This window comes from Balearica regulorum, chromosome 1, assembly GCF_011004875.1.
Source record: "Balearica regulorum gibbericeps isolate bBalReg1 chromosome 1, bBalReg1.pri, whole genome shotgun sequence".
NCBI lineage: Eukaryota > Metazoa > Chordata > Aves > Gruiformes > Gruidae > Balearica > Balearica regulorum.
Genome location: NC_046184.1, coordinates 24,227,990 through 24,516,347, shown reverse-complemented (window position 1 = coordinate 24,516,347; position 288,358 = coordinate 24,227,990). Strand labels below are relative to the sequence as shown.

The 288,358-nt window shown below is 39.1% G+C and overlaps 3 protein-coding genes and 1 long non-coding RNA gene across 5 annotated transcripts; 1 reads left to right on the top strand and 3 right to left on the bottom strand.

Annotated features, from left to right (window-relative positions):
* Nucleotides 1-118,327: 118,327 nt before the first annotated feature.
* GPR37 (G protein-coupled receptor 37) lies at nt 118,328-130,717 on the bottom strand. The gene is made up of 2 exons (XM_075742959.1): nt 129,710-130,717; nt 118,328-119,613 (listed from the first exon to the last, which is right to left on the bottom strand). Exons 1-2 carry the CDS (start codon nt 130,412-130,414, stop codon nt 118,795-118,797), a joined length of 1,524 nt encoding a protein of 507 aa, XP_075599074.1. The 5' UTR covers nt 130,415-130,717; the 3' UTR covers nt 118,328-118,794.
* LOC142600022 (uncharacterized) lies at nt 130,494-138,013 on the top strand. Its single transcript, XM_075742827.1, has 4 exons — nt 130,494-130,612; nt 130,712-131,671; nt 133,145-133,227; nt 136,269-138,013. Exons 1-3 carry the CDS (start codon nt 130,494-130,496, stop codon nt 133,152-133,154), a joined length of 1,089 nt encoding a protein of 362 aa, XP_075598942.1. The 3' UTR covers nt 133,155-133,227; nt 136,269-138,013.
* Nucleotides 138,014-149,932: 11,919 nt separating this feature from the next.
* On the bottom strand, nt 149,933-171,656 carry LOC142600038 (uncharacterized). The gene is made up of 2 exons (XR_012833504.1): nt 171,555-171,656; nt 149,933-150,215 (listed from the first exon to the last, which is right to left on the bottom strand). It is a non-coding gene; the product is annotated as an uncharacterized LOC142600038 (long non-coding RNA).
* A 5,803-nt stretch (nt 171,657-177,459) lies between these two features.
* POT1 (protection of telomeres 1) lies at nt 177,460-255,879 on the bottom strand. Of its 2 annotated transcripts, XM_075742933.1 has the most exons (21): nt 255,805-255,879; nt 254,985-255,070; nt 248,327-248,460; nt 244,556-244,628; nt 242,987-243,084; nt 236,744-236,854; nt 234,157-234,204; nt 232,941-233,055; nt 219,973-220,103; nt 207,403-207,693; nt 203,533-203,688; nt 197,119-197,279; nt 196,280-196,368; nt 195,122-195,166; nt 194,520-194,676; nt 191,645-191,850; nt 187,728-187,863; nt 184,939-185,033; nt 183,287-183,378; nt 180,430-180,535; nt 177,460-179,405 (listed from the first exon to the last, which is right to left on the bottom strand). In XM_075742933.1, the coding sequence occupies exons 3-21, from the start codon at nt 248,447-248,449 to the stop codon at nt 179,293-179,295; spliced, it is 2,346 nt and encodes a 781-aa protein (XP_075599048.1). In that variant the 5' UTR covers nt 248,450-248,460; nt 254,985-255,070; nt 255,805-255,879; the 3' UTR covers nt 177,460-179,292. The 2 variants fall into 2 exon arrangements, with proteins under 2 accessions (XP_075599048.1, XP_075599051.1); XM_075742936.1 differs by lacking the exons at nt 219,973-220,103; nt 234,157-234,204; nt 236,744-236,854; ... (3 more) ...; nt 254,985-255,070; nt 255,805-255,879.
* Nucleotides 255,880-288,358: the final 32,479 nt, after the last annotated feature.

Here is a 288,358-nt window from a genome sequence, read left to right as displayed (position 1 = left end):
CCAGCTGGAGTCCAGGCGGGATACCCTATCCTAGATACCTACCTGCAGGCAACTGAATCAGATTTATCGGCAGTAAAGTCAATGAAATCTGTGAAGGGACTTAGCTGACAAAAGATGGTGACTAATTTCTCTCAGCGAGCAGTCATTTTTCTACATACCATGGCTATACTGACCAGATCTTCAGTGATTGTAATGGTAAGTTAAGCATCATCCTGCACCTGTAGGTAAGAAAAATTAGGATTCTTCCTCTGAAAACTGCAACCCACCCCCAATGCGTTTGCAAAAAATCTCCAAACTGAAGCTGTCAGGTAAGAAATGCAGACAAAGAAATACATATTAATGACCATCCACATGGGTGCTTTCCTTTTCTTAGCTGTATTCCAACTATCTGTCTTTACTTGTAGGTCACCAAATTTCAGCAAACACAAAGGATGAAGTAAGCATTAATTTCCTTGACACTGTATGTGTGTATATACACACACACAGAGACACATTCTCAGCTTTTCATAAAGGATGACTTTTATCTTAGTTTATACTATATTTGGCTACAGCCTACCTGAAGCCTGATCCAAAGATTATCTACAGCCCAAGTTCTTCATATCCAGCTTTTTCTTAAGTCATTGAAAGTCAGTTAGAAAGAGTACTAAATCTACTCCTAGAGTCATTGTCATGGACATATCTTTTATTTGGCCTAATAGCTCAGTGAATTATTACTGTTATTATTAATAATTTTATGCAAAATATTTTTATTCACAGATGTAAAATTGCAATAAGAAGGTGGTCAAGCTTTATCATGGAATGAGTCATTAAAAAATCCATTTATTTAATGATTTTTACCTCTCTTTCTTCAGTTTATCAGTAAAGAAGTCTGCAAAATCACATAGCTTCTAAGCTATTTTGTATCATCTTCACACCCAAACACTCGTACACAGCTTTGTTTTCATTAATTACAGGAGCTTCAGTTATTAAGTCTGTGAGTCCAGGAAGACTATGCCTATTGTCTTGAAAGTCTTGCTCCAACTCAAAGATTAAACCACAGACCTTTGTCAGGATTTATGTACATGCAGAAAACTTGCGGCAGCAGTCATACCTTCTGAACTTTTCATTCATACTGTGTTGTACGAAAAATATTTCTTGGAAGGTGTCGGGGGCATTTTGCCTTTTAAAAGTAGCTCCTGACCAAGCTTTTTACTTACAGGACTTGAGCAGAAAGAACATCCAGATACTCAAAGGCTGGCAAAGCATGCTAGGAAGTGTTTAATAAGCAGCTTTCCTTTAGTAGAAAAGGATTAGGGAATAGAGAAGCTGAGGGCAGATAATTGTCTCTGAGATGCCAAACAGCAATCAGTAATTGGTGTCAAAATAAAATTGAGTATAGACTTATGTGAACTACAAATGTTCTCAAGCTTTCTGTGCTACCTGCTAATTTATCTTTTATTTTATAATGTTCACTAGAGATCAACATTAAGCTGCAGTCCACTCACAAGTTAATTCAATCAGCAGAAGTCCCTCTTACGAGGTCACGGAAATGCCATGATTACATCTATCACTGCTTCCTACACCCCAGTGTCAATCCAACTACCCTCTTGGACTGGAGATTATTGTTCCTTTTTAACATGCTTCATTTACTTAAGTAGGATTATGTAATTTAAAGAGTTATCTATTAATCAGGTTGAATAATACAATGTAATTCAGCACAATTGTATCAGTCTATGGTGTTAATCTATATGGTTTTTTTATTAATATATTACTCATGGTGTTGGTATAGTTCAGGCTTGCTTGCCAATGTTACCAAAAATCATCTTTCAGGATTCATTACTGGAATGTTGCAAAATTTGTCTCTCCTGGGACATCTGTCTTCTACTCAGTTTTCTACCAGCTTTTCACGTTACAGACTACATATCGTCTTCAGACATTTAAACTTTCCTATGGACTTGTATTTTATGCTGGAATACACTGTAAACTACCTTCTGTGAACTAACAATAGGATCATTTTCATGGACTTGGTTGTACTGTCTACAGATGGGGGAAATTTTTCTGCTAGCGAATCCCAAGTTAGGGTCAGTGTTACTTGGCTGCAGCATGAGCGAAGATGGTATCAAGAATGCAATTGTTGCAAAAGATAATATAACTCTTGGAACTCTACACATTTCAAAGGAAAAAAATATTTCCACATGTTTCGTAGTATTCTATTACTTTGGAGTGTAACCAAATTGAGTATTTAGCAGAACAAGGGATAGGCCTCACTCTCATAATACTATATTATTAGTTAAAAAGGTGCTATAGTTGTTAAAGAAGTCTTCCTAGAAATATGTAAATATTGACTCAATCAGTGCATCTATTCATATAAGAATTGCACAAAATGCCATTGTTATATAGTGATGAAAAGTATCTAAGAGAAATCAGTTAGTACACTATTGTAACAAAGCAGATGATTAAATTTGTACCATCACAGTGTTTTGTTAAAGTCTTTATTGAAAGAATATTCATTCTTCTGATATTCGTGTTCATCTTTCTGTTCCTGCACTTATCTTTGTCACAAGAAAAAGATGTCTGAATTTCAATGCCCGACATGGGCTTATGAGATATCACAGCATAACTAAGCTGTGCTGCTTTCACCTTTTCAAAAATTCAGTAATTTGACTGGCTGAGGCTGTGGTTCTTTCTGGCAGCTGCCAGCGCTGCGAGAAGAGAGGAGACCAGTCAATCAAAGTCTAGAATAAGTAAAAGGTCAGAGGAGTCAATACATTGCTGTCCTTCATAGGCTCTGTGAGGTTCTAAAAACCCATTCATGTGATACAAAAAAGAGAAAATAACTGTGTGATTCATTGACACATCAAGGAACGTAACAGAAATAGGAAACAGCACCAGCTTAAACATTTACATTTTGCTTTTACCTTGGCAATATTATGACCCTCTAAGGCTCTAACAGACAAATAGATGGATAAGCGGTGTTCCTGGTAATCATAAAAATGTGTTGGTTTCCAGTTATGAAGGTTTTTTTCTTGTTTGTTGTTGTTTCTATCAAGTTTGACTACTACCTTCAGAAATACCGCTTCAGGCTGGAAGCTGTTCAGATGCTATGATGACATGGCTTGGGTTAGTATCTACACTCATCATCAAGTTTCACAATGATGCGAAACATTTTAAAGTGCTTATTAAGGCCTTACATATTTTCTCTGTCTAGTACCTCTTCCTTTTAAAAAAAGCTAACAAAAAAATCTGTAATTTTCTAACCCCAATTGTGAATTTGTGTTATCCCCAGATATTTGGAAACCCTTAAGTCATCTCATGCAGAGAGCTTGTAAGACCTGGCCAGCCTCTGCAGCAGGTTTGACTTCCATCAGTTAAAAGCCCCGGGTGCAAAAATACTTTGTCACTGTTGATGAGGAAAACTAAAAGCAAGAGGCTTACACAAAGACTTTTTTGGTGCCAAGGTCAAACTTTGCAACCTTTCTGCTACATTCTCCAGTCCCTACTTGGTTGTAAACTCAAAGTATTTGAAATCACCCATAGGAAATAAAGAGCAGCTGCCGGTGCCAGGGAAAGGTGGCTCCCCTGCTTTCCAAACTGTCTATGCTTCTCCAGTGCCTTCTCCATTTCCACACAAGGACAAGGAGCAAGTTGGCAGCCAGCTGCTGCTTGTGTGTTGCCCTGGATCCAGGTTACAGTCACTGCCCACTTCAGTGTGAAAGGCATCAGGAGACACTTGCTGAACCAGGTGAGCTGTGAAGAGTATAGTGAATCAGAAAAGAACCAGAGAAGAGGTGGAACAAACACCACAACATAATAGAAGACACTACAGAGAAAATAAAGAGCACGAAGTCATGTCAGAGCATGCCATGTGCCTACCCAACCTCCTCCAAAGGCAATGCAACACATGGTGAAGCTTAGCCATAGCTGCCCAGCTCCAGGTCAAGGTAAATGCCTGCAGCCCTGTATCTAATGTTGTGAAAATTTTAGGGGCAGGTAAATACATCAACAGAGAGACAGAGGAAAGAAAACTGTGAAAAAGTGAAAATAGAGACTAACTTTCAGGCATTAAAAATATTCATATTTTATTGTACAAATTGTACCTAATAATTGCAATCAAGACTGGTTTTCTTGAGCTAGGTCCTACGTAAATACATTAAGAGTTTGATCATACCCTAAAAAAATATATTGAAAACTAAAGTACATGCAAAGTAAATAATTTGTCAAAAGTTTCAGAGGAAGTCTATTAGAAAGCCAAGAAATGAAATATCCATAATACTTTGCTGTGGTTTTGCCCCAGCTGGCAGCTAAGCACCACAGAGCCGCTCACTCATTCCTCCCCTTCCACCCAAGGGGATGGGGAGGAGAATGGAAAAAGCAAACTCATGGGTTGAGATAAAGACAGTTTAATAGGATAACAAAGGAAGATGATAATAATAATAATAATAATAATGATAATAATAATAATAACAGCAACAAAACCAACAATAATAATGGCAGTGATGCACAAATGCAATTGCTCACCACATGCAAAAGGAAAATAAAGCAATCCAACACCCAGTCTGTTTCCGAGCCGCAAATCTGCCTCCTGGCCAGCTTCCCCAGTTATATAGAGAGCGTGACATTATATGGTAGGGAATGTCCCTTTGGCCAGTCTGGGTCAGCTGTCCTGGCTGTGCTCTCCCAGCTCCTTGTGCACCTGGCAGGGTGTGAGAAGCTGAAAAGTCCTCGACTTAGTGTAGACACCACAGATACCTAGCAATAACTGAGAACATCAGTGTGTCATCAACATTATTCTCATACCAAATCCACAACACAGCACTATATCGGCTACTAGAAAGAAAATTAACTCTATCTCAGCTGAAACCAGGACAACTGTTCTTCAGAAGTATAGTGCCTGATGGTAAATAAGGCTTGAATATTTGGACAGCTGTCATTCATGCTCATTAGGTACTGTGACTATTCAAATCTGTAGTGTACTTATGGTGGCTGTTGATGTTTCATTGGTGTCAAAGTTAGTGCCTCATAGTTGTTTAAGGTTGTCCCATAAGGCACACAGTAAGAAGGAAAAAATGTAAAAAAGAAAGAAACACCATAATTCAGTAAAGATCCCTGAAAAAAAAAATCTATTAAGCTTCATAGAAAAGTAGCAGAAACCTCCACTTTTGAGGGATTTGCAATGATGCTGAAGGACACAGTAAATAAAAAAGTTAACAGAGGCTGCTACAACTGGCGAGGAGAAGAAAGTCTTCTGTCACCCCCATCAGCCACATTATTTTGTATTGTTGTCTGCAGACTAATGAAGTTTACAGATTTTTGTGTTTGCACAATGTTATGCTTTGTATTGATTCAAAGCTTTAAACTTTGGTATTAAGTGTTCCTTGGACTCACACAGTGCTGGGTATTTTTGGAAGTTATGGCAAAAGCGTTCAGTTAGGATATCAAAGGGAAAAGGGAAATAAGGAACTCTGGAGTTGTCTGAATAGAATTCTCTATGCATGGAAGCAGCCTGAAGAAGAATTTGGAAAATATGCTGGGAAGTGTGGTCACAGAGTGGAATAGGAACTTGTTGATGGTATGGACAAGACTGAAGAAAATTCAGCAAAAGTGACCAAAGTAGTTTGGGAGTGTCAGAGCTGTGAAGATCCCTCTTGATGGGATGACAGAAGAGGAGCCTGGAGAAAGAGTCAGAGCCAGTACTATGTCTTAATAGTCATTTCAGCAGCATGTCTTTAGCAGCACAAGGACCATAAGCATCTCCTCAGTACATTCTGAGTGTTCACACCAGTCTGACTTCATTTCCAAGGGGTAAGATTCTTGGGGTAAGGCCATCAACTTTGCTCCTGGGAAAGAATACCTTTTTTACAGCTGTTGGAAGGAGAGATTTGTCTCTATGAAAAAGGGAGCCTGCCCACACTAGCAGAAGCTAGCAGACTGCGTGAAAAGGGCACCAAAGGAACTGCTGTCAGAGTCTAAGGACTGGGTAAATCAAAATAAAAGGCAGTAAGGATTACCTACTACACATAGAGAAGGAGAAATTACTTCAGGGTATTATACAAATTACAAATGATTGCCCTAAATCATTTTTCCATGGTGGAGTCATGGCAGTATTACCTTATCTGCTCTCAGTCTATTACATTTTTAATTCTAAGCTCATGTTCAGGATCTCTTCAGATGGCAAAGCACCTGCTACCTGACTATATGATAAATGAAGCACCATCATCTTAAAACAAGCTGAGCTCACTTGATGAGATTTCCCGGGCAAAAGCAATGAGCCCTTCACTGCAAGGTCTGAAGTTTACTTTTCATTAGTTACCTTTATTCGGCTGCATAAATCTGAGATTGAAATTTGCAAGATGGCAGCTTTTAAATAAGTATCAGTATGGTTGTTTCTCTTCACACTTGCACACAAAAGCACACACAAGTGCATTTGGAGAAAATCTGTTTGTGTTGTGTGAGGCAGAGGCATCGTATTGCTGAGCTTACCCTGGGCTTTGGGGGTACTTTTTTGTGGAATTTGAGACTTTCATAATCTGTATGGTGGCTCTGTGGGATGTACTGTTGAATTATTCAGGAGCTTATTGGATTTTGTCTTGGCTTTTGCCACAAACAGCTTATTTTAATGTAGGTAAACATGAGGCTTCCACTGAAATTTACATGTTTTTACATGGATAACTATAACATTCTTTTATACGAGACTGAAGAAAAATGTATTAGGAATATAAATGCAAACCTGGAAAACACAACCATTAAATAGAACTAGAAAGTCACTTTTCATGCAGTCATGTTACTATATACTTAGTGGCCACTGTCATAACTGGGACAGTGAAGTAAGTGAATCATTGCTTTGTTCTACAATGGCAAACTTATATTATTTTTCCATTTTGAAACTGCTGTATTGTCCAATCTTTCCAAAAAGTAAAGCTAAGGTAATGGGTCCAACATTACACACACTGCTGACAGAATGGTGTGGTTCCAGTTCTCATGATATTGCCGAGCAACTGCTCGTTAGAGTGATAACACCTATTTCTAGAATTATAGATAAAAATTAGGTTGGAAGGGTCCCCTGGAGATCATTTAGTCCAATATCCTTCTCAAAGAATGCCTAAATTTGAATTTAGGTGAGGTTTCTCAGAACCATAACAAGTTTTAAAAACTGCAAGTGGACATTCCAGATTGATGGAATGATCAAATTTTCACTTATATAATTTGCATCTCAGGTAACTTGCATCTCTTAAAAAATATTGCTCCTTGGAGATAAGTGCTCAAATAACTGATAGTTTGTTAATAAACACAAAATCAGAGGAGCAAGCTAGGGAGATTAGTCCTGAGGAAGAAGGTGCAGATGAGGGCAGGGGCAGGCAGAACAAATGCAGAAACTATCAGGGAACAGAGGAAAGAGAAGTAAAATTTTCCTTTTATTGTCTGCACATACATATAACCTGCTGCTGGATCACTAGTTTGTTGGGTTTTTTTAAATGGGCTGACTGCTGGAGATATATATCAAAGTATGGTTTTCTGAATAACCAAGGCAGACCTCTGTCTATTGAACTGTGCTACATGTTTAGGCTAGATAAAAAATGACTGGGGTCAAGAACACCTCTCATCTCAGTTCCCATCCCCAGTTCCTTTCCCATTCCCTCTTTTCGAGTGAGTTCACACAGCATAGCGACTCTGGGAGTTACTGAGGAAGATTTGGATCCCCACTGAAGAAGGAATAAAAAAGGCACATGTATGCTGTGATTCAAACAGCTCTCATGACAAGAGGGTTGGGACCTGCCAGCACAGGGATCAGGTGCCACTGCTGGGACTCAGGGGGAGAGAAGAGGTGAGGGCAGCAGGGAAGCAGGGGTGTAGTCATCCACAAAGCCTGTCCAGAGTATGGATCTGGGAACTGTGACCATAAGGGATATCATCACTGGAATTAGAGGAGTTACAAGCTTTAATGGAAACCTTTAAAGGGTCTCCTGGAAGAAAAAAAAAAAAAGGTTTTGAAGCTGAGAGTGAAAGAGCTGGTGTGGTATTTCAGAAAGGAGTCACATGGGAGGGAAGAATTATTATCCATTTGGTTAAGCAAATCCTGGGAGCCGACCCTAACTGAACTTCTGAGTGCTTCCATGTTTGACCATCATTTGATCACTCTGTATAAATAATCTTATTTGAATTTATAAAAGGCAGCAAATTCAAAGACTAAACTCCATCCTCAACATCCGTCTCCTGCTGAGCCTTTTTATTTCCTCCCACATGGTACTTTGGATCAAAATGCTTTGGAAAAGATGAGCAATAATATCTGGGCATGATGATAAAGAAAGAGATGCCTGTTCCCAAACTGACAATCAGGACTGTGTGTTTTTGTTCAAACAAAAGACATATTGGCTACTGTGAGACTCAAGAAGGCGGGTCTTAATGGTCTGCAGGGGCTTTTGAAGAGTGTATAAACATGAAAAAAAGGCAGTGACTTTGTTTAGTGAGCTAGAAATAATTCAATGGTACAGATGAATCATGTTACTTTGGCTGTAACAGGAACAGAGGGGGGTCTTACTAAGGAAGAATGCAATCAAAAATCTTCTGCACTGAATTTTACTAAGCTGAAGCAATACTATTATTTTGAAACAGGTAGAACGCAAGTTTATATGCCACTTTTGCCATAGTGCTTCTATGCCCAGAAAACCCCACAGTAGTGTTTGTTTGCACATTTGGATAATTTAGAGCTCAGTTAGGCAGTACTCAGTAATTTTATCCTCAAGGCAATGATTTTTACCCCCAAAAGATGCCTAGTAAATATTAGATGCTTATGCAAGTATGTCACTTTAATATTTTACTTAATACAACAAACATTATTTTTTTTTCTTATTGCTGTTCTTGTAAAGGCAATGATTGTTTCCAGTCTTTCTCTTTTTCAATATTTACATATAGAACTACTGTATTACTGTTTCTACAGGAAGTAGAAGGTTATGTATATGAGTTAATAATAAGATTCTCAGAGATGTGCCATTGCACATAATACTCAGCTGACCTTCATGATGGAATATTTTCACATAACTTTATCCATTTAAAAGTTAGTTGGTTAGTTGTGTATTCTCCCTCTGGTGTCACTGGATAAACATAGGCAATTCCAGGAGACAATTAATCTAAATTAATCTAATCCATTTTAGACATTTATCCTATGAAATTATTGTCTCCAGTAGTACCTCTGAGACTAGAGGGATTCAATATTCCAACCTTTCAGACATGTAAATTTAGGCAAGGTGAATCCCTCCTAATATGTCTTTTTATTTTCTTTTTCCACAGATTTTCCTATTTTATGCCTCAAATTTTCCACTTGTAATACTTTCAAGTGCAAGGAACCATGCATCCATGATAGCATGTTTTTTACATGCATAGTCATAATAGTCCAACGTAACTATGCTCTCCTTTCAAGAGTTATTTAGTTCATACAATAACCTGCAAGGTAAACTGGGAGCAACAGCATCAGAACTTGCCACTGAAAATATGTACATGAATAAAGCATACATTTTAGTATGCACTAGTCAACACTTGCCTTGCAGGAGTTCGTTTCTCTTCACCTTTACACATACTTTTTCAATGCTATTTCAGTCCTCACACTCGGTAGCTAAGGCAGAAGAGATGGAAGAAATAACTACTGCTTCTCTTGCTGCCGTGATATTTTTGAGCAGCTATGAACACTTGCATACCACTTTCTCTGCCTGACAGCAGGGTCAGTGTTAGCTGTTGCCAGCTCATCTATCTTGCTGCCTTGCTCTTGCACAACAATGGGGGTTTCATACTATTTTCCTTTTTCCTGACTGACTATTCATCATGGAGGTGGAAATAATGGCCCTAATGGCTAGCAAGACCCTCCCCTACTTCCCCCCTTGATGCTCAATGTGACTCTTCCATTCTCTTGACCACGCAGACACAAAAAATATCCCAACGGCAAGTAACTGTCCACTCCTAAGCTCACTTGATTTTTGATTCTCTCCTTTTTCTTCTTCCATCCTTGCCTCAGAGGAGAAAAATTACAAAGAAAAAAGCAGCAAGGGAGTCCAATGAGTTTCCATCGTCCAGGATGTTCTTGAACCAAGCAATTCCCCTCCCCCACCCCTTATTATTCATTTCATTTGGATGATTAAATAAAGCAGAAAAGGTTATTTTGTTGGAAAAGAGCCTGTATTAATTGTATAAAAGCTGTCACTGTTCCGTTTTGGCTTAGTCTCCTCTCTGGCTCCCAGTAGCTAGCTGCAATTCTCTCACTGAATTTCTAGCTTCAGGCACCTCTCTAGTCCCCAAGATCTGTATCTTTTTTGCTTTTAAAAAGTGAGCATGACATCGCTGGAATCTGGAGCTATTCCCCTGGCTGTGAAGCCTTCACAGTTGTTTTAATATTGTCAGCTTGATGGAGACCGCTTTCTGTTGTTTCCCCTCTTGTCTGCCATGGCAGTGGGAGGTGCCTGGGGCTGGGGAAGCTGCGAGGTAGCACACCTCACACCGGTACTTCCTTCGTGCGAAAGGAGGGATGGTCCTTCTCCAGGGAAATGGATTTCCTTGTCTACAAGAAGTGAGAGATCATATGAATTGTTTGACTGACCACTGCTGTCTCCTTGTTTCCTTGCACAGCTCTGTTGGTTTGCAGCTGTTTGTGCCAGCTCCGGCAGCTCTGTTGAGCAGGGACAGTCTTTGTGTGTACACAATTATTGGATAAATCCTGAGCCCTTTGAGGCTTTGGGCAACATGGTCTAGTGGAGGGTGTCCCTGCCCACAGCAGGGGGGTTGGACCTGGATGATCTTTGAGGTTTCTTCCAACCCAAACCATTCTATGATTCTATGATTCTCTTTAAAACAAATGCATTAGTGAACGTAAAGACATTAAATGTGAAACTATGTTGTTTTGAAATACTGAACAATTTTTAAGTGAAACATATCAAACAAAAAGACTTTATATAGTTACATAGTACTTTCACTCTCTTAGAGCAGAATAGAACTCATAGGGCAACAGAACCTAATGTTTCCTAGTTTGCCAAAGCTTTTGAAATTACATTTTGGAGAAGAAAAATTGATCTGGCTCTTTAGTTCCACTGACATGGTAATGATGTCATTAGAAATTAATAACAAAAAATAATTTTCAGAAGTATTTTAGTAAAAATAGAAATACTTCCTGTGTTGAAAGTTGGTTGGTGTTGTCTATCTCACTAGATTATTTGCAATTTAAAGTCAGACTATTTAAGAGAGAGGTAGCATAGAAAAAATATATACTCTTTCATCCCAAAATTACAATCCAAGAAGCAGATTCTTAGATGGCATAGTAGAAACAAGAACACGGATAAATATATTATGTGATTGTTCCAGGATACTAGTTTTTGTTGCTTTTTTTATTCGCTTCACTCCTAGACTGAAGGAGAGCCACATCATCTTGACCACATGGCAAAATTTCCTTCTTGATTAGAGCAGAATGTTGAATTGCTCATAAGAAGTGCAAACTGTATGAAAGAACACTATTGCTCTTGGTAGTTTCTGTTGCTTCCCAGCATAATTTTCATCGTATTCAGTATACAATGCCTCTTTTACAAAACATGTTGATATGTGACATCCTTTTGACACATTGAATTTTGAAAACATTAATATTGACATTTATGGGTTGACTGGTGTATGTAATAGTAGGTAGATATCGCCTTATTATAGTAATGAAGGCAAAGACCTTTCCACAGCTTTCTCAAGTGGTTGACATATTGCCTCTGGCCATGGAGTTGTTTGCAGTGCCAGCAAACAATCTATAGACAGACCAATCAGGCATGCTAATAAGCAGTGTTCCCATATAGAGTAGCTGTGCTTAGCCTGAGACTAATAAGTTTTGATGTTGTTGTACATTTGACACATTATGAACTTGCTTACCATCCCCCTCTCCAGAAAGGAAGGTCTGCTTGCCTGCTGTATGGCATTGCCTCTCGGCTGGGATGGGGCGGAGGACATTTGAAGGTTTGTCGTGACCTGTGGATGTAGAAAGGGAGGGAGGGAGGAGCCCAGCCACACTTCTGTTCAATCACTTCCTTGCTACTGCAGTGGAGGGCAAGGGGGTACACCAAGAAAGCAGAACCTTTTCTTGTTTTGGAGGTAGTGGTGAACAGAAACATGGTCTTCAGTTTTTGGTCATTGTAACCACAGCAGATCTGTTCTAAGGATGAATCTGAGCAAATTTAGTTAACTGATGTCTTGCCATGTTGGTGTTTTTTGGTTTTTTTCTTTTTTTTTTTTTTTTTTTAATTTTATTTTGAGTAATTGGAAAGGGAAAAAAATTAAACACCCTCCAAAACTTTTGACAATGTAAAAAAAAACAAGTGATGAAAATGTCATTTTTATCTTGCATAGAAATTTAAATCCTGAAGATTTAAATATTCATTTCTCAAATAAAATGACATTGAAATAAAATTCCAAACAGTCTATTTAAAATATTTCAATCTAGCTTTCTGACAGCAAGTTAGGGAGAGTGAATACAAATTTCAATTAATTCAAATATGCCATTTTGAAAACATTTTTTTAATCAACACATTTTGGGTTCTATACTGGGGACTCAGTTAATCAGTCAAAATAAATTTTTTTTTTCTGTTAAATAAATTTATATGATAAGGTTACTCAGATAAATTCAACATAGCCAAAGATTAACTATTCTTAGTTCTCTTAATCTGGTAAGATTTGATGTTTGTTTTTGATAGTTTTAAATTTATTTTTACTAGACACTGATAGTCTGAATGAATAAAACTGGTGACTCAAAGGAGTTTACTTTCAACCTTCCAACAGTGGAGTTTTAAAATTTCTCTTGGTTTTTTTTTTTTTTTCCACAGTTTTCATAGTTTTCACAGTCTATGAATTTGAGTTATAGCACAATGTCAGACTTTATTTATTAAGGACATGACAGAGATTAATAAAATGCTAGACAAGCTACAACTGATAAGAATTTTGAAAGCTACACTGTAAAATTGAATGAAGTGGAGATAGAAATTGAAGACATGGAGATAACAATTGATGGACAGAGTCTATTCCAACTGAGAATACCAAAGACGACTGTAGAATGCTGTGAAATTGAATTGATCACCTGGAAAATAAGGTTAGAGTAAGAAATATCAGGTGTGAGGGCTGGAGAAGCTGAGCTAATCTTTTCTGAGAGGATTATGAGGGCCAGCAAGTGGATATCTTTCAGCTTTTTTAATATATGCCATACATTGCCTCTTACAGCTCTAGTGTCATCAATTAGGCAACACACTGACATGGTATTTGTACAGTGTACCTCTTTCAGCCTCCAGTAGACACACTAAACATAAAATGCATATAGGAAGCTGAAATTAAAGATGGCCTAGTTTTAAGCAATTCAAAATGGTGAAATTACAAATTAAGTGAGGCCTATTGCTGAACTAGAATTCAGGCAACAGAGCAGTAATGGAACATTTAATACCATATTGTCAGGAAAAGCCAATACCCAACTCTAAGAAAGCCAGAATAAGAATAATTCCCTACCTTACACTTTTATATGCTGTGTCAAAGTTTAACTTGTTAAGGTTAACTTGCTGAGGCCTTAGGTTCACGTATTTCTGCTGCCTCCAGACATGCGGAGCATATAGATAAGAAGATGAGCTGTATATGGTCTGTGAAAAATAGCTTTGATTCAGCCTCTGAAGGGTTTATTTTCAATAATGTAGATTGTCATTGCCTTCCCTCTTAATTCTTAACTGCTATTGCCACAGAGCTCATTTAGCTGAATTTATATGATGTGATAAGTTAGTATTACATTTATTATCATAATTATCATGTCTGATTAATCTTGCTTATTCTGGAAAGTCATTCAAGTTTCTTACTGGAGGGCATACTTTCAAGTTTTAATATTCATGTGTAAGGGAGCTGACCCGAAGATTGAAAATAATTAATCTGGACTAAAGGTGTCTGTGGCAAATTAAAGACAGGTATGCTGGGATGGTTTCAATATCCAGTGTTGACTGAGGTGGGATGAAGATAGATGTAATGTGAAGTCAGGGGGCATGATGATTGCTAGAGCTGTACCCATCAATCCAACACCACCCAATGAGGTTTTAAACACTTTACTTTCAAATTTGTCTGAAATGATATAGCACTTTTTTTGGTCTATGCCCAAGCTCACTTAGGCACCCCTGCAGATGTCATTTGTTCTGGCCATGCATAGATCTCCAGACAAAAACCTGCTGAAATGAGCCTAGTGTAGGATTTGACTAAATAAAATTCAGTAATATAGGCAAGGGTATTTTTATTTTTTGCCATTTGGTGCTTTGTATAAATTCTGATGAACATGTGTGAGAGAGTACCTTTGTCTTCCATCTCTATTATTATATATGAAGTGGGGAATTCCTAACTGTGCAGGTTAATTTTAATTTTATTTTCACTGACAGGAGAAAAAAAAAAAAGAGAGAAAATATCAAAGTTGTAGTCTGCACTTACAAGGCACTGCAGTGTTTTCCAGTGGAAGTAGCATTCCTTGTAATATAAAACACAGGCTATTTATTAAGCCTCATTTTTGCTTTGCATTTTAGTAACCTTATCCGTTTGGACAACACTAACTTGTGAATTTCTGGTACGTGTACTCTGAGCCTATATGTAGACTCTCCTGGTTGAAGTGTCAGCTTATCCAGGCTTACAACATTATTTTAGCAATGGCTTTATCTGTATTTGTTTTCTGTGGCTGCTAAAGATTGAAAATGTCTCCAGATAATAATCTTATGGCGTAAAAAATTTGGATTGACTGTGGTAGTAGATTTCAAGATTCGCACTCAGATAACTCCCTCTTCTTGCTACATAGAAATATAATTCCCTTTTCTGAGGGTATAGCTGTATATCTCACACATATAATATCCCATACAAAACATAAAGTGTTAACTAGTAAAAAATTCTAAGGATCCATAAAACCTTGCTTCTTGTGCCCAGTGGAGAAGAACTGGCTATGGAGATTGTACATAGAATCATAGAATCGTAGAATGGTTTGTGTTGGAAGGTACCTTAAAGATCATCTAGTTTCAACCCCCCTGCCATGGGCAGGGACACCCTCCACTGGACCAAGTTGCCCAAAGCCCCATCCAACCTTGAACACTTCCAGGGATGGGGCCTCCACAACCTCTCTGGGCAACCTGTTCCAGTGCCTCACCACCCTCACAGTGAAGATTTTTTTCATTATATCTAGTCTAAATTCACCCTCCTTCAGCTTAAACCCATTACCCCTTGTCCTCCTATCACTCCATGCCCTTGTAAACAGTCCCTCTCCAGCTTTCCTTTAGGCCTCTTTTAGGTACTGGAAGGCTGCTATAAGGTCTCCCCGGAGCCTTCTCTTCTCCAGGCTGAACAACCCCAACTCTCTCAGCCTGCCTTCACAGGAGAGGTGCTCCAGCCTCCTTCCCATCTCTCCAGTACAGGAGTATTTAAGATGGTTGCTCCTTAAGACTTTCTGGAAAGGGAAGATACTTTGCTTCAGCAAATAGGGGAAATAAATAGGTTTGTTTGCAAAGATAAGACAGTAGAAAACAGCTCAAGAACTGCTTGTCAGCCTGGGTTCTTGAATGACTCTTGAACTTGGGGATTTCATTGACATTTACAAAAGCTAATAATGAAAGCTCATTAAAAACATGTATTTTGTGAGTATTTTACACAGCAACAGGGCTGAACTAAATCTTTCAAATTTAAACTGGGGCTAGAGATCTGTCATTTTTTTAAAAAATACAGTCATTTTAACCTTGGTTCATAAAGAAGTTTGCATGCCTACTTTTGGATGGAATCTGAAGCAGAAATGTCGAGCATTCAATGCCACTTATTATCCTAAAATCATGAAACATTGGGATTTTCGAAATTCTTCAAGACCAGTTTGTAGTCAGTGGAAATATGAACACCACTTCAGACAGCCATCCCCTGCTCTCCTGCTTGAACTTCTAAACCTTTGGTGATTAAGCTATCACTAGCCTAAACCAGTCATAGTAAATCAGTCTTGAAGGCTGATAGAAGTTGAAGTCACTGTTGTGAGGGAAGAAGGGACGCTGTGAAAAGAAAATGGATATATCAAACTCTCTGTATATCACATATATTCTTAGTATTCACTGTTACACATCTTTGCCTCAATAGCTAAAGAGAAAGAGCTAATAAAAGTAGCACAAAGTTGTAGAACAAAATTATAATGTGCTAGATTAGTTCAGAACAGTCCATTTACCTTCAGATTTCATTGTAAGATGGCAGTATTTTATCAGAATGCTTTTAACTGAATGCTGGAATTCTGGGCTGTGAACCGTAAAACATTTATTTAAATATTTATTGCTCCATTGGAAAAAAAAAAGTTGGTAAATGTGTTTTAGAAATTGTCAGTTCAAATAATCAGCTCTGCCTCTTTATCAAGGAATGCACTTTTGCAAAAGCAAAAATATCTGCTGTGCAGCTGCCAGGACACTGAACATGGTGCATGTGTGGGGTGGAAGCCTGTAGTGGCACTTGTGTGCTGTCAGGTTCCTCGCCCCTTAATTCATTGTGATTTGCCACCGTAAGGGATTTGCCACAGCATTTTCTGAATGAGAAAGCATACAGTATTATAGGGTCACATTCTACCACTTGTTATATTTGTGTCAGCACTTTGCTCAACTGAGAGGAAGACAGTATTAGATCCATGATATGCCTTGCATTGTGCCAGGGTTTATGCCAAATCCTTGATTCAAATTCAGTTTTTAATGCAAGAGCCTTTGGAAATAATGTTGACTTTGCAGAAAATTCAGATCACTAGCAGTCACCCTAGTAAGGTTTCAGGGTTTGGAGTCTCCACTGTGGCACCGGGGATGGTCCCTGCTCCCATCTCTGAGGGGGGTCATGGGCTGTGAGAAGACATCATGTACAGGAGGAGACGTGCTTTGAGGTTGCTGCTGTTTTGTAGGAACCCCTGGCTGACCCAGGGTTCCTCCTCTGCTCATACACTGCGTTTGTGGACTGGGAAGGCATGCGGTTGGGTGTTGGTATGCTCTGATAAACCCCACCAGTATAATGGCTTTCTGGTAAAACAGTGCAGGCTGCTGCCTCTGAGATCATGCCTTGGGCCAAACTTCTGTGGTTGCTTCTCAGTTGAAAAGCTAAGAGAAAGCCACATTCATTACTCACCACCAGCCATATCAGACTGAGCTATTGGTGTCCTTCTTGTGCCAATTATCCTGGACATAGCTTCCCTTTACCTTACAGAAGCCAAAAGTTGTTCTTCTGTTTGGGATGTAATAGATTCACAAGGCAAATAAATCATAAATATTAGCTATGCATGAGGTTTTCACAGTTGTTTAGTGCATTTTTTGACAGCAGAATATTTGTGATATCCTTCTTTTAATCTACTTGGGTTACAACCTATAACAATCTATAGTTAAAAAGCATAAAGCAAAAGACCTATATTTAAAAAGCAATGTCTAAGCCATTCCTTATGAAAATAATAAAAATAAAAATCTCTGTGAGTAAATGATAAATCTCTTGTGTATGTAATAGGTTCGTGGTTTGATAAACAGCAAATGAATCTAATTAAACATAATGGAAATACATCTTTTACCCCTGGAACTCTGTCAGCCAAAAGGTGAGAAATCTGTGCAGACAATAAGAACAGTAGCTAAGAGAAAAGACTGAAGTAAATCTATTAATAAATGGAACGTAGTCTATAAAATCCAGCAGCAGTGCAGAACCCCACCTAAAGGTTTGTTGAGTTCTTGTATTGTCTTTGCCTCCCTTCCTTTCCTCCACAAATGCTGCATGTTGTTTAAAGAATTATGATAAATAATGAACGAGCAATTCCTGTGCTGGAGGACTTCCAATCTATTTTTAGGTGTAAAACTGAAACATAAGAAATTCAGATAAAATCACATGGGCCAAGAATTATTTCACCTAGCTTTAGGCACTGACACAACAGATATGGACTCCGGAACATCCAACATCAGCTAGAGTGATTGGAGAAAGGAGGTTATTTGCAGACAGTGATCTAGACCTTAGGTACAGTAGGTGATTATAGGATATATCTAGCACTTTCCTTAGACTCTGTGAGAAGACTAAAGTCGTCTTTGCTTAAGCATTTAAAATAAGGTAAACCAGGTACCTTAGAGACTGAGATATGGGCTGTGTGCATATCTCTCTGTTCTCTCATTAGTCATACCCTGATCCTCCTTAAAATACTATTTCTTCATAGAAGATAATGTATGTAGAATCATTCTCTGCATACACGGAAGTGACTTGATTGTACAAGAACTTCAAAATTAAGGGAGCAAAGAAGAGATATTAAGGGGACAAAGGGATTAGAGAGAAGGTGAGATTGATAGCATACTACTTTACTTTACATCTTTTCCTCATTAGTAGTCTACGGTGTATCTGTGCAAAGCTTGAAAAGAAATGTTGATGACACTATGGCTTCATCTCCTTGAAAATTTCTCCACTTATTTTATCATGAATATGGTTTTCTGAATGAAGTGAGAAACCCATCTGCTCAGGCTTCCTGTCAATCAGTTATCACTACCAAGTACTTCACAGCAAGGTACAATAAACCTTCAGTGAACCCTTACATACTATTGTGCCCATGGACAATGTTTCCTACCAATTCAGTTACATATTGTCTTACATTTTCATGCAGTCCTAAACTTTTGTTGTTGTTATTGATGATGATGTTAAGGTAGAGCATCCTAGAAAATTCAAACAGATAACATCATTTTCCTAGTGGAAGAGGGCTGCAAGCTGAGAAAACATGAGAACATGTGGGTTTTTTTAACTTAATATCTTCTTTTGAGGAATAGGAGAATGTCAGATGTGAAGTAGAATGCAACTCTCCCTGTAAGTCTGCTAGGACTTTCTCAAAAAGTTGAGACAAGCCTTTCCACATGCAAATCTAAAACCAGTATGATATATAGATGAAGTTAGCAGCTGTCACTGTTGATGTTTCTGCTGTTCCATTCAAGTACTTTCTGTTAAAAAAAAAATCATGTTCTATATACAATTGAAATAGAACTGCTCCACCAGCAGAGCTCAACATACAATAAAAATCAAATCCATACAGACAACAGGTTGCCTTGCCACTTCAGTATATCTGATGTCCACAACAATGCTATACATTAAAAGTAGCTTCCATTTTTATTGTATTTATTTATTTGTATTTTTGGTGCAAATACACAATCTTTGCAACTTTTACAACATTGTCTATGGATTCCTCTTGCCTTTAATCTCAACATCTCACCTGTCTATATGAGGTAGAATGCATGTATGTAGGTGGTGTTACAAAAAGAGGTGTTTCTTTGTCAATTTTGTCCATTTTAGGCACATATTTTTGTTAGGTATAAATCATTATGTCATCATAGACTTTACTGTTCATGAAGTTATTTACTTCACCTGGGGCTGTTGCTTCCCCCCCACCCCTCAATGAGCTGTTGGTTATAGCTAAGAGTATCCATTGTCATTTCACTTCATGTGGATATCTATACATAAGTAAAATAAACAAAATGTCACCAACCATTCTGAATTTCAAAGACAGCTCATTCAATCTTAAACCTATAGTATTTTTTTAAAAAATTGCTTTACAATCTTGGATTGTGATATTCATCTTCAATATTTTTTATTTTCTTATTCTCAGTAGCAGAAGGTTCTGCCTTCAATTACACCACAAATGAAGAACAAATGTACGTTAGAAGCTGGGCACAGGAAAGGAGATGAATTTACTGAGCATGATCAAGTAATTATTTTGGTGGAAAAAACCCCACAAAAAAATCAGTTCACAATTCCTCTTTTTAAATCTATGAACATGGGATTTAAACCTTATTGCTCTGTCTTGAATCAGCAGGGATTGCTTTAATCTTTTATATTGAGATTCCGTGGCATTAGCAACTAAAAGCCATAGGCCATAATGGAGAAATGGACGAACATTGTGGCAATAATGTGACTGATTGATTTTCATTAAGTCTGGTAGCAGTGTAAAATGTATAAAAATCTCCCTGTTTTCAAAATTGTAACTGGATGATCAACTTTTTATTCTGGTAGTTCAGAGCAAAGAGCTGGCATGTATCTTGTGAAATGATACCAGTCTACTCCATCCTCATTATGACAATCTAAAAAAACTTTGGTAGCACAACAAAGAGGAAAGTATGATATGAAAATAGAGGCACTGAAAAAATCAGCTGGAAAATACATGGGTACCCTTTCACAATGCCATAGTAAACATTTCCCCCACTACCTGTAGCAAAGCTCAGAGAGTAAAGAAGAAATGCTCTGCTATGACAGAGATGAAGCAATCACAGGTATCAGCTTAATGCATGAGAAACATTAAAGGTTCTGATGGAGCCATGTTTTTAAACTCACTGGATGCTTTTGGAGTTATTAAAATCCTAACTAAGCGTCAAGAAAATTTATGTTATATTAAATGGATATAGGATTCTGAAAAATGATGCCTAGTATGGTACCTGTATTGGTAAGACATACTAATATCCCTTCGGGACACTGAGTGCATACATCACAGTGGATGTGTTTAAGCCTGTGCCTGGGACATAAGCTGGAACTCGGTTTAAGCTGAGGACTCACATCAAGTCTAAAGACCATCCACTGAGAAATGAGAAAGTTGTGGCTCTAGCAGGGATTATTAATACCTCCCCAGGATAAGGTCTTATGAGACTCACACAAATCACAGGGAAAAAAGTCTTACACATTCACAAGTTTTTGGCAAGTGAATGAGACAATGGAGATCAACAAAACCTACAGCACTGAGGTGGAGGATGAGCACTTATTCTGCTTACTTTTCTAGAACTAAAAAAGGATCAGCATAATCTGTGCCTTTCAGTGGCTTCTGCAACAGTAATCAATAAAAGTGGTTGTTGTACAGTTGTCATGTTTGGCCTTGAGCTGAAGACTGCCATTGCTTCTTCTGTGGAGCTCCTGGAGTACAATAGGTATCTTTGCCATTGGATTTATTCAAAAGTAAATCTGAAAAAAAGCCAGAACTATCTTACAGAGAATTTGAAAGTGAAATGGCTATAAGGTGTAAAGTCATGTGGAAAAACTCTTAAGAGAGGATATTTAGCCTGGTCCCGCAGCTTTAAAAGACAGGACAAGATTCTAAATCTGGATAAATCTTGTGATGGACTCTACACAGCACTGATAAATTAAGTGCTATATGGATTACAGTTTAGTCCATTTTTTCCATAGGGATCTCTGCAGGAACTATCAGGCAAAGAAAAGTTCAGCGTCCTTGTGTCACCAAAAGCCAGGTATCAACTTGGGCAGCTGGTACTGAGGGGAAAAAAAAGTCACAGAATGGATATACAATAAGGACAAAATATGCAGAATTTGTCTCCTCAAGCATGCCTGTGAACAGGCTTTCATGGCATTTGAAATAAAACCATGAAAGAAAAACAACAATAAAAGCTCTGAAGAAGTCTGTATGGAAGAAACTACAAAAAACAAGATAAATTGAAACTAACTTGATGGACTCTGTGGGTATGTAAATGGTTAAACCTATATCAGACCGAGAAATTTCTCACTAACCTCAAACTTTTGCCAGCTTTTCTCACAGTAGCTTTCCTGATGGTGAATTTCCATATCACTGGAGCTTGCTTTAGTTTCAATGCATAATAAAGGCTTCCTTGTTCATATTGGATCATATTTCTGGCAATGTAGTAAGTTGCATAATACTTATTAGAAATAATAGAAATCATTTGCTCATGGAAAACATTACCCCAGGGAATATAGATTGCTGCCGTTAGATTTATCTGTAGAGTCTTCCCTCCCTGCAAACTAAGAATTTTTTCAGTTTCCTACAAAAATTTGAAATTTACTGTTCTGCAAGTAAAGAGCTTAATCAAGAAGGCAGTTATAAACCATGGACAATGCATTAAAATGCTGAAAAAAAGATTTCTGAACAGTAGGATTGTTATGTTCTGAGTCTGTTATAAATTCTTTCAACCTCTAGGTAATGTGATCCAGTTTTAGCAGGACTACTGCTAGTCCAGAGGAAACCAGGGCTCCAGGCTGTCAAACAGGAGGACAATAGCAGAGCAGAGTCAGCTGGAGCAACGTGAGGGAGTTAGGGTCGAGTAAATTGAGAGTGCCAAAAAAGTTACTTGAAAGCAGGTAGGAAATGCCTTCAGGAAGTGCTCTAGAGAGTGGTGGTGGTGCAGTCCTGCCACAGGGAGAGAAGACCAGGCTGATGACAAAACCATTCAGAACTTGTATAATGGACATTCTATCAGGAACACATTAAAAAGAGGGGAAAAAACTGGATATAGAAGACTTAAACTGATTATACAGTATAGAGGTACAACAGTTGTTTGGGTTTTTTTCCTCTTTGAAATGCTTAGTCTTCAAGGAGTGGCTAGATCATGTGTGAACTGAGAATACAGTGGAGATAACAATGATCAGAAATGCTGTTGAGAGTCTTCTTGGAAATCTATAGATTTTGAATATTGGGAGTCAGTAAGGAAAGAAATAAAGAAAACTTTTTCTACAATTCTTCCACTACGGCTAAAGAAAATCTGCATCTGATGGACATTAAGTCAACAAGTTGGCTAAGCGTATATGAGGAAGGGACCTGCGAGTGAAGAAAAACTTTCATGTGGTAGCTTTTTATCTATCTGCTGACTGACAACTACAGTTTCAATTAAGAAGCTCTTCTCTTGTGGGAACAGCTATGCCTACCTCTGCTAGGAGGACTTTGTGTGACATTGCTTTAAGAAATGAAAAGCTTATTGTCTAAATGGGACAGGTAGGAAGAGGTTGGAACTACAAATGTTTGGAATGATTGGAATTTAATAATAATGCAATAATTAAAAATACTTCTTGCCTAAATAATACGTTCTATCAGATAATCAGAAGACTTTCTTTTCAAAGAGCAGTGAAGTATTCTTTAACCTTAAAAGGTTAAAGAGTTTTAACCTTATTTACCTCTAGCTGGCACTGCCAAGGAAAAAAGGTGTTTAAGACATCTTTCTATAACCTAACCCTCTGAATCTCTTCATCTGATTTTGAACTACATTTTTCCCTTTCAGAATGTCCTGCTGGCTAAGAGGCACCATATCTCCCCAAATCCCCAGGCCTGTCCTGCAGCTGATTATGTGGAAAGTGAGGAAGTGGCTCATCTCTGCCCTTCCCAGGGATTCACCAGCTACTGGTACCCAACACTGCCCATGAGAGGTCCAGGGACTGGCTTTTATGCTCCAGCTAATTTGCCTACCCATGTACTTGTTTGCTTAGGGTCTCTAAGGCACTTACCTGGTCAGGCAGATCCCACAGCCCAGGAGCTGTGAGGTACACATGCTGTCCAAAATGACAGTTGAAGGCCAGGTAGGATACTGAGAGCATCTACATGGTATTAGGTCTACTCTTGAGCAAGTAATGCTCCTCAATCAGGTCCAAAGGGACCAGCATCCTTTAAAAAATGTTTAATTAACATTTGAACAGTTTGTACTGAGCTTCTATGGCATGTTTAATGTATCTATTGTCATGGGGCTAGCAAGGTTCTTTGCAACTTTTGAAGTAAGTAATTAGACTTTGGAGTTTTTGTATCATAGTTATATCTGAAACTTTATATCAGGAGAAATGAAAGAAGTACCTGAACAATAGAAATGTTCTTGCTTAGCTCTACCAGGAAACCTTCCTGTCTGTGGGACCCACAGCAGTTCTATTGCTCTGAGTCCTCATGTTGTAAGAAGATAAACAGTAAAAGTCAATAGAAAACCTTTGCTACCCTGAACGTCAGAGGTTTACAAATGCTTTTCAAACAGATTTACTGGTGAGACAAAGAAGGCAAAGCTTGTACCTTCCTTAGCACCACTATCAGCTAGATATACACTTCCCTTTCCTTTCTTATTTCACCTCATTCCACAGTTTCATGCCATGCTGAATTTCCTAAATAAGATCATCCACATTAATTTTTTTTCTCCTCACTCCCCTTTCTCAAGGAGAGTACCTAAAAATAGATTTGCTGATGATGAGCAAATACATCCAGAAAGGGGACTGGGCAAAGAGAACAGGCAGCATCAGTAGGGAAGAATCTGCAGCACAAACAAACATGACTTTTAGCTCCATTAGCTTATAAAAGGGAAAAAAAAATCAAATACACCATATAAGAAAGCTCCCATTTCCAGACTAGCAAATCAGTAGCTGAGTATTGCTACTCAGCTGTTCAAGGAATGAACTGAAGTGTTCAAGGAAGAACATTTCCTTGACAAGAATCAACTATGAATCTTAAAAGAGGTTAAAAAAAATAAAAGCAGCTGTGGCTAGCATCAGTTGTTTTCTTTTAGCTGCAGTCATAGATTTCCTTACTACTTGGTATTCATACTCAGCTCACCGCTCTGCTGTGCTGCAGTAGTTTTTCCACACTAGCTGAAGAAATCTGTGCAATAAGAGGAATTCTGAGTGATTTGATTTTCACCAAAGAGTTAACAAATCTTTAAAGGTGTATGAATCTTCTTTCACATGTCTCAAGATAAGATAAAATGGCTGACTGAAACAAAACTGGGTGGGAAATGATCTTGCAACACCTACTCCAATGGAAGATGCACAATCCAAAGAGCACAGTAACTGAAGTATCTTCATAGTAATCTTCAATTTTGTTCTGTTTCATTGCTAAAGGAGTCTGATCCACTGTCCATTGAGGTCATCTAACTTCAAGTCCTAAATTTAGAGTATCTTCATGGAAATTAATTGATTTCACTACAGATTTTCAGTGGAAAAAAGGAAGAGCAAAATGTGCCTCTGTATATTTAGTGAGCTCAGGCTGCCAGCTATGTTAATGAATACCCACTTAAACAAAATGCCAAATTAAATATTTTGTTTCTCAGCCATAGCTGTCCTATTCTGTTTTTTGAGTATTTCCTCAGTTTGCTAGATACTAAGCAAATACTGAGTGAAACAGTCTTGAATTCAGCATTTGTGATGTTATGCCTTTCTGTTCTCTTATTCTCTGGTTGTTGGGTTTACTGGTGGCAGTGTCGCTGAGCAAGGAAGAAATATGTAATGCACCTGACATATGTCTAGCTTGGTAGACGGGTGAAAAATTAAACATGATTGAGACTAGGTTATTTTTTATTCCATAGGTAGAACCAATCAGGCGGGGAGTCATTTGGACTCAAACACATTTTTATTTTATTAGCTTTTGCATTGTGTGATATACTTTAAATGAAAAAACCTTTCTGAAGATGATATTATAATGTTCCCAGCTGCATCTATAGCTCATATAAAGCAGTTATTGAAAAATCCTGCCTGGATATAGAGTATTACCATTGTTGTAGAAGCTATGTCATTGTGTAGTCAAGGAATTAAATGTTTCAAGTATATACATGCAGAGGTGCTGTGGTTAACAGTGAGAAAGACAGATTTTGTGATTTAAAAAAGCCCCTTACAGCTGGGAAGTCAAGCCAAGATCTCTTGAAGTTTTTCACAGAAAGCACCAGAGCTTATAAAGTATTTCAGCTTAAAAGGATGACAGTCATATGACAAAGCGTATATATGTATATACGTACACAATGTATAAATGTATAGACATGTATATATATTATATAAAAAGAGATCTATACATATTGTATATCCATATATCCACATACAAGATTCTCAAAAATTATTTCTGTTTCAAACAACGACAGAAAGACTTGTAGGAAAGCAACATCCACTGAGCCTTAGTAGTAACAGAAGCAACACCTGTTTATTGAGGGTTTTTTTTTTTCACTTGAATCTTATTTTGTACACAGGCTCAGGGTGTACTTCCTTTCTGGCATTCATTTTCATGACAAGTAATTAAAATGGTCTAGTAAGACATAAGTCAGATTCACAGTCTGAGGGCCAGATTCTGCTTATCCCTTCCACAGCTTGTCAAGAAGCTCTTTCTGTTCAGGCTCACCCCAAAACTAGGCAGTGCTCAGAAAGAAAGGAGATGCTTTTGCCGTCACTTCGTGGGCAGGACAAGGAGAGGATTCAGCACGGGCAGAAGGCAGCTCTCCCTTCCCATGGGCACAAGGGCAGCCGCAGGGGCAGATGCAGCTGAAGCGTGAGCAAGCTGGGGCAGGGGCTGTTGGATTGTAGTTCCTGGCTGTGTGGGACAGCGCGGGGGGCAGGCACTGACCTCAGCAGGGTTGGAGGAGGAAGGTTATCCTTCTGAAAAAATGCTGGAGAATTAAATTGCACCCCAAAGCTCCCTTGGGGTGCTCATGTGCAGGGAAGTAGAGGAATGCAGGCAGAGCCCCTGACGATGCTCACATCTGTATCCTGGTGTCTGATGTCTTGTGTGATGTGTATGATATGATAGGACCCAGGACTGGGTAAAGGTGAGCTGAACAAAGCAGACACAGTGCTTCCCTACTGATGAAATACTCTTTGTAGGTGTGTGCTATTTTTCTTCAAAGGTCTTTTTGCTTTTTCACACTGTTTTTATCCTTTCAGATGCTTTTACTTAAGTAACAGAAACTTAGATTTGGCATTTTTCAGGAAAATGTATCTTCATGCTTCAAAAAATTTTCTTTAGCAAGTCAAAATAAATGTCAGCGGGTTCTCTAGGATTCATTTCTTTGCATAGACTGGAGATTTTTTTGCCAACAAAAGCAATTTCATTTTGCCAGTAACTGCAAGGCTGCTACTGAGACAGCATAAAGTGAATATTAAACATTCACCAAGCAAAGATCTAAAGGCCCACATTTAAAACACAGACAAGTTATAATCTGATAATTAAAGTTTGCAGGGAGTAAGGGGGAGGGAGGGCTTTGACCCTGTTGCAGTCAGTTTTTCACTCCTTGCCAGTGTTAATTTCACAAATACATTATCTTTTTAGATATTTTAGCCCAACAAAATAACTCAACATGGTTACAAATGCAATGTCTCCCCAAGGCAATCATCCAGAAAGAAACGGACTGAGGAAGCTTCTTAAAATGTGATGTGGTCTGGGGCCATCCAGTCAACCATGTCAGAGTACTATTGAAAATACTTATTGGTAAGATACTCATTCAACAATAAAAGACTTCACATGACAACAAACCAGCAGCAGATCAAAGGTGTGCAACAGAAGTGACACAATATGCATTTTAAAGAGGGAGCTAGAAGTCTTCACTGTTAATTTGCATTTCCTTTGTGTTACAGCATTGAATTATTTTAGAAAACAGAAATCAACAATAGCATTTCTAGCCCATTAAGAGATGAGAATTCCTTCCATAACATATTTATGCTTATTTGTAGCCAGTACCTACTTAGCCTTTTGCCATATCCATTTGTTCATAGTTTTTAGATTAAGTCAACATTAACTTTAAGAGGCAGGATTTTGGACTTCAACAGGACAGAATCATCAGGCTTCCACAAGTAACAATTTTTAAAGCCATATCCAAAGTAAACCACAAATACGTTATCAGATAATTCATTTTGTTAAATTTTAAAATACATTTTTTAGCTTCTACAAGACTCCTACATCAGGTTAAAAAAAATATTAATTTCTAGAAAGCTCTTCTAGAGACAATTTCAGTGTATAGATAGCAAGAGCTTTCCAGAACTGATGAAAGGCATAAGGAGGAGCTAGGAAAATAAATTCTTATTAAACACCATAATTTCTAAGAAACAGTAGTATTCACTCATAGCAGGCAGTGGTTCAGGAGTCCATTCTAAGTCAGCTATGGTATAGTTTGATGGAATGCTATTATAACCCTAGAGCAATAAAATGCTATTACAAGACAGCTTTTTAATTTTAAAACTAATTTTAGAGCTTTTTATTTATGACTATTTATGTTATGACTAACATAAGGGCAAGGTTACTTTTAATTGTAGATTTGCTCTTTTGCATATGCAATCATTTGTGACTGTAAAAAACTGGAATGTATAATTCCTTAGTGATGTTCTTGTTTTGTCAATCCTTTCTACAAAGTAGATTATCCAGCCCCAGCATGACCCTCGTCAGGAGTCAGCAGTCTCATGCCAATAACCAAATAACATTTAGTTCACTAAGAATATTAAATCAAGATTGTTATGCATCTCCCCATTTAGGAATAGCTTTTAAAAAGAGCTTTTATGTCAGATAATAGATGGCTTCAGCAGACAGCTGGGAGAAGAGGGGGAGCTAGTTTCAGAGGAGCAAGTATTAAGTTGGTATTTAAAAAAAAAAACCAAACCCAAAAAACAACTTTGAAGAATTATTGTTTTAAAGTATGTATTGTACATGTTAGAATGATTGGGTATTCCAAAACTCCAAACTGCTGTTGTGCTACTTTCCTCCCCTTTCCCCATGACTTTCCTTAATTTTCCATTTCCATAGCAACTGGATGCCTCTTACCAAGATCAAATGATGACATCATGTGTAAGTTTCTTGGGTGATTAAGAAAGCAATGTGACATCAGCAAAATGGCTCAGCAAACGCCTCAAAAAACAATATGGGGAAATGAAACCCTCTTTCCCAGAAAACTGTATTGTAGCTTTTATTATCTTTAAGAATTTCCATGACTGACTTGTTGCCCTGCAGGACCAATCCTGAGCATACGACACTGATGTGATAGTTTCTACAAAAGAAGAGTAACACTTACAGAGTGTAAAATCCCAGTATGCAGCAGTGGATTTAAATGAGGAAGCAGCAATTGGGAAGAAGTTAATACTCCAAGATTTGCTGTGCAATGAGACTGTATAGCATTCGTTCAGTATGTGCTGCTATCCCTTAGTACCAAATCTTACAAATTCTGTTACTCCTGCCCAGCAGATACTAAAAGGCTATGGTTATATTTCTACAGCTGAAATATTGTATGTTAGGTACATTTCAATGTGATTCAATTCCAGCTTCAGGCTTCTTAGATTCAAGAATGACAAAGCACATAGCAGTTTCAAAACACGTATAATCCACCTACCCTCTTGTCTTCAGAAGAATGACACTGGAATGGCAGACATCTCATATGAGTACACCAGGACTGAAAATGAAGTAAACAGCACAGACATCAGCACCTACAACTTCTTAACATAAATGATTAATAATTTATTTTTTAATTTCCTTAATAATTTAAACCAAAATTACGCATTCTCCCAAATCAGTTTCACCCACAGATGGACCTTCTATCTGAAACATTTAAATAACACTGGTGTAGTCATTTCCAATGATAAATTAGAGTATAATATCATGCTTTTCTCCTGCTCACAAATTATTACAACCACTTAATGAGATACCCACAAAGATTTGAAATTTTGGCTGGAAACTGCCAGAAGAATAATAGTCTTTTGCTATCCCTGCTATTAAAAAAATAAAATAAAACAAAAAAAAAAATTAGCCTAAACTTCTGGGAAACATAACTTATTCATACTTAAAAGTGGGGTTTTTTGTATCTGACAGGACCACACACTGAACAATACTGCACATGCTCTATCCTCCCATAGTGCTTATGTATTAATTAAAACAAGCTTACTCCATTTTACAAAAGTAAAGACTGAGCTATTTTCCAGTGATTTCTCCTTCTTTCAGTTGTTTGCTACTGTGATGTCCTGTATCATATACCCTTTCTCACTAGGGAATATCCCACAAAGGGAAAGTTAAACTCCTATGGCTTTTAGTCACTGCTAACTGAAGCAGTAAAGCTCTGTGCTATAGATCAAAAAAAAAAAAAAAAAAAAAAAAAAAAAAAAAATCAGTCCTCATGATTATTGATAAAAAGTTTAAAACATTTACATTTTTATTACTTTTTAAAGGGATTAATTTCAAAATAATAAAAAAATAAATCCTTTCCAAGAGCAATAAGGTGGCACAGTCAAGAGTATTTGTTCACAAGTCTTTTGTTTCATTTATGAGGAAATGTAGAGGCAATGCAGAAAATAAAAGTAGGAAATTGCCTAAAGAGAAACCATGGTCTTTTAGTTCAGACATCCAAACACTGCCCTGAAGAACTAGGCCCTGTGTGTGTCTGTCCCTGGAACACACCAAAAGATACAGATCTCCTTTGAAATGTGATTACTTAATTAAAAGGCAGCACCATAATTCAAAGTCGCAGAAGGGTGGAATTACGGCTGTAGAGGGAATCTTAGTGCATGTCTATATTGCTGATCATCTACCGGGCATAGGTGTAATGAAAATTCTCTGAGGTAGACACAGTATTTCTTGTCAAAAGTTGTTTTTCTGCTGACATGACTACATATTGTTTCTATGGCACATAAACCAAAGCAGGTATAAGTAAACAAGGCATCTGTAGGAGGTGAGTCATGAGGTCTAGACTGGATGAATCACCCGAAGAGATGCTACTTTACTGGCAAGAGTGGAAGCCTAGACAACCATTTTTAGCTGAGGATAGAATTCAGTTTGCAGATTAAGTCATGTAAATGTAGATGTCTCCTTGTCCATTAGGTGTCTAGTCTCTTGTCAAAGTTAATGAAGTTTCAGTTAACACAGTCAATGGACCATAGAGAGCAACTCAGCTCATCCTAAAGCAGAGGCCCAGCACTTATATAAATATTAGTGCCATCTAAGATGCCCTAAGACATCACACCCAGCTTCACCTCCTGCAATGTCTGGCTTTTCTAGAAGTCCTGAGTTATACCTACCAGATTTGGCTATCACTATAATCTTTAATATGGTAGGGTGCTTCAAACTGTATCTTGAAATCCTGCTCTCAATGCCTATTTCTTACAGTGCTTTCCATGAAATATCTACTGAAGTGTAGCAAATTCTGGACTTTCAGCCATAAATTTAACTTAGTATAGTGTAGATAAAAGTCAGTCTTTCATTAAAGAGGAAAAAAAAATATTTTTCATTTTCTTTATCAAGATATATTGTCACAAGAAATTGGAAAATATGAACTTCTCTGTCTAAAATAGAATAATATACTGGTCTAACAAGAATGGTAGGCTTAGAAAATACCATAAGAAATTACATAAACAAAGAAGGAAGACATATTATCATGGGACACCATTTAATCCACGTCTTAGGGTGAAATAGCTGTTGAAGAGTATAATAGACAAAAGCAAATGATCTGATTATTCCATACTTATTGTATGTTTAAAACAATAAAAATCCCTTAAAGTCATTTTTAAAGAAGTAAAATGAAAGGATATAAATTATGCTCCATATGTGAAATTATTAAAAGATTTAAAATATTTTTAAGGTATTCCTATTATTACTACACAGTATAGCCTTTTTTGCATGGAACAAAGTAATAATTCTGTTGTGATATGAAGGACAAACAGGCTTTAATTGTGATGAAGACACACAAATGAGTGTGAGTGGTACAGCTTTTTACCCTTTTGATACCGGCTCAGATCCTGCTCAAACATCCAGTCTTCTAATTCCTCTGTGTATGGAGAAGTCCTGCTGAAACCAGGACGAATTCTCTGCACAGAAGTTACTCTGACTGGGATCTCAATGCTTCCTTTATTGACAATTAAGAGCATTATGACTGTGAGTTCTCAGTCAACAGTTAGAACTATTTACCTGTTTATTCATCCCAATAAATTTAGAGGCCCCAGAGGAAAGTCCCATTGCTTTAGGCACTTGCATACTACAAGACAGACCTGGTTTGCAGACTTTACAGTGAGAGACAAAAGGTGAGAAGGTAAATATGTGATGAAGTGCTTCAGACAGAGATTTCCATTGGACAATGATGTATTCGAGAAGTTTAGCAGTTTATTGGCTGGACAGCCACATCCAAAGAGTTACAGTCCATGGCTCAATGTCTGAGTGGAAACCAGTAACAAGTGGTGTCCCTCAAAGATCTGTACTGGGACCAATACTATTTAATATCTTCATTAATGACATAGTGGGATTGAGTGCACCCTCAGCAAGTCTGCTGATGACACCAAGCTGTATGGTGTGGTAGATTCACTTGAGGGACCTTGACAGGCTTGAGGAGTGGGCCCATGTGAACCTCATGAAGTTCATGGCCAAAACAAGGCCAAGTGCAAGGTCCCACATGTGGGTCAGGGAAATCCCCAATATCAATACAGACTGGGGGATGAATGGATTGAGAGCAGCCCCGAGGAGAAGAACTTGGGAATATGGGTGGATGAAAAATTGGTCATGACCCGGCAATGTGCACTTGCAGCCCGGAAAGCCAACTGTATTCTGGGCTGCATCAAAAGAAGCATGACCAGCAGATTGAGGGAGGTGATCCTGCCCCTTTATTCCACTCTTGTGAGACCCCACCTGGAGTCCTGCATCCAGCTCTGGGGGCCCCAGCACAGGAAAGACATGGGCCTGTTGGAGTGGGTCCAAATGAAGGCCACAAAGATGATCAGAGGGCTGGAGCACCTCTCTTATGAAGATAGGCTGAGAGAGTTGGGATTGTTCAGCCTGGAGAAGAGAAGGCTTATTGTGACCCTTCAATACTTAAAGGGAGCATACGGAGAAAGACTTTGTGTAAGGCCTGTAGTGACAGGACAAGGGGCAATGGTTTTAACCTGAAAGAGGGTAGGTTTAAATTGGACATAAGGAAGAAATGTTTTACGATGAGAGTAAGGCACTGGAACAGGTTACCCAGAGAAGTTGTGGATGCACCCTCCCTGGAAGTGTTCAAGGCCAGGTTGGATGGTCCTTTGAGCAACCTGGTCTACTGAAAGATGTCCTTGTCAATGGCAAGGGGGTTGGACTGAATGATCTACAGACATTCCTTCCAACCAAAACCATTCTATGATTCTATGAGAATAAATCATAAATTTCCTGACTCACCATCCAGCCTGGTTGCTTACTGACTGCCTCGTTAGTGGCAGTGGAGTGGATGAAACCCATTTTAAGGATAAACCTTTTAAATCTTATGACCCAGGGAAACAAGTCTGTTTTTTCTATGAAGCAGAAATGCTTTGTCCACATGTAGGAAGCCAAATACTGTGATAGGAGGAGGAAGCAGCAACAGTAAGACAAATTATTGTGCCCACTCACTGTTCAGGTGGAACTTCACTTCAGATGTCTTTACAATTTTCAATGATAGATAAACTTATCCCCCTGCCATCACTTTTTCTTTTTGATGGAACTTGAATTTAAAATATAATTCCCATACTAATTTCACCATTTAACCTCTGTTTAGCCTGAATGACTCTATCAAGTGCTGGACATAGAAAAAAATATTTCTATGTCAGTGCTGGACGTAGAAAAAATATTTTAAATCAATGATAGAAACTCTCATGGGTGGATGATTCATCATTTCACCTTGGAATATGTCTTCCATTTATACAAAGGCAAGAAAGTTGTTGTCAGTATAATACAAAAAAGATTTAGAAACTGTATGTCTCTGAGCCAATAACTGATTCAGACTGTTGGTTTCTTGCAGAGGAATTCATCCCGCCTACCTTTCAATATCTACAGTGCTGATGTCTACTTTTGAGCTGTCATCAAGACTCCACTGGTAGTCAATGAAAAGAAGTCAGCACTTTTAGGGTATGATTCATCCACCGTATTTTAGGCATCCTTACGATGAGATGCAATACTCCCTAAGTTTGATCACATAAATCTTAATACATTACTGAAGAGAGCTAAGAGGCTTATTAGAAGTTAATGGCAATGACTATGCACTGAAAGTAAAAAGTGCCAATAGTTCAGTGGATGTTGTAATATAATGTAGTCACATATTTTGAAGGGATGCTGAAAATCGGAAAGAGATTAAAAAATGATTAAAAGTGTAGAAAAAAACATTTTATGTGAGAGTCTAGGGAACCTCAGTTTGTCCTGTTTTCCAGGAGGTTAAAAAATTGACTTGTTCAGAAAAGAGAAGAAAATTGTAATAGCTGGTCATCAGGCATGGTACTATATTGAAAAAAAAAAGATCCTCTGTTTAGAGCTGAAGTCAATTCAGCTCAAGTTCAGCCTGAATTTTAAGATAGTTTAATTTTGAGGGTAATTAATAAAATGGCTGGAAGAATTAAGAGTATAAAATATCTCTTTTTAATATATAACTCTATTTTGACTGAATGAAGCCCAAAAATCCAAATTTCTTACTAAAGAAAAATTCAGGAAATTGGAATGCTTTTATTTCACTTTGTTATTGTATAATATAAAATTAGAATTTCTAGTGAAGCCATTTCAAAACATGAAGACTTTAAATGTGTCTGCCTGAAGCTCTTCTCTTACTTGAAGCAAAGCCACACCATGCTACAGCATTTTGTGAAGCACTTTGATTTCATCAGAGAGCACTTTGTTTGGGGGAATGATTCTGTCAACATTTTTTGCAAATCAGGTTTAGTAATTGACCACAGGAACAGCTTACTAATGATACAATTGATTCTTTGTCACTTTAAATCTGTTCTGGATGTGTTTCTGAAATATCTGTCATAGTGTAATCAAAAGTTATGGGTTTGGCGTAAGGATGATTAGGTGAAACTGCAGGATCTGAGTTATTCAAAAGGTCAGACTAGATAATCATAACTGTTCTCTGTGACCTCATAGGCTATTCATCTTATGCATTAGGCCTTCTGCATTTGATTTTAAATATGCTTGGCTCCCTTAGACAGCAATGGAGATTATTAAATATATGGCTGGAATTTAAAATTCCATTCTCTATGCTATTACTATTGCTGATCATTTCAGGCAGTGTTACCTCATCTGAGATTTCCCCAGAGAGGCTAGCCTAGAAGTAAAGGGTTGGGAAAGGGGAGATACATAACAAGAATGAAGGTTTTTAGATTTGTGATCAACAGTGAAGATTTACCCTGGTACTGTTAGAGATTCCTATGCAACTTCATCTCAGGAAGGGGGATTTCCACCAATTACTCTTTCTCTTACCTTCCCTAGTCAGTCATTGGTAAATAGCATCAAAACCAGTAGTTGTTAGGGGAGAGAAATCAAACTAGCCTTCGGATGTCAAGAAGTTCTTTAAGCTACAGTTACAAATGTTAGCTTGCCTATGGGTCAGATGTATCTCACCTGAACAAAGACCTCATTTTCCCTGTGGACCACTCACAATTATTGGCACTCAGTCAACAGCAGTTCAAAGAAAGGACTGTCAAACAGGGAAAATCAATTCAGAATCTAACTTGAGCAAGCAGAGGGAAATAAGCATGGATGTGAGCTGCAGGGTAATTTGGCCCATTATCTTGCCTTGCATACTTCTCATTATTCACCTTTCATGTATTTACCCTGAATCCCTTTGCAAAAAGCAACCTCTGCAGCCTTGATTTCAATTTACTATCCCTAACATTTGGTTAACATTCTCCATGTTACACTATTATTGTACTCAAGTTTTTTCCCCCACATGCTGCTCATCAACCCAATTTATTGACTCATAGAGTTACTAAGGAGATGCTTATCAAGCAGAATAAACACTCCTGTGCTTGCCAACTGGTACTGTGCAAATTGGCTTTGCTTCAGTGTCCAGCCATATTTTAACCAGCCCTTCACAGTGCCTGAAAATACTTTGCTTTGTGTCTGGATTTGCCAGCAGAGTACATTTCCAGTGGCACAAAAGACGTTTGTATTCTCAAACCCTTTTTTTTAAGCCTAATTTCAATACTTTTTTTTTCCTCATACTTTATCCCCAGCCCACCTCATTGCAGCCTCTAGCAAAACATTTTGCACAACTTCCCATTACAGTGCTATCCAACATCATTAAATTTGCTCACTGATGCACATATGTAAATGTATTTTGTCACAATGACTGTTACCAGATTGACCTGGCAACCAAGTGTTGCGTTAGAGCTGAGCAATTCTGTGTTACTGAAGTACACAGGTGACTTAGTGAACCTTTTTTTCTCTAGCATGTTGATGGATTGTTTCTGCAAAGTTTCAGTAGAAGTATTGTGTATATTGATTGTATTGATACCGTTCCCAGAGGCTTCATTATCAAACTTGCAAACTCTGATTACTAAAAGGGCAAATGAGTTATTCCAATGAGCAGTGCATTCTGCCATAGTCTGTACGTACTTTGGGGATGCAAGAAGTTTTTTCTGAATAGCTCAGTGCCCAAGGTCTGCCATGCAGCAAGAAATCATATCATAATATCAAGGGTCATCTAATGCTTGCTTACTTTCCTATTCCAATAATTTCATGTTCCGTTAAAACACAATCACTGAATTCTTCACAAATCAGAGCACACAAAGTTCACTGGCACCATAGGGCTGTAACAAGCCCTTTCCTCTCTTCTTTTTTCTTTCGTTCTTGTAACACAGCTGTTTATACAGAAGGGAGACAATGTTGAGTTTGTTAACAGCTGGCAGTTAGTAGTAATTTATTATGGAATGGGTCTTGAAATGGCCCAGTCTCCTTGACGATGAAAAACCAAAAGGCTATGTTGCTTTCAAAATCTTGTTTTGGGACAAGAAGTGGAGCTTGAGGCTGTGCCAATTCCAGACTCACGAAAGCTGCATAGAGAGAAAGGGGCCAATGCCTCAGCCCCTGCTTAGAGCAAAATCAGCTTTGTGAGACAGGATTTGTTTCCACCTATTAACATCAGTATGTTGTGCTCCACCAGCACCCATCAAAATAGCAATCTTACTGGGACTTGGCACATCTCTTTTCCTGTGTTTTGAAGAAAATGGAATTAACTTGACTTCTCCTGCCGCTGTGGGCCTCCTCACTTTTCATTCCATCTATTTTTTGTTCTTTTGATCAAGAGATACAGGAGGGAAGATATTATTCATGATAAATGGTGGCATATATTGGGCTAGTGGACATTGGCTTAAATATTCCAGGGAGAAAAGACAGAAAGGTTTCTGTAGGAATGTCCCAGAACAAAGATTTGGGGAGAAAAGGGGTGTAAGAATAGCAGAAAACAGGGATAAAACTATTCAAGCACAGATGCATTCACACAGAGTGAGAAAGTTAGCTTACTGAGAAATAGCCCCTGCAAACCGACTTGATGGATGGATAATATTCTGTCTGTCTTTTACTGCAAAAGCCCTTCTCGAAATGTTTTTTTCCTGAAACAATTTTCTAGCATTATAGGGGAGATGCCAGTGGTGTAAAAGTAGCAAGGTGCTTTGCCAGCACCTTGGAGAACACTCTCACTTTCTCCTTCCCACCTCTGGAGCTGAGAAAGGCCGTGGGGTTTGGGAGAGCGCTCCTGACCCAGCGGCCAGAGCAGGGGGGACCATTCTTACCCATCGGTCACAGCGCAGGCAGCACGCGGATGGCAGCTTCACACTGTTTGTGCAAATGGTAAGGGACAGATGCATTTTCTGCCAGAATAAAGGACTACACAGAGAGAAGCAGCTGAGCAGGTTTCAAAGGGCATTGCTGCTAGTTACGGAGATGATAGGAGTAATACACTGGAGCAACTGAAATTGCAAGATAATAAGGATCAGGGTTCACACAGAGGTTATTCAGGTTACTCACTGTATTTTAATAGGACAATTTTGGAACAAATAAGGTTACTGTATATTGTGTAAAGATATAATAAGGAGCAAACTTGTGAGGTTTCTTCAAAAAAAAATTCTATACCTTGGGACCTGAGAGCATCATTTAAACAACGACAGAGTAAAAGAAAGACAGATACTAATGACTATGTATTTAAAGATGTTTAAGGAACAATTTGATCCTTATTTCTGTGTTTTGCTCAGGAACTCGTTAGTGCAAAATGCAGGTTTCTAAAGGTAGAGATAATTTTACTGAATCAGACCCCCTAGTCTTTCTGCATCCCCCCCACTCTATACAGCAGACATAACACATTACTGCCTCAGGTGGGTCTCAGGCTGTCTCAGATGGGTAATCTTAACATTCATGCTGGCAGCTAAGAGCTTATGAGGAAGGCCAAGGGAGTCTTCTGTCATCCCATTATTTCTCACACTCTTCCCTTACCACCTCCTCTTGTGTTCCCTCAGTAGCAAAGATGACTAGACAGGTTGCTCAGGTTACTCAGAAGGTACATTAGTAACCATGGCCCACACATCACCCAATGCAAAGAGCTCACCTCATCACACAATAAACTTGAAAGCATTCTCTGTAGGAGCTGTCAGAGTTGCATCTGCCCATGCCACCAGCTATGTGGGTGTTCTTTGCTTTGAGATGCAAAACCCCCAGATACTGAAAGGAACAGCAAGTTCTGTCCTAGCCCTGTGCCTTCTCTATAGATTGCACATTTCAGAGCCTCAGGAAATCAGGACCTCATGAAAACATTTTGTTTAACTCTAATTTTTAAATGTGTGCTTGTGCACCTGGTTTGTCTGAAGACATTCATCCACCTTTCTTTCTGCTCTCTGTTCTTGTTTACCACAGTACGTTTGTTTCTATAAACTGCTATTGTACCTCACCCTTCTCTCTTGCGTGTTTTAACTTTTAAACTGAACTCCTCCAGCCTACACAACTCCTCTGGCTATTAGGTACTGATTAATTTATCAATTGATCAATCAATCAATCAATCAATCCGTCATTTTTATTATGCTGTTAAGTGTGGTGCTTTATCTAGATCTTTAAGTACTTATTTGCCCTCCAACATAATGGAATAAAAAAGGTAAATTAGACTCAAAGAGTTGAAAGCTCTTGCTAAGGTCAGCAGGAGTTTTGCTGGTGGAAAAGGAGCAGAGGTGGGGGCTCTGTAATGTCAACATCCAGGAAGAGCAGTGGGATTTTGGTGTCATGTTCTCCAGTATCTGGTGCAGGACCATACCCTTCACTGGATAACTTAAACGATAGACAGGCTAATATTTCTTTAGTCCACCAAATAAATCCACACTTGTCTTTTGTCCTTTGTCATACCATGACTCCTTTAGGTTGCATTTCATGCGTACTCACTTATCACCTTTAAAAAAGTTAGTTTAAGATCTTGTTCTGTTTTCAAAGGTGCTGGTTTTACCCATGTGCTTATCAGTGGTGAATTCAGTGGTGCCCGCTTTACACTGGGGTGAACACAGAGACACTCGGGCCTGGAGGCCACGAAATGTCTGGCAAAGTATCAGCTCATGAAAGCAATTTGTTATAATATCATACAGAATGAATCATGGCTGACATATCTGCTGGAGTTATTTTTAAAGGAAATAATTCATAAAGCTGAGAGGTGTGAAACAGTGAACATAATCTACATTGACTGGGGAAATAAAGTTGTACCTCAGAGGAGACTGAAGCAAGGGGTTAGCAACAAGCTCAGAGAGCATCATTCTGGTCAGGATAAAGATCTGTCTGAAGGGCTTTGTGCTGGTGACATCACTGCTGTGGGAGAGAACAGCTCAGGGAGATGATAAATGGAGAATTATACAGCTTTATTTTTTTCCCCACTTACAAAATGACTTTTAATCATGCTGACAGGATCACCACTACCTTCCACCATATATAGAAAACCTTATACTGGAACCAAGCAATTATCACTCTAATAACTTTTCCCATCCACTTTATTCTTGTGTGTCATTGGTATAGATGGCTGTATGGGGTGTCTGGCAATTTGGGATTCCTGTATTAAAAAAACCCCAACAAAACAAGCCCAAAACCAAAAAGAAACACAAAGAAAAAGATTAATTTTGAAAGTGAGATGATAAGTTTTAGGCCTCAAATCCAAAGGCAAGTAGGGCTTGGTGTTCTCCGTAAATACAGCAGGGAGATGTGGTGGGTTGGAAGAGCAATTAGAATTCAGATGGCAAAAGTCCAGCTTCAGCCACCATTTAAATCAGCATGAGCAGCACCTAGATTGGTGCGGGTGGAAATGGATCACTGGGCCAGAATCTCTTCTCACTCCCACTGCTGTAGATCAAGAATAATCTTAGTTTTTATTTTGTAAAAAATTGGTAAGGGAAGTAATAAGCTCAGTGAGGAACTGTCTGGGTATTACTTTGAGTGTCAGAGAGATCAAAGACAAATTGGAGAAGAATACTGCTTGTATGACAAGAGGAAGAACAGAAATGAACAGAAATTACTTTATTTCTCAGCAAAGGACGTTAGGCCACATTCTGGCTTATATGAGCCTCTAGGGAAACAAGCCAAGACTCAGACACACTACTGTGCCGAGCTAGGGCCAACTTAGTGTCACAAGGACTCTGCAAAAGCAGAAGAGGGCACAAAGAAATATGCAGAAATGATGACAGGGCTCAAAGGGATGAATCACAAACGGAAGCTGGAACAACTGTCACTACAATATATTCATGCATTGTGTCATGGCTTAATGTCAGAAAGTAATAAGGACAAAAATATAAAATATCAATTAAACACTCCAAATGAGCTAAACAGTTCAGAAAATGGTTTTAAAAGCTCTTACACTACTAGTAAAAATACCTTAACAGATGCACAAATGCACCTTGGGATGGATGTATTATGCATTATGGATTCAGGGCTGCCATTATAATCCTCATAATCACTTTTTCACTTGCTCATGTGTTGTACATCTGTGACTTGTTGGCAAGATATTGCAATGAGAGGAACTCGCAATTTTAGCTAACCTTTTCTCTTTGGAGAGCTTGGCTGCTGATTTTGCTCTTTCCATGCTTCCAAACCTCTGCAATGCAACCTTTTCAATAGCATATGCTGCAAATGCACTATTAGTGCTCTTTTGAAAAAACTGTTATATCTCAGTATCTATAAATAGAAAAATGAGACCACAACTGACAAAAGAAGTTCTATGACCTCATTTCAAACAGCATAAAAAACACCAGCACTGGATTTACACTAGTGGCATAAATATCAGAATCTAATGAACCACAGAACATAAATAAACCAAAACCAACTTTTAGCAGTTCTGAGGAGGTTCCTCTGCTTTTACGGTTTATCTGATTGTCCAGGGTAGAAACTGGCATCTCCCTCTGGCAACATCTCTAGTCCTTTCCAGTGAGGAGGTAACACAATAGAAGCGATAGGTAAAATACATAGGACGATCCTCTACTTGCCATTGGAAGTTGAACTTTGAGATGTCAGTGGAGGGGAGTAAAGGCACACAGCCATTAGGGGAAAACATATGTTTGTGGACATGTGACCATGAGCCCTGCACTGCAGCCAAAAGCATTGCTAATAACCCCCAGACATTTGCTATGACAGCAGGAGGAAAAAGGACTGCAGAGAATAAGATGACTTATCTGTCCACAATCCACTGTGAGAAGGTGCATTTTCCCTCCCAAGCACTGGGAGATTTGATAATTTTGGAAGTACTTCCTCACCATCAGCATTGCCAATATCACAGCAATATGCACTATCCGTTTAAACACTGTATGGACCTCCTGGATGCATCTTGGAAACAAGAGTGCAGCACTTTTTATTGATCCATTTTACTAGTGTCCAATCAAGCTAAAGAAAAAATGAAAAATACTTTTTTTTTTTTTTCTAATAGTCTTTCTATGTTACCTCTGATGTCTAAATACTCCATCACGACCTGGGTTTAGGGATAAGTAAAACATGGAGAAATCTCTCACAGTGGGTAACCAAATATATTTGCATGGGGGTAGGAAGGAACATTAGGTTGATCACATAATTAAACCAATTTCAAAAGGCAAACACTGCTAAAAAGACAAACACTGTTCAACTTTGAAATGGTTAAGGTGAACAACTACCCATCTTCTCCCAGTACTTTTGGACAAAATTAGGGAGTTAATAGAGAGGGCAGCAAAATTTTCCTGGAAAATAGATTCATTTTGGTGCTATGTGAACTGTCAGTGTCTTGGCATGCTTGGTAAAGTTAATTCAGAAGGTGGGATTCATTTCACCTAATGTTCAATGTCAGCTGTATACTGGTCATTTTTAGGTGCTTTTTACAGTCCATGCAAAGAAAAAAGCAATTTTAGGACATGGCTGATGTTTTTAAGGCATCTCCTTTCAGAGGAGATGAACTGAACCATAGAAGACTCCATTATCTATAAAAGGAACCCAAACAACAAACCCAGAAGTAGACACTTCCTTCAGAAACAGGATGGCCTTTAGATTCCTGTCCTTCCTGCCTTATATGAGACAAGGGTACCTCATAAATTTCCAAAGCACAACCATTTCTGAATAACAGCATCCATAAAGTAACAGCTCAATAATAATAATTTCAGATGGATCCCAAACTGTTTTCAGAGTAGACAAATATCCCTATTACATTTTTCTGAGAAGTGTGACAACATCCAACCATGGTGGTCATGCAGAAGGTCAATGCCAGAGGCAGAAACAGAAGCCAAGTCTCCTGCCTTTCCATGTGCTCTTTCAGCTCAACAAGCCTGGCCTTAATTTCTGTATTCTACTTATGAGATTTAACTTTATAGCTCTAGTTAATCTTTCTGAACTTTCCTGAATGTCGCCATAGACTGTCTCTGAGGAAACATTATCTGCCTTTCCTGCTGATGTTTAGAGCTGTGAATACAACTGCGTCACCTCTTCTTTTCACCTTGGAAAGCATCTCCATCTCCCACATGCCTGCTTTTGGGGCCATTTTGAGAGTTGTCCCACCTACTCCTGTCTGCAGCAGAAGCTCAACTAGAATCTGCCAAGAACATCAACATCTACAAGGCTGGTTGCATCATCAGTCTCTCTAGTCCTCTTTTGAAACACAAAACTGGACACCAGAGAGTATCTGGACTAGGGAAGACATTAAGAAAAAAAATGAAAGTAAAAATGACTGAATGATGAAGTTCTCGCTGGCCAAGACTTAGGATTGCATGTTTGAGAAAACTTTCAAAGGCATATCAAGGTTGCTGACTTGTAAAGTTGTATTCACAAATGTGGTTTAGGTAAAAAAACCCTCCAGAAACAGAGTGCAGTATTTTATCTGAAATCTATCGAGTTTTGTGATTACATGAGGGTTTTTGAGTCAGAAGCTTTGACACAGATCTGAAGCAATACTCTGAGACATACAGCTTCATGAGCTGTGCCAAAGAGATTCTGGGGATTTACAGTGTACACCGATTTTAATGCAGTGAAACAAATTCTGTTCTGCTGCATAGATATGTAAACTGCACTGAATTCAGCAGTGCTCCAACAAAGGTGTGCAGAAGACAGACACACAGAGCAAATTATATTTAAATTCTGCCCCTCAAAGCCCCTTACTGATCAAAGAGAGTGGAAGCAGTAAAGACAGGCAGGCAGTGTCAACCTCAGTGTCCAAGGGTGGTGGGGGTTGCGGTAGGACAATGAATACACCAGAGACTCCTACCCACCTGGGGCAGTGGCTGGAGCCTTGCAGGGCTCCCTACAGCATCTCACCTGGCATTAGGGGTCTGTGCTTGGGCAACTGCATCCCCTGTGACTGGCACTCCACTGATTTCAATGGGTATTGCTTGACATCTGTCACATCTCTAGAGCCTGCAGGCAAAGTAGGTAGTGAGACTGTAAGATGAAGAGGACGAATGGGTTTTTTTAAAAACACACCATGGATGTGGAGGGCAGGACATGTGCTTGTGAGCAGAAGGGGTTATTCATATATTTCTAAAGACAGGAAAGGGTTTTGGCCAGTATCACTCTCAATTAACAAGGCCAAGGCAAACCCCAATCTTTACTGTTGCATTTATAAACAGAAGGTAATTCTCATTTTATGGGCATGTGAATTTTTGTCTTCAGATTTGCCAAGAATGTTATTACATCTAGATCTGGACACAGTCTACCAGAGTGCTTTTGTAAAACAAATAAAAGGCAAATTGAGTTCAGCATCATGTCAGTTTGATACACACCAATATCAGTTCCAGCAGCGCTTAATTACAATTATGATGCTGAATCTAACTGATCCTTTCTTAAGCCAGCTAACCAATCCTGTCAATTGTTTCCATCTTTACCATTGTACTTGATTACTATGGAAGGAACACACACCTTTGTTACTGTCTTTCTATAAAGGAACTTGATAGCTAGCATGGGAAGTAGTAAACCTGTTTCCTGCACTGTCCAGATCTTTCAGAGAAGCTTCACACATCAAAAGTCTAAAAGAACACTGCTGTTAGCTCTTATATCCTGCATAAAAAGTCCAAGGAGTTTGAACCTCTGATTTGAGCAAGCTGAGCAACAATATAAGAAGTTTTTCTTAACTCGTGGGTTTGATCCTATTCCTTCCTCCTCAAGATATGGGAAACTCAGAAAGTCAAGTAGAGAAACCTATGAAATAATATTACTTTTAAGAAAAATACGAAAGCAAAGGAAGATAAAATTTCCAGAATAATTTTCTTGAGACCATACATATAACATTACAACCATTTGTGCATATTTTTTATATCTATCTGCCTATATAAAATTGCTGAATAACTGTGGATTAGAGTATAGAATGACACAATCTCAGTTTAAAGAGTGAAAGTGATGGAGAAGTTAAAATATCCCTTTTTAGCTTGTTCCAATGATTTATTACACCACTATTTAAAAAAATTACATCTGATGATATATGATAATAAGTCTCTTCTGTGGAACATCATGTGCAAAACCAATATAAAATGCATAAATTAAATTAAAAAAAAAAAATGCAGTGAGGATGCATGGATTTTGAAGGCTCCATTCTAACAAATGCCAGGCTTGTTTACTGAGATAGTAAGTACATTTTGCTACTTTTAATTCCCATGGGGAATCACACCAATTGCTAATTCACCAGAACAGGCTCATAAAGCATGTCTGATATAATTCTCCCTTTAAAAAGTTATGATGATAAAATGACAAAGTGCAATGGTATTTGTAAACCACAGCATTTTGAAACTTGTGATATCTTAGATCCTGTGAGTGGATTAGGTAGGTCACTGACTTTTGTACACACCTGCTACAGCAGTGTTTCAAAGAATGGATAACGATCTGGCTTCTATAACATTAACAGTAAGAAATGAAAATGTACAATTTGCTTGCATTACAAATGTCTCACAAACTGTTTAGCACACAAGTCAAGTGTTCCTGCAGACTTCTGATTCTCTCCGCAGTTCAGCTCTGAAAATAACTGTTTCCATAAAATTGACCTTGTGAATGGATTGTTACCCACTGCTTTCTCATTGCTTGTAACAAACAGAAGTTAGGAACCATACAAAGTTTTTTGAATAATCATAGTTTTTGTTCTTGTGTAGCATAAGTTGCAGCTGCCTAATGAAATCTTGCAGCCTTCTTAACAACTACCAGCTCTGTCATCTCCTGAAGAATAGATTTTTTTGTTTGCTCTGGTTTTTTTCTTCTTATGTTGAGGAACATTCGTGTTGTTATAGATAGGTACATTATAGCATTCCACTGGAAAAGAGAGTCTAATGTAAATGACCTCTTCAGCACATGCTAAGTTAGGTTTTCTGTTATATTGTGCTTTAGCAGATGACTTGCCACCTGAGCTATGAAGTCTCAGCTCTAGGGTTTACTTTGTGTTATTGGTGTGGCCATGACACACAAACGGCACTTGGAAATAGGAAACATGAAGCTCAGCCTCTGGTGGTACTAGAGCAGTTCAGACCACACTTGGACTTCAAGTTCTTGTCAGAGCTTTGTGGAAGTGCTTCCAGACTGGAAAACTTCAGTCATGGCACTTTGCTTATTTACAGTGGTGGCTAGATTAGCTCATAGAAATCCTATGAGTCACATGGGTGCAGGAGGAGCCTGGCTGAAATGTAATGTTCTAGTATGCAGCTAGACAAGAGCATGAAACACACAGGTGAACCAGTCAGCCTGGGACCTTGAATCATATTGGGGTTTTTAGAACTTTTCAGTTCTTCCTTTTCCAAGATGAAAAAAAAATTGTGCTTAAAAATGCTTCTCCAAAACTTTAACCTTGCAGACCCCATACTACACAAAACTCTTTTCTTAGTTATTTCAGTTTGGCCCATAGCTCTGTATAACAGCACTTTTATATGATGCAATGAACTTACAGTAGAAATATTATACCAACTTCCATATCAGGAATGTCATGATAAAATTTCCAAACAGAATCCATCACATTATTAATTGCAAATCAATTGAAACATTAATAGTGTGATAGCTGGACTACAGTCAGTTGAGGTACTACCCCTAAGTAAATTTACCTCAAACTTCTGACCACTATGTTTAATAACCTTGATTCCCAAACATGAATGATCAAACATACATGAAAAAACAAGTCAGTAAATAATGAATTTTTACAAAATAGAAAATTATGTCAGGAGAAAAGCAGCAAAAATAATAACAGTTAAAGATGAATGTTTATGTATTATACATACTCACATTCATCTTTTTGAAAAGTAATGGAGTGTGTGAAAAATATAGCAGAAATAAAAGTAGATCTGGAAAAAGCAATGCACCTACCTGCATATTTCATAATAAACTGGTGATACAGCTAAATATGTATAGTGTGAAAGACTGGGAATTTATATCCAAAGGATTTGAACTAAAGTCTTCTCAGGAGAGTGCCCTAGCCACCTGCTATTATCTGAAGTATGTTAAGGGATCACTCTAGTTTTTGTTGGAGCTGAATTACAGCACAGAAGTTATTATACGGCCACAGAGATAAGCAGTGAGCTGCAGCAGTGCATAGTAGCTTCATGATATCTGTAGTGCCTTTATAGAAGAGAGTTCTAGACTGTGGTCTCAAAAATATGCAGGTAAGTTATATTCAATAGTTGACCAAGCACAGAAGCAGTTCTGGGAGAAGAATCCAGACTCCTGCTGAGGGCTTCTGCTTGCTGTCTGGCTCCTTGAGTCTTGCATTTTTAACAGAATCTGTGAGCTCTTCACAGATTCTGTTCTGTGAAGAGCTCTTCACAACCTCTTCATATCCCATGCTGTAGTGGTTACAGGTCATAGGCCTTCACTATGAAGAAATATCTGAAGCACGGTTTTCTATTTTCAGTGAAATGTTCTCTCTAGTCGGACAGTATTACATGAAAAGCTGACCCACCACCTCCAAAATGATAGGTCCTGCTTTGCTTTTTCATAAAAATCAATGGACCAGCAGACGAAAATACTGAGATAGTTTCCAAATGGAAATATGACTGTTTACAACTCTGATTCATGTGTACAGGTCCTGGAGAGAAGCTTGAGTTCAGGTACAGAAGTTCTAGGGTTTTTTCCCACCCCTCCTCAAGCTGGCTTCTGAATCCTGCTCCCCAGCTGATGCTTAACTCACAGATGTATAAATCCTGTGTTGTCTCTACTACCGTTTCATTCATAACCAACATTACCATGAAGAAATAAGTTAGGGCTGGTTCTATACTGTTCTTATTATGGTCATTTCATGTTATGAAAGAGAGGGTAGAAGTGAAGGAAGGTGAGGAAATGCTGCTACTACTGCAAGTGGCATTTTAGAGTTAATTTGGTTTAAGAGTGTTTTATATTCACAGGCACAAAAGATGATCTGAGGTGTGGGCAGTGTACAGTCAGTCTGGGAAAAGGAGCTCTAAAGGGCAGACAACAAATGCAGCAATGACCTAAGGAAGCACGAGGACTTGGCAAAGCAGCTGCCTGGGGCAAGCCCTCATTTGTGAGCAGCACAGCTTGGTCACTGCCTTATTAACAAGGCAATTGGAAACAAACACCACCAACACACACACACAATAACGGCAGTGAAGAAAGCCCAAACGTTGGTTGCTGCTTACTAACTATACATCTTCTGCTCAGCTCCAAGGAATTACTCTGGCAGTCATGGAAGCGGCAAAGGGAAGGGACAAAAATGACAGTAACAACAATATAACAAGAGAGGAAGCAGATGCCACACCCTCCTTTGCAGTTTATGACCAATTACAGGATTGCCTCTCCATGAGGCAATTAAAGAGTTATGCTTCACTGACCAATTAATATTCACTTGACATCATCAGTTTACCAACATCTCAGAGAAACAGTCCCTTGTCTGAAGTAATTGCATTACAACACAGTAGCCAAAAAAACCCCACCCCAAACCAAACAACAACAACAAAAAACCCCCAAACAAAACAGAGAATGGGAGCATTCTTGATTTGGAGGAATATTTTTCCCCAGTATCTTTAAAAATGCAGAAACACAGGAAAACATAAAGACTCTACTTAGTAGTGTACTGTAAGAATATTTCTGTGATGTAAACATTATTTTGAAAAAAATCCAAAGCAAACTAAACCATTTTAAGCTCCAGAGGAAAACTCAGACTTACTGTAACTTAACTAGTCAAAGCTTTCAGGTATATTCTGGAGAGCAGGGGAGAAGCTAATCCTACATAAATCACACTATAATTCATTTAAGAAGTATTGATTTGCACTTGATTAAGAGAAGTTAATAAGACCAGGTATTGTATTGAGTCACATGATAACTTTTCCTCCAAATACTGGGAAACAAGACAAAAGCAGCAATGGGTACAGATTAATTAGACTGTAACTCAATTAATTGTACTCATTTATAAACTACCAGCAGTAATCTTTCCTTTGCTTATAGTGTATTTGTTAATTGTTTCCCGTTTGGGAGTGTCGCCATGGTCCATCTGATGATGTCCATCTCCCTCTGCTGAGCCTGGAGGGGCTGAGCTTGAGCATGGTCCTGTGTGGGCACCTCCACCAAGCATCGAATGCTGGGCAGAACTGATCTGGGATGCAGAGCTCAGTGAGAGCATTTATAGGGCATGTGAGTGTGGGCTAGCCAGAACAGCATCTATTTCCACCGTGTCTCACTCTGGATCGGTCTCCCAACAGACAAGCCCTAAATCCTACTTTACCAAAAACTGAAGTTTAGCACTCAGGAGGTGAATTTTTTTATTCATGGAAGCCCTGATTAACCACTCGGAGGCTTCTGAAAGGATATAACTGCTTATTATTTACTAATTAGTGGGCTACTAATGTTCTCAGGTTGCCTGGGTTACGATTAGGTTACTGTTATTGCAGGGTACTGCCAGGCTACTGTTATTGCCAAGAACAGTCCCCAGTTTGAAAAAGCAGAGCCTCTCAGTGCCTAACTCCCACTTAACCCAGTCAGGTTGTACCAGTGAGTCACCCCTGTGTCAGTTCAAGAGGTAATAAGCACTTATAGCTCTACTTCAGCATAAAACTCAGACAATTTCAGGTCCTCTCTTTAGCATTTTGTACGGTTGAGTTAGGGTATCTCACAGCTGACATTCACGGGTGAGTGCTGCAATCACTGGTGTAGAGGTAGGGCTGAGTCGTTCCCTTATCAATGCCTGCTGAAACTGGGTGTCAGAAAACACAAAAAAAGTCAGGGGGTCGAAAGTGAGGAAACACAAGAGTGGTGCAAATGGGAGAGCAAAACCTGCAGAGCAAGGCACACCCTGGCACAGGTGACTACAGCCCCCTCGTTTGATTTATATTTCGTCCAATGAATGTCTAATGAAAAATGGATAAGACATCCAAGACAAATGGAAATCAATGGGTTTTGAGACAGAGTTAATGTTTAAGCCACAGATTTATGCCCTTCCTTGCTTTTGAGCTCTTTTTCTAACCCCAAAAATCTTTCATTCTCTGCTGTGAAGTGCCATGGCTTTCACATGAGCTGTGGAAGTCAGCTCCTCACTTTCTCTTTCCTGCCTCTCTCTCCCATACTTCTACCTAGTTTAAAAGCCTGGTGCTCTAGAGCATCGTTCTGGGAAAAGAGGGACATGGGTGACAGTATGGGCATTTATATAAAAAACAAGTCCTATTTCTGTTGAAAAATTTACAAGGAAAGAATGAAGCAGTTATCTCTACCCAAAGGCTGAAGGGGAAGTGTTTAAAAAAGCTACCAGCAACACCACATTGCAGGGCCATTCCTAAATCCATGAGAGAGGTGAGATTTCAGTTCAGTGCAGCATTTCTTATACCTGATGTAGTCTGGGTAGTCTATGAGAAGTCGAGCTTGGTAGAGAAAACAGAAACTAGAGAGAAGAAAGTTCTCCACAATGTAAATGTATTTCCAAAAGCAAAAAAGACTATATTCTTGTCTCTCTGTCTGGGAATTTATGTGTAAAGCAGAGAAAGTATGGCAGAAAAGGAAAAAAATTAGCTTCACTTGGCTGCATTGTTTCCTTTCTAGTAAGGCACTGAACCATTAAGTACTGAATTATGTGCTGGATGCCATGTTGTACACAAAAATATTACCCAGATGCAGATATTTTTATTCTATGGCTTAAAGAAAACAAACAAACAAACAAACTCCAGACAAACCATAGAAAACAGGACAGAAGACATAGAAGCGGAGGACCTGACCTAGCAAGGAACCATACACCTCAGTCCTTGAATATAAATCACCATGCATACAAAATCATCACCATCTCTCCTCAGTGCTTCCAGGTTTCCAGAATGTTACCAAGTTAGCTTCTGAAGGAGCAGGTGAAAGACATAAAAGCCTTTCTTCGATGAAGAAGGGAAGCTAAGGAGAATTCAGAGAGAAAACTTTCTTTTCAGTTTTCTTTCCAGTTTTTGGAATTGTAAGAAAATAAGAAGCAGGGGATGTATGTGTGTGTGTGTGTGTAGGGAAGAGGGGGGGAACAAAAAAATTGGTCAGGTAGAACATCTTCTCTAGTAACAGGAAAAGGAAAAAAAATTCTAAGGCCAGAGTTTTAGCTAATTTAAATCGTCATTGGTATCAAGGGAATTATATCGGTTAACGGAGGCTCAGAATTTGCCTCGGTCATATTTCTTTGAATAGATTTATATTCAAATAAGCATTTAGATAATTTTAGTTTTTTCATAACACTGTGTTTCCAGTTTCTTTCGTTGCTTGCTTTATCACAAAGGAACAAATTCTTTTCTCTGCTAAGTTATTCCTCTTTGAAGAACAGCTGTAAGGAGCAAGAGGAGGAACAGATTGGCAACATTTGTCAGTGCTCACCTGCCTTTATTATCCCTTGGGGCCTTGATTTCTGTTTTATCTTCTGTTTTGCTTGGGGAATGCTCTGAGTTTCCAAAAGAACCTTTAATCACGACTACACTGCCAGAGTTCAGGCAGAAAAGCCATACGTATCTGAGTTTTGATGCTATGCCGAACTTCCTAACCTTTTGTGAAGTAGTTCTGGGTGATGCCAATGCAGTAACTCATAAAAAGCTCTTCAGTGTCTCCCCACCTTCAACTGTTAAGAACAAAGTTAAAAAAGGTTGAATGTTACTGACCTTCTAAGAAGTTATTCCCATCAGAAAGTATTGGCACTGTGCAACAGCCACTTTACTTTGCTGAAACATGAGGTAGAGCCTTACATAATTCTTTCAATGAATTGCAAGTTTTAAAGGTCTAAGTATTTAACACTTTAAAAAGACTATTGACCTCAAGTAATCCATTTAAGAAGTGCACACATCATAACTTTGAGTTCCTTAAAGGTTTCAGCATATTTTTCAGAAAGAAAAAATAAATTATGAAATCCATTAGCTGAGCTTTGGTCTGTGCTTTTTTGACAATCTAAGTATGGTTTACATCGTGTAACTGTGAATGTACCAACTGTCTCTCTGTCCTCTTGCTTTCCAAGAGGAAATCAGTATTACCCAACTCACAACGCAATGTGCTAATGCTTGTATCTTCTTAAAGACTGTAAGCTCCTTGCCCACTTAGGTTTAAACTGTTGGTTTGCTATGTATAATGGATGTAGTGAATGAAGCAATGGATGAAGAGTGTCCTGCAAGGAGAAATCACTTTAAATAAATTACAACTCAAGCTAAATCAGAAATCAAGATCAGTAAATATTAGCATAGTTACGTTAAAGGTATAGCGTGAAATTTATAGCTGTAGACAGTGACTCACTGACAGCTCACTTATATACATAACCAAACTGGAAAATCACAGGTAAAAGGATACAACCAAATGCACAAAGTGAGATGTTAATAGCTTATGTTGCTGCAAAAACACATATGAACACCTTGAGTAAGCAAAAGCACTTGTTTACACTTAAAAAACCATTTCTCCATGTGTGTAGAAAAGCAACTAACCTTCTTTATGGATCTTTGCATTGTGTAGAAAGATTTTGATAGAGAGGTGAATGGCAGAATAAGAAAACACAAAGAAGGAACTACTGAATCGCTTGGGGTACCTAGCACTGAAGGTGGGAAGTGTCTCACCTAGTTTCCAGCATGTACTTGGTAAGCTGCCAATTTCAGTCAGGATCCCTCCGTAGACAACAGCGACAGGGTAGTCCTTCCTGAAGTCGGTTCATGCGTCCTACAACTGGTATCTCCTTTCACAAGTGCCCCCTGATTGTGAAGGGAATGGGACAATTAGTTGAGACCAACTCACTGAACTTTTAGGTGGCTACAGTCTGGTGAGACAGAGCTCACCCAGGAACACAAGGCTGCAGAGTGGCTGGGGCTGTAGCTCAGCTGGGGTCCAGGTCAAGAGCTTAAAAGCAGCTCCCAAGAGAAGGAGGAGGACTCCCTACTGAGACTTCTAGCTTTCTTCACAGCAGGCCTTGTCAATGAAGCCGGCCTTGAACAACCACAACAACTCCTAGAAGGGGAGGAAGAGGGCCTATCAGTGCTCCTTGACTCCTGTTACAGAAGGACCATCTTGCCTTCCTCATTAGAAACTGCTTTGAAACAAAGAGTTAAATTCATCCTAATGTTACACTTGAGGTACTTGAGGTTACTACCAGCAAGAATGAATTCATTTAGCACAGCTCATTCACAGTACTGATCTTTGAAAAAGTTTTGGTAGACACTTTGAGTGGAGGATTTAACAAAGGCTAATTTCAGCCTTGTGAGGCAAGTTTCTCTCTGAGGGATAGAACAAGAGGGCAGGGAGGAAGATGTTCTGTGAAAGACCCCAAAGCAAGATGAACTTGAAGGAAAAGTGCCACATTACATGGTGCTCAGGAAAGATCTAGTTGATGTATTATAGGGAAAGTCATTTTCATGCAAGATTATGAAATGTGACTGAGAATTGTAGGGAAGGTAAGCACGGTAGAGCCTTGCATGTGAAAACCTGACAGCACTGTGCTGAGTCTTGAGAATGAGCAACATGAGTTTAAATTTGATGTAGGGAAAGAGTGAAAGCTGGTAGAAATGCTAGAGAACAGAGATGCGTGACATAACATCAGAATGTTAGGGGAAAAAAGGCTTGCTTGTCCTGAGAAGTGTGGCAGCAAAAGATATACAAGAAACAAGGCATCAGAGGATGTGTGGCAGATTATGGATGTGAGAAGAATGTAGTGGGATGGGTGGGAGGATGAGATCAAAGGATATGAAAGGAGATGGCAGAGGGGGGTTTCTTGATGGAGAGAAGATGAGAACCTTTTACATCAAAGAGAAAGGAGGAGGCAAAGGCAAGATGTTGTATAGAAAGATGAGGACCAGATGATATTATTAATATATCTATCAACTTCCTTTCTTGGAAGATTCTCAGCTCTCTTGAGAATTCCTTTCAAAGATTAGGAAATAGTTTGGGTTTGCTCCTGCATGATATGAGTCTAATGGATTTATTCTGTGAGCATGAATAAAGAAAATGATGAATAGGCTGGAGAGTGATGTTACAGTACAGTGGTTAAGAGATAACAGCAAGGAGTCAGAATATGACTTACAGTTAGTTTTGACTTCATATCTTCTCATGCAGGCTCATTTTCAATCATGCCTTGTGCATTTAGAAAGCTTGGATTTATCTGAGCTGACTCTAGTCACTCAGCAAAGTAATAAAGTTAGGAACCAAGCGGTCCTCAACTGCCTCAATGATAAATAGAAACAATTGGGCAGTCAAGTGAGTTTTATTGCCTTCTGTGCTGCCTTGCCTTCTCCATGCTAGCTGTAGCAGAAGACTGGGAGCCATGGCTGCTAGTGTTAATGCCTCAGTTATGACCCTAAAGTTAGGTGGGGTGAACTCAGACTAAGGGAACATAGGTGGCTTTATTGGTGACTGCAAAGACCTGTATGATTTCTCACTCTATGCTGAAACACAACACTCAGCTGTGTAGGGACCAGGGACCTACTTGATCAAAGGCTTTGTCACAAAATGGTGTGAATGTTAAAAATAAAAGCTGATAGAAAAGTCCAACAGCACACATTTGCAAGGTTCCCTCCCTCCCTACTCCTTAAATGGAGGAATAAAATCTGGATAGGTTAGAGTTAGGGAATCTGGAATAACATCAGGATGCAGACTAACCTAAGGGACTCTATTTTGACACACTGCCAGGATAGATCTTTGGGTGTTTTTCTCACAAAATTTAGAATTATGACCACACTGGCCTCACCAGTGTATTAAAGAACTTTTAGAAGCCTACTATGTTGCCTTCAGTGATGCTTTCTGTTTCATACACCTCCTATTTCCACATTACTTTTCCCCTTCCTTTTTCTGGTGCAGAATGGTGGTGAAGCAAAACTAGCTATAACCCCCAACAGTCATTTTGTATCTACTCACTAAGAGGGGACATATGTTTAAGTCCTGGTGCATAATTCTTCAGAACAGTATTATATTTATTTCTGGTTTAAACACAATAATAGACATATCATCTGTTTTTAGCAACTTCCAGCTTGGAGGAAGTAGGCCAGGAACATGGGAGTATTAAAGAATAACAAAGGAATCCATGTTAAATTGCTAATTACCTGACACTATATTTCTTTTCAGCTTATATAAAAATGTGGTAGTATTCCCAAATAATTCATAATGCCTTAGGCAAACAAGCTAGCCCTGTAATACTTCGGCATAATTGAAAGTGATGAAGTGGAAGACTGGAGATGTTTATTTCGGAATAACAGTGTTAAAGTAAAATGCCAAAAGACAGAGAAAAACAATGGAGATCTTGAAAGGAGTGAAGAGAAGAAAAACAGCATGGTCCAGAATAATCAGAATCATGAAGACTGTAGCAAACAATTAATTTTATTTTAAAATAAAGAAACCCAAACAAATTAAACAACCAACAAACCTGTCAATGTTAAGTTTCTTGGCTTGCACACATATTCAGCTGTCATAAATGCCTTTACAAAAGCACATTTTGCTTTGCACTGGAAGGCATTAGTTTGCTAGATCTAAGTCAACCCCAAAACATTACAGCTCAGCAGGGCAAATTCTGTCCTCAGGTACATGCCTGAACATCTTTTCAATAGAGCTTGCATTGTAAGAAAAAGCTTCAGAATGATAAATGTTTTCTTATTCATTTTCCATTGAGTCTGAGAAGAAATATCTTCCTTTTCAAATGCCGCAGTGATGCTGATGGGAGCTATACAATATGCATTACAAGACTGAATCTGGTTCCTTGTCAAAGTGTCCATGTTGTTAACAAGAGATAATTTTTTAAAAGAAGATCTTCTTTCCCCAGAATCAGAAATAACTAAAGATATTAATTCTCAAACTTTTCTGTGTCAAGAGTACCATATTTGCATGCAAGCACCCACTGAGAAGGACCCTTGTGTCCTTCAACATTTTGGGGGAATCAGGGCAACTGCAAACCACTGACATTCATTTGAGACACCTTGGTTTATCTTTTTTTCTTTCTTTCAGTGGTGATGACAGTCCCCTGGGGCAAGGTCAGTCTAGGTCAGGAAGGGAAGGCAGAGAGAGCACAGTGAAGGAGCTGGGATGCTAACTTACAGCTGCAGCATGGGTTGGCTGGCAGGCACCAGGTAACTGGTTCTGTTAATGAGGAGACAATCAGCTTGTGGATGCTTCAGAGTGCTGCACAGATTCCTGTAGTCTAGTATTTAATTAAATTTCCTTCTCCATCCTGTCTTTCAGTCAATCAGCAGTGACCCAGGTGCAAAGAGTTTTGATAGCATCCCTTACAAAACTTTTCAGTAGGTCACTGACCAATTTTCTACAGGCAATCACACTAAAAGTATTATAGCTCCTGCACTGGCATTCTGGGTCACTTGTGTGCATGCAATGTTGCCTTCTTCTACTCTGCATCATACAAAGCTAAGTTTCCCCTAACAAAGTTGCCTGGAAGAGGACAAATAGTACTCTGCATCTCCCTTTTGGATATCTTATGGCAAAGAAGAACAAAAGAGGGAGGACAAGACAGTCTTGGTTGTGAGGCGGTACTATGCTGAGGCAGGAGGAGGGAGGGAAATGATATCTCTTCCCCTTTGTCCCTTATCAGATGACAAAAAAGAGCTACAGGCTGCACTTCCCATTTTGTAGCTCACCTCTGCATTAGTCACTCTTGGAAGCAAACATGGAGGATTTAATAGTTCTCCTTAAAAATATCACTGTATCTAAAATTAAACTGGGGATGAAGGGTCAGAGGAGGGAAAAGGTAAGAGAGAAATGTTTCTTACCACTGCCTCTCTCCTGTCACATCCTCTGAAGGGGTGTAGGAGAAACTCTCCAAATCATCTGGCTTTCTGCCTCCACAACTGATTTCTTTGACAAGAAGAGAAGCCAGAACTTCTTCATATTGGGTATTACTATATTGCTGTAAGAGGGATGACGTTCAGGAAAACTAGGACAGCTTCTAACCCAAGATACTTATGTGGGTTTATACGTGACTTCAATGATTAGGGTTAAGCAAACCCATAAAAGGAGTGTTGGTCAAACCCACAGGCTCCATTCAACAATACCATTATTTCAGCATTTGAATGAAAGTTTCATGCATGATTTAATGAATACTCAAATCTTAAGATTTAATAAAGGAAAAATTCTTCAGTAATCTGCTCACATGGGAAATGGTGAGAGGCAATTTGCTGAATCAGCTCTGAAAGCCACAAATATTCTAGCACAGAACAGAATCCTTTCCATCTTTTCTGTCAGCGATGTGAGATTAGTAAATAATACATAAAGAAGAACCAGGGGTATGTTTAAAATTGCACCCTGTTATAAAAATAGAGCTGTCAAGTGGGAGGGCATTAGCAGAAGAGAAGTAGATGCTTGTTGAACAGCTGGAAGACAATTTTTGATGAAAAGGTGGAAACTTAACAGTTGTGTAAAAGAGCAATGATGATGTGAAATTAATTGGTTAGATTGACCACAGTTACAAGTCCTTGTATAGTCATTACTTTCAGCCGTGACAGATGAGGGTAATGCTACAGTTGAGACTTCGGTCTTTTCTCATAGTTGAAGCTGTGTATCGGAATGAATTATTGGCCCCCAAAGTACATTTCTTTGTATACAATTTGCTGAGCTACAGCCAAAGCCTCAGCAATAAATAAATAACTATTCCACCACAATAATGGCAAATGATGCTGCTAATACGCTCCTAGACCGTTTAACCTCTATGTCTGTTTTCAGTCCTACTAAAGTTGATATTAACCAGAAAAAAGAACGAGAATAACTCTTTCCTTGATGTGTAATACCAGATTTGTAGTGAAATGGGCATGCTGATAGGTAGCCAGTGGACTGCTGGCAGAGGAACAAGAGGGCTGTCATGTACACAGCTATGGGGACGTGCCAGTATTCTTGCTCTGAAGATGCTTCCTTTTGGTGAAGATTGAGAAAGCTGCAGGTACCTGCTACTCCTGCATTACTTGTTGTAATAAAGCAATTCATACTCAAGGGCTCCAAACCATTGATATACATAGTTAGTTCACCCTTGGGGGGCTGTTCCAAAGTCAGACAGTACTGCAGCTGCTGGAGCAGTGCTTTAAGCTTCCTTTTTTCTCAACGTAAAAGTTAGAAAGTGTTTTTTCAAAATGGAAGATGTGCGTAAATGATATTTCTCATCCACCATCTTAGCTGTGTGAAATTCCTTTGGGTGACATTCTCCATCAAAGCTCAAAGCTGATAAGTAAGTGCTCAGATATTTTGTTCATACTTTTTAAACAAATGAAAAAGAAACCACTCATTTGAAACTCACGTTGGAAGATAAGATATTCTGAATTGTTCTTCAGGCAGATAGAGTCCTCACCCACTAGTGAGGATTTAAAGACTATTGAAGGGCCTGAAAACTTCCTTTGCCCCCCAGATCCCACTTTTTCTGCATATTCCTAAGCTGCAAACAATGGTATGGGATGACAGTGTCTATCCCTGATGTCTCAGTTCAGGAAAAAATGTTCTGTCTGATGTATAGGATTTCCATGAGCAGAATCACAGTTTCACTCTAAAGCTGAAATGTCCTGAGTGGATTTAATTGAGGCCAACCAAAAAAGAGGGGGGTTGCTTGTTTTATGTCAAGCTTCTCCAAGTTTTCCACAGAAGTGCTAGTCTGCTCTTACTTATAAAGGCTAAAGAAAATTGTGGTAAATTCTGAATAAATTAAACAAGGGGATATAGAATATAAATATTTTTTGGAGGTTGTAAGTTAAACAATCACAAGGATTGGTCTGAACATAATAATGATTTAATGACATTGTGTGACCTGTGGTGAATTACAGCTTCCATTCCCTACCCTCGCACACTGTAGGGCAAGACTTCTCCAAGGCATTTTTTGGAGTGGTCAGTAAATTAGAGCTTGCAGATACTGCTCCAAATTCACGTGTCCCAGTATTTACCAAACTGACATTTCTAAGCTGTTAGAAAAACACTGATAGTGTATTACACTGAAATGAGAACCTCCTCCTGAGACTATTGCTTTTCACATTTGATTATTCATACTGCAGAACAAACTTTAAGAGAAATGAATAAGCAAAAAGTTGAGGTCACTTTACATCAGCTGTAAATACCCGTCTCCCGAAAGCAATACAATGTGAAGGAGCTCCATGGTTTGAAAACACAATCAGCTTTTCTTTCAAAAGGCCTTAATTCTTATCTAATTTGTAAAGAAAGCATTGTTTTTCTCATATGCAGTGGCACAGTATGAGAACTCAAACTAACTTTTCAGAACCCATTTGCTTTAATTGATACCTTATTTATAAAGGAAAATGTTATGGGATTTTCGTATTTTCAGGGGTGGTGTACAATTTTGTTATTTTCAAGTCTATTTTTCTAATATTTCCCAAATTATAAACATCTGAATATTGTTATTTGGCACTAAGGAGAATATAAGCTGAGCTCATTATTCCTTCAAAATAAGAAGGCGGCTTTAGTCACTTTCAATACAGGTTTGGTGAGTAATATTAGCATGACACTGAATGCAATGAAATGGTGTTGTATATAACACCATATTTTATTAAAACAGAGAAAAAAAGCTTGACATTCTATGAAACACCAAGTTGAAAAGGAGCTTGGGAACACTGCTGTCTGACAGCTTATGCATCCAATTACTGATATGTCACTAGAAATACGTGGGAATAAAGTAATGAGATGGCAGTTTCTGTAACAAAGGGTAACATTGTCTTCTTACATCTGGATCACCAGTTTCATGCTATGTATAACATTTTGCTGTTAACTCTTTACAGTCACACAGATCACCAGACTAAAACCCAGAGTGCAGTAATACAGGTGCAGTGAAATTAATGAGCACTAATGACCACTCTTTTAGCTACACAGGACCTTATTATGGTATTGATATTGCCTTCACGGAAATACATGTTACTTTAAAGGATATGTACTCAACATATTCTGATCTGAAACGGAGACTATAATCTGACCCAAAAATTTACATTGATGGAGAGATATTTTTCTCTTTTTGATGCTTTAGAAACCTCATTTCTTCTAGTCAAATCAGCTATTTGTGATGGATTTTCCCTAGAAACTTGTTTCATTTTCAGTTGTTTTTCTCAAATTTAAAATAGAGCAGGTGAAACATTTAAAAGCAACATGACATCAATGATTCAATTCAAACACAAACAATTTTGCCAGGAGAAAACGTTTTATTTACATGTAATGAAGTTTGAAGCTGCTCAGTTTTGGTCAGAATTTCAAATCCAAAGGCCCATCCACTGCAAATAAAGATGTCTTAATGAGCCAAATCCTTTTTTTCTTGTTTGCAGGACACCATCCTAACCGACATTCTCCAGTAGTGCTTAAGTATATTTAGATACATAACCAGCTAAGTTGTCTGGCAATAAAGGGAGGTGTCCTAAAGCGGATTGTTTCCCTTTATGGCTTTGCATTTTCTACTTAATCAAACCCCGGGCCATCAGCTGTATTGTGGTGTTCATAAAGAAATGCAGAAAAAGCAGCCAACAGCAGGTGAGAGTGCACTAAAAGGCTATGGTCACAGCATCACATTGAAGACCTCTGGGCTAAGAAGACCACAAACACAGCACTATTATGGCATGCCAGAGGGAAACAGGGATGAAAGCCTTCATTTTTAGCAGAAAGATGATGAGTCTAGTAAAAAAAACTATGATTGTGGTTTTGCAAGTTTATAGATCTTCCGAAAGGTGAGATCATGAATATGCGATGAGATTGCCAGTGTTCTCGGGTACCTAAGTTGAGGTGTTTTGTACAGTACCACGCAGTGCATTTCTGAAGAGACTCACAGCGCCGCTCCAGTTACACATGCTGGGGAAGGGAGTGCATTTTGCAAGTATGTGCCTTTGGCCCACATTCTGTCACTCAGATTTTCTCGTTTCTTATGCCTGTGGAGAAACAGCCCCTTCTGAGTTGACTGTGTTACCAGCAGGTTCCACAGCTCTTTTGGCCCACTCTTGCAAGGCCTGTCCTTCATGTTTGACTAGCACGCATGGAGTTATCTTTGCAGAGATGATGATATTACGCTTCTAAGATAAAATTGTGGTTTAGCATTTCTAAAGTAATAGTATTACATGAGTCAATGCAGAGCATCTGGGCAAAACCTTCCTCCTCAGTCAGTGCTGCACTACAGGGCTCTCACACAGACGGAGCAGGCAGCTGGGCCGGGGGCCATTTTACCGCCCCACGCTACTGCCTGTTCCCCCGAGGCCTGGCCCTGAGCCTGCTTCTCTTCCCCCCCGTTCACTTCATTGCGAGCTGGAGCTCCAAACGCATTTATTTCTGCTTTGGAATCAGGCACACTATGAATATGTCTATGAATTAACGGAAGTTCATTTATAAGGAAATCCTGGGGTGAAATTAGTCTGCAAAGGGTTGTACCAACAATAAAATCAGAGGTCCTTATGGATAACAACAGTTTTGGAGCAATAAGAAATCCCCACACAGAATTCCCCTATATTTGCACATATATTAGAAGAGTTGCAAACGTAAGAAGGTGAATATTTATTTTCAGAGTGTATTTGTGTACTGTTTTCATCACATCCATACTACTATAATCAAATGTCCTAAGAAACACAAATATAGTGTTTCTTGGTATATCTTTTGGTTTTTTAAGAGGAATTATTTCAGATTGTCCTTTCAGTGAAATCTTACAATATTTGAAGTAGTAATTACAGAATGCCAGAATTAATTTTTCTCCAATAATTATGTGCCTGACAATCCCAAGCAGTTAACTCATTCATTAAAATTCAATAATGATTTCTCCTATGGCTTTCACTAGCAGTAATGACATACATTATTATGCATCACTAATTTCCATGAAGAACAATGAAGCACTATTTTATCGGCATCTAGAATACTGCACTGTATTTTGCTGCATTCTTTTAAAGAGATGATGAAAAGGAAAGTTGATCAGTCTGGATTAAGTTTACTTCTTTTCATGCCTTACAATGTTTTTCTACATCAGCAAAGTGTTGAATAGACACTCTGAAATATTTTTAAACTGTTTTAATCATGGCATCATAATTGGGATGGGTGTCAAAGTTCTTAGTACCTGTTAAGTCTCTTAGCTGTTAAATTCTTAGGCAATTTTTGCATTATAAATAAAATTTTGAAGTGATTCAGTCTTCAGTTTAAAATTATCTGGAATGGCTCAAACATTTGAAAGTTTTTTTGTTGCCTTTTAAAAATTGACTATTCAGCTCTTACTACTTCTTTCAGGAGTTTCTAGGCCATCCTGTGAACAAACATCACTTCAACAGCTACACTGTATTTTGGAACTCCTCAGGGATGGCTCTGTTCTCAGGAGTATTGTGAAATTGAATTTTATACTCTAAGTTGAGGGGTCAGGTAACTAGGTTACTCCTGCCAGTGGAAAAGGTGTAGTGGAGGTATGGAGCAGAATGGGATCAGAGGGAGAAGGGGCCAGCCCTGGTGACCTGATATGGCAAGCTCAATGCAATGCAATACATAGTCATGAGGTTGATAGCAACTATGTAAGGAACAGGTTAACCCCCTTCACCCATATTCCTTTCACCTCCAGCAGCAGCAGAACTCCCACAGCACAAACCATGTGGGACACAGACGCTTTTCTACACACTGCTGCCCAAGGCAAGCACTTGTTTTGCCTATTTTTGCACCTAGGCTAGATCAGATACTCCTGCCTGTTTGGACTGGATATTTTGTTTGTTTTTTGGATTTTTTTGAACATGAAAAGGAAGCCTACAGAGGGTGGAAGCAAGGGGAGGTAGCCTGGGAGGAATACAGAGAACTGTCCAAGCAGCCAGGGATCAGGTTAGGAAAGCTAAAGCCCTGATAAAATTAAATCTGGTCAGGGACATCAAAGGCAACAAGAAAAGCTTCTATATGTATGTCACTGATAAAAGGAAGACTAGGGAAAATGTGGGCCCTCTCCGGAAATAAACAGGAGACCTAGTTACCTGGGATATGGAGAAGGCGGAGGTACTCAGTGAATATTTTGCTTCAGTCTTCACTGGTAAGTGCTCGAGCCACACCACCCAATCCTCAGAAAGCAAAGGCAGGGACTGAGAGAATGACGAACCACCCGCCATAGGAGAAGATCAGGTTCGAGACCATCTAAGGAACCTGAAGGTGCACAAATCCATGGGACCTGATGAGATGAGATGCATCCATGAGTCCTGAGGGAACTGGCGGATGAGCCACTATCTATCATAGTAGATAGAAGTCGTAGCAGTCCAGTGAAGTTCCCACTGACTAGCAAAGGGAAAACATAACCCCCATTTTTTAAAAGGGAAAGAAGGAAGACCTGGGGAACTGCAAGTCCATCAGTCTCACCTCTGTGCCTGGCAAGATCATGGAGCAGATCCTCCTGGAGACTATGCGAAGGCACGTGGAAAATAAGGAGGTGATTGATGATAGACAATATGGCTTTACTAAGGGCAAATCATGCCTAGCAAATTTGGTAGCCTTCTATGATGGAGTTACAGTGTTGATGGATAAGGGAAGATGTCATCTACCTGGACTTGTGCAAGGCATTTGACACTATCCTGCACTACATCTTTGTCTCTAAATTGGAGAGACATGGATTTGATGGATGGACCACTCAGTGGATAAGGAATTGGCTGGATGGTCGCACTCAAAGAGTTGTGGTCAATGCTCGATGTTCAAGTGGAGATCAGTGATGAGTGGCATTCCTCAGGGGTTGGTATGGGAACCGGCACTGTTTAACATCTTTGTCGGCGACATGGACAGTGGGATCGAGTGCACCCTCAGCAAGTTTGCCAATGACACCAAGCTGTGTGGTGTGGTCGACATGCTGGAGGGAAGGGATGCCATCCAGAGGAAACTTGACAAGCTTGAAAGGTGGGTCTGTGTGAATCTCATGAAGTCCCACAAGGCCAAGTGCAAGGTCCAGCACATGAGTTGGCACAATCTGAACAACAATGGGCTGGGCGGAGAATGGATTGAGAGCAGCCCTGAGGAGAAGGACTTGGGAGTGTTGGTGGACAAGTAGCTCAACATGACCCAGCCAACTGTATCCTGGGCTGCCTCACAAGAAGTATGACCAGCAGGTCGAGGGAGGTGATCCTGCCCCTCTACTCCACTCTTGTGAGACCCCACCTGCAGTACTGCATCCAGCTCTGGGGGACCCCCAGCATAAGAAGGACATGGAGCTGTTGGAGTGAGTCCAGAGGAGGGCCACGAAGTTGATCAGAGGGCTGGAGCACCTCTCCTATGAGGACAGGTTGAGAGAGTTGGGATTGTTCAGCCTGGAGAAGAGAAGGCTCCAGGGAGGCCTTCAGGTACCTTATAGGTACCTTATAGTGGCCTTCCAGTACCTGAAGTGGCCTACAAGAAAGCAGGAGGGGACTGTTTACAAGGGCATGGAGTGATAAGACAAGGGGCAGTGGTTTTAACCTGAAAGGTGGTAGATTTAAATTGGACATAAGCAAGAAATTTTTTCTGAGGAGAGTAGTAAGACACTGGAACAGGTTGCCCAGAGAGGCTGTGGATGTCCCCTCCCTGGAAGTGTTCAAGGCCATGTTGGATGGGACTTTGGGCACCCTGGTCTAGTGGAGGGTGTCCCTGCCCATGGCAGGAGGGTTGGAACTAGATGATCTTTAAGGTCCCTTCCAACCTAAACCATACTATGATTCTATGATTTTTTTTTTCCCTTGCACTCTGCACAAGCGTTACTATTCAAATTAATGATTTATTTCTACTCCTGCTTACAGTGGTGGAAATCTTTGCCAATGGACAGTGTTTCTATCACTGTACAGTCTGTGAAAGCACAGACCCTATCCCACACGTGCTACAGTGTACAAACTCAGGATACCAATCTATTGCTACAATTATACCAGTGTAGCTAAGAGCATAAATGGTTTACTGGCCTATTTGATATCATAACTTATGCAGGATTTGGCACACAATACATTTAATTATTTAGTTAATAGATTAATTCCCTAATGGAATCACAAAGCAAGAGGATTATGAATGCTCAGAATTCTTTTCATTTTCTGCCTAGTCGAGACAGATCAAGTCATCATTTTAAGTGTATTCTGCTTCTGTTAGGCATTTAAGTCAAAACAATTGTTCACTTTATGTGCCTGTAATTATTATGAAATATGTTGAATTGCTAGCCACATTTCCCACAGCCAGGAACTGAGGGCCCAAATTCATTGCCCTTGCCTGCAAAGACGTTACCTGAGGGTAAATTTTATCCGTTACAATTCAGCCTTATTTAAACTGAGTAAGAATGACAATCTATAGCACGTTATAGCTTCACAGATGTGTATTCCTTGAGGATGCATCAGTAGTCTGGTTTCCCAATTCAGAAGTGAAAGCATCCAAATTACCATTCTACAAAAGCTGTGTCTGAACTATTTTCAGCAGATTGCTCATTGGAATCAGGGCAGGTTAAAAGACGTTTCATGAATAACTGAGATCTAGTTTCCTCAACTGGCACTAGGGAATTTTTTAACTTCAAAACATCATATTAGATCAGGAAACCCGAGAATAGACTAAACATTCTGGTCTAATCTTGTGTTCTCTGAGAACTAGAAACAGAATTTTGAATATTGCTATTCTGGATTAAAATAATTAGGGGTCCTATTTACATCACATGGATGTGCATTTCCATGATGTTCAGTCAGAAGCTAGGGTATTTAACTAGAGCAAATTGTTCCTGCAGGTGTAAGATTGTATATACATATATGATTGGATCAAAAATCAGTAGTAAACATTTCTTCTATGCAGGATCATAGAAGATGATTCATCATTATCCATATAACAAAAAATGCAATTCCACTTTTGTTATGCAAGTCAGAATATTCGCTCTTTTCAATTCTTGTTAATTGCATACTCTATGTAAAAATAAGTTATTTCAAAGGGAGTCTTTGTCACTTCCATTCATCCAGCTCTTTTTGCTACAAGTCTAAGAAAGAGTAAGTTGACAAGTGGTTCAGTGTAATGTGATCTAAACAGAAAAAAGACCTTGTATATTTCTAGAGACAAGAAATAATCAACTTTTGACTTATTGTTCGACACATCCAAATATACTAGGAACTACCACAAGTTACCACACTAGCAGAAAGCTCTTTGCTAAAGATTAGCTCACTGCTATGTCACAGATCAGTGTAATCTTGGTTATACTCGGCTGAATCCAGAGTAGAAAATTATCAACCTTTATAGCAGTTTTTCTAAAAGGGACTGGTCTTTCTGTGTACGCTACCAGCAGCAAAACACCTAATCACCTTCAGGTTCCTGGGGTGCTACCGCTCTACAGTCGGCAGGTGGACTGCCGTTATGAACACCACCGAGGCAAGAGTGTTCCAGGTACTTGTCTAGATTAAACTGGGCAACATGGAAATGTACATAGGCAGGATCACTTTTGAAACCCTAAGCCATCAGGTATGTATCTGAAGTGCTGAAAAGTGTAAGAAGGCATGAATTAAACTCAGAATAGTCTGAGCCTATCAACAGTTTCTTCTGTTGATAGGCACTGCTGTCTGATTGCTTGATAGGATGTTCTCATCTGGATAGATACCAAAGCCCGTTTACCAAGTGAGAGTAAATAACACTGCCAGTCAGATATTTTTTTCCCTATACAATAGTTCTCCTTTTTGGCTACTCACATACACCTCCCACTCCCCACTCTCCAAATTAAAAGCTATATATGAGGTTTTTGGTTTGGGTTGGATTTTTTTTTTTTTTTACAATAGAAATTAAAAGCCAGTGTCTGGTTTTGTGCTGGGAAAGATAAAACAGAACTCACAAACCTAAACTATCAGTTAGCAGACACTTCCCATGAAAATTATGTTTTTAAAAAGCAGAATATTTTCAAAAATATTTCAACAGAAATTTTCTGACTAAAACTACCATGGAGATGGAACAGTCTAAATGAATGTAGGTAGCTGCAAGGGTGAGCAAACAGGTGCCATTTCCTCACACGTGAGTGTGGCTGTGTGTGAGATAATCTCAGAGAACACAGAAGGAAATGAAGATGCCAGAATTTACAGAAGGTGACACAGAAGAACAGTAGGATAATTCATACCAAATTCCTCTAGCACCTTCTGTACCGAGCTCTGAATTCAGCCAATAGGTGGCTAAACATATTTTTATTTAACATAAAGTACGTTTAACCCTTCAACACACACCATTCCTTTCAAATAACATGAGCCTTTTTATGATTCTTCTTAACAGACTTCTAGAAAGTAAATTGCCATCTGTCCTACGGAGACATTAAAAGAGAGGAATTTTATAAACAGGTGAGTTACGCAAGGTGCTCTCCTCAAGCATTCTGAAATTTATTGACCTGCATCTTTGGAGCACTGGGTCACCTTGAATTTCAGTGACTTTGGAAATTCTAAAGAATCAATATTTACAAAAAGACATGAATTTGCTCTCAAGCAATGACCTGGATGCAAGCACATCTATAAAACTCAGGGATGCTTTGCTGATCTTTCATCAAAAAGAGATATCAGCAACCACATTCTTTGGCCAAAGTTCTTTAAAGTAATAATTTAAAAAAAAAATTAAACAGGAAATTATTTTAAATGTCTTTGGGCTTTAACTTGAAACTGAAAGAAAATGCTGCAGGAGGGAAAATATTGCTTATACGTGAGGTGAGAAAAAACAAGATATGAAAGTTGGTGAAAGCAATAGCAGATATAGACAGATCTATTTAGTGTTAAACAGTAGATTCAAAACACTACATTAAATACTCTGTTTTGCATTGAATATGGTTGATTTATTTTGCATTTACAGCTTTGTATAATGCCATGTTCTTAATGATGTGGCTTTCTGCTACTCTGAAGCTTTTAGTACTTTTTACACCTTTATTGAACGAGAAAGGCAGCAAGACACATTTTGTGACAGTACCAATTAAAGCTTCTCCCTGAAGAGTTTTTCTGGGAAAGCTGATCAACAGGCTGATGTAGTATACAAAAGGTTCATGTCATTTGTCTGCAGCCCCCCCATTGATGCAAAATGTCAGTGAGGAGGCTCTTCTGTTACCACGTTAGTCACGAAGTGTGTTCTGAAGTGCTCTTAAAGTCCTGACGGGAGAACACACTCGTATACCAGCTTCCAGGTTTGTCTTCATTGTTAACAGAGCTGCGAATTCCTGTCTCAGGGCTCCTCAGGAGTGTTAACCATCCCAGGATGAGAGTACCAGGTGAAGACTGGCACTCTCCTGTTATTATGAAATAAACATGCAGGGATCAGCTCTATTTTCTCACCTGATACAGACAAGTTTATCTGACAGCAAGACAAAAAGTAGCTCATCTCCATTATGCTTTTTGGCCCTGCTATGTTAACAGAGGCTCAAATCACAATCCCAAACGCAGCCACTCCTGAGGTTTGTGGACTTCTAACTCTGGAGTCAGAACCATGTCCTGACACATACTTTTGATATTTCCCCCACTCTTAGTTAGTCTAAGGGTTAGAAGCAAGAAGTGACAAGGCAAATTATGAAATCGCCTAATTCACTTTGATTTTTGCAGGAGTTTCAGCCCTGTATAGATGTCCCTAAGTGACTCAAGTCAGACACATAAATCTTGATAACCTTCTGATCTTTTCCAGTGAAAAAGGGGAGCAAAGTAATTTCATTCCCAGAGATGTTTATGATATATGAAGAAAAGATGAAAGAATGAAAAAGATTAAATACTACCCATGTATGAGCTGTATAGAGGCTGGACAATCAGGGGAGCTCTCCAAACCACACATCTTGCATTTACAGGCAGCTTGCAATCAGCCTGAAATCTGTCAACTGTAAATCCCATCTGCCTTTGTGGCAGGTAGAATTGGTGCTTTTTCAGGCAGAATGTCAAGAGTGCTTCTGCACAGCCCTCCATGGCCATCTCCTCTGTGCAGCACAGTGGCAGCAGTCTCCACAGCTGTTCCAAATCTGTCTCTGTACAGGAAAGAAAGTTGCTTTCCTGTGTGCTCTAAAGCTCCTGATTTATCTCCGGTTTTCTTCCAGGGACACTCCAGCTGGGTCAGCTTAAAGCCAGTCCTGCAGTCTACTTTGCAGATTGATAATGCAGATGGGAAACAAATATGACTTTGGGCCTGTCCTCAAGATGGCTACTCAATTGTATGGATGCAGCCATAGTTTAGCCTGAAACTGTGGATGAAATGGAAGCTGCTATGGTCAAAAAGCACTATGTAGAATAAAAGCCAAAGTATTGGCTATGAAATCCATATTATGAAGCCAGTTTGTAGTGAGGTGGCATCATCTTTGGTGTGCTGTAAACTATGAGGTGTGCCTAGAGGAAGGTTTCTGTAATGCTGGCAGCATTGAACTGTGAACTGCTTCAATTCTGCCAATCCTGGGAAAGCCACGTTTTCAAGGGCATGGATGGTAATTAGAACTGGGACTCATTTTTCTTAATTCTAAGCTAAATTTAAATGTGATCTTGTAACCCTGGGCTCCTTCTGAAGACAATGGTGCATAGTGGGCAGATGTCTAAAATGGGCCAGATGACTTTCTCCAGAGGTGCTTATCTCTCCTTGTCTTATTTAACTGTAATGGGTGCACAGGAACCATAGCTTTGATGTAGATCCTTAGTTTTTCAAGGTCTAAAGTTGAGGAAAAAATCACCTCAAATGTCAGTAAGAAGTAAATACATCTAGTCTATAAATTGACACTTTTCCCACTGACAGACTGTGCTTTAGCATCAGTCTCCTGTGTCTTAGTTGCCTCACATGGCTTCCTTTTTTCAATCATTTACTTTTAGGTTACAAAAAAATTTAGGATGGTAACTGTTTGTTACTAGGTGCGCATACAGTTCTTAACAAGAGATTTCTGAACGTAACCAACGTTTGTAATTGCTGCTGTGCCATAAAAAACACTCATAGTATTAGAGTAATTATTTTGTTGCTATTGTTTTAATAAGCAACATATAAACTTAGAAAAAACCCTCTGTTTCTTTGCTAGTGTGCCTGAATTAGGTATTATAAGCCCATTGAAAAAAGCATTTCAGTGGAAGCCTTTTTTGTTTATAAGCTCTTGAATGCAAGAAGACTTCTATCTTCCCATGGTGAGGAGGAATCATACACATACAGCATGTGGTACAAGGAAAGAAGTAAACAAAACCCAGCAATTCAGTTAAAAGAAAGAAAAAGTATATCATTTATCAGTCATAGAATACAAGACCAAAATTCTGGGGCACGGGATCATACCTGAGAGTTTTGTAAACCTGGCTCACATCACCGTTAATGTAAGTCTGGGCTTTGGAGGATAACCTGCAGCAGTGGATAAAATGCTCCAAGGTCTCTGCTGCACGTCTTGTTCCAAGGTGTGGTCTCAAATGCATGTTTTAATGGCTGTTCCTCTCTGTCTGTCCCTGTTTGCACTGGGCATCCCATTCACATCCCTTGTGAATCCCATTAAAACTTGCAATGCTGCCTCTGAAGTGAACTTTTTGGTACAAAAACTCAGAGACTTTCTTTTACCAGCATATGTGCACAGACACACACAGACAGCATATCACTTGCCAGGAAGATTTCAAAGCCCCACCCCCATAGCTCCTAGGATTGCTGGACCAAGCCACACATAATATGGATTTAGCAGCTGAAAGAAAAGCAATAAATACTTTGTATTTATTAGTATTTTCTTAAAGAAAAATAATATGGTCTATATTCTTAAATGTCTAATTAACATGTACCACCAATGCAAGTTCTTATATCCCTTTTGTGACACCAGTCACAATGTACACTTCAGTCTCCAACAGGAAGGGGTGGTCACAAAATGAAGAGGTGTACATGGATACTCATGGTGGAGGAGTACCTTCAAGACAAATTCCATTGATCTTCTGTCCTAAGGTGAAGATCAACTGCAGATATTGATTGTTGTTTGTACCAGGCTATGATTTAGGAGCCCAGGCCATAACCTATGACATTCGTAGTCTGCTTTCCAGAGCATATCATATAGATAGCTATAGTGGACATCCTATGGTAAAGAGGAACATTTTCAGTTTCAGGATAACACAAGAATATGCATGAAGTATTCCATCTGGACACCTGCACCAAAACCAAAGACTTTTATTTCCTCTGTGCACGTTATTCCCCTTGCCAATCATACCATTTCTCTCAGCATTTATCTTAAACCAGAAAAGTCAAATACAGAAAATCTTGAGAAAAGCAGAAGGAAGTTAGGACAACAAAGGACAATCCATAGCACTCACAGGACTTGCATGAAGACTGATCTCGCACGTGGCTCTGCTTCCCGCCTAGGATTCTGACTCTGCAGAGATTACTGGAACTTTGTACTGGAATTTTGAATGTAGGGAATGTGGTTGCGTCATTTACTTCCTCTGGTTACTACTTGGGAAAGTTGGAAATGTTGACATAAAAATGTTTAATTCACCTCCCCAGAATTACATCAAATTATGTAAAAACTGTGAAAATAAAGGAGGTTATTATATCCAACTTCGGTGACTCCTTGTCAAGCTACTAACCCCAAAAGGCCATTGAAAATAAAGTAAATTTTTCCCTTTAACTGGAAAATCATTAGTATCAGTGCATAAACCAAAGCTCAAGCCAAATGGCATCATCTTTTTCTGGTATCTTCTCTGCACAAGATGTCAAGGAGGCTTGTGCCCAGAGGAGCCTACAATGCTATGGGCTCCTGGTGATCCCTGTCATTCTAATGGACCATTAAATTCTGTTACTAATGGGCATACATTACAAAGCCAGCTGTAAGGTATTATGAGGTTAATAATATTCTCTGAAGGGCTAGACATTTACTTAGATAACAAAACCACCCTGTGTTACAATAATAAGGGTTAAACAGATAAAATACAAAAAATATTTTGAAAGCCGTATAAATACAACTGGCTTCAAAGCAGAAGCTAACCTGTAACTGATGACAATTCTCTTTGTGTAGTTCTTCCGTAATTCCTCTCTCTTTGTGTAGTTCTTCCGTAATTCCTCTCTGCTGGAGAGTTTATTGCACCTTCATTTGAAACATCTGGTCCCAGCTCTACTACTGACAGTATATTGGCATATAGAGGCAGAGAAAGTCTCTTCCAGTAAATGATTTATAAATTTCTAATGGTGTGGAGGAAAATGCGACTTTTCAATAGCCTGCAATCAAAAGACATTCAACAAAAGCTATGTAGACTCTGAAAGAATACGCAAAATATGATCATCCATATTCATGAAAACACACTAACCCACTTACCTGGGGTATTCAATTATTTCCCTATTTATAGATAATATGTGTGCTATAAATGTCAAGATCAATTTAAAAAGTGAGTAAATTGCCTTTTTTATGTCCTGGTATTAAACAGTGTCCTGCATGCATGGCTGTCACTCTAAAATTGTTTAGTTTTCTCCTATCATAAAACCTCCAGCTATTTTATTACAATACATGCATAGGAAGATGGCATGCACAGGATAGTATCAAGCAGTTAATGGCATAAATACTTTATTTTAATCATTCAGAATAATGAACAAATATTTGGAGATGCCAGAAGAGATTGGTTTAGTCACAGTCAATTTGACAGTGATGGAAGGAAGGAGGGCTTGTACCTATTGTATGTAGTAGTATAGAGAGCACAGACGAAGGTAAATGCTTCTATAGTGTTTATGAATTCGAATGAGCAAGACACATTTATATTGCTTTACATTATATATCCAGGAACTGCTAGTTAAATATTACATTTATTCCTTCTTATGAAATACCTTTCTGTTAAAATGTTTTGGGTAAAAAAATTGAAAGGTGAAAAACCCCATGAAAATACTTTAAGCAAGGGACCTAAAGAAAGTTAGTTTTGGCTGAATACCTACACTACTGGAAAGCTTTCATTCTTAAAATATGTTTCAAATGACTCAAACACAATATTTACAAGCACCTGTACTATCCTGTGACACATCTGTGTAGTCAATACACAGAAAACTGAATGCCAATTATAGACTACATTTTGCTTTAATAAGTGAGAAAATCATTTTGGCAGCTACATTACTGACCCCAATAACATCACCTCTCCATGTCTCTGGTTGAATTTCCATGGAGGATTGCACAGAACAATAGCAATGAAATGAGCTAATCTTCCACATAAATAGAGATGATTGGAAAATGTTCTGTCAAAATTGTATTAAACAGAAAATGTCCTTTTCTACCTTGTATGGAAATTTTAATTTCATTTGATTCCCTCCATATTTTTCAAATAAACAAGAAATAAAAAGCATGTGTGTAGGTTTCTTTTGTTGGTTTGTTTTGTTTCGTTGGGCTTTTTACTAAAAAATGAACATTTTCATTTCAAATTGTCATAAAGCTATGCTGGTATTTTTAATGAACTTTTTTTTTTCCAAAATGTCCTATGAAAATGTTGTTTGTATTATTCCAGCAGCCATACATCTCACTATAATCTGAAGACAAAATTAAAAAAAAAATTCATTTTTCTCTTTCTTTTTTGTTTGAGAATGATTTTAAGTCTTTTGATAGATAACTGACCCCCAGAGGCAGATGATCTTTGCAAAGCAGGTTAATATGGTAGCACATAGTAATAGTTGAATATTCTGATTTGGGAGCTTATTTATATGCTTAGTTTTCAGAGGTAAATTATTGATTATGCAAACTGTGGGCGTTTTTTTAAAAATCAACTCCATACATTGCAAATCATACATAAGAAACGGTAACCACATCCCTTTGTTTTTCATTTTGAAGTTTTTGAGTGAAACTCCTTTTAATGCTTCATGAGATATAGATAGTTTAAAAATGCTAATATTTTCAATGGAACCAAAGAATGTCTTGGTAACTACAAGCTAGTTGTTCCACACTTTCTTCAAGTGTAGCATATGGAGAGAAGTAATGCATGATAAAACTCAGAATAAGGCTTTTTATAGCAGCAGATTTCTTTCTTTAATGATGCAACGTTTGGGGGCAATTTGTGAATGCTTAAACACAAACACTTCTTACAAGAAGAAGTCATATACTCACAGGACCTGGCTGTCAGGTCAGTTTTGTACTAGTATACTCTACTAGCAACATGTAACCACTTCCACAACAGATCCCTCCTTTTTTCATCCACAACCTCGTAGGGAAATTCAGTTCATATTTCAAATATAGTAGTCTGAGATAAATTAGGGAAGTTTTGTTGATAAGGAGAGTCTTACATTATACTTGTAAAAACACTGGTACTTTAGTGAAAGTCGTAGTAGCTGCCAACAAGGTGAAGAGACCTGTCCTTCAGTGTCTAACTCAAATTTCTTCCATTGGTGAGGACATCTGCAGTTTGGATAAACTGGTTCTGAGGTCTGGATTGAATTTATTTTACTCGAAGCTTTTAACTGATCTAGTTGGATTTGCATAGGCTTCCATTTCCTGTCTGAAAAACAGGGATGATAATGGGTGTCTTCAAAGATAGTGATTGTGAGGGTACTCCAGTTATATAATATTCAGATTTTTTTAAATACTTATTATAGTCTATAATACAATAATTATATCATATTGACTCTGCAAGAAATATGTATTTTTCTGAGCTGAGACTCTTCTGAGGTCATGGTAAATTTATCTTAGAAACTCCCACCACCAGAAAAAAAGCAATAAACATGTCCATTGAGATAAACATGTCCATTGATATAAACATGTCCCTTGAGAACCATTAAGGGAAGAAGATTTTTTATTCACAGCTCATAGTAAAATAATCTTTTCCCTCCTGTGTCCCCTTCTGCTGTATTTTTCTGACCTTTTCTTGAGCATGAACATTTAAAGAACAAGGTTTTGTATTAGGACAACAGAGAATGTAACATAGGAAATGAATATACTGCCAAATTGTGACTGGAGTATGGGATACTTGTACCTATTCTTGCTTTAGACTAACCACTTCCAGCAGCTAGCTGCAGCTATGCACAAGTCAGACTGAGCTGAACATTAATCTTGAATAGCCTTTGAGATCTGTTCTGCTTTGGGGCTGACCAGCTCTGACAACTGAACCATAATCATCTCTCTCTCATTCATTATCAGGATACCCTGGAAAATGGAAGACACATATGACTATTACTATCTCCCAACCTGCACAGATTGTCCCAAATCAGCATAGATATCTCAGCAACACCACCCCAGTTCCATAAATAGTAAGAAGATTAACTCAACCACAGCCCTGTGAGACTGTGTGGAGCCAGCTGAGATCAGGAAATAGTGTAAGCGCATTAGTACAGCACAGAGTCTGAGCTAATAAATCCTGCCAGAATAATTGTTCTTTTGGCCCTTTTTATTTACAAACAAAATAATCTATCTACAAATAATCAAGAGCTGACTGTACTGTGAAGTTATTCTGGGTACATCTACATCAGAGTCAGTTCCAGCAGGGATTTCATGTAGCTTGGCACCAGACAGGTGTTTACTGGAGTAGTCTTAGGTGAATTTGCTCTCAGATAGCATAAACCACTTCAATTGCAGTTCACATTCTGTACCTTCAATGACATTTCTGTGACCACCCTTTTCAGTGGCTGCAGGACCACACAGAAATATCATTGTCTATGAAGCTACAAAACAGTTCTTGCGTACCATGGAGGACCACATTCTTATCACAGTAGTCCCTATTATTTCAATGGGTGAAGCATTCATTCTCCCCCTGCCCCTTTTCCATGTTATCCATACTTAAATGATTTTAGTTTGAAAGGATAAGAGAAAAAGTACAATTTTGGTAGGACAAGTCCAGAGCCTGATACACAACCAGTGGTCTTCTCTGTGCTCAGATTCTAGACAGTTACTTAAAGGTGTAAGTAAGTAATGGACTGATATCTAGTCAATATTTGGAGAATAGTAACTTTGACAGGCCCTTACATACCTATTAGCCAAAGACAGTTATGAAGATGTTCCAAATAAACAATTTCTTTCCATCAGAAAGATAGCTTCAGAGTTTTCCCTTTCACGCCTGGACTTTTACAGTAATAAAGAAACAGAATGTATATTATTTTGCACTGTAAAGCAATGGGCAAATTACAGACTTGGTGAAAGTAATACAATGAATCATAGGTGAGATCCTTTCCACATTAAGAAACTTGCAATCTCCCCATGAAGTTTTATGGATGGAAGCACTGGATGAAGCATTGTAGATGCCAGACTTTCAAGACCTGTGTGAGAAAGATTTCCTTAGGTTAATGAGTGTGTAATAACATTTCAGAATCAATATCTTTTGTTGATTTAAGTAACCATATGGTTTTTAAGTTTACAACCACCTACATGGCTATTAGAAGTCAAGATTTCCTCATTGAGCAGCTGAGAGTGTCCCTGATGCTGTAGGAAGAAGGGAAAAAACTAGTAAAAAATTCCTACTATGTCCACATCCCTATAGGTCCTTTTCTTGACACTATAAATGATATCGAGCTTCTCCCTTTATTTGTCCTTAATTCTAACTTAGTCTTCTGTCAAGGAAAAGACAAAAACTCCAAAAATAATCATAAAATATTTAAATAGTAGTGAAGACATCTCTGCTTTGAATTTCCTGGCCATTAATAATGACATGGGTAAATGGCCTAAAGTGGTGTCTAGAACTGTAAACCCCCCCTAGACACTTATTTATTTCCAGGAGATGTCTGGCACCTTGATACTTATTGCTCTAACAAATTAAATATTTCTCTCCTGGTCATCTTTTTATCAAGCTGAACATGTCATTTTGTATAATCTACAATTGCTTGTGGTATACAATTATTCAAAGGCAGGACACTTCCTTTCATGTTCACTAATTATGATTCCTTTCTTCAGCACAGCAATTTCAGATTAAAAATGCACTAGCATAGGGAATAGAAATAGCAACAGAAAATTTTATATCATTCATTGTTACCAAAAGGTTCATGAGATTTTACAAAGCAATTGTAATGTAGTCTTTTGTTTGTAAACTTCTTTCCAAAACTATGTTCCTGTTTTTATCACAAAACATTCCTGGTTTTTTATTTATTTTTTCTCATTTAAGGGATGGAGAAGTGAATGTAGAAAATGGCAGTAATATAGCAAAGACAGTAGGTTATTTTCCTCATAGCCCTTGGGATTTGAGATCATCAGCTTTTTTAATTTCACTCTAGAACTAGACATTACCTCTCAGAGGTAAAATATTTCATGACTGACAGAGACAGCTCTGTTTTCTGTATATCTTTCTCTTTCAAAGCAGGAGGAAGGAGCTGTGCAAGGTGGTAGGTGAAAATGTGGTGAGAAGGTGTTGGAATCTGACAGTCCTGTCTGGTTAGCCAAAGAAAACTACTTTAAATGGCTAGTTGGGTGAGCCAAGAGTTTTGTAGTGAATAGAGAAGACTGGAAAGTTTGTGTAGAGCCACATTGGGATCAGATCTTAGCCCACTCTAACGTGGTTCAGTTCAGAAGAAGACTTCATTCTGAGCAGATGCATCTGCACAATATGGAATTGACACCTTATCAGAATGTGAGAATGTAATAGGTCAGAAAGAATGATAGATTAGTTGGATTGGGAGCTCAGCTGTGATAGTTTGGATCGACTTATTTTCCAGGTGGCAGTATTATAAAGGTCACTTCTCAACATGAGGCACTCAGCCATGCCTTGATTTTCTGATTATTCCTGTGACATATATATTTCTTGCTGATAGATGTTGCAGGAGGAAAAAAACCAAAATACCAAAACCCCAAAAAAACAACAACAAAAGAAGTGATACAATCACCTAGCACCTTGGGTTTTTGCAAAAGACCATACAGGAAATGGCACCATGTGATTTTTGGCATCAAAACTGTACCGACTGAATGACTAGGACGTATCTTTTAAAAAGATATCCATTGACAAGGAAAAACATAGAATCATAAAATTATTTAGGTTGGAAAAGACCCTTAAGATCAGCGAGTCCAACCATTAACCTCACACTGCCAAGCCCACCACTAAACTATGTCCCTAAGCACCACACCTACACGTCTTCTAAATGCCTCCAGGGATCGTGACTCAACCTCTTCCCTGGACAGCCTGTTCCAATACTTGATAACCCTTTTAATGAAGAAATTTTTCCTAATATCCAGCCTAAACCTCCCCTGGCACAACTGGAGGCTGTTTCCTCTCATCCTGTCACTTGTTACTTGGAGAAGAGACTGACACCCACCTGGCTACAACCTCCTTTCAGGTAGTTGTAGAGAACACTAAGGTCTCCCCTCAGCTTCCTTTTCTCCAGGCTGAACAACCCCAGTTCCCTCAGCTGCTCCTCATAAAACTTGTGCTCTAGACCCTTCACCAGGTTTGTTGCTCTTCTTTGGACACGCTCCAGCACCTCAATGTCTTTCTTGTAGTGAGGGGCCCAAAACGCAACGCAGTACTTGAGGTGCAGCCTTGCCAGCACAGAGGGACTACATGCAAATACTACATGTCAAGTAAGTAAGTGGTTCAAATAGCTAATTGGCTCAATGTCAATAATTAAAGAAAGTTATTATGTTTCTGAATTTCTAGTAACAGACTGGGTCTTAGCATGTCTTGATTTGCTAGATTCGGGAATTGCCACCATTAAGATTGTCAATGCCAGTCAAATTACTTACTAGTTTTATTACAGTATAATACTGCTCTCTTTTTTTACGAACTTGAGTCAATGGAGAACTCCACAGATTCCTTATCAAATATTTCTATATATAGTGTAATGTTATTGCCATACCTTCATATATTTAGTGCAGATTAGGGATTGACAAACCATAACTTTTACAAGAGCATTCCACTGAGAATGGTTAAAAGCTTTGGCTCTGATGAATTCTACAGTATTGTGAGATTTGAAGAAACCAATCATCTAAACAAACAGATCTCCTGAGTTCCTAGGAAACTTGTCAATATATCAGGTAGGTGGAACTTTTGAGATATAACAGTGATTTTGTAAACTGATAAGGTTGAAAAGGGAAACTTAATATCTAACAAATATTTAATAATAAGAAATTGGAAGCATTTATAGCAAAAGATGTGGTTGGGTAAAAGGTAAAACAGGTATGATCACTAGTGTGCAATTAACAGATCAAGAACTTAAATTCCCTTTTATATTGTGTGTTGATAGGAACACCACAACATTTTTCAAGGAAGAAAGAACAATCTGTAGAAAGGGTGTTGGATTAAATGGAAGGTCTTTTTATTCCCAGGCCTCTTTGGCTTCCTATGTAGCATTGGATAAGCCATTTATTTTGCCTGATCCCCTACTTGCTCAGGATATTATTGTCCTATCTACAGGACAGTTTTGAGGATAAATTCCACTAATAATGATTAGGGATTTGAATATTTGGATGTAGTCATACAAGTATCTAAGTCCTTAGTTATCTATTATTTTAGAAGGAAATTAGATCTGGGAGATGGCTTTGTCTCTATCTCAAACCTATAATTTAGTAAAAATAATGAAACACTAGGACTTGGGTGGCTGCCTAAATTGAAGAATTACATTATTATCAATCATCAACTCTGTTTCAGTGACAGAGTTGATGCTTACAAGTCTGACTACTAAAAACTGTTTTGAAGACTATAAAAACACTCAGAGTGAAAAGAAGACTGCTTTTGTGCTATCTTAATGAAACAAATATATTGAGAAAAACAATAAATTTACTCTTTTGTCTATGGAATAGCTTTGATATTCAAATTTCCTTCTTCCTTCATCTTGACTCTTACACCCTAATGCACACCACCCTTCCCATATGTCAGTTTGACACTAAAGCTAATGAATACTTTTTGCTTGAAATATTTTACTGTATTATTTAAGAAAATAACTCATTGGCACACTGTATTAGAAGGGGTGTTTTTAAAAAAATATTAACACCAATTTTCATAGATTCTTAAATTCCATCACTATTATTAACTTTAGGATGTAATTCCTTTCCATAAATTTATTCATTAGACAATCTTCTGAATAGGCAAATATTTCACTAATTTTCTCACACATATTTCAAATTACATAAATATATTTGACGAAAGAGAACTGATCCCTTCTAGAATCCTTAAAAGTATAAAAAGCTGAAAAATCTGATATTTCTCATCAAAATTGTTAATTTTGCCCAGTACTTACCAGGACTCCTGCTCAGCCATATTCAAATATTTTTGAAAACTCAAATAGAAAATTAATTGTCATCTATCAATATGTAGAATGAAATGATTGCTTCTTGCAGAGTCTTTGGAGAAATATTTTCATTTTTTCAGAGTATTCCAGAATTAATTCAGAACAGATGTCTGGTAGTTATAAAGAAAAACTCTAAAGAATCAGTGCAATAAAAGCCTTGTGCACCTGAAAGTTAAGGACTGCAAAATTGCCGTTTAGGTACAAACTGAAACTACACAGTCCCTTAACTCACATTTAAATTCCTAACTTCACATTCTGTTGAAAAGGAAAATCAGGATGACTTATAAAATAAAAATCTAAATATTTTGTTGGAACTGGACCTTGCAGCTGAGCCTTTCTGCATGGAGCAGAGAAGGAGCTGGACCTGGTCAGTACTCCAGGAGAAGGGCAGATCACAGCACGATCTGGATGCAGGATATATGCAGCAAACTTGCTTTTGGGTAAATGTTTTTCATTCATCAATGATCCTTTTGTAAGGATAGCAAAAACAGTCAGATGTGCAGGCACAGCCCAGTCTCCTCCGGAGGTAGGGTCAAAACGCAGAAAGAGTTTGTTTATGACCGGAACGATGACAAGCACTACTGAACACTTCTTCTCCCACATGTAGGCTTGACCAGCTGCATCTCCAAAGAGAAGTCAAAACAAGAAACACTGCACAAGGACCTGCCTGATGTATACCTGCCTGACAGTATAGGTGTACTGTCACCTTCAGTTAATGAAAAGGAAAAATCAAAGGTGACTCCAATGACATGCAAAAAGATACCTCTGTATATTTGGAACACATAACTGATTTTCTCCATGTGGATACCATTTCCCTTCACTGAAGAGAGTTCATTTTTTTTTCTTTGTATTTTTGCTAGCAATGAATTTCCTATCCAACACACTAGAAACCCAATATTGCTTACATCTGAAAGGACTGAAAACCATATCTGCAGCTTTATAAAACTATCCTAAAAAGTGACTTAAGCTGTGGTTCCATGCCTGGAAAGGATTCATTACATCCTAGAAAAAGAGTCCAGAGCAGATAAAACTCTATAGCCTAATAAAGCACTAAGGTGATGGAGGAAAAACTCTCACCATTCTTCTAATGGTGATTTATAGTCTTTCCAAAACTTGTTTCACCCCAATAATATGAACAGACTTTGCAGAGCAACAGAAACACATTTCCTCTCTCTTAGCCAAATGCTTTACCTATCTGTATACTAAATCATGCTCTTTAACACTAGTTCTCTGTCCAGCTTCATGACAGTTGCCTTACATGTTGATTTCTTTTTCAACCTCAAGAGGATATGTAGAAAAAGGCTGTCTAATGTAGTCTGATGTCTAGAGAACTCTTCTGGGAGGAACATGAATGAATTCTCAGAAGAATCATTCTCAATGTTTTTAATAATGCTGAATTTTATAACGCAATAGAGAAGGTAAATACTTTTCCAAGAACATTTTGAAAGAAAACAGAGACAACCTGTGTATTTTGAAAAAAGTCAGGTCCTGGTGGTGTGCTTAGCTAGTGCCCAAAATGAGAGTTAGGTAGCTCTTAGCTGTGTATAATCTTAAGACAGTTGCAGAATTATTCAGGTCTCTAAAAGTTAAGATCCCAGAAGTACAGAAGTACAATTTTTATGCAAATTCAAACCCAAAACCTGCAGTACCTGGAGATTTTTGGTAAGTCCAAGGCAATCAAAAAGGAATTGGAATATCTGTACCCTGGATAAGGACAGTAAAATCGTGCCTGATTCCTACATTTGGTGCTTAAGATAGGTTCTAACCCTATTCATACAATTTTATTGCTACACTTTTTAAAATTATTGTCTAATGAGTAGCAAGAGAGACCAACCATCTACAGGTAGTCTCTGATATATAGGACCTTGTCATTTCTCCACGATTCCTCTCTCTGTGGGAAAGAACTGAACAAATTTGGTATGCTATACCATGAATAAATAAAATAATGGATCAATATTTAAGAGATTTGCCCTACTTCTTGATTTACTGTTAGCTTCCTGAATGACTCTAGACTATCACCCCTTTATTTGGATTTTCTATTCACATTAAGCTCAAACTTATTTTGGTACAACTCTGTTGTTTCTAATTACTACTAGTTCGTAGATAATAAAGTATCACAGATGCCACTCTACAAATTTAAGAAATTGTGTAAAATGGTAAGATGTAATCTGTACCAAAATAGTACATCTGCTATGATTCCACAATAGTCTGGTCTGCTTTGGAATTAGAAACAGATGTTGTGTTACATTAGAAGGGAAAATATGGTTAGCAGGGAGTGGGGTAGAAAAAACCCCAGGATTCTTTACCATTACCATCTGCATTTTAAAACCTTGATGTATATTGGTTTGGTCCTTAAAGATATCTCCCTTTGAAATACCTCAAATTGACAGAGTTTACACTTCCAACACTCTGAACAACTTGAGGCATAGGCCAGTACTTTCAGTCTAGTATTTTAGTTTAAATAAATAAACACTCTGGAATGAGTTTCTGCAAATTATGAGAGTGGGAAGAGATGTCAAGTGAGTCATCCGTAGTAGCTCATCCTCCTGAGTCATGGTAGAACTGATGCAAATATTCCTTCGAGGTCCCAGGACTAGCTGTGAATATTTCAAACAAGTTTACTTCAGTCAGCTTCCTTGCAATTGATTCTTCTGCCAGAAATAATTAAGCATCCTCTAATACTTAATCACATTCTCCCATGCCAGGGCACAACTCCCTTTCTTCTGCTCTTCTAACAAATGATAATGGCTTGTGACAGAAGATTTCCTTCTTCTATAAATTGTATTGTGGGATTTTTTACAAGTTATTTTATAGGGTATTCACGCTCTTTCATTGCTTTGTTCTCTTATGCCACCCTCATGGGTCAGGTTTTTAAATATCTTAGGAAGCTTGCTGATCTTCTTTTGATTCTCTGCAGATTTCTATTCCCTTTGAAATACAGCATCCCAAAATGTGGGTGTTATTGCAAGTAGCACTATTATACAGGTGTTACCATCAAGCTTGATTTACTGCTATGATCCTATTGATACAACCCAATGCAGGAACTGCCTTTTTTATGATTGCTAATTTATCCCCAATTTATGTTTGCTTTAATCTTTACACACTCCTTGATGGACCCAATCTAATTCTGTTCTTGAATTTGATTATTCTCCCTTGTATGAACTTATTTCCATTAGTGTTTACTGAATTTCATTGATTTTAGACACTTGTTCTAGTTTAAGAAGAGTATTCCATGTTCTAATCCTAACCTCCAAATTAATTTAGATCCATTTCAATGTTAACTTTCACATATAAAAGTTATGTATGCTTTACAAGCACCCTCCAAGTCTTCAGTGAATTTTTGCTGTACATTGGAGTCAGAACTATTTTGCAGGACCCTGCATTCAATTTGCTATTGGAACATCAGAATTATTTTACTTGATTTTTAGAAAAGTCCATGCCTACATTATAGGATTTCCATCTATTCCTGTATGCCCCATAACCATACAAAATTTTCAGATTTTTCCCTAGCAAGTGTTTTCAGGATCAAAGTAGTCAGTTAGACTGAAGACCTGTGGTGATATTTCCTCCCCCTCAAAATTTCACAGTTAAATATGTAAGGAAGAAAGAAACATTCTACTAGCTACATGACATACAAGGAGCAACCAGTAGTACTCTCCTATTCAGGCAAACCCTCTGCCAGTCTTTTTCAAACATCGATGTGAAACCGACAGACATTCATCCCTCCCAACATCTTGAATTAACTTATCAAAATGCCCCTGCTGCACTAATGTCTTCTTCATGATTACTTCTCATTTCCTCATAGTCCACTAAATATTGCATTCAGTTTCTTGTTCCCTGCAGTACTCTATTTTCCCCCCACTCAAAGACAAAACTATGCACTGAAAATTTTCTCTACCTAAAAAAGGTTCTTATTCCTCTCATTGCTTCTACCTTATTGAATAGTCGACCGATTCAAATAAAATAAAAAAAAGGACCCTATGGTAGATTCTTATTTTTTAGCTTTCCAAAACTTACTTCTGAAACACACTTAGACAGCAACTGGGTTCACACAAGGAATTTCTTAGCTGCATGTTCATTTCGTGAGTATCTCTTTCCTCTTACCTATACTAACATACAGACTGAGATCCAGTACCAGCCTTCCAAAAATCATGACTTACTTGATCATCTTTCCAACTCTAGTTTTAGTATGATTCTTCTCAGGGAGTATTGCTTAAGTACTAAGTATTTCTGAAGTCAGAAATGTTCAGAGTTGCAGGGCCACACTCCATTGACAATGGACTTTGATTTGCTCTTGGCCTCTGCAGGCCGCCTCTCCAAAGTTCTTGTAGTGTGTTACTGAATCAATTAACCCAGAGAGAAGTAAAGCACTTCCTTACTCCAGCTACCTATAACAAAACAAAAACCAACCAACCAACCAAAAACCCAGAAGAAAACACCAAAAACCCAAAAACCACAATCCTCCAAAAAGAAGAAAGAAAGGAAGATAAAGAACATGAGCTATCTGGTTTATGTAGAAAGAAGCAAAAGCAGAGGTTCTCCTCCCTGAGGAATGAGAGGCAGTGGATAGGTGCACATGGCTGAGTAATTTGCTCATTGAAGGATTGACTTACTTACATTACGGCTTTCAAAAAGCAAGTTGAAAATTGAATCATAGTTTGTTCGTTGACCAGCCCCTGCAGTAACGCTTTACACAGAACAAACTGTATTATTAGAGCATATTCCTTCAGAAAAATTCCTAATGTGACCATCACAAGTAAAGTCCACAGGGTCTCCCAGAGGTAACAAGGTAGTTTAATAATGGGTACAATGTCAGATATGGGACATCTATGACAAGAATAAGATTCTCCAAAGAACAAAGGAATTGCCAAAGCCTAACAGATGAATGGCCTGTTTTAGTCCGTATCGTCAATCTGGTTGTCAGCAGAACAAGTAATACCAGAGAATAACAGAAGAAACCACACACAGAAAATCACCTAATAGTACGCCAGCTGATGGTTGTCTTATCTCCTGAAGCACAAAATTTTATATTTCAGAATTTCTGCCCCATGAATTTCAGGAAATATATTCCCATAGTTGTAGAACCAGCTGTTGTTTTGACAATATGGTACATGGGTTATGCATAATTTTATAAGGATATAAGAATGCATAAGATTATAATGATTATATTCTATATTTATTCAGATGCATTACTGAAGATGGACTTTTTAAATTATGTTTAATATTGAACAGTGACTTTAAATTTTTATCAAATAGGAATATATAGGAAATAAATTATAAATAAATAAATAGGAATAAATAGGAAAATATCAGCAATGGGTACTCTATTTGTTGAATGTTCTCTGAAAAAGATGTTGAAAAGTAAAAAAGGCAACATTAAATTTAATTCAGACATCGTCGATTTACCACTGAGTTTGTGCAGCTGAATTCCAGATGCCAATGCTAGAATAGTGGTATATATTATATAATGGACTTCTTTTTCCTCAACAATAATGTTTGAACATAATGACATACCAAAATGTCTTTTACAAAAGAAATTTATTGAAATTCATGAATTTTATGTTCAGCCTAAAAAGAATCACTGATGCATGGTTCCAAGGGTCAACTCAAACTTTCATATTTGCAGTCACAGTTAATTGTACCCTACTTTTTAAACAAGTGCCAGTGCATTTATTCTGCTCACTGTATGTAAGGGCATGAGGATCTAGCTCCCAGCGACATTTTGCTGATATAAAGATATTGCAATACTAAACCTAATTATATTAAATGCAAGGGGAAATTCAGCTGTAAATATTATAGCACATATTGTACCTTGACATATGCCTGTGATGACCCTACCAAAGTCAAAGCACAAAGATTTCCCAGCAAAGTTTGGCCTTACGAATAAAATGTTACATGATGTGACATACAGCTATTTTAATCGTAACTGGGAACATGAAATATGGGAAAAGCACTTTCCATTCTTTGCAGATAACTTTGACATGATGTAGCCCTCTTTGTTTCCAGTGATTCTCTTGAAATCCTATTCAAATTGGTTATGCTTTTTCCCAGTAAATAATATACTCATGATTCATGAAGTGCACATTTTAGATCAAAGTTTCACTGTAAAAGAGCATACCACATCCTCTTTGAAATCAATGGGACTGTCCCCGGTAAATTTTTCTTCATCTAATACATCCTATCATTTTATAGAATTTTTAATTGGATTGAGAGAGTAAAGGTAGAAAGTATGATAGTTAATAGCTATTCAGGTCTGCATAAGAAGCAATTGAGAATATTGACATATTTTTCTTCTTCTCAAAGTTCTTGCCAGCTGTAGAAAGATTTGAACCTCGCACTACAAAAATAGCACTTCTGTTGCTACCATCAGTACTGGAAAAAGAAAAGACATTTTGAAGTGAGCTGTCCCCTCATGCTTTCTTGAATTCTCAGCAAAATTGTTGTCACTGATTGATAAATCTCAACTTATTTGACAGATAGATCTTGGAGGGGGTTGTATATCCATTCTGTCCCTGTCTACCTTGTGGTGTCCTTACAAATATCACCAAGTTTCTATGGTGGTTGTTCTCCTTGTAGATACAGTGAACGTGTCTCAAGCCTGAGATACCATCTCCTCCCGGGTTTGAACTGGACTTTTCAGTCCACGTGTGAAGGCAGAGCAGGAAGCAAGGCTTGGTAAAGGGGTCGAGCCACGCCACTGCCCAAGCTGTGCCTGTGAAGTAACTGGCTTCTTGGTCTCATTGGTAATAGCAGATTCTTAGCATGTAAACCACTCCCAAATTCCATGTAAAAATTGGCTTGAGCCCATTCCAAGATTTTAACATGTTCTCTCCTCAGTGACTCTTAAAAAATAAATGCCATTGCTGGTTTCTCTGTTATCTGGTAACTATTGTTTAATACCATCAGCTGCATCAACCTTTACCCACAATTTCTGTGCAAGGGCAAAAGGAAAGCATCACATAACACAAATTTTTGTAAAACACTTTTCTGTGCTACTGCTCTAATTTATAGGGTCTGACTGTGCAACCTCTTATTCATTTATAGCAGTACTCATTAGGGACCCGGCAGAGGAGCTTGTGTGAAGTAGTGTTCACAAGGATGACTAACAATCAGATGACTAGACTGTGAAACTCTTTTTGTATGGTTGTTCCCAGAAGAAAACCCAGAAGGCTCTTGAACCACATGCAGTACAGAATTTCACACAGAAAAATGGCATCATACCCATAACCTCTGCTTGAGCTGAAGCAATTTGCTCAGCATCACAGCCTAAAGCGTGTTGAAGCAGCTGATAATACACCAGGATGGCCAATGCCATAAAGGAGATGTTTAGCGTCCTTTAGCCTTCATAATAGCACTGAAGGTAACCCTACTGAACTAATAGTGGGGAAAGAAGGGTGAACCTGGTGAGACTTGGCAGGCACATGCACCGAATAATTAGCAGAGGTCCGAGCTGAAGAGAGTCCCCACTGTTAAGTATTTATTATTTGCATCTCAGACAGTGCTGTGAATCTTACCTTTAATCGCTAATATTTGCCTGGAGACAAAGTGATTCAAACCTGACAGCAGATGTTACTAAGTGAACAGTGAACCAGTGTCCTAATAATTATTTGCTCATGGAGTAGCTCTCTGGCTTTTCAGAAGCAGGCAAACACAGCACGGTACAACTAAATGATTATATGCTAACGACTACAATAATTTAAGATTAGGCAAGAGCTAGAGAAAGAACAGTATTCAGGCGGGCTGAAAATCTGTTCAGTTTAACACCTCTGCTGATGGGTTGTGTTTCTGTTACCAGTTGTATGCCTGAAGGATATATTTATCTGTTTTCCTATTTTAAGGATATGTTATAGTGCTTGTCTTAGTATCTTTAAATGGCCTTATGCAAATATACATGAGTTTCAGATGATCAAGTTGTTATAAGAAAATAATAAAGGTATGGCAGTTTTATATCACTGCCTGTGGATTTATGTGCATAGTTTTATTTGACCTACAGGCAGAGAGGAATTAAAACAATATTTTGTTTGACTTTGGTATTTAGAAATGATATGAGAACTGGCAATCTGATAGTTCCTCTAGACTGGACATAGTCTACTGAACTGCATTTCATTTCTAATACATAATAGACCTAAAAGTAATTCATTTCCCTCCCTCTCCTGAGTCATCAGTAATAGTTAATGGGTAAAACCATGAGATAGGAGAAGAGACTATCCCAACATAATAATTTAGTGTTCCAGTACAATCTATTTGGAGCATCTTTTTGGCTACACTCTCCACTTTAAGCATTTAAAGATGGACTTTTTTAAATAAAGCTGGTAAGTCAGTGAGAACTTTGTTGGACAAGGTAGGTCAAATTAGATCTTTCATCAACACTGTATATCTGCTGTATCTTTTAAAGTGTTTGGATTAAGGTATATATGGTGGTTGTTACTGAGAAGTTGTAAGAACTTTTTTTTAAGACCTCCCAAGTATTTTTAAAAACCTTTCCAAAGTTTGCTATTTTCATCCTATATTCTTCCTTCACTTTTTTCCCTCAGATATCTTAGGGGGCATGTAATTTGTCTGTACCATGTTAACACCTGGCAAAATAATGTGTGGCATATGGCCTAATAGCTTATGAACACACAAAGGAATTTGGCATTGCATGAAAAATTAATTTTAAATTCCTGTGTAAATTAGTGGCAAGGGGATGTGATTTTCCAGTTCACAAACACATCTCCAATAACAAATTGCAGCTTAAGGCTAATGAAGTATCTGCCGTAACAGAAAACTATCTTGCTCATTCTCTTTGCATCTGCTGATAATTTCTTAACAAGCTCACTAATGTAGGTAAATTTTCTATGTATAATTAAAAAAAAATTAATCTGGCATCATATTAAAGCATGTTAGTGATAATATTTTTTTCAACCAATTTTCATTTTTACATGATACGTGATACGTTTGTTGTATAAAATAGCAGTGCCTAGCTAGTACATGACCTAGTATAACACAGTCACATTTAATCCAAAAGTTCCTATTAGTGAAGGGAAATAAAAATGGGAAGGTTGCATTCATTCAGTCCTGATTGCTTTCCTAGGACATTTGAGAGAACTTCATGCATAGTCATTGTTTCCCTTCTAAATTCCTTCAGGTCACCCTTATTATGTAAATCATTAAAATTATATGCCCATTTGATCCCAGGACAAATTCTTTTCTGTTTTCAAAAGGCCATGGCAAAACAATACCGTACATTTTGTTTTCTTTTTACTTTTAAAAAATTCAGATTGAAAACAGTTACTTCTTTGCTAACATTAGACAATTTGAATATGACTCAAACAAGTGGATATCATCCCTTTGACAAGCTAAATACCACTGGTCTAGTTGTCAGGGATATAATGCTTCACCACCTTGTCTTTGCTTGGCACCTTTGAAAAAAAGAAGCTAACTTCTTATTTAGACACTAATTTGAGTCTCCTGAGTTGGAAATGCTGCTGTGTTCAAACTCCTCTTACAAGATGGATTTTATAACCTGTACTCACCTCTGCCAGGGTGATCACACAAGGTTTGGATGAAAGGCTGACCCAGGACACAGGCTGCCTCTCATTTTCTGGGCTGGCTTTCAAATCCTCTGAAGAAGTTACCTCACCACAGGTAGGAGATGAGAAATTTGAAGGGTTGTTACACACTGTCAATATTGATGGAAGGCTGGTGGAAAGCTACTGGGCACAGCAGGGCATAACGAGAAATTCACTCTCAGATCGGTGATCTTTTTCATGCAGGCCACAGAGCTGCTGCAACCTCACAGGCAGGGTCACTTTTTTCAGACTTTCTCTCTTTTGGTTCTGAAATAAAAAAGCCAACAAGACATATAGTCTTTTTTGAATCATACAGTGACACATGATTACATGAAGAATATAGCATTAAAAAGGAAAGCATAAGAAAACTCCTTATTCCTGTAGTGCTTCCAGCTTCCACCCAATTATTTTTCTGGCTTTCTCTTTTCAGCATTTTCTGTAGTAGCATTTTCTGTTGTTTCCTCCTTTCCTACCCACCTATTAGTCCACTGCAAAGATTTTGTTTTAACCTGATACTCTTGCTGTAATATTCTGTCTGTCTTTTGCTTTGGATTTCTGTTTTTTCGTGTTTTTTCCCCTCTTTAATGTTCAGCTTTGCAGACTTTATTTTCTCACTCAAACCTAGGCTTAGCTGCAGCTCAGACCAACGCAGTCGTCCAAGTCCACATATATTCTGCAACTTGCCTAGTAGGTCACCTTTTGTTATTAGCTTGAATACATCAATCAGAACTGTGCTAAAGACACCAAATTTGTGCCACTCAGCTGGCAGGAGATGACAGCCCTGTAGGCACAGGAGCCAATGTGTTAATTGGGGAGATGAAGAAAGTTCATGGCCAGTAGAGGAGAGACTGAGGTTGTCAAGGGAACAGGACAGCATTGCTAGTGGATTCTTTTAAATTGCGGAAATTAATTTTTTCTTGTTTTAGTGGCAGATGTTTTACGATTTATTTTTTTATACCAGATATTATCCAGATATTTCTTTGAGAAAGATGTATTTCAAAGATCAGCTGGGCATTTTCAACCATTCAGTGCCCTGGAAAAGAAAATACTGGCAAGCCTCTTCATCTCCCTTGTTCTTAATTTATGTCATATTTTCAGTTTGTGTAGATTATTTACTGAAATGTGTTTTGCTAATGGAATCATCAGCAGACCTGCATGCCGTGGCATGAAAATCCATTACCAGGACCAGTCAATCCCATTTTAGTACCAGCCAACCCCAACAGAGGCATTGAAGTCAGGGCCCTAGCCAGCTTGCTTGGGCTGTCTGGTCTAGTCAGTAGTCAATGTAGTCAGTGGTTCTCTGGAAAAAGTTTGCTCATTGCACAGACCTGGACTCAGGCAAAACCTGTCCTTTGCACCCAGGGCTCTTTGGCCACTCCCATGATATAAGTCTTCATTATTAGTTGCCCAGACGCAGACTTTGCTCCTTCTTTTGTGATTTCTGTATTATTAGAAATCTTGTTGCTCCATGCCTTTAAAGAATAGAATACTTTCTGGTTCACATTCAGCCCTAGTTCTAAAGCAATACAACTGTGGACAGTTGCTTAAGAAGCTTCCTAAGCAACTTTCAGGAGAGCTGGGAATATCAGCCTGAATTGTGGCTGATAGTGACAGAGGAGAGAGAGAGCTTTCCTTGGATTTATAACTGCTCCATCTAGGTTGTTTTCTCTTTAAAAAAAAGCACTTATTGACATGAAACCACTTTCATAATTATATGAAAAATAAAGAATACTGACTGACTTTGAACTAAGATGCAACTTCAAAGGCGTAAGGAACTTCTTATGGTATCGAAATGTCATTTTCCTCATGATATAGGAGCTGTTGTCTCCTGCATTGCTGTAGACTGCCATTCTTATACCCCCAAAGGTATACTAATCAATTCTTAAACAGTCTTGCATCATCCATGTTTCAGACGTCTGAACTACTGAGTGATCTTTGTAGCAGACACATCTGAAAAAGCAGCATTCACAATACTTATGCATAATTTACAGTATAATTCTTTACACTTATCTAGCACCTTTCAGCTCAGGATTCCAAAGCTCTTTGCAAATATTAATTAATTTATCCTTCCAGTGCTGCTTGCAGATAGGGGATATTAGTATTCCTCAGGAGAGGCAGTGGTCAAAAAAAAAAAAAATGATTGTAACTTTAAGCAAGTCACTGTTGCTCTATAACTATTTTTTCAAAAGCAAAACAGAGATAAAATAATAAAGTAATTCACAAAAAAAGTTATTAAGAATCAATATTTTAGCTTTCAAGGGAAGTCTGAATACTTTTAGTGCAAAATGTTATTTTTAATGTGGATAAGCGGAGGCATACACTTGTGAAGGCCCCAACTTTTTTTCAGCTACCAGCCTTACACATACTGAAATAAGCAGGAGGTGGACACCTAGCCCCTAGTCACTTTTGCAGGTCTTGACCAAAGGCTCAACAGTACAAAGGGGTGTATATCAATCCCTCCCGCTCCTGTGTTGCCTACAGCAGGAATTCAAGGACCTCATTGTATATTTTTGTTTTTAAATATGAGTGTTCCAACTTGTTCCTTGCCCATTTTTCTTTGTCCTTTAAGACCATTGTCTGCTTTGAAAACCAAAGAACTGACATTAAAACTCAGTTTTTTGCGTTTCTGAGAGCATTTTGACACTTAATCAAGTCTTGCTTCTCCCAGTTCCCTTTATTATGATAATGTATTACACCAAATTGAAGATGGCAAGAAGAAAATTACTTGGATGATGTCTTAACGCATTAAACTAAGGCCTGCTCTCACTGAAGCCCATAGCAACACTCCTATTATTTGCTTAATGCTAATGTTGTATTCTCAGCCACGCCATACAGCAAAGAAAAGCCAGTCACACAGCGCTGAATATATTAAAATGTTAACAGTATTAGGAACTTGAATTCCTCGGTGCTATGGTCTTCTAATTTGATATTTGGTGCCTTGTTAAAATGGAGTTTCCTTGTCTATTCCTAAACAGAGTTATTCCTATGTCACCTTCCATTGACTCGAATATTTAGTCGGGACTTTTCATTTTAAAAGGATCTCATTTTCACACTTCTCTTTCACAGGACTGGTGAGTAAAGGAGAATTTTTTAACTTCAGTAATTCTCCCTCCAGCAATTCTGTGTTTCTGTAATAGCCCCAGAGGGCAGTATGTATTCCAGTGCAGAAGCACATTGGTTAAACGTTCTTCTAAAATTTTGATTTTTGAATTCCAACTGTTTGTCTTTGAAGGTACACAGTCACTTTTGTTTTAACAGATAAGGGAATTTACCTGTTGTTACCTCATAGAGAAACTAATTAAGAAAAAAATTTCTAAGACTATTTTGGATTTTTTATTACTTATAATTCAAGTTACCCATCTCCTACTACATTAACCAATGACAGCTTTTGTAGTCTTAATTTAAAACAATTCTGGCCTGGAATGCATAAGCTATGTTTATTACTTAGTCTAACTGATAACATCACTATAATGAAGCAAGGAAAGGAGAAACAAGCCAGAAGCCTGAGTTGTTTCTGGAGACAAACCTTCTTTTATTATTAGTGTTGAACAATTATATAACAATTATTGTAATATTGAAATGCTATATAAGACTTTTGCATCATCAGTGTGGTAATCAATATAACTCATAAAATAAATCTAAATATGGGGCTATTCAGTATGCTGGCATTAAATCTTAGCAGTAATAGCTAATTTCTTTGTATAGCTCTATTTAGATTCATATATAATAACATTTAATTTGTTAACAACAAGCACCGTTTCTGTGACTTACATGTTTTTGTGGTTTATGACTTTTAGGGTCTCACATTGTAGGAGGTCAGGATTTACAATTTTCCCCCAAACACGTGTTACTTTTGATAGAATCTACCTCCGTGCAAAATGGTCTTCAAATCATATAATAAAAATAGGACTCATGGCCATCTGGGGCTTTCACCCTGGTTCTTCTACACTCACTTTAGTGAGTCAGGCAACTGTTATGCTTGGTTGAGTACTTAACTGAAATCCAGGAGGACGACTAGCCGCTCCTGTAGGCTTACCAAGCTCTCTTTACACCAGCTCACTCAGTTACAGACAATCATACAGCTTCAGACTGCAAAGACATATATTATGGGCCTGGGACATACCTGAGAGTGGACGAAAATCTGGCTAATCTGCTACTGGTATCCAAGCTGGCTGGTTTGAAGATAACTCAGGTTTCTGCTCGTGAGATGTACAGTTTAAATTGCAGAAGTTCATGGCTTGTCATGACACAGAGTCTCAAAACTGGAGTAACAAGGATGCTACATGTGGGTTGGACCCTGGGAGTAGAAGTCTCTTTCCACAGGCTCTTTGGGGCTTTCCTGGCTCCCTGGGCTCTGCTGGAGTCCTTCAGTGTTGAAGGCTGTACCTTCTGGAGACGTCCAGATGGCGTCTGTTAGGCCGTGGTCGTACCTGTGTTAGAACTGGATCTACCCCACACAGAAATGCACCTTTGGTTTGAACCATGCATGGGGGGGCAAATGTCCTGTCCATATAAGATTTGTGCTGGCTATGCGCTTTTATGCTGGTTTTATGCCAATTAGAAAAGAAGAGAAAAAGCCTGATCTGGCATAAAATTAGAGACATGCCGACAGATAATACTTGATCTGGCAGGCAGCCTGGCAATATGAAGTTAGCTTATTAATATTTTAAAATAAACTTGAGTCAGCAAAGTATATACCACGTCAGTGCCTTTCATCCTATGTCTGCCATGGTTTTGATTCCGCAGCAGGATAGATATGTCGTTATGGAGGATATAAAGGGCAGCAGGCACCATATGCATGTGGTTCAGAAGTAAGTCAGAGGCCATAAGTTTTCCATAACTGATTTTTCCAAGTCTGTCACTAATATATGTCTTGCTAGGAGGCAGACTCCCGAGGAGTCTTTCCAGAGACTTTCCTGGACGCACGCTGCAGTTGCTGAACTCAGTATGATTGCTTTGTCCTTCTAGTTGTACCAAATCAAAGTTTCCATTGTCTTCTTTTTCATTACTGTAGTACAATGGGTGAGCATTATTTTAACAGTCCTAATCTCCACTAAAATGCAATTTTCCTCCTGCAAGGACAAAACTTGTTACTGATACTATTGTTTCACATTGAATGAGACACACATAATTTTTTATTTACTGTCTTTATCCTCAAACATTTTTAATCACCCTCCTGAATTCTAATGCTGATAATTCTTAATACAAGATATTTGCACACACACAGATAAGAAGACACAGACATATTCATGCTTTCAAATGATTTAATCATAATGTGACTGTTGACTGTGTTGTCTCTTTACTTGGCTTTTAAAGATTTAAAGTCTATTCCAAGGTGCAGAGTTTTGCCAAAAGCAATTGTGACTTTCACAACAGGGAGAATCTGCAATTGTGTTCATAAACTTTTCTAACTCCTTAATATTACAGTCTCTTTCTGTGAACCTCAATGCAATTTCTATCCCACATCCTTTAGCTGACAGCACTGAATGAAGATGTTTTCAATTCAAAGTGTCTTGTAAGGTAGGTGCTAGGCACCTGACCTGAATTTTTCAGGTAATTAATGTTTAAAGTCACTTGCTAGGAGGGGTTAATCTAATGGAGGCAAGGAATGTCCATTTATAAAACAAGCAAGAAAAGGGAGTGTGCAAATTAATTATTGTCTTTTGAACCTTTGTGAATAGCTATTTTTACTGTGCTGTTAAGATTTATGTGGTTATCTTACTTTTCCATGTGTAAGCTCTTTATTAGAGACGGGGGGGGGGGGGGGGGGGGGGGGGGGGGGGGGGGGTGAGAAAAAAACAAACTGAAGTGCTTGTCTTCCAGCAATTGAAATCTCTCTGACTCTGCTGATACCACAAAATGTCAACATGTTCTAAAAACGGTCTGCTGTTAATATATTGTATGATGTATATACATTAGATTCTGGATTCTGGAATGAACGTAGAAAGCAGTTTCTCTTCAGACTTTAGTCAGGGCCTCATTCTTTTCATGTTCTTACCCAGCTACTTTATATTCATAGAAACTTAGAAAAACAGGGCTGTCCTCAAATGATCAGCTGTCAGTGGCTGGCCCAAGGCAGGCTCTCTTACACCTAGGTCAGTCCAGAACAGGTGTTTTGTATAAGCTGTGGTGAAGACCTCCAATGACGAAGACTCCTAAACCTCCCCAGGCTATTTGTTAAGGTTGCTAGAATGAATCCAAGTGAATTTCAAACTAATCCAGATGTTGTGAAATTGGCTCTGGACTGAAATCTCCAGAGTGTTTCAGTGTGGAAGAACAACCAGCTGTGTCAGGGCTCTGAGGAACCTTCTCTCCTCTGCTCTTGGATTACATATGTGCAAGGCTGAGAGACATTCACGTTCCCAGCGGTGTACGCATTCTCATGCTCCCTCACTTTTACAAATACAGCCTCTCTTATTTCTGCCATAACCAGTATAACACCTCTCCTCCTCTATCTAATGATCTTCCCTTTGGATCCACCACAAATAGCTGGGGAGAAGGGAGAAAATACAATTACATCCCATAGTCCCGTGTCAGGCTGCCAGGCATTGCTTTGCACGTGAAAAACAGTATGAGTCATAAGAAAAGGAAAAACCACAGAGAATCCAACAGATATTTATTCATTTTCATTTGCACTTTTGTAAAAACTTCGAAAGCTGGAGTTCAAAGATGTTCCTCACTCAGCTACAGTCCTGTACATCATAAGCTGTGACCACAAAACTGCATGCGTATCACCAAGAGCTTCAGTTCCTTCCAAACCTCTATTGACATGGCTGCCTCCTGAACAGCTCAACTAGCAAGCCTCCTTCAACAAAATATGAATAAAATAAAGACACCTAAGATGAGCACACCCTGGTAATGAGGCCAGCTGGCATGGAACAGCCTGTATCCGTACTATTAACTGTCTTAATTTTCAGAGCAGAAATGTGTGTAAGGCATCTGGGAATGATCAATGAACAGTATTCCCTAGTCATCCAGGGAGAAGTTTGGAAGATAATAGTGACCAGGACCGTTCCAAAAATGTAGCAGTGTAGCATATGGATACTAATGCTTAGAGCGCTCCTGGAGAAGACATATATTACTCCCATAGGTATGAAAATGTTCACTTTGCTTCATCTGAGCCCACATTTCTAAGCTGTACCTTACGGCTGCCCTAATTAGGTGGTATAGGCATAGAAAAAAAATAGATAGATAGATAGACAGACAGACAGTAAGAGCATATTTTCTTTCCCAGAACTGGAGCTGAGCTGTAACAAACGTAATTTAGAAATTCTTGTGGTTTGCCTGAGTTAGAGCTGACTCTCCAGGCTGACATACAAGTGACAGTCAGTACTTCTGATTCACATCAGTGCTGTGGGCTGGGAAAACCTGCAGCCCCAGCTCTTGTAATCCAGGGATAAACTTTCCCCAGATTTTTGGACAGTTAAGATTTGGACTTGTGGCTTGGGATTTTCTATAGGCCCGATTTATTAGGGAAGTGAGATAATTCAGCTTTAACATTTTTCTCTTGGGGGTCCTCTGCAGGTCGTCAGAACACCACACAGCCCCAGTAATGAAGTGTATCTCAGCTTTCCCCCCCACTTTCTGAAGTGCAGCGCTCTTCCAGCTGGACATCCAGCACCTACCGATACCTGTGCCTATTGCTTATTTCCAGTACTCCCACGGGAGCTGACTGTAAAGTCAATTCATTTTAAGTTGAGCTCTGATTGAGGTGAAGTAGAGAGCAGCTAATGACCTGAGCCAGGTACAGCATCCTTTTCCCCTGCCTCTCCTCATTCAGCTGTTTTAATCAGCTATACCGGGGGAAAGGAATCCTCCTCACATATTGTGCACATAAGAAATATTAAATAGCAAAGTTTAAGGTCAAGCAGGCCCATGAGTCCAAAATGCCATCAGCCCTTTATTACTGATTTTGGTATTTGAGATCTTCTACTCTACAGGATTTTTTTTTAAAAAAAAAAAAAAAAAGAAAAAGAAAAAAGAAGAAGATGATAGTATTTAAATTATTAAAGCTCTTGGCTGAGGTTTTCAAAGGAATGTACTCTGAGGCAAAAGAAACCCAGGAGCTGTATTCACTTTAAATAATTCTAGTATTCCAATTAGGAAAGCTGTGAGGTTTTTTGTTTCTTAGCTGCCTGAAGACATGCCAGAGTTCGGGAGGCTTTTTAAAAATCCCTATAATTCTCATTAAAGGCTTTTATATTTGCTCCTAAGGCAACACCTATGTAATATAGTTGTTTGCAGTTATCTTTGGCAGCAAGAGATGGTAAAAAAAGCAATTGGAGTTGTTTGGTAAGTCCAACACACTACCTGGTAGAGAGAGACTGTGTGAAACCATCCGCAGTGGCTGAGCAGGAGAAACAATTGCTCTGTGAAGTGCTGCCTCATCCTCAGAGCAGGATAAATGCCATTTCTCAGGAAAACCAAACTACATAAGGATGAGAATAGGTAACAACATGCATCACATCAGAAATATTTTTTCCCTAACAATCCTGCGGTTAAAGAAATTTACAATTTGCATTGATTAGGAGTTCTATAGATTGGCATGTTTTTCCCTGTCTCAAATTTACATATATGTTTTGTGGGAGAAAGACTGTGGCTTTCTAAGTGCTTCTAAAACCTGATGAGACTTCACTTCTGATTGGAGGCTTTGAGTATTATAAAAATGCTATTAATTATTTAACAGTTATCATTATGACTATTGCTGTTGGATTACTGCATATCACCACACATTATTGGAGATTATGGTTATAATGTATCATTATAGCATAAGTATCAACAATAACAAATAGTCATAATATAGACAACATTTACAGTAACAGTAACATTAACATTAATAATATGCTCCAAGTGTGAAATAAAAACTAGATTATCATCAGTAAGAAAATTCTTTATGTGCCAGAATTTCATCCTCAGAGTGGTGAATCAGAGTCACAAGATTTCTAATGCTGACAAACTTCAAGCCACTTTTTGAGAAATACGATTTTAAGTATACAAAGCTCAAAGGGAAATAATCTGACGTGGCAGATGATAGATAATATGCAGATGTCAGCCTACAAATTACTGTTAGGAAAGAAATGAGTCGGTGTGATCAATGATAGGACGTTTTTTTCTTCGGATCTCTTTTCAGAGTCAGAATTTTGTAAACAAGGATCTGTTCTTCAAGCTCGCTCTTGGAGATTAAGTGTAAAATTTTGTTTCCATTTATGATGAAATCACCCATGCAAGGGAACTTTATATTTTCAATTATTTTCCTATTCTTATTTTTTAAAAAAAAAAATTAATTCCAAAATATGTGTACTGATATAATTTTTTTGGTTGCAATTGTCTATACACCTAGTGTATATTTGTTTGACAATAACAGGCGGTTTGGTTAAGTGAATCAAACTAGCAAAATAGTATTCAGAATTTTGGGAGTACAGGATAATCTAGGTACAAAAAAATTCTGATATGCAAAAATATGTTCATACACAATCCCTTTGTGCCACAGCTGATTGCTATCAGTTGTGACTAACTGGCCCGGGTGGGCTGCTCTTGGGTCTGGAATTCTGCAACTTCACTTTAAAAACTGTGTCCAGCAGAGCACATGGATTTCTGGCAGCTTTCATGGGATGGAATAATTCTTCCATCAGCATCTTCATTCTTGACATGACAACTGCTAAATATCGATGGGTTTAATCATTTAAACTGCTCCACTTTTGTATGTGGTGGGTAACACAGGTACACTGGTAAAAATTACGGCCTCGATCTTGCCTCATTAAAGTGAGTGGCAGTTCTGCTGATTTGGCGAGGAATGGATTCAGGCAATCAACAATCAGGAGAGAAACAAACATCCGTACCACTGAGATGTTAATGTTTTGATTTTCTATCAAAGGTATATTTTTTGACGGGCTTTACTTAAGAAAAACACTTAAACATGTTTAACTATGTATTTGGGTCCCATTTACTTTTAATGGTATTCAATCTTATGCTTAAACAATTTGGGAATGATAGCCTATAATCAGAATTATAAATGCAAAAATGAGTTGAACAAGTAAAAAATGAATATATAGCTATGCTTGTAAAAGGTAAAAGTAAATAATTCTCTAACCTGCATTTATATCCTTCAGCATTATCAACACACTTCTTATATAAGCATGGTTTGGTTTTTACCTCATAAAAAAAAGTCAAAATTAACTTTGCTGAGGCAAGAAATTTAAGGAAGAGTGATTTTCATTAGATATAGCTCTTCCGCACAGTTACATTAGCATCTGATATATTTAGATACTACATGTTTTTCCTCTGCACAAAAGATCTAATACAAGAAAACAACCTGTTATTTTGTTGCATGATGAAGCTTTCCATTTATCAAAATGTGAGTTCTTTAGGATGTTGAATTTAATATATGCTTTAGTAAATAACAGGAATGTGGAAGTAGAGTGGTTATAGCTCTGAAAGTGGGCACGTGCTACGAAGTCATACCTACTATCAAAACTACCAGCTTTTAATGTATTAAATATATCAATCAGCATAATTATCCCTGTTTATTTCAGTTTTAATGAGGAAGCAAACATAATAATACATTAAAAGAAAGAAGGCTGACAGGTGTATTAACAAATGGGTTATAGAGAAACAGATGCAATTTTATTTTCAGCAGGGTCTTAGAATAACAAAAATAACTTAAAATTAAGAAATACATAGTCAAGATCAAACATTCTTAAGCAATATTCAAATATCTTAAAACATGTCCTTCATCTGTCTGAGACCATTAAGAATAGCTGCAGTACAAAATATTTTATGGGTTTTTTTTGTGTCATTCTCTATAACTACTAAATATGTTATTTAAAAAGAGAATATCCTCTGTAGCACAGTAGCCAGCTGAACAGTGTTGAAAGGCAAGTGAAAGCAGTTCTCTGCCACATAAAGTGTTGTTTCTTCCGTGCACCAACAAATTCATGATATGCCCAGCATATAGCCACGGCATAGGATATTCCAGCTCTTTCACTTAGTGGTACAGGAACTGTAGAAGACACCTATGAGATCATGTTTCAAGACCACAGGTAATATTTGGATTGAAAATGCAAGCTCTGCGATGTTGGAGACAGGCTGTGAATGGAAAGGGAATGCGTTGCAGCTTTAGCTCACAGGACAGGAAGCTGTTATCGCTTAGGTATGTCCCTGGGCTATCCTGCAAATGAGGATTGAGCATGACACCTATCAAATCTCCCAAGTTTTTACCTACTCCTGTAGTCAGACATGCTTTTCAGAGGCATTTGATCTGTGGTTATTTTACAAAATAGGTCAGCATAGATCTTACAAATGAGTAAAGAAGATGCTTCATCACCAAAGATTGTAAATACATTAAATTATTGGAAGCACAATCAGAAAAGCTGTAGACATGCATTTAAATAGTTTCCTTCAGTCCTGTTTCTCATTAACAGGAACTTGATTGATTTGATCTCTGTAGCTTCATTTGTTATGTTCAGTAAAAGAAAAAGGACAAAGAAACTCACTTTTTATCTAAAAAGTGAAAGTTTTCAGCCAAAGATTTCCACTTTATGTCCTCTAATGCCCAAATCTGGATGTGGAGAAAGAATGTGAGTACATACACAAAACTTTTTGTGAGAGTCAGAAAGATATGTGTCATTTGAAGCATCAGCCAAAGTCTTTCTCTGCTGTTTAACGTATTTTTCCTAGGTTTTTTTCTTCTGTTTACTGTGGCTAATTAAGGAGTCAGGAATTTTTTAAAATCATGTAGACAGATTTAATAAATTCCATAGAAAATCTAAAGGGCCACATTCTAGAAAGAGTATAGTGAGTAAATGGTATCTTTTGTTAAAAAGAACCAAAGTGTTCACAGTGTCTGCAGCTTGAAGAGACCTTTGGTGACCTCAGTAATTTTGATGTCGTACATTAGCTATGACCTTTTAAAGAGAAGCCTTCGACTGAAAAATTGTCTTGGGAGAAAACAGAGTACTTCAGACTTCAAAGAATGACTTTATTTACTTTTTCTTAAATAGCCTTTTAAATCTAAGTTCTGAAAGCAACAAAACTTATGTGACTGTGCTTGAATATGTGTACCTGTCCACATATTCACTCCTCCCAACAGCCAATGTTCCATACTTTAGTCCATTTAATAATTTCAAACAAATTTGACAGAGCAAAAAAAGTCATGAAAATAAGTTGTAAATGGGAGTGATCTTATTGATTGTGGGTGAGAAAGGGGCTGTTGCATTGGTTGATCTTATTAGACACTAGGGAATCCACACCAGTTAGGTGATCTAATAAGTGTTCTGCTCACAGGAGAAGCTTCAGCTGAGGTTTTGTGTTGGTTTTGCGTGGCAAGGTGTTGGTAGCGGGGGGGGGGGGGGGGGGGGGGCGGGGGGGCTACAGGGGTGGCTTCTGTGAGAAGCTGCTAGAAGCTTCCCCTGTGTCTGATAGAGCCAATGCCAGCCGGCTCCAAGACGGACCCGCCGCTGGCCAAGGCCAAGCCAACCAGCGCCTCTGGGATAACATATTTAAGAAAGAGAAAAACAGTTAGGGAGCGCTTTTGCAGCCAGAGAGAGGAGTGAGAAGATGTAAGAAACTCTGCAGACACCAAGGTCAGTGCAGAAGGAGGGGCAGGAGGTGCTCCAGGTGCCGGAGCAGAGATCCCCCTGCAGCCCGTGGTGAAGACCATGGTGAAGCAGGCTGTCCCCCTGCAGCCCATGGAGGGAGGATGAGGGGGTGTAGAGATTCCACCTGCAGCCCGTGGAGGACCCCACGCCGGAGCAGGTGGAGGCACCCAAAGGAGGCTGTGTCCCTGTGGGAAGCCCAGGCTGGAGCAAGCTCCTGGCAGGACCTGTGGACCCATGGAGAGAGGAGCCCACGCCAGAGCAGGTTTGCTGACAGGACTTGTGACCCCGTGGGGGACCCACGCTGGAGCAGTTTGCTCCTGAAGGTCTGCACCCCGTGGAGGAGACTCACATTGGAGAAGGTCGTGAAGGGCTGTCTCCCGTGAGAGGGACCCCATGCTGGAGCAGGGGAAGGATGAGAGGAGTCCTCCCCCTGAGGATGAAGAAGCGGCAGAAACACCGCGTGATGAACTGACCGTAACCCCCATTCCCCGTCCCCCTGTGCCGCTGAGGGGGGAGGAGGTTGAAGCCAGGAGTGAAGTTGAGCCCGGGAAGATGGGAGGGGTGGGGGGAGGTGTTTTTAAGATTTGATTTTATTTCTCATTCCTCTACTCTGTTTTGCTTAGTAATAAATAAGATGAATTTCCTCTCTAAGTTCGGTCTGTTTTGCTCGTGATGATAATTGGAGAATGACCTCTCCCTGTCCTCATCTCAACGCATGAGTGGTTTTTTTTAGTTATACCTTTTCTCCCCTGTCTAGAGAAGGAGGGGAGTGATAGAGCGGCTCTGGTGGGCACCTGGCCCCAGGCCAGGGTCGACCCACCACAGGTTTGCAATCAACCAGGAAGAGTTGTGGTTTCCACTACTGGCTTCTTTTTCCCTCTGCATTGACTTGCCTCTTCCAGTGGCCGCTACTGGCACTCCAGGGTCCTTGGCCATTCCTGATGATCTGCTTTATCCCCTACCCAGTATCAACAGCTCTGGCGTATTCCTCTCCCACCATTCAAGCACTGCAGCAAGTTCAGTTATGCAGCTTGTCTCAGGTATCCTTGCCGAAACAAGGTGGCAAGTAGCAAGAATAGCAATGAAGTGCTATGTCACCAGTGGGATGAAGCCATTCAATAGCCCAATGATTGTTATTCATGACTCTTAGACGTTTGTCAGTTCTTCAGACACCATACTAGGTGTTTTTTTGTATTATATCAAGTATTGTTGAACTAACCTGTTGTTATTGCAGATTCATTCACTCAAGTAGTAGTCACTACCAGCGTTATGTCTTTGATTCATGAATTAGGTCACACATAGCTCAAACATTTAGAGATTTCCTAATCTGTTTTCTACATCTTCCCTTCTATTACTACAATAAATCAAGGGCCATATGTGTGGTCTTGTTTAGACACAAGGATTATTCAGCTACATACTTCAGTCATCTTCTTTTCATCTCACCACTTCAGCTGCACCACGCAGAAACCTGGGATTCCTGTTTTCATCTTCACATAATCTACTTCAAGCATAATTCCTGACCAGATTTTTGTATATTTTGCTCTATCCTAACTATGTATAAGCCATATATATCTCTCTAGCATTTTAAAAATCAGGTAGCGTAAAAATCTTCCACATCTGTGCTGAGATACATCCCCTGATTGTAGGACTGTGTATGGTGTTAATACACACTAGCTTGGCACATGTAATGATAAATTTAAAAAGAAGACATATCATGATTAAATTTGGGTCCAAACATGAAAACTTCAAGGCATTCAGTTACAACCAAGAAAAAATAAAAAAAAAAAATAGAAGGTTTATGTTGAAAGTTAAGTGAAACAGTTGGATGAATTTTTAGTTCCTGCCATGCCTTCAATATGGCTTTCAAAAGGTTTCAGAGTATTTTCTGATGCATTTCATGAGATATCCATCAAATGACTATGACTTATTATCAACAGGGACTTGCAAATGTCTTGTGAAATCAACATGAAGATGGGTGCAGATGGTTTAGATGAAATCACAGAGACTTGTGGAGCCTGGCAACATTGCTTGCATACTGCTATCTACAATTCTGTTGTGATCTGTAAGGTCATTAATCAATATGTAGCTATTTTCTAGGGTCAGACTATTCAGATCTTTCTGATATTCTGAAGTGGCAGCCTCCTCTCTTGCAACTCAATAGAGGGAAATATGATACGGTTTCCCACAGCCTCCCCCAAGAGAAAATGATGCCTTACAGCCTAGACCAGTAGTCCATGCAGTGGGTGGGGAACTGGCTGACAGGCTGCACCCAGAGGGTGGTGGTAAATAGCTCTTTTTTCGATCTGGCAACCTGTCACAAGTGGGGTCTCCCAGGAATCAATACTGGCTCAAACAGTGTTTAATATCTTCATAAGTGATCTGGATGATGGGATCAAGAGTACCCTGATTAAATTTGCCAATGATACCAAACTGAGTGGGGAAGTGGACACTTTGGAAGGGAGAGCCACCCTGCAGGAAGACTTGGATAGGCTGGAAGAGTAGGCTAACAAGAACCTGATGAAGTTCAACAAAGGCAAATGTAAGGTCTCACACCTGAGAAAACATAATCCAGGAGTGTATCACAGGCTGGGATCTACCTGGCTGGTGAGCAGCTCTGTGGAAAAGGACCTGAGGTTCCTGGTGGACAACAAACTCAATATGAGTGAACAGTGTGCTGCTGTGGCAAAGAAAGCCAACAGGATGCTGGGTTGCATCAACAAGGGCATCACAGAGATGGAGAAGAAGTCATTATCCCACTCTACTCAGCACTTGTCAGGCCACACCTGGAATACTGTGTTCAGATTGGGTCCCCACTATACAAAAAAGATATGGACAGGGCAGAGAGGTGTGCTGGTTTTGGCTGGGATAGAATTAATTTTCTTCACAGTAGCTAGTATGGGGCTGTGTTTTGGATTCCTGCTGAAAACTGTTGATAAGACCAAGATGTTTCACTACTGCTGAGCAGTGCTTACACAGAGCCAAGGCGTTTTCTGCTTCTCACACTACCCCAGCAGCAGGAAGGCTGGGGGTGCACAAGGAGTTGGGAGGGGACACAGCCGGGACAGCTGAGCCCAACTGACCAAAGGGATATTCCATACCATATGGTGTCATGATCAGTAGATAAAGCTGGGGAAAGAAGGAAGAGGGGGACATTCAAAGGGATGGCATATGTCTTCCCAAGTCACCGTTACACTGATGTAGCCCTGCTTTCCTGGAGATGGCTGAACACCTGCCTGCCAATGGGACATGGTGAATGAATTCTTTGTTTTGCTTTGCTTGCGTGCGTGGCTTTTTCTTTACCTATTGAACTGTCTTTATCTCAGTTCACAAGTTTTCTCACTTTTACTCCTGATTTTCTCCCCCATCCCATTGGGGGCAGGGGAGTGAGTGAGCGGCTGTGTGGGGCTTAGCTGCCAGCTGGGGTTAAACCACAACAAGTGGGTCCAGAGAAGGGACACAAAGATGATCAAAGGACTGGGAAGCCTGCCATACGAGGAAAGGCTGAGAGAACTGGGTTTGTTCAGCCTTGAGAAAAGAAGGCTTAGGGGAGACCTTATCAACATGTTCCAGTATGTAAACAGTGGCTACAAAGAAGATGGATTTTTGTCAAGGAGTCACATGGAAAAGACGAGGGGTAATGGGTACAAGTTACTCCTGGGGAGATTCTGATTGGACACAAGAGGAAAATTTTTCACAATGAGAACAATCAGCCATTGGAATAATCTCCCCAGGGAAGTGGTGGATTCCCCAACACTGGACACTTTTCAGATTTGGCTGGACAGGGTGCTGGGTGGCCTTGTCTAGACCGTGATTTTGCCAAGAAAGGTTGGACCAGATGATCTTGAGGTCCCTTCCAACCTGGTATTCTATGATTCTATGAAATGGTAAGATAAATTCAGGTGACTAATACTGCACAGAGCTAAAACTCTTGTGTGGGAAATGAAGAAGAAGAAATTAAACACAGAACTGGAGGTTGCATTTGTTTGGGCCAGTTTTGCAGTACATGCATAATAAATACAGAGTAAATATAAAAATATTTTATTCTTATATAAACTTATTATTAATGTATATATGAATGCTTTGTTTATAAGCACTTGAAGGCATTTGCAGCCACTGTCAATCACAGACTTTTCAAGGAATGAAAATTAAACACATAGGCATGTGTGCCTGTGAAACACAATATGATGCCTTGTATGACACACATTCCTGTTGAAACTGATGCTTAAAAATGTTTATTAATATTTTTGAGCTGCAGTTCTTTTATTTTCACTGCCAAGACCATGTTACAGTAGTGACCTGCAGAACCTCACTACTGCGTATTTCACTAGGCAGCACCACATAAATCAAGCATAAGAAAATGATAGTCTCTCCCCACCTTTCAGCAAAGGGGGAACAATTCAACACTTTGGTAATGCTTCATACCATAAAAACATCACTACAGTGGTTAAAAAAATACTATACCGTGCTTTTATGATCTTTTTTGTCTGCTTTTCCCTGCTCTAGTCATACTATCAATCCAAAATAAAGAGTTAATTGTATTGTGAATTATTACCGAAGGCATGCAACCAAGAAAAGTTTCAAAACCATAATAACATACAAGGGCATGGCATGGACATATTCCTACACCTTCGGAAGATGCCAAGAATCAGAAAGAATTCCTCATAACAGCATTACTTTTTCAGCATACCTGTGTGTGGCAAACATCATCTCTTGCAAGAGAGGAATCCGTTGCATGGAAGCAGGTTTCTTCTCCATTTAAAGGAATGCCAAAACCACATCTACTGAGTGCTTTTTGTAAGAGAAGGGGCAGGATGGCAGGTGGACCATCTCTCCCACTGAAGCTCTCCTACTTGATCAATGATCAAAAGCCAGAACCTCAGTTTTCTATTTTCCAGATAAATATCCTTGCCATCAGGCTACAAAATTATCCACTTTATGTCCACTGAGTGTACCTGCAGGGTCTTTGTAGACTGTGAAGGAATGAACCTTGGTTCCCAAGCCACCTGGTGTGGATGTGCCCACATCCTTACTGTTCAAAGCCAGCACCCCCTGCAGAAGGCCGACTTCAGCCATACTCTCTGTGGACCCAGAAGAGAACTATCCTTTATTAGGAGGGAACTATTTCGCTCCAGAGGAGAGACTATGAATAGAGCGATATAAGCGCAGCATGGATGACCAGAAGAACAGGAGTTATGCAGCAAAACAGATATGAAAGTGAAATGAGAGTAGAGGCATTTAGTGGATTTTTATACCAAGTAACAGCTTCAACAAGTGACAATGATGTGAGGAGCTCCTCAAATTCCCATAGTTCTTTGTTTAGATCAGTCACCTAATGTTTAATGTCTCTTCCTCAAAATGGAACAAGCAGCAAATACAAACCTACACCTCAAAGATCAGTCATTAGATTAATGCGTATTGTAGGGTAGTGTTTTGTTTTACTCTGCAACACATAGCCCAGGATTTACGCACTTAACTCTTGAGATGCTTTTAAAGGATATGCCCCTTGCATAAAAAGGCACCTGCCCGATCAGGTATAAGCATTTTTAAACAGAAAGACAGGAGTTGTAATATTCAGTGATGCAAAAGAACCTGTGTGGATTTTGCCTAAGGCAATATCTTTGACCTAGATTTCTTGCCTTTGGTTTTTAGACAAATTATAATTTAATATTCATCATGCTGAGTTGTTAGCTGGGGACAGTATCACCTATAAATAACTTCAAATAAATAAGCACAACCAGATAGGAACAACTGTGGTCAAAATGGAAATGGGATATGTTTGAACTGCAGAAATAAATAAAACAAGGTTTCTACCTAGTAGCTCTGCTGCAGGAATTTAATAGCTTGCAATGACTGATGCCATGATAGACCTGAGCTGACAATTTTCTGTCAGGGAGATATTAGTCTGTCTTAAATTATTCCAGACTAATAAGCACATTAATACTGTGTTGCTCGTTTATCTATGTCTACAGGTTAACAGAAAAAGGAAAGAAAGAAGAAAATTTTTAAAAGGTGAAGCCAAACTACTCACCCAAGTAGATCCATTTGTCTGGAAGAATACCATCTCCTGTTCTTTTTTACTTTAGAAGATAATCCTTATAATCAGTAATTTAAAAGGGAGCCTGCTTTGCATTTCATTGGCATCATACTTTTGTAGCTTTGAGGTCAAAGAGGTAAACAGCTGTGGCAAATGACTCCAAGCAACTAGCCTGGTAGCTCATCATGGGGAAGAAATGGATTGTGGCAAGGCATCTGTAAAATTTCCCTAAGGCCATAATGATACAGTAGCTTAAAAAATGACATACAGTTTTGCAGCCTTCAAGTGATCATTTAGATTAGGTTAACAGAAAGATCGTTCTTTGTAAAAATGAGAACAACAAATAGCAACCAAAAAATATTGGTGCTTCAGCAGAAACACACTTACTTAAATTGTGTTTGGTAACCCCCCCCACAGAGAGGAGAGAAAACCTTTTAGCACTCTTAAAAGTGAGAGACAAACAGCGCTGACTAGAGCCAAGTGTTTCAGAGGTGGGAGCAATGTGCGAAACATCCCTCACCAGCTCAGCCAGCGCTCCCCATTCCCAACCTGTGCCATGCCTATTGCTGTGGGGCTGAGCAGGCTGCCAGCCCTGCTGTTCCTTTGTGCTTCAGGAAGATGATGGTTTTATGATGCAAATGAAGGTCGACTGAAAACCACTGCACCGATCTTGCTCCTGACCACCTGCACCACTTTTTTCTCCTCTGAGACCCAGGGTCTCCTTGATGGCAAATGTATTCATTTTTACTACGGCTGCTCTTGATGCCTATGACAAGGCACCTGCTTCTCTGCAGAGATCTCCTGTATAAATCAGTATAGCCCAAGGAGATCAGAGGACTCAAAGAGAATTGAACACCTCTGTCCACCAAGGCCCTAAGATATCTAAAGTATAGCAACTACAGAATTACTCAGCTTGTTCAGTCAGAAGCGTTCTCTTTCTTTCCCCCAAAACAAATCATGGGTTGGGGGGCTGGACTTTGTCCTAAGCAGAGAACCCTAACAGTGATGCAGATTGACCAACACAATCTAGTTTTTTGCCCTTGCTGTGGCTTAGCGTATTCACACCATAGAAACACAATATTTCTGTTTTTGACAGAAGTGCTTTACTGCATCTGCACGCAGCGTTGCATCAGCAGGAGCTGCAAGCCTGTGCTGCCTGGAAAGGCCGAGCAGTGCAGCGCCCAGCACTGCCAGGGGCTGCAGCAGGGGCTGGCTGAATGATGCTTTGTAAGGTGCTGCAAGGACAACTGCTCTCAAGGTAGAGGTGTGGTTGCAACCACCTAGACACTCTGCAAAGGGCTTTTGGTGCTGATCCTTCAGTACGTGAAGGTTTTTTTACATCAGAACAATCCTGGAGTAATACTCCTACAGCGTACGCTCATTTAACTGAGATCAGCCTCTGGTTCTAAGCCCTGGGTACTGAAACATATTATCAGCATAAATGATAGCTGAAATTTTATCTTTAAGAGAGCATCTTTAGAAGACTATAGGTTATGTAATGTTCTAAAAAGAGTAAATGCCCCAATGAATTTATATGAACTTAATTATTGACAGCTAGAGCTTTTTTGCTACTTACCAGATGTTGTCTTTCAGCAAACAATCTCCTATAGCAGACTGAAGAAAAGTTACTGTTATATTTCATATTAAAAATAAACATTGGAAGTCAAAAATTATACATAGAAAATAGATGAAGAAAAAAGGACTATCTTAAATTGTTAGCTTTAAAGTCAGAAGAAATTGCCTACATTACAATGATGCGCCATCGTGAGATCACGTAAGAGGCACGTGCTAAACAGAGCAATGCGCACAAGACTTTTTAATGCATTTGTAAAACGATTGACTATGTGGGAGGAGGAGGAAACACTAACAGAGTTTCAGCTAAGGAACTACTGGTAATTATCTTGCATCGTCATCAAAACCCATACGTAAATATCCAGTAATGAGCTCATGGATCTTCAGGTTAGAAAACTGTTCAGCTTCAGAAATTGAGTGTGAAAAAGATCCAATCTTGTTTTCAGTTATTCCAGCGTAACCTGAGCCAACTCCATTTAAATAACTAGATTTATTTGAACGTGTACTATCAAAATTATGAAAGGTATGTTGGGGTTACAGGATTGCTGTTTTCTTAATGAGGATAATTAGCAATAGAAGCAAATGGAAGTGCAGGATTCTCCATCGTGACGGAACAATTAGATCTGCTTCTGGTATCCAAAACCGAAGCAGGACTTCTGCACTGGAGTAACTAGATGAAATTGTGTGCACTCATTATGCAAGAATTAGCCTTGTTTATTGCCTTTCTGTCCTTACATCTTTATGTCACTGAATATTTAGCTTTAAGGTAAAGGAAAAAAACATTCCTGTTTCCTATATAACATTAAATTAGTTAGCATATATATTATAGCATATATTAAATAGTTCAAACCTTGCCTCAAAGTCATCTTTCTTCTTCATTTGAATAAAGAAGCTTTCTCTAGAGGCAAACATAAATCCTACCTTATAACATCCTTCCTGAGCCAGTGATTGTTAGGAACGTGTCAAGATGGAATTAGTTTTGCCCATGAGGAACCTCATCTTTTAATACTTTTAGGTTGACACTAATATTTGGTTTAGATGCCAAAATCAACAGAATAGTTTTTCTCCTCCAGCAGGGCCAAAAGCTTGACAGCCTGCCAGTGGCTCAGGGTAGAGCAGGTCAGGTATGCTCTGATGAAACAAACCTTGGTGTTGCAAATGCTACTCTGCTGAACACAGATTATTTCATTTAAAATACTTCATATTTTAATTTTCACTGTGTTCAAGTTAGTTCCAAGGGACTCCCATCTGTGGTTTTGACAGGTCCACCCCACGGCAGACTTTTGCAGCTGGCTGCTGAAAGGGATCAGAGAAGCTCAGAGTAATGCTCATTTTACCAGTCTCAAGGTTCTGATAGCTTTTGGTTTCTGGCAGGCTGCTTTATTTTTTGGCTTTTATATTGAGTTATTTTCAATTAAGACCCAAACCACATATGTACATGCTAATCTAGTGAGCTGGAAGTGCTTATTGGCTTCTTCAACTCACCTTTTACTCACTGTACTCAAGCCCTGATTAAACAGGGATCACTGTGTATAGAGTACAGCACAAACAATTAAAATTTTCCAAGTGACAAGAAAAACAGAGGTGGAAAATAGAATGAAAGAAGATGACAAAGGAAAATAAACAGAAAGGAAGTATAAGAAATTTTAAGAATTCTTAAGCAGTAATATTGTGATTGACAGTAAAACAAATATTATTCTATAATTAGGGAGTGGTGCATTGAAAGCAGAAAGAATGGATTTTAGGTGTTTTCACTTGACTGACTACCTTCTGGCAGATTCCATGTAAACCCACAATTTTGCATTCCTTTATATGATTTACAGTGTTCAAATCTCTATAGTTGCTTCTGAGTGTAGTTGCTAGATGTGGACATATTTGCAGATTCTGATTTATGCTGCAGTGGTACTCCAGGAGGAAGAAGGTATCCAAAGTTAAATCCTCAAACCTCAAAGAGTTAATGATGACTTTATTTCTTTCCTTTTATTTACCAAAAAAAGGTTTAGAAAAGTCAAGCCCTGCAGGCGGTGGAACCTTCAGGATCTGGACGCATACAGTGCTGCCTTGTGCAGGGTGAGGACAGCCTGAAACAGGCACTGAGAAGGCACAAACTGCCCCTATTCATCTGAAACCAGGCTCTGCAAGAGTGAATGCTAACATGGTTAACCCTTTCCACACCAAGTGGAGACATCGGGAAAAGCAAGCTAACCTGCATGCTCTCCATGCTCTATGTATCAGAATGGAGTTACCACTTGAACAGGACTGCGTGGTTGGGGAAAAAAGTCAAGTATTCTCTCTGGGGTTTTGGGGCTCCATTAGCAAGGTCACTGGCTCTATCCTCAGCAGCAGTGCGGAGGTTTATATTAGAGTCAAGGATTCAGTGTCCAGTCTTCTTTAACCCTGGGAAGCTAACAAACAGTTAGAATTAGAGAATTCTATCCCAAAAGGTGGAAGTCAAGCTAATCCACATCTGAGCCTCTCTTCCTTTCTTCTACCTCCTTTCTTCCTCTTCTGTTGTCAAAAGCCAAAGGCAAGTCTTCCTTCCTATGAAACAAGGATGTCTTAAGGAAGAATGAATAGTGTAAGACATTGGTTACTACCCCTTAAACCTTTTTTAAAACAGTGCTATGTAGACCTCTCAAAACTAGTTCCAGCCTTTGACAGTCTTGTCACCGAATTGTCATCAACTACGAGGAGGCTGGCTGCAGGTGTACTGCAGCTTCATTTGGCAGCATTGCCCATGAGATATCCCTGTCCTTTCAACTTCCAGCTGCAGCTTCAAACAGCGCCATCCATACGTAGGCATATTTTATATCATGGGTAGGTCAACAACTAATGTTAACCTCCAGATTTATCATGCAAACCTTAATCTAAGCTCATGACTGATACCTGTTAAATGAAGACCTGAATGAGAAATGGTTTATTCAGAGGTCATAAAGGTGTCTAATGATCTGCAAGAGTATTCTTTATAGATGTAAATAGAGAATCAATCACCATATGAAATAAAGATACCCGAGCCAGCACTATCTCAGGTAGGAAGCTCCTGTGTTTTGGCAAAGGGGTAGTGCTGTTGTCTGTTGGCAGAGCCTCATGATCTGCAGGTAGGTGAGCCAGCTTTAAGTCAGAAATTCACGCTGTAGTGCTGATACTCTGGCCACAGGTCTGATACAGATTGATGAGATTTCTTTTTTGTTCTGCTAGCATAGAGAAAGAAAGACTGCAGCTTCCTTATTTGTAAATACTTTCCACAGGGAGAAGGACTGTTCACCTTCAAGTTTTCCAGTGGCTAGATTGTGAAAAATGAATGAGATTTACAAGCTCTATTTAAAAGAATTGATCATCAGAAAAACAAAAGAGAATTTTCCTTTGCTCAGGGGAGAGTCAGCAAATGGAATAAGACATCGAAAGGACTGATAAGGACAGCCAGTAGAAATTGTTTCAAAATAGAGGAAGGAAAGAATTTAGAAGAAAAAATGTGAAGTATAACTGCTGGCTACAGTTATAGGTGGGACACCTTCTTTCTTAAGCTTTTGTGTTCCCTGTACAACACTAAAAACACTAAACAGATTTTTCTTCTAGCACATATATATATATTAAATCAAATTGGAAGCACGTCTTAGGGAAGAATTTAGTTCTCTGTTATAATAGCTAACAGGCTAAAATCTATTTCTTCACATAAATAGTTGTATTGTCTTCAGTAAGGATTATCGCATGCATATACAGCTGCTATTAAATCGTGTTATTCTAGACTATATGTATTCTGGAGCCCCTTGTGACAGTTATGAAATTCAACTACAAGCTATTGTTGAACTGTATATATCTCCCATCTTTTTAAAAAGATTAGGCTGGCAAGGCCATAATTATTAAAAAAATATAGTTCTTGCTTTACATTACCATCCCAGCCTTCAAAGTTTATTCAAATCTAATCTCTTCAAGATCAAGTTAGTCATGACCACGTTTCTAATGTGAGTGTTTTGGCTTCTTTCTCAAAGAACAATGGCCTTAATTCACTGTGGATGTAAATGAAGATACTTGATGTAAGCCAAGGACGGAATATCTCTAACTAGCAAAAGAATGAGTGCTTGTGGGGTTTTTGCATTTTCAGGGGGAAAAAAAACCCTAAAACAAACCAACAAACAAACTCCCCAAAAAACCAAACAACAAAAAAAGCATTAACTTTATAATCACATAAAAATAAAGGATAAAAAAGAAAAAAGCCATGAAGCAAAATAAAAGCCTTCCCTTTAGCCATAACTGATCTACTACCTTAATTCATAATCCTGCAACAAGCACTTTTATTAAACACTGTAAACAGAGTTCTGTAATTCTGAAAGGCCAAATTTCTAGTAGAAGAAAAAACCCACAAACATTTCATTTAGGATAATGTCTTCTACTTTTTGGTAGTAAGACGCTGTGATGCAAAACTAAAGCTAAAGTGCACAAAGACAGAAGTCTTCGACCTCATTTTTGAAAGAGGCTGGGACAGCTCCAGGTATATGGATCCTGGTACTCCCGGTGACACGACATAGGGAATGCGTCACCAGCAGGAGACACCAGCTCTCAGTGCTGTCATGGACACGTTGAAAATGCCAGGGAGTCTTTTTCTCCACTTTTATTGCCTAAAAATCAAGAATTAAACCTACCAAATTGTATCACAGGGAAAGCAAATAGCCTGGATTTCAGGGGTTAAATGCAGGACATGGTTAAATACAGGTGTCCTCCTGGTTGTTTGATGAGTCTTTAGCCCTCAGCATGAGCCAGTGTTTCTATAGTAGAGACGTCTGGGTGTTCTGGAGTGTCTCAGTCCGTGTCTTTTTTCATTGTTTCTTATTCACTACAAAACATACCCAGCCTTTGAAACTCTGACATCTGCTAAGGATAGGTATTAAATGACTCCATCAAATACAAAGCAGTAGTGAAAAAAGACGGTTCCTGAAGTATGAGCAAGTGCGTGTAGGATACTGTAAGTTTTAATGATTCACATCATCTGCTGACATTGACTTTGGCTGAGCTTTTCAGGGAAAAGATGTGGTGCTTAAGGACATGGTTTAGTGGCAGACTTGGCAGTGTTAGGTTTACAGTTGGACTCAAAGATCTTAAAGGTCTTTTCCAACCTAAACAATTCTATGATTCTATGAAAAAGAAAGGTTGGAAAGAAGAAAAAAAAGAGGCATTATCACAGAAAATGCCTGATATAACTCCTCCTAATCACATTTCTCAGTGTTATTAGGAAAATGGACCTTACTTGTCACTTACTATATTTCTAGCTTGCAGAAGAAGAAGGATATTCTCAGGATGAAGACATAAGAAGCTAGGACATGGAAGATCTACTTCAAGGACCCAGTCTACCTTTGTAAGCTGGGCAAAGCATTAGGTCTAGGTTCTTACGGAGCTGAGGTGAGCCAGCTTCCTGCAGGCAGTTCACTTCATAGGTTCTCCCATCCAGAATAAAGGTAATACACAACCTCATCCATATGTGCTATAATCTTTCTGAGGCAGAGGGATTGCAGCCTAGAGTCTCAAAGGTGTGTATGAGGGCATCTGCCCAGCATTGCCCTGCTTAACTTTCAGGAGTGCTGCCACACTGCCTGCAAAATATCCTTATCTGCAGAAATAGCCTCAGAAACTAACAGGTGGAGAAGATCTGGGCAAGAGAGAAATGCAGAAGAACAAGGCATCAGATTTCCTTCGGCTTAAGCTCACCCACTGTGACTACTCTCCCATTAGTCACCTGAAACAGACAATTTGCTCAGTTAGGTGGGGAGTTCCCCATCCAGGAGACACAAAAATCCACAACTTTCTACCAGAGAAGAATCAATAAGGCCCTGGGTAGCATACACATTCCAAAACAGGCTTGGGTTCAAATGTGTGGGTTAGTGCGGCACTTGAAAACTGCTCATTTCTCACCTGAGCACTTTAGCAGCCAACCTGCCAGCTACTCGAGTCATGGTTTCTCCACTTCTCTGACAGTAGCTGTTCCCCTTAGAAACATTTAATGGGCCAGAGAGTGAACACAAGAGATTGTTTCTACAGCAGAGTGGCTTAGGTCAGCAGTGTTGGTACTGGGGCTGAAGTTCCTACTTCAGTATTTAACTACCAAAAACATCGGGACAACTACAATAGGAGAGGTAAAAATCTCCTCACCAGCATATCTATTACCACAGTGGTTATGCCTTTCTGATGGAATCTTGAACTACCAAATTCAAATCTCAGCTATAAATTAAGCAGAGCAGGACTTTGAATCTATCTCTTCTACCCTAGAAATAACAGAACCTAAATTTTTGATTCATCAGAACATGCAAAAACATATATATGCTGCTGCTGCTATGCTAAGCCTGTATCTACTGGCAGTCTGCAGCCACCTTAGATGTGCTCTCCATACACACACAAGGCTGGGCCCAGCTAAGAGGACAGACTCATTTTGAGCAGGTTTTGCTTTCAGTCTTAATTCCAACACGGTAACAAGGGCACGACACAAGTGGCTTGTGAGTTTTGTTAATGTCACTTGGCAAAAAAGCCCAGCAGCAGCTCAGTGCTGTATTTGAGAACATCAGCAGCACTTAGGCGCACATAGGGCAAGTTGCATGTATTTGTACTGTACCTAAGACAATGGCTCACAGATCCTAGGAGAGGTTTTGAATACTCTTGTTGTTTAATGAATTTGGAGAAGCTACTCAGAGTTTCAATAGCAACTCACATTTCATAGAATCTAGTTTGCCTCTGAGTGCCCTGAGCACAATATGACAGTCTCACCACGTAGCCTAACATCATACAATTTCTTATGAGAAGATGTAGGACAACGTGCTTGGAAAACTCTGCATTGTCTTTAGGAGCCATTCCCAGAGCTGCTGGAGCAGCAGCTGTAGAAGCTTATATCTGGATCCCCATGACAGAACAGGAGCTGAGCAACTCTCTGAGGTCATTTAAGGGCAGGAGTTATTTAAGGTTGGATGCAGGAATTTATCTTGGAAGGGGTAAAATAAGAGATTTAACTGACCAATATTTTTCAATAATTTATCATTTGTACTTTGGCCTACACAAAGATCATATTTTTGATACAGGTCATGAAACATGATCTCATAGGAGATACTGGAACTCATACTAGAGTTTTATGGGTTTTAATTTCTTAATAGGACCAGGGCTAGGATGATAAGTGTTAATGTATTAAAGGTTTACCTACCTGAGAGGTATGAGGCTTTCCAACCTCACAATCTGAGTTTCCATTCCATTGCTCTTCTTTTACATTGATCACCATGCTCTGCATGTTTCTCTATTTTATACAAAAGAATTAAATCCTTGCCATAAACATTTCCAAATCTTCATTCATCAGTCCATTAAATGCCTTCTTGTCAACAGACAAAGGTCTTACAGAACTTGATTCAGAACAGACAGAAATGGCTTCTAAGAATATTAAAGAAAGTAAGAAAAGTAAACACCAGGAAAATTTCAAGAGTTCAGAGCATCAATCCCAAAAGTAGGAAGAAAAGCAATGCAGTACCCCACCTTTAACAGAAAGAATCACTTATCATGACACTTAAATGCATTAACAAGCCACGCCTGCATCAGAATGGCTGCAGCAATGAAAACCTGCGGATGTGGGATTTGTTTAACCAATTTAGAGAACGAATCAGGATAAAAGGGTGTCTTGCATGTCCAATTACTATGGAGGTCCAAGGCAAGGGGGAGAAATAACTGTGAAAAATGCTCTTTCAGCAGCAGAAGAGGCAAGGTTGCACTGGGTACAAAGCAGCGCCACTGAATACCAGGCTAGAGAATGCTCCACCACACAAGCAGGAGGCACCTAAAAAAGAATAGTACAAATCAAAGTGTAATGATGGGAATATGTATTTGAGGAGACACAGGCACCACAGTGAGGAGATTTTGTTTTTATCTTTTCTCTTTAATACCTTTCATAGTTTATTGAATGTAATCAAGCAATGTGAAGTCAGTGAAGGGTTTATAAAGAAGGGACAGTTCCCCCATCTTCAGAAGTGATTGACCATCTTACAGAATTATTTTAAAAACTTAGGTACTTTAGCAAGTCCTAAACAGAAACACATATTTAAATTTAGGCCTGTACTTAAAGTAAATTCCTTTGCTAGGGTCCAATGTCTGAATCAAAAATCAGAAAAAGAACTCAAGTGCATATATATATATATATATTTGGATTCATATTCAGATTAATTCAACTGCTTTTCAGTTGAACTTGTTATAGGTTAAAATGGTAAAGAAAAAGAAGAAATGCTGCTCGCCCAAGTAGATACAAAGATTAAACATACTAAGTTTAAATTTACTAAACATAGACTCCTTTCCAGAAATTACAGCAAGTTCTTTAACATATTTAGAGGCAGGTATCGGAAAGTAAGACTACATCAGTTACAGTCGTTAATTTCAAAGGACAAATGCATGGAATTTTACTTCTGCACATACTATTGCAATTGTATTATTTATTTAATTAGTATTAAAATATAAGCTAATTGTAACAAATTCAGATCCTTAGCATGTGTCTATGCTTCAGCCCGCTGCCCAGTGTAAATATGAGCCGGCCTGCCTGCCAAGAACAGCCTGTCTACTGCAGCCAAGAAGTGGGGCACATAAGCTAGTACAGATAGGCACTTCCCAGTCTCCGACCCGGCTTGCTTATAACAACCTGAGATTTTACTGTATCGCGCTGTTGCTGGCAGTCTTGACATACCCTCATTTTAATAACTCTGCGGACAGCAAGAAGCCATCACCAAAACACACCGTGGTTCTCAAAAACAGCTTCAGAGCTGTGAGCTGCTAGTGAATAGCAGTCTCTGTGAGAGCAGCATGATTTATAACCAGTATACAGAGCCCCCGTGATTAATATTCATGCTACATATCCCAGAATAAATAGGAGATGCCAGTCTGATCCAAAGCCCTCTGAAATTGATGGAAATCTTTCCATTGACTGCAACGGGCTCCGGGTCAAGCCCCAAGCGTCCAAGTGTGTTTATACCTTTTAAAAAAGAAGGAATTAACTCTCCACGTTTCAGTCCCCCACGTTTATTGTCAGCAAACCTCTGGCAAAAGAATGCCTTGCTCTGCAATGGGACTCTCCCTGAAGCCAGTAAGAGCTATATATACAGAGACTGGGGACAGAAGCTCAATGTAAAACCAGTAACAAATTGGAAAGAAACTTGATTTTGAAACCACACAAGACAAACTTTAGTGGGAAAGCAAATCTTTCTTCGTAAGAAGTACAAAATAACTCAGGTTTTGTATACCTGTAGGTTAAGAAGGACATTTTCAATGAGGTACACTGAACCTTTGTAATGTACATTAAAAAACCCCCACACTCATGTAAATCTAACAGCATAACCATCTTCCTTAGACACTGTAATTATAGCCTCCAAGGGTAAGTGCATTTATGGTAAATTAAATATGGCCATTTAAATTATTTTATGCAAAATTTTTTTTTTTACTTATTAAAGGAATTTAATACTACTTGTAGGTGCCCTTGTTAAATGCAGATTGACAATGAAGTTAAAGAATAAAACCTCATTTATTTTTATGCTACTTTATAAATTTTCTGAAGTCCAAGTCCTCTCACAATAGTTTACAGTAATTGGATTAAAACTATCTTCAAATACTTTCCACCACATCTTTTACATGAAACATCTTGCAAAACCCACAATGTCTATATAATCATTTTACAGTGATTATCAAAAAAATACTATGGAATTAAATAAAAGTGGATTGATATGGATTCTCCTCCCCAAACAATAAAATCCTAGCACCATACAAAATATCATGATTTAAAACTGAGTGCTGGCTCTCCTTCTCTTTCTTTCATTTTAATAACCAAACAAATCATTTTCCAAAGCACGACTGTTAATATGCAAATTGGTTTCCAGAGTAGTTTTTGATAATCTTTTTTTTTTTCCTTGCATTTTGCTTCCAACAAGAAAAGTAAGTATTAAAAAAAAAAAAAAAAAAAAGACAAAGATACAGGAAATAAAGTCCTAAGGTCAATTAACAGTGAGTCCCCACAGAGGCAAAAGTGGACATTTCGCGACGGATGGTACTGAAAGGGGAGAGCTCCAGTTCTGTGGTGTACTCATTGTCGTTGTCGTCACTCGTCACTGTTGAGGACTTCTGGATGCATTCATCGCAGCAGCAACAGCAACACTCCATAAAGGCCCGGCTGAAAGGTTTACAGAGACAGAAAAGGAGGACTGGGGTAACACAGGACTTAAAGAACAAAAGGAACTGACTAATGAGATGGAGGAGGTCCATAGTCTGCCGAGACACCCCTGTGGACATGTAGGCAGTCACAATGTTGCAAATGTTTTCGGGAATGATGCAAAACCCATATAAAATGGTCAAAGCCACCACTGTGCAGTTCATCTGACTTTCCAGCTGAATTTGTCGCTTGTTCCCCCTCGTGCAAGCCTTCTCGGCCCTCCTGATTTTCCTCGCTGTTACCAGCGAGCAGGTAATAGTGAAAAGGGTAGGCAAACAAAAATAGCAGCCAAAGTACCACCACAGTCTTGCCCCATCGTAAGTGAGAGCTAACACATAGATGGTGTCAGGTAGCGTGGTGGATATCTTCACCACGCACCGGTCCCCCGGCGGGCTGCCGCTGTATTCGGGGTCCTCCTTTGCCAGCTGGCGCAGCACCACCTCGGGCAAGGCCAGCAGCAGCGCGCCCACCCAGATGACGGCCAGCTTGGCTGTCGTCGAGGTGCAGTTTTCGATCATTTCGTAATACATCTGCACGTTGGTGGCGGCACGAAATCGGTCGATGCAGAGGGCGCACAGTGTGAATGTGGTGACTCCGAGAGAGGCTACCTGGGAAGGAGAAAAGGGGGTGTGAGTTAATACAGGTGCTGTCTGGGGCAGGGGGGGAATAAAAATAAAGAAAAAAGGGGGAAAAAAAAAAAAAGGACAGCCACACGGGTACAGTCCATTATTCAGTGGAGAGTGGGAAAAATTAATCTCCTTCAAAAGTCCCCATGTCCCCTGTTGATGGCAGTCTTCTTAAGAGACAGAAGATGAAGGCCTGAACTCGCTTGGGCTGAAGAGCGAATTAATTTTTTGTACATTGGAACAGTTTTTACCATCAAGCTGGAAAAGGTTTATACTCTTTCATAGTTAAGGAGAGCTCAATTTGTACTCTGAAACACCAGTCAAGTCTAGCCCCTTGACTGGCAAAGGCAAAGGGACACCTAGTTTAGGGGTATCAGTGTAGGAAACAATTAAGCTCCATGGTGCTGAGCATCATCAAAAGAAGCATCACAGGCAGAACTCAGCTTCCAGTGCTTGCTGAACTGCTACCCACCATGCATACCAAAAGAGTACGACCTTCTGTTTTCCTGCCTACAAATATCTATTTCGGCTTGTATCATCCTCTCCTGGAGGCCCATCCAAGCATCTGTGCAACACTGAGTAGAAAAACACTGGGCAACTGACCAACATGCAAAACTAAAGCCCTTCCTCCCACCACCATTTTTCTAAGGGGTGTTTTTCAGAAAGATCAGTTCTACCACAGAGATTGGAATTTAAGTCAAAAGGGGAGAGATCGGAGAGTCTTCCTTCAGCAGAAGTATGAACTTATGCCCACAGCACATGTTCATCAAGCATGCAGGGGATCATAACATTGAAACCTTCCATGTCTACGAAATTTAGGAACCCAGCGGATTAGGCATCTACTGAATGCAGTAGGGTCCGACAATTGTTTTTTTGGACTTAGGCTTTTAAGTGAAATTTTGATGCAATGTAGGCACACAAAGTCACCCCGCACTGTGAGTTCAAAGAGACCATATCTGAAATCTTCAGGCTTCCATAGCCACCTTCATTCTAATAGTTAGGCTTTAATAATCTATACCTTGAACATTTCATTTAGAAAAAAAATCTAGGCTTAATTTCATAGGAAACATCCTGTGGGAGAATATACTGCAGGCCAGGAGAAATGGCAGAAGTTTCATTGTTTTAAAGATGATTTAAACATGGATTGGACAGAGCTCTCAATTATATACTGAAAGGAGCAAATACAGAGCAATGCATATGTCCTCTAGCTTTAATAACCATAATTCTATGCATGAACAGAAATCCTGTACTGTCATGAAACATAATTTCCTATCATTTTATCCTGTTTATAATTAAATTTCCTAAAAAGAAATTTGCAAGAAGACTATATACATTTTGGCCTAATCCTATTTCCAATAAATTCAACTTCAGTTCAAATTCAAAGCAGAACTCCCATTAACTTCAATTGGAGAAAGATTAGGTGCCCTGTTGCATTCTAATTAATTTATTTTCTTGGGTTTGCATGCTCATGTTATGCTGAAAGTGTGTTGATGCAAAAGAAAAGAAACTGCTAAATAATATTTCTAATAAATGTAAAGAATTCTTACTTTCATCCCAAATAAACCACGTGTCTGTGCAACTAACTGGGACACCTAGGGTAATATTAGGCTGTTCACTATAATTTTGCTTACCCAAATTTGATGTGCAATGATATATTTAAATTTCATATAGGTAATTTTAAAAAATACTTTCTAATTTCCACCATAATTTTGAAATATTCCTGTTTACGCATCTCTTGTAAAAAGTTCTGCAAAGATAAATAGTACAATTATGCACAATTATAGAAATGTATCATTAATTTTGGCCTTCAATATTTAATGGTCAGATGAGATTGCTAAAATTGAATATCACTGGAAAAATATTAGGCACTTGGGATTAGAACTGTCAGGCATTGGCTTAGTTGGGGAACTCTTTGAAGCAGCTTCCTAAAAGATGGGATGAGTAAGATGCAATCTCTTACCAATTAACTTGCAGGAATATTTAATGATGACAAAGCAGTACCATAAACATTTTTAATAGGCAAACCTATTGATTTAGGAAGATAAACTGTCTGACAAGATTCAAAGGAAGCTTGGTAAATACAGCAAAAAAATAAAAACAATTAAAAATTACAGTTACAGGGAAATCTTAATGAACAGTGATAAACTTAGCTAATGAAAGACATTTTTCATGTATCACTGTTGAGAGTTAGATTTTTGAATTCAAGACTTTGTTTCCAAAACATTTAAATGTGTGTGCAGTCTTCAAATTCCTTAGAGTGACAGCAAAACCTTTAGCCAGAACATCCAACATGAATAACAAAAGGGTCAGGACTCAGCTCACTACAATTACGGGAGACAAGGAAACAAATGAGACTCAGGAATGAATAGGGATTGAAACAAAAATCAGCAGAAGATAAGAAAATCTGAATTTTTGTACATTAACATTTTCCCTCTCAGCTCTTACAGGAGCCTCTCCCCCGCCCCCAATGCAGACGCTTTTATTGCTTTAGCGTTTCATTGCAAACAGGCTGTTATACAGTAGCTAAGACATTAAAACTCTGCAGCTGTTAAGGCTGGACTAATGAAAGAAGACATGTCTACCATGAACAAACGTAACCTACGGGGTTCCTGTCACATTAATTGACCAACAACTTGGAGGTTTAAGACAGTGAAATAGAGCAAGAGGCAACGAAGAACAGTGGAAGTCAGCTCTGAAAACTCTCCCGTGGATTCACTGATGAAACAAGCTAAACAAAGCTAGTGGTTCTCTGGAAGAGGCCATGGTTTCCTATTTTCTGTAGATTGACATGGCATGTAGTGATGCCATGGAAAAGCTTGCAAAACACAAACACTCCCAAGCAGATGAACAGGGATTCACTCCAGCTGACTTGCTTAAAGGCAATATAGCACTTTAATACCCCATGTTGCAGACTATGAGTAATAGCCAGTAAAATCAATGGGCACTGCTCATAACCTACGTGGGTGAGAACTGGGACATGCATTGTGCATGTTCACAGTTTCACTTTAGGGGTGTTTCTTCATACCAGTCATACTAATAATTAGGGTTAAGCTGAAAATGTGGAAGAAGGCAGAGAAGTTTCCTTTTTAATTTGTTACATTGCCCTGAAATAACCACAGAACGAAGATAGTTCATTTGATGGGGAGTAGGTAAAGGACAATTAACAAATCCTAAAGTAGCTTGAAGTTGCATGGAGTTTAATGGTGCTCTTTTGTAACAGCTGAGTTTCTGATATGCTGATATGCTGTTGCAGTCTTAATTTCAACAACCCAGCAGGAAATGAGGCAAGCCAAGGGCGAGTCAGGCTCAGTAGTTTTTGATTGTCACTTAGTTGTCTGATTTATTTCCACATGGTCCCTATCAAGATTCTCCTTCACTCTCTACAGATTCAGGATACCACCAGTTTACATCTTTCTCTTACTAGATGAGATCACAAAAGTCCCCAAGTTTCTAACTGAATGACCACCGATCTGAAGAGGTGGTGAAGTAACCTCATCCCACACAATTTGGGCAGAGAACTGCTGTTTAAGGGATTACCAGCTACAGCATACACACACAAAAGAACACATTATTGTTACAAGAGGGTCTTTTAATACTGTTGCTCCTTTAAAAGCATTGACAGGGATGTTAGTGGGCACCATGATGCTCCTTCGAGACACTGCATAAACCTTTGGTCATTAGCTCACCAGCTGTCAGTCAACTGAGGCCACAGAGAACAACAGTAAACTCATGACATGCTCAGGTTAATTGCATCAGTTCTCCTCTCCATCTTTCCAACATACCCATTCCCCTTTCATGAACTTTAACAATTACCAAAATGTTCCCAGGCCTTCCCCAGCCTGTCCTACTTCTCCCGACTGTGGTCCCACAGCTCTTGGACCTGGCCTCTAGAAGCAGAGCCCCTGGCTGACCAGGAAAGCAGTGTAGATGTAGGTGGGTGAGCAATGCCAATGGAAATAAGACTGAATTCTCTCTCACTAATACCTGTTTGAGCAGATAACGGTAATGAAAACATGACATCAGAAAAGGTGACTTGGGTGAAAAAGTCAAAGATCAAATTCTGTGAGTGAATATAAAAGAGAGGTTGGGTCACTCAGTCTGGTAAGATGAAGACCAAGAAGTGATATTGCTGCCATCTACAAATAAGTCTATCTTGAGATACAAAAGTTACTTAAGTTGAAGGACAGTGAACGTAACAGAATGGGAATCAACCAGCCATGAGCAACTTGAGGCTGGAAATCAGAAGGACCATTAATCATCTAAAGCATCGTGTTCTGGAGCACGTCTTCTGATTCAGAAGTGAGAGGAAATAACAGCGGCTGAGTTTATATGAAACAAAATAAAATAAAGGAGTTATAAGAAGTGGCTGATGGATTTTCTAAGACAGAATTTTATGTTGATAACACAAACACAATGTTTCTTAAACTACAAGGCACTCTTCCTTTCTTTGTTACAAGGCAGGATGGGTACGTGAAACATTTCCCCATTGTAAAAGGAACGCTGAACTACAGAAAAGTTTCATGACCACAAGTTAAACAAGCCATTTCTGAGCTCTCAGTGACACTCTGTAGACTCTTTATATGCACTCCTGTTATAAACGACTAATGTTTTTCCCCAAGCCACTATAGTCTATCATTTTATTATGGCTGTTATATATCCACATTAAACTTCATAGCTTTAGAGCATGTTAATGCAAAATACCATGGTGGCTCCTGCAAACTTGTCAGTTTTGCCTAATAAACAAAGTTAGTACAAACTGCGATATTATTTTTTTGTGCTACTCTACACTTACAGTACAGAGTCCAGTAATAAAACTGGACAACTGCAAAATAAAAGGCCATCCTATTACAAACAGTTATCTAATTATTTAAGATTATATAGATTACTGGTTTCTGTTCTTTCAATTAAAAAAAACAAACCACAAAAGAAAAAAGAACGACAGTCATTAGTACAAAAGAAAAAAGTACATATATACAATATCTCTATATTTCTTACATGAAGTGGTATTTAAATATTAATGGGTTTATGCTTTAAAATAGGGAAGGGTCACTCAAATAGTCAAAACACTACTGGGGTGTGGCAGAAGTAATTCAGTAGCTAAAGAGTACTGCGGCCAGGTTACCCCTCCAAGCAAGTAGCTTAAGCATACTGAATGAAAATATACGCCACCTTATTATCTGAAAGACAAGATGGTAATTCTGGAAACAACTATCATGGAGATGTCCTACACACGTGGAACAATGGTTGTTTCCTTTGTAGTACTATGAATATTCATATCAGGGAGACATAAAGCACATGTTCTTTGCGTGTTTCTTATCCTTTTGTATATCCTAAGAGTAATGGTGTTCAGAATCAGAATCCAGTTCCAAGAGCTGCTCTTGAATTCTGTTGGAAGAGAAAGGCAACCAGACCATCAGGGCACTGGAAATACTTAGTACACCACATGCTTATCCAGAGGGTTGGAAAAAATCACAAAACACAAAACGATTTAATTTTTGTTCATTTTCCTATTTGCAATCTACCATGCTACCATAGAAGTAAACTAAATTTACTTTTTTTTTTTTTTAAAATAAAGAAATGAGCACCATTCACCACTGAGGATCAAATTCTCATTGTGGTACACAAGGGACTCCTGCACTAATTCTTAATATTAACAACATGGAACTGCTGCTGAAAATCTGCCTCTCCCTGCTTTGCAGGAAAAATTTCAGTGCTCGGAGTTAATGGTGCCGGGACAGCAGATGCTGCCTTCTTCTCTCCACACATATGTAACTTAAATATTACTGACCCAATTTTAAACCCAGTCTGACACAAATTCATTTCCATGCTGAAACACCACATGTAAAGTTTAAGCCAAAACCAAATTTTTATGGACAACTTATAAGCCTCTAAGGACAGGGTTTGCAGAGGAAAGAAAGACTGACAGGACAGCCACCGTGGCAGTTACTATCATGATACCTAAAGGGCAGAGATATATTAACACTTGTGTATTAAATAATTATTTATTGTGTGATAAATGCTGAAGATCTTCTGCTAAAAGACACATGTAGCCATTGTCCTAGAAAACTCTCAGTATGAAGCTTTGAAACTGCAAACCTCTCTGAGGATCTTTGTGACCCAGAGGACTTACTGGAGGTTCAGGAGCCTAGCTCTGACTACAGTCAAAGAAGATACATAAAGAAGATGCCGCACAACAAAAGACACAGAAAAGACAGATAATACGCAGCTTTTATAAACTGCCATAAAAAATGCATTTGCTTCCCTGAAGTGAAACTTAAAATAAGGACAGCTCTGGAACAGGCAGGGAACGGCCACTTTCTTTGTGCCTCTCACTTGCCTCTACCAAGTACAAGAGAGAAAGGGGAAAAAGCCTCACCTCGGCCTGCCCTGGAGGGTCAGCTCCAGGGAAAGACAGTAATTTGTATTCCAGGCCAAATCTATCCTTACGCTTTCCACTAAGAATACTAATTGTGATAGCTTTCCTGAGCTGGAAGGTACCCACCAGAAACAGGAGCGATGCCTCAAATCGATTGCCAAAAGCACAAGCAGAGACTGGGCATCGGATTTCACAGGCTTTCACTATCAACCCGCTCCAGAGTCAAGCCAGTCTCCTCTGCATGGTATGGTCCAGACGAGGACACCACACACTTTGTCTTTCGCTTCTTCGTGGGGGGTATGAGAAAGGCAAAGGGGCTCCCGTTTATTAGCACCGAGCGCAGGGCTGAGTACCATCACTGGCCTCGGAAACTTCTTGCTCTGCAATGGACTGCACAAGACAGTAAATCAGCCTCTGTAAATCCTCGTTGTAGACCCTTCCCCAGTTCTAAATCCTTACTCCAGTCTGCCAGCAGAGAGTGATGCCTGCTTCCAATGACCTCTCAAACTCATCAAGCTTCTAGCATAAACTCCAAGAGCAGAATGCACACAACTCAGGTAAGCTTCCTTTTAAAGCCCAAAAGACAGTTTCTAGTCCTAGTTGACGCAAACCATTTGTCACCTTGAGCAAGCTGCTCCGGGCCTTAAACAACTTACTATTGGCTTCCAGCATTAAAATAAAAAATAAAAATGCTGCTTCACAGGACTGCTACATTTAACAGCTGTGAAATATAAATAATGTGTGCATGTGTATTATCACTGGCAACAGATGCTTTGTTGAAATTCTACACAATACCCATTAAACAGCACAAATAAAAAACAATTGGCCACAAGAGGCTAAACTAAGAAAACTCAAGGTTCCTCACTGGGATCACTTGAAATCTTCAAACACAATACAAAGCATTCTTGAGTTACGTTAAAATGCTGTGATCACCATATCACTTGCTCTGGATAATCAGACATCCCCTGTTCCCTAGTTGTGGAAGTACAAGCTGGTATAACAGAGGGCTCGGTCCAGTAAGGGCCTTTGATGTTTGTCAGTGAGATATTTCTGGATCTACAAGTCTGGGTGAGACGCGCAGCTCCCTAAACAGCGTATTAGGAGAACTGGCATGCAAAAAAGAAATGCAAAGCATGGAACAAGGAGACACTTAAGAGAACAAAACTCTGGGCTAACTTACAGAAAACACAAACAGCATAAAATTTGTCCATCTTCAGGAAGATGCTTCTATTTGTATTCCATGAAGGTCTGGAAATCTCTCCTGAAGATAGCTGTCTACAACTTCCATCTCAAGGAGCTAAGAAGACTTCATCCTTCTCCCACTGTGTGAGAAGAGGATGAGCCTGCCCAGGTGAGTTACAACACAGGAGAAGACAGCATTGTTCAGCTGTCAGATGAGCGCACTGCTGTGAACAATCCTTGACAGAGCACGGAGCAGCAGCTGCTCACGGGGCAGATTTCACGGCATGCTCCACATCTGCATTGCTCCTGGTGGTGTCAGTGTCACTGTGTCACACCTGTGACGTTAGAACAACACTTGGAAAGTGGTGAACCTTTGCTCTAACTGCCTTCTCCATCTCAGCAGGGTCAAATCCTGACTTGCAGGACAGAGTCCTTCTTGCCAAGCTCGAGGTGAGCTGTGGAGAGTCACAAGCCACTACCGGTGTTCAATATCTGCCACTCATGGCTACAGTTTACTGAGGGGGAAATCCAGCCTATTACTTATTGCTCCCAGGGTAATGAATATATTTTACATACATGAGTATTATATTTAATGACTACTGAATGAAATATACAATTCTGGGAGCAACACACAACCCCAAGGGTACATCTTTTTAGATCTGTACCTTAGATGTAAATTAATTAAATTTCCTCAGGGACAAGGAGAATGTTTCACTTTTAGACCCCAGTAATAATTAAGCCTAAGACAGGCACCATGCTACTGGTTCATCACAACTGGATTGGTGCCAGTTCTTGAATAAGACTTCAACTTTAGACATCTACAGAACTATAAAGTGAAAAAAACAAGGTGTCATTAAAGTATAAAGGGGGGATAGCAGCAGCTGAATGTTTTCCAAGATTACAGTTTTGAATTTCAGCAACTACATTTCAGCTAAAATACTTTCAGTTTGACAAACTCTTTACTGCCCAAAGCTGCACAGCATAAGCAACTAATTTTGAATAACAGCGCGGCAATGCAAATCATTTCAATTACTGATCTTTAATTAGAATGAGCATTACAAAGAATTATTTCTATTTTGTATGTGGATGCACAAAAAAAAAGTTAGGAAGCGTGAAATGTCACTATAGGAAAGTCCTGAAACATTTAAACTACATTATCTACTTTAATTGAAATGGTCACACTTTGACTGAAACAGTACTACTTATTTTATTTATTAGCCCCAGAACTCAATTCAGAAATTTTAAAAGCTCCTAGTACTATCAGTTTCTCAACAAATACATATTTAATCCTTCATGTCTTATTAAATGCAAATTGATTAAGTGTACTCTGAGTTTTTCAGATGTAGTGGTATACGACTGGCCTTGAATTCATCTAAGCGTAGCACAGCTCCACCCTTTGTCCAATACCACCAGTAATGAAGTGTATCATCACATGCAAAAGAAGTAATGACAATTTACTGGCGACACGTCACACACCTTTCTAAACACTTTCTGAAAAATATTGGTTGACAGTTAATTAGGTATTACTGTGTACCAATGTGCTGTTGAAACTGATATTCTGTGTATTAATAACAAGTTGGGTTTTGGTTTGGGGGGGGGTGTTGGTTTTTGTTTGTTTTTTCCCTAATATCTCATTCTTAGGACGTGTGAATCAACAGTTATTTCCTCAGCTATCAGTTACAGAATAATGTCGAACATAAGGTTTTGGGAATACAGCAGAGCCAGCCAGAATGACGGGCTACCACCCTACCAACAAGCCTCAGCGTTCAGTTCCAGTAAATAAATAAAGCGGACAACCTGAACGCTGCTGGCAGGACTCTGGCCAGCTGGCTGGGAGCTTCTTTGACAGCCTCTGAACAACTGCCAAGAAGCTGTGATTTAAATGGAGCTGGGGTCATTTTTTTTTATTATTTTTTAAGATAAGCTAAATAAGTAAGTGTGAGATTTGAACGCTCAAGTATAAATTAAAGCACATACATCCCATTGATGGTTCTTTTTACAATCACCTCCTTCCAACCTATCCCCAGTCACACCCTCCATCCGCTTTCCTGACTCACTTCACTTTAGGAAAACAAACCTAAACCAAAAAAAACTTGAAATTAACTCGGAGATGATTCTTCGCCTTTCAGGATCACAAGGAGCAAGGAAAGTTTGGCAGAACTCGCGCGAGTGGAACAAGAGCAGGCGCGCTCGGCCTGAGGCTAAACCAGAAATCCCGGCGCTGCCGGACCCGATGCGGCCACAGCCTCCTCCTGCCACTGCGGGGCCGGACGGCGCCCGGCGCTGCCTCAGGAGTGCCCGGCAAACCCGGACCACGCCGCCCGGGCCGCCCCCGGGCCGGCAGCAATGAACGCGGGCGGCGCTGGCCCCGCACGCACCCAAGGCCAACGGCAGAGAAGCACCGCGGCGGGAGCTGCTCGGGGGCCCGCGTCCCCTCGGGCGGGCGGGCGGGCGCAGCCGGGCCGCCCGGGGGCTGCGCGGAGGCGGACGGACCCGCGCATCCCTACCCACCGCCATTACCTCGAGGTACGGGACGATTTTGCAGGAGAAGTCTTCGAGGAGCCACTTCTTGGTGAGCTCCTGGAAGATGACCAGCGGCAGGCAGAAGAAGACGATGAGGAAGTCCCAGAAGGCCAGGTTGGCCAGCAGGGAGTTGGAGATGCTCCGCATGTAGTAGTTGTGGCAGACGATGCACATCACTGCCATGTTGCCCATGATGCCGATGCCGAAGATCACCACGGAGAGGCACATGACGGCGTAGGCGCCGTACGACTCCTCGGTTAGCGGGTAGAAGGGGTTGCGGAGGCGGGCGCGGCGCCCCGTGGTGTTGCCGCGGCCCCCGGCGCTGCCCTCGCCGCCGGCCGAGCCGTTCAGGGCCAGCCAGCGGGGGCCGCCCGCCGCGCCCCTCCCCGCCGCCGCCCCTGCTCCGCGCTCGCTGCTCCGCGCCCGCCGCCGCCCGGCCCCCGCCGCCCCGCGGGGCGCGCAGCTGCCTCCCGGCCCCGCCGCTCCGCCGGGCGCGGCGTCGGCCCCGCGGCGGAGGACTCCGCGCCCGGGGACAGTCGCGGACGCCCGCCAGCCCGCGGCGAGAGGCGTCGGGGCTGTCGGCGAGCGGGCGCGCTGCGGGGGCGCCGGCAGCCCGGCGGCCGCGGCGGGGGCCAGGGCGCAGGCAGCCCAGGCGCCCAGCACCTGGCAGAGGAGGGCGAGGGGAGCGCGGAGGGGCTGCATGGCCGGGAGGCGGCGGGGGTCGCCCGCTCCCCTTCAGAGGCGGCGGTCGCCCCGCTCGGCGGGGCTGGGAGCGGTAGACATGCCCGCCCGGCTCCCAGGGACAGCCTGCCTCGCCGGGGAGGGGGCAGCCGCGACGCCGCTGCTGGAGCGCGGGTCCCGCTGCCGCCGGGGTCCGCCGCGGGAAGCGGCCGGCGCTGGGCACCCGGCGAGCGGAGCAGCGGGGAGGCTCTTCTTGCCGCCTCCTGGGGCAGACCCGGAAAGTTGTGTCGCCGTCTCCGACGCGCCGAGTTAATGTAGCAAGTGCAGCGCCGGGAGGACCCCCCTCCGGCGCTCCGCCCTTTCCCGGGACCGCTGCCTCCTCGCCAGCAGTCGCACCGGCCTCGTGCTGCCTATTTACATCCTCCCGCCGCTGCGGGCAGTTGGTGGTTTTATTGGTGAGGAAAGGTCCCTTGTGGAAAACACCTCCCCGCTCCGGATAATCGCAAACACTAATTCCTCCTCTCCAGCAACCTCGGAGAAAACAGGTTGCTGCGCGCAGCTTAGGGTGTTTAAGAGCTTTGCAAAACTCTTGCCGGGATTAATCACCGCGCCGCCTAAACGCTCGCACCGCGGCGAAGAACGGCTAGGGCGGCAAAGTTGCTGCGGGCGCCGGGCGGGCGCAGCCCCGGGACTGACCCCTCGGGGCTGCTCCTGCCTCCCCGAGCCGCGCGGGCCGCAGAAGAAGCGGGGCGGCAGCCGCGGCCGCCGGGGCAGGCAGGGGTTGGTGCGCAGCGGGCTCCGCGCCTGCTCCCGGTGCCTCCGGCCCCGCTCAGCCCGGCGCGGCGCGGCTCACCTCGGCTCCGCCGCGGCTGCCGGGGGCGCGCCGGGGAGGCGGGCGAGGAGCGCGGCGGCCCGCAGTGCGCAAGCGCCGCCCGGCGGCGCTGCGGGGCCCATCCACAGCCCGGCCGAGGCCCAGGCGCCGCCCGCCCGCCGGGGGAGCCGGGCGGCGGGGGGAGAGGGGGTTGCGGGGCCCGGCGAGCCCTGCCCTCCGCGCCCGCCTTCCCGCAGCCTCTGCGTGTGGGGATGCGCCGGCAGAAGCCGCTTCCCCGCTGCCGGCGCCCTCGCAGACGGGGCCCGCCGTCCCCGGGCGTCTCTGCAGCCTGCCGGCTCTCCCCCGGTGCTGCCAGCGCCCCGGTCTCAGGGTCTGGCTGCCTGCCTCGGCTCGCAGGTGGCAGCGCAGCCCGGGGGAGCGATAGGCGAGCGAAGCGCCCTGCTCCGGTACGGGGAGTCTCGCGTCCCGGCACGAATCCCGGGCGATGGGAACGGAGGGTGAGAGGTGATGGGGGAAGCTGCCGGCGTCTGGGTGCAGACGAGCCCGTGAGGGCACCTTGGTGTAGGGACAGAGGGCACAGCTGGGGGGAGAAAGGGGTGTTCCCGTGTGAGAGCACAAAATGAAGCACAGGGTTGCCGTTGAAGGAGATGGTGTTCAAAACATCACCCCCGCAGCTACTCGGTGCCTGGAGAGGGAGGTCTCAGTTTCTTTCCTCTTCTGACCCTTTGCGTATGGCTTTGTACAGTCAGATAAACTTCACAGCTCTTTCTCCTTGTTTCTCTGATTTAATTCAAGTGACTTCTTAGCTTGCCAAAGCTGGATACAATAAATATCTCACTGTAAGTAGCTTTAAGGATTCTCTATTGCCCTTGTTTCCATTTTTAAAAGTTTTAGTGTAGCTTGTTCCCAACAGTGTTAAAAGTTTTAAACTTTTACCATAAAGCAGTTTGAGAAGCATTCTTTCCCTCTGTCAAACTTAACCCATTTGATATAAAGATCAGAAATTTAGTCATAACTGCCGAAGCTACCATTTCAGCGACTGAAATCAGGACAGCGGACCTAATAGTCCTGTAATTTCTTCTCTTGTGGGCCAGTTTTTAAAGTCTTGAGATCCCAAGTGGAGGGGATGTTCTTGCAGGTTGGGGCCCCATCTTTTTTGTATTAATGATCAACAAAGAAACCCATGTAAATCTACAGTAATAGAAAATACACATCACATACATGCATAAACCCAATCTGTCAGCTGCGGTAACAGAGACAAGATTAGTACCACTTTTTCTCAATGGGGTTGAATCAAGCTGTAGTGTCAAAAGGATCTTTTTGTATGAATTGTCAGTTATTGTTTATGTGTAAAAACACAGTTGCACAAATTCCCCTAGCTGGCAGAAAGGTAAGCTTTACGTGAAGGTACTCACTAGGCTGACCCTGCCGTCAAGAGAGAGAGAAAAGTGCCTTCCTGAGGTCATTTATCTGATATTAATGTCCAACGCGTGGTGTAAATTGCTGTCTGGAGGTGCCGCTCACACACGTCTACCCTAGGAGCTTAGAAAATTGTTTAGAATCAAAACTGCGACCTTTCAATGGATAAAACTAGTGAGTCCTGTCCCATTCAAACCTAGGTGTAGTGCCATTCCCCTGGCTGTGACGGTTGCCCAGAAAACACACAAACAGGACAAACGGAAAGCTTTTCCTTTTCCTGGCACCCCTGTCTCACACATGTAGGCGAGGTGTGATTGTGGGAACCTTAAGGCGTTTCTAAGCTTATGAGAACAAGCGTAGTATGTTAAAAACTGCTGTGTTGAATGTCCCTTAACGTGTCAAGCTATTTTCTTCTTCCTTAGTAATGTAAGCGTCATGGAGTTAAATGATCAAGCTAATTTTAAGACTTCCTAATAAATAACAAGTTTTATCTAATAAAGGTATATATGAATGGAAAACAACAACAACAACGAAACAAACAAAAAACCACCACACCAAAACCCACCAGGAAAAGAAGAGAATGGTAAATATATTTAACTTTTTTTTTCTCTTCTGTTTTTCTCCTATTTGTTTCTTCTGAGCTCAGCTGGTGTATAAAAGGAGTTAATGATGATAATGAGCTTACATTTACTGCGCCTTTCTTCCTGAAGAGTCCCAAAGGGCATTACAAACAGATATGATAAATTCACTGCTTGTTCTGAAAGGGTACTGAGGAATATTGCTTCTGGCTTTTATATGGAAGGAGCAGACAGCAGTTAGCAGACATATTTCCCTTCTGCTTACTTCTGCAAGAAATATGGATCACGAAGAAGAAGGTTAAGCAGTGTTTGGTTTACGTCACTGATCCTTTAATGGTGAGATAAGAACCGAGTCATGCATAGGTTTTCCACTGTCAGCATTTCACCTGCTTTACAATAGAGAACATTGATTTCTAAACACAAAAAAAAGTCTTGCAAATTATTATTTTCTGCTTACGTTTTATCACATTTCTCTTACTTCATTAAGTATTTGGCTTTTTACAGCACATGCAAAAAAATTGGATTTTGTAGCTTGCAGCCATATAACCACCCTGCCTTGAATGGGGGAGCTTGTTGTATTTATATAGGCATGGTGGAGGTGTTCTTCTGAGGTTCTGTCTTGCTAAAACATTTACATCAAAGGGAATCAGAGGAATGATAGTTCCTAGAGGTTTCTTATCTCATTGAGATGTAGTTTTGCGTAGAGTTAAGTGTATCTGCACCTCACCATAATTACCTAATTCTGCCAGTCGATAAAGGTCCTCCTTTGCTGGCTTTAAAAACACTTAATTTGCCATTATGATAGTCCTCTGTTTACTATTGCTGCCCTGTTAGATGCTGAAAGTTATTGTCTGAAGGTTGCGTCTTCCCAGTTTCTTTGGCCTCACATATTTAATTGAAATGTTGCTGCAGTCCATATAATTTCTGAGTTTTGGTTTGTTTTTTTGTTTTGGGGTATTTTTTTGGGGGGAAGGAGGTTTGTTGGGGGGTTTTTTTGGGTGGTGGTGCACATGTCCTGTGTCTTTCAAGTAATTTTGGTACTTCTTATGATAAGATCTTCCTTTAGGATAAAGCTCCTACTCTGTCATATTCTGATACAGCCTCCAGTTCATTCAGGCTTTCACAACTCATAGTGTGTTTCTCTTCTAAAGGAGTTCTGCATGTTTCGACAGTTTTTCTACCAATTCATGCATCAGCCTAGAAATAGTCTCACAAACCACAAGCAGACATTTATAACACATTAAAAAAAAAAAGGCATTTTTCTCTGTTAGATGAGGGAACTAAAATTCAGAGAAGTTTTTGCAGCCAAAATCTATAAAAGGAAAACCAATAAACATGTTCCTACACAAAAAAAAAAAAAAAAAAAAAAGAAATTTGAAAGGTTTCCAAATACATTCATTCTTTTTTGTTGGTGTTCTACGATATTTCAACTATGATGAAGAAATCAATAGGCTTTCAATGCCTGCAATGTTGTTTTTCTGACATATCCAATATTCATTATTTGAATAAGTGATATTCTTACCCTGAACATGTTACTGTGTTGCAGCAGGAAGAGATTATTGCTGTCCTTTTTACCTCTCCTCAGGGTTCATATTCAACAGTTCATCAATGAAGAAGAAAAAGAGTTTATTTCCAAAAATAACTTTTCTTTTTTGGTTTTAAACTATGGTGTGCTCAGCTACCTTACACTCCATTCTCCTTTCTTGTTTAGACAAATGTAATAGGACAACTTTTTTCCCAGAGAAAAAAGACTGATCTGTTTACGCTGTCTTCTTACATCTGACTGGGTTTTGATGTGTATTACCTTGTCACAAAAATCTGAGATCAGAGAGAACATAATTTCTGTGATGTGGTATCATTGGGATTTTTATTTCAGACAAACTGAAATCCCATAATCAATGGAAGGACTTTTGTTGTTGCTTATATGGCTGGGTCAGGCTCTGTAATAACAAATAAACGTTAAAAAGTTTGAAATTGAAATTCAAAAAGGAATTCAAAGCATAATGATAAAATTGGGAATTCCTTGTAATTACTATTCTGATTCTGCATTTATTGACGTCCTTTAGGAAAGCTTATGATGGCTCCTGAGTATAGATTGATATTCCTCTCTAGTTTCACATTTTAAATTATAATGCTTTTCCTTTTAACCTTTCTCTTTTACTGAAATTTGAGTTCCGTTTTAAAGGATTAGCATCAGTGCTCATATCACATAGTCCAAGTAGATTTGTTGTTTCAGTTATCCTTGTTTTGAAATATAAGTACCAGCAACCCTTCTATTACTATTAGTAATAGAAAGACAAGTGATCTATATTACATGGAAAACTAAAATGTGGTTGCTGCTTGCATTTCTGCTTTTCTGTCCTATTTTATCCAAAAGGCAGAACAATATATAGGCTATCTGACAACATCGATTGTTGAAGAGAGAAGTCATCAATTCTTTTTTTAAGGTGTATTACTTGGGGAATAAGTTATATTTATATAATGCGGAGCTGTGGGAAAGAATATCTATTATTAGCAAGTATCTTTGATAGACCATAGATTAAGACTGGTGAAGCCTCATGAGTCACGTCCATCCTCATGAAATCATTCTATTCCAGTCTCTCATGTTAGCATCATCTCTTTTACCTGTGATCATCTTCACAAGTTTCTGTGCAGAAAGTGTTCAAACAGATAAAAGGTCTCAATAAACTACAATACTAGAGGTGAGATGCAAAGACTTCTTTTCTTCCTTTACCTTTTAACTTTGATTTTAACTCTGTAATCAGTAAGAACTGTACAAGGGCAGTAAGAGTCTTACGGACACAGGTTAAACATTTACAGACTTTTAAAGTGGTAGCTGGTGTCAGCTTTCAACCTAACAGTGATTTTTCTAAAGTGTCCACCATGGTGAAATTCTTTTGATCGTTCCATTTTAGAGAATTCTTGGATTATTTTTTTTTGCTTGCTGTTTTTTGGGGGATTTGGTTTTTTTTTTTTTGCTAGCTGCTTTATAAAAAAAAAAAATGTTTCCTGTATTTATCAGAGTCCTTTTATTTTCCCCATGCAGAAAAATGGCCTCCTTCTTCATCTCCAAGTTTGATTATTTCAACTCATTTAGATTGGAGCCATAAATCCTAAAAAGAACAAACTAGTATTCAGAGCTTCAAGTCAGACTGCCCTTGTGATACAGATAATCACCAGGAACATTGCTTCAGTTAGTCACTATTTGCCCTAGTTGGTTATTTAAGGCAAAACTGAAGTTCAAGGGAAATTAAGACCTGAACTATGTTGACTTCAAAGTTGTGTTCCATGAACTAAAGAAGATCTGTGAGGCCACAGTAAAGGTTTCACAGCTTGTGTGGAGAACCTGATGGAAGAATGCAAGCTCCACCATTTCCAGTTGAAACTGTGCTGGGAAATTCCAAAGTGTTGGCAGTAGTCTGTAGATCCAAAAAGTTTTGGAAGCACTGCTGTGCTTGGGATGGCCCAGACGGCCCAGCATAGCAGCACCTCCTCCAACCCCACCTGCAGGCCAGCCCAGACTGGGCAATAACATATATCGCAGAGTGGCAGAGGCAGTCAAATGGCATCTCAGTTGCTGATTTGAAGCAGCCGGTGCAGCTATAAAGAGGAATGAAGAAAATGAGGGGAAAGGGAGCTGAGAAAGACTCTGTGAAGGATAAAGAGAGAGAGAAGTCAAGAAGTCTGACAGAAAAAAAAGGTCATGAGTGAGGAAGAAGGGATTTTCTTGAGAGAATATGAGGAAAAGAACAGCTTAAGGAATAAAAGGGTGAGTGAGAGCCTACAGTGTAGAGGCTGCCTCCTCCCTTGAGGCAATGGAGCAGACAACTTTAGGTGATTTCTCCCTAGCTCCTGTTGTTATCTCCCAGCGTTGTGGTGCCATCTCTCCCTCTTGTGTGCATCTCAAGATTTTTCTCTAGTTTGGAACGCGAAAATGTATTTAATTGTAAACACGTAAAACCTTAAGTTTCCTGCATGCACAGAGGATTTTCTCCCTTCCTGTGTCACATTAAACTACTAAACATGCAGCCCAAACATACATGAGCTCTCGTGTCCAATGAAGGGCACTCCAAAGCCTCATACGTATGCTGCCCTTCGTTCCTAAGGGTAAGTGTAGGCCATTGCTTTGCCTGTACAGGAGACTTGTTTTTCTGTTGTGGGCTGTCCCTCCTCCAATGCAGTATCTTTTTACTTTTTTTTTTTTTTTTTAAAGTTAGACCTTAGTTTATTATTTTCTTCCACTTTAATGTTACTCCAACTGCAGTTTCATCTGCTGAGCTCATTTACATGCTGTTTACCTTTTCTTCCAGCTTATTAATGAAGTTATTAAAACAAGAAACAACTTCATACCTTGCAGTAGACCCACTGCATACTTCCCCACAACTTAGTGCAATCTGCTGCCGTTTCTTATCAGCCAGGGTTTGTGATCCTTCAACCTGTTTTCAATTTACATGACAGTGCTTATGTCCAAAACAATTTGAATTCATTCTGGGAGATTTAGTGAGACACTGTATTAAATCCTTTATTAAAATCATGCTGTGTATCTTTCATCCAGGATTTCTGCAGTTCTATCAAAAAAGCAATCACGTTTCCTTGGCACGACATGTTCCTTATGAACCCATGCTGGTTATTGCTTATCGTTTCATTATCCTTTGAATGTTTAGAGGAGTGTTTTGGGGTTGGTTTTTTTCCATTTATTTTCTTTTTCCCCTCAGCAACTGTTCTGTTCTTTCACATTACAGAATATGCTTGAAATTACACTCCTTGTTTAATAAACTGCTCTTCTTCCCTTTATTGATGTTTGAGGCTATACTTGCTATGCTATATGACTTTTCAGAAATAATTTTTGAAAGGCTTAGTATTTTCAGTGTGTACTCAGGGATGCCTTTAACCTGGACTAATTGGCTGGATAGAACAGTTTTTCTTATTTGTGTGCTATCAATAGCAATTTTTTATTTCTTATTTTCTGTCAGACTTCTGCTTTCAATAAGAACAAATAATAAATACGTGTATCTGGGAATCATGAGTTTTTTCCACCTCTCTCCTACCAAAGTAGCCCTACTTTTGGACTATGTTTGCATTTATTTTATATCTTTTAAAAATCCCCTTTGTTATCATTAACTTGTTTTTGGCTTTATCCTGAAAGCCATTGAGTATTTTGACCATGGTCTAACGAAATTGTAAGAGTCTAGTTACTTTTCATCACTGAAGTCATCATGCAGCTTTTTGGGGGAATGTTCATACATTCAGGTTAAACACAAGTTTTTATGCTTTGCTGTTGCTCATACAAGTTGTCTTCTATGCTTCATCTTTTCCCTGAATACTAGCCCACTCTCTATAGTTTGTTTGCCTCCTTCTTCATAAGTAAATACATCACCCTGGGGCGAAGAGTTATTTAAAACTGTATGATATATTTCGTACACATTCTCCCTTTCATGTCATCTTTATTGTCAGTCAAGCACAGATCCAGAGTTGGTGAGAATATTCCAGTTCACTGCAATGAATTTGGATCATACCCTTAGTTGTCAAATCTCATATTTTGTTTTAATTTGGGGTCATCTTTTCTAATTTTTTTTTGTTTGGTTTGGTTTTTCCTTCTTTTATTTTTTGCCTCTCTCCCTCTTCTACATCCCATGATAAATTGCTACCTTCTGAAGGTTAACAGTGAATAGGGAGACCTACTAACTGCATCTCAGCAGCTGGAGGGTTATTTTCTGTGTGCCCTTGTGAGGGCATATCTGTTAACTCTTTTAGATGTAGCTTGATTTTCTGTATTAGCATAATTTTCCATATTTGTTTTAAAGACTGAAATTCTTGTCTTCTATAGCATTGTTCCAATTTGCCAGCATCTCTTAATGAGGGCATAGTATAAAGTCACTGGTAATGTCAGCAGGTTGTTGAGGAGAAGAGGCAGTCAGGGATGCCAGCTCTTCTGTCACTGGTCTTTTGAATCACAGAAGTCCTGGACCACACAAGGCTTCTGAGGGTGTTGGTGAAAGCTGTTTGTGGTCACGTTATATTAGGCTGTGCTTTTTCTACCTAAGTAGCATCAGCCCTCATGGCTGTTCAGGTGGAAACCTCCGCTTGCTGCATAAGCTACTATATTGTTCCCTTAAAATCATCAGCGAAAACCCTAATTTAAGCAAGCGGCATTGTTACCAGAATGTCTCTGTTGAATGAAACAGCATCAGGAGACACTTGTTAGTGGTGCCTATTAATAAATTACAGGATGCTTTTTATGAGATTGAGGATATCTTGACATTGAGAGTGCAGTCATTTCCCATACCAGAAATGTCTTTACTTCAGTAAAAGTGGTGGGTAAATGACTTGTACAGTGGGACAAATGTTTGGCCGTGGTGGTTCTTTGTGAACCCCCAGCAAAGATACAGGGACACAGTTAAAGTAAATTGCCTTTTAGCTACTTTGACTCTAAAGCTTCTAAAAACTGCTTTGGGGTTCAGGGATGCTCACAGAAATAGTGCTCTAGACTGTCATCTGCAGCCCTCCTTCCTCCTGAGGGGTGGCACCATCCTAGATGAAGTTGGGCAATTAGCAATCTTAAATTAGGAAAATAGGAAAGTCTCACTTGCCTTGTTTTAGCTGCTTTTTACTATGTGTACTTCATAGCATAAAGAGATCAGAAAAAAGGTCCAGGATCCAGTTTGGTCACCATAAAGGGCTTTAGAAATGTGTTATTGACCTCCCAAAAAACTTAATTCCATGCGAGCCTGAACAATAGACAAAGCTATATGTTTTCCAGAAGGAAAATATATTATTGGCTCGAAGAAGTGATTAAAATTGTTTTAAAAAATAATAATTCAAAATCCAACAAATAATCTAGAATCTCCTTTTAAATAACCATGGTTTGAAAAAAAACTAATGATATTTATTTTTCTCTAGTTTTACTTACAGACTGTAAGTTAAGAATTATTATAGTCTAATCATGAAACAAATGTTATCTGTTTTGATATGCTTACTTTTTTTGCTCTTAGCAGCCACTGTCAAACTGCATTTCATTTGAGTGCTGGCAAAATGTTAGCTTACTGTAGAGTGAAACACATATGCATTTCATGTGAAACACACATGCGTCATATAGGCTGAGCCTGGCTGAATTGCACCTCGCTGTGAGCTAAGGCATCTGTCTTATCCCCTCCAACATTACAAAGGTAAGGGACAGCAGGAGTGATTCATGTGAAGAATTTAAAAAATATATTTAATTAAAATTTTAACTAGGAAAGGGCTGTGCTTTTATGTACATGGACATCCTTTCTTCTGTTTTTGAGACTGAGCCTCTCTGAAAAGCACTCAGTTCAGCTTGAGTAACCCGCTTGAGCCTTGCTTAAAATGAGGGGCTGCTGTTTCTAACCTCTTGCAGGGAAGCCTTCAGCTGGAGCCAGGAAACAGAGCACAACCCAAGCTGCCAGCTTGTTAGCGTGAGAATCCTGCCTTCATTGAAGTCTTTGGATTAATGAGTTCAGACAGACAGATGTGAAACTCCATGTGTGGGGGAAGGGGTTTCTCATCAGAGGGCCCTGGAGTGTTCTTGGTGGCAAGAGCAGCCTTATTCCCTGAAAAATACGGGGTGGTGACGGAGCAACTGTGAAGGAAGGCTGGCAAAATGGAAGGAAAATTATAAATATTGCAGGTATCTTTGTACTGGGAAGTAGTGCACAGCAGCTACTCTGAGTCCATCCAAGAAAACCCTGTGCTTTCTTTATGTTCACTGTATAAATCTTAAGCTAAAATGAGTTCCCAACATCTCAATACAATAATGCTACCAATGCATCGTTGCTAATAGAAGTGATCTGAGTTTCCCATGAGCCATCACTTCAGGAGAACTGATTTCTTTGGGGTAGAAGATTTTATAAAACACCAGATCTGTCATAGCAAATCCATCAAGATTATCCCCTGCACACTAACTTTTCTGCTATGCTATCAAAAATAAATAATACAAAATAAATTCTAAACATCTTCATCAAGCACTTACAAATTAGGGGATGCCCTGTGAGGCACAAGTCACAGTATGTGTATTTTACAATAAAATATTTACATATTCTGTGACATCTCTATAGTACAGGAGAGTAGAATCTTGAATAGCATTTGGAATGCAATTGTGCACATAGAAAAGCAAATAGAAATGTTACATAGTATTTCATAGAATGCTTATAAAATTATTATGGGAATATAAAAATGCCTAACACTGATATCCTGAAATCCATGTAATAGATTTTTTTGTACAGATTGCATAGTCCAATTTAATATTAATTACATTTTTATGATGCTGTATGTTGTAAATGCGCATATGCACACGTACCGTTACACACAAACACGTGCTCTGTCATACTTACTAAAGTGTATATGTCACACTTTCTATTTTGTGTTGTATGCTAATGTTAAAACCAAGAAAGTAGAGGCGTATTTTCAGTCTAAATTCATAACACTGGGAATGGATAAATAGGAACAGATGTGATGTAGAAGGAATTTTATTCTGGAGGGCTGTCATAACAGAATTAAGCTATCCAGCTGACTTCACATTCGATGGTAGAAACTTTCAACAGTGGGTGGTGTATGAGCACAGAGGCACACCACTTTAGAGCTCAGCGAGTAGTTCTCAAATATAGCCAAAGTAAAGCCTGGTGAAAGATTTAGAAATAATAAGCAGCAGCTGATGCAAAAAAACAAATGCTGGGTGGACATAATGTGTCACAATAGCCCATCACATTGAGATAATGTACAGCTGCAATGACGTCAACTGTGATGGGGTCTTGGAATAATGCAACTGAATAAAAATAATAAAAAAGGCTCTGTTAGCATACACAGTGTGGTAATAGGCTGGGGACTTTAGAGTACTCTCTTGAAGTGTGTGACCTCTGCCAAGAACATGGATGTTCTCAGGTTTGGGGGTGAATAACTCCTGATGCAGTCAGTTAACAGTATCTTTCAAAATTTCCCATGGAGCAGGCCCTGCAGCTACAAGGCCAGAAAAATACATCTTGCATCATCAACATAATGGTAATATTCTGTCCTGTCTTTAGGAATAATCTAAGAGACTTCATATTTACAACATGGGAAATGGGAAAGGAAGAGAGCCTTGAAGGGTGCCACATTTCAAATTCCTTTACTCTGACACATAATTACCCAGCAGAACCAGTTGTCTCCCGTTTTTTAGACAGCTGGAAAAGGAGGGATGCTCTTACGGGTAAGACCTTGGGAGATACAAGCTCAGTAGCTGGCTCTGAGAGAGCTCTTTTAGTGTGCCCTTGAGCAAGTGCTTCAAGTGGCTGCTATTTGGTACCCCTTCTTTACAAGAGGACTACTATTTCTGGTCTTCTAATTGTCTTGATATTTCTGGGCCCTTGGGGATGTGACTGGGTTGCAGCAAAACACCTACAAAGTGTCAAACACACGATGTTCTAATGCTGTTTGGACCCGTGTGCACTACCAAGCTGCAAATAATGAACAGTGAATGAGGCTACTGGAGAACAGCTTTAGAAACATCAATCACTTCCTCTGGTTGCTAAAATGAAATACTATGGATTAGAAATATTAGTTATTTAAAAATTCCAGGAAAATCTAAACAATACTAAACCTTTTTATGGACAGAACAGGTAATAACACCTATAATTTATGCTGCCCTTCAATTTAATTCCAGAGTTTTTCCGTTTTCCTAGAAACGGGCAAAACTGAGTAGGATTATTTGCTTCAGGCTGAATTTTAGGGCTATTTTCTTGGAAAGTTTCTGAGTTTCTCTTATTAAGGAAACAATCTAGTGTTTTGATCACTATGAAATGCTGACACCTGTTTCCTTTGGAAGCTTTCAAGCAGAAGCTTGAAATGTATTGCAGAAGGGCAGAGAAAGAGGAGGTTCCCTTTCATTATTTCCCTGAAATGTTATTCCACTTGAGCTGTTTTTTCTCTCTGCAAGATGCCTGGTGCGCATCCAGTTTTCACTACAGATGCTCCGGCACTCTGACCAAGCCATACACATGCCAGCATCAGTGTTTTGTGCACTGAACATTCACCATCCCAAGGGAATAGCACTAAATCAGGACTTTGTAATTGCTCATCCCAGTTGCTGGTGCTATGGAGATGTATCTGCCTGCAGAGAGAGTGAGCAAAAGGAAGGAAATTCCTTCTTCCATTCATGTTCTTACTAATCTCCCTACTCTAAGCAGACATCAGAAAAGAATCAGAAAAAAAATCTCAGCAGCAGCAAAGAAGGAAGACAGGAGTTTTGCAGGGGAGGCACCTGGGGGGTGGGGAACTGAGAGGAAGGGGACAGGGGTGAGGATGAGATTGAGGGAATGACAATTCATGGGTCTGGAGAAGGGGGAAATGGGGCAGGAGACTGGCAGCTGACAGATAAAAGAGGAGATGGAGAAGGCCTGGATGGGACAGGAAAAGGCTGGGCAAAAACCTCTAGAATCTGAAGCTGAGCTCCAGAATCCCAAATCTCAGCAGCTGTTTGCTGCCCAAAATGTTGCTCTTAAACCCTCTTTTAATGGGAAAGCTTTACAGAGGATGACTCTGCAGGAGTTTACTCTACTAGGAGTGAAACTAATGGGGCTTATCTTGCCAGCAGCCTTCCATGTTTCTCAAACTCTCTGATCTAGACATTTGAAAAGACTCTTTCCAATTTGGGTGCACACTTAAATGTGCACTTCCAGGAAGAGCAAACAACCTAAAGAATGACTGCCTATCCATGGCGCATGGCCATGGGTTCCAAAAGTCCATTTAGGTCACTTCTGGAGTTTGGAAGACTCTTGACCTTTCTAGAAGAGACTCACTTTGGATATGAGGCCATTTTATAGCACTCACATAGTCTTGCTAAAACTTACAAAACTTTGGCAGCAGCCACATATTTGTCAGACTTCTGAAGTAGCATATGAAGTGAACTTGTATTTTAAGCATGAGCAAGATGGAGCCGAGTTTAGCGTACCTAGCTTCAGCCACATTTTCGTCATGCAAGGGCAAAATTTCTGATCAGAAAATTATGGGACCATAAATTTTCAGGTTTGCGTGAATCAAAACCTGTTCAACTGATTTTGCTTCAGCTTCCCAGACTGCTGATGGAGACAGACCGTGCAGATCTGAAACTTCAAGGGAGCTTGAGATGAAGTGCTGAGCAATGCCAGGAGACAAGCTTGAACAAAAGCCACACCATAGTTAACAAGAAGAACTGTTACAACACACACAGTATGGTGTAGCACAAATGCAAAGTGTAGTGCAGGGGCAAACACACCTATGCTGAGTGGGAATATGCTCAGAAGGAAGGTATGGTGGTGTAATTAATCATCTACCACTCACAGACAGGCAAATCATCAGAAGATGACAAAGAAATGGGGCCAGGACATCACTTTCAGTCACCAACACAGGAAAAGGGATCTGGGACACACAGCATAGAGAAGAAAAGAAAAATCTCCTGCAATCCCATGCAAAACTTACACCAAACCACAGAGGACAAATAGGAAGTCCTGAGTCTTAACCCATCCTGTGCCTCCGTGGCGACTCTGCATCCTCACTCTCTATTCAGGTCTCTCACTTGCTCAAGAAAGGCACAAGTATTAATGTTAAAAAGGTTCACACAGAAAATGGTCCACTTCTTAGAAATTATTCCAGCCAAAAATGTTGGTTGCAGCCCTCCACGGACACAGAAGTATTCCTGAGGCAAATCTCCTCTTGTTTTGGATTATTTGCTATCGGTGTGTCAGTGGCAAGAGCATGGTCTGGGCTTCTACTGCACAAGAGGGAAGAGAGGAGCAAGAAAAGTTCTTGTCCTGAGAGCTTCTGGGCCATGACAGACCCCCCAGGAGCAACTGGCAGCCATCTCCGAGCACCAGCTATCCCCAGAGGATCTTGGCGATGCCGAGGGTCGTTAGAGCCATGCACACGCCGCAGAGGCAGCCTGCGCCCTTCTCTCTTGCTGGTGCAAGGGCAGGACCTGGAGACGCTGTGGGCCCACGGCAGGGCTGCCGTTGGAGGCTGCGTCTGGAGCACTGCATCACCGCTAACGCGTGGGCTGTTCTGTGTACCCCGCGGAAACTGCGGAGGCTTGATCAGCAGCTTCCCCCAAAGGACTGGCAGCTCCTCTAACCCTGTACCTACTGCACACAGTGAGTACACACTGAAATGACTTGTGAGACATGTGAAATGTAAGATCTTGCCCTTTCTGAGCAAAATGCCTCTCCATCTCAGCCGTATATGCTGCTAAAGATCTTTTTCTTGAGTCTCCGTGATTGGTATTCACGGAGTGAAAGAGAGGGGAGTGGTCTGGGCTGTCAGTACGAAGGAGCAGCAGGACCTTGGCTGCAGCGAGAGGTGTTCAAAAACCTGAATGCTAACATCTCCTACAGCACTTCCCTGAAACAATACGCTGGATAAAATAACGGGAGCCCTGGTAGTATTTTACAGACCAGCCTGTTAAATGGGTGACCACCCTATCAATCTAACCCATGGCTGTGTCTGAGTACCACTTTCTGATACATTTCTATCCATATGTTCTAGAGTGCCTTTTATATGACTGACATGGACTAATAGCTTGGTAGATCATCAGAGCAAGCAGTCAACAATTGCGAAAATTATTGGTGCCTATTAATATGAGAGCGCTAACTATTATGCTAATTGTGTATTCACAGAAGAGCAAATATATGGTACTTTCACATAACAAAGTGTTTCAGCTGATGTTATTACTGATTATGTTCTAAATTCATACTTTTCAGAACACTTGTGCTTTTTTACTTACATGCTTGACAGCAAATTTCTAAAAATATATTTGGTGATGCATCCTAGTACCAACTGTGCAGGGTGTGCAGTAATTTGCTATCCTAAAGAGTCATTGTCAGATTGGACAACCCAGCTCAGTGTGGCAGGATTTTTAGGAACGGTAATGTCATTCCATTAACATGTGCCCTAGTGCTTTGTTTTTTTAAGGACACTGCTGACCACACACAAATGCACACACAGAGTTATGAATGCTGCATTGCCCCTGTAGAAATATGTCTATCATATTTCTGCTGTGACATTTTGTGTCACTCATGGGTGCTGGTACCTGGCTCTGTATAACTGAGACACCAAGCTCCTAGTTTTTCTTGCTGTTTTCTCCTGCCACATGTAATCACAAGAAACGTAGGAGCAGCTTATTTTCTCTCTTGTTACCAGAATACTGCTATTTCTGGCATCTTAACATCTAGATGTTGTAAGGGAAGACTAGACAAAGCAGTCTTGTCCTAAACTGCCGTGGTGGGATACCAGTATAGCGTCCTCTTCTCCAGAGCTGGGATCTGGAGAAAGACCTTCATTCTCCAGCAATGAGGTGAGTTAAATAATGGCTGTCTCCTGCAGACATTTCTGTAGCACTTTTCTAAAATTCTCCAGCTAAAATCTCCAGGCACCTGCAGGAACAGCCTCAGAAAACACAGGATTTTTGCTTTACATTGAGATGTCAAAGCAACCTGCTCTGGATTGCTGAAAGGTAAAGACCAAGGAAGGAGAGCAGTCCTGAGAGAACAAAATACACCTGCGGAAAAGTCTTTCCACCCTACGTGAGTTTTTTTCTGAGGCTACAATAAGCTGAAAAGAGTTGACCTCTCTCCTAACAAGCAATCAAGGATGTTCAAGTGCTACTGGAAGATGCACCTACTTGCTGATCATGCTGTTGAATTTTTTACCTGACATGATTTGTCATGATTGAAAAAAGAAGTAAAGAAAAGAAGTCTGACATAAAATTGCTATTAAAAAGTATGTGTTTGGGGGGGGAGGGAGGGCAACACATTCTTCTCTTTCCCTGAGATCACAGCAATTAATTCACAAGGGTTTTTTAAATCCCACAGCAGCTTAGTCAGAACGAAAGTGAGAACTTTTAGCCATTTCTGCTGAGATGTGCTTTAAAAAGAGAAATGATGTTTCATGGGATACTTTGGCAGTTCTAAAAAAATATGCTCACCTCATTGCAAGACTGATGAAGTTTAAGTACCATTAGCAATAACCATCTCTGAATATGTTCTAAGGATGCTACTGTTATTACCATTGAAAACTCAGCAGTCCTGCTGTAGCAGCATAAAAATTAAACTGATGAGCTGCAACTTAAGTATTTAACAATAAGATATCAAGCGAACTATTCAAATATGCCGCAGCTTAGCAATTCATAGCTGTAACTAACGGAGAATGCAACAACAAGTATTAGAGAGATTAGTGAGAAGCATGCAGTGTGAACGCTGGGGAGGGCATAATGGGTGGCGGAAGAAATGAGGCAGCGAAGACAGATAATTTCTGACGGGACAAGACATTTTAGTAGCTCTGAAGTTGACAGGTAGTAAAGCATTAAATGTCTGAACCAAATCGATTGGAGTTGATAATACTGTAGTAGTAGCAGCCAATTTTTCTGTTGTATTCTAATGGTTAAGGTGCTTGGCCAGGAAGATGACTGTTTTCAGACCAGTGCAGCTTTTTTCTTCCTTTGTCTAGTCAGGAATGTAGGAGTTAGAGGAACAAGAAGGAAGGAAGGAAGAGTGGCTCCAGAAATGAGGGCTTAGACACTCATCTTTGGCGTAACAGGTTAGTGACTGGTACCTTCCACGGGGAAATAACAGCCAACATTCAGTTCCCTCCTTGGAGTCATTCAGACACCTACCTCCTGCCTACCTCGTGTCCTAGGGCTAGGACTTCTCTGGGAATAAAGTGTTGTTGATATTTTTCATTGCGCCCAGGCTATTTTTCCTGGTTTCACATAGGCAAATAACCATGAGTGAAATCAGAGTCAAGCTGTTCAAATTTAGCCAAAAGGATTTGCAGTCATATTTGCTTATTTGTCCATCTTGTGGAACCCCAAAACTGATGGATGTTATGGCTTTGACTGACAGGTGGGAACAAATAGAGCTTCATAGCAAGATTAAAAAAAAAAAAAAAAAGGCCTAGACACATGTATTAGCTGGCTTTGAAGCTCCTGAAGCTCCTTTTTCTGAGCCAATAAAAACTATAATACAAAAGTGAAATGCAGAGGAGTTTGTTACAGTATATTTGTCATAAAACTGAGTGAATTACAGCAATACTTGCAGATAAATACTGTACCAAGAATGGCACATAAATATCACTTTTAAAATGCAAATATCGATCATGAATCTGTCTTATAAGAATATAACTTTTTTTTTTTACTTTTTTTTTACTCAGTAAAGGCCTTAAAATGTAGGGCTATATCAAAATTATTTGTATATAGGTAATAAATAGTATTTGGTGGTGTTACTTTAGTCTCCAAGGCAGAAGCAAGGGGTGGCTACTTCTCTAGCCATGAGCAAAATTCTCATGTTTTTCTTCAACATCAATGTATTCAATATAGACACAAATTGAACTTTAAAGAGGATTTTGCAGACAATTTATACTGGTGTTTGTAGCTGTTTTTGCAGGAGGAGAATTTGCACAGAAATAAGTCTGTTAACATCCTTATGTACAATTGCCCGAGAGAGAAAAAGGATAGAGAAGAGGAGGACGCCATTCAAAATTATGGCAATCACTGTAAAAATTGTTCTTTCTCTGAATTCCATAACAACCATCAGTTGGTATAAAAGTGAATCTGTTCTTTATTACAATTCTTTTTCTCCAATTTGTGTCCAAGCTGGCTTGCTGAGATAAACTGATGGGCTTCTGGCATGAACATTTCCCCTTTGGAAGCTAAAGAGAAAAAAAAAAAGAGATTAATTAAAAAAATTTAAACAATTTTAAAATTACTTTAACATTACAGAACAAAAATGAGAAAAGAGGAAGTTATATTTCAGCCCTACCAGTTTCAACAGTGCCTCCCTAATTTGAAATTGCAGTCGTTCTACGAACTTGAGTCACGTTTGATTTTTTTTGCTTGACCTTTTGTACAAAGAGGCAGGTGTGAGGGAATATTCAGTCCCCTATGAACATGTTATACTAATGAACACAAGTCTTGTGAAGGGAAGGCAAGGGTGGGGGGATGCTATAAGCCCTAGGAAGTTATTTTCCATTCCCTTGCTTCCCGTCCAGAGGGTGTTCAGTGCTTTTCAGCAAGTGTTTAGCTGATACAATCTATCCTATTGTGATTTTCAATTTACAGTGCAATTGACTGATATTGCTAGTTAATGTAGTGAACATGTTTCTGTATATGTTTCATCCGTGTGGTTTAGGCTGTGTTGAAATCGCATCAATTTGCAGTGTTAACTGCTATACAGCATAAATAGGGCCAGCACCGAAATTTGAACTGGGAACTAAATGAAAGGAGGCAGAGATAATTCCAGCTGTCACTATCAATATTTCCAAATGCTTTTTTTTTAATGCATACTTCTCCCTTTTTAAATACTAGTTTGGGGCTACATATAGATAAAACAGGGAACCATTTTTGACTTGCCTTTAGCTCCCCCAGGTACCACTGAGGCAGATGAACGGATGTACACACAGACCACGACCAGCGCTGCCCACATTCGGACTTGCACAGAAGGCACACGCTGCCCGCCCTGCAAGAAACACCTGTAACTTGCCCAAAGGGTTGTGTGCTACTGATATTACAGATAAAGTTATTACCAATTGTGGTGGGTTGACCCTGGCTGGGGGCCAGGTGCCCACCAGAGCCGCTCTATCACTCCCCTCTTTCATTAGACAGGGGAGAAAAGGTACAATGAAAGAAAACTTACGGGTCGAGATAAGGACAGGGGGAGATCACTCACTAATTATCATCACAGGCAAAACAGACCGAACTTAGAGAGGGAATTCATCTAATTTATTACTAGGCAAAACAGAGTAGAGGAATGAGAAATAAAATCAAATCTTAAAAACACCTCCCCCCACCCCTCCCATCTTCCCGGGCTCAACTTCACTCCCAGCTTCAACCTCCTCCCCCCTCAGCGGCACAGGGGGACGGGGAATGGGGGTTACGGTCAGTTCATCACACGGTGTTTCTGCCCCTTCTTCATCCTCAGGGGGAGGACTCCTCTCATCGTTCCCCTGCTCCAGCGTGGGGTCCCTCTCACGGGCTACAGTCCTTCACGACCTTCTCCAACGTGGGTCTCTCCCACGGGGTGCAGACCTTCAGGAGCAAACTGCTCCAGCGTGGGTCCCCCACGGGGTCACAAGTCCTGTCAGCAAACCTGCCCTGGCATGGGCTCCTCTCTCCACGGATCCACAGGTCCTGCCAGGAGCTTGCTCCAGCGCGGGCTTCCCACGGGGCCACAGCCTCCTTCAGGTGCCTCCACCTGCTCCGGCATGGGGTCCTCCACGGGCTGCAGGTGGAATCTCTACACCCCCTCATCCTCCCTCCATGGGCTGCAGGGGGACAGCCTGCTTCACCATGGTCTTCACCACGGGCTGCAGGGGGATCTCTGCTCCGGCGCCTGGAGCACCTCCTGCCCCTCCTTCTGCACTGACCTGGGTGTCTGCAGATGTTCTCACATCTTCTCACTCCTCTCTCTGGCTGCAAAAGCTCTCTCTAACTGTTTTTTCTCTTTCTTAAATATGTTATCCCAGAGGCGCTGGTTGGCTTGGCCTTGGCCAGCGGCGGGTCCGTCTTGGAGCCGGCTGGCATTGGCTCTGTCAGACACAGGGGAAGCTTCTAGCAGCTTCTCACAGAAGCCACCCCTGTAGCCCTCCCCGCTACCAAAACCTTGCCATGCAAACCCAACGCACCAATATACAAACAGCTTCTCCTTCAGCACTTTGTGATTTTCCAACTCATAGTTTAGGGACCCTTTGTGCAGCCTCCCTGTGGGGACAGATCAGCTGAGAGGGCATAAAGCTGGGATGGAAATCTTTTGCCAGATGCCAACAAATAGCCAGGATTTGGTAGAAGATTATTTTTTTTTTAACATAATATTTCATTTATATTGGCAGAAAAAGATTGTGGCATTAACACCACCCAATGTGTGCAGAGACATTTACCTATAAACAGAGCAGAAGGTTCAGCTAAATGTTCCTTCCTCCCTAGATGAGGTGGGGATGTAGAGGCAAAGCAAGTGGCTGGAACATGCTGTTAGGCTGAAGGTCTGCAGGAAAAAGCATCTCCTCTCTTCTTGTCATCTCTATTTGTCTGTTTTAATCTTGGAGACAGAACACAACAATGCATGTTTCACAGGCATCCCTAGCCTGTCCAGTATAGCTGCACTTGCTGCATGTTTCTCTTTAGCACACTAAATGATTTTACATGTCCACATCCTAAAATATGCAGGGAATAGCTCCCTCCCCTGCAAAACAAAGGTATTGCTGCAAGCTATAGAGGACCAATGTTGTACCTATTCCTTAAGTGTTAAAGGGAAAATCAGCCAATTTAACTGGATTGCAGTGGTAAATTGCACTTGCTCATCCATTTGTACAGTATTTCCTATATTTAGAGCATGCAATTTGTGAATTACACTCAGACAACTAGGTTTTAAATTCATTTACAAATATAATAAGAGTCTTTAAGAAACATAATAGAAACAGCTCATTAAGGAAATTCTTCCCTAAGAATAAATAAACTATGCATCTCTCAGACTTCTCTTCTTTGATTAGAGGGCTTTCACATTCTTCCAATAAAAAGAAGATAAAAGAAGCATCTGTGTCATAGTGAGCATGTATATAGCATAATAGTGTAATAATACGAATACTGAAAGAACTGCAGATGTTCGGTCAGTTCATCTGTCATAATATCTTGTCTCAAGAAATATTTGATGTCACAAAATCACAGAACAGTAGGGGTTGGAAGGGACCTCTAGAGATCATCTAATCCAAACCCCCTGCTAAAGCAGGATCACCTACAGCAGGTTGCACAGGATCACGTCCAGGTGAGTTTTGATGTGGCCTCACCAGGGCACAGTAGAGGGGGAGGATAACCTCCCTCGACCTGCTGGCCACACTCTTCTTAATGCACCCCAGGATACCATTGGCCTCCTTCGCCATGTGGGCACATTGCTGGCTCACGGAGAGCTTCTTGTCTACCAGGACTCCCAGGTCCCTTGTCCACAGTGCTGCTTCCCAGCAGGTCAACCCCTAACCTCTACTGGTGCTTGGGGTTGTTCTTCCCCACATGCAGGACCCTACGCTTGCCCTTGCTGAACTCCATTCCTCTCCACCCAACTCTCTAGTCTGTCCAGGTCTCGCTGAATGGCAGCGCAGCCTTCTGGTGTGTCGGCCACTCCTCCCAGTTTTGTATCGTCAGCAAACTTGCTGGGGGTACACTCTGTCCCCTTGACCAGGTTACTGATGTAAGACCAGACCCAGTACTGACCCCTGGGGCACACCACTAGCTACAGGCCTCCATCTAGACTCTGTGCCACTTATCTCAACCCTCTGAGCTCTGCCATTCAGCCAGTTCTCCATCCACCTCACTGTCCACTCATCTAACCCACAGTACCTAAGCTTGCCTATGAGGATGTTATGGGAGACAGTGTCAAAAGCCTTACTGAAGTCAAGGTAAACAACATCTACTGCTCTCCCCTCAACCACCCAGCCAGTCATGCCATCATAGAAGGCTGTCAGATTGATCAGGCATGATTTCCCCCTGGTGAATCCATGTTGACCACCCCAATAATCTTTTCCTCCACGTGCTTATTGATGACTCCCAGAATGAGCTGTTCCATCACCTTTCCAGGGATGGAGGTGAGGCTGACTGGCCTGTAGTTTCCTGGGTCGTCCTCATTGCCCTTTTTGAAGACCAGAAGGGCATATTGGCTTTCCTCCAGATGCCTCCTTTCCTCAGGCATCTCTCCTGATCTCCATGGGCTTTCAAAGATGATTGAGAGCAGCCTAGCAATAACATCTGCCAGCTCCCTCAGCACTCATGGGTGCATCCCATCAGGGCCCATGGATTTGTGGATGTCCATTTTGCCTAGATGTTCTCTAACTCTATCCTGCTCTACCAAGAGAAGGTGTTCCTTTCTCCAGACATTCTGTCTTACCTCCAGGGTCTGGGATTCCTGAGGGGCAGCCTTAGCAGCAAAGACCAAAGCAAAGAAGGCATTCAGTATCTTTGTATCCTCCGTCAGCAGGGCACCCACCTCATTCAGGAGCAGGCCCACATTTTCCCTAGTCTTCCTTTTGCTACTGAATTCTAACACATCATGTGCTTGCAAGAAAAAGTATGAAATAGTTTAACAGATTATGCATCTTCTGTAAGAGGTATGGCCTACAAAGTAAATTAATGGGTTTACCAAAGATGAGGAGTGTTTTAGATAATATTTTCTGCGTGCATTTGCTTCACTGGTGTTTGGAAATATCCATACTAATTGGGACCCCTGGGTGCAACCGCTATACAAATAATAAATATAATGTGAGCATTGATCAAAGTCCCCCTCTTCCCCTAGTGTGAAGATTGGAACAAGAAACACTAGAATGGATTTCAGAAAAATTGAAATAATGTCTACAATAATAAACTTCTATGTTGTTATCCAGCAATTTTGTAAAGGTATTTTTATGCTCAGCAGAAAGTGCCAAGGCAGATTCAGGCCAGCAGTTGAGAGGAGGTTATTTCCAGAGGTTTGCCAGTCAGAATACAATGATTCTTTTTCTATCTGTCCCTTAGGTCACAACATATTTCCACATCTGTTTTTTTAAGGTACATCTGATCTTGGGCTGCTGTTGATGTTAATAAACATAACATTAAGAGTCACTTTCTCCTCCCACAGGCATTGATTACGCTGTAAGTAGCCCACAGCTAAACTCAGGTCCCCAGCATGTGGTCTGAGGTGGCCAAGAAAATTAACCTAAAACCTTAAACTTACCTAAAACTATTCTAGTTCAGTCGTATTCTTGATCCAGGCTTAGTCCCTAGTATCAGAGACCTCCCCAGAATTACAAATTTAAATGAGAAATCTATAATCTTGAGGATACTCCACTGATCTCTGGGGAAGTTTTGCCTTTAGCTTCAAATAACACCAGGATCAAGGTCCTAAACAGCTAGAGCTCTGGTGTAAATGGGCAGGTACAGCTGTGCGGCATGAAAACCTGCTCACCCCAGAATGCAAATGGTCCCCTTCTGGTGTAGACACTTGGATTTGAAAAATGAACAAAGAAGTTTATATGTTGACCTTAGTTAGAAATTGATATGATATTATAAGTTTGCCAGATCCCATGTATTTTGCGGTCCCACAGCTGTAGAACAGACTATTAACTTTGCTATATAGCACCTACTGAAGGGTCCATTATTTTTACTCCCAGTAACATATTTCTTTTGATTCTGAAAGTACGGTTGTAAAGAAGCATTCCTCTACCTTTAGAAATGTCACTGTTGGCTCTCAAAACATCCTTGTCAGAGTTATACAAGTGGGAATTGAGTCTGCTTTATTGAAAACAGTTAATAAATGCCAATTTCAGACTCTTTTGCTTGATTTTCTAAAGAGAATCTTCAGAGTGTTTATACACATCATTCTCAACATATGCTTAGTAACAAATAATGTGCAACCTACTAGTACTAAAAAAGTAGATCCAGACATATGCTATTTTAATAAGAAGCCATTGAAACTGTCTGTCAAATATGAATGTCAATCATTTTCCAGCATCTGATCTGCAAAATACCAAGGCATGTTTAGAGCAAAAGCAAACTGCTAAGCTTCTCAGTTTTGACCATGACATATGGCAGAAAAGTCCTTGTGAAATCCTCACTCTTGCAATTGGTAAAACATATACATTTATGGAGAAGATGGCAGAAGAAAACCGACTATGTTAAGAACAATAGAAAGACAGTGATGAGCTAACAGGTTTAATCTCTATTCTCATTTCCATGAGAACTGGCTACTAGGCAGGTGCAGGATATAAAGCACTTTAGGTCTCCACCTGTCACTGCTGACACATAACATTCTCTGACTTTTCTGTACTTCCTGATGAATCTTTCCAGATGACAAAGATGCAATAGGAATTAAGATTGGATCACAGTCATTAGCAAATTATTACTGGAATAACAGAAGTAAACATGGCAGAATTAGTAACATGGAGTTCTTGATGCACTTTTCTTTGTTTCCTTTTCTTTTTTCATCCAGCAAATATTTTAAAACCCACAATTACTTTTTGGTGTTGTTGGTACTGTTTTGGTGGGTTGCACATCATATTTCTGGAGTCTAATTTGTTGGTCACAATAAAGGGCATAACATTACTGAGACTGTGCTGTCCCAGCTTCTTCCAAACGACACACTGGCCCACAGCTGAGGACAGTATGTAAATGTAGGAATATATATAGCTTGCAGTGCTCCATATCTGATCTTTCAAAGATATCTCTTTAGCAAAGACAAAATGATGAGAATAGTTATTGATACAAGAAGCCAAACCCATTTTGTACTACAAAGGAAGGCTTTCTAAGAAGATTGAATAGATGGATAGCCATTTACTTTATTAACTGTTGAATAAATACACTATAGTCCTGTTAAAAAAAGACAGTAATGTCTCATTAAGAATATTATCTTATTTTGCATTATAAGACCCAATGGTAAAGTATAATGGAATATGCTGAGACTTATGATGAGTGGCTAAGGTCACTTGGTTTGCTCAGTTTGGAGGAGAGAAGGCTGAGGGGTGACCTCATCGCTATCTACACTTTCCTCAAGGGGGGCAGCAGAGGGGGCGGTGCTGATCTCCTCTCTCTGGTGTCCAGCAATAGGACACAAGGAAATGGAATGAAGCTCCGTCAGGGGAAGTTCAGATTGGGCATTAGGAAAAGGTTCTTCACTGAGAGGGTGGTCGGTCACTGAACAGGCTCCCCAGGGAAGTGGTCATGGCACAAAGCCTGTCAGAGTTCAAGGAGCATCTGGACGATGCTCTTAGTTGGATGGTTTAGTTTTAGTTAGCACTGCAAGGAGCAGGGAGTGGGACTTGATGATACTTACAGGTCTTTTCTAGCCCCAGGTATTCTATGATTCTATGATTGTAAGTAATGTGAGCTAAAGGAACAGCTGGTACACTCATCACAAAGTTACAAGGGGAATTGTAAACTCTCAAACTCCAGATGTAATTGCAAGACAATTTCAAGTAAATTAACTGCAAAAATCTGATAAGATATAGCCCTGTCTCTTCCATCTGACAAAAGCTGAGGAAGAGTATAAGAAATAGCACTGATGAATAATGTCCTTTGATGTGCCTTAGTGGTTTAGGGATGTGTTGTGCCAGAGAGTTCATATTTCTAATTAGTCAAGAATAGCCTGGAAGTAGGAACTGCTAAGCAATTAACTGTGGGCATAAATCCCGTCAGGAGTTAAGCACAGGCAAGCTTTTGGTGAAATCCAGCCCTTCTTGAAATTGAAAGCAAAACACACCTATTGATTTCATCAGCATCAGCAACGTATTGACTGCCTCATTTACCAGTTCATCACCATTTTGTCCTCGATCTGTTTGCTTTTCTCATTCTTAATGCATCCAGCATGAAATTCACCTCCCATTTCATGCTAGAAATGTGGTGTGACCAGCAGCTTTTTCAATTCACAGGAGCAAAATGTTGAGAGTTTCAACCGATGGCCTAAAACCATGGCTAAATTAATCTAGTGTCTCCTGCAGTGAGGTGGTGTGGTTGCAGTGGGGTAACACCAACCTTGGTTGTGAAGCAATCTTCATTGCTTGTGGCCTTAGCAACTGAAAATTAAATCCAAAAGGCGCAGGGTAACCTTAAGAACAATGTCACCTCTGGTGCGTTGCCTGAGAAATAATTCCCTGTGACACCACGTGGACTAAGGACCCTGTGCAGGGAATAAAAAGACTGGTGGGCTGGTGTCATGGCTGCATTCAACTAAAAGGTGTTGTCTTCTAGTTGTTTTATTGATGGCAACATCCAGAAAGTCCCTAAATGTTTAAAGGAAAAGTGAAATGTCTTATAGATTTTTCACATTTTTTACACTAGGAAGAATTATGTGCAACATTAAGCTTAAATTGATTTTCAGTGTTTGAGCACTAGCCTGGACAGTGGGTCTAATTAGTATCTGCAGTTATTTAAATAACAGTATTGAATGCCTGGGTTGCAATGGTTCCCATCTTGGTTTAGAATTATGTTTTGTTATGGAAATTCTTCTTGTGCTTCTGAGACATGAACTTACTGGGGAACTTTAAACATTGAACAAAATTTGTTTTTTGTTATCTAAGCTGTGATAGTTTTGCCCAAGTACTCAGCTTAGAAACAAGCAATGAAAACAGAAGCTGAGCCACAGAAAAACCTGGCTGCCAAAAAACACATCTTATGGTAACTATAAATCTATATTTATAAAGGGCTTAAATTTGTCATGATCCTTTGTTAATAAACTTGGTCTTGGGATGTCTTTTCCACCAGCTTTGTGCAAGGGAGGCAGAAAACTGGCCTGGGTGGTACCTGTGGATCATCAGGAAATGCAAATCCACTATCATCTAAATCACGGCTCCTTGATGATGTTTAGGGGACTGGAGCATCTCTCCTATGGGGAAAGGCTGAGACAGCTGGGTCTGTTTAGCCTGGAGAAGAGAAGACTGAGAGGGGATCTCATCAATGCTTATAAATATCTACAGGGTGGGTGTCAAGAGGATGGGGCCTGACTCTTTTCAGTGGTGCCCAGTGAGAGGACAAGGGGCAACAGGCACAAACTGGAACACAGGAAGTTCCACCTGAAAATGAGGAAAAACTTCTTCACTGTGAGGGTGACTGAGCACTGGAAGAGGCTGTCCAGAGAAGTTGTGGAGTCTCCTTCTCTGGAGATATTCAAAACCTGCCTGGATGCCATCCTGTGCAACCTGCTCTAGGTGATCCTGCTTTAGCAGGGGGGTTGAACTAGATGACCTCCAGAGATCCCTTCCAATCCCTACCATTCTGTGATTCTGTGATTCTCCATCCTCTGTAAAGAAGGTATTTGGGGACAAAAAAATCTGCTAAGATGGGGCCTAGGAGGGGCTGTGGGTCTCTACTTTATGGTCACCCAAGGAAATAGTCACACAGGAGCTGGTGCATGTTAAATTAACCAGTTGAGTCAGAGAAGACAGACACCTGTCTCACCCTGTGTTGGGCTCCTTAGCCACTACTTACGTTTAGAAAAAAACTGTACGTGCCTATTACGTGCTCATTTCCTTTCAGAGTGAGGAAACAAGGAAGATTTATAACTAAATACATATGACAGACTTCTCACCTAATCCTTCAGCTCCTGAGTACCCTCAGTTTCCATCGAGGGCATGTGAAGTACAGGAGTGATAACACCTGGCAAATGCACGTAAGAGAGTATTCAGGGGTTGCAAGTTCAACAGAAGCAGGGCAGAGCTTTTGGTACCGGGGTAACACCAGGGATGTACACCATATATTTTCCTTATGTTATAGTTACATTTACTTTCTGAATGAGTCATATTTAGATTTTTTTTCCTCTCTACAAATCATTATGGAATTATAATGGCAGAAAAGTGTAATTTCAGCCTCTGTGCTTTGACTGATGTTCCTCTAATTTGCAATCACTTAATTAAGGTCTGACATGGCTCAGCTATTCTTTACACTTATAGTGGCTGGCCATCTGGGCTTCACTAATAAATAAGCACTTTAATGGCTGAACTACTTTACAAACTTTCAGTGAGAGAAGAGGGAAATTAAGTCAATTCTTTCATTATGAAAATATGCTGTGCCATCTAATTGTTCAAAAGCAGATGTCACTCAAATTCAATTAAGCTGTTTAATGACCTGCATGCTTATTACTAACTTGACTGAAGGTTTGACATAGCTAAAGTAAATACAAATGGGTGGTAAGATTTTAGCTTCTCACATTTCTATTTCACATTTTTTGCTATTTCCCCAGAAGATCCCAGGGAGATCTAACTGCAGCTTACCAGTACCTGAAGGGGCCTACAGGAAAGATGGAGAGGGACTGTTTATCAGGGAGTGTAGTGACAGGACAAGAGGTAATGGGTTTAAGCTGAAGGAGGGTCGATTTAGATTGCATGTTAGAAAGAAATTCTTCACTGTGAGGGTGGTGAGGCACAGGAACAGGTTGCCCAGAGAGGTTGTGGATGCCCCATCCCTGGAAGTGTTCAAGGCCAGGTTGGATGGGGCTTTGGGCAACGTGATCTAGTGGAGAGTGTCCCTGCCCGCAGCAGGGGGGGTTGGCACTAGATGATCTTTGAGGTCCCTTCCAACCCAAACCATTCTGTGATTCTATGATTCTATAATATCCACTTCAATTTGTGTTTTTTTCTTATGACACATGACAAATTTGCACTGTGTGGTCTGAAATTAGAGTTTATGCAAATTCTTAACAGACATATTTTTTCTTATTTTCGCTTCCAAATGTGTAGTTTTGGTCTCACAAAGAATGTGTTAAATGATTCAAAAGTGAGGCAATCATGAATGTTGTTGGTTAGATAGACAGCAAAGCTCCCCAAGCAAGATCTTTGTTTAGTGATTTAGCTTTTTTTTGTTAGTGACAGATTGGGAGAGATATTAAGGCTGCTTTTTCTCTGTAAACAATTTCTTATAATATGCCAAGTTTTAGAACATGTTAATGAAATCTATATATAAGTTCCTCCTGGATTATTAAGAAAAGGACATGCAATATTCACTGATTATTGAAATGTTCAGCACTTCTGTTTTTATAATGTGCTTCCCTCTTCCTTGTTTCCCCCATCCTCCTGACTTTTTTAATTAGCTAATTATTGCTTAGTTCTTATTGCTTACTCAAAATTCAGAATGGATTATATCTGTTACAATCCACATTGCAGATTTCATGGCCGCATATGAATTGTGAGGTGACTCACCCGGTCTTTCCCAACAGAAATTTGAAGTTGTGTTGATTAGATGTAGGTCAATCTTGCTATGCAGTGGTATAGCCTTAAAGAAATTCTGTGGATGCTGTGCCTCCCACAACAACGTGTGCATGTTAACTGTTGCCGTGCTGCATAACTTACCCTTACAGGAGTCATTCCACTCTCCAGGTCCTTTTCTTGGCCTTGCCATGGGCAGTAAGGCCAGTTACAGCTGGTCAAAGCAAACATTTGTAGGAAAGGTCTAGGCATAGCTAGTCCTGCCAGGGGTGGGAGAAGGACTAGATGGCCTTTTAAAATCTGGTTTTCCACTGGATCCTATGCAAGTATCGATTTATTATAAGCAAATGAAGTTTTCAGATGTGCTGATAATTCTGAAACAGTGACCTAAAAATGAAAAGAAATGCTGAAGTAAACCCTAATGCAGATTCTGTGGATGGATGGCTTCCTGCTAAGGAGCGAGAAGCCTGTCCTTCAGACATTCTTCTCAGGTCAAGGCTCTCCTGATTTCCAGACTCCATGATGGGAAGCAGATAACTTGGGAGCCTTGGAGGCCCAGAGCCATCCACATGGTGATGCAGCCCTAGAGCAATGGTCCCTGAAAAACAAGGCTCTTCAGCATCTAGTGCTGCCAGGCAGCTGGCAAGCCTCCAGCTGAGCATTGTCTACGTTCCAGCAGAAGGCTTTGAATGGGATGCATTTCTGCAAAATATTTGCGTTTAGACTTAGTTGTCATTTTCCATTTTACAAAGCAAGTTTTCGCCTGCTTTTACCACATCACAGCCCACATTTTTGCTGGGTCAACAACGCACAGCAGCAATTCTGTCCATTTTCTATCCTTGCGGTAATATGGGACTACCTGGAAAACACTGCTCCATCCTCTAATTCTTAAATATGTCTGTGTATTTCAGAAAATAGCCAAAGCTACTCTTTGAGTAAGGGCTTTGCCACATGGATTTTGACGCCACTGCAATTGTTTGGCTTTGATATTTTTTTATTTCTTTAACTGGCTATAAACAATTTGGACTGGAACACTCATTTATGCTTTCTCATGTTCAGAAATCATCCATCTGTGTTAGGAAGTAGGTACATTTATTTCCCCTCAATGTACTAAAAGCAAACTTGTAATTGTGAGGACTTTACAGTTCAGACATGGCTAAAACTTGTGATGTGGAAAGTGTTTTAAGTGGCTCTGAAGGAAAATACAGAGTTTTTAATTTGGAAACATGCAAGACCATGGCCAAACCCAATTCACTTGACAACCAAGTACCAGAGATTTGCTAGAAACCCTTCTGAACAGCCAGAGAATGCAAGAAAATCAAGAGCAACAAATCCAGTGACTGCATCAGGGTATAATATTTTCCTTCCCCTTCTCACCTCTGTGGCTATGGTCATTAGCTGCAATTCACAAGCTTTTTTGGAAGGTGAACCACAAGCACATAAAATAAAATGTTGTTCTCTTTTCTTCCATTCTTCCATCTCCTCTGTTTTCTCTGTTTTGTACAGTTTGTACTTCAGTGAGCTTCTCTGACGTTTAGCCAATATAATTCTACTGGATTATTCTAGGACACAGATGCTCCTTAAGAAAGTTATTTTTCTTTCCTTGGTTACATTCTCCTTATATGTACTCATCTGGGTGAAGTCTCACTTAGATGGACTCATCTGGGTGAAATCTCACTCTGCCTACTTCAGAGTTCAATGTAACAAGGGTTTTTTCCCAGGGCAAAGCTACCCACATCTTTAAAAAGACTAGGTGCTGTAATTATTCAGCAAAGGAATCAGTCTTTTACTTGGGATATTTCATAGGAGAAGGTAAACGTGTCCTGCCAGTGCTCAGAGCTGAATGAAATCCATGTTGGCATGGTTAGTACACTTCTGAGCTCGGTCTGATCATTCAGTGTACTGACATATTCCTGTGGCTTTTGGCCAGCTCAGAGTGAGGGTGGTGTATAGTTTGTGAAGCACTGTAAAACACTGTATTTTTTCAGTCTGAAGAGGAGAGCTGATATTATCTAAAAGAATATTGTTTTTGAAAACCACACTGGAATTAACAGAGACAATGATGAGTCTTGAACAGACCTACAAACTTCCTCCAATACAACAGATTTTAAGAATTAACCAGGAATTAAAACAGAAAATAAGTACAAATACTTTGTGGTACACTACCCAAGCATTGCCCTGTTGACTTGGTCTTTCTAGCCATGGTTACGTCACTATATGCTCATCAGCAAATCCAGTTAAGAAGTTACCTCCACCGTTTCTGTTACTCCCATTCCTTCTCAGTTTTGGTAACCCAACTTTTTGTGTGACTGTTTCCACAGCTGAGCTTGTGGGATAACATAGACTAAAGCGATCACTTTCTAATATTTCTTTTTAAGGAAATTTTCTTTTCAGCCAAGACATTTAAAAATTGTTTGGAGAGCTGTCATACTGAAATCCAGAGGAGATGATAAACCTTTGGAGATGGGATGTAGGAGAACACAGCTGGATACAAATATAAATCTGGAACTGGATTTGCTGTCAATAGAATAGCAGCTTGTGTGAAGAGAAAGCTGCTTCCCCTAACTAGTAATTCATTGTAATTTAAAAATTGAAAATTCTCAGTTAACCTGTCTTTTTCATCAGGTTTTGATGGGGAAATTCTCAAAACTCAGAAAGGATTTTCAGAACAGGACAATAAGGAAGAACTGCCAATCTCTTAATGGCCTCTGGAAGCAAGAAATAATCCATCAGATTCTGCTGATGAAAACTTATTAAAGATGAAACCTTTTTCTCTGCATATTGTCAGGACAAACATACCTAAATAAGAGGTAAGGAAAAAAAAAAGACACAGTTTCTATTCAACAATGAAGGAAAGTGCACAGATCTTCTATGTGCTATTTTGCCCTTCACTGTGCAGCAAAGGAGAGAAGAGGTAGAAAGAAAAAAGATTGAATATGGAGAAGCTAGAAGTCAGAGAATGAGGACTAGGCTCAATAAAGAACTTCAGCCCCTCAATATTAGCCCTGTATAAACACTTGCATTCCCACAACCTCAACTCAAAACGACTCGTGGGGGGTGCAGCGCTTCCAGCCAGCCGATGAGAACCAGGTTATGTGTGGCCCAAGGGGGTCCTAATCTCTGCTCTCCGGACTGTTTCTGGTTTTTACGTAATAGTTGTTCAGTATAGATGCCTGCATAGTACTAAACTCCTTATTGAACTTAGCTGTAAAATATTTGTGTTCCTGTCTGCAGGTCAACATCTGAATACAAATGTTTTCTCTGAAATCCAGTGACAGGGTGTTGAGGGAGTCTCTAGCACAGCTTTACTTTTGGCCTGCAAGAGGACTCTCTTCTTGTATTGACCAAATTTTCTCTTTCTATTGGTAATGATTTTCAGAAGGCTGTTTTTAAGGTGTATTGTATATAACTTAAGACCTTGTAGAAATTAATTCAGCAATTTCAGTGCTGAATCTCTTGTGGACATCTGTCATCATCGGGAGAAACACCTTAGCTGGTTATGATGTTGTGAATGAGCCCCTGGAACAATAGTAAAAGGTTTGCTGTAGGTTAAAACATTCTTTGATTTTGAAAAGTGACTGTAAAATTGTAATCTTGAAGCTGTGTGTGTACTGGGAGAGGACTGTAAGAGTACAGATGGCTTTGCAGGTAGCTGCTAAAGCCATTGCAGGACATGGAGTTACTGTGCAATAGCAAGGACAATGCAAGCAGACTATTTTGTATTTTCCTGCCTGTTACCCTCCAAAAATTTACATTCTTCTCCCTACCCTCAAAATTAGATAGATACATAGATAGAAAGATAGATAGATAGATAGATAATAAAGAAAATAACTAAACTCTGTAGTTGGGAAGCAAAAGCAAGATGAATATAAAGCAGCACAGGAATTTCTCCCTCAGTCTGCAGGGAGACAACCTGAAATAACAGTCCTGAGACATGTAAGCTACACTCATCTTCGCTGTGACAAGTTAATGAGACCAATTTGTGGTCATCCTCTTAATGACTTTACGTTGATCAAATCACACTAAAAAGAGAAATCATGTTGCAAAGATTTGCACAGTCCACTGTGAATGGTAAATCTTTCTGGCAGCAAGAGGAGGCAAATCTCAGTTTTTTCAAGGAGCTCTGCAGAGCCAACCATTAGTACTATTTCTCTTATAAAGGCCCCTGGCTGGACACAGTTTCGTAGGTTTCTTAATTGCCTAAGACCTGAGACAGTAATGCTGCCAAAATGGATGGTTGCTCTCTGCATCTACATAGAAAGTTTCTACATCTTCTCCCTCCTTTTCTCTCTCACTGCAAAGACTAGTTTTGAGCTACATCAGGGAGCTGGTGAGTCAGATCATGCAACCCTACTACTACCAGCACGAAGGAGGCCTTAGGAGCTTATGACCAGAGATAAATGCAGGACTCATCTTTTTGGTTGCATCATGGACTTGCTGGGGCTTAAGTGATTTAGGAAGTTGCATCTTCAGAAAGAATTGTGTCTATACAAAGCCTGCTGACACACAGGGCTTTCCATGGAGATGTTAGAGAGGGCAGCAATTTTTTACAGGATCTAGTGGTGATATTTTAGGATATCAATGGTGATGTCTGACAGCAAAGTAGCAAGCTGATTTCACAGAACCCAGATGAAATTCAGAGGACCTACCATCTAACATTAAGTATCAATTAAGCACTTGAACCCACACTGTCCTTCCCAGGCCAGGAAGTGACTGCTATGCTTCCACAAAATGAGTTCGCAGAGTAGGGCAGCATTTCAGAACGCAGTTAGGTAAACCGGACACAGAGGCAGCTCCACAGAGCTTGGTATCAAGCCAGAGCTGTCAACTACTCCTGCATTCAGGTGCATGAATTCCATCCATGTTCTTTGTTACAGACGAAGCAATTTTAAATTAATTCCTGCAGGAGTGCTAAACCTGTGAAATATATAGACACAAGCTCCTTTTCCTCAAAAAAGGTAGAAGTAATGGATAGTTTGTCTGTTAAAGGGATAAATCTGTTGGAGGAATTCTATGCCATGTGCCCAACCCACACATAATGAAATAGAGGGTTTGAGATATAATGATTGCTTCCTATATTAGGAAGAATTGAGCTCTAGACTGTTGCCAATGAAATAAGTTTCAAAGTTCTTTTGCCTGTACTAGTATAACTATACTTACTTGCCCATGATGGTTTTGGTAACTGTGCCACTCTAACAAGATTAACAATCATAATCATGAAAGCTTTTCTGTGTGGTCACATACAGTTTTGGTTTTAAGGCCTAATGTCAACTGGAGCAGTCTGAAGACAACGGTAAATCTTTACTATAAAGTGCAATATGTTTAGGTCTTCATTCCATTATCTAGAAAGAGCCATACATTGGGGAATCTGATTCACATGAGTGGTCCAACCTAGCCGTAGTGTAACTGCTTTGAAATTGCCATAATTACACAAGGGATGAATAAGGCTCATTGAGTTTAAGGAAGCAACAAGAGGACTCATCTCCGTACTTCCAAAGATAAAATGTTAAAGATAGTGATCACTCACCAGCATTCAAAGAAGGGCTATGTCAATCTCAACTCAAATTCTAAGACTGCTCGCATAAAAAGGTGTTAAACTTGCTTGAAAATGAAAACCAGCACTGGATACACTGGCAAACATTCAAAAATTGATTCCTGCCTCACTTGGATGTGCACAAAAAATGATCATGAAATTGTAAAGATCCAGTTCTTAGCTACTTTTTACACCCACACAGCATTATGCATAATATCAAGACTCTGGTGTATAATCCCAGAAGGTAGGAGCTTTTTCTATTTATTTTAGAAGTGTTAAGTGATGGACTTTAATCAGACTTGTCTTTCTCCATATATAATAGTTTTCCTGGTATATTTTTAAGATGGAAGAAAGGCCTGTTTCATACTTCATGATGACGTGCCCTGTTGACTTGAGTTTGCTTCCTTAGGAAAAGGAGTAATTCACTAGTGTTTCAGAGATCTGAATGAAAGCTTCTAACAAAGTCATTGGGCGAAACCCTTGACAGCTTTTCAAAAGAAAGCTGAACAGGTGTCAAAAAAGTGCTTTTGAAAACCTAGTTACTTTCTCAAGTGGAAGATGAGCAGTATTTGAAAACTTGACCTGTAGCAAAGCTAAGAATGGAAACAACTCGGTGGACTTGAAATGGAGTGACACCCCTTCAGGGAAAATGGGCACGATGAGCTGGCCTGTGGCTGCTGTGCAAGTTTGTTAATCATACTGTTATCCTGACATCCTTTCTTTCACATCCCCTCCCATTAATCCATTTCATTTATGTGTTGCATCTGATCATAAACGTGCACAATCTACAACAAAGACTATCTCCATATGCCTGTCCGTGAGGGGCATAACACACGCGATTCCCAACTCTGGCTGTGGTCCCTGGCTTGACTGGCTTAAAAATGATGTGTATTAGTCAGATGTTTTCTGTCTATGGAGATCAAGTAGCAAATACTTCAGATACACTTCTAATGAGATAACATGATTGCTCAGGCTGAGGTCTTACTCTTTTAGGTAAATTACAGTGAAACATGGTTGCTATTATGACTGTCTAAAGGCAATTTTTCTGACTAATCCTTGCTCCCTTTCAGCTCGTTGTGTGAGAATTTATTTTTTCATTCCTATTCTGTGTTTGAATCTCACTTGATGTTCTCAGCTAAGTTTGAAGTATGACCACAGTGAATTAAAATGCTCCTCTATCACTACGCTGATGCTGGTGAAAAAAAAAAAAAAAAAGGCAAATAAAAATCTTTCTTCCCAAGAAGTATTATATCTAACACATTTTTCATTCAGAGCTGTCATTATTTACTTCAGGTATTAGCAATTACTTCAGATACTGGGGAACAGTTTCACCTGACCACTTGTTTCATTTACCTGTCCTGAATGAATATCTGAATTTACTGGTATACCTTGAAGCTTCTTCAGTTTCACAATGCTTTTTGTATCTCTAATGGCTGCAAAAGATAATAGCTGAATAAATGGATCGAACTGTCCAGATGATAGCCACTGCCTCCAGAAATACTGCATACGTTTTGGCTTTGGATTTTGCCTAAGTGGACACATGGCCAACCAAATGAATGAGTCTATAGTAAAACTAATAAAAAAAAAAAAATTCATAGTTTTGTGAGACAGTACTGCAGAAGGACTCACAAAAGGCTTAGTGGGATTGTATGTATGCTTGTCTCTTCTCTAGAGCTAACTTTCAGTCATCATCCTCAATTTGTGTATCTTTAAAGCCAGTTTGCCTTTGAAAGCATCTTGATGTAACCAGAACAATAAGAATAAACAATAAAAGCTTAAACATCCTCCAGATATATGCCAAAGAAATTCCCTTTGCAGAACAAAAGGAAGAGTAAAAGGCTCTCGCTAGAGGGTTTGTCATGAAGATCTTATTTACATGACAATCATTTAATATACAATATCTGCAAATAATAATAAAATCCAGATTAAGAGAAATCTGTGGAGAATTTCCCAATTACTTCTTCTACACATTTGTAAATGCAACAACATTTTCTTTCAGTGAGTACATACACCTTTGGGGCTCCAATAGTTTCAGTACCATTAAAAGAAGAGATGGGATAATAATTTGCTCAATTATTTGAAGCTCTTTCCTTCCACTTGCATGTCACTTACTACTAGATGAGTTAATGGATAGTAGTGCCACTGCCTGAAGTACAGCTGAGTAGAAATGGCAACAGATTGCCTAATTTCTAAAAGGGGTTGATTTAGTCTTAAAATATCACTACTGGTTCTGCATGTACAAGACAGATGGGTTATTTGTACAATTAGACCTTAAGTGTTAAGTTCTTCTCTATATTGAAATGGCCCGAGTCCTCTGTATGCCAGCTACCATTTAAGTTGTGTGCATCTATTACAGGGAAGAATATACCCTTAAGTGTTTAATAACGTGTTTTTCAGAGAGCTGGGGAAAGAAAAAAGTAGAGCACCGAACACTTCTGTCCCACATTATTTTCTACTCTTAATTGGGAAATCGAGCCATTTATGGATCATAAACCTATTTGTGTTTACCAAAACCTCACATCTCATCAAGAGCCTGGCTCTGCTCTGTCAGTGAAAAGGCTAGAATTTTTGGATTAACAACTTTCCACGTTATTTATTTTGCTATCAATTTTCATGCTGTTCTCTTTAACTAAAATCAGGACATCTCAACCACTAATGGCAAGACGTCAGTGTATTTGTGCATGTGAGCCTGCTCCTGTGCCTACAAAGTCAGACACTGCACTGGGTGTCCATGCCCAGGCGCTGACAGCGGGGTGTGGGGTGGCCTCTGTGAGGAGAGGGCATGGCTGAGCCCCTCAGCCAAGATGATAGCCTCTGGGAAAGGGTAAAAACGCTGCAAGAACAATGAGGAGTGAAGAAAAAAAAAGTGTGAGAAACAGCCCTGGGGTGAAGGAAGCCAGAGGGGAGGAGATGCTCCAGGCACCGGGGCAGAGATTCCTCTGCAGCCCATGGAGGAGACCATGCTGGAGCAGGTATCCACACTGTGGTCTGCGGTGGCCCCATGCTGCAGCAGGTGACTATTTCCTGAAGGAAATGTGGTCTGTGGAGAGCCCACGCTGGAGCAGGCTCCTGACAGGAACTGCAGCCCATAGGAAGAGCCTACAGTGGAGCTGGTTTATCCTAAAGGACTGCAGCCACGCTGGAGCAGGGGGAAAGTGTGAGGAGGAAGGAGCAGCAGAGAGGAGCTGTTGTGGACTGACCACAGGCCCCCATTCCCCATCTGCCTGCGCTGCTGAGCGGGGGAGGAGGTTGAGGAGCCAGGAATGGAGGAGTAAAGTTGAGCCTGGAAAGAAGAGGGTGGGATGAAGGTGCTATAGTTTTTGTCTTTGTTTCTCATCATCCAACTCTATTTCTCATTGGCAATAAATTAAATCAATTTTCCCCAAGTCAAATCTGTTTTGCCTGTTATAGGTGATCTCCCTGTCTTTATCTTGACCCACAAGCTTTTCTTTTTTTCTTCCCTGTTCTGCTGAGGAGGGAGAGTGAAAGAGCGGCTGGGTGGGTCTCTTGCAACCAGTCAAGGTCAACCCACTGCAGCCAGGCAGGGACACGGGCTCTCCTCTCCTGTTCCACCGTGACATCAGCACAGGTGTAAGGGTGTGGAAATTTATACAGATGCAGATTTGAGTACTCTATATGCAAAGGTGAATTAACCTCTCCCCAATTGTTTAAAAAAAAGTCTGATGTCTTCAGAGTAGGGAGGCTGGGCTATCAGGAAATCCACTCTGATAAAACTTCACTGTTTAAATGAAATAACTCCATCTCTCATTTTCGCCCATCTCTCCAGTCTCCATTGAGCAATAGTACCAGCCAGACTGCTGTAGTGTTTTCAGGTGCTTTTGCCTCAGTACTATGTCTCTATGTCTTAGGCACATCCGCATCCACCACTGCAACTACAGGAAGCTTGAGAAGCTTCGATAGTGGGGGTTTTTTGGTTAGTCTTTTGTTTTTGTTTTGGGTTTTCTGTTGTGGTTTTGTTTGTTTGTTTGGTTGGTTGGTTTTGGGTTTTTTTTTAAACTAAAAAGTGTAACTACAGCGTAGTGTGAGACAGTGGGGAAGCACTTGTTCTTTCAGCCAGGACATTACTGTGGGAGACCTGAAGACCTGGTCCATTCCTAGGTTGAAATAAATTTATCAAGAAAATATGACTAAGTCACAACATTGTTGGCCCTAAGGTTCACTTATCAGCAGTGAGAACACTGCCTGTAGCCCATCCCCCCACTCCGGTCTGCAATGAAATATGGTGGGATACTGGGTGGGCTTATTGAAAATATAACTATTACCACTGATCCCATCTGTTACGGCACCTAGTTCTCTACAGTCTTCTAAAAAAATAAGCTTATCAACATTCAAACAGTGCCAATTAGCAATTGTTTTCCTGTACTTCCTACGCAAAAAAGAGAAATGTAATTTTTTAACCAAGGAAATTGGTTAAAAGTAATTTTTTAATGAAGAAGAAATTTCTTTTACAATCTAATAAACCCTGGAAGTAAGCAGAAATTGAAAAGGAGAAATTAAGGAGCTGTATTACCACAGTACCACCTGGCATTATGCACGCTCATCCATACGTATTTTGCAACTGTGCAGACACAGCTATTGCAAACTGCAATTTAATCTGCTGCTGCTGCTTTGAACTTGTCAGTGTTCTCCTTTAATCAAGACCAACTGCTGTATTTTTTTAAGATTCAACCTTCATGAATGAATTTGAGGAAAACCAGGTAGTACTGGTGTGTTCCCAGAAGAGCAATGCTGTTGTTTTGCAATGAGGAGGTGCCAGTTCTTTTGGGGTGTCAGTAAGAAAGGCATTGATACTCAAAGTTGGTTAGATGATTCATTAAGACTGGAAATTCTAGAAAAGGTGGTATCCAGCTTATGTCCCTCTTGAAGCTGGGAAGTATAGCTGTTGCAGAATCAGACAAGCCCCTCCTTGTGGGTCACAGCACGTTGCACGGCGTTCCCGTCGGTAGTGGGGTCCAGCAGCTCTGTGTTCACTGGCACTGCTAGGTGCAGACTCATCCATTGCTGACAGCTGTCACGTTTGGAATCTGGACTCAGCTTTGACGAGTCCCTTGGACAGTGCGCTCCAATACTCATCTCAGTAAAGGTATGGCTCCCAAAGAGGTGCAGATATTACTTGAAGTGCACAAGATAAGGCACTATACATATAATTACGATTGAATCCATATTGAATATATGCAAATTGGTTACTTATGCATTTATTATGTATACCATGATTAATGATCCTATTGTGTAAAGCAGTTGCATAGTATCCACGGTACAGAGGCATACATGTGAGTAATCACGGATTACTCTGTTGGTAAGCTCTCACAGGCTATGCAGAGTGCACCTGTGTACATGAGAAAGCAGCAAGCACACAGATCTCTAACTCCTTGTACAACGGTCTTCCAGCTGCCTCACTACCGGCAGGAAAGACTGCATGGAGGGGTTGTTGATATTAGTGACATTTCTTATCACCTGGTATGTTCAGGATAGCCTCCTAGATCCCAAAGCAATGACAGTCTCCAAGTGATGGTGTTTCTGCGCTGACATAGATGGTTAGACTTCAGCTCCAGTAAAATAAGCTGGAAAATCCAAGGGTTGCTTGGGCTGGATTGGGAACCCAAGTATACCGACTATGAGAATGTGGTGGGTTGACCCTGGCTGAGGGCCAGGTGCCCACCAGAGCTGCTCTATCACTCCCCTCTTTCATTAGACAGGGGAGAAAAGGTACAATGAAAAAAAAACTTATGGGTCGAGATAAGGACAGGGAGAGATCATTCTCTAATTATCATCACGAGCCAAACAGACTGAACTTAGAGAGGGAATTCATCTAATTTATTACTAGGCAAAACAGAGTAGAGGAATGAGAAATAAAACCAAATCTTAAAAACACCTCCCCCCACCCCTCCCATCTTCCCGGGCTCAACTTCACTCCCGGCTTCAACCTCCACCCCCCTCAGCGGCACAGGGGGACGGGGAATGGGGGTTACGGTCAGTTCATCACGCGGTGTTTCCGCCGCTCCTTCATCCTCAGGGGGAGGACTCCTCTCATCATTCCCCTGCTCCAGCGTGGGGTCCCTCTCACAGGAGACAGTCCTTCACGACCTGCTCCAACGTGAGTCTCTCCCATGGGGTGCAGACCTTCAGGAGCAAACTGCTCCAGCGTGGGTCCCCCACGGGGTCCCCAGTCCTGCCAGCAAACCTGCCCTGGCGTGGGCTCCTCTCTCCATGGGTCCACAGGTCCTGCCAGGAGCTTGCTCCAGCGCGGGCTTCCTACGGGGCCACAGCCTCCTTCAGGTGTCTCCACCTGCTCTGGCGTGGGGTCCTCCACGGGCTGCAGGTGGAATCTCTGCACCCCCTCATCCTCCCTCCATGGGCTGCAGGGGGACAGCCTGCTTCACCATAGTCTTCACCACAGGCTGCAGGGGAATCTGCTCCGGCGCCTGGAGCACCTCCTCCCCCTCCTTCTGCACTGACCTTGGTGTCTGCAGATGTTCTTACATCTTCTCACTCCTCTCTCCAGCTGCAAAAGCTCTAACTGTTTTTTTCCTTCTTAAATATGTTATCACAGAGGCGCTGATTGGCTTGGCCTTGGCCAGCAGCGGGTCTGTCTTGGAGCCGGCTGGCATTGGCTCTGTCAGACACAGGGGAAGCTTCTAGCAGCTTCTCACAGAAGCCACCCCTGTAGCCCCCCCCCCCCCGCTACCAAAACCTTGCAACGCAAAACCAACACAGAGAAGAAATGCCTAAAGAATGAAACGCTCAAGGAAGACAAGCTGATCTTCAGTAAGAAAAAACGTGTTTCTCAATACAGCGCCTCTTCTGAGGTCTCTGCTCTATTCGAGCAAGTAGTTTCATTACACTTTTCATCAGGTTAAGTCTTTGTTATTATTTGGTTTAAGTTTCAGACTAGAATTCTTTACCAAAGCTGAATTACCAAAAGCAGAATATATCACTGTCACATTTTTCCTTGTGTCAGTTTCAATTGGAATTGATTTCCAATTCTGATTTGCTTTGCTGCATGTGCTCTTGACAGGAGTATTTGGTACAGCTCTGTGCTTTCCTGACATATATTAGCCGATGACCTCAATATTTAAAACGAGGCTTGCGTACCTTTGCCACAGCCGCTAAGAAATGAGCTAAGAATTCCCTGCCCATCACATCACATCAGCCACCTCTTTACCCAGATTGAAAAGTAGGCCAAAGACATTCACATTTTTCCAGGCCTTACAGAAGAGCTAAATGAGCTTTGAAAACTATTGCTATTTTTACAATGCCTTGGTAAGCTTGCTGTGAAAAGGTACGCTTACAAGGTATCATTGTGTAACACAGTCCTTGCCAGAAAAAAATGATCTGATGCAAACAGGCCCTGGTACTTGATGATGTGCAAGAATGCATCTAGCTAATCACCAAGATTGTAATTTTGCCAAGTTTTTTTTTTCACACTTTCAGATTTTAAAGAAAAAAACAAACTGACGTGTCTCAGTTCGGATAGAAACAATTTCTAGTAACTGAATCCTGAGGAATTGAACTTGTTTAGAAACATAATTGTGAATTAGTAGTCTAGTTAATCACTTACATGCAGATTGGAATAATATTTAAATGGTTATTCATTATCAAATCATACAGACTGTAGAAGTCAACAGATTTGCATCAAGATTTTAAGTCATAATATCTGATTTTTAGATGTGCACTGTTAGATATTTAAGGGACACTCCCCATTCCGAACTGTCCTTTTGTGTATAACGTCTGACCTTTCCCGTCCCTTCAAACGAAGCTTTTCAAGCTTGCTTTGCTGCTGCTTTTTCCTGCAAGAAGGACCCAAGCAGCGGCACATCGCTAACAAATGCACTGACTGACCTATAGAGGAAAAGCAATTCTTCACCTTCCTGCTTACTTTTAACGAGTGCAGGTTTACCCTCCATAAAACACAGCTAACAGTGGAAGCATAAAGACAACTGTAGCTTTATGAGCAGTGAGACCTTATGCCTATCACTGCATGTTCCAGGGTACCTATGCACGATGAGAAACCGAAAGGCAGCGTGTCAAGATGACCTCTGACACCTCTTTATACCGTGGGTTTATGTCAAAATCAATCACTGCAACTGCTTCATTTTTTTATGGGATTTTGCACCTTTAGCATAGTGAACAGTGATAGGAAAAGAGTATCCTTCAGGATGGAGTATCGTATGAAAGTGTGCCAGAACAACAGCATTAAACACTGCTGTGCTGGTGCACTGCCCTTACCCACCCCCCTGTTAAAAATGATAAAACCCCTCTGGTAATACACATCCCGCCAGTGACCAATCGTATTTGTCACTTCAAACATTGCTTCGGAGGGGCTGTGAGTTGCTTAGGGGGTTGTTTGTAGACAGAAGGAGAAAGAAAGAAAGCCTCTACTTAAATCTGTCTGATCAGCAGATTTCAGCGTTCAGTTTTGCCGCTCTTTTAGTCACAAAATTCAAGCAGCATTTCTAAACTGCTGTCATTCAGAGAATTCCTTTCAGTGAAGTAATACTTCCATAATTCAAAGCTACCTGGTAGCCAGGCTTCAAAATTACAGTTTGTGGTGGGTTAACCCTGGCTGAGGGCCAGGTGCCCACCAGAGCCGCTCTATCACTCCCCTCTTTCATTAGACAGGGGAGAAAAAGTACAATGAAAAAAAAACTTATGGGTCGAGATAAGGACAGGGAGAGATCATTCTCTAATTACCATCACGAGCAAAACAGACCGAACTTAGAGAGGGAATTCATCTAATTTATTACTAAGCAAAACAGAGTAGAGGAATGAGAAATAAAACCAAATGTTAAAACACCTCCCCCCACCCCTCCCATCTTCCCGGGCTCAACTTCACTCCCGGCTTCAACCTCCACCCCCCTCAGCGGCACAGGGGGACGGGGAGTGGGGGTTACGGTCAGTTCATCACACGGTGTTTCTGCCGCTTCTTCATCCTCAGGGGGAGGACTCCTCTCATTGTTCCCCCACTCCAGCGTGGGGTCCCTCTCATGGGAGACAGTCCTTCATGACCTTCTCCAACGTGAGTCTCCTCCACGGGGTGCAGACCTTCAGGAGCAAACTGCTCCAGCGTGGGTCCCCCACGGGGTCCCCAGTCCTGCCAGCAAACCTGCTCTGGCGTGGGCTCCTCTCTCCACGGGTCCACAGGTCCTGCCAGGAGCTTGCTCCAGCGCGGGCTTCCCATGGGGCCACAGCCTCCTTCAGGTGCCTCCACCTGCTCTGGCATGGGGTCCTCCACGGGCTGCAGGTGGAATCTCTACACCCCCTCATCCTCCCTCCATGGGCTGCAGGGGGACAGCCTGCTTCACCATGGTCTTCACCACGGGCTGCAGGGGGATCTCTGCTCCGACGCCTGGAGCACCTCCTCCCCCTCCTTCTGCACTGACCTTGGTGTCTGCAGAGTTTCTTACATCTTCTCACTCCTCTCTCTGGCTGCAAAAGCTCTCTCTAACTGTTTTTTTCCTTCTTAAATATGTTATCCCAGAGGCGCTGATTGGCTTGGCCTTGGCCAGTGGCGGGTCCATCTTGGAGCCGGCTGGCATTGGCTCTGTCAGACACAGGGGAAGCTTCTAGCAGCTTCTCACAGAAGCCACCCCTGTAGCCCTCCCCGCTACCAAAACCTTGCCACGCAAAACCAACACACAGTTAAATACAGACTCAGTTGTAAGGATGTAGCTTGTACTTCGCAAAACAATTTTTTTTAACAGTGATAGTCCACAGGCTGCACACACACAGGAGAAGGCAAAGGACAAATTTATGCTTAAAACTTTGCATGCAATAGAACAGTTATGAGACAAAAAAATATCATTTTTTCCTCTCTGCTGTATATTTCCACATTAAGCATATTTCCTCCTAGTTTACTTGCAAAAAATCAAATTAAAACAAGTACCTACTAAATGTAGATTTATTCCTAGACTTTCAATTTGGTTAGTTAGTGCAGACAAATGGTAACATTGCAGCAGCTTTATGGAGGTACCACTGTATGCACGTATCGGAGATGTAGTAGCAAAGAAGAAGGAAACTCACATGGTAGCACTGTTCTGGGGTGAAGTCCATCCATAGCTTTACCACAAGTATGAACTCATTATTTATAATTCTGCTCTACCTTTTCCAAGCACTTTGGATCTAGTAAACCTTCATCAGATGGATGTTTCCACAAACCATAGTTCTTACGGGGAATTTCATGGACAGGAAATGCTATGAACAGGAGCTGCAGCAAATGGTCTCACAAAGACTCTCTACTATCACTTCTCTTTGCTGCTGTCCTCTGAAACTGTTTCCCCCTTCTCTCTCCCATTTTCTGCTGAATTTCCTGTTTTCCAATTCTTAATATTCACTGTTCAGTACACTTGGGATAATGCTGATTTGAAGCAGAATTATTCTTTGAAATTTTTCTCTCCTCCACTGAACTTTTCTGCAGTACTCTATTTGAAGAACTTGAACATATATATTTGCTTTATTTTTTCACAACTACATTTCACTATTTGGCCTTGCCCCTTATTGTGGTGCCCCAGTTCCTGCCAGTTTCACATATTAATGCAATTGCTTTGGCCAAAAAATGACCTAATGTGAATAAATTCTTATGATGTAAAACACTGTGGTGTTGAAGAGCTAAGCGCTCATCTCTGTTAACACGATAAACTCTCTTCCTTCCGTTGCAAACCTCAGCTTGTTAGCCTGTGGGCTCTGTCTTTTTTGCAATTCCACTTCCTGCTCAGCAGCCAAAGGATTAGTATTAAGCAGAGCATTTCAAAGTCTTGTCTGTAAATCTCTGGATCCCGTAACAGCAAAAGCTGATGAGAAAGTTCAATGACCACTGAACAGCAGGTCACCTAGCAGGAATGACTCCTTGCTTCTGCAATATATGCTATTTATTTACAATCTGTCTTTCCAGTTGGAGTTTCAAGAGAGTGTGAGGCATCCAAGAGCTTACATTCCACTGACAGAAAGACTTCCAATCGTGTTTGAAACCCCTTAAAACAAGGACTTCAAGGGGCCCAATCACACAGGCATTCCTGAAAATACTATTCCTTTTTTTTCTTTCTGAAAACTCTTGTTAATTTTGGTTTTTAATTACAATTTTACCATCTTATGCGCTCACCTGTGTAACTGGAGGGGGGGATGGGATGGGCTCACGTTCCCTTATTGTTCTTAGATAGTTTTTTGTATTTTCCCCTATAGCTCCTCCTTTACAATTAGATACTCTTTGCCTTTGCCTGTGGTGATGTTGCTGTGTGCTATATACTTCACACTCTATGCATATTTGCCATTTAGCTCACAGTTCTAAAAAGATGCTGATGTTTTGATGCAGTTACCCCGTAAGTGGGATGCATGTGGATGGAGAAGATGAGACACCAGGAGGACGTGCTTGGAGTTTTCATTGGTTCTGAGTGTACCAACATTAAACTGATCTACTATTGGTTCAACTTCTGAGTGCCTTTAAATACATCATGATCTATTTCAGTAATTTTTGTAAACTAGTAAAATAGACATTTGACCTTTCATTAATATTTTAGAAGCCACATAGCTGGTTAAGAAACTGACCAAGGGAAACATGACTTTTGTTTCTATTAAGGAGATTGCTGGTAAAGGCTAAAAGCCATTGCTGCGGAGATGCTCAGCTTTCAGAAGCTGGAGTCTGCTGGTGCCTTAAGCTCAGGACACAGCAATCTCGAGACTTCCTCGAGATTCACAGGCCTCACCATTGACCAGGATGCACAAGTAAAGGTCCGAGTCCTATCTCAGTGACTTCCATTGCTCCATATAAAGGCTACCAATGAGACACAAACATTTTCAACTCTCTGTGCACTAATTCCTGTCTATGCAGTGATTTCTAGTATTGTCAAAATAATAATTTTTCATTACTAAAATTACTTAGATGAATTATATTCAGAAAGAGAAACATGTATGTTTCAATCTAACAAACTATACAAACATTCATTTGGAGCATTTTCTTGGATGAAGGCTACTGATGGCAGTTTTCAGAGTCTTATGAACATGGAACTAAAAGTCAAGTAAAAGAACAACTCACTATTTGGAAAAATATTTATTAAACATTTTAATACAATAGTCAAAAGAAAAAAAAAATCAAGTGATGTATATGCAGAGTTTTCTGTCAGGGATATCAGACAAGGGATATGGTGGAATTCATTTAGTTTACACCAAAGTTCAAAACATTGTTATTTCTTACTTTACAAAGACTTATTTAGAAACAATGTACAATATCATTATCTATCAGATAATGATCAACAAAAATTTAAAAATAAGAGCATTTTCTTCCAATATTTTCATACGCTATATACAAGTAAAAAAGATTGCCTTCAATTTAACCCCTAACTTCTGAAATAGATATTGGATATGGTCCAGCATCTAAAATTTTATAATATCCATTTAATAGCTTGTTATAACTATTTTTCACTTATGTGTTTATTCACAGATTCAGGCAAGCTTTCATAAGCCAGTATTGCTCTTTGGTAAACGGGTTGTTCAATTCCAAAGTTGGTGGGGTTTTTTCTTACTTTTTAAAGGAAATATCCACAAATCACTTTTAATATTCATTCTCCCTCTACACCAATCAATAAAGAACATAATTTCCTGGTTTATGACATGTAAACCTAGTATAATTTTTTAGAGTACCAGAAAATTATCAGAAGATATTTAGATGACATTTTAAATGACAAATTGCATAATCTACTAAACAGCCCTGAAAAACTAAAATATAAAATGTCATCTACTATCACAATAATAATCTACTTACAAGTATTCCATCTTGCTTCTGAACTCCCTTAAAAAACAGCTGTTGTAAATATTAAGTAATTTTGCTCTGATGGAAAGCATTTGACTTGACAGGAATTTCTACATTAATTATCGTTGGAAAAACATGTCCTCAATTTGTCCTACGGACTTCTGAACGCAAAGTAAAACCACTGAGTAATTTTTCTAGTCCAGCAGTACATTCAAGGCAGGGTATCACTGTATCAGTTCTGTATCTCTAAATTTAGTCACACAATCTGATTATGTAAGACAGAAAAGGCAGATCTGGGCAGTGTAATCTGACAATAAATTTAGCCAGATATGTGAGAGGCTTTGAAAACACAGACCCAGCTAATAAGCATGCTAACAACTTTTGTGCCCAATAGGGCCACCTTAAAAAACATTACAATCTAACGAATGTTAATATTAATTTTACAAATTTACACTACCTTACTTTCATGGCTTGACTTTAGTGGTAATTACTACACGGTCACATTCATAACTCCATCAAAATCTGCAGTAACTGGTACACATAGCAGTTACCTTACTTAGCATGATTAACAGGAAGAGTTCTGTCTACATGTGCATATCAGTGCAAAATCAACGAAAGGTCTAGAAACAGACAACCTCTCTGTCAAACTGGCTTACTGAGAACAGCAACATATGCTTGCACAAAGTAGTCTGAAACTTTCTTTTATGGAGAAAGAGCTCCTTTTCCCTATCTCTGCTGACATTGTTTGCTTTAATACAGAAATGAACAAATCAGCATAATTCTGACTATATTTCTAAGCAAAACTCACCAGTTTAGAGCAACCTCATCACTGCCTTTTTGAAGGACAGATGGATACTAGATTGCTTCCATCAGCCTGAGCCAAGCAGCCTCCAGTGAAAAGCTTAGCACCTCTACTTGCACTCAGATCACAAGGCTGTATGCCAGGAAAGTGGTAAGTACATCAAAGTGTAATTCCCGTTCATGTTAATATACAAACTAAAACATCATACATACAGGCTGAATTCTCAAGAAAGGAACAACCATTTTTTTATACAGTCTCTGATCCCAAAACCTCAAAATTGGATTCTTACTGGATTACTTCCTTTTAGCAACATATCACTAGACAACATCTTCAGCAACTGTAGTGTCAAAAATTTGGTAATAAACTCGATGTTTCATCGCATCTCTGACATTATAGGACTTGATGAAGCATTCCAGCCATGGCAAGTCATCTACAAAAAACCCCAGATTATTGTTTAATACCCATTTCTAACTTTTATAAGAGAAGTACAACTTGAGCAGGATCTTAACTAGGATATCTAAATGTATACAACGGTTAATAGGAAGAAAAATTAATTACTGATTTTGAAATTCCAATTTGTACCTTAAAATTTCCCTCACCACTTGAAATGGTGTTCAGTGACAATCTTCCAAGCTTCCCCCTCCCCGCCCCAGTGCCCCCCGAAACACTTCATACTAGTAGTTGTACCACAGTATAGCACATATAGACTTTCCAGTAATAAAAACTCATTTCCATGTGTCTCAATAAGATAATTTAATTAGTCCCAAAGGGAACATCCTTACACCCTTTACGATAGGGCCACTTTTTATAAATATGGTAAAGACTCCAGCGTGGTGGTGGTGGTCACTGACAGGCATGTACTTAGGGGGAATACACTCCAGAGGTTGGAGCTGCAGCAGAGACATACAGCTACTACCTTGGACATGTGTAGTTTAGGCAGAGCTATTGTCTGCTGCAACAGAAATACTGCACAAAAACCTCTGTGACAGGATTTGGATTAAGGTTTTGCTCAATTTCCACGGCTGTTTCCTGTAGCAAGGGATGTTCTAAATCAGCATGTGCATTCAAAAGTAGAATCTCACCCAAAGCATGTGCCATATGCTGAATTCCCTTTCAGTTTTCCCTAACGTGCTGTGACATTCAGTATAAGGGTGTTCTGGTTAACTTCCATATGAATACAGATGACATGTTAATGCCTGCATAGACATGACTGTATTCACGTATCACTGCATGCTACATGAGAATTTACTGAACCATTACTTTTCTTTAATAGTAGAATTCCTTTTTGAGAAAGGAATGTATCAAAACAAATTAATTGGAACTCTCCTTACAGACTCCTGCATTTCTCTGAGTTTTGTCCATGCATCAGTTGAATTATAAGACTTTCCATATGCAATAGCAGATTGAAAGACCATTTCCCTTCCCAACCCCTTTTAAAATAATAGCAAGCTGACCTAACTTTCTTCCTGGAGGACAGAGTGTATTCATGGTCATCTGCATCTTTTGCTGAAGAAAATTATTAGTTAAGATTTCAGAGGCAGGAATTTGGAAAAACTTTTCCTGGAAGAGAACACAAAAGTATGAGGTGTTGGAGGAAGGGTAAGAAATCATTAGCCAGAACTCTGACTGTAGGTTCTTTTATCATTTAAGGAACTTAAAATTATCCAGATAGGTAACACAACAGAACAGTATTATTTCTCAAACTGTTCAGATACAGAAAAAACCAAACTGTCTGAATACAATAATCGTCTGTATTTCAGTATCCCTGAGTATTCAGGGACTACAGCCACTCAGAAAGCACACATGTAGACCTGTATATATAACTGGCAGATACCCCTCATAAGTCTCCATAGCCAGACAATGTTATGGCCGGAGACAATGGTCAGTCCTCCTCAGCAGCCCCTCACTGCATTGAGCAGAACATTTTGAGAGGAATAAAGTCACTTGAAAACAAGGGGGCACTGCAACCTGGCTTCATACAAGTGGAACAAACTCCCTTAGTCTGAGTTTCATTTTTTGATAGCTTGAAAAACAATGGAGAAAGGCTTATACTGTGGGATGCATTTATGAATGGAGGAGTAAAATAAATAATGGAACACTGAAATGTTAAATAAACCACTTCTGTGTATTTTTAAACCATTCAGTAAACGTGACTGACAAAACTCCTGTTTTATTCTTTCCAAGTTTGTTACTTGATTTTGTATCTCTAAAAGCTCATCATCTTGTACGTTCTCAAAGTAAGCTAAGACTTTTGATGGCAATTTCTCCTTTTTGTTAAAAGACACAAATACAGAATAATCTGCCTTTGTACAATTTTTGTATGACACGTTTAATGGAAGTGATCAGAAGTTAGCAGATAATCCAGCAGCAAAAATGACACACATAAATACTTTTTCCTCTCACTCTTCCAATTCTTCTTCTGACTATAAAACTTTTTGATTTTTTCCTCACTGACTTTTCCTATAAAGAGGAGAGGAAACAAAAGAATGAAGACTGTTCCTACAGAAATGCAACTAGAAGCTAGTGTAAAGTTGCACTTCAAAGTAGCCCAGTTCCTTCTCAGGTGGTGCTGAAGGACCCTACTTTAGGCTTAGAAGGTATTGGCTTGTCTTTGAAGTACCACCAGCAGGAATGCTAGCTGCTGGCACTTCAAAAGAAATAATGTTATTTTTCCTGCAGCTAAGCTGTAGTACTGACCAGTATCTGATAAGAATCTGAGCTACCCAGAAGTAGAGATTTTTTGGAATTCTGCATCAACAGACAGTTTAACATCTTTTCCCCCACCTTCCTTTTGCAGTTTAGTTTCTCGACATAAAAAGGAAAAAGGACAGTAGAAGGAAAAGATGACTAGCTGAAATGGGGACTGCATTTTTTGCAGTCTCCTTTACTGCTAATACACTGTGTATTTTAAGAAAACACACCTACATTTTTTCCAATATTATTTTTACTTACGGTCTTAAAATTAAACAAGGAAGAGTATTCCCTTCAAAGTCCCATTTAAATTCATTTAGTAGAATGGTGAAAAATATGCAGATATATACACATTAAGTAGTCCTGCTGTGGGGAAAAAAAAATCCCACTGAATTGTTTCTCTGTCCTATTTTGGACAAAGTTATAACTCTGAAGTGCCACTACACTGACCATTTTTCTACCTGAGTAGATAGATTACTCCAAATGTGTACTGTGAGTTCCTGGTATTTCCAGCTATGAATAATACACTTATAGAAGGACAATGTAGTACTAATCTATTTTAGATTGTAATTACCTTCTTTACCAACTTCTTCTCACTTTTTTATTATTTTCCCTTTTCAAAATGGTTGATGTACCAGCTCAAAATTTAGGGTAGTAATTAAAATAGGGATTATACCATGAATCAGTAAGCAAGAAATTAAGTGATCACCCTACTGCTTTACACATATAGAAGCATTATCTGGCAATCCCTTATCCTAGGGTCCTGTTTTAGCACTTCAAGGAAGATATGGGCCACCTGGGAAGAATCCAGAAAAACAACAGTGAGGATGGTCAGAGTTTTCAAAGAACTCCGATATGGAAGGAAAAAACCCTGTGATATGAAAAAAACTTTTATATGGAAGAAGACAGAATGAATGGTGGTTTTTTTAGCCTTCAGAAAGTAAAATCATTATACAGTGTGTACTGACAGGAAAACCATCAGTACTTCAGTGTCTCAGGTAGCAGGAATGGTCCTAAGTTGCTTCAGAAAAAACTGAAGATAGATTAATTCTAAGGTTAGCAAAGTAGTTCAATAAACTGCTTCTGGAATCAAAGACAAATATCTGTATAGCTATAGCTGAGTCCTGCCTAGGTTCAGGGGAAGGAAGGTCTCTTCTACCTCATAGGCGTATGAAACAAAAAATCAAGAATTACTGAATGGATAGATTCTATTGAGAGTTAAAAAAAGAGGTAATGAGATTTTGAACTAATCCAGAAGTTACCTGCACAAATCCTGAAACACTCCCATCATTCATACAGCATTCAGGCTGCATAATTTAACATTGCCAATAAAAGAGAAATTCAGCCATGGAAACGTATAAAAGCCTATGGGAATACCAAATAATCTATCCACAAGCTTCAATTTTGTGTTTAGGTTTTGATTCTATACTCTAATATTTTGTTGAAAAATTACAAAAAATTACATTCTGTGCATCTTCATTGATTAACATTACACCACTTTTAATTGACCGCGCAAAACACTGCGGGTAACATAGAATAAATATTGCTGTACATACTAAAAACAAATAAAATCCAAACCCACATAATCTGCAGAGTCAACTTTTACCTAGATTTACTTACATAATCAAAAAGGTACGCATTTAGCGCTCCAGTTCCATCAACCAGTGTAAACTTCATAATAAAAACATACTGGAGCGGCTCAATACCTAAAACTGAAAAAAAAACAAAACTAAATTGATGTGTTTTTTAGAGTGAATATGCAAGACAAACCATAACAACTCAAGCTGGCAATATCCCTCCTTTAATAGTGACTTGGAATACTGTAATTAAAAGTATAAATCGGTAGGCGAAAAAACAGAGGCTCTGAATAGCAAAATGTGGTTTGTATTTTGAGAGCACATTGCAATTTAATAGATGAGTCTATATAAATGTTGAAAGATTTTTTAAGTACTTATTCTCATCCTAGTAAAAGAAATGCTAATATTTGCTTAGATCTTAGATCCTAGCTTGGTAGGATCCTCCTACTCCTCTTTTATCCACGGAAGATTAAAGGAGACTTGCTCTTAATTCAGTGACAATAAGATAGCATTCCACCTGAAAAGGTATCTTTTGAGGAAAACAATTTCTTTCATATGATGTAGTAAAAACTACCTGGCAAAATCTTATTCAGAAAAAGTTTGCTGGCAGTTCTGAAAATATTCCAGCGTAAGTAAAAGACTAAAGTAATTCTCTCACTGGCAGCAGTAACTGTTATGCTGCAAACATAAAATATCTTAAACATACGAAGTTACTTCAACTCTGCATTAGTCGTTTTTGGGTACATCTACTTAAATTGGCTAGTCATTTTATGTTCAACCAATCTAATATACTTTAGGCTATCATTTAGTCTGAAAATTCAGATGATAAAAAGAATAATATGCATAAAATAATTTTAATGCCAGAAAGCATTTAAAGACTATTTTCCTTTAGATAATTAAATGTCAATCGCAGGTGCTGTAACACTGCCAGTTATGTATTACTTTACATTTATTTAATACTATGTAATTATAACAGTTTATTTGAGAACAACTGTATTACTCAATTTTTTTTCTTTTATAAAGTCTTTACCAAGATATTCCAACTTAATACATGAGAACATGAATTGATAAACATGAAAACATTCTTTTTCCTTAATGTGTTGTGAAGTTTTAAGCTCCATTTTACCTCCAGCATTTGAATGTGTTGACTACATAAAGTAACACAATGAACACACAAAGCATGGAACACACATATTTGTTATAATTCCTTTCATTTGAGTATTTTTTCTTGCAGACTCTCTGGAATATGCTTAGCATCGATAAGGCTTACAGAAGATAAAAGTCTAACTTGTACTAGTCATTAAATATGATTCTCTTTAGCTCAGGTCAAAAAAACTGTATCTTCAAAAGAAAAAACAACCCTGACTTCTAGGACTGCAAGCAGGTACAGACTTTAAAAATGACATCTGCAACCAAAAATTCATCACATCTGTACTACGATAGGTGTTATGTGACACCTATGGTAGAAGAAACTATTCAACATGTAAAAAATCCTTTAATTCATATTGTCATGGTTTCAAAAAGTAAATATTTCAACTGGTAAAATGTGAATAAATTTTACAACTTTATACTCAAGCATAGCCATAAATTACATGCTTTCTGTACAAAACTGCAACCCAGAAACCACACTATTTCATATGAACACTTCAGAATCAAGGCACAAAGCTATTTCAGGACAATATCACATCAGCTGACCTTGTGCTATTTCAGTTGGTTCCCATGATGGTCGTTGCTCTGCTGCAATGGAACTTAGACTCTTGATAGACTTTGGAGTTGAACACCGCTTGCACCTAGCATTTAAAACAAGATACTGAGACTAACCAAACACTGATTTATTTATACTAGAAACTTTCTGCAGAGAAGAAATAAAATTTTGATTTCCAAAGTCAGTGGGAGTGCAGAAGTATTTCTATTGCTCTTTAAAATAACTATTTTATGAAACACACAAGCTTTAGACCACATCAAAATCCTTAATGCTGCTTTTGAATTACCCCTGAGAAGAAATAAATCGTTTTGTTCTGGAAAAGACCACCGCAGTGAATAGAAAGGAGGAAAACTGTACATCAAGGCTGAGAGAGTTGAGGTTGTTCAGCCTGGAGAAGAAAAGGCTCCAGGGAGACCTTATAGAACCCTTTCAGTATAGAAAGGAGGCTTATAAGAAAGACAGAGAGAGACTTTACCAAGGTCCATACTGACAGGATAAGAAACAATGGTTTTAAACTGAAGGAGGGTAGATTTAGATTAGATATTAGGAAGAAATTCTTCACTGTGAGGGTGGTGAGGCACTGGAACAGGTTGCCCAGAGAGGTTGTGGAGGCCCCATTCCTGGAAGTGTTCAAGGCCAGGTTGGATGGGGCTTTGGGCAACGTGGTCTTGTGGAGGGTGTCCCTGCCCATGGAAGGGGGGTTGGCACTAGATGATCTTTGAGGTCCCTTCCAGCCCAAACCATTCTATGATGCTAAGATCACTACATTGCTAAACATATACTTATATGTCACTACTAAACATACACTCCTATGTCACTACTTTCTGTTTAGCAATACAAACAACATCTCACTTTGTAAAAGGAGGAATGAATCTGAACTTGTGGCACACTAAAAACACAACAGGGTTAGAGGAGAAATTTGGCTTTACCTATGTTAAAAAATATTAGCCATGAGTTATTAAAACAATCTCTTACATGTGACACAGTAAGCAAATGCTGCTAGAGGATGAAAATATCAAAGAACTGTTTTTAAAGTTGTTCTCATTTGCCTCAAGAAATAAAATTATAGAACAACTATTTTTCCAAATTAAGCTTCTGTGCTAGTATATTACAGTTAGAACCTAAAATAGACATTATTATCTTTTAGAATTACATGCAAAATGTCATAAAAATCAATAGCACTGGTTCTGCTCAAATGATATAAAGCCAACCTCAATTAAGTTACTTTTTTTCCTTTAAAAAAACCCACCCAAACTCCAATAAAGTTAGCTGTGAATTTTGACTTTTATATGCAAGTGCGTGTGTGTATATATATATGAATATACATGCATATGCACACACATATAAATATTTATACAGGTATTCAAGCTCACTCCTACAGCAAAACTGATTTTGCTTTTCATTCTACTGGATGCAACCTTTTTTAGACTATGCTAAGTATAGGCTACTGATAAAAAAGCATGTGGAACAAAGCTCTGAAATGTCAACATCCTTGTGAGGTTGCTCCCTAAATATTCTGGAATCATGGAACATGTTATAGAGCATTGGCTTTTACAATACTGCCATTTAAACAGAGAACTATGTCTGAAGGTGACTTGCATGTAGCTGGGGAAATATATGGATTATCAAAGTGCAAGTACTTTGTACTGGTGAACATCCAATCCCAGCAGGAATACCCATGTATTGGCTTTATTTAAAAAAGCTGTGGGCATCCGTATCTGGAAAGGTCAGAACAATATATGACAAAGAGAAATAATTATCTGTATTTGTTGTATCAGGCCCTTACGGGAAGCTTTAGGGTTCATGTGAAACGTGGTATTTCCGCACAGAAATTTTTTTACTGCCTACAGGACTGAAGCGGTGCAGCCCAGTGCTCTGCTGGAACTTACTAGGACCACTGAGAGGGAGGACTCAATAGCTCGCATGAAGTAGACTGGTACTTCTGAGCTCGGTAACTGCATGCTGCTGTGCAGCGCTGGGAGAACAGACTGCTGCTTGCTGTCATTGAGCAGGAACATGGGATTGCATGGCACAGCACACCTAGACATGTGTAACGTATTCCACAGCCCTGGAACTGTGGCATTCAGAAACCTGTTGAAGTTGTCCCTACAGTGACTGACATCTACAAACAGGTAAGCCACTTTGCAGTGTTGTGGATCTCAATAAATGGCAAATGGTGAGAAAAGGCTACCCAAAATCCCATATTTCTTCCAAAACCCAAGCTTTCCCAACGCTAGGAATGAGATACACAATGAGACATGGATTGACAGCCTGAAATTATTTTCTAGCTCTCTATTTAAATATTATCTGTGGAAAAAAAAAAAACAACAAACCAGCTTACAGTTTGAAAGCAACATATGTTTTGACTTTAGTCTAACAAGTTAAAACAGAAAATGATATTTTTCTGGCCAGAAAATGGAAGATCTGGACCAAAAGAGGAAGATTTAGGCATTCTGCAGCCTAGAGACCCTAAAGGCATTTCTCTCTCTGTAGCATACTGTCCTAACCATACACCACAGGCAAGACGAAAACTGGGGTGCTGTGTAGTGAAGGGCCTAAGATTAATAGAGCAAGATAAAGCCTAACTGCAGTTGAGTCCTTTGATGCAAGGTAGTAGTATGGCATTTCATCCCCGATCTCAGTAGTGCTGATCATGGTATACATTGTGCATCAAAGACTCTTTGGTCAGTTATCCCTTGAGCACTGGTTTGAATTACTGATGGATGATCTCTATCTATTACTGCAACTACTAAAATACCAACAAATACTTTTAACCTACCCATAATATTTTAAGTTCCCCTGTAAAAGAAAAGGAGCTGAAAGATCTAATAATTCAAGATCATCTTTTGTGGATCTCACAGGAATAATGCATTTAAATCTTTTTGTAAGCTTCCAGACTTCTTTTAGTGTTCCACCTATTAAAAACAGAAAAACATGGTTAAACTGTGATAAAAAATAAATTGAAAAACTTGCATTTCTTTGCTGATCAGGTATTGATTTCAGGACTTCAACAAAAATTGAGACCCGCTATGGAAAACTGAAAAAAATGGTCAATAATCTTCTCATTCTTACTCAATAAAGAATCAGAGATGGACATTTATCAGAGCAGATGCCTTAATATCTTCCTCATGAAGTTGTATTTAATTAGCATCACTTTCATATAATTTAATTTAATTTTACTAGCAAATTCTGGGGGGTGGGGGGTGGGGGATGACACACAAACCCCCCTGACTTTTTGCAATTGCTCCTTAGTAACTGTTTTTTCAGCTTTTAGGGGGCAAAAACTTATTAATTTTTAACCATCAGTTTATGAAAAAGTAGCTATTCAGCCATGTCATAACTGACATAAGGTAGTGTGTTGGTTTTGCGTGGCAAGGTTTTGGTAGCGGGGGGGCTACAGGGGTGGCTTCTGTGAGAAGCTGCTAGAAGCTTCCCCTGTGTCTGATAGAGCCAATGCCAGCCGGCTCCAAGACGGACCTGCCGCTGGCCAAGGCCGAGCCAATCAGCGCCTCTGGGATAACATATTTAAGAAAAACAGTAAGAGAGCGCTTTTGCAGCCAGAGAGAGGAGTGAGAAGAGGTAAGAAACTCTGCAGACACCAAGGTCAGTGCAGAAGGAGGGGCAGGAGGTGCTCCAGGCGCCGGAGCAAGATTCCCCTGCAGCCCGTGGTGAAGACCATGGTGAAGCAGGCTGTCCCCCTGCAGCCCATGGAGGGAGGATGAGGGGGTGTAGCGATTCCACCTGCAGCCCGTGGAGGACCCCACGCCGGAGCAGGTGGAGACACCTGAAGGAGGCTGTGGCCCCATGGGAAGCCCGCGCTGGAGCAAGCTCCTGGCAGGACCTGTGGATCCGTGGAGAGAGGAGCCCACGCCAGAGCAGGTTTGCTGACAGGACTTGTGACCCTGTGGGGGACCCACGCTGGAGCAGTTTGCTCCTGAAGGTCTGCACCCCGTGGAGGAGATTCACGTTGGAGAAGGCCGTGAAGGACTGTCTCCCGTGAGAGGGACCCCACGCTGGAGCAGGGGAACAATGAGTCCTCCCCCTGAGGATGAAGAAGCGGCAGAAACACCGCGTGATGAACTGACCGTAACCCCCACTCCCCGTCCCCCTGTGCCGCTGGGGGGGGCGGAGGTTGAAGCTGGGAGTGAAGTTGAGCCCGGGAAGATGGGAGGGGTGGGGGGAGGTGTTTTTAAGATTTGGTTTTATTTCTCATTCCTCTACTCTGTTTTGCTTAGTAATAAATAAGATGAATTCCCTCTCTAAGTTCGGTCTGTTTTGCTCGTGATGATAATTAGAGAATGATCTCTCCCTGTCCTTATCTCGACCCGTAAGTTTTTTTCCATTGTACTTTTTCTCCCCTGTCTAATGAAAGAGGGGAGTGATAGAGCGGCTCTGGTGGGCACCTGGCCCTCAGCCAGGGTCAACCCACCACAGGTAGGAAATGCAGAACCACCAAACTTGATGCTAATTTGAGCACTACTAAATTGGGGCCATGCTAGGAACACAGCAGATATTTAATATATTACACAGGAACCCTGAGATTTTCCAATTGCAATGACAGAAAAAAGTTCTTTCAAATTATTATAAATCACAGGATAACCTGTCTTCAGTCTCTGCAGTATGGACTGCAGAACTGAGTATGGAATCTTTCTGACATTTCACCAATTTAGTGGAAATGTGGTAAATTTATTAATTTAACACATAGAGAACAGTTATTTGGAAATAGTTCAATAAAATATATATGATTTAATCAGCTTGTGAACAACAATAAAAAAAGGTGAGCAAATTGTTTTAAAATAATTATATTCTAGATCTGTGTTGTTTACCACTAACTATAATTAAGATATTTCAAGGATTTTATGACAAGTAATATTTGCATATATTTGTTACTTGCATTGCAGAGGTAACTAAAGAAGAAAATAAAATCAATAAAATTGCATTACTAATGGTGATGTAAAAATGTACAACAACATGAAACCTCCTCAATTAACTAACTTCTAATAAAAAAATAGAGAGGCATAAATATTTGAAATGGCTTCCCCAAAGGTTAGAAAACAAAAGGTCCTCCAAGTACAGTGATACAGATAAAGTCTCTCGTGTACATTTGAACTCTCATTCAAGGGATTAACATACAAAATTCAGGGCAGTTTTAACTGACATTGCTACAAAGTCTCCAGAATTTCAACTTTGCTATAATATGAAGTTACATCAAGCAAATGTATTCTGGCTTTTAAGAGACTGGCACAGAACAAAGATAATTAACCAGTGGTTGACAATGACAAGAGTCACAGTGATTTCATGTACAAATAATGAGGATATGCAAGGAGCATTAATCTACTTGTTAACATTTCACTCTTTGGTTCAACTAATCTGTAGCAATGGTTATAGATTCCCCTCACTCCGGGGTCACATAAAATTCTGTCCATTATCCAACTGTTTCCTCAACTTCAGCCCAATAGATGCCAAACACTCAAAGAAGTCCTTGCTTCATCATAATGATTATGGGGAAGAATAGAGTACTGTGTTGTAGAAGAGCAAATTGCTTGTGTTTAATGATGGAGTAGAATCTTGACCATGTCTGTCTAATAAATGTCATAGTGTGTTTGGCCTCTGAGGGTGGTGCATATCCGGAAAAGTGCTGGGAAGATTTCTAGGGAGACTTCAAAATCTCCACCTCCAAAAACTTAAAGGTAAAAATTAAAATAGCATGTAGCTTTGGCAAGGTCCATCATCAATTATGCCTTTTCCTTGTGCTTCAACGTGAAGCGTATATATCCACATACACACACTTAGCTGCTGGCATTTTAATATCTGAAAAAAATTTACCAAGTTGTATTATTCAGTTATTTTAGGAAAATAGAGTAGAAATAGATTCTTTTTTCTTTTGCTTTCACAAAGGTTAGATTGCAAAAAATCCCAAACAAAACAGTTTGGAACATGTCAGAAATAAAGCAGCTATCAGAAGTCGTTGAATATAAAATAAAGAAGAAAACAGAACGGGTTTTGTCATGGACCCTTACGCAAAGGACCACCTGACTTACATTTGGTTATTCACACCACTACTTGAGCACAATTGAAGACTTTGTTTTAAACTCTGAATGGTACTATATGCAATTACTTACTACTTTTATTCTATTCAAAGCATTCCTTATTAATATTCTTGCTAAACTGTTTTGTTTAAAGTTCTGTGGCTATTTCTCTTCCCTGAGAGAATCTGATAAAACCCAAACCAAACCAGAAAACCCTTGTGCTGCGAGAAGCTTTATTAATCTGAAACAACACTGACATCCAGAGGCTGACAAAGTCAATTGTAGGCTTGTATTATCAGAAGCCTTCCGAAACTTTTCCACATCAAGACTAAAAATAGGGGTTTTTTAGAAAATTTAGTGATTTTTCAAATCAGAAAGAAAAATCAGTAAGCACAGCTAGAAAAAAACATATTCAGATGTTAATTTCAGCAGAATCAACAATAAACTTGTTGGTATAGTTTTAAAATAAACAGAAGCACCTTACAAGACCTTCACAGATAACTTTTTCCTGTTTGCACAACAGTAACTTACAGTTCCAGCTGAGTTTTTCTTTTCTTTGAAGATGCCTTTATGATCATCATTACTTACACTGAATACAACTTCAACATATCTTAGATACTCAGAGTGGACACTGTGCCATAAGTGGTATATTTGCAATTTATCTTACCTTCTATCATAAGCAAAGTATCTTCAGGCTGTTGAAGCATTTCATCACACTTTACAAAATGGATAGCTATTTTCCTTTGTTTCTGGTCTTGTGTAGTCCACATTACAGAATCATACCAGGATGTATTATGTAATTCTGGGTTGGGGGCAGTAGTTGTAGAGCCTTGTAAAATTAAGTCAAAGTCATCTCCATCTGGAACTTCTTGCCTAAAACAATTTCCAAAATGAGCAAGTAAATTTTAACAGCTTCTCAGGCAATCTAGCAACAAGGAAGGCAACACTCTGAATAAATATTAAAATATAGTCATGAGACTTAAGGTATATACAGGAGAAATAACTTTGTTGTTATATCAGTGTAAGCATTTAGAGTTGTATAGCAAATTATGAAAAGATAATTTCCGTGTTATTAAATATGTTAAGTAATCTAATCTTACCTAGGAGTGGATGCAGCCTAGTGGCTTCATCCACACATATAAATCCATGGAATAACAAATATATCAGCTTTATAAGATTTCAGTTGGGCCTTAAAAGGGCCACACAAGTGCATACCACTTCAGTAGACTGAAAAGACGATATAAGCTCATATAATTTCAAGTTTTATGTTATAGCCTATTTTACTTTGCATATTTTGAGGGGAGGAAAAAAGAAAAAAGGGCAGGAACAGAATAGTTTCACATATGTACTGTAAAGGAAAAAATCTGCAACTTTGCATCACACCGTTTCTTTCCTGTCCTGCTGGAGTGCACTGCACATTAATTTCCAGTTGTCATCCACTGAAAAGTAGTGCAGGCCATTCAAATTTTACCAGTATTACCAACGGCAGGCAAAAAGCCAGTGATTAGCACACAAAGAAAAAAATGCATTGGAATGTCTTCTCCTAAGCGAGGCAAACCTGCTGGCTTCAGGTAGAATACAAACTGTGACAAAAAGGACAACAAAAAAAAAAGGGGCAAAAGCTTGGGCTATTTCATAAAACACTGAAAGAAAGTAGGTAGCAAACTTCAGAGTGGAGTTAAAGAAAAAATACCATCAACTCCTGCAGATTATTCTGATTTCACTTTCAAACCCAAGAGCAACTGCTTCCACCAGTGAAAAGAACAATTCCTGCCTATGAAACCAAAGTTTGATATTATTCTGCTATGACTGTGGAACTGGCACACAAGAGATCTTCCTGAACCTGAGCTTTCAATTTCATGAACACGGATAGAGCTCTTCACATGAACTCTTTCCACTTGTGTTCCTGGATTACTATTTTAAATGCAAAAGCAATGGACCTAACATAACAGGTCATCTTTCCAGATATACCCATTAAATTCTTCCAGCCTCTACAGCCTGCCTGTAGATTTCCCACAGAGGCAGGAATGGAACAAGTCGGTTTTGGAATTAAACTAAACATGAGAATTTAAAGTTCCGTAATGTGGATACAAGATTTCAGTCAAAGTCTAAAAACCAAAAATATGTCTCTCAAGGATTTTATACCCCATGCGTTATATGCATCTTACTGCATGAAATGTTAAAGGATCAAACTTGCACTGTACTTTTTTCAGTCAGGCTCTACAGCATACGCTAAAATGTGAAACAACTTCTTCTACCACAGGAGAACATTTAGTAGGGAAGGATGCCCCTAACTCATGTTTCTTTCCTGGGCCTCTTAGCTCACTCAAAAGAGAAGCTAAATTTCTGGAAAAGCACTGTAAGTATTCCCATCATTGCAGCAGGATGGTGGTAGTAGTTGTAGGAAATATGTTAACTGAAGCCTCACAAATCTATCTGGTTAAAAGTCTGCTCTAATTCTGTGGCAAAGGGAAGGCAGCAATATATGAAACAGGAGGAGACTCAAATGAACAGAAATGAAGACACTAACAAGTCAAGAATATATAAAAAGGCTATAAAAGCCATGGAAAATTGTGGGATAAGGATAAAGTTGATAAGGAACAAACAAAATTCCATCAATTGTATATGCTTATTACTATACAGAGTTGGCAAATATATCAAAAAAGTGACAAAAGTGGCAGAGAGAGTTGGTAATGATCTCCTTTTTACACTTGGTAATAAAGACCATGTACTTGTATGTTGTGAAGGTGATGAAGCGCTTCCTTGTACATTAGCAACCAAGAATGTTGTAACAACACCTGATAAGGCTGCAAGCATGCTACTTTGCATCCAAAAGCTGTAAGAGAAGGATAGTAGTGATATTTTCTTCTCTCACTGATGTTTGTATCTAATATATCTATATTGTGCAAAAAAATTCAAAGGGCTAGGAGAATGCTAATGTGCCATCATTTAAAGAAAGCAGTAGTTTACACTAGTAACAATAAAGCTGTTTGCTTAGGACTGATGCTAGGCTAAGTTAGGCAAAAAAAAGTGATACAGGATTCAGATGATCATGAATAGCACTGTAATACAAGACACTCAGTCACAGTAAAATGACTCAGGTAAAAAAAAAAGACAAAAATACCAAGATGAATGGTGTTTCCCTGATATTTTTGGATCAAGACAATATACCTTGTCTGGACGATACACTTTCATCAAAGAAATTTTATTCATTCACTTGGAAACTAACACCTTTTTGCATATCCTATTTTAAAACTGCAGGACAGAAGCAAGTACTTAAATACATCTTCGGTATGGGAAAAACTGCTAAATTTGAAAATAAAGAAAAATTGTTTTGAAAGCACTCAAAGGATTCTGTAAATGGAACTCATCTGATGATTTAAAATTTTCCTATTATCAGTCAGTTTCAAAGCTTTGCTCAAAATGAAATACATTTACATTCAGCTCATTTTACACAAAAAAGACGAAAATACACTGAACATCTAGGCATCCCAAAACATATAGAACAATTCCTAACTACTTTCATTGTGTGAAAAACTTACAAAGAGTTGCATTTGGAACAATGAAGTTTAATAGACTGATAGAGCTTCTGGGGTTTATAAGTTCTCAGCTTTGCTCTAATGCGATACTGTTGAGGAGCTGTGCTGTTCAGAATGGTTTTCAGTGCTGTGTTATTCAAATCCTGATGATCTGTTAATACTGCAAAATAACAACACACAGAAAAAAAGCCATGTATACCTATTAAACACCATAATATTTGGAATATTGGAAATGGCCATTGCAGGTATGCATCTTCCCTTAATTCCTAGATTCTCTTCCCTCCCCAGTTGCAGCCTCAGTTTTATCAATACAACATGCTACTGCAGTCTTTAAGATACATCACAACAAGCTGTGGGAGCATGGTGTACTTCAGAGTACAGAAATTCATCACATGCAGAAAAAAATAAATGAAAGTAGAATATCTAAACATGCTGTATTCCTTTAAAAATGGAATAAAACCAATGTAACATTCATAAACTTATACTCTTACTTAGTATACTAAGACCTATTCTAGAAGATATTATTTCAACCTTTAAGCTGATGTCTCAAAAATATTTTTCTTTAGTAAAAATAAAAATCACCTTGAGGTCAAAATGTTTCCTACCTGTAACAGATAACTGCTGACATCTCTGTAAGTGTGATTCAAGATCTAAAATCAAGAAGAATTTCCTAATTATTTTCCTTCTTCTTAATCATGTGGACAGACAAAAACAGACAGATGGGCATACAAATACACACACAAAACAAAAAAAGCTGAACAAAGAAAAATGAAAATCCTAATAATGTATGAAAACAATATAGCAAAAAGGAAAAAGCAAAGCAAGCAGGAGAAAAACATTAGATATCAAGAGTTAATATATTTAAGGTGAATTTAGTATATATATTAAATAGCAATGCCAATCAAAATGAACACTTTTGAAATGTATACTGTGAATGATACTGCTTATATAAACTGTATTAATTCCTCTGTAATCTTTCTGGACAAGAACATAAACACATTATTTAAAATAAATATGGACTGCCTAGCCCCTCCTCTGAATAACCTCTACTACGCATACACAGTGCTGTAAATCTGCACAAAATTCTTTCTAAATTTGCTGTGTTTTGGTCTAGACACAAAGTATTTATTTATTCTTGACTTTTGCACCCTTTTAGAAATATCCTGTCACAGTATGTTACTAATGGCTAAGTAACATAGGATTTTATAAGCTAGAAGCAAAGTTGCAGACTTTGTCCAGCGAGCTTTAGAGTTTAATTCACTTTTAGTTATTCTGGGCTAAAAATGCCATCAAAAGAATAATACTGAATCTGTAGAACTGTCTATAGGATACTGCTTTTCCATGGTGCTGCACCTTGCAACTCAAGCCACTGACACAACTTTCCATCCAACGGCTTTTGAAGGGCTCCTCAACAAGCAGCTGTTTAGTAGTGTTTCCAGTGCTTGTCTCTGAGAAATTCCCATTTAGATGGAGGGAGCTATGTTACTCTGCTTTATGATTTAATATACTATGATTAACAACACGACCAGTGTTTAAGAATTTATTCTCTACCTCTTATGAAAGTGTTTTTCTGTGTATATGAAAGGCTTCTGCTGGAAGATAGGATAGGGTAGTGTCAATGTCTAGTCTCATAATCCAAAAGAATTCTCTAAGGCTTTGTATGTGAAAGGAACATTATACACTTAAAGAAGCAGTAACTATGACCTTAGGTTGACCATATATATGTTAGGAGAAAGAGCAAATCAGCTTTCAATTCCTCTTACCTGTAACACTGTTAAAACTGCCATCTAATTCCACTGAAGACATGCTTTCCATATTCTGACTGTCTGCCAGATCCACAGATTCTAAGAATCTAAAAATAAATGGCTAAATACTTTATAACCTAGAGAAGTCTTTCTCATACATACATTTATATATATAACTATACGTATACTTATATGAAACCTACTGTTTAGCAATAGACAGGTATAATGCTCAGACATAAGTTTTCCAGCAGAGACATAAAACTCAATTGAGTCAGAAACTGCAGGAGTGTATATTAATGATGCAGATTAGACACTCCTTTCCAAATCACTTCTGGAACTTTGAACACAATATGTGCCAAAAGAAATCTGTACTACTGGAAACAGAATTCCTGATAAAGGAACATGGACTTTGGTTACTTCCTCTTTCCTTCGGTATATGATGCAGTTCAGTATTGATAATACATGCTTCATTTTGAACATCTTTTAAGTCTCACCTTTTTCAAGTAACATATATACACATGCTTAAAGTGTGCTCAATTTATTTGCTCAACCATAGCTTGTATCTTGAAAAGATTACATGCCACTACAAAACAATAAGTATGTTAATGTGGCCAGGTCTTACTACAGCACTATAACATACAAATCTTAATTCCTATTGTATTTTCAATTTGAAAAATTAGCCTTTATTTACCAATCCCCCCAAATACTTACTCTTCATCTTAGCGGTGCTAAAGACATATTCTGTTCCAGAATTTCTGGTTCTTACATATGTTTACAATTCTAAACTGTACAGTTGTTACATTAGCTTAGAGTTTTCCAGAATCACCTAGGAAAAAAATAAAAAATATGGAACTTACGCTTTTAGTTCCTTAACATCCGGGTTACTTTCTGGTAAGACTCCTATTCCTCGACCATAACAGGTGCCACCATGAAGATGAAATTCTATATGTGAGACTTCTTCGTTGTCAGCACTTGCTTGTTTTGTATGAATACTGTAAATTCTCAGAAAACTTCCAATCTTAAAGAAAAAATAAAAATAAAAATTTGCTAACACAGTTAGCTATTCACTTCGAAAATTCTAGGCCTCATAAAGCTTCTTCCCTGTTTTCAATGAATCACAGAACAGCCGAAGTTGCCGGGGACCTCTGGAGATTGCCTAGTCCAACTCCCGTGCCCAAAGCAGAGTCAAGTAGAGCAGGTTTCTTAGGGCTGTTTCCAGCTGGGTTTTGAATATTTTCAAAGACGGAGACTCCAAAACGTCTCTGGGTGACCTGTTTGTTTTGCTTTATCAGACAACATTACGGGCAGCAAAGGCTGATTCAGAACCAGCATAAGCCTTCTTACAAAATCTGATTCTCAAGCAGACTTAAGAAGACAGATCAAACAAGCCAGTATTTTTGTTTCCTGAGGGCACAATTTGTCTTCTACAATCACAACACAGCCCTCCAGAGACCGACATGCTGTGATTTGTCCATGTATGACTGCACTCAGCAACCGACCTCATGTCCATCATCATTCATGGCATATCTGTTTCTGTATACATGGAAACACATCTGCTTACCCAGATTTCTTTATCATATCTCACTCTTACATTACAGGTAATGCTTTTTCAGCACCAGGACAAAAGGTATCACATGTTAGAAATTCAAAGATTTTGGCACTGTTCCTAACTAAATACTTTGGCACTGTGAGATTTTCTCCTCAGGTACATGGAGAATATGCTTCTCATTTTGCTTAGAGTTATTTTGTGTTCTGTGAAACAGTTTTGTCAAGTTACACAAAGACTTAGGTTAACTAATACAAGTACCTATTAAGAAAGAAGTTATGGAGTGCTAAAATCAAAAACTTCTCTATAACTTTGCTTTATTTAAAAATACCACAATTATTATCTCTCCCCTCCACCGCTCCAAAACCCCAAACTAAAACCAGGGTTCTAAAAGCAGATAATCTGTAGACTTAATGACATAGTTAATTTCCCTCTGATGTGTTTTAAAGGCTTTGAATCAAATTAACTAGCACCCAAATTAATTTTTTGAAGTATAACCTAAGATCCAGCTGATAGTTGCAAGTATACATTCAATAATCTAGATTTATATTTGCTCTAAGTATCTTTTAAGTAGCCCTATATAAATGATAAATTATTTTCAATTGACTCCAATTAACATTAATATTACAGCAGCCAGTCTGTTAAGTCTTATATCAGCTTCAGCTCCCACTTTAGAGTAACCATAACTAGCAGAAACCTAAAAAGTATTCCTATTAGACTGGATTGGCCAGGTATTAGTAGGACACTTACACATACATGTATATATGCATAAAAGCAGATAGAGTAGCATCTTTATTCTGAAATTCTCCTCTGCATCAAGGAACAGATTATGACTATATAATGCTGGTATCAAACAATAATCACATGTGGAAAAGGCAGCATATTTTCAAATTCAGACACCAGGGACATAAAAAAGCACACTTCACCCTGTACCTATTTTGCTTCTGGCATGGAGTTCTTACCAGAGTATTAATTGATCTGCACTATTAGGGTGCTGCTCATTTTGTTCATTCAAAGCATATCAATAGGACAGCTTGTGCATTTAGATGCCAGTTAAGAGGCTTATCTAGAGGATTTTTCGTTTTTCTTTCCACATGCTAAATTTCACTTAATTACGTTGAATATCCAAAAATGCAAGAGACAGTCATATTATAAAACTAATCTAATTACTATGACAAATGCTTTTGGAGAAAGTTTTTTTTTTAAGTACTTAGCTAAGTTCTGCTTATCAAATAACCTTATGTCAAAATAATAATGCCAAACTACTTCCCTCCCCCCCCCCATCTCCCAAATAATTTGTTTTTAAGCAGGAAAAAGTCTATTGTAATTGCAGACTTTCTTTATTTCAAAAACAACATAAGAAAAACCTAAGTTCTTACTATATGTACAAACATTAAACATGTGAGAGGAGAACCCAGCAGCCAAGAATACAAAATTCTGGTTTTGCTTTCTAAACTTGTGCGCTGAAAGTCACGCAAAAGTCAACTGAATTGCATGTTTTAGTGCAACACTCAACTTCCCAAGACTTATGATCACTATAAAATACATCTTCCTATATACGCATTTTATTAGATCCCTTTTCTGAAAATGTTATTAATTTATGCATTTTAATATACCTAAGAACCGTACTAAAGAGATGCATTATAATCAGCATTGCCAAATGCTGAGAAAGTCTGGAAGGTCGCGAATGTCACCGCAGAGCCGCAGATCTGAGCGTGCAAGATGGGGCGCAATCTCTGTGAACTCCTTCGGGAGGCAGCATTGCTCACTGGTAACAGCGGCGAGAAAATGTGTGAAAGGGCTAAAAATGCTGCTGTATTTCTGCTGTTTGCAGAATGCCTGCAGACTGAGCACACTTTATATACTTGACTGAGAGGAAATTATAATCTACATTAAAGCAAACACCACGATTTACAGAGCCATCACTAATATCTACTACAAACCCAACTCCTTACTTGACTTTACAGCAGTTCTGTTTATGAACTACCTACCTCATTAAGAGCAAGTTCATTTAAAATAAAATTAAAGCAATAAGAACATATTTCTTGCAGTAATATAAAATATACAAATACCCTATTTGCAGTCTCAGTCAAATATGACTATTTTAAAAACACCCATTAAGGCTAAAAAAAGCATTAAAATGAAGAAGCCACACACACAGTTCCCTGTAACTAGCCGACTAAAACAACTTTTTAGCATAGCAAATTCTCATAATTATGTCAAAATTTATAGGACTATGTTTACATTTAAGACACTGATGTATCCAGAACGGTCATTTATCACGGCAGTTAAATGTTCACGTTTGGCCAGAAAGACACTCATGACAAGAGGCTGTCTTTATATACAGGAATCACTTAACAAAATCATCTGGACTAATTTTTATGCCTATTTTATGGCTGATGATATTCAATGAGATTTCTCTGTCATCATTTTATCATATCAACAGTTTAATTTTACTGAGCAAACTGTGCATAACTTTTTGCAAACGCGAGGAAGCATATACACGGTATTTGGGTGTGGTCCTTTGCAATAACAAATATCAACTTAAATCCATTAAAGGGTTTGGAGGACTTGGGGGTGGCACAGGTGGTGTTGTGGTGTTGGGTTTTTTTCCCTTTTAATGAGTACAAAGAAGTGGGAAAAACACCACTGACAGGTCAAAGGAATGCTGCCCAGGCCTGAAAAGTATGAAGCTAGATATTACAGCCATGTAACTCATTTTAAGTTGCAGGTTGAAAATGTGACTCAGACACTACAAAAGCAAGCAAGACTGCTTAGTCCAAACTACTATCAAAAAAGACATGGCATTATATACAGTGGGAATAAGAGCTGAAAATACTCAAATTCTGCACCTGACAATACATAACAAGAAGCAAATACTGTGAAACTACAAACTAGGACTTGTATGCATGCTCAAGGTTAATTGTTTTAACTGTGCTACCCAGAAAACACATGGCAACGCAAAATTGATGGTGTCAAGCCATAAGAGGAATGCACAGTACCACATAGTCAATGCATGACAGTACATAAGGAAATCTCCAATCAGCTGTGGACAGCTGGACCCCTACTGTGCACTGACCGACCACTGATACTCACTCGCCTTGATGGTTGAGCACATCTAGCAAAATGCCCCAGATGGAGAAACCCATGTCACAGACCTATTCCCGAGTTGTACGGCAAGGTCTGAATGAATCCTGAGAACCTCTGGAAAAACTGTAATAAGAAAAGCTGAAGAAGAACAAACTACACCTGATGGGGAGTAACTGTACTCTGGAGAGTTAGTTGCACGCTGGGGTTCCTAGAGTGACAAGAAAGCCTCATGCATTCCAGGTAGCCAGAGGAAGAGAAAAATTTGGGGGAAAAAAGCAGTGAATACCATTGTCTTTGCTTAGTTGTAGCTCTTGTGTCTTTGTGCCCCAGGAAATAATTTACTTCAGAGATGAGATTACGGAAAATTCTGTTTGTGTTCTGCTAAGGCGGCAAATGCTGAGAAGCCACAATCTTACGCAGCAGGAAAGGGAGGCCAGTAAATATAGGGGACAAAAGTCTACTTATGGTATCAACTGTACTGTACCTTCAATATTACTGAAGTTCTCTCCATTGAAAATTGTAAATATTATTTGACTGTCTCAGAAAATGGGATAAAATGTTCATATATTCAGGGTTCTTTGGACAGACAATCCAAACAAGGAGCTTTTAATAAACTCTTGCAGGAATATCCCTGACACTGTGCTCCACGATTTGCTAAAAATTCACTGTAATTCATTATGCACTTTCTCTCGACTGTAGCATTTACTCAGAGCTTCCTTGTCTGAACACGTGCCTACAGATACAATTTTAAAATGAGAACAAATATTTCTTTTTTTTTTTTCCTTCAATCTGTCCTTCTTGGTATTAAAGCTATGTAAAAGTGATTGTTCCTACATAAAATGCCATTTCAGAGCTGCAACTGTCATTGCAAATGGTACACGACAACATTAGAGTGTAACCTAACAATTCCATAACAATTTACATTAAAAAAAGGCAATTTTAAGTTACTGTCAAAAGCAGAAGAGATGGCTGAAAAATAGTGCTCTTTTATTGTTTCTGAAGGCATAAACTGGCAAAACATCTAGTACAGTTCCTGTCCGCATTGTTCTCGTGCTCACACTCGGGAAGATGCACATGCATACACCTAACGCTCTCCAGTTTTATACTTCTACATAAATGATTTTTTTAAAAAAACACCTTTGTGTAACAAGACCCTGAACTAAAAATATTATACAGATTAATACAAAGTATTTCAATTATACTTTTTTATGATAAGACATGATTTCCATTAATATTTAGAAATCTTCCATTTGAGGAAGAGTCACCCAAAATTTTATTATCTCTAGATTATTCTGTGAAATAAAATTAATTGCATGTTTTGCAACCTGAACTTAATAAATCTTCCTGATGTTTAGGATATCAGCACTTTTTCTTCAATAACTCCACTAAGACAACTGACTAAAATGTGGTGTTCAAAAACAATCTAACTTAAAACTTCTACAGCTTGCATGGGTGAAACTAATGCAACTTTGGACAAATCAGAAGGAGAAAAACAGCCCGTGTTGCTGAGTAGGTCAAACCAGGTTTCCTAACAGTCTCCTCTGACATTAGAGCTTTGTCTACACAGGGCAATATCCAGCAAAGGCACAGATACTACAGAGATAAGAAAGAAAGGGCTTATAGAAAGGAAAAAAATGGAGAGAGCTGATGAAGACATCCCACATACTCAACAGGAATTCCTGAATATAAATAGCAGAGACTAATAAAGGGAGTATCATCAGCTACTCAAGAAAACACATTTTATTAATATTAAAATATTTTTCCCTTAATTTTGAAAGCATATGTCTTCACTGGAACATCAGCAGTTATTTATATTCATAAATTACACTAGTTAGCAAGAGAAAAATTCTGGAAGAGAACCTGTAATTAATGAAATACTTTTGTGAGTAAGTTTTGTTATGAATACTTACATAAAGTCAAGTTATTTTGCTATCTGTCATTTACTTACGAACAGGCATTAATATATCAAACTGATTTCATGTCTGCTGATAGCCCCAGCCTAACAAATGGCTATCACTTATCTTTATTTTCTGGTAAACACTTTCCTAAAAACGATGATTGGGTATAAAGGGCAAGGCATAAAATGAAAGATGTGTTCTTTGCTAATTTACTGTATTCAGAAGCAAGATGGCAGTATTGCTGAAGATCAAATGTTTAATTATGTTGTTGTTTTCTAAATCTAAGCATAATCAACATTACTGACCCACTAAATGAAGACTGCACTGCAAATTGCAGAAGTTTATAGAACAGAAAATCTTTTATTGACTTTAGAATTACAGGCCTTTAATGGGACTACAAATTTAACCCCACTTTATATAATTTTAAAAAATCATTCTAAAGCACAGAATACGTTTTCTGAGTGCATTATTTTCACAGGATTATATATCATATTACAGTGTCTGGAAAGAACTGCTTAATTGAAAGAATTTTTTTCATGGCAATTTTAGGGTAATGAGGCTGTTTTACAGATGTTGAAGAAGTTTTGCATTCAAATAAAAGGTATGGGAAATACAGTGAAAGATAAGAGGAACATTTGAAACTAACAGCAGAACTGAATTGATACATTCTCTGAAATGAGTTCTAAGCAGAAAATAGGCCACAAAATGAAAGCTAAAAATACCAAACTGTGCATTACCTTAAGTGATTTTGCCAGTTGTACATGGTTATCATAGACTAGAATGTCCACTGTTAGATTTCGCAGCTGATGGAGAAGAACTTTTTCTCCTTCCAGGTCTCTCGCTTCCACAGGCACCTTCCATGTTGGGTAGGGACATTTTGTGCCATCCCATACCTGCAATGAAACTGAACTATTTCAATATGCTCAGAATACTTTAGATTGAGATTTTAAAGAACTTGGGTGGGGTTTTTTTTTTAACAAATTTGTTGCTTGATTAAAAACTGATAACAATAAGAAATCTTAATTAGCGTCTCAGTCTTAAAGTCCTTAAATTACTTAAATTGGATTTTATGGGATTTTTTTAAAATTATTATTCTTTACATAGTATAATAATACCCTCCATAGAGAATATGATCAAGTGTTAAGACCTGGGATTTGTTAATATTTAAAAAAAATAATCAGTGATAGCAAAACCTAAAGTGTTTATCTAGCCGTTACATCTATTAGAATTCACCATATTCAGAACTGTCTATATTTACTATATTAATCCTGCTATAGTTTTTTTTTAACCACTCCAGCTAGTTTGTGAAGACTGTACACAGTATGTACTCCCTTAATTACTGATGATCTCCTACATCAGTATACACTGCTAGTTATCCAAAATATATTAGAAAAACATCAGTATTTAACGTATACTTAATAACGAGGATTCTAAAAATGGTTTGCTGAAAGCTAAGTTCTTGATACACTGAACTATTGAAATATCAACCAAAATAATGGTCTGAAACACTGGCATAGAGAAAGAAAAATCTAGAGCTATTTGACTATAAGACTGACATGCTGCACTTCATAGGATTTCATGCATATAGGTTCAACAGAAGCTAATTTTCGGACAGTTTCTGATACCAAGGCATTTGTCCCATGAGTTTGGCACTGAACAGGAAGAGAAAAAAAAAGACACCAAAGCTTAATTTTTAAAGAGTTTCTACCCCTTATGCTTAACTGCTGAGGATCAAAGGACCCACAGGAAAAGATCTAAGAACCAGCAAAGCCATGTGTAAATACACTGAGAATAACTCATGGTTGAAATACTCATCCCAAATCAAGACATAAAAGGGAAAACTGTTCACAGTGAAAACAACCCATAACATCAAATTAATGTTCCCAAAGAAGAGTGTATTCTGAAACACCCAGATAATGAGGTGGTACATGCTGCCACAGATTAAAAAACACCCTGTTTTCTTCTGATCCTGTACCATGAAATACTTAAAACCACTTCTGAAAGAGAGGCTGCCCATTGCTTGAATTAGCAAACCTTTTCGAGAACTCAGCATGAGAAATATAGATTCAGTGCATACATATTACAAATTTAGTCACTCTGACAAAATAAAGAACCTTAAGTTTGTCAAGTTTCCCCATTATTTTTCATCTAGCTTTCCTTGGGACACTTTGGTAGTTCTACACTTAAGAGATATATCTGAAAAATGGTTTGAAATAACTTGAATAACAGGGTCAGATATAAGGATGACAACTTAGCTTTAAAATGTCCTTCACTAGAAAAAACTAACGGGCTAACAGGGCATGTTTTGAAGGAATTTGAAAGCTTTCTTTACAAGAAAAAAAACCAACAATCCTTAGAAGAGTACTTGGTTTTGGTTTTTATTTGCACAAATATGAAAATAGATCAAGCTCTCTACCTCAGGGTCTTGCCAGCTTCACTTTACTCAAATTATGGATGAAAGCACAGAAGCCCTGGTTTCAAACACCAACACTGGTCTAAAAGCCAACACTAATTAAATTAATTCCGGATAAGAAATAACAAATGGTTCCATTACTAGTCATGAACAGACTGAAGATAAGGGATAGTTAGTGACAACCTTCGATCACCACGGTCAGCAAAACACTGAAATAGGAGAGACACACTGAAACCTGTTTCTCTCTTCAGCAGAGTATGCTAATTGTATGACATAGCTTTACACAGACAATTTAACTGACAGACAGAAGGAAAATAATAGTAAAACTCTTATGAAAGGCATAAATGAAAGAATAATTTCCAGTGTATTTTTTAGTCTCCATCAGTTTGAATAACAAAATTCTCAGAAAAAGGTATGCACTAACAAGTTAGCAACGCCATCTTTATGCCATGTCAGCCTCAGGCGCTGTGCATATCCCAATTAATTTATCAAGTGTAATATTGAAAGTTATGCTATGGGTGATGCACGAAATCACAGAAATTCATTTTAGTTGTCTGAAGCAATCCCCACTAGTTACACAAGCTCAATGCTTAAAGTAATCATTATATTTTATAGTATAATCAATGATTAACATAACTGATATACTTGGAATGACATGATAAATTTAAATCATTATTACAAAATGTATAACCAAAATAATATAATACTAATACTTCATGATCACTCCATTTGAGCTGGTATTGAATTTGGTGGTTGTTTTTTGTTTGTTTAGCGAATCAACAAAATAATCAGAGATCTGTCCACAATTTTTCAGAAGAGCTTCTCTTCTATCATGACCAACATTTGATATGAGAAAGGGCTTTTGCCCACCTTGAAAAATGGAGGAATTAGCAACAGCATATCGACATTAGTCTACCATTTTTAAGCTTGTCTGATGTATTTTAATACATATTTAAGTATTTAATATTTTATACTACTAAAAATACACTGTCAATGGAATTATGTAACGGAAAAATTGATCTACTGTTATTTGATTTCAAACTTTTACCTTTCTGAGTCTATCCTAAATTCCCCCCCAAGTCATTATCTTTACTAAACAAAACTGACAAAATCAACTTCAGCTCTTACAACACAGAAAAGAGCGTAAAGAAATATTAATAATTTAAGAAAGCACTTGTCTCTGTCCTTGCAAAGGGTCCTTCAATGCTGAACATATACTTACTAATGAACAACTTAATTACAGTCCACAAAGTTCTGAAGTTTAACTAGGTCTGATTTGACATTTATTTCACAAGGGATAATTAAATGGAAATATTTTTAACAGCTGCAAAGCATATTATAGGATGACACTTAAGGTTTGCTTCTGTGTAGTGCATGCATTGTTCTACATGAGAAAAATATTTGATGCTTTAATGAAATAATAATGCAGTGTGCTGTTTCTAAAAATGTTGTAACAAAACAGTTTAATACAGTAGAACCAATAAATAATTTTATGAAGTCATAAAATGAAAACACGCTGTTCATCACTCACATTTTAACAGTCAACTTATAAAAGAAAGAAAAAGAAATACAGAGGCATTTCAGAATAACACCAGACTGATACATCTGGAGCTAAATCCAAGAAAATTATGCAAACCTCCTTTTTATTTAGCTGATGTGAAGGATCACCCTTGGAAAGTGCTCTGCTTTGTGTTTTGTACTTCCAGTGAGCACCGATCCTCAAAGCACTTCTGTATAACTAAAAGAAGCTACTTAAAAATCCATCAAGATAGGTAACATAATCCATTCATTCATTTCCTAGATAGTGCTAATTACTGCGTTAATTACATCTATCAGATCTAGAAAAACAAGCAATATTTGCTGCTAACTAAAAAACAAGGTTAAAATTTAAAATTAAAAAATATTTTTCAACTTCAAGAAATCTTGCAGTATTTATCTACAAATGTTTGTGAAATGATGATCCATACCAATGCTATCTTACAAAACCTCTCTAAAGAAGTCAGATGAACAACTTTAAAGAGAACTAGGATTTCTGTTTTCATATGAATAAAAGGGTCAAGGATCATAAATTTGCTTAACCTTGAAATATTTACCTACTTAATATTATTTAAATCAATGAATATGTCTGTTTTATAAAAATTACAATGTCTTAATAAATCAATCTAACAAATTATTTAAAAATAAATAAATCTACCTTTAGAAGAAAAGAAGATCCATCCACTTTTGCTTTTCCTACCAGCTGGCAAGTGAGATCAAAGAACAGCATTGGCTGAACACCAGACAATTTCGCTGCAGGTCCAGAGATAGAAAGATTACTGGCTGCCCAAACACGTAATTCTTCTATTGTTTTCCGTTCTTCATCCATGAAAGTGTACACTTTGCTAGAGGTTCGAGGAACTACTGGTGCTCCTACAGTTCCATCAAATGTCAAGGATGCAAATCCCACACTGGTAATTCCCTGCATCTGTCCATTGTATTCCCTGATCTGCAACAAAATATGAATAAAAAAAATGGTTGCACTGCATGGAAATATACATACATTTCTGTTTCATCATGTGCATGAAGAACAGACCATTGATCATTTTTGTTCCTGGTGCTATTAGGAGAGGGTAGTCAAAAGAAAAACAAAACAAAAAAGGAAATTAATGTTAACAATGAAACAAAGTGAATCAGCAGAAAATATAATCACACACAGTATTTTTTTAAAGAGGCAGGCTAATACCTACTTGTAAATACACAGCATCAGTGCAGAGTATTTTATTCACAAATCTCAAAATGTTTGTGTGGGGAACACATCAGGATTGCTTTTAGATGGGGAAGCTGAGGCATAATATAAATTAATTTTTAGCTATCACATAGAAGAGCGATGGAAAAGGAAAGGTGTTATTTCTGCCTCTCATAATAGTTCCGTTTACTGACATAATGGAACTGAAGAAGAAAATATCAGTTCTAGGAGCTATTTTTTTTTCTATAAAGCAAACAGTGACCAGCTTTCATCCCTTGAATTATGAATACAGCTTTCACAATTACTCTTTCATCTACTGCCCTGCACATGGCAGGTCCCCTGTATCCTACTGATTTAGCTGTGTATCTACTACAATATAAAACACAGTGTTCAAAGTTTAAATCATTCCTTCAAGGATCTAGTCAAGTCTTATTGTTCCCTGTACTTTTTATATACCTCAAAGCACTGCATGACTCATTATCCAGAAATCTCAAACTGGCTGTTTTGATCCATCCCTTTTTAATTAAAATTTGCTTAGCAAAAAACCAATGAGACTTCTGAATTATAGCATTTGTGAGACAATCTAGTTTAGGATTCCCAGTGCTTAATTTTCAAATGGTTGAAAATCCTACTGACTGAAAAGTGCAGAATCTGAAAGGTGTGACAGAAGTTCTAAACAGCAACAATTTTTAACCAAAACATTGCCAACAATTTAAACCTGAATTTTATATACACACTGAAATTTAAAAAGCACACAAATCAAACATTCCTTGGAAATTCACACACAAAGCAGTTCAGTCTTGGTGACAGGAACTCCCTTTAATCCCTGCTACTTTGACATAATCCATAAATGCATTAAGGATCATCTCTAGGATAAACTTTAATTTACTTAAGCATTTTCCAGACCTGACCAATGGAGTACATCAATTCATGATATAGTTTTTCTTCACTGTAACCCTGAAAAGCTTTAGTCTTTCAATATTTAGATTTAAATATTGAAAATACAAGAAAAGTCAATGGACAAATCAGGAAAATACATAGTTTCTTAATCAATTCGTGCCTGTTACCCATGATCTGGAAAAAAATGTTCCACTATAACACTAAGATGTTATCTAATATACGTAGATTTACTTTAGTTGCTGCCACTGGCATTATATTCCGTAGTTTCTCAGAATAGGTAACATGCAGAGGGGAGAAAAACTCTCTTTCATCACTTTTACTCATTCATCCACTATCAAAAGATACTTCAAGTGTATTTTTAAGTATCTTATGTGACATGTCAAATGTTTCTCAAAGTGTTTTAATTTCCAATTTACCTACTTATTTCTTCATTAATTCTTTTAAATCATCAACACAATATTTTGACTTCTTTCTTACTAAAAATTCTGTCCTAGACCTGTATCCTATTTATGAAGGCTCTAAACCAGGAAACCAGTTCAAAAACTATTTCGTCTCCCTGGGCTTCCACTAATATTTCACTACAGACTATTTTTCCCATTTCCTAAATCCTTTATGTCACGTTTTGAGCATTCATAAGGCTGTGCTTGAACATAACTGTACTTCTGACATCTCCTAGTACCCACATTTAGTGGATTTGAAATCAGCCTTAATGTAGGGAAAGGCAGTTATAAAATAACAAAAGAAATGTGAGAAGGTAAACCTGAAGTGTCATGATGAGAAAATTACCAATGATCTTGACGCACAACCAAACGTCCTTAGGCATAGGTACGTGGAGAAGCCATTGAGTGGTCTCAAAGGTAAACAGCATTCAACATTATTTAGTGAACAACAGAACAAACAGGAAAAGTAAACGTAGAATGAGTTACAGAACAATATATTTCATAGCTGGAAAATTACTTATGTCAGCCCCACAGAACAGATGACGATCAACAGAAACTCTCTGGGCTTGTCCTTTAAAAACAAATCATTGCTGAAGTGATGAGGAATCACTGGAGTGTAGAATGAACCAAATCCGTAGGCAAATGTTGTTTCATTATGGCACTCTACGTAAATCTCAGATCAAGTTAAACAGTGATACTGTAAACTAGTTATATTTTCCACACACAAACGATTTTGAAATTGAATTAAACTAAGCGAAAAGAGCTAATCTGAGATTTTTGTATATGATGAGAATTCCCCCTAGCAGATTTCTGTATCATTTCTAGAGGTGTTTGGGACTTTTTAAAAAAAATCATTGGTGGGGGGAAGAACAGGGAAGGGGGTAGATAGCTATCACTAAAAATTCCCTGAGAATTTTAAATAAATTCAATAAACAGTGGTTGCTAAACAAAAATATCTTCTGAGACAAAAATGGAGCAGATAGTATGTATTTGGCTTATTCTAAGCAGGAAAGTAAATCCAATACATATTGTGGGAGTTTTTGGCATAGTTTTTATAAACTAAAGAACAAAAGGTGAAATGTCACCTCAACAAACTGCATGGACAATAAACTCTAGTGACTTCTATCCTGAATATGCTAAGTGAAAAGAAGATAATCTTGAAATATTTATAAGTAGATTTACAGCAACCTAAACCACCTGAACTTTTTTTTTTTTAACCGAAGCTGGTGTTATCCACCTCACTCAATGGAAAAGTGTGAGAGTAAGTAATATATAAAGCTGGAATAATAGCATCTCCAAGGCAGTTTTCCATCAAAACTGATTGCTAAATTGCAGAAACAAAGGATTATTACGAAACCACTGCAGTCACAGATCATCGTAGAATACCACAAAAATGCCTTGTAAAACAACCCATGCTAAGCTAATGTACACGTTCCTACACTAAGAAGGAGGATTTCCTAAAATAAATTTAACTAGTCATTTGAAGAAAGATCAGAAATTCAAGATAGTATTTTGAAACATTAGTACATTAAGCTTAAAACTTGATTATTATCTACATATATAAAATTATTTTAAGACAGCAAGCTGTGTAGTGGTTTGTTGGGTTTTTTTACTTGAATTATTGCATTATCTGAAATGCACTGTCCAAACTTCTATTCCAATTTGAGTATGCATTCAGCTCAAGACCTCATTGTAAGGTATCTTTTACCTAAGCAAAAGTGAAAAACTTATGATCCCTGTGATTCATGGTTGGCAACAAAATGATAGAAGATCAATGTTTACATGCTGCTACCCAGTCTCCTCTTAACTGCAGAAACTTAGTACATGTGAGATACAAGTGAAAACCAAAGAAAGAGTTAAAAATTGCGTACAGGCAATGCATTTGCAAGAATTATAGATACTGTGGCAAGCAATGTATTCTCCTCAGTTAAACACATCCATATAAGCACATGCCACTCTGTGAGACACAAACAGGGTTCAGTTGACATAGAAGCAAGACCTCTTATGCAAATAAGACGTGACAAAGAAAAAATCCCCCTCTCCTCAAACACAGAAGCCTCCAGGAGCAAAAAACTTTATGAAGGTAGAGATGGGGTTACAGATGGCTGTACTGAAAAGGATACTGTCCAAGTACTAGAAGGGTATGGCATAATCACAGAACCACAGGATTTCGGTTGGCAGGGACCTCAGGAGATCATGAAGTCCTTGGTCAGGTCAAGGCTGTTGTCAACACTGTGTCACAGCAGGCTTTGGCTAGTTAAGCGTTGAAAAATTCCAAGCATGAAGACTCCAGAACCTCCCCAGGTAACCTCTTTCAGTAACACACTTCTAGTCAACAACCATCCTTGGAAACATTCCCTTTGCCATACACTAAGACTTACCATCTCTAGATCCATGAAGCTCCCCAGTACAGATTACTATATATTTTGATTGTATTCAATGTTTAAAAAGATCTGTAGGAATTTGGGAAAAAAGTCCTGCACATGTATTACGTTTCAAGGGAAACTCCATCCAAAAAACAAGACAGGAACTTGGGACATGTGCAAAAAAAAGAACACAATATACTAGGTGCCACAAACTCTTCTGATTTGTTCTTATAAATGATGGCTATGAAAAAGGATTTCTTTCTAGAAGATCGATAAAAAAATTACCTTATGCTAGGGATGGGGTTCCAAGTCCCAAAGGGATGCTCTTCAGTTTTCCCTATTTACTCACCACCTTACACAAAGTTTTAGAGACAGAACATTGCACTTTAACTTGAAAAATGGTCTAGAACAGCTGCAGCAGAGACTTGATGGAAAAAACACAAACAAATAAAATATAGGTTTTCCATTGTGTCAAGACAAAAAATTAGTTCACTTAGGAATTCAGCTTATTTCCTTGGCTTGCTTCTTTTCTATTTTTGACTGCACCAATAGCCAATACAGAACGGAATGGCATCTAAGAGCCACTGGTCCAAGACAGCATGGGTTTCGGACCTGTCTGAACTGAAACGCAGAGCTTTTAAAACTTAGAAACATCCCATAAGTATTGCTTGCCATTTCAGGAGTGATGAGTTATAAACAAAGGTTGCTTTCTCCTGTTAAATGCTATTACTTTATCAGTGGTTCTGACATTTTAAATAAGAAACAAATCAGAAGAAGGTTAAGAAGGTGTCTTGTTAAGAAATTATGTTCATATGCCTCCAACTAGCTGAAAAAAACCCCAAAAGAATTGTCCTGAAGTCTTGTAGGGTATGAACGGGCTCAACAATTTCATTCCTAATGGCCTTTCTATTAACTAGGAGTTGCTCCTTTGTGTTACGGACTTCTAAGAGAAAAATCAAAGTCCTGGATTTATGATGATTTGTCCATCTCAGAGGCTTGAGCAACTGAATACAATACACTGTATTTCCAGCATCACCTACAATAATTTTAATAACTAATCCCCTTAATTTGTCCCTGTTCTACTACTGCTGAAACTCTTGAGCTTTATTAGGAATTGCACAGGACTAAGAGTCTAAAAAAGTTAGAGTAAGACCTTTGGAGATGCTTCTCACTAGACCTCTCCAGACCTGGCAACATCAAAACAACTTCAGTCCCACAATCTGGAAACCCAAATTTTTAAAACTAATTTGGAAGCAGGAACTACTTGCACGAGGGTGGGATGGGATGGAAGGTGTCCTGGTTTCAGCTGAGAGGATTGATTTTTCTTCATAGTAGCTACTGTGGGGATATGTTTTGGATTTGTGCTGAAAACAGCATTGATAATATAGAGATGTTTTTGTTCTATGGACCTATTGTTGAGCAGTGCTTACACAGGGCCAAGGCCTTTTCTGCTTCTTGCGCTGCCCTGCCAGCGGGATGGCTGGGGGTGCACAAGGAGTTGGGAGGAGACACAGACAGGACAGGTGACCCAAACTGACCAAAGGGATATTCCATACTATATGATGTCATGCTCAGTTTATAAGGAGCTTGGGGGAAGAGAGGGAGGGTGGCGGCGGCATTCGGAGTGATGGCGTTTGTCTTCCCAAGTCACAGTTAACACGTGACGGAGCCCTGCTTTCCTGGAGATGGCTGAACACCTGCCTGCCCATGGGAAGTGGGGAATGAATTCCTTGCTTTGCTTTGCTTGTGCGTGCGGTTTTGCTTTACCTATTAAACTGTCTTTATCTCAACCCACGAGTTTTCTCACTTTAACTTTTCCAATTCTCTCCCCCATCCCGATGCGGGGGAGTGAACGAGCGGCTGCATGGTGCTCAGCTGCCGGCTGGGGTAAAACCATGACAAAGGCTAAAAAAATCCATCATGAATACTGAAGACAAACTTCCAAGTTGCAGATCAAGCATTTGAATGATATACACATCCCATAACGGAACATGCAAACAGACAAATACTCCAACACCAAAAAATAACTATGATTCCTTAAAATTGTTACTAATTTAACAACTTAGCATATTTTTGAGCAGCTGGTATAGTGCTGTGGTTTGGATTTAGGATGAGCATAATGTTGATAACACACTGATATTTCAGTTGCTGCCAAACAGTCAAGGACTTTTCAGCTTCTCATACTGCCCTGCCAATGAGAAGGTGGGGGGTGCACAGGAAACTGGGAGGGGGCACAGCCAGGACAGCTGACCCAAACTGGCCAAAGGGATATCCCACACCATATGATGTCATTCTCCATATATAATTGAGGGTTGGCCAGGAGGTGGGGCAGCTCGGGAACTAGCTGAGCATCGGCTTTGAGTGGTGAGAAATTGTGCTATACATGACTTGTCTTGTAAATTCTATTATTATTATTGTTATTAATCTTCCTTTTCTGTCCTGTCTTTATCTCAACTCACGGGTCGTCTTTTTTTCCTTCTTGATTCTCTCCCTCATCCCACTAGGTGAGGGAGGAGTAAGCGAATGGCTGTGTGGTTATTTTAGCTGCCAGCCAGGTTAAACTACAATAAGTTTGGATAACATGGTATGCTGATTATATTTTCTTGTATTTTAATAATGTAATCCTAGTACATGTGTACCTCCAGCTGTATGAAGAGAGAGGTAATAATGAAATAGAGAAGCAATTTGAAGTAACTTAGTAAATAATTTGTGTCCTTTTGAAAATGTTTAAATATAACAACAAGAAAATTAAACTACAAAAACTATCTGCAGACACCTTCCAAACGAAAGTTAACAAAGCTAGTCATATGGAAATAAAATGAATTTTTATGAAGACATGAAAAATACACCTAGATATTAGGACCATAAATTATAGCTTATCCTCTACTATTGCTGAGAACTGCTGTCTGCAAAATAAGATTATCAGAAATATCTGCAGCAATGGAAATACAAATTAAAGAAGAAAATTAACACTACATTGTACATTTACCAATTCACATAAACATATTATAACTATTTTGTAGAAAAAATCTGTATGTAAAAAGAATATGTACTTAAATCAGATGAAATAATTCCTATTTTGATAATAATTTAAAAAAACCAGCAGGCATTATGATACTTCAGAAATATTTCTCAGAGAAAGTGGCATAGTATATTTGAGAAAGTTCTAGTAAAGTAATAAATTACTATTTTGGAATATTTCCTACATATTTAAGACATGATCAGGTAACTTGACCAAAAGTACTCAGATGAAATTTTCAGAAAACGTGCAAAATTCTAAGACTTCGAATTATGGAGGAACTCTCTCACTCCCTACAGGACAAATACTTGTTTTTAATTCAAACTCCACTGAAACTTCAAAATAAGTTGCATGCCTTGCACAATTTTTTAAGGGAAGCCAAAAGCAATACTAAAACTGATATTTCTGAGAAAAATGTTTGTTTCTCTGTGTTAAAAATAATTGCATAATTGTTTAATAAAAAAAAAATTCATTGCTTCTACTCTTCAGAGTAAGAATTTGAAAACAGGATTGCAGTGCCATATATAACATGTTCTTAGACATCCTTTTTAGCAAAATGTTTCAAACCTAATTTTGGCCAAATTTATATATTTGGACCACATTTACTCAAAGCACACTGGCTGTTAAATTCTCCCAGAGTTTAATGTTCACTCAGTGTGTTACATATCTAAGCTCCAGACTTTCCCCTCTCACCCTTATCACCCTGACAGCTATGGCCACAGCTGCCTAGGAATAAGAAGCGAGCAGGTACTTCTCCTGTGTGTGTGTGTTTCAGTGCCTTCCATATTGCATGAGGTAGAAAGAAAGAGAAGAAATTAACTTTCATAGGACAAATTGGACTAAAGGAGGGAATACTCAGAGAGAAGGAAACTGCTAGCAAAGTAAGACCGCTCCCAGAAATAACTGCAGACTGGATTAAAGATCAGAGTAGGTAACCTAGTGGAACAAATGCTATGTTAAGTACACTATGTTAACAAATGCTATGTTAAGGAGAGCGATGCACAAGAAAAGAGACAGGACAGAACCAGTAAGGATAACAAATTGATCCTTCTATGTTTTTATGAAGCCACGCTCCATATGCTTGATATTCAGATTCCCATTCCTCTGTGGACAGGCAAACAGCTTAGAAGCTTACTAGCAAAACATATCTCTTATACTTGTCAACTGACTGACCTACGGAGGGAATAACCATCTATATCATGGCTAAAAAGTACTTTTGCTCAAAGAAGCAGTGCATTTATACTGTAAATCTAAAGAGTCTGAACCAGACCAATATGCAATTGAGGGCATGCAAGGAATTAGTTTTTTCTTGCTGTTTTTCTCCATTTTGTTATTCTAAAGATCTAGAATGCTGCATCTAACAACAAAGCTAAAACATTAAAATTATAAACCATAATTATTCCAAAGTTAGTAGATGACATAGTTACTGTTGTCTGTGCAAACACAGTTCAGCCCATGAGGCATTTATATTATGATACCCCATTCCACTACCCTATTTTTCTACAGGACATTTTCTTATGCAGTGCATGACTTGAGAATTGCAGCGGTGATGAATTAGTGCTGTGTAACAAAGAAGCTGTCATCTTTAAGACCCCTGCTTCATTTGTTACAGCAACTGGAGCCTATGTATGGAAGAAGTCAAGGCACGAAAGTAAAAGAGGAGAATAGTAGCAAGATTATTATGACAAAAAATATAGAGAATTAAGGCTTAGATTTTTGTAATTGTTACAGAGATTGTGTTATGCTGAGGAAGTCACATAAGTAAAGAGGAGACTCATTTGGTCTTCATCCTCCAAGTATTCCACGAGTCACATAGCTCTACAATGCTGTGTATTCTGGAAAAAGACCCACCAAAATACATCCTAGACAGTGGTTGTATCAGACAACTAGAGTATGCTGAATAAGATGAGCACCTAAATAAGAATGTGCTTCACTTTTCTCCAACTCCCAAACATTAAAATGGAAATCAAATACCAATTCACTTCACTGGGAGGGGGGAAATAAACTCCTCTTTGTGAATAACTCAGAGGTAATACGGAATGCTACAGAAAAGCCAATGAGGAAATGAAAGATTCTGTTGTCGTGGCAGGATTTGAGTAAGACAAGGCAGGCAGAACACACACCAAAACTTTCAAGTCAAGTGAGGGTAAAATACTGCAAATTTAGTCAGTACCCACAGGTTGCCTCTTCCCTCTCTTTAACAGCTTAAATATTAGGCATTAAGTCTAAGATATTAAGAGCATCCACAGTGAAACAGAAAAAAAAATAAGTTCCAAGAAAACTCCACTAGAGATAATTCCTTCTTTGCCATGAAGATAGAGAACCTAGACAATTAGATCATATGCCTAATTTTTATGTTGACGGGGGTATCCCCCACACTGTCATCTCTGCAGAGCACTGGCTGTGGCTGAAGGCCCAAATACAGTACTGCATTTCACTAAGTACTATAATTCATGAGAAATCATCATAAGAAGTCATAAAAATGCATTTCAAGAAATATTAACAGAAATGTAATTAAAACTGGCTACCTTTCAATTCTGTTAGTAAGACACAAATTTTTCATTCTCTGCAACAAATACCGAGCAAAAAAAAGATTCTCTACCCAGACTAATCCCAACAGAATCCTCTCCATTAAGTTCTTATTGGTGCTGAACCATGGGACCTTGCCAACACCTGTGTCACTATTAAGAGATGTTACTTATTAGCAGCTGAGACTGTAGCAGGGAGCAGTCATTTTAAAAACATGTTTGCTATCAATGTCAACTTCTTGGAAGTGTCTCTCAGAAGCATATCTGGGACACGGAAATGTGAATACATGCTGTAAGGACTATGTATAGCTGTCCTCATTGGTAAGCACAGCTCTGCCAGACTATGGCCTCTGCTACCCTTGATTGCTTTCCATTCAGCAAGCTAAGAGAAGGTGATAAGGTTTGAAGACAAAAGGAGAAGAGAGTGAAGGAGGAACTGCAGACAGTGTAATTAGAACTCTAATTAGAGTTGATTTCTTTTTTTAATTGAAAACTGTGTTGCACAGCAATCACACATACTATGCTGGCTGTAGGTGAAAGAGGCATCACCCCCTCCAAATTCACTCCCAGCAGTTGGCACCGGGGTTCTCTGTGAGATTTTTACCTGTTCAGATCAGGTAAGAAAATTTCCAGAGTCAACTGTTTGTTAGCCTGGGGTAGTCAAAACATCCCCATCCAGAAAAAGACAACTAAATTACTCTAGATTATTCTAATTTAGAAATCAATTAAACAAGCTGTCACCTTATGTATCTGAGGAGATATGGATTGTGAGCAGCGCGAGGACAGTTAGGGTTGGAAACCACTTAAACCAGCTCAGCTGTGATGAAATAGAAATGTGGGGGGAGGGGATTAACAGACTCTTTAAATACTGAAACATCAGCTGTGACAGGGGAGGTTTAGGTTGGATATCAGGAAAAGGTTCTTCACTGAGAGGGTGGTCAGGCACCGGAACAGAATCCCCAGGTAAGCGGTCACAGCACCGAGCTTGACTGAGTTTAAGAAGCATCTGGATAACGCTCTCAGTCGTATGCTCTGATTTGGCTGGTCTTGTGTGGGGCCAGGAGTTGGACTCGATGATCCCTATGGGTCCCTTCCAACTCAGGATATCCTATGATTCTATGATCTTGGAGAATGATGAAGTGGCAACTGACAAGGATTTTAGAATGATCTCCTCAAAAATTTGTTGCTGAATTAGAACAGTGATGTTTCCTTAATAAGTTTATATTAAAGATAAATAGTGGACCTGACACTGTTAGTTTTCATAAAAGAGGGTGCATACATAACTTCCCTGAAGTGGTCTTGTGGGAAGTGCAGTTCAAAAAACCAAACATGACAAATAAATACAGTATTAACCTACCATGGACAAGCAACTTTTCAATTCTCTTAATCAGTCTCCTTTCTACTTTCTCCTTTTTCACACATATATTATAATTATGTATTTTGATTTCAGAACAAATAAGTATGTTTCTACCTCCACTGACTTTCAGAAACAAGTATATCTGTGTAATACTAATCCTACTGGATTTAGAGAGGATCTAAAAATTTAGCTTAAGACTTTCCAATCGATGAACTTGCAAGACTAGCAATACATCTCAGGTACTGATTAGCAACACAAGCTTCAAAATCTAAATATAGTTTAATTCCACTCTAATTACACATAAAGATGACCTTAACCCAGAATAATTAGCTAATTTCTGTCTCAATTGTAAATATTTATAATATACATGAATAATTGAAGATTGTTTCTGAATCTTAACAAGTTCCTTCTTAATAATCTCAGTGGCACAAATTTCAATTACCGGATAAATCTTTCCACATTTTACATTTATTGTCATGGGTTTTTTTTCTTTGTTCTCCTGCTACAACATATCAAAACTTACATACTTAGCACTACTGATCTTTATCCCTTTCATCATCCTTTTGTACAGTTCTAAGTTTCCTGGATGTCTCAAAAGTGTTCAAATACGCAAACTGTTTTTTTAACTGGCCTCCCTCAGGATATTTATTAATTTCTGCTATAATAATTTTAAGCAAAAATAAAATCTAAAATTATTTATGGTTATCTTGCAAATTAATGTGTAACATGGTAAAATCATGTCTTTAGTACTATTCCACACCTCTTTAAGTGTGGTCCAGCATTACAAGACTTCCATTCAGTCTCCATATTATGGTTCCTCTTCCCTATACAGCTGCAGCAGGCATAAGAAAAGCATCCAGCACAAGTAGTACCAAAGGTATGAACACTGTTTCCTTCATGGCCTTTGATACAGATAAATATGGAGTAAGGCAGGAAAACATCAAAGCAGCAGCTAGAGCATACTGCACACTAATGACCCCAGACAGATTATATTTACTTGAATAACTCTCCAGCTGATCTAAACTCCAGAAGCTCTAAAGTAATCCCACAATTGTGTTAAAGAGGAATAAAGTGTGCACATTTGCGTCAACTAAATTGTGTTCATCTAGAAGTATTACCACATGATTTTTGTCACCTACTTTAACAAATATTCAAAAAATGAATGCTGTTCTGAAGCTGTCAGAGCCATATCTAACACTTTTTTAAAAAGAGATCTCAGCGTAGTGCTCTGTTGTTGTTTAAAAAAATTGACAGTTTATTTCCAGTTTTGGTCCATACCACAACCATAGCCGTTTTATCAATCAATTGCTTTATCCAATATCTCCACACATGAATTTCAGTACATGAAGAATTACGTTATTCCCACAGTCCTATCACTGCAAAAAAAGCAAACACATAACACCCCCCCCCCCCGCATCCTAGTACATACCTTTATTCTATGAAATCGAACAATATCTCCAACTTTGTAAATTTTTGGCAGGGAATCTAGATTTCCACTAAAAAGAGTGCACGTTAACTTGACATTTGATGGGTCCACAAGTGTTACAACTGAGCAATAATCTGTAAGATATAAAAGTGTTTGAATGAATAATAGGCATTATAGAGTTATTAATACAGAGATATTAAACTTGGGATGAACAACCACATGGCCAATTTTTTTCTGCTATGAACTGTGTAACTCTTCCAAAGTCAATTTAGTTACAGTAGCGTAACAACTGAGGTGTGGCCCATCTTGCCAATAATTAGCCCAAATAACTGAAAATTAAATGGGTGAGTAACCATAGGTCTGTGAGCCAGCAAGATACAAAACTTTTTCTTCTATCTGCAACAGGCATGCTATTTTCCCAGGTTTCAATTACTTCCTCTATAAAATGGGGAAGATATGTACAATCTTGTACAATCCTTTTCTAAGATTTATTTTTGCACTGTCTTCTGAAGAGGTAATGAGTTCTACAAGTTCTAAAAGCAAATTAAAGGATAAATTACCTATCTTTCCCTTCATTAAAATATGCAAGATACATACAGCAAACATTTAGTCACACAGTGGTAGTTAGAAAGTGCAGTAAGACTCTGAAATGCGCCCTTTTGAAGTTAAACTTCAGTAATAGAATTTCACTTCTATTAGTGACCTAAAAAGTAAACTCAAAACAAGACACAACTATTACAGAGAAAACAGCCCAGAATAGAGCAGTATTTGCAGATGACATAAGTGAAACCTGTATTTTCCCTTTCCGCTTACAGAAGCTTGTGTGCTCCGATATCTCATGAAAGTAAAACGGAGTGAGAGTACACTTGCTCTTTCACGGGACGGTAGCTGGTTAACCTGCCTGAGAACTTTTCAAATATCCAAGATCAACTTGGCTTTAGGTTTAGAGACTCAAACATCTGCCCATCTTGTCCTAGTTGCTTTTCATCAAGAAGACAGAGTGCTTTTGTTTTGCATACTTAGGCTAGCATTTACTGAATTTATAGTTCGGGGCTGAATTACAACTTTTTCAGCAGATCCACAGAGCAATATCATAACCTATTATTTTTACCTTGATGACAACCTTGATAACATTTATGTAGACAAAATTTTGGCTTTAAGAAAGAGTTAGCAAAATCCTCAGGCAAAAAGCACAATTTTTAGGCATTATATTAACAGTACTCAATGATTTATAATTTAAAATTTCTAAAGTTTGAACTCTTCCTTGGTTCCATATGAGCATACTATTCCTAAATGCTAGAATGAGAAAGCACAAAATCAGTAAGAGTGGCAAAAAATTTTAAATCAAATAATTTTGTACTTTTCCACACAGGTATAAATCTGTAATTTACTAACTATATTTCTCTTAGCGTTTTTCTGTATTCTGAAAAGAGTAGATATATCTAAACTGTTTGCAGCATGCACAGTGCTTTCAGACTGGAACTGTGAATGAAATTATTCTGGTAGCTATTGTTCATTCTGACTAAAAAAGTGTAAGTAACTAGATGTGAACTACCCGAAATACTTGGGCAACTCTCCAATTTCTTAATACCATTTATTTTAACTCACGCTTCTGCTTTCACAAACCTATTTTAAGAATATATGTTTTCATGGTAAATGCTAATTTACTCATATAGCTGACCTGCGTATAAAATGCAGCTGTATGGTCTAGGAGCAGGAACACTTCCTCTATGTACAGAACCCATTTACTCCTACTATAATTCTACTATTGTGGACTCCCATATAAACTACAAGTTCTCTGCCAATTTTTATGTTACATTTTGGTAACAGCTAACAATAGAATCTCAATAGCATAAAAACAAAGTAGTTGTAACTCTTAGAAACAGACTTGCATGAAGACTGGCATCCATTCTCTTGAGGTACCAAGAATGGGAACACATTATATGTTGTTCAACATATAATACTCTCTAAACAAAGTAATACACAAAGACATTCTCATAATTCAGCAGGCATCAAGTTAATAATAAAGCAGCAAAATTAATAAAACAACGAATTAACATGTTTATGAGTTCTATTGCTGATACTCAAACAACCTACAGAAACTGTTTACGTAAAACAGGAATTTGAAACAACTGTCCAGAAGCTTCTTGTTTGACAATGTGAGCTTTCTCAACTTATACAATGGTGAAATTACACAGCAGAAGACTATAAATGAAATTAGAGGTTGAAGGGACTGTGATCTGTGGGTAAGCCCATGCCAGAGCAGGTATGTCCATGAAGGGACTGTGGCTTATGGATAACCCCTGCCAGAGCAGGTACTCCCCCAAAGAGGCTGCAGCCCATGAAGGAACCTGCACTGCAGCAGAGGACACCACTAAGAAGGAAGGTGCAGTAAGGAAAACAAAAAGAGTAAGGAACAAGTAGCAGCAGACAAACTGCTATATACCAACCCCAACCTCCTGTGCCACCCTTTGCCCCCCCTAAAAGACACAGTGTAATCTGCAGCAATAACAAGGGGAGTGGAGACTAGGAAGGGGGAAGGAGAGTTGCCTGGAGAGAAGCTGAGCCTGATTCATTCTGCCTGTGACTGACATCTTTCCAACTCTCAAAAAATCCAAACAAACCAAACCCCCCAACTTCCCCTAGCTATAATTCTACAAATCAGTTAGTGATAATGACACTAAACCAGAGTTTACATATCTGGAAAGTGAACAAAGATGTTATAATGCTAAAACAAAGTTGATATAATCTCCATCATGCATTTTATATACACACATAAATAAATTGTTGCTAGACAGCTTTGAAAAAGAGAATACTATCAGTTTACTAAAAATGACAGATTTGCATTATGTAAAAACTATAGCAAAGCAGTCAAAAGATGACAACTGTCGCATGTAAACTAAGTGAACAGATTCCCCAAGCATGAGGAAAGATACATTATACTGAATTAAAATACATGCTTGTATGTGCTCCGCCTATGCCTTTAAAAGAAATATTCTGCTGTTTCCAGCAAATATACCCTTAAATCTTACTATCATTTAAACTTAGAAGTTTAAATTCTCTAATGATTTCAGTGACTGAAGTGTTGAAAAAAGAAATCCAGTGAAAGCTTACTAAGAAAAATGAAATTAGTTTTCCTATAGATACAAAACCCTGAAGTATTTCCATAAAATGGATACTTCTCCTCCTCCCCAAGACTTCTGCACACACTCAATAATGATAAATTCTAATTTATTGCACTCAAAAGCTGCCAAGCATCATTCTTTTGCACGCTCCTGCCAAAAGCACAAGGTCAAGTGTTCATGTATCACCTGATCTGACATTCTATGCTAAGATAAACAGACATGAATAAAGTATAGCCAGTGGCTGACACAAAATTGCAAGTATTACTGCTGTATTTCTTTGGGTATGAATTCTAGAGGTTAACTTGACAGGTCAGCTGCAAAGCCATATGAGCAATTAAGAAGAAAAAACCCATATCGTTCACAGACTTCCAATCCTTTGTGGATACAGGATAACATATCAGAGTTCACTGCTATAATCCAACATAGGAGCTGAGAGTTAAATAACAAAAACATTCCACATTAAAACTGTCTTTACTGTTCGATGCTGTGATTATATACCTTAGTCAGCTTTCCATAGCAGCGTTACAGTTCAGCGATTTAATTCACTTTTCTGCACAAATAACGAGAGTCAAGCTCTAAAAAGAATTGTTGAATTTCAGTAATGTTCCAGTGTTACAGGAAACAATATAATAAATGTCATTGCTCAAACTTTTGAAAATTTTGATTTTTCATGATATACTTTCTGGTGAAGCAAAATCCTTCAGTTACCAAGGTACCAAAAAAAAAAAAAAAGTTTACATATTGGTGTCAATTTTCCTTTACTAGATAAATTTACTCGACTGATAACTTTTCTTAAAGAAGGGAGATTTTACCACCGGTATTTTTTACTTGTAATCATTTGGCTTAGAAGTATGATACAATGGATGCACAGTTCAGCAAATTTATAGACTATAAAAGAAAGTTACTACTTTCATACTAGACTGACTCAGTAAAATTATTGGCTTTAGGCTGATACTACACAGAACTCCAAACTGCACCTATGGGGTTTTTTTTAAATATACTTAATTATTATGAAAAGGTACTCCCACTCAAGATTAACATCATGTGAGGGACCACCAGCAATGCAGCTACCTGTAAGGACGCTTGTAATGCCTCAGAATTGGTGTTTATGAAAATAACAAGGAGAGAAAAGCAATGTTTGGTTTAAACAGGAAACACAGAGTGACGCATCTGTCTTATATGCTTCTCATACCCTCTCAGACTAGTCCTTACTGTTCTTGAAAAATACAATTACTTTAAGTTGTTACCTAGATTTTTATTTTATCTCATAAAACCCCCCCCCACAACTATTTGTTGCAGCTTTTACAAAAGGAATTAATTATTACTGCAAAAAGATCTTAAAATCAGTAAAATTCCAAGTCAAGATCAGTGAAAGGTTACATTAACTACACGGAGAACACCGATCTCCAACTTCTAGGTCCTGACTTTAAAGTTTGAAATAGGAATGTTTTGTAGCTCCATAATTGTAACAGTCATTGAAAAACTTAAGTTTCCTCCACTATGATGACAGTTTAAGGTTCAGGTTACAGCTTTCTTTTTATAAATGCTATACCAATTCCATCTTTTATGGACTGTTACGTCAGTCATTCACATGCTCAGAAATTCAGCATCTCTCCACAGCATAGATATATAAAAATCCCAACAAAACCACCAAACCCACAGCTGCACTTACAAATTTATTTTTTCACTCATCATAACAAAACCAGAATTGCTACAAAAGCTTTCCAGATTAATAGTTACTGATGTTGTAGGAAGGCATTTAGTACTTACTGATTAAATATGTTTATTTTGGTTTTACAGAGGAGTTCAGCAGCTCCTAACAAATATGCTTGTATAAATTTCTAAGGTACAAAGCATTGGTCTAATTACAAATTACAAATTTGGGCAATCACGTATGTATTCCTGACTAACATTTAAGTGGAAAATCCACTATCCTGGATCAATAGCTTCCTCTTGCAAAGAAATCAAAAGGTTAGTGGCAATGCTGCTGGCAATGAAGGACTCTAATTAGAGATTGCTTTCTGTTTCTTATATTTCAAAACACACAAGAACAGAGAGATTATTGTAGCAAATTATTCCCTCTTCAAAAATACACCAAACATTAATACTGTTTCCAAGAATTACTGAGGTCATGCAATACACAAGTGTTTTTGTACTAAAAACAAACAGTTGAACCAGCTAACTTACCAAATATGTTCAACAAAACACCAGGAGAAAAATAATACAAATATACATACACGCCTATGGTGTGCATATATATGTGCATATACATAGTGCAGAAGCCTAAAACAAGACCTCTAAAGAATCAAACCAAAGATGTTTTACTATAGCTTGTTATTTCTAACATGGTGATGCACTTGAGATACATTCAGTAACTACCAGAAGCATCTGGGTAAACAGATGCTTTAATGCCATCATTTGTAAATTGTAGATCAAAGTAACTGTCCTGAGATTTCTTTCTATTAACTATTTATTCACCTGTTTCATTTTTCATTTTCTTTTTAATTTTTTTTTAATTTTTATCTTCAATTTTAGATTATAGGAAACAGCAATTATTTAAAAAAGAAACACATACAAACCACCATGAACAGAAGGGAAAAGAACATTACTCTCATCTTTAGGCTCCAGAAATGAAATCACCATCTTTACCTCTGTGACAGTTTTTATTCTATTCTGCAAAATTTAAAAGCATCCTCAATATTTTGACTTCGAAAAAAATAAAATGGAACACAATACTTCAAAGAACAAAACTACTGCAGATTTAACTGTGAGTCTGTTTCCTCACAAATAGTCCATCAGGTACCACAACAGTCTGTGATTGGTTTGTTTTGCACTCTAAATCTGGTTTGCTATTACTTACTAAAATTGACTATTTTAATTGAAGTTGCCCACATGCTATAGTTTAATTTTTTTTTTTTTCCAGCTACATAGTTTTAAGCAAATTCTGAGAATTTGTTGATGAACTTGGCTCAAGGTCAAATGAAAACTGAAAATAAAAATAAAGCTTAGGGCTTCAAAATACCTTTAAGAATCTGATTTAGGGTTCTTAAGCTGTATTTTGGGCATGTAGAACTGCTGACCTGGAACTGTTCAAGGTTTTTAGACATGTACTGTCTGAAAATGCTACCTTTTATTAATTTTGATTCTAAGAAATATTTGTAAAAATAAAATAGGTTACTGTCCACATGCATGTCTAGGTAGGCTAAAATGAGATTTTAATTCAACATGTGACGTACAAATATACAGCATATATCTAAAAGAACAAGCTAGGAGGAGGCTTCCCCACAAAAATGGGATATTACTCTTATGACTTCTTGTTTACCAGCATCAAGGATTCTTCTTGCCATAATTCTTCCCTGCCTTATGGAAAACACTGACTAATATTTGCAGGAAAAAAAGAGAAAGAGTTGAGGAAGCAGTAGTGTCACATTGCAATGTGCCAAAAGTTTCATGGTCAAGCACATAATCTCTGTAATTGTCCACTACAAAGACAGAGGCTCTTATTCTTTTATGTTTAGTGTTTTTACTCAGGCTAAATACTTGTAATGGGCTTGAGGCTTAAGGCTGGGAGGGGATGGTGGTGGAGAGGAGAGAATCACCTTTGTTAAAAAATTTAAAATACCTGAGACTCTTAAACTATTTGGGAAGGAAAGCTGGAACATAATTTTGAATACTTCCAGCAGACAGAAACCCAAATACTTCCAGCAGACAGAAACCCATCTGTCTGTTGCACCAAGCAGGATCTGAAACACTTCCTTGGACAGTTTTCAGAACACAGAAAATTCTCACGTATAGACATTCCAAACTACACACCCTGAGCTGAAGCACGCTCAGTTAAAACAACTTTCTATGGAATAAATAATAATTTATGATCATACTGAAAACTAATTTCATCCATCAGTGTTTAACATAAGTCTAATGCAATAATGGCAACTGAAATGATGAACATTTAATTATAGCTTATATAAAATGACAAGGGTGAATTAGGTACCACTTGCTTTCAGTGGGAACACAGTGCGAAGTTTCAGCCTTAAGCTTTAATGTATGTAAGAAGGAGCAATATCTTCTGTTTAGGTGCATATCTATATAGTGAATAAAGACCCATATGGATAAAGTACAGTGGCTCCACTGCCCATGCTTCCAACAGGTACCAGCATAAAGCTGGTATTAACACAGTGTCAGAAAGAGAATGTATTAGTATAGGATTGTGCCAGATCTAATGCGACAACAGAATTTTCTGACAAGAGCCGTTTCATGCTCTAGCGATTCAGTGCAATCACTGAGCATTTTGTGCCCTCTCAAGCAGACATAACTCTGCATTGAGTAAAAAAAAAAAACCAACAAAAAGAACCCCATTGAAATATTTAACTGAGTAGTGTATATTTTTATACTAAACCTGAAATAAATTAAAACTGTTTTAGAGATTTTCATGATAAAGTAGCAAGTGAAACACAACTATCTTCATAAAGAAGAAACTTCAGATTGGGTCCCTGATCTCCACTGATATTGTTGCATTGTGCTTTTTTTAATATTCCCAACTCAAAATATACAGGGAAGATATATTAGGAAGTTATTAATGACATCTAGGCAAGGACTAGTTGTTAAGTAAATCATCATTTTCCCTATTAAATTTCTACTACTTATGAAACTGAAGTGATTAACTTGTCAAATAACTCAGTTGCAAAATCTGTACTAGTTGTTTCAGAGACATATTACATTGAAAATCAGCGCATTTAACTTTATTTTTGTTACGTATCTGGAAAGAATGGCTGCCAATAATTTTCAGCAATCGGTGCTTGTCTAAGCAAGATGTTCGAAGTCCCCAGGTCCCCAAAGTCTTGTTAAAGCAGCTGGACAAATGACAAATCTAGACCATGTGATCCTTCAAGAATGCCCTTCTATGATTTTCTCAAACAGTAAAAGTACTACTTTCTACATTTAATTCCTATCCTTCTTACCCTTTTGGTTGTCAGCTAGGTGAACAAAGGAAACAAAACTTTTAAAAGATTTGTGGGGTTTGTTTTGTTTGTTTCTTTGCTTTTAAGCCTGAGATTTAAACCTACAATATTTTTCAAGAGGAAAGTACCTCTGTTCACCACCGGCAATATCCTGAATTATTACAGATGAAGCTAATATTTTCAGTTCCTTATAAACATAGCTAAGAAATCTATTACAAATGCAGGCTGAGAATATCAGTGAGAGCCCAACTTTTCAAATAAATAAAAAGTATTCTCTATATATACTATATATTGTAAGACTGATAGCATTTGAACAGGTCTAGCATAAACAATTAATCACCAGACACTACAAAATGGAGATTTTGAGAAGCTCACTATAGTGACAGATGTTGTCTGGCGGCCTGTGCAGAAAAGACCAAACTGAGTAAATCAATATTGAAATAATTTATCAATCTTTTACATTAAAAACAAAATACTGTTCTCTGCTCTGTACAGGTCTAGATTATACTTCCACCTTCTCAGGTTTTAGTGGCACATCAAGCAAAGAGAGTATCAATGATGAGATGTCCCACCCAAAAGAAGGGCTTTGTAAAATTTTTAATTTGGTCCTTCCATTTGAGAAGGCATAAAGACTATGTGTTATTATTGCTCTTCTTTTTAAGCTAAAGAGATTTTTCATTCCCCTGAGATTCTTATCTTCAAAGGAAACTTGTTTCTTAAGATCCCTTCTCCACATTTATCTTCATTTTTTTATAACCCAAATAAAAGGAAAGTCTGAAAAACCTGGACAGTCCCAGCATGGCTGCCAGGTGCCCACCCAGCCGCTCTCCCGCCCCCTCTCCTTAATAGGACAGGTGAGAAAATAAGGTGGAAAAGCTTGTGTGTTGAGATAGACAGGGAGATCCCTTACCAGTTACCATCACAGGGCAAAACCAGACTTGACTTGGGGAAGATTAATTTCATTTATTGTCAATAGAGTAGGATGGTGAAAAACAGACTACAATGCCTTCCCCCCCCCCCCCCCACTCCTTTTCCCAGGCTCAAATTCACTTCTTTAAGCTGAAGGAGGGTCGATTTAGATTAGATGTTAGAAAGAAATTCTTTACTGTGAGAGTGGAGAGGTACTGGAACAGATTGCCCAGAGAGGTTGTGGAGGCCCCATCCCTGGAAGTGTTTAAGACCAGGTTGGATGAGGCTTTGGGCAACGTGGTCTAGTGGAGGGTGTCCCTGCCCACAGCAGGGGGGGTTGGAACTAGATGATCTTTAAGGTCCCTTCCAACCCAAACCATTCTATGATTCTATGATTCCCAACATCTCTACCTCCCCACTTCTTCCCCCCAGCAGTGCAAGGGGAATGGGGGGCTGTAGTCAGTCTGTTACAGCTCCTATTCTCTCCTGCTCTTTCCTTCTCACACTTTTTTCCTGCTCCATATATAGGTCCTTCCATGGGCTGCAGTCCTTTGGGATAACCCTGCTCAGGCCTGAGTCCTCCACTGCAGCATGGATCAATCCGCTCATCCGATGTCTCTTCCCCAAGCTGCAGGGCAATCTCTGCTCCAGCACCTGGAGCACCTCTTCCCTCTGGCTTATCTCACATTGGTGTCTCAGGGCTGTTTCTCTCACATTTTTCCTCACTCCTCACTGCCATGCAACGTTCTGCCCTTTCTTAACTGTTTTCCCAGAGGTGCCACCATTGTGGCCAAGGGGCTCAGTCACGCCCTGTGGTGGGTCTCTCCTCACAGAGGCCACGCCGCAGCCCCCGCTGTCAGTACCAGGGCATGGACATCCTTGCTTGCTTTCCCATTTTCAATCCCTTTCCAGCCCCAAATCCTTCTCCTTAAGCCCCCAGCAACCTAACATCACCCATTCACTACTATCTCGGAATCTATCTCTGATCTTGAAGAGCTCCCTCTGGAGTCTTTCTCTGAATTAATACTTTTAAAGTATTAAGTATTATTTAAGCATTAACTGTAGCTAAATCACATCACCGTTCCACAGAAGTATTCAGCTCTAGGGGCAGAATAATTTTTATTACTTCTAAGCTAGCAGTATAACTTGATTTGCTATACACACAGCAAACACGCACACACGTAATTATTTTATGAATGTTTGCATTTCTAATTAGATACCAGAACACTTTTTTGTTTCCAGTCCAAATGCACTGAGTTCCTGCACATATTTTCACTTATCATTATTCCTCATTTACATCTACAAATATCTGTGGTGTTGTTAACACTCATAATGTAAAATAATTGGAATTTGTACTTCCCCACTTTTACTGGCCTACAGGACTATCAAACCCCAATTATTTTCTGAAAAAAACAGTGACATCCAACTTTTCCACAGCTTTGTCTAACAACATTTGCTTTTTCCCATACAAAACAATTAAAATAATATTTCCTCTTAAAGATTGGCTATTTACTGTTTAGCAAAATAATTTTAGTGTATCAATGACTATGTAGACTATGATGTTCATTTTAATTTAGTCTCAAGAGGAAAAAAACCTCATGCACTATATTTGCTATAAAACCAGATGGACCATTACTGGCTCAGTTCCCAACTTAATGACTACATCTATTTTTAAACGTTAATGTTTAAATTAGATTACCCCATATTCTTCAGACTTGTTTTTTTTGTTTATGCTTCAGAGTTATTTTGGGAAACACTACTGCCTTCTCAACATTGAGTAAGAATGTAGAACAGAAAGGTTTTCCAAAAGCAAGTCTTGTCATCTGCTATAATAAACACCAGTGGGAATGCATTTCGACAACTGTATGGGAAGCACAGAACTGCTCTCCTGCAGACACCAGGGCACTGAGCCCGAGTGCTGCGGATACACTCTTTCTTCTGTTGATGTGGTCAACAGCACATAAAAATGCTCTTGAATTCCCAAAAGCTATTCATTAGCTCATGTGCCCAGTTAATCTAATATATTCTTGAAAAATCTTCTGTTATTCTGCTTAACTTAACCATGACTGCTGACTGGGCCGGTGACTGCCGATACTGCAGCTGACAGTGTACAACAGCCCAGAGAGCAGCACACACAGGTCTTGTCTTTTCTGTGGGCAAGCATTAGACCACAAGTACAGAGAAGCCACAATTTAGCTACAAGCTGGGGTTAAACCATGACATGCCAGTACATCTGTTTATCTAGAAGAATACTACATGTGCCAAATGGAAGTAATTAAGCATGCCCACAATACAGATTATATCAGTATAGTTCAGTTCAACATGCTGAAGCTAGCACACACACATTTGCACAGACATCCCAGATGCTCTTCCCACTCATACGCTCCAGACTGATTCAAACAAAGGCTGAAGATTGCTTGGTCTTCAAAAAGTGAAGCCATTAGCTGAACCTTAGTTGGACATGGAACTTTATCTAGGTGTGCCACCATGTTTGCACAGGTTTCAGCTATTCCACTTACGGCTCCTACTTAGCTACCTAAGTCTAAGTAAACCTCATTCTGGAAGCCATGGTACTGCAGGTATAGCACTGTGCTATTACAAAGGCATTTACTGAGTGCATCTCCTTCAGACTGCTGCTGGCAGTTTTTGAGCAAGATCACACAGATCTGTTTGCCAACGGTTTTGCAGACAAACCACTAATTCTTGTTTCTGATTTAATGCTCAATTCTTAAATTTCTGTATTTAGAAGCCAAATTCATGGCTATTGGCATTACTCAAGAAACTTGCATGCATAATTAAGACCATAAAAATCAACAGTCACCATTATAATCTATTCTTTTTTGTCCAATTAGAAACACATTTAAAAGGCAAAAAACCCCAACTTTAAAATGCACAGTAAATTTATAATAAGCAGAAAATACTTTGATTAATTCTGTATCAAATAAGAAATTCTACTGCTTAATCAAACTCAGAAGGGATATTACCTAGCTGTGTACTTACTGAGCCGCTAGTGAAATGGTACAACCTTCTAGCAAAAGTAGCACAATCAGTAAGAGTTCACCTCACAGAGAGAAAAAAGTATTCAGTTGTTGCACAGCTTCTACAAGTAACAAATATACTGGCATTGCATTTACAGCAGATCATAACATTTATTGTCAAAATTATAGAATGGTTTGGGTTGGAAGGGATCTTAAAGATCTTCTAGTTCCAACCCCCCTGCCACAGGCAGGGACACCCTCCACTAGACCACGTTGCCCAAAGCCTCATCCAACCTGGTCTTAAACACTTCCAGGGATGGGGCATCCACAACCTCTCTGGGCAACCTGTTCCAGTGCCTCACCACCCTCACAGTGAAGGGTTTCTTCCTAATATCTAATCTAAATCTACCCTCCTTCATCTTAAAGCCATTACCCCTTGTCCTATCACTCCATGGCCTTGTAAACAGCACCTCTCCTGACTTCCTGGAGGCCCTCTTTAGGTACTGGAAAGCTGCTATAAGGTCTCCCTGGAGCCTTCTATTGTCCAGGCTGAACAATCCCAACTCTCTCAGCCTGTCCTCATAGGAGAGGTGCTCCAGCCCTCTGATGATCTTTGTGGCCCTCCTCTGACTCACTTCAACAGTTCAATGTCTTTCTTGTACTGGGGCCCCCAGAGCTGGATGCAGTACTCCAGGTGGGGTCTCACGAGAGTGGAAGAGTTGCACATAGTTAGACAAAAATCCTTTCCCACAAGGACAGGCGCAGGGCTATTATACTAGGTTTTTTTTTGTACAAGTCCTTCTCTTCATTTGCTATCTCCACCACTCTGCCTAAATCGACTCTGATATTCCTTACCTATTTGTTGTTCTGTTTCCTTGATGTTAGCTGAGAACCATAGTCAAAGATTACCTGAATTTGTTGTTCTGGTTGATTTTTAACAAACATAATTAAGAACAGTTCTGTTTAGAGAAGATTTTAAATCTTTTGAATATAGTACATACCTGTTCCTTTGCTTACATATGGAGGCTTGAAGAATTTCACAACACCATACAAATTCACTATAGTTCCATCTTTAAGATGATTCAGAGGAGTATATGCATATTTTGGGGCAACAGACTGGAAAGGCATGATAAAATTAGGGAACAGAAGAAAATACTATTCAAACATTCACACAGAATTTTGTCTCTTAACACCACCCACCCTCAAATATGCTTTATTTCATCTTAGCAAAAAAAAAAAAAAAAATTTTTTTTTTCTATCTTATTGACTTGAGACTCTCTAAAGAGAAATATATACATATTCACAGGCAATAAAGCATTAAAGAAAGTGAGTTTCTACTGATTGCTTTTAATATGCCCATCCAAAGGGCTTTTTAAAGTACATACATAAATAATTTTATAACTCTTATTAGCAGTGTCACTGCACAGAATCACTGTTTGGACAAAGGGGAGCAGGGAGGCTTTACCTCTCACATCCATTGTGTAAATCTTCCTATTGCAATAGCACACTTGTTGGAGGACTAAAGAAGGACTACCTTCTACTATTTAAGGACTACTCTCCTCTCATCTTAAGGTTACATTACATGCTGATTACTCTCTCTTAAAGAATACAAGTTCTGCCAAACTGACTGAAAACTGTGGTTTTCAATTACTATATCAAGGGGAAAAAAAATCAAACTCTTCATAAAATTAACACGAAGCCAAGCTGTATCATCTTTGGTACTAAATCTTTAGCCTTATAATAAAGAACAATAAAATTTCATACACCAATTTCTGTCTTTAATATACTATTTCCTGTAGAATTTTAATTTAGACACATAAAGGCTTGTTCCAAACAGTAATCAAAAAAATGTTAAGACTAGTACATGAAGTCTGATTTTAAACCAAAGGAAGATTCATATTTCCATTTTTTTAAAGCACCAGCATACAATCTTCTTTAGAATGATAGTTACCTTTCTAGCTCATATTTCCTAAGCCAACATGCAGCCTATTTTGAGATTGAGATCGGAACTATGCTGCAAGTCTAGAAAAAGTACTACTTTTTAATATTTTATTCTGTTTTCCAGGCATTTTATTTGAAAAATTGAAAGCTAAACAAATGACTCCTGGGATGACATTATGGAAGCAAAATAAACAGGAAAGAAAAAGAATTCCACACATTCTTATTTACATGCAGTTAGTCTCATGTGGTTTAAAAACATCCCAAGTACACACTCACCACAGATGCAGTTCCTGAAGCAGCATTTGTTCTTGGTTTAGTATAAATCTGGGGAGAAAAAACCAGCAAACTCTGATTACAAAACTGAGGCATTGCAAATACAACATTTGATAACTCTAAAGCAAATATAATGCTACAAGCAAATACAAAACAGCACTATAGACACTTTTGCTATGTGAATCACCTCTGAAACCAATAAAATTTTATCCTACAGAAAAAAAAAAACAATATTCACTCCAATTACACCCAGACAAAAATCTACTTTAAATAACACATACATTTTTCTAAAGTAGACTTAGTTAAACATAAGTCAGGTCACATTAGTAGAGTCAGCACTTGAAAGTCAGAGGCCACAAACTGAAAACTGTACTTAATAGAGAACTTAAATGGGTTTAGGTTTTGTACATGTCAATGCTTAGAGCAGGTCTACTTTCAATGACTCATTACTCTCCTTTGGGGGGAAAAATAATTTAAAAAAAAAAAAATGGTCAAGGCAAATTAATGAATGGGATAAATTCTATTTAAAGGTAGCTCCTAAGCTTTTACAGCCATATGTATAAGCTAGACTTCTCTTCAGTATAGGGTCTTTTAAAGAACTAATGGTGGTGATTTGATACAACACCAATGCATACCCACCCTATAATGAGAAACACAGGGCTCAGCTCCCATCCTGATGCAACATCACTGCCTGTCTGCCAGACACAGGGTGCCACCTCACAGCTGTGCATCACCTCAGCAGTGCAGACTCCCGCTAGGAACCTGGTTTTGCTCTCCACCCTCAACTGCATTCCTGAAGTTAGTTTCACTTCCATTTATTAATTTTAAATAGTTGGGCGAACACTTACAATTGAGAAAGTGAAGCACACAAAAAAATCAGGTCATTTGTATTAATTTTAAGCATTCAATGAGTGTGTCAGTAAATTAAGTGCCACAAGCTCTATTCTGTGGTCAATGATGAGATAGGCAGCTCCCCAGCACAACCTACACATTCAGTGAGCTGCACATCTTCCTTGGGATTAGATTGCATGTCATGAAGTCCTGCCAATACTCAACTGCTTGCCTCATGTAGTGCCTAAAATTTAGGTACATTTAGTTTAGACACATTTGACAAGACTCAGGGCACAGTTTTGCTATCATCTTCAATAAAACTTACTTTTTCTACCTATATATATCTCTCTCTCATAGTTATCAACAGATAATGTCATTAAACAGTGTGCACTATAATTTTAATTCATGTTGTTTCTCATTGAGCTGCATGCCAAGCCTTAATTATCTATAGAGGTCAATTCTGAAAAAAAAACCAAAAAAGCCCTATCTGAAATTAAAAAAAAAAATTTCTTTAATTTTAAATTATTGTCAGACAACAATTATACAGACAAAAGTTCAAATCTTTACATTGGCACACAATTTATTTTAGTAAGTTTCTTTCATATGTGATTTTGTGTTTAAGTTGTTATAATTATTTATAACTTTGTTTTAAAATCTGATGGATAGGCTTAAAGGAATCACCATATAGTATAATGCTAGATTGTTCTCCAGTGAAGGTGCCTTTTCCTTTTCACCAACTACAGAACGGAGTTTGCAGCATTGTCACTAAGAGTTTAGTACAATGCTATCATCCTTTTTTTTAGCAATAGTAGACAATTACAGTGATCAAAAGCGTGGAACACTTTCTCACCAGATGCCTGTAACTGGTAGAATAACTTTTATAAGAAATATTAGAAATATCCCACTGAAGTGTACAACAAAGTTTTTTGAAACCTTAGTTTTATTCCACACCCAGCCCCTCTCCCCTCTCAACTACAGGTTTCTAAATATAGAATAATATCCTAAATCATATCGTATTTAAACTTCTGTTATTTTTGGAAGTCCTGTAACGTTTAAAATACTAATGCCTAGGCTTAAAAAAGAGTAGCAAATGTTTCTTGAAGCAAAGACACAGTGGCTCCAACAACCATGCACTGCTGATGTATTACCACAGACAAATAGAAGAAGCAGTAAAACAGGGTAATCTCCACTCTCATATCTCAACAGATGGAAGCATTTAAGATGAACAATACTGATGTGAGAATAGTACAAAAGAATATTTTCCTCAGAAAAAAGGTGTGTAATTCTCTTTTAAAAATTAAGAATTTAGGAACCCGTGTATTTCAAAGGCAAAGTGTAATGATGTAAGTTAAAGCAGTTACAAAGTCACAGCCCAGAAAAAACTAAAAATGATAGACCTAAAACCACTCTTGCACCATCTACCTTGTCTGCATTATTGCATTGTGTTAAGCACAAGAATGGCTTAAGCAGCTCCAGAGATCTATCTAAAGCCAACTAAGGTCAAATTTCTGCACTCAACAAGTAGAAATTTACGTGGGAGGACTGAGATAATTTGAGTCTTGCATGGTTAGGGTTATTATAAAATTGCACACACACACACAAATGTGTCCTGATTGTTTCCTGATGGACGTGCTAAAATAATCTGTAGCACTTCAGATTCTAATAGATTTCATTGTTTTTTCTACTGTAAAGTATGTTGGTATATGTAAAAAAAAAAAAAAGGGGGGGGGGGGCAAAAAAACGTTGGGTACCCACGTACATAAATGGCTGATCCAGCTTCTTCAGACACCTCCAGGTGGCAAGCATGTCTACCATCCTCTCTCGCTGTAGGTGATTTTGCCAACTTAAATCCTGCAACTACAAAGGTGTCCTATGGGGAAAGCGTGATAAACAGATGAGTACATAGGCTGTATCATGTACTCTATTTTAACAGCACGTGACATGAAATTTCACCCTAAAATCTCAAGACGTTCAAGAAACAAAAGTCCTGACCAAATTCTAAACACTATCTTTAAGTTTCTCTATTTAGCTCTTCTACCCACAGAATGCGTATTTCCAACCAATGCCAGCTAGGCCTTCCCCCCCCGCCCCAAATTCTTCTAAAATTTTCACATCCTTGATGCTACTGTGACTGAGCACTAATTTTGACAAGGGCTAGAGGGGAAGAGTCATACAGAATAAAGCAAAACAATCATTCCCCTTTGAATATACTGAAGACTGACTCCTTTCTGGGTAAGCTTAACTATCTTCCAATTTCTTCCTTAAAGGTCAAATACGTAGGTCAATCAATAGGCAGGTTTCTGGTAGCAAAAGAGACATTACAAACTTCTCTGGCGTCATTCCTGAGATTCTGTCACAGGAAGTGATTGCATTTACAACTGCACTTTCACTTTGGTATTAAGTTCTTCAGACACCACAAAGTGAACAAGAAAAGGATGACTTAAGGGGGAAATTATTTCAGTCCCTGCAGCAGCTCACCTTTTTAGTGCAATCCTACAAAAAAAAAAAAAAAAAAAAAAAGGGAGAAGATAGAAAATACATTTGGGAGACAGAGATGGTAAGAAAGGTATCTGAGCAAAGATAATGCTGGGAACTCTGATACAAGGTAAAGCTCTTTACACTCAGGTCCTTTGGTACCTGAACTGTATAGCAGGGCTATACCAGTTTGATCCATTCCAATAAACATATTAGACTCAGAACCCTATTTCTATTTGACCTTCTACCAAAAGCACTTCCTTAAGCTTTTACTGAATGACTTTTGTTCATGTGTTTATTTGATTACAACAAATAAAAGAATTTTCTGATGAAAGTTGACAGTTTTAGCTGAATATTGCACTATGATGGCTCTTTTTTTGCTATTTCAGCAATCTGACAATGCTACTCTAAATGCTTTAAGATCCAAAACCTTAATGTTTTGCACAAGAAAAAGAATGGCTGCTAGCTTAAGTGACAGTAATATATTTAGTTATCAAAGGATTTAAAAAAAAAATACTACAGAAAACATAAGTTTGATCAGATAGTTTAATACACAACAAAACCACTTAGGGCATGGTGATGTTCAGCTAGTGTCATAAATAGGAATACAATGTATATTCTGACTAAAAGATAACGTGGAAGTCACCTAAGTGAAAGCCATACTCAGCGCTAAGGAAGTTAAAATGGGTCAAAACAATTAGACAACTCAATGTTCCTTGCACCTGGAACATACTGCCCTGCTAACATACATTAAGGTTGCTTCATTCTTTCCAGATACACACACACAAATATATGCTTCAGGAAACTTAGCTCTTTTGCAGAAACCAGGTGCTAGCATGCGTCTTTCCTTTCACTGTTGCTGATACCGCTCATGGTGTTCCTTCAACAGCGGAATTAACCTTCAGCTAAAAAGCTTTGCCCTGCTATACAATATTCCCATTTCAGCATTTTATTAGATTGCAGGCTGCACAAGATTCTGGGACTCGGTTGCTGAGTCAGGGTTGGAGCTCTGTACAGCTGACTTGACTTGTCTTGTTCTCCTGTGTCAGAAGAACTTGAGAATTACACAGACTCAAGCCTTTACACAGGTTGACAATAACTGGAAAGGTTTTAGTAAATAGTATTAGATCACCGGTGACTATTCTCATGTAATACGCAATGCGTAACATGACATTCAAAAAACACCTGTGAAAAGACTGCAATAAAGGAAGGACAATATTTTCTCTGATGGTCATTCTGTTACAGAACCAGAAGATTCTCACGAGACAAGAACAACATGGTTATTCACATTTTTGGGAATAGCCTGGTCCTCTCCTCTCCCCAGGCTAATTAGCTAAAGCTGTTAAAGTATGGGTAGTACAATATGGAAATCTACAAAACTGTGACATTTGAAATTGTAAGCAGCAAAGTACTGGACCTTACTGAAGCAATTCTTTAATGGCTAAAACTTTGTGGGTTTTTTAAAATTAAATCTATTTCCTAACTGCCGAATTGCAACTCTGCTAGTTTCAGAAATCATGCTGTTTACTCAGATTCAGATTCTTCCAAATCTGAGAGATGTGGAAAGTACCATGAAGGTTCAGTTCACTGGGGAGGACCGAACACTGGTTTTAGTGCACTCTGGGTGTCTAAGGGCTGTTGCCTGTGGGTTGTGATTTCCTACTCAGCTCTTTAGTACTGATCTGCCTATACTCTAATTGCTGGTCAGGGCCTTATTCAAGATTTGTATTTTTATCTGGACAATAAAACTGATTTGTTCTTTAAATTTAAAATGATTCAGCAGCTTGTTCATTTAGCAGGTTAGTTCAGGAACTTCCCATCCTGGATTCACTGTCAAAATTCTGCGGAATCAAGAAATTTGTATAGAGACTGTCACTTCTTATTTTACCCATATCTGACGGTTGTAAAAGATTTTTCTACCCTAAAACAGACTGATTTTGCTGATCTTCACGGCATGGTGCTCTCTTTAGCATGGCATATGACAAACATTAAAACCAGGCTTTGATGCGCAGCAGAATCCAATGTACAACCGAACACTCTCTGACCTGCACACCTTACCACCCAGGCCAAAGCCCCTCCGAGTTGTTCCCGCAAGCTCGCACATGTCAAAGGGATGAAAAGGGCCATGCACTGATTTCAAGGTCAAAACCAGCACAATTTCGAGACAGGTTCTACTAAAAGGATCTAGGTAGTTTTTATTCCTTATGGCTAAATTAATTTGAAAGAATTACGTGAAATCCTTCATTCACAATCACTAGGTGTTATTTAATGACTTTTCCTTCATATAACCTATGCTGGTTGGAAGAGAGATACTAGATGTAAATAGAGGAAGATGTCCTATAGAATCTTTTTGCTCTCAGCCAGCCTGTTATTTAATAGACTACACACTACAAGTAATGTATACTTCCCAAGATCTACCACCATACTATCTGTCAGAGAAAGCACCTTTTACTGGACAATGTTTCCTAGTAATTTCTTCAAAAACAAAGTTTTAACACATTCAGTTCATGACACAAGCTCAACTATTTGTTGATGGAAGCCACATGGGTAAATAATGCCAGAAAAATTCCTCAAAGTACAAGGAAATGCATTGCTAAGCAAGACTTCTAAAGACATTTACAGTTTCATTAAAAATACAGTAAACATTTCTAATATTTATTTAATATTATTATTATTTTACATTCTTAATTTAATTTTTATTAAAACAAATTATGTGACTGGAAATAAGGCAAGACTCACAAGGAGACAGAAGGGTCTATAAAGATATAGGCCAGCATCTTTCACTTCCATGGGAAGTCTTCCCCTGTACATGATTCTGCAATTTTTTTTTTCCTTTTGTGTTGGGTTTGTGTGGCAAGGTTTTGGTAGCGGGGGGGGCTACAGGGGTGTCTTCTGAGAGAAGCTGCTAGAAGCTTCCCCTGTGTCTGATAGAGCCAATGCCAGCCGGCTCCAAGACAGACCCGCCGCTGGCCAAGGCCAAGCCCATCAGCGCCTCTGTGATAACATATTTAAGAAGGAAAAGAAAAAACAGTGAGAGAGAGCTTTTGCAGCCAGAGAGAGGAGTGAGAAGATGTAAGAAACTCTGCAGACACCAAGGTCAGTGCAGAAGGAGGGGCAGGAGGTGCTCCAGGCGCCGGAGCAAGATCCCCCTGCAGCCCGTGGTGAAGACCATGGTGAAGGAGGCTGTGCCCCTGCAGCCCATGGAGGAAGGATGAGGGGGTGTAGAGATTCCACCTGCAGCCCGTGGAGGACCCCACACCAGAGCAGGTGGAGGCACCTGAAGGAGGCTGTGGCCCCGTGGGAAGCCCGCGCTGGAGCAAGCTCCTGGCAGGACCTGTGGACCCATGGAGAGAGGAGCCCACACCAGAGCAGGTTTGCTGGCAGGACTTGTGACCCTGTGGGGGACCCACGCTGGAGCAGTCTGTTCCTGAAGGTCTGCACCCCGTGGAGAAGACCCACACTGGAGCAGTTCGTGAAGGGCTGTAGCCTGTGACAGGGACTCCATGCTGGAGCAGGGGAACGATGAAAGGAGTCCTCCCCCTGAGGATGAAGAAGGGGCAGAAACACCGTGTGATGAACTGACCGTAACCCCCATTCCCCGTCCCCCTGTGCTGCTGAGGGGGGCGGAGGTTGAAGTCGGGAGTGAAGTTGAGCCTGGGAAGATGGGAGGGGTGGGGGGAGGTGTTTTAACATTTGGTTTTATTTCTCATTCCTCTACTCTGTTTTGCTTAGTAATAAATTAGATGAATTCCCTCTCTAAGTTCAATCTGTTTTGCTCGTGACGATAATTAGTGAGTGATCTCTCCCTGTCCTTATCTAGACCCACAAGCTTTTCGTTACACTTTTTCTCCCCTGTCTGGTGAACAAGGGGAGTGATAGAGCGGCTCTGGTGGGCATCTGGCCCCAGCCAGGGTCAACCCACCACACCTTTCAAATGCTACATTAGGTCACAACTATAACTTCAAATAAATTTCTACAACTATTAACTAAAATTTATAAAACTGGTATTTTTTAGCCTTGTTTTTTACAGAGATAAATTTCACTGTCATGTCAGTCTGTCCCACATGTTCTGTAACTTCCAAACTCTTTGCTGACTTCAACTAAAATTTGAAAAGTGATAAAAATCTCAAAACAGTTACATCTTTGTTGAAAAAAGAGGAACACTAAAGTCTTTCTTGGGCAAGAAATAGAAAGATCACTTTCAAGGAATATAAATAGTGCTAGGAACCAAGCAAAAGTAATTATTTAATGCTTGAATTACATAAAAATAATACACTAGTCTCTGAACTGAAAATGTTCCATAAATTCAGAGCAACTTGGACTTCAGGTGTCATCTTGATGTCATGCCCTAAGGTCTGCTATAATTTTTACCCTTTTTCAACATACAGATCACCAGAGTTCAGGTGTACTAGTCCATTTAAGCTGAAAAACCCTAACAGAATTCTAACTTAACTATTGCTATTTCCGTATTTGAGAAAGCCCTTAATTTTTCTGCATAACATATTTCTAAGAATGTGAAAACAAAGCCCTATTTTCTTCACTAAGTAACTTTCCATCTTTTTGATGGAGAAAGACTTTTTACCAGGCCTGTAGCGATAGGACAAGGGGCAATGATTTTAAACTGAACGAGGGTCGATTTAGATTGCATGTTAGAAAGAAATTCTTCACTGTGAGGGTGGTGAGGCACTGGAACAGGTTGCCCAGAGAGGTTGTGGAGGCCCCATCCCTGGAAGTGTTCAAGGCCAGGCTGGATGGGGCTTTGGGCAACGTGGTCTAGTGGAGGGTGTCCCTGCCCATGGCAGGGGGGTTGGAACTAGATGATCTTCAAAGGTGCCTTCCAACCCAAACCATTCTATAATATAGTGTGAATTTATATCACAAATGAAAAAGCACTAACATGACTTCATGAAGTACTGTACGCTAATTTTGATATCTGGCTAATATTGAAATGTCACCAAACTGACAGGCAATCTAATAAAAAATATTAAGTTGAGGTAATTGTTTTCAGCTTGCTTCCCTTCTTTATTTACAATACTGTCTCACAAACTCACAGCTGACTTGCCAATGTCCTTTACCCTGCAGCTAATCAAACCAAGCTTGTATCTCTGACGAAGATGCCAGCACCCAGCCAATAAAGAAAACCATATACATAGTTTTGAATTAATTAAAAACAAAAAGCTTCTAGTGTAACTGTCTTTTAAATCAATTTAATCCTAAAATCTGTATTATCAAATGGCAATAGACATTCAAATTATGAACATAAATGGATGACTTCTCTATCATCCATATACAGGATCCCTCACTTGCTAGGTAAACAGCACTGACAAAAACAATTGCTTTATTTCAATACTATTGTTATGTAAACTTTTTCTAAGCAAATACTTTTTCTCTAGTTTGTATTATAGATTTGAACTGACTGAATAGACTGTTTCTAATTTTGGTAATAGCTATACAAATACAAGATAAGAAGTCAACATGTATCTGTAGAAAACAATTCCTAAAATGAGAAAATACACATATATATTACCCCGTGGCGTATAATTTTTGCACAATCCTCTGCCATTTTTCCATATATCAAAATATTGATGCTGTTGATCCGTGAACTTCCGTGGACATTATCCAAATCTAGAGGGAAAAAAGCAGAAGTGATTCCAATCACCATACTTTCTCCAAAACAGAATAGTAGCGGGAAGAGATTTCCAGAATAAGTTAATCTACAGAGTCTAACACTTTTCTTTCCAATTAATCTACAAACAGAAAATCCTTTCAAGTAGTTATACAACTACTTTTGTGTGCTAACTATAGGTATAACAAGTAGAATATTCTTCATAAGAAGGCCATTTAAAATGTGCACATTGTACATCAGTGTACATTAAATGGAAATGACAAAGACTTCCACTTGGGCAATTCAGTGTATAGTGTTAGAGAAGAAATATTATCCAGTCACATTTGATTTTTTACATTAACGCAGATCATATTGTAGAACTATATAAAATGGAGATATTCCAGGACATAGACATATCAATAAATAGCCTTACAGGAGGACTGAAGCAGAAATTACGGTGTTATTTTAAGAGTCTTCTACCTGTTACTGTTTCAGAAACAATGCTAACGATTTAGATGCACAAACTTATTTTTGTGGCTGCGGAGAATGTGCAGAAAATCTCAGCCTTCTGGAACAGCCACGTGAAATTAGAAAGACTCAAGGAAGTTTTGTGTCCCTCTTTGGGAACCCTGAAGCAAGCAGGGAAACTGCCTCAGGTCCCACCAACTCCATTCACCTCTGCTAACACCAGTCACAAGCAGTATCACCATGCAGGATCTGCACCCCTCAGCCTGCTCTTCGGTCACTGTCACAGAGTTTGTAGAATCAGGAAGGCTCAGAGGGAACAAGTGATGATTCTCTAACCAGTGTAAGGAAGGAGTTGAGAAGGAAATGCAAAGTTCCTTGAATTCGACATAGACTCCTGACTAATGACATCATCATCCTCTTTCCTGACTGGAAGGGCTGATGAGCTTTGGACTTAAAAGGGACATACTATTTTCTAGTATCATTTATTACATGATGAATAACTTAAGTCTTTCAATGTGTTAATGTGTCTACTGATATTTGAATACCTGAGTAATGAGGTGAAATTCCATTTTTTTAACTGCTTAGATTAAACCAGAATGAAATACAAATATTTTGCTGCTAATCAACATACTGACCTATATTAAATATGCACTTACACAGTATATACTATGTATATTATATGGTAACTGTTAAGTGTGTATTTTTGTTAGTCCTTCTTTACAGTTTAAAAATACACCATTAAGGTGTACATATAGCTAATGCACTTCCAGGACAGTATTTTAAAAGATTGTGCAATAAAAATTCTACCGAGACATAGAGACTGTATTGTCTCAATTAACTTACCTGGCATAAGTTTAAAATAATATATTTTTGTAGAGAACAAATGGGTTTAGAAAGGACTTCAAATATGACATGTTACTGAACATTAAAAAAGCAGGTACTAGTAATGTAATAGCATGATATTAAAAAAAGTGTCAAGAAGTTCAACAAAATAAATTTAAAATGTGTACTTAAATGTCTCACCTTGAAGAACAACCTTGAAAAAGTCCGTCCCATCTCTGAGTTTTGTTAGTGGGTAGGAAAGAATAACTATTCCCTAAAAAGTAAAAAGAAAAAAATAATGTGAACGAAGGCTATATGCCTCTAAGTTACTCAAACACTGATAATAGCTGAAACATCTGTAAGCTAAAAAAAGGTTAAATTGAAGTGGTAACTGCAAATTACCATATGAATTCTTGAAAAAAAAAAAATCATCAAAACTGCTAAAGACAGCACTGAAGAGCAATATTCTTAGTATATAATAAAGGAAATATTACTTGTCAATACTACTTAGATGCTACTGACTAGATAAGCTTAGACTAAACAATGAAATAGCAGCTGTGGAAGTACCTTTTACTAGTTACAATAATAGCACAAAGGCTACAGTTTTAGCACAAAACCTGAAAGGCAGATAAAAACACAGAGTGATCAAAATCTTAAAAGATACAGCAATTTCCCCAAAAATACTGGCAAAGGATTACAACATAAATATCAAAACAAAACCACAGTCAGGAGATAAAAGATGTACATGATGATAAATAATCTATGAAAAATAAAAAACCTGTACAGCTGGGAGAACAATATTACAAAGTTTTGAAACTGTAGTGACCTATTAATTTTTGAATAATACAAATGCTCTAAAAGATGCAAAGGTTCTACTAATTATGTAAAAATACTCTCTTTATAGTGAAGTTCAAGTTATAATGAAGCAAAAATCACAGGCCAGCAACCTCAATTATGTTAACATCTCTTGGAAACAAATGTGTTTTGTTAGAAAGATGATACCTCAATCAAAAGAGGTTCTCCTTCAACAGCAGCAAAAATGTTTGTCACATGTGTTCTTCCACTGTATCCTTCTTGAGGATAGCAACATAGAAATTGGTTCAATAAAGAAAAATACAAAAATTTGAAAAAGACTCTATAAACTGTTCAAAAGAACTACACAAACAGCACAGTAAATAAAATAAAAGGCTTCTTCTAAAGAGACAGCAGGGGCAATTTGTCTATTAAAGCACAAAAACAACATTAAGAGGATAGTCAGGTAAATCATAATGATTTTATAGTACACATATTCAGTGGGAAGCTTGACTTAAATGTTAGTAAACACATCTGAAACCAAATTAGGATAAAATACACAGCAATGAATTGTTACTATAGAGGCTCTTCTGAGTAAAATTAGTCCTACAACATGTTAACTGAGGAGGAATCCAAATCAGATTCAACAATTTATTTTACTCTCTCTTTTATAAAGAAATACTAAGACTCCACAAATCATCCTTTTCCAACCCAAAGTATATTTTAATTTTCTTACACTAAAAAATGCTCTAGCATGCTCTAGTTCTCTTCCTCAGAAATACTACCCACTGCTTTCTCAACATGCCTGAAACTATTGGGCTTCATCTTCAACAAAACCTACCATAAAAAAACCTGCTCTAATTCACTCTTCCCCCACAAATCCTGCACTGCTTATTGAGCCAATAGACAAACTTCTTCCAAAACCCTCCCCATTCCACATGCCACTACACTCACTCTCAAACTGACTATCTGCAATTCCTCCAGTGAATCTGCCTCCTTCCTTGCCACAGCCTCATTCCTCAGTCTGGTCCAACAGCTGATTTAGCAGCTGATTTTTAGGTTTGGTTCAGCTTTGCCACAGCAAAATCCAGAGGGTGATGAATTAACAGGAGGAGGCATCAAGTTCAGTTAAGGGACATCACAACTGAGGAAGTATGGACATTGCTTGTACTGTGTTCCCACAAACATTAAAATTTGTATTGTTCAGAGGGATACCAGAAAGGAAAAAAGTTTCAGAAGAATGAAATTACTGAGGCACACAAGCCAGACAGAAGCATCCTGAATGGTTTTTGTTGCTTTTTCCGAGAACATACTTCATAAAAATCCTCCTCCCCCTCCTCCTTCCTCAAAGCAAGATCTCATCCTATTTTGGCAGGTCTAGAGTGAGTGTGCTGTGCCACCGCTAAGATAACCCAACATCAGTGCATTGTAAGGTTCACTTCAAGCTCAGCCTGCAGAACTGGATTTTCCCACATATTTAATGGTGCATTAGCATCAGCTTTATCAGCTCTCCAGTTGCACTGTTTTTATGCCAAGCTGTTTTAGTCACCTACTAATCCATGTCAGTGGCAGCAGCATGAAGTTCTCTTAATATAAAGCAGAAGTCTGAGAAAAAGATTCTATACACTTTCTCTTTCAGCAATCAGCTATAACTCTGTATCTATGCTTTAAATCACAGTCTGGTAATAATTGTTCTGCTTTCCTAATGGAAACATTTATTTTGGCAGAAACATTTTCTAATTTATAATCCGGTTTGCCTGCTTTAACATTTCTTTTCTGAACAAGCATCCTGTTCTTCAGTGTCCGGGGTGCTTGCATCCTGTTCTTCAGTGTCCGGGGTGCTTGCAGACATAGCTTTTAAAAGCAGGAAAGCCTATATGCCTTGCAGGTGAATGGGGACAAAAAAATTACACCCCAAGGAATAAAAACCCTGTTTACTAGCAACATTGGTTATTGATGTTTCCATTTGTTCCTTTACAAAACCTAAGGGAGGCTGGATCATCCTCAATCAAATCACCTCCTATCACACTCTACTGCTGTCTGCTCCCAAAAAGGGCAGTTTTGCTCCTGTGCTTTACCTACTTGCACTACTCCTTGCATCTCTGATACCATAATGAACCAGACCAGAGAGTGAGAGCAGCAGCAAACTACCCTCTCTCCATCAATATAGATAGTCTTCTGCTAGTTTATTTCTCATGAATGGACTCATCACAAGCTCAGAGAAGCACTAGAACTGGAACTGGGAATATACAGCTGGGGAAGCAAAAATGTTTTCTGGATACAGAAAATCATTAGGCCAGCTCATATTTTCAAAATAGTCGTGCAATTTTTGAAGAATTCAAACCACCTAAGGTTTTCTACAGAATTAGGTTCCCCTCCCTGGCTTTTTTTTTTTTTCCCCCCCTCCCCTAACAGGCTGAAGGCAAGCCTGGGGTGATGTTGATTTTTTGCCCCTTAAGCATCAGGGTTGTTTAAAAAGATTTTCGAAACCATTCACAAAAAAGAGTTAAACAGGTTAAAAATTAAAACCCTTAAGATTTGACACTGCATTTTACAGAGTATACTTGTTTTAGGGATGAAAAAAATATTTCTGCACTTCACTAGTACACCAGGATTGTACTTCCAATCTGAAATATACTTTGGACTACTGTAAAATATTAATGCATACCTGATAAAAAAACCTAATTGGATTTTGATGCAGGAAGTTGCTACAGAGTTCCCTTTTCATAAAACTGGATATTGCATTGCTTCATACAAGAAAGGAAAACTCCTTTAGAAGTCATTACTCTGAAATCTGATCCTTATGAGAATGGTGGTACTTACTACTATTTTCTTAAAAACAAAATACCACTTAAACCCCCCTCAATCCCTCTGTTTTCAGTACAGCCTTCTGCATATTAATGTGGGTCCACAGTTTAGAAACAAAGAAAAGAAAACCTCTTATAAAATTTAAGCCTGACAATGTAAGAGTGAGGGGCAGAACAGTGAATCAATGAAGTCTATAGCAACAATGCAACGAAGTTCAACAGAGTCATAATTTTGCATTGCTTAAAATAGGCAACAGATGCACACAAAGACACACAGCTGCAGGAAGTCACCAACTGAGCTGGAATATGGAAGTCCCTTATAAATATACCAGATCCTTCAAACAAAGCCAAAATTTTTTTATTAGTAAGTTACCTGAAAGTATTTGTTGGTATGATCAAAGCCTTCTTGCAAATGTTTCAAATCCTCCTTCTGCAAATGGCTTGGCAGCGGAGTCTCAGATTTTCCTTTAATGATCTTCAGCAATTGAACAGGCATAGCTGCTTTATCTAAACAAAAACAATAAATAGACTCCTGAAGCTACTCAACTTGTTCAAATTGAGTTACTAGAACTTGCAATTTACCCAGAAGGGGAGTATTTATCTACTTATTCCATAGTGAGAAAGTTTAATTAAGTAAGACTAAAATTCTTCAGAGGGATTGGCCTCATCTCTTAGTACCATGAATAGCAGGGAGAGAGAAAGTAACATTTCCTTGGCAACAGACAGCCATCCAAATTACTTTTTTTGCAAACATTCCAAAATACTGCAAATGTTTTAGTATTTTGTTGCCATTTTGATTGATGTATCAAGCAAAGAAAAAATAATAAAGAAAAAAGATAGGTATCTACAAATGCTAAACACTGAATGCACTGGAAAAAAGCTAAGAAATCTATGTCTGTGTTGTCTATTGTTTGTTTTCACTGTGCTAGAAGTCAATTAAATAAATTCTTGGTGACATCACTGTTATAATATTGAGAATAGGGGAGAGAAAAAGTAGTCTATTACAGTGAAGTTACACATATGAGAAATACAAGAAAGTGATCTAGCAATAGTAGTTATTGCTGTATTTCCTCATTACACAGTAATCTCCTTCTTGGGGTATCTTTTTTTGCTGTACAATTTTTATTCAAAATGCGTATCTCTAGAAAAGTCACACCATTATTAATCTTCTGGTTTCAGAAAGTTTTAATAAACTAAGCAAAAAACCACTATTTCCTAAAAACTCAGCTGGCAATATTATAGTCACAGTCCTAATTTCAGACAGATTTTTATCAATTTTTAAATGACAGTGAAGAACAAAAAAAAAAAGTATTTCCTATACTTTCGGATGGACAAAAAAATCTTGGTATTGTACTAAATAAAAACTTAAATTATGTTTTCATTTCAGTTCAGAAGTGCTTTTTCAGTGCTAGGCAGACTGAATTCTTACAAAATATTCACTTACAATTAAATGGAAACGGGAAGCCATTGCAAAATGGAAAGACCACTGGATCATAATTTATAAAGAGAAGTCAATGCATATAGCTGCAGACACTCAGCAATATCAGATTTAAAAATAAATAAATAAATAAAATCTTATTCTTCAGAAAAATCAAAGTTCCACCTCACTGTCACTCCAGTATCCAGATATCCAACTTCACTTATTACTCATAACTATTTCTCCAGTGGACAATGACCGTCCTTTCTCCTTCGCCATTTTCTAGGAAACTTCCCCATAGATGTTACTCTTGTCTAACAGATATTATCAAAAATTCACATTCACTAATGAGAATTCTATAAACTAAAATACTTTGGATCAAGGATCTCTCAGCCAAAATGACTATACGTAGATGACTGGCTTTTGTTTTTCTCCTAGCTTCCAATTTACCTACCCCTCTCTCCTTGCTTTGTTCTTATTTCTCATTATCCTACTCTGATTTGTTCAGCAATAAATTAAATTAATTTCCCCAAGTTTGAGTCTCTTTTGCCTGTGATGGTAATTGATGAGTGATCTCCCTGCCCTTATCTCAGCCCACGAGCATTTCATTGTATTTGTCACTTCCCCTTCTCAACAGGACAGGGACAGAAGAGTGTCTTGGTGGGCACCTGCGGCCAGCCAGGGTCAACCCACCACAGCACGGAGCTGGGAGGTGCAACACCAGACAGGTTTCAATTTCTACTTGAGCTGAAGGAAAGATAAAAGCCTGGTGCGGAGATGCAGATGCTGTTCCCTCTGTTTCCTGCTTTAAATAGAGAAGTATTAGAAGTTAGAATTTCTATAAAATATCACTAACTGATGCTAAAAATGATGCCTTTACCTGTATTTTCAAACATGAACCAGGATAGCATTGTCATTAGCTTACTAAGATTTCAAGCCTATAGGGAAAAGAGCAACTAGAAGTCTTACAAATCTTTTCAGTCTATATTCTAGGAGGCTGAGAAGCTGACCTATTCCACGTAGAAACAGTCAACTTCAAAGTTAATCAGCAATATTGATCTTCATCCAGCAACACTATAATGAGCTAGGGAGATATACAAAGTAACAGATTAGCTTTTCTTTTTTCTTAATATATGTGTTGGGTTTGTGTGGCAAGGTTTTGGTAGTGGGGGGCGGGGGGGGCTACAGGGGTGGCTTCTGAGAGAAGCTGCTAGAAGCTTCCCCTGTGTCTGATAGAGCCAATGCCAGCCGGCTCCAAGACAGACCCGCCGCTGGCCAAGGCCAAGCCAATCAGCGCCTCTGGGATAACATATTTAAGAAAGAGAAAAAAAGCCAGTGAGAGAGAGCTTTTGCAGCCAGAGAGAGGAGTGAGAAGATGTAAGAAACTCTGCAGACACCAAGGTCAGTGCAGAAGGAGGGGGAGGAGGTGCTCCAGGCGCCAGAGCAGAGATCCCCCTGCAGCCTGTGGTGAAGACCATGGTGAAGCAGGCTGTCCCCCTGCAGCCCATGGAGGGAGGATGAGGGGGTGTAGAGATTCCACCTGCAGCCCGTGGAGGACCCCACGCCAGAGCAGGTGGAGACACCTGAAGGAGGCTGTGACCCCGTGGGAAGCCCGCGCTGGAGCAAGCTCCTGGCAGGACCTGTGGACCCGTGGAGAGAGGAGCCCACGCCAGAGCAGGTTTGCTGGCAGGACTTGTGACCCCGTGGGGGACCCATGCTGGAGCAGTTTGCTCCTGAAGGTCTGCACCCCGTGGAGGAGACTCACGTTGGAGAAGTTCGTGAAGGACTGTCTCCCGTGAGAGGGACCCCACGCTGGAGCAGGGGAACGATGAGAGGAGTCCTCCCCCTGAGGATGAAGAAGCGGCAGAGACACCGTGTGATGAACTGACCGTAACCCCCATTCCCCGTCCCCCTGTGCCGCTGAGGGGGGAGGAGGTTGAAGCCGGGAGTGAAGTTGAGCCCGGGAAGATGGGAGGGGTGGGGGGAGGTGTTTTAACATTTGGTTTTATTTCTCATTCCTCTATTCTGTTTTGCCTAGTAATAAATTAGATGAATTTCCTCTCTAAGTTTGGTCTGTTTTGCTCGTGATGATAATTAGTGAGTGATCTCTCCCTGTCCTTATCTTGACCCACAAGCCTTTCGTTATACCTTTTCTCCCCTGTCTAGAGAAGGAGGGCAGTGACAGAGCAGCTCAGGTGGGCACCTGGCCCCCAGCCAGGGTCAACCCACCACAGTATATTTCTCCTTGTTATGGTACTCGAGCAATTAAATAGACTTTCCTGTTTCCTTTTTTTCCCCACAAAGATGTCTAACAGCACGACGCATTTTGTTACAATTCAAACATCATTGTTAAAACTAAGAACTGAGGTTTCAAATTCTGCAGCTCTCTTGCTTTCATTTAAAAATAACCTTTGCAATTTATTTCAATGGGACAAATATTCCACATGTGCCTTCAAAGTTACAAAGGAAAATTTCTAAAAAGGACCCATATGTAAGCTCATGCACTGGGACCTACCCGTATTATTTACTTACTGTAAACTCCTACAATTTAGGACATTCAACATGCAAGTAGAAAACAAGACTTGGGTTTTTTTTCAGATCTTAAACTTCTGTACATACAAAACTAAGGTCACGTATTTTAACAGCTAACCATTAAAGCTCCCAGATTCTTGTTCTCTGCAATTAAAAAACCAAAGACATAAGTATCCAGCTCTGAGAGCTATAAAAGTAAATTTTCAAAACCAAACTGATATAGCACTGGCTTCCCAAATCTACTTGAAGATATCTTTAATGCACTCTCCTGAATAGCAACTAAGTGAAAATAAGTCTGTCAAGTACCTTTGTTGTTCGCAAAAGGCTGATTTCATAACACTGACAAGAATCATTCTAACTTGAGTCTGCTGTTCAAGAAGTCTTTAACTGGCATAAACAGAGCTATTCATAAGGATGGGTGGTTTAAAAAAAAAAAAAAAAAGAGGCTGCAAGAAAGGTAGACAGCATCATGGGATACTCCTGGAACAGGAAGAACGCACAGCACACTAACATCTTTTGCCTTCCAATAGCTGAGGTTGTCAAAAATATGGAGAGAGTGTGACCAAAAAGCTTTATACTTTTAACAAGCAGATAATTATATTAAAGGATGTACACTGTATGAGAACCCAGAAGTAACACCCTGAAAGGGAAAACGATATATATCACTTGCTTAAGCAAGTAAAATGTAACACCAAGGATGCCTATGGGCTAAAATTTTATGTGCTGCTCTGTCCTATCCTTCTGCATACCAATTTTCTAGACATTAAATTTCTGACAGTGGAACAATCTCCTACAACCCACTAGTTCTGTCTTAATTGCCTACAGAATATTGATATGTATTCCAAAAGCATAAAAACCATCTTAAACCACAGTACACCAGAAAACAATTGCCTAGTAAAAATGGCTTTGAGCAACGGTTAACCTACAACAGAAATAAGCAGTCATTTTAGATTTTTTTCTTCTGGAATGAGGACATTATTCCATCAAAATATTGCAGTCACAGCATGCTTCTATCTCTAGGTTCAGAAGCAAGAGAAAAATTTCTGTAATATATCCGAAGGACTTTACCTCATCCTTCTCACTTGCAGTTTGAGAGTTTAAACACCCACAGACCTGAATTAGGCAGCTGGGTATGGTCTGGGGTGCACGCACAAGAAACAAGAAAAGCTTTCACGCTCACAGTCTTTTCATCAGTTCGCACAGAAAACAAAGTAATTAGAATTTCCTTTTAGGTGCAGCACACCCCAGATAAAAGCTCCATGAGCCTCCCGTAACTTCAGTGTTTGAGACAAAGCATACACCCAAAGGCTTATGCACTTACAGAATCAGTAGCTCTACAAGAGGTTTAAACACTGTAATTTTTGAGCTCTGCACTGCAAAACAGGGTGGTAGGAAGAACCCGACGATTTAAGTCTATCTGTGAAAGCCTTACATCTTTTTTCTCTAGGGTTTTAAAACTTTCATTGTAATAATAAAAAAAAATCTTAAATTATGTTTGAAAAAACACCAGAATTTAAACTCTCAGATTAGTTACATCACCCTTCAGTGCACTCTGAAAATCATTAAGAAACCACAACCTGCAGTTGCAAGTGAAGTTAACACAACGCAGCCACTAACTATACAGAACTGTTGACATGAACACCAGCGCAACATGACTGAAAGACAGGGACAAAAGAAAAATGAGCCACGTAGGAAAAGCAATTTGTTCTTATCATCAAGACAATTCATCACTGTTTCTCTCCTTCCTCCATACTTCTTCAAGCAACATGAAATAGCCAAATTTTGTATGGCAATTAACATAGTAAAGCAGTACAAAGTTTCTAAAAAGATTTCAGTACAAAAAGCTGTAGGTAGCAAGGTCAGTATACAACAATGTTCCCATACACTGTCAATGTTAAACTAAAGGTAGCAACATGCCTTGTAATAGTCTAAAGCCCCAGTGAACATTCTAGCAGTGCAAAATATCTTATTAGCCATGACAGAGGGACCAAGTCAACCTCCTGTTAGAGCCAGGAATCGCTCCATGTACATTCTGAATATACAAGTTGCTGAATTCTTTTGAGCAAGGAGAATTTCTAGGATTCAGGATCATTTGAACATTAACAGATGATAACAAATCAGAAGAAAACTCATTTCACTAGTAATGAAATGATGTCCCATAGATCTCATATACCTGAGGACATAAGAGGAACAAGTAATATAAGGGAAATAGGGTAATGACAGTCAGAGTTAATGTCTTGGTTTTCTTCCTCCCAGATCAAGAGAAAGAAGCATTTTTCTGAAGAGGACAAAGAGATCAAAAAGCAAGACTTTCCCCCATTGTCTTTATTTGATGAATAAGTCCACTATATTTGTTAAGTCCCTAGTAGCACTCTAAATTAGAAGGTGTAAGATAAGCTACATCACTTAGTTCATACTGCCAAAAATTCAAAATATAAATGAAATATTACAGACAATAAAACTCCACTGTAAAAACTGAATCCTGAATCCTGAAAAAAACAAGACTGAAAAATAAGCATATTAATATTCTCCATCCTGACTCCAGAATTAACTTCATGGAAGAAAAACACAAAGTTGGATGCGTTTTCTGTTATGATTTATCATCATAGTACATCAATCCAGTGCACAGGATAGCAAGTAATTAACACCTCTTTGCCTAGATTACTCAAATCCACCCAACATTTGAGCCTTTGCTTAAGCCAAAGATGCACACTACTTGGTCCTGACTCTAGCTAACTCTCACTACAACAAATGGATTTCTCTGTAGCCTCCTCTAGAACACTCTTCCTAAAGAACTAATGAGAGATTAGCTTTGGAGCAGAAAAGCGAAGAAAGCACAAGAAGTGAGAGATAAATTGGAAAGATTACTCCTTTCTCTACACCCGAGAAATAGGTCAGTGACATACAAAAATGACATAAAGGGGATTAATGTCATTTTGGGAAAAAGAAGCTGTAGCAGTCAGAGGCACGAGGCAGTTACTTTTCTAAAAAGCAGGTGCTACTTGCAGAGAGACACAGAAACTCATTCTCCAAATCAGAGAATAAAATGCATGACTGCGTGGACCTCCGGACAAAACCTCACCAAAGCTTCATGAAGAATGCAGGAATAGCCAAGAACATCACCATCGTATTGATGCGGTCATTCAAAACGGTAGCTATCTGAAGACCCTGTAAACACAAATACTAGTCAGTGCAATATCTGGGCTAATTGTGCAAAAGTTAAAACAATTAAGAACTAGGTAATGCCTCACTTTAAATGTGCACACATATGCAGACACAGCCATACACTCTTCATGTAGTTTATGCGAGATTTTCTCATAAAAATGAACATTTACACAATTGAACAAAGCAGACAGTAAGGAACTACAATAAACTCAACCTACAATCAGTCACGAGAGAAATCTTTCGTCATACAGCAGTCTCAACGAAATGAAGAGGGCCACTCGTGAAGAACAAAGTCTATAGTCTAGAATTTTTGTGATAGTCTAATCTGGTAACTCGTTAAAGGTGCGTTAGCACGGGCATATTAACAACAAAAGTTTATTTTCAGTACACCCAGTGCCGGAAAAGAAAGAGAACTTGTAATCCGTAAAGCATCGTGATTGTCAAAGCGGGGACTCGACTGCCACAGCACAGCCCGTGTGCAGGGCTGCTCAGGGAGGGAAGGGCGGTGCGAGGTCACTGTAGGTCTCACAGCGGAAAGCGGAGCCTAGCAAAGCGCCAGGGCGGCACAAGACAGCGGGGCCGGGGCGACGGCGGCCCAGAAGCCAGATCGAGGCGGCGGGGTCTCGCAGCTACGAGAGACCCCTGTTCCACAGCCGGCCCGCCCGCCCGCTCCCCTCAGCCCTACGGAGGAGGCAGAGCACCGCACGGCCGCGGTGGCGGAGGGCGCCCGCCGGTACCTGTCTCGGAGCGCGAGGCGGAGAGCACCCTCCACAGCAGCCACCAACCCTACTTCCGCCCGCACCGTGCGCCTACCGCTCACAGAGCATGCCCGGGCGGACCGCGCATGCGCATCGGCAGCGCCGGCTACCGCTTCTGCCCTCCCGGCTGTTGGGCCCGCCAGGGGGACGTGCGGGCATGCGCTCTGGGGAGGTGGGGAGGTGCTGCTGGGACTGGCGGGCAGAGGCCGGGCGGGGGCGGGGGCGGGACGGGGCGGGACGGGAGCAGCAGCAGGAGAGGGGGCGGGCACAAAGCGTCGTCTCGGCCTCGGCCTGCCGGCTCGGCGCCGCCCCCTGCCCCGCGGTAGTGCCCACCAGTGGCCGTGTCGGCGCAGGACCGCTTATAGGAGCTCTGCCGGCCCTGAGGGCGGGTCTCTCCTCAGCTTGGTCCGGCCCTGGCCCGGACTTCTTCTCCCCTTTTCGCTCGGGCTGCCGACGGACTGAGGAAGGCCCGGGGCAGCCCCGTCGCCCAGCCCTCGTGGAAGGGAACGTCCAGTGCTGACAGGGACCGGCCCAATGTTGGGTGGCCGGTAAGATGTGGATGCCGCGATCCCGGCTCAGGTGCACTTAAAAGCTGTCAGCTGCAGAAGTTTAAAAAATATGTAGGGGGAAAAAACCAACCTCTGCTGCTTGCTGGTGCGTGTTTAAATGGCAGGAGGCATCAGGACAGGCTTTGAAAACCAGTATTCATCGTTGTCAGAGACACAGGGTCCCTCAGGCTTGCTGATGTTTAGATCCTGCAAGTTGACACATGCCAAGATCCCATTTGCATTGCTTGCCAATTCAAAATTACACAGCATACGTGGCTCAACGTCGCAACAGCAAGGCTTCTTCCTTTAGAGATTTCAGCTTCCTCTCCAGTACTGCAGAGATGTGTCCTGCCAGCCTGCGCTATCTTCCCTTTCTCATCTCAGCAGTCCTGGATATCTGGGACAGCTTTCCTTTTCTTGTTTCTTGTCACTTAGTGACTTTAAAAAAGTCCCACTGGAAATAATTTTCTCCTTTCTCTACCTTTAAATCTTTTCCTTCACAACCCTCCCCTTATTTTGGAACTGTTTCAGTTAAGTCTCTGAAGTGTTTTAGTTACACTTTGAATTCAATTTAAAAATTGGAACTTAAATCCATCCATGTTCAGGAAGCCTCTGGAGGGGGATTCATTGACATTTGTGTTTTGTATTAATTTACGTTGCTGACAACCTTTTCTGGAACAGGTTTCTTTTCTTTGATTATCACTGTTTTCAATAAATTTTAATTCTATACCTTCCATTGGGTATTAATGTAGCATGCGTGGTTATAAGCAAAAATACTAAGACCTTGTTACACAGGCATGATAAAAATAGCCCACAGTCAGAGCTAAGATGGAGCTGGGAATTTAAGCGCAGCTGCTTACTTGGAGGACTAATGATCTGGCCATCTGACGAGCCAACTACAGCAGAGTAGATAGGCTGAGAAGATTGGTGTCACTTGCCCACATCCTTTGTTTCCATCAAAAGGTTTGGAGAAAACCTTATTTTTAGACAATTAAGTTCTGTCAAGTGAGCATTTCTGGTGGAATATTGTTTGTCCTCTCTTATGACCTCTATTTTTAAATCTACATTTTGAAAACAACAGTTTTGATCACAATCAAAAATTGATTAGCAAAGAAGTTGATAAAGCAGTGAAGGATACAGTCACTATTGAAAAAATTGTAGAGCCCCTTATCAGTGAGTAAAAAATAATGGAAAATTCGAGAGTGCAAAGTAAGGGACTTTTGCTTTAACCTGCTGATGCGCTTCTCTGTTCTGTTTCTTTTTTCATGTCTGTAAAAGATCTGCTTAGCAATTACAATTATGGTGGAGTGAAATCATGGAAAGCTTATACATTATAGATGAATTAAATTAAAATCATTTGGAAACAGCAAGTTGCACTCCTGTGTAATTTAAATGGTTACTTGATCTTCTCATCTTACTTCTCTCATCTGCTGCTGCTTCTGTTCTCAGCTACCTTTTCTAAGTTTAGCATTAAATTCTACAAAGTCATCTCAAACCTAGAGGAATTTGAGTTGTGTATGATGTGCTGTACTGTATATAATCAAAAGAGAAAAACAAAGGAGAAGTTGTATAAGCAGAATTTTGCTAAAATAAAGTAGATGCCAGTTTTATGTGTGGACAGAACAGTTGTTGGGTCTGTCATAAATTTAGCCTGAAATCTGGTATTCTTTAATTTCTAATACTGTTTTTTTAATGATAGTCATCTTCCTCTTCAGTTATTAATTTTTGTTCAAGAAAGTATCCAGTTTCTGCCAGTAGAATATTACAGACAATGTGAGAAGTTAGATGAACAATATATTGAATTAAATTACATCAGAAGGTGATTTTTAATGTTCCATTAAATATGTACTGTATGTTCTTACGCTACTTGCAGTAGTCTTGAAATGTGCTGGAACTTACATGTCATAGCAGAAAATAATACCTCTGCAGAGGGAAAAAAAACCAACCCCCAAAAAAACCCCAGAATTCTGATCTTGACATTGGTGTGCTGTGTGACTTTCAATAAATCATGTTTAAAGCTTTCACTTCTTAATGAAAATTCATAAATAAATACCAACATGGTAGCCTTATTTCTTGAACTTGTGTTTTAAAATGGGGAGTTGCAAGGGGGTCCACAGGTAACTGATCCCTGTGCTCCTGACCAGTTTAGGAATTCTTGAAAGCCTCAAATACAACTGAAATTCTGATCGCACTGAAAATAATGAAACCTTTCCATTCACTTCAGCAAGACCAGAACTTCCCCATGTACATCGAAAATACATGTAGCGTAAGATATTGAATCAGAGCTTTCAGAAGTGGAAGCCTTATACATTAAATCAACATCTAGTTAATGAGGCAGAAAACTAAATAGGTGCTTGGGGAACTTGCTCATGTTTTTTTCAAATTTTTGGAGCCATTTGAAAATACTGAGCAAGATTTTTGAATGTGTTTTGAAAAACACGCATTGCAATGGCGGTCAAGTCCATAAGCAATATTGAAAATTCTGTCTGTTTGACCTTATTTTCCTCCAATATCTTAGTAAACAATAGCAAGAGAATTGTCCGATAGGAATGCAGGCTATCTCCATTAGCAGCTGTCTTGGTATACGGTTTTCTAAGTTCAACAGGAGACATTTCATCAGCTGCTGATACAATGGTATATGTGAAGTATACACTCAGATTCTAAATAATGCAGCTCTCAAAAAGGATCAGCTTTCATTTCATTTGAGAGCTATTGTAAAAGTATTTCCAAATACTTCCACAGCTAAAGGCAGCCCTTTTTTACTCCTTTAACTTTGCTTTGATGACAGTACTTGATTTTTTAGTAGACTTTTATGGATACAGGCCAAATTCAGTCAGTTACGGAGCAGAGATCCTCTGCAGTACATCGGAAATGATGTGTTGGTTGTTAGAGTTGATAGGCTAATAGAAGTTAAAAATCCAGGTTTATTAAAATTACTGAAATGATTACAGTATAAATGTTTAATAATTTCTAGATGATTTCCAAGGATGTGTTTTGACTAATTGCATCTTTATAAACATAGTTTATGTGCAATGAATCACTAAGAAATTGTATGATTATAGCACGCTTCTCACTACAAAGCTCTGTGCTAAAATGATTTTCCTTCTGTAAAGGACAGGCAGATCCATGAGTGTTTGTTGTCACTGCTGGCAAACCTGAAATGCAGAGGCCAGAATTAGTCTTTTGAAATAAGGATGTATGGAGGACTGAAATAAGTAATTTGTCATCATTTGTACCATATTAGCATTCGATGTAATTGAAGCTCACTTAGATGGATATAGCTTATGTGGATTTAAAAATAAATAGAACATACATTTAATAGGTATTTAATAGGCACATTATCATAATTTAATAAGCAAGATTTTCAGAGAAAGATAAACCTCTTATTAGACCAAATTGTGTAGGCTATAGATTGTACAAGTTATATGATAGCAGTGGAACACTTTCACCAACTATTGCTGGTATTTCAGTAGCTCACAGAGCAGATTCATGACTGGCTCCCTGACCAGAAGAAGCCAGCTTTGAATAACTCACTAACGGAAGAGTGGGTGAAGAAAGAGTCATTCTGGGCAGGAGACAATTTTCACTTATATTTAGGGGATAAGGAAAAGAAATAGGAGAGGATCCAGGGAAAAGCAAGAGACTGAACATAGGCAAGGGAGTGAAGAAGGTCTCCACTACTGTGATTCTGGAGACATCTGTGCTTATGGCAGTTCTGTGGTTCAGCAACTCTAAAATATGTCTGAAAATCTCGAAGTCTTCTTGTAAAAGAAGGTGATATGTGGAGTGGAGTCTCTCACAAAGGAGTAGTTCTTGTGCCTACTGGCTACTTCAAAACTTACTAGAGTTTTGAGCATTAATAAGACAAATGTTAATAGAATACGAAGAGTTATTACAGTCAGTGTAAATTTTGGAACTCGACCCAAAGCTGTTTGAAGTCAATGTTAGTCTTTCCACTGGTTTCAAGGGTATCCTATTCATTGAGTCATCACAGATACTGCAGATTAGATTTTTGTTTGCCATTATTAAGTCTACTTCTTTGTTTAAAATGAAACATTTTTTTCTTTTCTAAATTTGAAACACTCATTAAGTATGCTTGTTCTGTGGTTGTGTTCTTAGCTAATTTGCTTAGCAATAGGATTTTATTTTCTAATGAGGCAGCTACCCAAAAGCCTTCTGCAGAAATGAACAATAGTGGATATTTGTTATCTCTTTGCATAGCAGTTTTTCTATATTTTAAATTGAATACTCCCTAGCTCTAAGAAAGTTGAGATACTGTTCCTTATTCTAAAACCTCAGCTGTTTGACTAGCTATAGAAGTTGCTGCTTCCTTCATTGATGCTTGTAAGTTTATACTGGCAAAGAAGACTAATGCAAAAATAAATCTAATATATATAATTTCCCAAGGAGTTGATGTGTTAGTGTGACATATTTCTTGGGAGTAGGGTAATGAAAAGAAACCCCAACAGTTCAGAAGCACTGGATCTTTTCTTCTGTTGCAAACACCGGAATAAAACCAGGAATATCTTAAGATATTTCTGCAAGAAAAGTACAACATTCATAGGTACAAGGTAATTAAAAACAAAATGATATCACTGGGATGTTTAATCTTTTAAGTGGTTGTACTTAATGTTGGAGCTTTTGTTTGCATGTCTGTTCATTGCATGTGAATTTTGATAAGTTGACAACAGCGGACAGGAACCAAGCATATATTCTGAAGGAAGTCATTAAAATAGCTTATTAAAGGATGCAGTTGTGTGAGGGCAGATAAATAGAACTATTTCTGTAAGACCTATTTAAGTATTACCTGTAAAATAGTAAAGTACTTCTTGCTCTGTTATTTTCATTAACTGAAGCAATTGCTTTTCTATGATATATACTAAAGCCTGAGAAATTTTTTTTATTATTTTTTAATTAGAATTCTTTATGAACCAGTTCATTTGGAAAATTCAAGTTCTACAGTTTCAGGAATGAAAGTCTCACTGTGGTTATTATCACAGGCATCATTGTCCTCCCTGTAGAACCTTACAGATGCCATCATGAGCTGGAATCCTTTTGTGTATAACAATGTTATGGCAAACAAAAAAGTCAGTGAGCCAGTTAGAACTGGAGTTAATTTATAATATACTGAGATACTTTGAAACCAAAAAGTACAAGAGGAAGCAATAGGAGACTTGGGAAGAGATGTTACTGGGAAGCCTATTCCTATGAGTTACTTAGCTTTCACTAGTGTGATAATGGTGCCAGTTTTTTAGACATCATTGCATTCTCCAGCCTGGAGAAAACTTCAATACATAAAATTTATACTTTAGTAAACCCCAGACTTTTTGGTATATATCAAATACCCCAAAAGGACAAAAAGCATTTGTTCTTTTTCTTGAAAAATCTTTACCTCTTAGGGCTCAATTCTGATAATTCTATCTTCATGGTCTGTAGTGGGATTATTCAAAATATATGTATCTATGTTTTTCCTGCTCTTTTACATTTAATTCTCACTTTGGCTTTGCATCAATGGTTTTTTGTGGGGTTTTTTTCAATTATACATTTCTTTTGGCTTTCAGTAAGACAAAAGTAAAAGGAAAATTAAGTGAAAATCAAAACTAAGCAAATAAAGGAGGAGAAAGACCTGTGGCTTAAATAGAATGACTTTATGATTACTCATGTTCATCATTCCTATCCTGAGATATCCTGAATGTTTTCTAAGAGGTCCTTAATTAACTCAAAGGACCTTAAGTGATTTTGGGTCCCCTGAAGCTAACGCAGTGGGCATGCAGTGCTCTTGAACTCTTTAGCATCTGTGTTCTGTGAAAAACTGAACAGAACTTGTTCTACCATGAATGACAGGCCACCTTATTTTAAAACTTACATAACTTTGAAGATGTTTGTCTTGAATCTTCCAAACATTTTCATCTTTTTATTTTTTTAGGCTAGGTGATTGTTTTTTGAAGCTTCTGTATTACAGAAAAACAGAAACACCATTTTCCAAAACATGGTAAACAAAATTATTTTTTTTTTACATTTAGAGACAGCCAAAATACCTAAACTGAGGCAAAATATGCCATGCGCTTTTTGACCATGACTGAAATGAAAGAGTGTTCCTCAGCAACTGAATGAGGAGAAAGCACAGGAAAAACTTGTGACCTCTGTGGTAGCATCTGACATAACAGTTTAGTGGTGATTTTTCACTCACCTTTACTTCTAGAGTTTGCTTAGCTCAAAAGTGCTTGTGATTTCATCCATTACTGGCCACATTTTTTTTGAGTGCACCTGTGTGGTACTCAATGTCTTACATGGCTGTGGACTTAAATGGGACTTAAAGCCACATGGAATTTTGTGGAAATAAGGATTCTTCAGCTGTGTTAAGATCTTATTTAACAGACTACTGAGCTCTTAAGAGGTACTGCATGAGCTGAATTTCCTAAAAGTGTCAGAATAGATATTCTCCAGAATTATAAGAATATGCTGGTATGTTCTTACAACCTTGGCAATGAAGTTGTTGCTGTGGTCTCTAAAATATAGCTCACCTGGGAAGCATGGTAACCTGAAGAAAGACTCTTAAATAATAATATCAGATACCAAGGATGTTGATTCTTTGTTGTACTGCAAAAGCATTTTGTCAAATTGAAGATAATGGTTTTAAAAAAATAAGATGCAGTCAACAGGGACAAGCAAAAGATACTGCACTTAGGCAAAAATAGTCAACTGCATAAATACACAAGGGTGAACAACAGGGTAGGTAGCAGTTCTTTAGAGAAAAATGGAATTAATCACAAGCTGATTGTGAGTCAGCCATGTCATTGTGTTCTGAAAACGAACAAATGACAGAAATAACCTGTAAGATACATAAAATAACCTTTCTGTTCAAGAGCTCTGATAAGCTGAAGTAATGTGTTCAGTTTCTGTCATAAAACTTCAAGAGAAACATAGGTCAGTTGGAGAGGTTCTGAAGGCCATCGGCAAGAACGATGAAAGGCTTAGGAAACATGACCTCCAGAGATGAATAGAAGCCCTGGGGTTATTTAGCCTAAAGAGTATGTTTTTCTCATGTGGAGTCATGTGCTATATAAAAAATAGAAACAAAGAATGAATAATTGTTTCTCTGTGTCTGTGGTACATAGGAGAAGACTTAATAAGCTTAAATTACAAAATTAATTATTCATATTAGACAATAGGACAGACTTTCTGACACCCAACCCCCCCCCCCCAAAAAAAAAAAAAAAGCTGAGGCATGGAATAATTTTCCTGAAATCTGCATTACTGAATGGATTTTTTTGGACCAGGTTAATAAAATATTTAGTTTAACTAGCTGGTGTGTCTCAGAGTAGATGGATGGATAAGATACATTCTGAAGGTTATTTCAACTCTATTTTTCTATGGTTCTATAAGATTTGCTGTGAAACTTTTACTTACTTTAAATTTATTCACTTCTTAAAGCTGTATTTTTCTCAGACGGCGTTATTCTAAGCTGTTCACGTGAACCCAAAGCAATCACTAGCCAAGAATGGAAGTCTGTTCATGTATAGACTGTGAAATAAATATTTACAATTTGTTCCTTTTTTGTGGCTTAGAATATGTTCACTGTATTTGATTGGATGTGGCTAATACGTGCTTAAAAGCTGTAATTTATTTTTATTTTACACAATCTTGCATGATTGTTCATTGCCACATTTTCATGCTGCATTAGTTCTTTGTTCTTTTTTGGTATATTGACAGTGTCATTCTATTTTGTGTTTTGTGTGTTTTAATGTTATTGGTTCAATTGTCATCTTTTAGATAACTCATGCAAATATAAAAAGAAGTGCTAAGTGGTTTCCATAATAAATTTTAAAATTTGATAATTTGATTAGTAGCAAAAAGGAATAAACATTGTAAACAGTGTTTTCTGATATATCATAATTACACATGTGTTCAACTGAATTGACTAAAACTAGGTGCTCAACCAAGCATCTAATTATTTTGAAAAATTGCAGTTGGATGCTGCATTTGCACTGAATATAGACAAGGGCTCCTGATACTGGTTTCTGCATCTTTAAGAAAGCAGTCAAGCATGAAGGAGCATAATAGCACACCAAATTTGGAGCTTGCAACTCTTGCTAATACAAATAGTCTTTTCTTACCGCAGAAGGTCAATTTATTTGCATATGATTATTAATGTTGATATAATTTATAGCTCTAGAGAAGATGTCCAAGATGGCATTTTCTAAGAAAACAGGACATTTTCCGAAGAAGACACATTAGGAAGAGTCATGTAGATCATGTTTATTCCCACCTTGGTGAATATGAGTATTTCTTTTCTATTTCAGTTTCATGTGAATATTTTGTGCGATTCTGTTCACAGGACAACATTACATTTGATCAAACACTACATGTCTGAATATATCTTCTCAAATCTCAAGCTGTCTGAAGTATTTACAGCAGTGAGGACTGCAGGAGTTTTAGCTTCCCTGGGGCTTAACCAGGTGGATTCTTCTAAACAAGGTTAATTTCTTTTTAAGAGTAGGGACTATTGAAGAGGTCAGCAACATTACCAAAATGATAATTACCAAAAAAGTCTGTGGTGGGTTGGCCCTGGTTGGCAGCCAAGCACCCACCCAGCTGCTCACTGACTCTCCCCACCCCCAGCATTAGCGGGGAGAAAATAGAACAGGAGCGAGACAGCTTGTGGGTCGAGATAAAGACAGGGAGATCACTTACCAATTACTGTGGCAGGTGGAATAGACTGATCTTGGGGAAATTAATTTATTGCAAATTAAGATAAATATTTAATTACTCTTTCAAGTATTAAGAACCGAAAATGAAAACAAGAAAAAAGCATTAAAGCATTTAGGGAAAATGCACCACTCCTTTTCCCAGGCTTGACTTCATATCAGACACCTCTCGTCCCGCCTTGTTACAGCCGCAGGTTATGCTCAGTGCCTTCAGTGGTGCAAAGAATAGCAACAGCAGAGGGGTGGTTGTGTTTGCAGTCAGGACATAGTGGTTTCTGTTTGTTGCTCCTTCTTTGCTCTTTTCCTCTGCTCTGGCATGGGTCTTCCACAGGCTCTGTCCCTTCAGGAATGTCTGCTCTGCTATGGAGGACCTCCTGCCCTCGGTGTTCCTCGGTGACGTCAGTGTTCTCTTGCTGTTTCCCTCTGGTTCCCTCCTCCTATCTCTGCTCCCTCGTTCTCTCCATGTTCCCTCCTTCTCTGTGGAGTTTTCTGTCCTTTCTTAAATACATTGTCACTGAGGCAACACCAGCTTCACTGATGGGCTCAGCTTTGGCCTCCAGTGGGTTCAGAGCCATCTAGAACTGACTGTGTCCAGCACAGGACAGTCCCTGACTTTCTTCCACAGAGGTCACGCCTGCAACTCCCCGCTGCCAAAACCCTGCCACACCAACACAGAAGCTGCTATCACATTGCTTTTTCAAACAGAAAATCCATATCCCATCATTGGTCTTTAAGAACTGAATTAGAATAATCAGAAATGTGAAGTTCTGCATGCTGTCATCAGCTTTCATCATTACTTTCTTCTCAGCCTGCCTCATGGCTTTTAATTCAAACAAATAATATATAAAACATGTATTTTATAGCTATTAGTCTGACTTATGTGATATTCAACAGATATTGCTATGCATTGACAAAGATAATTTCTCATTTCTATTGACATCCAGCTCTAAATTTCTCTCAGGGTGGGCAAATTTTATTCTCATTTGTTAGGTTTATTACCGTAGCAAGCAGGAGCTGTATCGGGAACAAACACCACATTGTCCTGAAGAGAACAACAGCTGCTGACAGTAAGTGCTTTCAACCAGTAGAAGACAAGAGAAGGCTAGCAAGGTAATAAGGTCAGCCTGATGAGAGGTAGTTTTAGCACAGCAGCAAATTAGGTGTTGCCAAGCCAATTTCTTAATGAGTCATCTGTCCATTTTCCTGTTGGTCTGACAGGAGCCAGTCTCCACGTGTGAGAAAAAGTCAAGAGGGGAAAAAAAGCCAGAAGGCATGAACTGTGGTGGACAAGATTTAAAAAACCACGGATCATAATAGACAGTGCAGGTCATTACCTTCATTGGAGAAATATCCAGTAACCATTCCTGAGGATTCAGATATCCCACAGCTAGTGTATTTGGCTAAATTATTGTAGAAATCACAGAGATAATTAAAAAAAAAAAAAAGGCAAAAAAGGTCTGCAGTAATGATTAAAGATAAGTACTTTGTACATCTCTTGAAGTCTGAAAATACCATCACTCTGCCTTTTTTCTCACCTACCCTTCTTCAAAATAGTTTCATGAAACTCTTGGGATCAGAAGAAAACAAGCTGAGTGTTTCTGTATTCTGTGAGCATCTCTGGCCTCCATGGAGAGGGCTTTCTACTGAGTTTTCTTAGGACAGCGATACTGCAGTTTGGCACATCTCACAAATGGGAAGATACAGAGATGACAATCATGAAGTTCATAGTGAAGATAATAGTAAGACATTGATTAATTGGTAGTCTGCTACCATAGTCTCAGTCTAAACTTAATAATCACTGAAATATAGAGTGATTTCCCACATAATGTGCTTGCCAAACAAAATATCACACACTTGTCAGAATATTAAAAATCTGCCTTTCTTATATAGATGTCAGGAATCAGATTGTTCTAGAAACGTTTATTAGGTGCTACTGGTAAAATGGAAATTTTATCAGTACTGCCTCAAATGATAGCATATGACAGAGCACAGCTTCCCCTGATATCAACAGGTGTTGCATGTAAATCTGAGAATTGATGTGGACTCTCTATATAGAGTTGCATTCCAGAAATTAGTGGATATTTATGGGAAGTCATGAACAATCCTTATATGAAATATTTAACTGTTATAGGTATATCTACATAGAAAACCAGAGACAGGGGTTATGAAGAACTGAAATGGAAAACAAGATAGAAAAAGAACAGGACAAGAAAAAAGGCAGCTATAAAAACAACAAGAGATACACTTAATATTTTACTATTTGTCCAGACATCTATAACTTACTGTAAATCTTTACCATCTCTCTTAGAGCATAAACTAGGATGATTAAGAACTCCAAGAAAGGGGAGACTAACAGTTAGGTCTTAGGTTTATTGATAACTAAGGAGAAGTATCCCTATAGTAGCCTTTAAAATTTTGTAAGGCTCTTATAAAAGTCAAAGGATGTCAGGTATTGATGGGAGCTCATCAGGTGTGGCTATGAGTCTGACTTTTTTTTTCTTTTAAATCAATGCAGAAATAATTATAGTCCTTTTGAATACTGTTGAAAATTGTTCACAATTTTCCACAAAAAGGGGAAGCATCCTTAGAAAGTAAGAATCAGTAACTGCCATTGGCTCTTCTAACTGTAAGAAGAGAAAAACAGTCTGGAAGAAAAAAAATTGGTCTGAGTGAATAGAAAACATAATCATCTGTTGACTGTTCCAGGTGAAAAATAAAAATTAGCTGCACCTGTTGGCTGCTCTAAGTGGTGGTCTCCTATTCTTTATGTTTCTATGATATAAAAATGAGTTAATGGCTACCCAAAACAGAGCTTCTCTCTGAGAACTTCCCATGCTGCGTATACTTTTACTTTGCTAAACAGGTTGAATTTTCCACACAACCTTTCTACAAGAGCTTGGACTCTGTGACATGGATCACCTTTGCAGTGAGACTCTGTCATTCTGTTGGTCCCCCTCTGGGCCCACGCTTTTGGTGTCAGTTTGGTTTGTCCTCCCACCTCTGGGATGGTTGGCTCTGCCTCTGGGGTGGTTTGTCCCCTTCTGAAATCTCTTTGATTTGGTTGGTACAGGTATTATATGTCCATATAAGTAATCTTTCATAAGTATATGAACATGAATATTACATTGTTGATAAGTTTGCTTCACTAATGATGTTTTAGTAACCTGTAATAGTATCGGTTGTTGCTGTTATTGGCTGTTGCTATTACATTGATTGTTGCTATATGATTAATTGTTGCTATTGATTGGTGCTATTATTGATTAGTACTATTATTGATTGCTGCCATACTATTGATTGATCCTGTATTACTGATTGCTGCTAATAATTTGTAATAGCTCAAAATCCGTTGGATTTTTTTTCCTTGTTGCTCATAGGTATACTGGCTAGTCGTGATTTTTGTGGTAGCTGTGGTAATCTGTAACAAAGTAGAGAAATATAGATGATAAAAATTCTATGTCCTTGTCTGTTATGGAATCCTAAGAACCCATGGTCACGATCTCTACACACCCGCAGGCTGGGTAACCCTTTAGGTTGTGACAGATGACTGGCTTGGAAGATGAGGGAAAAGCACTTTATCTCAACTTTAGTAAGGCTATCGGCTCTATTTCTTATAACAGCTTGTCTCTGAGGACAAGCTGATTAAGTGCCGGCTAGATAAGTGGATAGTGAGGTAGACTAGTGACTGGCTGAAGAGCTGGGCTCAAAGGGTTGCGATCATCAGGACAAAGTCCTGCTGGAGGACAGTTGCTAGTGGTGTGCCACAGGAGTTGATTCTGGGACCAATACAGTGGTCCCAGTTAATGGCCTGGACGATGGGACAGAGTGCATCCTCAGCGAGTTTGAACACGATGCAAAACTAGGAGGAGTGGACGATGGTTGTGCTACTTACCCTTCAGAGAGACCTCAACAGGCTAGAGAAGCGGGCCAACAAGAACCCAGGAGACAAGCCATTTTAGAGGGAATTCATGAAAGGAGCCTCACCTGTGATCTCTGAAGGCATCTGTGGAAGAGCCTGTCTCTCACCACTGGCTGAGAAAGGAGGAACCTGCACAATTTAGGCTCTTGTACCTGAAGTTATGCTTTGTGAATGTGCACCTTTTAAGCAGCTAGCTTGTGGAGCCCTAGCACATATCATCAATCTGACAGGAAGGATGTTTTCTATCGTATGACAACTAGTTCTCAAGAAGTGGACTACAGAACTGAAATGACATGAGTTTACCTACCATTGTCACTGTTTCACTCCTGAGTAGCGCTACCCGGTGCTTGTCCAAGCAGTGTCCTGACAGCTTGTCAAAAGGCTCCTTGGAAATAGCTTTCACATGATTTACTGCATCAAACAAGCTATCTTTACATTCCAGTTCAGGCTTGACAAATTTGTCAGTTTCTCCAATCTTTTCACAGTTTATAAAGTCAACGTTTCCCTGAAGGAACCGATTCTGAGAGACCTGCAAAGAAGCCCCTGGTGATTGCTTCAAGGGTGACTAATTTAGAAATGGTGTAAGAAAGATATTTTTAAATCTCAACAAAAGAAAGGAGCTTGGAAGGTAGCAGGAGGGCTTCATTAAAAATTATCTAAAAACATCTCAGAGTTTGCTGTGCGGCAAAGATTTATTTCAGAAAAATCTCACTGGTCTGGAAAAACTCAATGCTTCCCTTGAGGAAGTATTTGGTCCACATTTCTAAGCTCTTAGAGTGTGTGTTATAAAAATGATGAGGATACAATCTTTAAGGGCTTGGACGAGCAAAATACCCACTTATTTTACTGGCTGGATAAACAACTTGAGTTCTGCATTCCTCAGATATTGTTGTCCTTTTGAAATTGTGTTTGCAAAGAAGTTTTCCACATAATAGTTTTTGCTATTTTTATTTTCCTATTGCAGAGAAGAGCAGGGTATTAAGCTGCTACGATACATATGACAGTAAAACAACAAAAGGTCGGGTAGATCTTAATAGTTCTCTCTGCTACTTCCTTTTCACACATGTGATTTGTGTTATTTTAGAGAAATTGATTTTTGCCATGTTTTAACAGATGCCACAAGTTAAAAGAAGCAAAACTATATAAATTACTAGGGGAAAAAAAGAGTGAAGAGGAAAATTAAAATGCAAACTTATAAACCAATTCTGAATGTGTGGAGTTCTAAGCTGGAATTAAGTTTCATTCACATCATTGTACTTTATCAAATGAAGCGTCACAGTAACATTGCATGATGTGATGTAGAAATTTTGAGGGATTCAATTTTTTTACTGTTTCCTGTACTGATTTAATCTCTTGCATGAAGTGGAGAGATTAGTTCAGCTTCTTGAAAACTGCAGTGGCTTTTTCTGAATAACAATAGCAGACACTGAACAAAGACAAAGCAGATTTGTTGCTTAGCAGAGCAACATACCTGGCGTTGCTTCAGAGGACAAGGAGTGGTCTTTCAGTGCTGGCCAAAGCAGCAGGACTCTTGCAGATGTTGGCAGAAGTATGAGCTTGAGATTACTTAAATGCATGGGAGAGATGTATAATTGATATTCACAAAATCACCAAAGTCCTTGCAGGATTTATGGCACAAACAGGACTGGAAATGTGACTTTCGGTCTTTTATACAATTGCTTCTGCCTCACAGTCTCAGCACTAACTGGTGTGCTTGGCTCTGCTGTGGCAATTATATGTCAGAGAGCCCAGTGTAATAACAAAACCCTTTCATTCTTGCTACATGCGTGCAAACATCACTTGAGCTAGTTTGATTTGTGCTACCACACCTGACATTTTCTCTGTCAGCAGAGAGAGCTACCAAACTTGACAAATCAAACCACTCTTGCTCAAAACACTTTTCTGGAAATAAATTTGACTGTTTCACCTGGCAAGTTTGTAAATGTCCCAAAACTGATGTTCTATCCTTGAGAAGAAAAAATGCTTCAAAATATGAGGATGGGTTTTGGCTTTCTTTGAGGCCAAGACATTTGTTCCAGCCTATAATTTGCGAAGCAGTTTGTTCACAAAGCCTTCAAAAATTTCTTGTGCTTTGAGACAGTGTTCACTCTGTTACTCATCTGAAAAAAAACCGCAGGAGGCGATCATGGCTGGCTTTGGGCAACAAGAGCCATAGTAGTGTTCTCTCTATTTTCTGTTACCAAGATTCAGAGATTCACAGATTGGTAGGGATTGGAAAGACCTCTGCAGATCATCTAGTCCAACCCCCCTGCTAGAGCAGGATCACTTAAAACATGTTACACAGGATCGCGTCCAGGTGGATTTTGAATATCTCCAGAGAAGGAGACTCCACAACCTCTCTGGACAGCCTTTGCCAGTGCTTGGTCACCCTCAAAGTGAAGTTGGTTTTTCCTTATGTTCAGATGGAACATCCTGTGTTCCACTTTGTGCCTGTTGCCCCTTGTCCTCTCACTGGGCACCACTGAAAAGAGTCTGGCCCCTTCTTCTTGACATCCGCCCTTTAGATATTTATAAGTATTGATGAGATCCCCTCTCAGTCTTCTCTTCTCCGGGCTAAACAGATCCAGCTCTCTCAGCCTTTCCTCATATGACAGATGCTCCAGTCCCTTAATCATCTTTGTAGCCCTCTGCTAGACTCTCTCCAGAAGGAGTGTTTGGTAGTCTCCTGCAATAAGGTTCCTCAGCCTGAGGTCATGATCTGTGCACTCAAAATACCTTCCAGAGTGTGGGCACGGTAGAACAGGTCAGCCACAAGTAGTCAGTGCGGCTGCATGGTTCAAGGCAGTTTGGATTTGGTTGGAGCTGCATGGGAACAGTTTTATTTGTCTAGTCCAGCTGTGCTCTGTGCGTACATTTTTATGCTTACTTTACACCAACAGAGTTTACCTAGACAGGAGAAATTTCCTCTTGCTGTATGTTATTGTAGCTTATACACTGTGGAGCCTGTTAATAGCTCTGAGTCATCAGCTCCATGTACTCCAGCCTTGTCCATGTAAGGTGCTTTTCTATTGCATGGTGGAAGGGTCAGCAGAACCAGCTTGAGAGCGCTCTGCAATCATGATGGTGAGTTAGAGGATTTTCTTGAAGAATGGCAGAGCTATAAATAATGTCAGAAAATATGTGGCAAACAGAACACGTGCACTTCAGACATCTTGTGTTTTGCCTCCGTGCTGTGCTCTGTGGGTTGTTCCAGTGAAAATGCAGCGGTTCCCTTGCCAGGGGACTGTTAGCTGTAACTTGGGGCAGAAGAGCAATGAGCGAGATCAATACTGAATAAGTAAACGTAGCATTGGATTAACCCAATGTAGGGACGTGATGTGAAGTTGAATCAGTATCAACCTGTCCCTAGAGAGTAGACATAATGTTTGAGACTGGAACATACGTAGGAAGCCACAGGAGCTGTTGCCACATTATGTGACTGTTCCAGCATTTATTTTTTATATTTTGATTTTATGTATCTCTGAAAATTTATATATATATTTCATCCAAAACTAATACTGGACACAAACTGTTAGCTCTATACAATTTGTAGTGCTGTTTCTGAATGCTGGAATACAAGTGCCTGCGTTAGTAAGCTTTTAGTTTTTTAGCTCGTGTTTTTGGCATGATTTTTCATGTGCCACAAATAACTTACCCAAAGAATTCCTGGGCATGATTCTGAAGTTGGAAAGTTCCAGTGAGGGTTGCCAATAGATAGCTTGCATGCAACCACTGTATTTTCCAGGATAACAGCGATCACTAGCATGGAAACAAGCTTTTCTGTGCCAGCTGGTTTCAAGACCCAGGAATACTCTCAGTAAATTTAATTTACTAGCATAATTCTCAGGTGTTTCATCTTTCTTTTCCCTTTCTTTTTACTTGATCTCCATAAAACTCCCTCTGATCTCTTACAACCCAGAGTTACTAAGGCTGCATTCAGAAAACATAAGTGGGGTCTTTCATACTTAGGAAACTGGCTGAAAGGTTAATTAAGAAAATAACTTAAGGTTTCTTTTATTGCTTCAAGTTACCATAAGTGTTTTATCTCAGATGTTCAAACTTTTCTCTGCAACTACCTAGGTCTAGGAATTTAATATTTATGCCCCTCATGAACCACCAGAATACATACACCGAAGCTTTGCAAAAAAAATTTTCAGTAGACTTTCCTGTAAATGCAATATGCAACAAAACATCAGAACATGCAAGAAGCACATAAAATTAACTGCTTAAGGAATGCTATAATTCATGTTATTTTAAACTCTCTGTGCTCATAGATGCATGCATTTAATATTACTGACATAACTAGTCCTTGTGAAATCAGTAGGACATCTCACAATGGCTGATGTTAAGGACAAATACTGGTAATTGCAACAGCATCACATATAGGTAAAATAAAATACATTTTTTTGAAAACTTTTCATGGTCTTATGGAGCAGGCTTAGAAAAAATTCAGAATTTTTCATGACCGCAAAAGAAAAGGAAAAGTAAAGGTCAGCTCTCTTAAAAGGAATTTGCAAGTTTGGCTTCTCTCTTCCAGTGAAAATTCATATGAGAAGGAAAAAAAAAAATCTCCTCAGAATTTTACCTCAGGTTTTTAAAATGTAATTTATAGATTCTCATGCTGTAAAACTATGATTTCTTTGAAGGGTAAACATCAGGATTTTATTGAGGAGCAGAGGTAAGTTATTACAAGCTCTTTTGGCCAGCCTAGTGTTTTTTTCTTTTTGCTATACCAGATTTCCTGATGGAAAAGTAATTGGCAGGTGTACAGAGAGATATGAATCCAGCTCACAACATCCAAAGTTAAAGCTGGCAATTGAAATAGAAAAACCTATCCTTTCTCCTTGGGTTGTTTACTTTTCTAAAAATCCTGTTTAGCTGTATTAAATAATTCTCAAACACTAAGCTAAGACCAATGAATCTTCCCTTGAGTTCTCTCACAGCTTCCCTTGAGATCTGGTGAACTATCCTCAAAGCCAAATTTCTCTTTCTATGATCCTGGTAAGGCAGGAGCCAGATCAACTTTTCTTATTCGTAAGAGTAGCTTGATGTTATCCAGATTTACATGGCAAATCTGCTACTCCAGCGCTCAAACTGTTGTGCCAATACTAAGGCTGATCTAGTGACCTTCTTTCACCGTCAGTAGTACTGCTGTAGCCACGGTAGTATAAAGATACATGAAATATAAGACAAATAGAGACTGGCAATAGTTAGATAGTTGAAAAAAACTGGCAGAGCTGGAGGAAAGAGTATTCTTTTAAATGTTATTCCGTTATTACCATGTCTCTGCCACGGACTGGAGAAAAGTTGGGGGAAGGGAGAGAGAATGAAGCAAAACTGATAAACAGAAAAATATCACTACATAACTTAAGCTATCTTGAATTTTTGTCAGGTGGAGATTCCCTTTGCCACAACTATTTGCAGCACTTATGTGCTCTATGGATGTCAAGTGAAGCTGTTTATTCTGATCAGACCCTTCATTCAACGTATTTGATAAACACCATTGAGAGACTCTCAGTGATATTTCTGAGAAAACTGTGCTGATCCATCCCTGCCTCGCAGGATGGGACTTTGTTTTTGTATCAGTTGTGTAATGGTTTTTCCTCTTCCATTCATGGATTCAGTGAAGAATAAGAATTGATCAATTTTTAGTGATAAAATAAATAACTTGATACTGCCAGTCATAAAATCAGATATTTCTTTTTAAAATATGTCAGGAACATTTGATTTTAAGACCCGCTAGTGTTGACAATTGCACATTGTGACTGCAGGGTATGCAAAGAAATAGCTTGGAGTAGCCTTGAAAAAAACAGTGACGGCAAAACCACCGATTACTTCAAATGCTAAGCTTAGTCATTTATGAATTGTATTATAGAACAGAAAGCAAGGGGCTAGAATCAAAGAGCAAGGTCTCTTTTAATCTATACTAGGTTTTTATTAATTTTAAATTTAACTAACTAATCATGGGTGAAACTGGCAGGATGAGTGATGCTGTTGCATCAGGAGGGAAATGTAAAATATATGGTTTGTGTGCTTTCTACCTTCCCAGGAACCAGTTGGCATCATAATCCAAGCACTATTTTTTACGATACCAGGATCAATACTGAAAATGGGAGAAGTAATAAGCAGCTTTAATTCTTCCCATAAAGTCAGAACACCATCTACCAAATAATAAATAGGCTCAACCATTGGTCTGTTTTCTGGAATGCTACTTATCCACAAGGACCTATTTAATTATTTCTTTGGTTTTATGGGTCTGTCTACAGTCATTTACTTTTCCTTCACAGTCGGTTACCCAAGGTAATTCTAACTCTAATGAGACTGGGATGTTTTGCTACATAAGTGGGAGGACAGTTTATAGGGGCCCTGCTGAGAGCATTTTCCTCTTGCTAACAGTGAAAACCTCTTCTGCTGAGGTTCCTGAATCCCTTTGTGAAATAACTTCATCTGGGACCCTCAGCCACTCACCTTGTCCGTGGCCAGGAGCTCCAATTCACCACAAGCTTGGGCCCTTAGTCTTTGCCTTGTCTACCTCTCTCCAGCCTTGTCCACTGCCCTTCCTGAGCTGTTGATTAGATTTCCTGGACTGACATTAGACATGACTCATTGCCTCAGCTTTGTCTGGTCCATCGGACTGCGTGTGGGGCCCACTGTTCTGCTCACCCTGCTCAGATACTGTGGGTCTGCACCCCGCTGGTGAGAACACTGTGATGCTGTGGTTAACCTTACCTGTGGTTCACCCTCCCTGTGGAGCAGGCTGCCTCTTGCTGCTCCCCAGCAATAGTTTTGGCAAGGAATGGGACTTAGTCTTGGGGACCTTTGCCAATTCAGTGGCTATTCCAGTCTTGCGAAGCTAAATTCAACGGGTTGCATGGCCTACAACACCCTAGAAGATCTGCTGATACCCCCAAAGCAGCTGGGTTGCTAGAGTTTTCTGAATAATCTGCCCTGGATCTGAAGAAGAACCTTAATTTGGATGGGAGAAGTGCAAGGGTGAATGTGTACATGTATACTTTAACCATACTGTCTACGTGCGATAATTTCTGTAGCATGACAAACAAAAAAAATTTGCTCAGCATAAAAGCTAAGCACGGAGTCATCCTTCAACAGACCTATTTTTAAGAGATGAAATCAAACAGGCAAAGCTAATGAGAGGAGCAAGCAGACTTTAAGACAGGTGTTATGTGTCATTTCCTTGTTGAAGGGCAAGAACTAATATATAAATGTTGCACATTGTCCTTTTGCTTTAATTACGTTCTTGTGTTTCAGCCCTTTTGGTTTAAATATTTTTGACATCCCCTCCATCTCAGCATCATTCCTGTTTGCTGTTAGCTTAAATATCCTCCTTTGAGACAGTAAACTGAAAAGTTCTAAAGTGAATCAGTAATCCTAGCCAGGCTGTGTGGGAGAATGATTAATCATAACTAATAATTATATTTTAAGAGAAGTAGCTCTCCTCAGACTAGGGGCTGGAAAAGTTGCATGGTACTAATGTTGGTCGATTGTTGCTTTGTTTCTTAATTACCTCTGAAAAAATAGGCAAATCTTTCTTGTTGTCAGGAAGCTCTCTAATCATAAGCATATTGCACATAGGGGCCCACTTCACACAAAGCATGAGAATAGAAAATTAGCATCTTAAACTCCATTCTTTAACCATTTTATTATAGTCTCTGCCTATTACACCTTAAAATATTGCAGCTCCTGTATGGGAATATAGTAGTAACACATAGGAAGAAAATATGTAAAAGCTTCCATCATCTGACTTATGAGGGTAGCTAAAGCTTTCAATGTTATTTAAACATCTATTTTTATGACTTCATTTGATTTTTACTGTTATATTTTGGAACATTACCAATAATGCTGTCAGCCATTTTTGTATGAGTAAATGACATGTTTGTTTGTGGGGTTTTTTTCTCCTTTATTTTGTTCCTGATTCTTTTCTGTGAGTTTCAGCAATCAGCCTAAAATTCTCAGTCCAAATTTTCAAAAGGATCATGTTAAAAGAAGGCTGTGTTAGATTATTGCATTTTTTGTTGAAAGAAATACAAACTCTGACTCTGAACCCTATAGCATTGACTGAAATCATCTTGAAAAATCAAATCACTGCATTCCATTCCTTTCTTCTTTGATGATTGGAAAAGAAAGAGTAAACAAACCAGATGCACAAGTATTTCACAGTCTGAGGAGGCAGAAAGGATGTTTGAACAAGGAGAATGTCTCAGCCTTGCCCTAATCCAATTAACAAGTTTCAGTTTCTTAAAACTGTTGTTTCAGTTTCCTATTTCTGTTGTTCCTTAAATATCCTTCCCAAGCCATCTCATCCCAGCCCTATGGGGATGAGGATGGCTAGCTAGAAAGATTAGGTTGTTTAAATTTTTATTGTTGTATGTCAGCATGTTTTTTTTTGTTTAATAATGTCAGAAGTTATTTTCTTTAATTAAAAGAATTACTCAGAAGAGGAGAAAAATTTGAAGATGACTGTCATTTTAAATGTTTTGTCATTAAACAGTTACGATTGCCCAGTATGGGTATCTGAATACAAGAGAAACATCAACAAACTGGAGAGAATCAAGTGGAGGGCCACTAACATGTTTATGGGCCTGGAGCATAAAACGTACGAAGAGGGGCTGTGAAGCTCAATTTGTTAAGGCCAAGGGGGTCTTCCCCTACTGAAATGGGGTTAGAGAAGATGGAGCTAGACTATTACTGGAGGTGCAAAAAAAGTCTTCACAGTGAGAGTAGTTAAGCACAGGGACAGGTTACACAGAGAGGCTGCAGAATCTCAACTGGGCAAGTCCTTGAGCAACCTGCTCCAACCTTGGCAGTTAGCTCTGTGCCAGGGAGCAGCATGAGCCGGCTGCTTTGCTGTTTAATCATGTGGGGATGGGGTTAAGAAAGCCCAGGCTTACCTGGAATTGAATCTGGCAAGGGATATGAAGGACAAAAAGACAGGATTATGTAATTACATAAAGAGCAAAAATAAGACTAGGGAAAACCTGGCCCCAGTGCTGAATGGAGAAGAGGAACTGCTGACAAAGGTCATGGAAAAGACCAAGATACTCAGTGCCTTCTTTGCTTCAGCCTTTACCAGTAAAACCAGCCTTTAGGAATCACAAGCCCTTGAGACCAGAGAGAAGTCTGGAACAAGGAAGACTAGGTTGGTGGATGAGGGGCAAGCAGTGGATATTCTTTACTTTGGCTTTAGTAAGACTTTTGACGTAACATCCATAGTCTTCCATAACATCTTCATAGATTATCTGACAAAATATGGGTTACATAAATGGACAGTGAGGTAGATGAAAAACTAGTCAAACGGCCAGGCCCAGAGGGTTGTGATCAGTGGCAGAGTCCATTTGGAGGAAAGTCACTAGAGGTGTACCTCAGGGGCTGATACTGGGGCTAATATTATTTAACTTCTTCATTAATGACTTGGATGATGGGACACTTAGCAAGTTTGAATATGACACAAAACCAGGAGGAATGGTTGATACACCAGATGGTTGTGCTGCCATTCAGAGGGACCTGGACTTGTTGCACTCATAAAGTTCAACAAAGAGAAGTTCCAAGACCTGCATCTGAAGAGGAATAACCCTGTGTACCAACCGGTACAAACAGCGGCTGGCCAGCTGGAAAACAGCTCTGCAGAGAAAGACGTTGGGGTCCTGGTGAACAGCAAGCTGACCATGAGCCAGCAGTGCAGTCTTGTAATGAAGAAGGCCAACAGCATCCTGGACTACATCAGTGTGGTGGGTTGGCCCTGAGTGCAGTCAGGCACTCACACAGGTGCTCACTCAGTCCTCCTGTACACACACACGGTGAGATGGGAGAGAAAAGTAGGAAAAAACAGAGTGAGAAAACTCAAGGATCAAAATAAAGACAGAAAAATCACTCACCCATTACTGTCATGGACAAAACAGGCTTGACTTTGGAAATTTAACTCAATTTAAAATATTTAATTACTGATCCAGTATTGGGAGGCAAAGACGAGAAACATTTAAACACTTAAACACCTTTCCTCCCCCTTTCCCATGTTCAACTTCACTCCAGACACCTCTCCTTCCCTTTTTCTAGTCTGCACTCCCCTCAGTCCCTTTGTTGAGACAGTGGGCATTGCAGGAGGCTGGGGTCACTATATAGCGATTCCTTTTTGCAGCTACTTGTTCCTTACTGTGACTTCCTTCTTAATGGTTTTCTCTGCTCTGGCAGTGGTCTTTTACAGGCTGCAGTCCCTTCAGTGATGTACCTTCTTTGGCATAGGTCCTCCATGGTCCCCAGGCCATGGGCTGCAATCCCTCTAGGGTGTTATCGTCTCCACTGTGGAGCTGACTTTGACACAGGCAAAGAGGTTACAGAGAATGGCAGTTACGGAGTGGTTAGGGCAATTAGAGCCTTCTGGTGCTCATATGTACCTGCTTGGAGGAGGTAATTGGACTAGACGATGTCCAAAGGTCCTTTCCAACCTGAATGATGTTATGATTCCATGACTGATAAGTCCTGTTTCTTCCTCTGCGAATAGATTATTTATTTTTGTTAAAGTACATTCACAGTCTGTCCTCGTTGATGAGAGCTTAATTGCTGGAAGATCAGGAGATGAAAACAATGCACCATTTCTGAGTGGTAAATTCTCCTCAATTCTGGGAAGCAGAATCTGGGGTCTAGCAGATATGCCTCATAGATAATATACCTGACAGGACCGAAGACATGTAATCTATTTGCTACTGTCTTCAATTAGAGATCAATTAGAGCTAAAGCATTTCTGACAGTTGCTTGATTGACCACTTAAAAACCTCTAGTCATGAAGACACCTGAGCTTACACTGGCAGTACTTCATTGTCTTTATTGTTACAAAGTGTTTCCTTACTGTCTGCCCTAAATGAGTCTTGCTGCAACTGAAGACCATTATTCCTATCCACTGTGGAAATGGAAAACAAATTACTTCCTTTCTCTTCTCAACAGTACTTTATGTATTTCAAGACTGCAAGTATGTCCATTCCTTTTTCTTTTTTTTTTTTTTTTTTTAGTTATTTTTGATCTAAGCAATCCTATGTCCTTCAGACTTTTTGCATATATGGCGTGTTTCTAGATATTCTCATTATTCTCCTCTCATCTCTTTGTCTGGTCTGCATCTTTTTTTGTGGCACAGTGCTCAAACCAGAATGTCACACTATGGCTGAATTCTTTTAATGACTGAACAAACTGAAAGGCTTAATTCACATATTCTAGAAGTTATACTTCTGTTTACTTGAAAAAGACGTACTGGAAATTAACAGTGAAGTAGCAGAAGCTTTTAAAAAATACATTCATACTAATGGAATTGCAGAAAATCAGTCACTCAGCATAGACCAGTGTTCATGTGGTGAAAGTGTGTGCTTCCTAAAATAGCTATGTTTTCTATTTCTTGCTTTCTCACACACATATATGTGCACATAACCCTCATTTCTGTTGTATTTGGAATTAGAATTCATCACATTCTCTTTAGGTGCATTTATAGCGTAGAGATCCACAGCAGGTATCCCATTACCATCAAAGGAAAACACGAGAATTATTCATCTGATTTATATTAAGATACCTTCTCTAACATGAGACATACCACCATCTAGAATTCCCATTTTTTTCACCACTCGTTATAAAATGAGTCTAAATTACTAGCTTACATATAGACAGAGAAGGAATTTACACACAGTCAGATGCATCCCATCTCCTATGCTTCTGATTATTTGCAGTACACCAGTAACTAGCAATAATACTCTTCCATAAAGGTCAAGGTAATCAATAAGCTTCTTCTCCCTAAAGGCAGTATTTATTTGACTCAAAGGCCATTTAGTAGTCATGCTGCAATGCTGTTACTAGACGTTGTTTATTTTGAATAGCTTATGTAAGCTGGTATTATTACTGCTGTCCCAGGCCTCTTTCTCACATCTACAATTCAAAAGATTTTTATGTCTACTGATTACTAGTTTCCTATTGACACTGTGATATTTCAGGTATCCAAAAAGACATAGGTCAAATGCCCTTTACATCCAGATATTGCACAACACCATTCAGTCCTAAGACTTCTCCATAAAATAAGCAGTCCTAAGAAGCTGAAACGGTGTTCTGCTTTAAATCCTTTTCCCCTGGTGTTAGAAATGTCTGGGTAATTAGTGAAAGATGTCTTTGAGCTTAGATTAGTTATTTCATGCTGCTTTATTGGACAAAAAGGTATGTTTTGAAATGATAGACAGCTTTTCTCTTCACATTTCTATCTCTCTCATTGCAATTCCAAAAGGAAGAGGCTTTTAATCGGTAGCTTGCATCCTCTCACCCTCGGCATAGCTATTGCTGGTTTGCCAGCTCGCTGCCTCTCTTGGTAGTTTTGTCAATACCTTTCCTACCAAGTCTGTTAACAACCAACTAAACAGCGCAAAGGCAGAGGGCTTAATATTGTAGCTTGCATTCAGTAACAACATGTACCTTACCATCTAGTACAACTGAAAGGATAGAAACTGGGGTTTTTTAAAGCATGGCCTGTCAATAAAATACTGTCACCTTATGCTTACTAGTTTGTAAGAGGTCAAATTTCTAAAAAATCACTCTGCGTGGAGGTTTTTTTTTTCAAACATAATATCATTTCTATCTTTTTAATTTAGTCCTCTTCAGTAACTACTGTATTTCATCATTTAACTCAGAAATTGGATGCCTTAGGGTTTGACTTTATCATGCACTAATAAAATGAAGAGAAACAGACCTTTAAAAATAATTGCCAAAATAGAGTCTGTCAGCAAGCATTAGACTCAGCTGTGGCACTGGCTTGAAAAGGTTATTTTGCTTTAGAATACATTAAACATTTATTAGCTTCACCTCAGGTAAACATGCAGTTGTTTACATATCTGCAAATTTGTATAGACACACTTGTAAATGAATTTAGAAAGGAACACCACATTCATAAATATATACCTTCCTTATCTATGCTTTGAAAAACAAATAATCGAAGTGTTCTATTAGCAATTGGCCAGGTGTAGAAAGCTAGGGTATTTGGAGAGCAGGACCTATTTCCTTCATCTGTCTTTGACTATTCTAATAAAATGTGCTATTACTCATTTGATTTGTTTTGTCTTCCTTCTGCCTCAAACTCTTCCTCTCCACAAACAGTACAGATTGGCTTAGGGGAATGAAAGTAAAATGAATTCTGGCTTTCTTCATACTTAGCAGTAAGAGAAGACGACCTAAACCCATAAGAAATGACTCTGCTGTGATAAAAAGAGATTTGTGAAACTGAAGGTCTCAACAAACTCTGTTTTAAAATCTTCCTGAGGCCAGGTAACATTCAGAGGCTTTTCTTTGGCACCTAGGATGGATTTTTGGCGGAGTGTGGACATGTTGCTGTAACATGCAACACAGTTATTGCGAAAGCTTATTCCCTAGGACTCATCACTTAATTCGGTGTCAACATTTTGAACTTCAGAGTTCCTCAGGTTTGTGAACTCAGCCCCCTGCTTATGCACAGAAGCAGTCTAGTCTGGGGAAACCAGCGCCTAGGTCCTGGCCAGAGTCCCCAGATTAACCAGTGGACAGAGAGCCTCAGAGCATAGCGAGTGCCAACAAAGTGAATGAAAAAGAAATGAATGCTCAAACGCAGTATAAAACATCTGGGTTCCATCCTGAGTTCTCAGGACTATTTCAATCTTCTGCATAATGTACATGAATAAATAGTCATAGGATTTGAGACAGCATCAGTATTTAAAGTTGATTCTGGACCTTGAAACAAATTCCTCCATACTGTTTTCCAGTGCTTGAATCAGTTTTATCTGCTCTATCACTTCTCCCTGTAACATTATTTACTTAGTGTTTCCTCAGCACTTTTATTTCTAGCTATCTTTAATAATAGATATCTTTCAGAAACTATGTTTTATTATTCTTGCCTGTCTGCTGCTTGTAAAATATAAGGGGTTTATGTCCTATGGCAGTAATTCAGATTCTTCTGTTTTGTTCCTTGCAACAGTGCACAAGCTTTCTGAGCTTTTTACTGCCCTTGCCAAATTTTCCAAGTAGATTACGTTTCATTCTATCGATGATTGTGTTCGTAGCACCTTTTTCCTATAAATCTTCCCATTTTCCTCCTCTTGCAGTCCTTCTCTTTCCTGTCTTTTTGATTGCCTGGTTTTCCTTTTCCTTTGTACTGAAATCAGGCATGGGCACTACATAATTTTTTACAACTTTCTTCAGTAATTTAGCAATTGAAAGTTTGTCTTATCTGTGTATTTTCTCAGCTACTTACATAGTTTTCATCAGTTGGCAGAATTAATCCTTAAATAAATTCTCCCAGTGCTAAGACATCCCCAGCTTTTCACATGATGGAACCATCTTTTCGTTGGCATTAGCCTGTCCTTACTTCTCTAGAAAAGAAGCTCCGTGGCCTGCAGTGCTGTAAGCCTCTTCTGCAGATCTGTGTAATCCTCTGCGCACCCTTCCCATGGGATACCAGCAGTAATTCACTGCACTGTGAAGGACAGTCGGGACACCTGTTGTAGTTACCTTTCTCTTCAGCCCCTTCAGCTACATCTCATATGTGGTGGCAAGCAACAAGTAATTTTAGAAACGTTTTGGTGACAGGCTGATCAATTATTTCAAAATATGAAGTTTCACTCACATAGGTAGGCTTTTGCCAAGTGTCAGTGTTCTTCCTGAGCTTCTCCTATCCAGATTTCTTTCCATCTACAGATCTCCAACAGCAAAACCTGTTGGTTATTGTACCTTATTGAGTGATTTTTTTCAACCCTTTTTTCTTTACCTTTTCCATAGATTAGTATGACTGTCATTTAGGATGCACAAGATGACCATCAGCTGTGGTGAAATACAAGTGGGTTTATACACGTTCTCAGCTTTCAAGACACAGCCCCTCCACCCCCCTGCCTTCAAATGCGTAAGCTTCAAGCTGGAACGAGTCACCAGTACTGTGAGCTGCGACCAAACAAATCACCAGGAAACAGACTAGAAGAATTATTTTGTCCCCAAGGAACAATGTCCAAGTTCTTGTTCTCACTGGCAGTCATTTCATTTAAGTACTTTAATATATTTAAAGAATGTCCATATTAATAGGAATAATAATTTAAAATATTAATAATACTTTACATCCACATCTGCATTTGCATCTTCTACATAGTGTGTTGTTCTTTAAATAAAAAATATCTTAAAGGCAGCTAAAGCTTATCGGAATTTCTTGAAACCAAATAGAAAAGCTATTTTCTAATACATTTCTCTCTTTTAACATTAAGGCACATACTGAAAATGTCTCAATGTTTCATAGAGGTCATAGCTTTACCTTTTCTTTAGGTTTTGTTACAATGATCAGTTTCTCTGCTGCAAAAGACAGGAGCGCACATCGCATTATAAATGCACATGATCTGATACAGTGACAAAACTCTTTCATATTCAGATGCTCATGTCTACAGACTAAAACTTATGCAGCCTGTAAACACTGAAAAAAAGCATGCTTCTGTCCTTTAAATTGTAATCTGTCTTAAACTCATCTGTGCCTGCATCACATGAGTACAAATAAACAATGCAACATTTTAAAGAATACTGCTGCCACAACTTAGTAATATGTAGAGTCTCCTCTGCTAGAGCGGTTAAAAATGGTGGCATTGTTCTAATTGCAGGACACTGTAGCCATTAAAAAGACTTATGAAGTGGGCTCAGCCTCCTCTGACCACTGTAGAGAAGGACTGCCACTGCGGTGTCTTTCTGTTCATACTTGTTAATATATAGGCATGCCACGTCCATCAAAACCATAATGAGACCTCTCATTCCTCAGCAGGTATAAGTTGAAGCCGACACCACTTTGTTCGTGTCAGTTGTATCCCTTTTAAAACTGTCGTGAATATGGCCTATGATAGGATTTTGAGTCAAACTCTGCAGGATTTTAGTTTGTTAAAGTGATTTAACCTATGCACACATAATTTGAGGAAATGAATGTTTTTGAAAGCATACTTTGAGGAAAACCCATTAATATAGGCATTTACACTGTGCTCATCAGTGTGATATATCTGCTCCTTGCATAACAAGCAGGAGATAAAAGAAAAAGGAAATAACTGATCGAAGAGGCTCCTTTCTTCAGCTCCGTCTTTATGCATCTGGTTTGCTCTCACTATCCCAGGTCAACAGAAAAACATTTACTGTGTGTGATTTTTCTATGAAAGGGAAGAATATATGAAATACGGTGCATGCCAGTTCTGCACTCTATAGTAGTATATCCCTTTGACATACCTCAGAAAAACTAAATGGAAATTGCACTTCTGTAGCTCAGGGCAGATACAATTTCAGAAGATAGGAGGCACCTCTTGACAGTGTGAATCCTGAAATATGCATGAGCATTCTTTTGAGAGTCTTCAGCCTTCTGGAATTAACATAGTAAGTATTTTAGTAGGTACATCAGGTTAAAGAGTAAAAAGATTTTTAGCCCTTGGTGTAGTCTCTCACAGCAGTAAGCCTCTTACACATAGTGTGCAAGTAGGCACAGAAGGGGACAATAAGGCTCTAACCAGTGGGGTCTGCAGTTCCAAAACGTTAAAAATCACTGTCTCTCTGCAAAATCTCATCCAAAGCATTTCAAAGCCTCAGTTCTTGGTCCTGTCCTTCCTCAGTGTTGCCATAGCCATGACTCTGTGACACACTAAAAACCAAACTGGGGATTTCCAGATTGTGGTCATGAATTGATACAACTTGGTCTTAACTGTCTGCTGTAACAACTCTAAATACAGAAGGCAATGCCTAACATACATTGCCCAGTGGGTAACAAGAAAACATAACATAAAATGATTCATAGCATGTGTCATCATCTTTGCAGAACTGTGTTGACTGTTGCATTCATGCCAATAACCTGACAAACATTTCACATTTCTTAGCTAGGAAGCAGGTTTGTGACGTGGCTGTCACGTACAAAAAAGTACTGTATCTATCTGCTGCCTTCCTTTTTGGCAGCAAATCTCATAGTGGCAGTGCAAATGATTTGACAGAGGGACTGGCATAAAAATAGCATCATGATCTCTCTGGGATGGTTTTGGAAAACACTGTCTGAGATAATTTTTAAAAAAACTTTTGACTTAAAAATTACATCTTTAATCTTCCAGTATAAATGCAAATACGTCTCAGATAGTGTTAGTCCCATTTAAGAGGATATTATGTATAAAACCAGGTTAGAGAAAATGTAGGAAGGTTGTTCTGTGTTTGGCAGTAAGAACAAAGTACCCTGAACTACCGTTACACACTGCTTGCATACAGAAATGCGTGACACTTGAAAAATATCTCTGGATTTTCTTAACAGCTAGAAATTACTGTAAGTTACTTGGAGGATTTAGTGGCAGAATAAATTCATTTTGTTTAATAGACAGTCAATAGATTTGTATTATACTTTGTACTTGTACAAATACTAAAGTGAACTAAAGGGAAAATTAAGAGATAATTTTACCTGGCTTAAGTTTCTGGAAACAAGTATTTTAGTCTTTGTCCATAAGAACTGTACAAAAGGAGGCACAAGAAGGTAGTTAAGGTCCACCTTTAACAACAAAATATGTCACCTGCCCTCCTTCAAGAATCCAGATGCTGCTCAGTAGAATTCCTCACTGCATAGGCTACATTTTAAGAATCCAGAGCAGTATTTTTTTATAAATTTGCCGTAGCCACAAAGCAATGGCTATTGTCGATGGAGGACTGTGCACTTCCAAAGTGGATGCTAACATGAAAGCAAGTGGCTTGATATTTCCTTGACAACTAGGAAAAACTTTAATTAAAACACGTTATTTGTTGATAACACAGATTTGTGCTTGTAAATTTTGTGGATAACTATTTTCTATTAGCCTGGAAAATGGTATCAAGCTAACTTCATTGACACTTGAATAGGATATGTCTCACCTTACTTTAGTTATATGAAAATTACTTGTTTAGCCTGAAGTGGTTTTCTAGATGGCTCTTTAGTCAGTGGAGATATTGTCAGGGTCTGGGTCACTGTAGCTAGAAATAGATTTCTAATACAGAATGGGATTAATTTCTCTCTGAGTGTGCTCATTTCTCTCCACGGGTTAGAGAAGAATGACAAGCCCAAACTAGGCATGTAGTTAAGTGAAATAAATCCTACCACTAGATGAATGAAACTCATATTTGGTTAAACTAAAGGAGAGCATGAAATTTTAACTTAATTAACTGACCTTCCAAAATTACTTTGAATTTATATTGTCCTGACATATTTATTCACCTCAACCCCTTACTGAAATTGTTTCATGAATATGTATTTATTGACCACTGAAAATTAAATTCTGCTCCTCTGTTCAATAGAAAGTAGGATCCACAACTACTGTGAACTGAAACTGTTTAATGATGGAGAAGAGATGCAGAACTTCTGCACTATGCACATGCTGAGTAGCATGTTCCCAGTTACAGTCAGGTGATGAAATCCAGTCCCGTTAACTTCAAAGCAGGTAACATTTAGCTATGGAGACCATTCCATTATCCTCACTTTCCACCACAGAAGAAAAAAGCCCATCAAAATATACCCTAAACAATGCCAAATTATACTCAGTCCTTTTGCAGTGAGAAGCAGAAGCTGAAAGAGCAGCAGTGCTTTGAAACAGTTGAGAACTGAGAAGTCTCTTGATCCTTTCTCTCCATTGTATCCAGGAGATAAAGAAGGAAAACTGAAGAATCCCATTTTCTCTCCCTGATTCCTGAGCCTGCTCTGTACCAGACTTTGTGTAGCATAGTTTAACCTTGGGCCTGAAATGATCTGTGCTAGTTGGTAATAGGCCTTAAGAGATTATTAACCAGTCAGAAATTGCATTAGCATTGAGTCTTCCAACATCTCTCCACATAAAGCAGGCAGCCTGCAGAAGAATTAAGAGATGGCTATATAGTCATATATCTGCAATATACTGAGAAAATAGATGGAATAACAGAGAATATGGTTTTACAGTTGTGTCCCTGCCCACGGCAGGGGGGTTGGAACTAGATGGTCTTTAAGGTCCCTCCAATCCAAACCATTCTACGATTCTATGATTCTATGATTCTATATCCACATGTGTTGCAATTTCCCTTAAACTGAAACACTTTAAAATGTATTTATAATACACACTTGCTCTGGTATGGGTTCTTTTATTCAAAATAACAGCATGGAGTAGGAATGCCTGATCACACTTGTGATATACCATAGAGCATTGGGAGTTGTTACTTCGTTCAGATAATAAGGGTTATTTTTTTTTTATCCTATTATGAATGTTATTTTCAGTCATGCAGTTGTCTTTTCCTCTAACTGAAAATAAATTGGCCTCGTCAGGTGGAGGAAAAGATAAAACAAAGAGACGGCAACAAATTATTTACCCCCCGTTAGCACC

Excerpts from the sequence above, each read along its gene's own strand:
- POT1 (XM_075742933.1), bottom strand. The coding sequence starts at position 248,449 with ATGCCTGTTCAATTGCTGAAGATCATTAAAGGAAAATCTGAGACTCCG. Across the intron at positions 243,085-244,555 it reads TTTCAAGGTTGTTCTTCAAG|ATTTGGATAATGTCCACGGA; the intron begins GTGAGACATTTA and ends TTTTCCCTCTAG. Across the intron at positions 180,536-183,286 it reads ATGCGTACCTTTTTGATTAT|GAAAAGTTTTTCCAAATTCC; the intron begins GTAAGTAAATCT and ends GTTCTCTTCCAG.
- LOC142600022 (XM_075742827.1), top strand. The coding sequence starts at position 130,494 with ATGCCCGCCCGGCTCCCAGGGACAGCCTGCCTCGCCGGGGAGGGGGCA. Across the intron at positions 130,613-130,711 it reads CGGGAAGCGGCCGGCGCTGG|CAAGTGCAGCGCCGGGAGGA; the intron begins GCACCCGGCGAG and ends GAGTTAATGTAG.
- GPR37 (XM_075742959.1), bottom strand. The coding sequence starts at position 130,414 with ATGCAGCCCCTCCGCGCTCCCCTCGCCCTCCTCTGCCAGGTGCTGGGC. Across the intron at positions 119,614-129,709 it reads AAATCGTCCCGTACCTCGAG|GTAGCCTCTCTCGGAGTCAC; the intron begins GTAATGGCGGTG and ends TCTCCTTCCCAG.